Source organism: Schistocerca piceifrons, chromosome 2, assembly GCF_021461385.2.
Source record: "Schistocerca piceifrons isolate TAMUIC-IGC-003096 chromosome 2, iqSchPice1.1, whole genome shotgun sequence".
NCBI lineage: Eukaryota > Metazoa > Arthropoda > Insecta > Orthoptera > Acrididae > Schistocerca > Schistocerca piceifrons.
Genome location: NC_060139.1, coordinates 261,544,411 through 261,764,187, shown reverse-complemented (window position 1 = coordinate 261,764,187; position 219,777 = coordinate 261,544,411). Strand labels below are relative to the sequence as shown.

At 41.6% G+C, this 219,777-nt stretch overlaps 1 protein-coding gene and 1 non-coding gene across 2 annotated transcripts; one reads left to right on the top strand and one right to left on the bottom strand.

The window, feature by feature from the left end:
- The first annotated feature begins 9,391 nt into the window (after positions 1-9,391).
- Positions 9,392-216,050, top strand: LOC124775312 (sodium channel protein Nach-like). Its single transcript, XM_047250147.1, has 11 exons — positions 9,392-9,451; positions 22,603-22,735; positions 62,532-62,592; positions 63,803-64,047; positions 78,878-79,052; positions 120,269-120,414; positions 133,560-133,701; positions 143,479-143,755; positions 184,490-184,649; positions 206,784-206,890; positions 215,784-216,050. Exons 2-11 carry the CDS (start codon positions 22,617-22,619, stop codon positions 216,020-216,022), a joined length of 1,671 nt encoding a protein of 556 aa, XP_047106103.1. The 5' UTR covers positions 9,392-9,451; positions 22,603-22,616; the 3' UTR covers positions 216,023-216,050.
- Trnar-ucg lies at positions 106,598-106,670 on the bottom strand. Its single transcript has one exon. It is a non-coding gene; the product is annotated as a tRNA-Arg (tRNA).
- Positions 216,051-219,777: the final 3,727 nt, after the last annotated feature.

Here is a 219,777-nt window from a genome sequence, read left to right as displayed (position 1 = left end):
GAATATCGGAAATTGTCGATGCCTAAGTAATCCCTCATCTGTAAGTAATGTGGACAAACACGCCGCGCTGTCAGTGACAGGCGTGTTATGTTCGCCTGTGGGGTAGCGCATGGTTCAAATGGGTCTGAGCACTATGGGACTTAACTTCTGACGACATCAGTCCCCTAGAACTTAGAACTACTTAAACCTAACTAACCTAAGGACATCACACACATCCATGCCCGAGGCAGGATTCGAACCTGCGACCGTAGCGGTCGCGCGGTTCCAGACTGTAGCGCCTAGAACCGCAAGGCCACCCCGGCCGGCGGTAGCGCATGGCAACCGCGCTTGCTCGACACGTGCAACTGCCGGAAAGTGTTGTTGCATTGTGCAACCTTCGCTATTTTCCTTCCAGCGAAGGTACCTAACTTCTCTGAAATCATAGGTTTGTTTTCCGGCTTCAGCTTTTTCAGTTATTTCCTTTACATCTGCACATAACTTACCTCTCTGTTTTTTGGAAAATTCTGACTCTAAACTTAACTGATCTACTCTTAGACTCAGTTTGTGTATTTCTATACGTAGGTTTTTGCATACGTCTTGCATCTCGCTGACTGCGTTCGTCACATTTTTTACCGACGCATCCACGTGGAGTTACGTCTCCTGATTTGAGAAACGCTTCACTAAAGTTTTGCAACTCACCTGCAAACCTGTTTATTTATATCGCGGGACATGTCGGTAATTATTTCTTGTTTTAGTTGTTTACCGAGCTCTGTGAACTTACCGGATAATTCGTCAGATAATTCACAGTTTTGCTCACCTCACTGAACTGTTATTCATGAAATCGTTAAATGCCTGATTTTGCTGTGTAAACTGTTGTCCTCCATTTTCCTGAAATTCTTATTGAGTTGTGTCAAATTGTGGGCGTCACTAGTATTTACATTGCTTTCTTGAACTGTTTCCCGCTCTGGCGCTCACGATGTAGTGAGCAAATAGCCAGAGGAAGTTTCGCTGTTGCGCGCTTCAGTTTCACTATTTGGAAAAATGTTTCCAGGTGAGAACTGAGAAATTGGCTCATCGACTGTCATAAAAGTGAGGTCATGATTAGTTATGTCACCACTGCCATAATTTTTGTAATAATGGGACGCAAGCCTGATTGCTTTGGTAACCATCGGCCAGTTCACGAGTTGGCGAGTTACGTTCAACTGTTGCCAAGCGCGGATTTCCGCCATCTTGGCATATTGTATTTTGTAATGAATTTGCAACAATAGCCATTTCCAGAGACAGATGTGGAAACTGACCACAATCTATTGATTATGAACAGTAGATTAAAACTGAAGAAATCGCAAAAAGGTGGGAATTTAAGGAGATGGGACCTGGATAAACTGAAAGAACCAAGGTTGTACAGAGTTTCAGGGAAAGCGTAAGGGAACAATGACAGGAATGGAAGAAAGAAATACAGAAGAAGAAGAATGGGTAGCTTTTAGGAATGAAGTAGTGAAGGCAGCAGACGATCAAGTAGGTAAAAAGACGAGGGCTAGTAGAAATCCTTGGGTAACAGAAGAGATACTGAATTTAATTGATGAAAGGAGAAAATTTAAAAATTCAGTAAGTGAAGCAGGCAAAAAGGAATACAAACGGCTCAAAAATGAGATCGACAGGAAGTGCAAAATGGCTAAGCAGGGATGGCTAGAGGACAAATGTAAGGATGTAGAGGTTTATCTCACTAGGGGTAAGATAGATACTGCCTACAGGAAAATTAAAGAGACCTTTGGAGAAAAGAGAACCACTTGCATGAATATCAAGAGCTCAGATGGAAACCCAGTTCTAAGCGAAGAAGGGAAAGCAGAAAGGTGGAAGGAGTATATAGAGGGTCTATATAGGGTCGATGTTCTTGAGGACAATATTACGGAAATGGAAGAGGAGGTAGATGAAGATGAAATGGGAGATATGATACAGCGTGAAGAGTTTGACAGAGCACTGAAAGACCTAAGTCGAAACAAGGCCCCGGGAGTAGACAACATTCCATTAGAACTACTGACAGCCTTGGGAGAGCCAGGCCTAACAAAACTCTACCATCTGGTGAGCAAGATGTATGAGACAGGCGAAATACCCTCAGACTTCAAGAAGAATATAGTAATTCCAATACCAAAGAAAGCAGGAGTTGACAGATGTGAAAATTACCGAACTATCAGTTTAATAAGTCACAGCTGCAAAATACTAACGCGAATTCTTTACAGACGAATGGAAAAACCGGTAAAAGCCGACCTCGGGGAAGATCAGTTTGGATTTCGTAGACATGTTGGACCACTTGAGGCAATACTGACCCTACGACTTATCTTAGAAAATAGGTTAAGGAAAGGCCGACCTACGTTTCTGGCATTTGTAGACTTAGAGAAAGCTTTTGACAATGTTGACTGGAATACTCTCTTTAAAATTCTGAAGGTGGCATGGGTAAAATACAGGGAGCGAAGGGGCTATTTACAATTTGTACAGAAACCAGATGGCAGTTATAAGAGTCGGGGGACATGAAAGCGAAGCAGTGGTTGGGAAGGGAGTGAGACAGGGTTGTAGCCTCTCCCCGATGCTATTCAATCTGTATAGTGAGCAAGCAGTAAAGGAAACAAAAGAAAAATTCGGAGTAGGTATTAAAGTCCATGGAGAGGAAATAAAAACGTTGAGGTTTGCCGATGACATTGTAATTCTGTCAGAGACAGCAAAGGAATTGGAAGTGCAGTTGAACGGAATGGACAGTGTCTTGAAAGGGGGGGTATAAGATGAACATCAACAAAAGCAAAACGAGGATAATGGAATGTAGTCGAATTAAATCGGGTGATGCTGAGGGAATTAGATTAAGAAATGAGACACTTAAAGTAGTAAAGGAGTTTTGCTATTTGGGAAGCAAAATAACTGATGATGGTCGAAGTAGAGAGGATATAAAATGTAGACTGGCAATGGCAAGTAAAGCGTTTCTGAAGAAGAGAAATTTGTTAACCTCGAGTATTGATCTAAGTGTCAGGAAGTCGTTTCTGAAAATATTTGTATGGAGTGTAGCCATGTATGGAAGTGAAACATGGACGATAAATAGTTTGGACAAGAAGAGAAATATGGTGCTACAGAAGAATGCTGACGATTAGATGGGTAGATCACGTGACTAATGAGGAGGTATTGAATAGGATTGGGGAGAAGAGAAGTTTGTGGCACAACTTGAATAGAGGAAGGGATCGGTTGGTAGGACATGTTCTGAGGCATCAAGGGATCACCAGTTTGGTACTGGAGGGCAGCGTGGAGGGTAAAAATCGTAGAGGGAGACCAAGAGATGAATAGACTAAGCAGATTCAGAAGGAGGTAGGCTGCAGTAGGTACTGGGAGATGAAGAAGCTTGCACAGGATAGAGTAGCATGGAGAGCTGCATGAAACCAGTCTCAGGACTGAAGACAACAGCAACAAAAACAGCAATTTCCTTTGACTCCATTGTGAACAATGCTTAACAAAATTATAAAGGAAAAAAATTTCAAAATCGTAATTTTGTTTGTATCGGTATCTTTCAACTAAAGCAGATTTATATGCGTTTTCATCAATCAACCTAAATATTCACTGATGCTGTTCTACTGATAAAGTCTTACAGAATTTGCAAGAATTATTTTGCACCTTAAGGGGATACGGAATCACCTATCCCCGCAATGTTAATATATGCCTACTATAGGGAACATTTTCTCACAAACTACTGAAGACAGAGAGGTAAAAATTTTACTGTATGTGCATTCATATGTTACAACAATACTGAAACAACAGTTTATTGTCAAAGTATTTTCTTACAGAGATATTGTACATTTATTTTTAAGTAAATTTTTTCCATCGCTTTTTACTAGACTATCACCCCTAAGTCTTTTGTAAATCAAGTAATTAAAAAATCGTTGTTTCAGTATGTAATAGGGACCTATGTCACTACGTCATAAAAATTTCAGACTTCTAGGTTGACCAGTACCTGAGATAATGTTCCTAGATGAAGTAAAAAGTAAACTTACGGGAAACGGAGAAAGAAGATTAAAACATTCCTGATCCGTAGCTAATACCCCCTTCACAGTCTTCATAATCATCTTCAAGTCTTCTTTTGGCACCCCTCTGCACCTGTCTTGCTTTTTTCACTAATGTCTTGATTATATTATCAGCATGCCTTAGTCTGTGCTGATCTAAAAAGAACATAGCACGTACCGTACGGGAACCAACACACATACCCAACTTTTGAAGGACCTGGCATTTAGTTATATTTCCAAGATTGAAGGTTGCCACAGCATCATACACACCAAAATGTAGTGTATTAATTCCGACAAACACTGTTTTTGGGAGACGATGCCATATCACACTATTCAAGCACTCGTTGGGGTTCTGCGTTTTTCCGTGAAGACATTTCATCAGAAGACTTCTGTCAGCCAGATCTCTGAAAATGGGCTTTATTTCTGCCATGATGGCTGATGGTAGACTGTGGTGGTGAATGTATTTCTCTCCTGTTGTTAGTCCCCTATTGTATTTACACCAGCTGTTTTCACCTTTGGGGCACAAACCATGTTGTGGATGCTCATCCGTGGATGCGGTGTGGAAATATAAAGCCCATATAGCTCTCCTCATTTCTTCAAGATTGCCTGTATTTTGCCTGATTGCAAGGCCATAGCAGTTCTGAATGTGGTCTATTATGGAATCAGTCAATCTTCCTCTGCCATCCAAGGTTTTCCCATCATCTAGTTTTTTCCCTTTCATAACTGATTTTAACCTTCTCAGCCTGGCACCCATTCTCTTCTGCACATGTCCTATACATTCAAGTTTGCTTATATTTACACTGTTCCCATATGGTTTGCTTTCCAAAACTTCTTTGAATGCTTTAGAGTCACCATCTCCCAGATATTTGACATAGCGAACATTATACCACTGTGAAGAGCGATGAAAAATTTTCTTCACCCCAGCAACCTCCATGCCACCACTACTACCATAATAATTAGCAATACAGTCATCACTGTGTTCATTTTTCAGCCTGCCTGTGCACCTACAGTATTTAGACATTATTGCAACATCAATAACCTTGTCAGTATCAACACTAGTTGCTGTTACAACACCATTGTTGGAGGTGTGGCCCCTTTTCTGCCACGTGCCATCAAACGCCACTGTGAGGTCACGACTGCCGTCATTTTCTTCCACTGCTTCTTCCACAGCAACCTGCATTGACTTCTGTGCTACATCTTCAACTGCAGATCCTAGTACATAATTGTAAGCTTCAAACTTTGAAGGTGCACTTGGAAGATTTAGAACACCACATAGCATATCACCAGCTGCTTTGCCCTTACCAATTGCTCGCAATCCATAAACTAACCTAATATTTACACTATAAAGTTCAGTTTTCTTGTATCCATTATTTACAGTTACTGAAACCGAACTTGGAAACTTACAGCTGTATTTACAAACACTGCATATTAAATTAAACTGGGCAGCCAGGCCAACATGGGATTCTACTTTCAGAGAAACGTTTCCATGACATTTTTTGCAGCACAAACTGTTTTCAAGAGCTTCACACAATATATTCGTATCAATGAGTTCAAAAACTTCATTCCCTCTATCAAGTAAATTATATTTCTCTTCCAAATCTCTTAGTTTTTTATGAGAAGCACTGTTTTCATTTGGTGTAAGTTCGTTCGGCAAATCAGTAATAAGTGGATTCACATTTTCCAACAGTGATGATGATGAACTGCTTTGCTTTGCTAGTGAATCATTATTTCTTTTCTTTTGCCAGTTCACACGCTTTTTAAATACTTTTGCTTTAGCTCTAGGCATTTTCACTGCGAAAAATGAAGCACTAAATACGAAATAACTCAACAACAACTACTTTCTTATATCACACTGTTTACAAAACAGTCCCGCCACAAAGTCAAAGAGTAACTTGAGGAAACCAGAGAGAAACATTTTCGGGCAACTAGTGTATAAATAGTCGCTGGAAACCGGGATATTTGAATTCATGTCACTTTAAAGGTACTGCCAAAAAGTTCATGGTCAGCCACGAGAGACGTGTATAACTAAAGCGCAATACCCGATCTCACAAATATATAAAAATAAAATAGTTATAATTGTAGTAGAGCTATGTATGATACGTCATTTTAAAGAGGAAACATGGCAGAATATAATACGCCAATAAAAAAAAATTCGATTTTTTAACCCAAAATCCGATTCCGTATCCCCTTAATGGTGTCTTTATATAGATTTTTGTCTTTTATAGAGAAATGCACTTTCCGTAAAGGATATTAATTGGAAGGCAAAGAGATTATTTACTGCGAGAGAGACGGCGCAAAGCGCGGCCATGCAAGCATGCAGCGTAGCAGCTTCCTACCTTTACCGCTGAAATCAGCATTCCCGGCGTGTCTCTTTTGTAGGCAGTATTTAATTTTTACTTTGTTCCTTCAAGTTGTTAGTATTTCTAATTTTACGGACATGTAAAAAATGCAACAAAGGCCTCATTAGTTTCTTGTAACGATAAAAATGGATCATTTATCTCAAAAAATTTTTATCTCGACAATTGAAAGGTCTGTTCGTATCCCATTCGGCGCCGTCCTTTGAACGGTCGCCATTCAATAGTGTCGGGGGGACTAGAAATGTGATATATATATATATATATATATATATATATATATATATATATATATATATATATATATATAATAAATACTGGAAATTTAATCAATATACAAAAATGAGTTTTCTTCCTACGTGTCAAATATGTGCATATTTATTTTTAAAGAAAAAACGTTTCCTTGTATGATGTGATGCTAGCCATAAGCTAAATAGATAAATATGTTTAGATAGCTGTATAATTTGAATGTGTAGACGTTTAGTACTAAATATAATGAACAAAAGAAAATAATAAAGGAAAATATAATTTATATCTGCTTAGAGGAATACTTTTACACAGAATATCAAGTGGCATATTTCAGTAGGATAATGCCGGATCTCACACTGCAGTTCGCACCACAAACACCTTGAGGAATGTACTGGTCCTATTTTGATCCGCCCAGTCACCTGATTCATTTACCGCAGCACGTCGGGTATGCGATGGGAAGATCAGTCTCGATCCAGCAATCTTCATGAACTGACAGCACGAGTTTCAGGCATGGCAAGAAATTCTTCAGAATGACCTGTGGAGGGTTGTTTGCTTCCATGTCATGACGAATGCAAGTATGTCGTCTTGCCAGTAGAGATCACACCGATGCTGATGACGGAAATAAGTTCCGAATGGAATGAAAATACACTCCTGGAAATTGAAATAAGAACACCGTGAATTCATTGTCCCAGGAAGGGGACACTTTATTGACACATTCCTGGGGTCAGATACATCACATGATCACACTGACAGAACCACAGGCACATAGACACAGGCAACAGAGCATGCACAATGTCGGCACTAGTACAGTGTATATCCACCTTTCGCAGCAATGCAGGCTGCTATTCTCCCATAGAGACGATCGTAGAGATGCTGGATGTAGTCCTGTGGAACGGCTTGCCATGCCATTTCCACCTGGCGCCTCAGTTGGACCAGCGTTCGTGCTGGACGTGCAGACCGCGTGAGACGACGCTTCATCCAGTCCAAAACATGCTCAATGGGGGACAGATCCGGAGATCTTGCTGGCCAGGGTAGTTGACTTACACCTTCTAGAGCACGTTGGGTGGCACGGGATACATGCGGACGTGCATTGTCCTGTTGGAACAGCAAGTTCCCTTGCCGGTCTAGGAATGGTAGAACGATGGGTTCGATGACGGTTTGGATGTACCGTGCATTATTCAGTGTCCCCTCGACGATCACCAGTGGTGTACGGCCAGTGTAGGAGATCGCTCCCCACACCATGACGCCGGGTGTTGGCCCTGTGTGCCTCGGTCGTATGCAGTCCTGATTGTGGCGCTCACCTGCACGGCGCCAAACACGCATACGACCATCATTGCCACCAAGGCAGAAGCGACTCTCATCGCTGAAGACGACACGTCTCCATTCGTCCCTCCATTCACGCTTGTCGCGACACCACTGGAGGCGGGCTGCACGATGTTGGGGCGTGAGCGGAAGACGGCCTAACGGTGTGCGGGACCGTAGCCCAGCTTCATGGAGACGGTTGCGAATGGTCCTCGCCGATACCCCAGGAACAACAGTGTCCCTAATTTGCTGGGAAGTGGCGGTGCGGTCCCCTACGGCACTGCGTAGGATCCTACGGTCTTGGCGTGCATCCGTGCGTCGCTGCGGTCCGGTCCCAGGTCGACGGGCGCGTGCACCTTCCGCCGACCACTGGCGACAACATCGATGTACTGTGGAGACCTCACGCCCCACGTGTTGAGCAATTCGGCGGTACGTCCACCCGGCCTCCCGCATGCCCACTATACGCCCTCGCTCAAAGTCCGTCAACTGCACATACGGTTCACGTCCACGCTGTCGCGGCATGCTACCAGTGTCAAAGACTGCGATGGAGCTCCGTATGCCACGGCAAACTGGCTGACACTGACGGCGGCGGTGCACAAATGCTGCGCAGCTAGCGCCATTCGACGGCCAACACCGCGGTTCCTGGTGTGTCCGCTGTGCCGTGCGTGTGATCATTGCTTGTACAGCCCTCTCGCAGTGTCCGGAGCAAGTATGGTGGGTCTGACACACCGGTGTCAATGTGTTCTTTTTTCCATTTCCAGGAGTGTAGTATGTTTTAATACTCGTTACGTGATGAACATCTCCACGAAGGTTGATAAATAGCGGACTGCTGTCTCATGGTAGCTGACACTTTGCATTTCCGTCGTACTATTTTGAAACGTGTTTCTGGCGTCTGTTTGAATTACCTCGCCGACACATTACCGCTCTAGGCCTGTGACAGAAATATTCTGATGTAGCGTCATTACACTGTCGTAATGTCATTTCTACAGCACATTCGGTAAAATATAGCAAGGGCCACCCGTGCATGTGTACCAGGATGCACTGAACTACATCTCTACGGTATGCGTTGGTATTTGGACTAGAGTTTGTTTAATATCTCGGCTTCAGAACTATGATGCATGCTGATAACCATGTCGTGACGGTAAAGAGCACTTCACCTACTTCAGCAGGCGGTTATATCAGACCCGAAACGGTGTCTATATTGCTGAATAAAACATTTGCAGATTATAATGATCAGAGCACTGTTTCCTCCAGCATATAATATGCCGCCATGTACTGAAACTGTGTACCATAAAAAAACATGTATCCCTAAATATCCGTATATAGCAATTTTTCACAGCTTTTATCTGTCAATGATTTCAGATCTACCGCGATGAAAGGCAATGACAGGAGACAGTTGAAGACATGGAGATGAAATGGCCATTCCTACACGGCCTACGCCACGACGACGACGAGCGCTTCGTAGACAGAGCGCGTCTAGGATTCGGGCTTTGGTGGTACGGCTGCAGCGGAACCTTCGGCGTCATTTCTACGGTAACTACCAGCAGACATTGTGACGTTTGGTGGTGGACAATTTAGGACATAATGATTTCGAATTTTGTAAGGAACACTTGTACACAAACGCGATATTAGTAAAAAGCATCCTGGCACTGGCTGTGAATAGTGTAATACCACAGCTGCACACTTGGTTGCAAGTGCAGTTGCAAATAAAACACTGCGTGAGGCCATAACGAGCTGTTGCCGTCGCAGTTATAGTCACTGAATCCATCCCAAGCACCCCTATATTTTCCTTTTTGGTCAGAAACTGAATACCACACATAGAAATCAGAAATATTAAACTCTGTACTTAAAAATGTATTCTCGCCTAAGGATACTAAAATCCGAATGTTTGTACCTACACAGATACACTGCTTAGGCAAAACAGTTGCCACTTGCTTAATAGTGTGTTCGACCAACGTCGGGCCACAGATTTTTTTTTCTTTTTTCACGAGTCATCTTCTGACTGGTTTGACACGGCCCGCTACGAATTTCTGTCCTATGCCAACCTTCTCATCTCAGAGTAGCCCTTTGCAACCTCCGTCGTCAATTATCTGCTAGATGTATTCCAGTCTCCGTCTTCTTCTACATTTTGGCCCTCTGCAGCTTCCTCTAGTACATGGAAGTTAGTCCCTGGTGTCATAAGGTGTCCTACCATTCTGTCCCTTCTTGTCAGTGTTTTCCATATATTCGTTTCCTCGCCGATTCTGCGTAGAACCTCATTCCTCAGCTTATCAGTCCACTAAATTTTCAGAATTCACCTGTTGGACCACATCTCAAATGCTTCTATTCTCTTCTGTTCCGGTTTTCCTGCAATACATGTCTCACTGCCATACAATGCTGTGCTCCAAACGAACATTCTCAGGAATTTCTTCCTTAAATTAAGGCCTTTGCTTGATACTAGTAGACTTCTCTTGCCCAGGAATGGCCTTTCTTCCAGTGCTATTCTGCGTTTCATGTCCTCCTTGCTCCGTCCGTCATGGGTTGTATTGCTGCCTAGGTAGCGGAATCCCTTATCTTCATGTTAAAAAAAATGGTTCAAATGGCTCTGAGCACTATGGGACTTAACATCTGAGGTCATCAGTCCCATAGAACTACTTAAACCTAACTAACCTAAGGACGTCACACACATCCATGCGCGAGGCAGGATTCGAACCTGCGACCGTAGCGTTCACGCGGTTCCAAACTGAAGCCTAGAACCGCACGGCCACTCCGGCCGGCTTATGATTTTAAAACTTTATCTCCTTTCTCATTTCTGCAACTTTAATTACTGTCGGCATTCTTCGAATTACTCTCAACTCATATTCTGTACACATTATTCATTCCATTCAGCCGGCCACGGTGGCCGAACTCTTCTAGGCGCTTCAGTCTGGAACAGCTCTGCTGCTACGGTCGCAAGTTCGAATCCTGCCTCGGGCATGGATGTGTGTATGTGTCCTTAGGTTAGTTAGGTTTAAGTAGTTCTATGTCTAGGGGACTAATGACCTCGGATGTTAAGTCCCATAGTGCTCAGAGCCATTTGAACCATTCCATTCAACAGCTGCTTTAATTCTTCCTGTCTTTTCACTGTGAATAGCAATGTCGTCGGCGAATCTTAACATTAGTATCCTTTGACCTTGAAGTTTATTTTCCACTCTTGAACCTGGCTGATTGCAGTGAACTAATATAAGGAGTAACCGGTCCCGAGTACAGACTGCTTGCCAATTACGCACGATTTGTTGACCGCTACGTGCAGAATAGATAAACATGTAATAACTAGGCAGTGAAGAAATAACAAATAAGCTAATGCAAACAACTACTTCGAGACAATAGATGACGATTGGTAGGCGACAATGAGCAGTCTAGTACTCGGGGCCGATTTTTCCTGCGCCACCCTGTACCACTGAAATATTATTTCAGAAGTTAGCATATTCTCTTTACAAAATGTGACACGAGACACTCGATTATGGAGCGCGGGCTTCATTCGGTTGTAAGTCGGTCTGCCTTCCATAACAGTGAACATGCTCTTTTACCTTGGATCAAAAAAAGACTGAAAATGGCCACTCGTGTGTGCCGTGACGACTTCCTTTGCATGTGTAATAACAATAAAATCTTGCCTTTTTACAAGTATTTCTTCTGCTATTTATCGAAATATTGAAGGAAGCTGATATGCCGTTTTATTACCTGAAAAAATGAATGTACGGTATTACAAACCACGAAATTTTTATGTAATTTACATAATTATAGAATACATTTTAATTACCGGCCGTGGACGCTGAACAGAATACGAAAAGAAGCAGAAGTTCAGAGTCAAAAAAAGGTTTGAAACTGATCTAGAATGTGCGTGATCCAACGTAAAAGGGCATGTTCATCGTTACGGAAGGCAGACCGACTTACATCCGAATGAAGCCCGCGCTCCCTAATCGAGTGTCTGGTGGCACATTTTGTAAAGAGAATATGATAACTTCTGCAGTATATTCCAGTGGTACAGGGTGGCGCACGAAAAGTCGGCCCCGAGTACTAGACTGCTCATTGTCGCCCACCAATCATCGTCTATTGTTTCGAAGTTGTTGTTCGCATTAGCTTTTTTGTTATTTCTTCACTGTCTAATTATTACATGTTTATCTATTCTGTTCGTAGCGGTCAGCAAATCGTGCGTAACTGGCGAGCAGTCTGTACTCGGGGCCGGTTTTTCGTGCGCTACCTTATATTATTTCACTGCGATCAGCCACATAACGCTATAGTTGGCTGAACGAGAGGTTTTGCAGAATCACGAAAATTACAAGTGTGTGAGAATTGTTATGAATAAGAACTCTGTACTGCAGGTGGGAGGCAAGTGCCCCTTCTTGGCGCCTTTCATCTTCATTCACTTATGCTACTAATTTTTCATAAGAACCATATAACAAAAACACAAATGAACGGTGAACGAGTAAAAATGAACGGTTTCCAAAAAAGTGGGATTACCAGTGAACTAGTTCCCAAAGATGAACGAGTTTGCCCATCTCTAGGCGTTCTTACGTAAACAGACTGAGGAAGCTAAAGAAAAATATAAAGAAATCTGAAACGAAACCAACAAAATAGTAAGACACGCACACAGACCCTCATGGGATACATGTATAAGCAGAATATAACATGGCATACACGGTACACAGGAAGTAGCACATAAACTGATCAGGCAGCTAAAAAGAACAGACAAGAATACTGCAAATATAAATATCATTCCTTCACAAGACTGGATAAACCACTGCATGAAATTCTGGTAGAAGCCTGATTCAGAAGTTCCTACGGAAGAGAAAGCAGAGGAAGAGACAGCTCTAATAGATGTGACAGAATTAAAACAGGCGTCAAGTAACCAATAAACATAAAAGCACCTGGATTAGATGGATTAACTCAGAGCTGATAATTTACAGTGGAACGTTTCTAGAATTCAGAATGCTCCTTCTACACCGAAACGCCAAAGAAAATGGTAGACCTGCCTAATATCGTGTGGGGCCCCGACGAGCACACAGAACTGCCGCAACACGACGTTGCATGGACTCGACCAATGTCTGAAGTAGTGCTGGAGAGAACTGACACCATGAATCCTGCAGGACTATCCATAAATCCTAAGAGTACGATGGGGTGGAGATCTCTTCTGAACATCACGTTGCAAGGCATCCCAGTTATACTTATAATGTTCATGTTGGGGGAGTTTGGTGGCCAGCGGAAGTGTTGAAACTCGCAAGAGTGTTCCTGGAGCCACTCAATAGCAATTCCGGACTTGTGGGGTGTCGCATTGTCCTGCTGATTGCCCAAGTCCGTCGAAATTCACAATGGACATGAATGGATGCAGGTAATCAGACAGGATGCTTACGAGCGTCTCACCTATCAGGGTCATATCTAGCCGTATCAGGGGTCCCACATCACTCCAATTGCACACGCCCCACACCATTACAGAGCCGCGACTAGCTTGGACAGTCCCATGCTGATACGCAGGGTCCATGGATTGGTTGTCTCCATACCTGTACACGTCTATCCCCTCGATACAATTTGAAACGAGACTAGTCCGACCAGGCAACATGTTTCCAGTCATCAGCAGTCCAGTGTTGGAAGGGAAGGGCTGCACTTCTGTCACGTTAAACGATTCTCCTCAGTCGTCGTGGTCCCGTTCTTTCAGGATCTTTTTCCGGGCCCAGCGATGTCGGAGATTTGATATTTAACCGATTCCTGATATTCACGGTACACTCGTGAAATGGTCGTACGGCCGGCCTTTGTGGCCGAGCGGTTCTAGGCGCTTCAGTCTGGAACCGCGCGACCGCTACGGTCGCAGGTTCGAATCCTGCCTCGGGCATGGATGGGTGTGATGTCCTTAGGTTAGTTAGGTTTAAGTAGCTCTAAGTTCTAGGAAACTGATGACCTCAGATGTTAAGTCCCATAGTGCTCAGAGCCATTTGAACCTTTTGAAATGGGCGTACGGGAAAATCCCCACTTCATCGCTACCTCGGAGATGCTGTGCCCCATCGCTCGTGAGCGAACTATAACACCACGTTCAAACTCACTTGAATCTTGATAACCTGCCATTGTAGCAGCAGTAACTGATCTAACAATTGCGCCAGACACTTGTTGTCATACACTGCTGGCCACCGTAAATGCAACACCAAGAAAGACAAGAGGTAGCACAACAAAATTTATTTTGTAGATAACATGTTGACCAAGTATCAAATGATTACGTTTACAGACGTCTGTGACATGTGGTTCCTGCCAGAATCAGTAGCCAGAGTAGCCGCCATTGTTGGAGATCACCGCTGCCACACGTCTCGGCATTGAGTCAAAGAGACGTTGGATGTGTTCCTGGGGTACAGCAGCCCAAGCAGCTTCCACACGTTGCCAAAGATCATCTGGTGTGGCAGCTGGGGATGTAATCTGGGTCACTCGTTGAGCAACCATGGACCACATGTTTTCTATCGGCGAAAGATCCGGAGAGCGAGCCGGCCAGGGAAGCACTTCAATCTGGTTATTGACGAAGAACCTTTGGACAATGCGTGCCACGTGTGGTCGCGCATTATCCTGTTGAAATATGGCTGTGGCCCAGCCCTGAAGGTAAGGAAGGACAACTGGCTCCAGCACCTCGGATATGTAGCGCCGGCTATTTAAAGTACCGGCGATGTGTACTAGAAGCGTGCAAGAGTAATATGCAATACCGCCCCATACCATAATACCCGGTGCAAGACCAGTGTGGCGGTGCATAATGCAGATGTCCAGCATCCTCTCTCCACGGTGTCTCCACACTCGAATCCGACCATCGTGGTGCTGCAGACAGAAGCGTGCCTCGTCAGTAAAGACAACGTCATTCCATTCTGCCGTCCACATCCGTCTGTCATCACACCATTGGCGACGGAGACGTCTGTGGTTCTGCGTCAATGGTAGACGAAGCAATGGACGTCTTGCGGACAGACCACTCTGCTGTCAACGGCGTCGAATGGTACGCGCAGACACTGGATGATGCTTTACAGACGCAATGTGCTGTGCTATGGTTCGGGATGTCACTGAGCGATCCGTCACTGCCATGCGCACAATTTGCGTATCAGCACTTGCAGTGGTGCACCGAGGTGAATGCGATCGACCACGTCGGTCCATCGTACCCTCCTGCATCCAACGGTCACATATCCGATTTACAGTTGTTTGGTTTCGTCCAACACGACTAGCGATTTCTCTGTATGATAATCCACAATCTCGGTAAGCCACTATCCTTCCTCTGTCGAACTCGGATACTTGATCAAACGATGTTCGCTGTTGTCTACGAGGCATAATTGATCGTCTTGTGAAACAACCACAAGGTAAACACACGTGCCGAACGTACACTCGTCGAAATCGCCAAGCCTTAAATGGCGCTATGAGGTGGCGCCACAGGCGCGCGTGATGTGCGTCTGCGCTGAAATTCTTATCAGTTGCATATCTCATCGCTGCAAACCCATGGTGTAAATTTCACTTGATTCGGATGCTTCCTTCAGGGTGTTGCATTTACGGTGGCCAGCAGTGTATATAGGCGTTGCCGACCGCAGCATATCTGTATATCTGAATACGCATGCCTATACCAGTTTCTTTTCGCTTCAATGTATAAGGAATACACACTGCGCAGTGGGTATCTCATATTGCAGTCAATTATCATGTGTCCGTCTAGTGATTTAATTTGCAGCTTTGTAATCGTATTAGCATGTGGTGGTTGTGGATACAACAGATTCCGTCTCATCCCTTAGCCAGAATACTAAAAATGGAGCTCGGACTCAGCCCAGCTACTCGGTTTTCGTCATTGCTATTTGTTTAAATACTAGTTTCTGACACACGGCATGGATTACAGTCATCCTCATGCACTGTCATCAACTATTCACCGCACATTTTTTTCATACCTTTAATTTTTTTGTAGTTGTCTGAATTACTTTTTATGCTATACATAATTTCGATGTGACTCTGTAAAGGACAGCTCGCACCCAATAGGCTTTCATCTGAATTAGATGATTCTTGAAGTAAGTTAAGCCCCACGTGGTTTTTGTGTACGCTTAAACCTTTTCATGTGTGATAGTTTGTGGGATCCTTCCTGGTCAAGCCGGCTTAGCATTCGCGCTCACACCATCGCGACTTTCTCTTTGCGTCGTGTTGCTTTGTTGCTTGAAGATATGGGTTAATTAAAAAAATATATTACTGTAATTTTCACACTGTAAGACTATAGACTTTATATGGAATGTAAGACCATGGTAATTGTAAATTTATGGTCACTTGGTATTCTGTATAGCTGTATCAGACATTTTTTGTAAAAATCCAACTCCACCTTTATTTTTGGTGCACCCCTATCCATTGCTTGGAAGCACGCCATGTGGACATTTAGCGTATACTACTTACGCACCCCAACGGCGCGCCGCGGCGAGATAGGAAACTTTGTAGCGGATTTGCCGCCTTTATGTTAACACTCCGTCTGCGTGGCAAACTTGTTAGAGTCATGTCCGATGCCGATTGTGCAAGGGACGGTACGAGGTTGTTATCAGCTGTGTACATTTTATGAAGATATGTGTATGTGTGGAGTGCCTTTTGTGCTTTGACTTCATGTAATGTAGCATGGCACTTTTGTAACAAGGCCTATAAGGTACGTAAAATTTTGTATTTCATTAATTTTACTTCCCTCCCCCCCCCCCCCCCCCCTCTTCATTATCTTCGTGTTCGCCCCTTAGATTAGACGATTGCAGCATAAGACTGTTGAAACCAGTCATCTTGAAACAATAAAAGTTTCTTTGCTGCGATCGCGGCGTACAAAGCCTGTACTTTATTTCCAACCACACCGTTCTCCAAAGTTTCGACCGCTGTTGCAAATAGTCTCTCTGATGACTGCTGAATGAGAAAAAGTTAATTTCTTATATGCCAGTGAAAGAAACTGTTTTCGTTATCTGATAGGATGAGGAGAAGGGGTTTAGATATCCTTTATCTGTGTTAGCTTCATTTCTTGCCATTGGTGGAAAAAAACAGCCTGTATTGGCGCTCATCGTCCATGCCTGACCATCTAGATCTACATGTACATGGATACTCTCAAAAGTACACTTGAGTGCCTGGGCGAGGATTCATCGACCGGCCTTCACAATAATTCTCTATTATTCCAATGTCAAACAGCGAGCGGAAAAAACAAACACCTTTATCTTTCAGTGCGGACTCTGATTTATCTTATTTTGTTATGATGATCGTTTCTCCCTATGTAGGCCGGCGCCAACAAAATATTTTCACATTCAAAGGAGAAAGTTGGTGGTTGAAATTTCGTGAGAAGCTCCCACAGCAACGAGAAACGACTTTGTTTTAATAATGTCCATCCCGAATCCTGTATCATTTCAGTGACGCCCTATTTCCCGATAATACAAAACGTGCTGCTCTTCTTTGACCTTTCTCGATGTCCTCCGTTAATCGTACTCAGTAAGGATCCCACAACGCACAGCAGTACTTCGAAAGATGACGGACAAGCGTAATGTAGACAGTCTCTTTAGTAGATATGTTACATCTTCTAAGTGTTCTGCCAATAAAACATAGTCTTTGGTTCGCCTTATCCTCAACATTTTGTATGTGTTCTTTGCAGTTTAAGTTATCCGTGATTGTAATTCCTAGGTATTTAGTTGCATTTACGGCCTTTAGATTTGACTGATTTATCATGCAACCGAAGTTTAACGGATTCCTTTTAGCACTCATGGAGATGACTTCATACTTTTCATTATTTAGGGTCAATTTCACATTTTCACACCATACAGATATCGTATCTAAATCTTTTTGCAGTTTGTATTGATTTACTCATGACTTTACTAGATGATAAACATCAGCATCATCTGCAAACTCTCGCTTCCCACGCCCGGGTTCCCGGGCTCGATTCCCGGCGGGGTCAGGGATTTTCTCTGCCTCGTGATGGCTGGGTGTTGTGTGATGTCCTTAGGTTAGTTAGGTTTAAGTAGTTCTAAGTTCTAGGGGACTGATGACCATAGATGTTAAGTCCCATAGTGCTCAGAGCCATTTGAACCATTTGAGCCATCTGCAAACAACCAAAGACGGCTGCTCATATTGTCTCCTAAATCGTTTATGAAGATAAGGCCGGTTTTACACTATCAAATGTCTTTGTCCAATATCTTTGTCAAATATCTTTGTCAAAGAAATTTGAGTGTGTAATAGGAAACTTTCTCAAATGTCGTCAAATATTTGATCAAATCTAGGGCATCGCTGTAGATTTGATCAAAGAAGTCGCTTGTCTTCTGTTCACTGCAATGTGACATGTTACCACGTGGAGCGCTAGCATCGCTGCAGCGTTCTGTCATCTGTAGTGTTTTATAAACATTGCCGGTAAATACAATTTGTGTGTACTGACATCTATAAAATTAATAAAGATTGTGAAGCTGATGAGGCGCTTTACAACGTGAGGCACTCTAAATACAAAAATAGATTGAGAAGATTGGAGACCTAATCTAAACTAACCTAATCCTCTCCCGTAGCAAGTGTTACAGTGGGCCTGTCTTCTGCAGATATAGCAGTTCTTAGGTGAGTATTGTGCTTTGTGATATGAGGATACACTTCACTGAGCACATACAGAAATGTATGCTCATCCATTCTTAAGTAATTGATGTACTACTTGACGTCCTCCACTATAAGCTCACGTAACAAGTTTTGTTGAATGCTTTTATCGTGTTGTCGTAAAACCCACGGCTTCACCCAGGTACGTTTCCTTTTTTCCCCCCGCTTCTCTTCCGCATGTGCACACAGTACAATTGTGGTACATGCAACTGCTGTTGACAACAAGTTGTTGTTAGCCATCTTGAACTTTGCCGAAAAGTATGATGACAGTGCAATACTCCTTTTTACCGCCACGTCAAAGATCTTTGTCAAATATATTTGACGAATATTTGATCACATCTTTGATCAAATCTTTGACAAAGAAATTTGATAGTGTAATACCGGCCTTAGGAACAACTGAGAGCCTCTAACAGAGCCTTGGAGAACGTCAGAAATCACTTCTGTTTTGCTCGAAGGTTCTCCGTCAATTACTACGAACTGTGACCTCTCTGACAGGAAATCACGAATCCAGTCGCATAACTGAGACTATTATTCCATAAGCGCGCAATTTCGCTACAAGCCGTTTGTGTGGTACGGTGTCAATAGGCTTCTGGAAATCTAGAAATACGGAATCAGTTTTAAATCCCTTGTCAATAGCACTCAACAGTTCGTGTGAGTAAAGAGTTAATTGTGATGTTTCTTAAATCCGTGTTGACTGTGTGTCAATAGACCGTTCTCTTCGATAATTACAAAAACAGCTTTTTCCACAAATGTATAAGAACTTAAAGCCCGTATTACACCATGTGCCTAAACCGTACACCTATGCACCAACGCCCTGAACGTGCATACCTGTAACTACAGACTGGTTCACTTCCGACCTATGACACCATCTACGTGGGATATACCTAGCGCGTATGCGCAGCAGCAGACTACGCGCGAAAAGAAAGTACAGGGCTATTACAAATGATTGAAGCGATTTCATAAATTCACTGTAGCTCCATTCATTGACATATGGTCACTACACACTACAGATACGTAGAAAAACTCATAAAGTTTTGTTCGGCTGAAACCGCACTTCAGGTTTCTGCCGCCAGAGCGCTCGAGAGCGCAGTGAGACAAAATGGTGACAGGAGCCGAGAAAGCGTATGTCATGCTTGAAATGCACTCACATCAGTCAGTCATAACAGTGCAACGACACCTCAGGACGAAGTTCAACAAAGATCCACCAACTGCTAACTCCATTCGGCGATGGTATGCGCAGTTTAAAGCTTCTGGATGCCTCTGTAAGGGGAAATCAGCGGGTCGACCTGCAGTGAACGAAGAAACGGTTGAACGCGTGCGGGCAAGTTTCACGCGTAGCCCGCGGGAGTCGACGAATAAAGCAAGCAGGGAGCTAAACGTACCACAGCCGACGGTTTGGAAAATCTTACGGAAAAGGCTAAAGCAGAAGCCTTACCGTTTACAATTGCTACAAGCCCTGACACCCGAAGACAAAGTCAAACGCTTTGAATTTTCGGCGCGGTTGCAACAGTTCATGGAAGAGGATGCGTTCAGTGCGAAACTTGTTTTCAGTGATGAAGCAACATTTTTTCTTAATGGTGAAGTGAACAGACACAATGTGCGAATCTGGGCGGTAGAGAATCCTCACGCATTCGTGCAGCAAATTCGCAATTCACCAAAAGTTAACGTGTTTTGTGCAATCTCACGGTTTAAAGTTTACGGCCCCTTTTTCTTCTGCGAAAAAAACGTTACAGGACACGTGTATCTGGACATGCTGGAAAACTGGCTCATGCCACAACTGAAGACCGACAGCGCCGACTTCATCTTTCAACAGGATGGTGCTCCACCGCACTTCCATCATGATGTTCGGCATTTCTTAAACAGGAGATTGGAAAACCGATGGATCGGTCGTGGTGGAGATCATGATCAGCAATTCATGTCATGGCCTCCACGCCCTCCCGACTTAACCCCATGCGATTTCTTTCTGTGGGGTTATGTGAAAGATTCAGTGTTTAAACCTCCTCTACCATGAAACGTGCCAGAACTGCGAGCTCGCATCAACAATGCTTTCGAACTCATTGATGAGGACATGCTGCGCCGAGTGTGGGAGGAACTTGATTATCGGCTTGATGTCTGCCGAATCACTAAAGGGGCACATATCGAACATTTGTGAATGCCTAAAAAACTTTTTGAGTTTTTGTATGTGTGTGCAAAGCATTGTGAAAATATCTCAAATAATAAAATTATTGTAGAGCTGTGAAATCGCTTCAATCATTTGTAATAACCCTGTAGATGTCTTATGTCCTGATGCGTTGTAAAGTCGTTCGTTCTACCGCGCGCAACTCAAGGGCGACTGTATGATGTACAGAAGCGTCATACGTTCAAATTATTTGTGAACTCAAGGTTCCTATTTATAAAGAAATTGTTTTCTGCCATAATGTATTAAGTAATAGTTTTTCTCTAATGTAGGTTAGTACTGTTCTGAATTACAGACGCGACAGTTTTATATTACGACACTTGATTACACTGGTATATGTATATCGAAATTTACATTTATACAGCATATTGCACATGGAGGATCCACTTGTTTTTAGAGCTATTACCCTAGCAGTGACAGTAAATCTTCGGATTAGGGCAGAACGGCGACGAAAACGAAAAGTCAAACGATGTTGGGTTCGGCGCTGGCTGACAAGAAGGGTGGAAGGTAGGGAAATATATTCATTGTTAATGAAAGAACTGAGGCCTAAAGATCCACAAGAATTTCGGAGCTTCGTTAGGATGGACATTGCCTGTTTCGAGAAGCTGCTGTCTATGATAGAAGATGGAAACAGAGTGTGACACAGTCTTGAGGGAGGCTATCACACCTTCTAGAGAGTAAGAATTATATGGTTATGTTTTGTGATCATACCAGCCTATATCACTAATAAAATACCGGTGAATGCCCTGTTATGTTGCTGGCTGGTTGTAACATTACGTTTCCTGGCGAATGGGGAATCTTTTAAAAGTCTGGCTTTTAGCCACAGAATAGCACAGCTCACCATCTCAAAAGTTGTTGTGGATGTATGGACTGCAATTTGCAACACATTAAATGACCAATACTTAGGTGACCTTGTGTTATTTTTCCAAGTTTGGACTATACTCAGAATTTTGCAGTCCTCATCTGTCGCACTGGGGCAAACTGCAAGGACTTTCTCCCTTTCACTGCCAATTTCTCTTTTCTGGCGTGTTGAAATCAAGCAAGAGGTGCAGTTAAATCAAATCTGAACTTTCGTAAACTAAGGCATTACGATACAAATCGAAAATCACCGTATAGCGTTATATGCATATTCCTCAGAAAGAAACGATTTCCGACTACCTTATTATGATACAGTGGGTCATACATACACCCTTCCTCGCTGTATGCCTGATTTCAGACGCTTAATTCAACTCTGCTCCATTTCATTTCTAGAGTACAAAGCTATCAATAGAAAAAATCCTTTCAGAAACAGCTAGTATATAAGAGTCTACTGCAAAAAAAAGTTTCTTTTCTGCATTGTGGAACCTATTTACTCAAAAAAAATAAAGATCCCCAACGCGAAAAATTCCCAACACGAACGTCTGAAATTAGCCACTAGACGCCTAACAATAACCAAACAACAAGCAGAAAGCACCGTGGTACACCCTTTTGCGCATGCGCGAATTATCGCTACCTACTGCGCATGCACATATTGACGGCAGTTTAGAAGTGCTCTCTATTCCTGCGTGCAGATAATGTGTCTGCTAATTTTCGTAGTTTCACCCGTTCTACCGCTAGATGGGTGTCGCGATAGACCAGTACCGTTCGCGGCGGATCGTCGTGTAATACCGGCTTAAGTCTTTTATCATTCTCCAGTCAGCACACCCGGGGAAGTCCATTTGCAACAGTGGCCGAAACGTTGGAGAACTTTTACACCATGACAATGCGGTCACGTAACCGTTTGCAAAAGCCTACGCTTGCAAAATACGGTGATCTTTGTTGATGGCTCAGACTGCAGCGACTGGACACTCAGAGCTCCCTCACTGGCTCTGCCCGCCCATCCCCTCGCACCGCGACTGCGCCGGGCGCTCGCTGTGCTAACTGAAGGCCGTGTCGTGTTTGTTTCCAGGGTGGGCAGCGGCGATGGAGTCGGGTGGCAAGTTCCGCTCTGCGCTGCGGCTGATGTACCTCGAGTTCGCCGCCAACACGGGTATCCACGGTCTAAAGTACATCACCGAGGACGGCCGGCGGCCTTTCGAGAGGTAAAAGCGGCGCCTCCGCACTCTTACAGACGATAGTCGTACGCACAAGCCGAGGCAAACATAAATATAAAATCACACTTCACTGCCTACACTGTTTATTTATTGAAAATGGGACACATGTCAGAGACAGCAAAGGACTTGGAAGAACAGTTGAACGGAATGGACTGTGTCTTGAAAGAAGGGTATAAGATGAACATCAACAAAAGCAAAACGACGATAATGGAATGTAGTCGAATTAAATGCCGGGGCGGGGGGGTTAGATTAGGAAATGAGACACTTAAATTAGTAGATGAGTTCTGCTATTTGGAAAACCAAAATAACTGAGGATGGTCGAAACAGAGATGATATGATGCGATGCCAAGGAAAGCGTTTCTGAAGAACAGAAATTTGTTAACAATGAGTATAGATTTGACTGTCAGGACGTCCTTCCTGAAAGTATTTGTATGGAGTGTAGCCATATATGGATGTGAACATGGACGATAAACAGTTTAGACAAGATGGGAACAGAAGCTTTGAAATGTGGTGCTACAGAAGAATGCTGAAGGTTAGATAGGTAGATCACATAACTAATGTGGAGGTACTGAACAGAATTGGGGAGAAAACGAATTTATGGTACAACTTGACCATAAGAAGGGATCGGTTGGTAGGACCCACTCGGAGGAATCAAGGGAACGCCAATTTAGTGCTGGAAGGAAACAGGGAAGGTAAAAATCGTAGAGGGAGACCAAGAGATGAATACAGTAAGCAGATTCAGACGGATGTAGGTTGTAGTAGTTACTCGGAGATGAAGAGGCTTGCATAGGGTAGAGCAGCATGGAGAGCTCCTTCAAACCAGCCTTTCGACTAAAGATCACAATAACAACAACAGGGCGCATGTGGCATAATACAGTGCTCACGAGGAGAACACGGCAAGTCCAATGACCCAATTACCCAGAAATTTCGCTCAGTGGAGAAAGTTAAAATAAACGAAAAGTGTCATGGGTGATAGTAGATACTTGACCGTTTCTGACAAAACGACCGTCAAATTTTCTACGCAATTTATATGTCTTTTAGCGGTCGATACACTCAACCCTAGTGGTGGCGTATTAGCTAGCGTTGCAGATTCTCAGTTTTTCTTCCTGTCTTCGAAACCCGATTCTAGTATATAGTTTATTTTAGTATTCTTTAATTTATCTACTCATGTCCGTAGAAGAATGCAACACGAATATTTATCATCAAGTTAGGGGATAAAAGAGCGTTATCTAGAACTTAGAACTACTTAAACCTAACTAACCTAAGGATTCGAACCTGCGACCGTAGCGGTCGCGCGGTTCCAGATTAAAGCGCCGAGAACCACTCGGCCACTCCGGCTGGCCAAGAGCGATATATGAATTGTAAAATTACAATTGGGTTTCGCAATAAGTGTCATACATCTGTTATATCATACATGTGTCTATTGTCTTTTCAGGAGCTACAATCTTTTTAAATTCTCATATTCTTGAATTTTATTTTTACATCAGTCGTTGAGTCATATATTCTTGTTTTTATTCTTCAGAAAGATTTTTGTGGGTTTCCTTGGATTATAACGATCATAGAAACATTCGAAACACAGATATTCGGAATATCACGAATATTACTCGGAGGTAGGTTCGCCACAGCGACATTCTCACTCGGGAAAGAAACGTCATTAACGTTGCTGAAGATTTCACCCGTGGCTAAGAATTTCGCGGCAGACCAGACACAGCCGATCACTTTCCGGAAACCTGGCGCTTGTGACTGATTGCGAATCAAGATTCACTGCAGGAATTTCACCGAAAATAATTTCAAATAATTTTTTCATTCATTTATTTTTTTTAAATTCATCAACCAGGAATACTATTAGTATACACGAATAAGGACAAAGTAATTTCAGTATACATTGGAAAACATTCCTGTAGTAATCTTCCACGGACGTGGATAGATAATGAAGAACAAAAATAAAAGTAAATTAGGGTTTCGAACACGGGGCTCAAAAGTGTAAAGCACCAACACTAGCTTCTGTGCCACCGCTTCCGTTGAACCATTTACTCTCTCAAAGACGTACAAAGTAGCTCGAAAACTTTGACTGTCGTTTTATCAGAAACGGTCGACTATCTACGGATAAGCCAAGACACTTGTTGGCTTGTGCTATTCCAAGCTTTCCCGGCGGATATGCTTTAAGCTGTCTTCACGGGTTTGTCGCCGGATGACGTGCAAATTCGACAATATTTTCTCGGAGCAACTGGCCGACACCTTCAGATGGTTGAACCTTGCTGGTGGCTAGGTACGACTGACGGTATCCGCACGTCGACACCCTGTGTACAGAACACGCGCGTGAAGAATGCGCAGGCGCATGCTCAGTGATTTGCAGATATATTGCGCCATACTAAAACGCCTTCAGCTGAAAGTCGCAGAGCGGCCCTCCTGCGCGTACGTTTACAAACAGTGCGGCCAGACGTCACTCACTAAAAACTATTCTAGACCAATGTTATGGCGGGTCTGTTATCGAAAAAAATCTTAATTTTTCTCGTCGTGATTTAATAGCAGCCAATGCAGGGTTCCAGGTGTGCTCAGTTGAAATCCCGCGTCCCTGTTGATGAGATTATCAGCTATGCGCATATGTATTGCTTCCTTAATGACGCAGTCCCAGAAAGATGTTGCCGGGCATAAAACTTCTGTCTTTTCATAAATCATGCGATGTCTTGTATTCAGACAGTGTTCTGCAATTTCTGACTTCTCCGATTGGCGTAGGCGTGTATGTCGCTGATGTTCATCGCAGCATTCTCGTACGGTGCGACATGACTGGCCGCCCCACATTGACAAGGAGTCTTGTACACACCAGGTTTCCTCAGGCCAAGATCATCCTTAACCGAATCCTACAGGTTCCTCAGTTCTGCAGATGGCCGGAAAACACAACGTCATATCTTCCGAGTACTCTTCCGATTCTTGTCGACGTGGTACCAAAATACGGCTAAAAGGCCAAAGTGGTGGATGTCTTTGTTTCTTCATTCTGCCCCGTAGATTTAACTCGCTTGGGCCTGAATGCATTACGTATCTGTCTCTCAGAATAACCGTTTTGTCGGAAAACTGTCTTCAAATGTTGTATTTCACTCGACTGGCTTTCAGGATCAGATAACACACGCGCTCGATGAACTAACGTAGGTAATGCACTACCGCATTGTGCAGGATGATGGCAGCTTGTGGCCTGCAAATATACACTCCTGGAAATTGAAATAAGAACACCGTGAATTCATTCTCCCAGGAAGGGGAAACTTTATTGACTCATTCCTGGGGTCAGATACATCACATGATCACACTGACAGAACCACAGGCACATAGAGACAGGCAACAGAGCATACACAATGTCGGCACTAGTACAGTGTATATCCACCTTTCGCAGCAATGCAGGCTGCTATTCTCCCATGGAGACGATCGTAGAGATGCTGGATGTAGTCCTGTGGAACGGCTTGCCATGCCATTTCCACCTGGCGCCTCAGTTGGACCAGCGTTCGTGCTGGACGTGCAGACCGCGTGAGACGACGCTTCATCCAGTCCCAAACATACTTAATGGGGGACAGATCTACATCTACGTCCATCTACGTCCATACTCCGCAAGCCACCTGACGGTGTGTGGCGGAGGGTACCTTCAGTACCTCTATCGGTTCTCCCTTCTATTCCAGTCTCGTATTGTTCGTGGAAAGAAGGACTGTCGGTATGCCTCTGTGTGGGCTCTAATCTCTCTGGTTTTATCCTCATGGTCTCTTCGCGAGATATACGTAGGAGGGAGCAATATACTGCTTGACTCTTCGGTGAAGGTATGTTCTCAAAACTTCAATAAAAGCCCGTACCGAGCTACTGAGCGTCTCTCCTGCAGAGTCTTCCACTGGAGTTTATCTATCATCTCCGTAACGCTTTCGCGATTACTAAATGATCCTGTAACGAAGCGCGCTGCTCTCCGTTGGATCTTCTCTATCTCTTCTATCAACCCTATCCGGAGATCTTGCTGGCCAGGGTAGTTGACTTACACCTTCTAGAGCACGTTGGGTGGCATGGGATACATGCGGACGTGCATTGTCCTGTTGGAACAGCAAGTTCCCTTTCCGGTCTAGGAATGGTAGAACGATGGGTTCGATGACGGTTTGGATGTACCGTGCACTATTCAGTGTCCCCTCGACGATCACCAGTGGTGTACGGCCAGTGTAGGAGATCGCTCCCCACACCATGATGCCGGGTGTTGGCCCTGTGTGCCTCGGTCGTATGCAGTCCTGATTGTGGCGCTCACCTGCACGGCGCCAAACACGCATACGACCATCATTGGCACCAAGGCAGAAGCGACTCTCATCGCTGAAGACGACACGTCTCCATTCGTCCCTCCATTCACGCCTGTCGCGACACCACTGGAGGCGGGCTGCACGATGTTGGGGCGTGAGCGGAAGACGGCCTAACGGTGTGCGGGACCGTAGCCCAGCTTCATGGAGACGGTTGCGAATGGTCCTCGCCGATACCCCAGGAGCAACAGTGTCCCTAATTTGCTGGGAAGTGGCGGTGCGGTCCCCTACGGCACTGCGTAGGATCCTACGGTCTTGGCGTGCATCCGTGCGTCGCTGCGGTCCGGTCCCAGGTCGACGGGCACGTGCACCTTCCGCCGACCACTGGCGACAACATCGATGTACTGTGTCGAGCAATTCGGCGGTACGTCCACCCGGCCTCCCGCATGCCCACTATACGCCCTCGCTCAAAGTCCGTCAACTGCACATACGGTTCACGTCCACGCTGTCGCGGCATGCTACCAGTGTTAAAGACTGCGATGGAGCTCCGTATGCCACGGCAAACTGGCTGACACTGATGGCAGCGGTGCACAAATGCTGCGCAGCTAGCGCCATTCGACGGCCAACACCGCGGTTCCTGGTGTGTCCGCTGTGCCGTGCGTGTGATCATTGCTTGTACAGCCCTCTCGCAGTGTCCGAAGCAAGTATGGTGGGTCTGACACACCGGTGTCAATGTGTTCTTTTTTCCATTTCCAGGAGTGTAGATCTGTATGCATTGGCTTGCTGTAGACGCTGTGTCCCGAGGTTCCATCTGCTTTCCTTCGTACCAAAACATCAACAAAAGGTAAGGTACCAACTTTTTCTACTTTCATTGTGAAGTTTATATTCGGCTGGGGCGAATTTAAATGCTGAATAAATGTAGATAGAGTGTCAAATCGATGTGGTCTCAGCCGGCTGGGGTGGAAGAGCGGTTCTAGGCGCTACAGTCTGGAACCGCGCGACCGCTACGGTCGCAGGTTCGAATCCTGCCTCGGGCATGGATGTATGTGATGTCCTTAGGTTAGTTAGGTTTAAGTAGTTCTAAGTTCTAGGGGACTGATGACCTCAGAAGTTAAGTCCCATAGTGCTCAGAGCCATGTGGTCTCACCACAAATGTATCATCCACACACCATAGAAAACAAGAAGGTTAGAGAGTGGCTGAATGTAGTGCTTTTTCTTCAAAGTGCTCCATAAAATAACTGGCTACCACGGAAGACAGATGGCTTCCCATAGCGACACCGTCCACTTGTTCAAAATATTGGTCATGAAATAAGAAGTATGTTAAAGTAAGTACGTGTTTAAACAATGCCACTCTGCCCTTCACAAACTTGTTGCTAATGAGCTCTAAATAGTCCTGCAAGAGCACCTTTGTAAATAACATAAAAACTTAGTAAGAGATCCGGCGATTGCAATCTAAGGCGACCTATGAAATCTTCAGAGTTTCGAATGTGATGGTCGTACATACCTACGAGACGTTCCAATAGTGATGTCAGATACTTGGCAACAAAGTAAGTAGGTGCTCCTATGTTACTTACAATGGGACGGAGAGATACCCCATTCTAATGGATCTTGGGTAGGCCAAAGAGCCTATGAGGAACTGCAGCCTGTTGACGCAAACCCTTGGTGACTTGCGCTGGAATCGAGCTTTTCCTGATGACTTCTAAAGTCTTTCTCGGATCCTACCCGTCGAACCACTTTTTAATTTACGGTAGGCAGGATCGGCGACCAGTTTGTATATCTTGCTATTATATTCTGTGCGTGAGAGGAGCACAGTAGCATTTCCTCTGTCAGTAGGTAAGATGACGATGTCTTTGTCTCCTCTCAATTCTCGTAGAGCATTTCTTTCAGGTGAGGTGATGTTAAACTTGGACTTCTTAGATGATGCGGCATGTGTCACTCCTAATCTCTTCGGCAGCATCCTTGGGAAGTTTCGAAACAGGCTGTTCTATTCCACTAATCACATCTCGGATGAGAATGGTCTCCGATGTAGGTGCCAAATTCAGGCCCTTCTCTAGCACCGAAACTGCAGCGTCGGCCAAAGTCTTCTCCTTGAGATGAAATACAGCACGTCTTCTTGGCATGTCTTCTTGTGCTCGGGCTTCAAGTCGATCGTATTTTGTCATTCGACGAACCTTAGCTTGACGTTCAGTCCAACCAGCCAGTGCCCTAGTGGCGCTGTCTACCCAGTTCTTGGATATCAGTGAAAGGCTCGATGAAATTTTCAGATGGAGTGATAGTAATTGTCTGGACACCAAGCACAATTCCTGACACGTATAGTGCACCCTTTCTCTCACAAGTGCCACACTCGCCCGTTGTTTAATTCTAATGGCAGCCGCAGAGTTTATACAATCTTTAAATTTAGCAGATGTGTTGGGTTATTTTCAGTTTTCTTCCATCGATCGAAGTTTTTGATAAAATCTCGTCAGTGCAATTTTCCACTCTCTTCGTAGCTCCTTAATGTAGTCCAAACTCGTGCCTGTCGTTTTGAAAGGGGGAAATACTCAGGCTGAGATAAATTTAGTGAATAAAGTGGATGATGCAAGGTTGACATCTGCTTTCCAACGAGGAACTGGCGAATCACTGCATCCGAAAGTCTACATTCTCAAAAATTTTAGAGAAGTATACAATACAAGCAGCGTCTTAACCAACTAACTAAAAATAATATTTTTCTCAAAGTCATAGTGGCGATTGCCGAAGACTTCTCGATATTGAGAAGGCTATTTACATACACAGCGATAATGCACTTAATTCTTTAGGCAATAAATTGTCGGCTACTGCCATTTTGGGTGATCTGCCAATGGCCTTTTAAGTAGATTAGTACATTACCGGTGAATTCCGATTGTTTAAAGAATCGAACACCCATGTATAAAACAGCTTCAAACTTCTGATTACTGTACAAGTCAGTTAATGTATTAAATGTTTGACTTTAAGCATGTAACCGAGAAAAAATTTAGGAAAGGTTTCAAAGAACGCTTAACGTCTGTCAGAAGTAATTAAGTGCTACCGTTATGAAACATTGGGTCATTTGCACTCCACTTTAAGCAGAGCTAGTTTTTCACGCATCTCAGTGTTTATTACGTCATATCTCTGAACTATGTGTCGTACAGTGATACAATTGTGCAATTACTTTAACTGGAAAGTGTGTTGCGAATGGAGTTAGTAGGAAAGAAGATGTAAATTAAAATGTCATGTGCCCTGATGTTGAAGTTTACTGTATGCCATTTTAAGCAAAAGCTATTTAACGCGAATCTAAATATTTATGACGTTGTATCTCCTCAACCACTCGTCGCACAATGATATAATTTTGCAATGACATTCCGTGTTACCTACATCTACATCATTACTCCGCAAGCCACCTGATGGTATGTGGTGGATGGTAGCTCTGGTACCACTAACTGATCCCCCCCTTCCGTGCTCCATTCGCGAATGGTGCTTGGGAGGAATGGTTGTCGGTAGGACTTTGTATTGGCTCTAATTTCTCGAATTTTCTTGTCTTGGTCATTTCGTCAGTATAGGTAGGAAGAAGTAATGTGCTGCCGAATCGTCCCGGAAAGTGCTCTCTCGAAATTTCATTAGCAAGCTTCTCAGTCATGCACAACGACTCTCTCGTCTGCCACTGGGGTTTATTGATATCATTTGAGTGTTACACACCTTTAATACAACAAATGTAAGAAATGACATATTGCTGTCTCGATAGTAACAACGGTTTTGAAATGGGACTGACTATAAACCGCGGTTACTATGGCCCAATTTTTGCCTTTGTTTTTTATACGTGGTAAAAAGAAAAACAGATTAGTGGCAGAGAGAGAATTTCACATATGTTTTCCTAGTATTGTCAAAGACTTGTGCCATCAGGTTGAAAACTATGAAACAAAATGCATCACATCTTCAACTTTTATAGTCCTGTCTTCCTCAGTTGCGTGTAATATTACGGTATATTAATAATTTTTACTTATGGACCGTCTGACAGCAACTGAATAAAACACAATTTTAGTGCCATACGCGTTTCGCCTTTATTTTCTGCAAGGCATCATTAGTGGCCTGGAATATGTACATATGTTAGCTATTTCATTTACATTTTTGTCATTGTGCCTATAGGTTATAAACAGTTCTGGTGGTTGGTATTTCCTATTAAGTAGTAATGTTTTGAACTGTACTTACAGGTTGCGTGGACAATTTCCTACATATTACGCTCCTGTTGCATTTTTGGTGTTGTTCTTCTTCTTATGAACGCCAATTTGCGGTTTTTTCCCCATTCCACAACACTATGCACTGAACGCTTGTTTTAAGGCAATGTTTTGGTTTCTGTTGCCGACTGTCAAATGTTTTTGCCAAAGATTGAATGTTATTGCCAAACTAATGAGTGTAACTATTGAAGCATCTGTGGTCTGTTCGTGTATGCATTTGTGTGTGCGTTTGTGTATATATGTATGTGTGTGTGTGTGTGTGTGTGTGTGTGTGTGTGTGTGTGTCTCCAGATGATATGGGGAAGAGCTTTCTTTTTTTTATTATTTTTTGTTTTATGTTATCATTTCCTTTACTAAGTGTAGTATGGAGCCTGTGCTGATGTGTGTTTGTTCATTTATCACATGTTTGTTTTCTGCTATGGCTTTCTGGATGTGGAAGTTTTCTTGCATTTGTATAAGATGTTTCTCATGGTTGCTTATCCTCATTATTTTCATTTCTTGTTCCATGGTTGTAGGATGATGGTTGTAGTGTTTTAAATGCTCTGCAAATGTGGAATGGTTTGTTTCATACTTCCAACATCTGATATGTTCTTTGTATCTTGTTTGAAAATTCCTGCATGTCATGCCTATGTATACTGCATCACAACTTTGACATTCAAGTTTATATATTCCTGATTGTTGGAATTTGTCTCTCTTGGTAGCTGGCTGGCTTAGGTGTGATTGAAGGATTTGCCCAGGCTTATATGCTATTTTGAAGCCCTGTCTCTTTAGGATGTTTGCAACTCTGTGTGTTAGTTTATGTGTGTAGGTCATGGTGTTATAAAGGCACATTTGCATGCCGTGCGTGAGTTTCCTCGGAAACGCGAAATCTTAATTAAATAATTAATCTGTGAGAAATAAATAAAGCCTATGGCACAGAACTGCAGCGCTGTGTCGCTGATAAAACAAAAGCACAATTACGTTGCTCGTATGTTTGATTAAGAAAAGGGGAGAGGTCTTGGATAAGTGGTGCGGGAAGCACGTATATTTCATTGACTGGCACACCGCCATATTTAATGTTATATAAGATCACTGCGAGTTGCAATCTTACTAGGCACTCGAATCTGTAAAGAATTTATATTTATGAAAGTAAGTAGAATTATTTAACTGTAGGCTTATTCGTTGAATATATCTGATTTAACTAACTGTGTAAACTTTTTATGTTTAGTAGACAGTCACCTCTGTACGACGTATTGACATGGCTGGCAAATTATTCTAATATTGAGATTTAGATTTGAGTCCGCACCTACCGCAGCAGTCTTTGGAAACGATGTAAATACGAAGTCCGATTATTTGAGTCTTATTTCACGGTCAACTACGAATAACATTACATTTACGAAAAAGCCATTGTCAAGCGTCTGATACCGAATAATTAAACGTCACGTAAATATTAATTACAACCAATCACTATCATACAATAATACATAATTAATATTTTATTTTATTTTATTTTATTTATTTTATATTGGCGACTGCGTGTCGGACTTGTTATTTTGTCATTTGTTACATTGTTCTCTTTGTTTCATGTGAAAAATCAACTTTCTGACCTGGACGTGAATGTATGAGAAATAACAAAGATCTGAAGATATTTTCCAATTCTAAAATTTTGCGGGAAGACGCAATGAAGCTTCCAGCAAAATAAGGTAAGACGCAGCATCTTTGCATTGGCAGGCTTGACCAGACGCATAATTCAGTGTATTAGCTCTTCAGTAGATTCTGTAGTATTTCTTTCGCGCAGTTTTCAGTGATAAATTTCATTCTCAGTACTTTTCCTTAAACAATAACGTATGCAACAATACCAATACACGAGTGTACAATATGGCCGACTTCTGTACGATATCATGTAACATGGCCAGCAGCCATTACCAATAATCCCATATTCAGTTTACATTTTTAAATTAACAAACAGCCATTGTTGCTACGAGCGATTCATGCTCAACTGCATTTTATTTTAAAACCAGTGTCAAACATTAATTTCTTGAAATATATATCACGTGTGGCATGGTCATAACTAGAAAACAATACGCAAAGATGGAACAGCAAAGACATACTATTCAGACGCAATCCGACTCGGACGAGAGACAAGTGTTAGAAAATGACTTTACGACAGCAACCGGTAGTGACGATTCATCAAATGTTGACGCAAGTGTTAACGGAAGTTTTGACAATAGGCCGTCCACCACAAAAATTTCAAAGTATCAGTCAGAGCCCATGTTAATACATGACGTCACGTCTAATGACGCGGCGGGGGCAGAGACCTTGCAAACAGTAAACATTGCCAACATGTTACAAATGCTAATGAAGCAAAACGCCGAAAACATGGCAACCTTACAGATGCAAAATGAACAGTTAAAGACACAAAATGACGGAATCAAATCTGATCTCATAGCACTCAAGACAGCTAATGACACTTTATGTAAGCGTGTGGAACTTATAGACGCCACACTGACCAAACAGATGACTGAACTCAGTACGAAATTTTCCAAGCTTAATACGAGACAAGAAAAGACTACAAATGACGTAGCACTTTTACAGACACAATTATCTTACAATCTGATGCCACAGCTCATTTTCAAAATATTAATAAAGAATTTCATGATTGGGTAGAGAACAAAGACAAACATTTTGATAGATGCATACGTGAAAATTTACCAACAATTGTGCACGACTCCGTAGCGGAATACATCACTAATTACAAACAGCTGATTAGTGACGCAGTACAATCCGTCACTGCACCCATGAGACAATTCACCGATCAACCACAGTCTGAATGTAACGAAAATATCAGTCAAAATGTACAGTTCAGAAATCAATATACATACGAGTGTGACGCACACATACCGCACACAACATACAAACAAGAACAAAACACACCACGACAACAACACATACCACAACGTGCAAACACAAACACAAGCTATTATCATGGTAAACTACAGCAACATTATCGTAATTACTCGCCAGCTGAGCATTGCAGTAATTACAGTGGTACAAATCCATATCATAATGCAAAGGAAGAAGAAAGCTTAATGAAACACAGGCAATTTCAGATTTTTATCCCAGAAAAACGAACCATTCATCCGGTGATTTTTCTCAAATCTTTTAGTAACGCATTTCCACGCACTTGGAGTGACCGGAAAAAGATTTCATATATTGTCGGTTACATCCAAGGCGATGCAGCTGTCTGGGCATACAGTCAAGCTGACGTATGTACCACGTACAGTGAGTTTGAGCGTGCTTTTCTGAACAAATTCTGGTCGCAATCCGCCCAGGAGCGACTCAGAAGACAAATTTTAGAACCTGAAACTTTTAACAGTAAAAATGGTAACTTACGCAGATATTTTGAAAAATACTTGAACATGGGACATTTTTTAGACGAACCAGTCGCAACGCGTGATATACTCCGAGCGTTGAAGGCCAAATTGCCTTTCAACATTAAGGAAAAACTTCTACATATCCCGGATGACGATTCAGATTATTTTTTAACAGCTTTAGATTCGGTTGACATGTTACTTGAAGATCAGCGCTTCGCGCGGCAAAACAGCAGCCACAATGTTTACACTAGTGGTATGCAAAACATGCAGGCTTGCCAACACAATTCTGGCGCGCCCACAGTTGGATACGCGGTACAACAAAAACAGCAAACTCACATGCCGTCTCAGTACGGAAATCAAAATCAACACGCGTATTCCAATACAAACAATAGTTACAACAGTAATAACATTTCATGCGGCAATCCATACAAAAGGCACCGCGGTAATAACTACAACGGTAACAACGGATACAAATGTAACAACAAAAACACAAACAGAAATAGAAATAATAATAACTACGAGCCAAGACAGCATCAAGGCTGGACTCGTAGCGATCAATACTTTCATTCAAATACTGCTTTACCACAGCAGCCACCAGGACAAAATTGGAGCATACCTTACGACCGACAGGTAAGTTATAATGCGCAACAGCAACAACAACCGCAAAAGTTTGGAGATCATAATAGGCAATATCCGAATGTGAATATAATAGAAATGACACCTGATGCACAACCCCAATCTGTGTCAGTACCTAGTACAAATGATAATCCAACAAACTAGAAACAGTCACTACTTTGCCCCAGGTCGTGGCTGAAGAATTCTTGGGGGGCGACTTCAATGTTAATCAGTTATTTGACACCACAATTGAACAACAAAATATTGATGTGCCTAATAATTCTAAACAAAAGCTACCTGTTTTATTTATAAGATACAACCACAATGACAATATATCAGATGAACTTTTGCAAGACAGTACATAATGTCGTTTAAACACAAATGAAATTGTTTTAGCATCTACTACTGGTGTAGTAGGTGGGATTCCAACTACTATTATCCTAGATACAGGTGCAGCTGTGAGCGTTTTGTCTTTTAATTTTTATAAAAAGATGTGTGAATTGGAACCTGTGCCTGAGTTTCCTGCCCAAAACTGTAAAATAACTACTGCACTAGGTAATAAGTCATGTAGGGTTACGAAGCAAGTTTTTGTAAACGTTAAAATAGGTAATGGAACCGTACAATGGCCATTCCTGGTTGTACAAAACCTTGTGACTAATTGCATATTAGGAATAGATATTATGAGCGAGAAGGACTGCATTATAGACTTCTCCAAAGGTAAATGTATTTTAAATGATAAAGGCAGTGTAATTATTATTGATTTGGACAGGAGAACTCTAAAGCATGACAAACACTGTACAGGGTACAAGGTTCAGTTAGTACTTGACAAAGACATTCAAGACATGCAAACACACTCATCTGACACAGAGCTAATGGACTTGAAAACATTGCTTGATCATAAGATAAGTGAAGCTACAGCTCTCAGTGTACATGAACGTATAAAACTACAGGAAGTGTTATCCAAATATTTACAAGTTTTTACCAAACGATTAGGTGTTATCAACACGTATGTGTACAAGATTGAAGTTAAGCCTCACAAGATCTTCTACCATAAGACATATAACGTACCGTTATCTCAACGACCTGCTGTGTGGCAAGAACTAAAACAAATTACAACATAGATTATAAGTAGTATAGAAATTTTCATTTCAGCGGTTCCAGAGTCGCAGTTGAAGACAGAAGAACTTATCTTTCAACGCCGCGGCTCCACCGAGAAGACTGAATATTAAAGTAAAATTTATGATTACGTAGCAGTGAATGATATATACACTCCTGGAAATGGAAAAAAGAACACATTGACACCGGTATGTCAGACCCACCATACTTGCTCTGGACACTGCAAGAGGGCTGTACAAGCAATGATCACACGCACGGCACAGCGGACACACCAGGAACCGCGGTGTTGGCCGTCAAATGGCGCTAGCTGCGCAGCATTTGTGCACCGCCGCCTTCAGTGTCAGCCAGTTTGCCGTGGCATACGGAGCTCCATCGCAGTCTTTAACACTGGTAGCATGCCGCGACAGCGTGGACGTGAACCGTATGTGCAGTTGACGGACTTTGAGCGAGGGCATATAGTGGGCATGCGGGAGGCCGGGTGGACGTACCGCCGAATTGCTCAACACGTGGGGCGTGAGGTCTCCACAGTACATCGATGTTGTCGCCAGTGGTCGGCGGAAGGTGCACGTGCCCGTCGACCTGGGACCGGACCGCAGCAACGCACGGATGCACGCCAAGACCGTAGGATCCTACGCAGTGCCGTAGGGTACCGCACCACCACTTCCCAGAAAATTAGGGACACTGTTGCTCCTGGGGTATCGGCGAGGACCATTCGCAACCGTCTCCATGAAGCTGGGCTATGGTCCCGCACACCGTTAGGCCATCTTCCGCTCACGCCCCAACATCGTGCAGCCCGCCTCCAGTGGTGTCGCGACAGGCGTGAATGGAGGGACGAATGGAGACGTGTCGTCTTCAGCGATGAGAGTCGCTTTTGCCTTGGTGCCAATGATGGTCGTATGCGTGTTTGGCGCCGTGCAGGTGAGCGCCACAATCAGCACTGCATACGACCGAGGCACACAGGGCCAACACCCGGCATCATGGTGTGGGGAGCGATCTCCTACACTGGCCGTACACCACTGGTGATCGTCGAGGGGACACTGAATAGTGCACGGTACATCCAAACCGTCATCGAACCCATCGTTCTACCATTCCTAGACCGGCAAGGGAACTTGCTGTTCCAACAGGACAATGCACGTCCGCATGTATCCCGTGGCACCCAACGTGCTCTAGAAGGTGTAAGTCAACTACCCTGGCCAGCAAGATCTCCGGATCTGTCCCCCATTGAGCATGTTTGGGACTGGATGAAGCGTCGTCTCACGCGGTCTGCACGTCCAGCACGAATGCTGGTCCAACTGAGGCGCCAGGTGGAAATGGCATGGCAAGCCGTTCCACAGGACTACATCCAGCATCTCTACGATCGTCTCCATGGGAGAATAGCAGCCTGCATTGCTGCGAAAGGTGGATATACACTGTACTGGTGCCGACATTGTGCATGCTCTGTTGCCTGTGTCCATGTGCCTGTGGTTCTGTCAGTGTGATCATGTGATGTATCTGGCCCCAGGAATGTGTCAATAAAGTTTCCCCTTCCTGGGACAATGAATTCACGGTGTTCTTATTTCAATTTCCAGGAGTGTAAATTTTTCACGGAACATTTGTGACTGTAGGTACCACTGACCTGGTATGACACCTGATGAACTGACAGACGTCATCTGTGAAGCGATCTTTTACTTTGAGAAATAGATTAGACGCACATCTCTCAACACGAAAAGCATCTATCAGTAGTCAAGGCCACACAGACACTCTACACACACGCACAAAACGCGAGGAATCGAACATTTTCTCTCTCTTACTATTTTGAATATTTATTGAGTAGCGAAAACGCCTGGTCTTGCCTACTGATGTAATGAATGTTGTGTCTAACCTATCTTAATTTCAGATGACATCACAAAAAACATCTATAATATCCCAGCAAAACCGCTAAAGAGGATGTAAATATCTGCAATTCATGTAATCAAATGTGACACAATGTAATAACCTATAGCTATGTAATGATGATGTAAACATGTTTATGTGCAACTGTATTATGTTTATGCTAAGAAAATATGTGACGTGTGTATGTATTATTACTTATGTTTTTTTTAAACGGATGTATAATGTAACTGTTACTGTGTGAAAATTTGAACGATAACGAGTGCCAAAATGTGAAAAACTTTAAAAAAAAAAATGTGTAGTGAACCACTGTTCACGGACATTAACGTACATTACTAAGTCTGCAACTACGCAGAAACCTATGTGAAAGAAACTGTTAATGACATTCATGATGCATCGTACCTTTGTAAACGCGATGTAAACGCGAAGAACGATTTCTTCGATGAGTAACTACGAACATTTAGGTGAGCTATATTTATATATATAAAAAAAAAAAAAAACTGAATATGTGAAGTGCATAATTCGTGCATCGTCTAGTGACATTACTACAGTACCCAACTTCAAGATGTTAACTGGATTAAATGGACACAAAGTGCCTGTCCAGAAAACAACACGACGGGTGGAAGAATTCTGGTTGGAACTTCAGGGAATGAAATGTTCTCGAAATGTCACGGACACTCTTACCTGGACTGTCCAAGGATCGACGCCAGCTATGTGCCGTCCGAGGTTCTGCAACCAAGCTTCCACGGAATATCGAAAACGAACTGCATATGGACTAATTACTCGACGGGTCACGTCTGATCTGTAATAAACAATGCTTTTTGTCACAACGAACTGCATCATAACGACTATAATGGAAATAGGAAATGGACATGCTTATGTATCAATCACGTTGTTATACAGCGATGTTACTGTGATCAAAAAACTTTACCACGACGACACTAACCTGTGAAACAGTACTGTGCAGTAGATGAATATAAACTGTAATAACGACACGATGTGTATAGGTCAACGCACCTGAAACAACAGAACATTTTTCGTTGAAGCATTTCATTGCAATGCTATGTAACTAAGAACATTCAACAATCTAAAGTTGTATTGTATTATAACAAATATTGTGATTTTAAAACTAAGTTACCTGTCATAGAATGTAGTCTTCATATGTAATCTTGGTGGAATATTTTCTTTGTGCAACGACTAAGAAATGCGCGCGCACACGAACAATATGAACTGCAATACTGTGCCGCGTGATCTAAATTTACGAAATAACGGCAGTGCCGTAGTTACACAAACGCTTCTGCGCATGCGCGCACTCTGTTTTGCCAACATAAGAACTTTTTCGGCGCACGCGCGTCATTCAAATTTTGTATATAATATACAGTATAATGTAAGTCATGTAAATAGTTGTAGATAACTTAGATTTTCTTGTGCCTTTAGGTGAATTGCTCGCCTGCAGGTGTGTCCTTTCGCCTCGCAATTCAGGGGGCAATATAAAGGCACATTTGCATGCCGTGCGTGAGTTTCCTCGGAAACGCGAAATCTTAATTAAATAATTAATCTGTGAGAAATAAATAAAGCCTATGGCACAGAACTGCAGCGCTGTGTCGCTGATAAAACAAAAGCACAATTACGTTGCTCGTATGTTTGATTAAGAAAAGGGGAGAGGTCTTGGATAAGTGGTGCGGGAAGCACGTATATTTCATTGACTGGCACACCGCCATATTTAATGTTATATAAGATCACTGCGAGTTGCAATCTTACTAAGCACTCGAATCTGTAAAGAATTTATATTTATGAAAGTAAGTAGAATTATTTAACTGTAGGCTTATTCGTTGAATATATCTGATTTAACTAACTGTGTAAACTTTTTATGTTTAGTAGACAGTCACCTCTGTACGACGTATTGACATGGCTGGCAAATTATTCTAATATTGAGATTTAGATTTGAGTCCGCACCTACCGCAGCAGTCTTTGGAAACGATGTAAATACGAAGTCCGATTATTTGAGTCTTATTTCACGGTCAACTACGAATAACATTACATTTACGAAAAAGCCATTGTCAAGCGTCTGATACCGAATAATTAAACGTCACGTAAATATTAATTACAACCAATCACTATCATACAATAATACATAATTAATATTTTATTTTATTTTATTTTATTTATTTTATAGTGTACCATCTGGTTCTTTTCTGTGTGGTGTTGTCATTGTGTGTGTTTGTTGAGTATGTTTGTAAGTTTTCAGCTTGTGAGTTCTTTTGTATTGTGGAACTGTTGTGTTTGTTTTTTATTTGTGCTTTTATTTTTTGATTGAGCTTGTGTACCACATGTGTGTCATACCCGTTGTTCCTAGCTATTTGTATGATTGTACTCATTTCTTGTTCATAGTTTCTCTTGCTGAGTGGGATTCTGTTTAATCTATGTAACATGTGTCTTAGTGCTGCAAGTTTCTGGCTGTGGGGGTGGTTGGATGTGGAATGTATTATTGTGTCTGTGGCTGTTGGTTTTCTAAAGATGTTAAATGTATGTTTACCATTTTCTTTTTTAATTGTAATGTCAAGAAAATTTATTTGATTTTCTTTTTCTTTTTCAAGTGTGAATTTTATGTTCTGATGAGCTTTGTTTATTTCTGAATGGAGTTCATCTATTTTTTCACTTGGCTCATCTACCAGACAAATAATGTCATCCACGTATCTGTACCAATATATGATTTTGAAACTTTCATTTGTGGTTATCTTATCAAATATCTGATTTTCTAGGTGACTGATGAAAATGTTTGCTAGTGTTCCTGATATTGGGGATCCCATGGGCAGTCCATCAGTTTGTAGATAATATTCTTTCTCAAACTGAAAGTGGTTTTGTTCAGTTGTCAGTCCGAGCATTTCTGTTATTTCTTTTATTGCATCTGTGGTGAGGTTGCTGTGTGATGAGAGATTTTGTTCTATGATTTCTATTGTTTCTGTGATAGGGATGGAGGTATACATATTTTCTATATTGAATGAAATCAGTGATGCTGTGTGTGGTACCTGTATGTTCTGTATGTTTTCTATTAGGTTTCCTGTGTTTATCACTGTTCTGTTGTTTTCTACTTTATAGTGTTTTGTAACTAACTTTTGGAGGTGTTTGGCTATGTGGTATGTTGGGGCTTTCTTGAAGTTGATAACAGCTCTCATTGGCATTCCGTCTTTATGTACTTTTGGTTGACTGCGGAGTGGCGGTGCTTGTGGGTTTTTCTGTGTTAAGTAGTATTTCTGTTTGTCTGTGAGTGTGTGTTCAATGTTTTTCAGTGTTCGTTTCACATTTGCCTGGAATCGTGTAGTTGGATCTGACTTCAGTTTTTGTGTGGCGTTGGTGTTTATGTATTCCTTGGTTTTTGTGATGTATTGCTCTTTATCCATGAGTACTGTTACATTTCCCTTGTCTGCTCTTGTTATTAATACGTTATTGTCTGTTAACTTTTGTTTTAACCTTTTCATAGTAGCTGCTTCTGTTTGGTTGTTCTTATGTGTCTGCTGTGTTTGTTTTATTATGCCTTTTATTTCTTCTTTTACTAATTCTCTTGTCAGTCCTATGTTTATTTCACAATTGTTTTGTTGTTCTTCACGTGTAAGGATGTGTTCGGTTTCTACTATGAGATTTTCTATGTATTAATTGTTCACTTTGCTATTGGTGCAGTGTCTCAAACCTTTTTCCAAGAGCATTTTTTCATTTTCGTGTAGTTCTGTCTCTGTTAGGTTAACTAACCGTGGATAGAATGTGTGTTGGTGTTCATGTGGTTTCACATTTAAAATGTAAATGTGTTTTTGCGTCTTTTTTACTGTTAGTTTCATTATCTTCTGTTTGTTTGGTTTGTAAATGTTTCATTGCTGTGTATGTGTTGTGTTCAGTTTTTTCCACTAGTGCCATGAAAACTGCGGCGTTTCCTACGTTTTTTACCAATTCTAGATGAGTCTCATAGAGCATCATGTTTAGGTGCTGTTTTTTCGAATAGAGCATCTTAATTTCATGTAGTAACCAATATCGTTCTGCAAATGATTTCGACTTTTGTGCCACTGTAGAACTGTTTTTAACCTTTACATTAATGTAACTTGGAATTAAATCCTTCTTTTTGCATGTTCAATAGTTACACTCATAAGTTTGGCAATAACATTCGATCTTTGGCAAAAACATTTGACAGTCGGCAACAGAAACCAAAATATTGCTTTAAAACAAGCGTTCAGTGCATAGTGTTGTGGAATGGGAAAAAAAACCGCAAATTGGCGTCCATAAGAAGAAGAACAACACCAAAAATGCAACAGGAGCGTAATATGTAGGAAATTGTCCACGCAACCTGTCAGTACAGTTCAAAACATTACTACTTAATAGGAAATACCAACCTCCAGAACTGTTTATAACCTATAGGCACAATGACAAAAATGTAAATAAAATAGCTAACATATGTACATATTCCAGGCCACTGATGATGCCTTGCAGAAAATAAAGGCGAAACGCGTATGGCACTCAAATTGTGTTTTATTCAGTTGCTGTCAGACGGTCCATAAGTAAAAATTATTAATATACCGTAAAAATGCATCACATCTGTTGCTGAGACACCACAAAAAGCGTGGATCACTGTTACCCGCACTTGGGGCAAGTTTCATCCACGCAGTCATTTGTTCGTGAAAAGGGGTATTAAAATATTGGGACAAAGTAAACACGATGAATATCTCTAGAGTAGTCATGAACTCATACTGGAGTACGATGAAAAATAAAACACTAAATTTTGAAGGTAAGAAGAGGAAAACAGTGTACAATGTTTCAACAATCGTCTAATTGATTTTGAAGTTACATTTTACACTTTGATAATTATGTACAAAGAAGCATACATCTTACGTTACGGATGCTGTACACTGTGGATATTACCATTATTACACAAGTAACTGAAGCTCTGTTACTTGAAAATAGCCACGTTTTGTTGGTCATGGTGGACAGATAATTCTTATCAGATCTTCCCAAGGGTAAAATACTATCTCTTTTTGTTCTGCATATTTATAGTAGGATGTTATCTTACCCGTACAGTTCACCTTAACAACCTCATCACTCACCACAGTCGCATTTGCGGGATATTTACCTTTGTCGTAAAAAACTGTATCATATTGCCCAACTGCTAATTTCTCGTTCAACATTTTGTGTTGCTGGCTACCATTTTCAACTTCAGAGGAGGTTTTCAGAATCACATTTACATCAACATGTTGCTGTCGTCTTCAGTCCTGAGACTGGTTTGATGCAGCTCTCCATGCTACTCTATCCTGTGCAAGCTTCTTCATCTCCCAGTACTTACTGCAACCTACATCCTTCTGAATCTGCTTAGTGTATTCATCTCTTGGTCTCCCTCTACGACTTTTACCCTCCACGCTGCCCTCCAATGCTAAATTGGTGATCCCTTGATGCCTCAGAACATGTCCTACCAATCGGTCCCTTCTTCTTGTCAAGTTCTGCCACAAACTCCTCTTCTCCCCAATTTTGTTCAATACCTCCTCATTAGTTATGTGATCTACCCATCTAATCTTCAGGATTCTTCTGTAGCACCACATTTCAAAAGCGTCTATTCTCTTCTTGTCCAAACTATTTATCGTCCATGTTTCACTTTCATACATGGCTACACTCCATACAAATTCTTTCAGAAACGACTTCCTGACATTTCAATCTGTACTCGATGTTAACAAATTTTTCTTCTTCAGAAACGCTTTACTTGCCATTGCCAGTCTACATTTTGTATCCTCTCTACTTCGACCATCATCAGTTATTTTGCTCCCCAAATAGCAAAACTCCTTTACTACTTTAAGTGTCTCATTTCCTAATCTAATTCCCTCAGCATCACCCGACTACATTCCATTATCCTTGTTTTGCTTTTGTTGATGTTCATCTTATACCCTCCTTTCAAGACACTGTCCATTCCGTTCAACTGCTCTTCCAAGTCCTTTGCTGCCTCTGACAGAATTATAATGTCATCGGCGAACCTCAAAGTTTTTATTTCTTCTCCATGGATTTTAATACCTACTCCGAATTTTTCTTTTGTTTCCTTTACTGCTTGCTCAATATACAGATTGAATAACATCGGGGAGAGGCTACAACCCTGTCTCACTCCCTTCCCAACTGCTGCTTCCCCTTCATGCCCCTCGACTCTTATAACTGCCATCTGGTTTCGGTACAAATAGGAAATAGCCTTTCGCTCCCTGTATTTTACCCCTGCCATCTATATAATTTGAAAGAGAGTATTCCAGTCAACATTGTCCAAAGCTTTCTCTAAGTCTACGAATGCTACAAACGTAGGTTTGCCTTTCCTTAATCTATTTTCTAAGATAAGTGGTAGGGTCAGTATTGCCTCACGTGTTCCAACATTTCTACGGAATCCAAACTGATCTTCCCCGAGGTCGGCTTCTACCAGTTTTTCCATTCGTCTGTAAAGAATTCGCATTAGTATTTTGCAGCTGTGACTTATTAAACTGATAGTTCGGTAATTTTCACATCTGTCAACACCTGCTTTCTTTGGGATTGGAATTATTATATTCTTCTTGAAGTCTGAGGGTATTTCACCTGTCTCATACATCTTGCTCACCAGATGGTAGAGTTTTGTCAGGAATGGCTCTCCCAAGGCCGTCAGTAGTTCTAATGGAATGTTGTCTACTCCTGGGGCCTTGTTTCGCCTCAGGTCTTTCAGTGCTCTGTCAAACTCTTCACGCAGTATCGTATCTCCCATTTCATCTTCATCTACATCCTCTTCCATTTCCATAATATTGTCCTCAAGTACACCGCCCTTGTATAAACCCTCTATATACTCCTTCCACCTTTCTGCTTTCCCTTCTTTGCTTAGAACTGGGTTGCCATCTGAGCTCTTGATATTCATACAAGTGGTTCACTTTTCTCGAAAGGTCTCTTTAATTTTCCTGTAGGCAGTATCTATCTTACCGCTCGTGAGATAAGCCTCTACATCCTTACATTTGTCTTCTATCCATCCCTGCTTAGCCATTTTGCACTTCCTGTCGATCTCATTTTTGAGACGTTTGTATTCCTTTTTAGCTGCTTCATTGACTGCATTTTTATATTTCCTTCATTTATCAATTAAATTCAATATTTCTTTTGTTACCCAAGGATATCCATTAGCCCTTGTCGTTTTACCTACTTGATCCTCTACTGCCTTCACTACTTCGTCCCTCAGAGCTACCCATTCTTCTTCTACTGTATTTCTTTCCCCCACTCCTGTCAATTGTTCCCTTATGCTCTCCCTGAAGCTCTGTACAACCTCTGGTTTAGTCAGTTTACCCAGGTCCCATCTCCTTAAATTCCCACCTTTTTGCAGTTTCTTCAGTTTTAATCTACAGTTCATAACCAATAGATTGTGGTCAGAGTCCACATCTGTCCCTGGAAATGTCTTGCAATGTAAAACCTGGTTCCTAAATCTCTGTCTTACCATTATATAATCTATCTGAAACCTTCTAGTATCTCCAGGATTCTTCCATGTATGCAACCTTCTTTCATGATTCTTGAACCAAGTGCTAGCTATGATTAAGTTATGCCCTGTGCAAAGTTGTACCAGACGGTTTCCTCTTTCGTTTCTCTCCCCCAATCCATATTCACCTACTATGTTTCCTTCTCTCCCTTTTCCTACTATCGAGTTCCAGTCACCCATGACTATTAAATTTTCGTCTCCCTTCACTACCTGAATAATTTCTTTTATCTCATCATACATTTCATCAATTTCTTCATCATCTGCAGAGCCAGTTGGCATATAGACTTGAACTACCATAGTAGGCATGGACTTCGTGTCTATCTTAGCCTCAATAATGCGTTCACTACAAAAGTCTTGTTCCTCCTGCCACCGAACTTCACTAATTCCCACTATATCTAACTTTAACCTATCCATTTCCCTTTTTAAATTTTCTAAGCTACCTGCCCAATTAAGGGATCTGACATTCCACACTCTGATCCGTAGAACGCCAGTTTTCTTTCTCCCGATAACGACGTCCTTTTGAGTCGTCCCCGCTCGGAGATCCGAATGGGGGACTATTTTACCTCCGGAATATTTTACCCAAGAGGACGCCATCATCATTTAACCATACAGTAAAGCTGCATGCCCTCGGGAAAAATTACGGCTGTAGTTTCCCCCTTGCTTTCAGCCATTCGCAGTACCAGTACAGCAAGGACGTTTTGGTTAGTGTTACAAGGCCAGATCAGTCAATCATCCAGACTGTTGCCCCTGCAACTAGTGAAAAGGCTGCTGCCCCTCTTCAGGAATCACACGTTTGTCTGGCCTCTCAACAGATACCCCTCCGTTGTGGTTGCACCTACGGTACGGCCATCTGTATCGCTGAGGCACGCAAGCCTCCCCACCAACGTCAAGGTCCATGGTTAATGGGGGTAGGACATCTACACAGATACTCCGCAAGTCACCGCACGGTGCCCTGGCAGAGAGTACGTTGTGCCACCACTAGTCGTTTCGTTTTCCTGCAGCACTCGCAAATAGAGCGAGGGAAAAACGACCGCCAGTATGCCTCCGTACAGGCCCTAATTTCTCGTCTCTTATCTTCCCTGTGCGTAATGTACGTCGGTGGCAATAGGATCGTTGCGCAGTCAGCTTCAAATGTCGGTTCTCTAAACTTTCTCAATAGTGCTTTTATTTTATTTTATTTACGCGTCAAGTTCCGTAGGACGAAATTGAGGAGCAAATCTCCAAGGTCATGGAACGTGTCAGCACATGAATCACAACAAAGAAGTAATAACAGAAAAAATAAATGTTTATGAAGCCGAAACAGTCAGTCCATAAGTTTAAGTAAACGCAATCAACAATACAACAAGAAACAGCTTAATTTTTCAAGGAGCTCCTCGACACAATAGAAGGAGTGACCCATGAGGAAACTCTTCAGTTTGTATTTGAAAGCGCTTGGATTACTACTAAGTTTTTTTAATTCGAGTGGTAGCTTATTAAAAATGGATGCAGCAGTATACTACACACCTTTCTGCACAAGAGTTACGGAAGTCCGTCCAAATGCAAATTTAATTTCTGCCGAGTATTAACTGAGTGAAAGCTGCTTATTCTAGAGAATAAGCTAATATTGTTAACAGGAAATGACAGTAAGGAATATATATATTGAGAGGCCAGTGTCAAAATACCCAGACTCGTGAACCGGAGTCGACAAGAGGTTCATAGACTTACACTACTTATTGCCCGAACCACCCGTTTCTGAGCCAAAAATATCCTTTTAGAATGGGAAGAGTTACCCCAAAATATAATACCATACCACATAAGCGAATGAAAATAAGCAAAGTAGGCCAATTTTCGTGTCAAACGATCACTCGCTCCAGATACTGTTCGAATAGTAAAAATGGCAGCACTATGTCTTTCAACAAGAACCTGAACGTGGGCTTTCCACAACAGATCTACCTGAACACCTAGAAATTTGAACTCTTCAGTTTTACTAATCATATTCCCATTCTGTGAAATTAAAACGTCGGGTTTTGTTCAATTGTGTGTTACAAACTGTAAAAACTGAGTCTTACTTTGTTTTAGCGTTAGTTTGTTTTCTACAAGCCATGAACTTAGGTCATGAACTGCACTATTTGAAACCGAGCCAATGTTGAGCACAGCATCCTTTACTACCAAGCTAGTGTCATCAGCAAACAGAAATATTTTAGAGTTACCCATAATACAAGAGGGCATATCATTTATACACTCCTGGAAATTGAAATAAGAACACCGTGAATTCATTGTCCCAGGAAGGGGAAACTTTATTGACACATTCCTGGGGTCAGATACATCACATGATCACACTGACAGAACCACAGGCACATAGACACAGGCAACAGAGCATGCACAATGTCGGCACTAGTACAGTGTATATCCACCTTTCGCAGCAATGCAGGCTGCTATTCTCCCATGGAGACGATCATAAAGATGCTGGATGTAGTCCTGTGGAACGGCTTGCCATGCCATTTCCACCTGGCGCCTCAGTTGGACCAGCGTTCGTGCTGGACGTGCAGACCGCGTGAGACGACGCTTCATCCAGTCCCAAACATGCTCAATGGGGGACAGATCCGGAGATCTTGCTGGCCAGGGTAGTTGACTTACACCTTCTAGAGCACGTTGGGTGGCACGGGATACATGCGGACGTGCATTGTCCTGTTGGAACAGCAAGTTCCCTTGCCGGTCTAGGAATGGTAGAACGATGGGTTCGATGACGGTTTGGATGTACCGTGCACTATTCAGTGTCCCCTCGACAATCACCAGTGGTGTACGGCCAGTGTAGGAGATCGCTCCCCACACCATGATGCCGGGTGTTGGCCCTGTGTGCCTCGGTCGTATGCAGTCCTGATTGTGGCGCTCACCTGCACGGCGCCAAACACGCATACGACCATCATTGGCACCAAGGCAGAAGCGACTCTCATCGCTGAAGACGACACGTCTCCATTCGTCCCTCCATTCACGCCTGTCGCGACACCACTGGAGGCGGGCTGCACGATGTTGGGGCGTGAGCGGAAGACGGCCTAACGGTGTGCGGGACCGTAGCCCAGCTTCATGGAGACGGTTGCGAATGGTCCTCGCCGATACCCCAGGAGCAACAGTGTCCCTAATTTGCTGGGAAGTGGCGGTGCGGTCCCCTACGGCACTGCGTAGGATCCTACGGTCTTGGCGTGCATCCGTGCGTCGCTGCGGTCCGGTCCCAGGTCGACGGGCACGTGCACCTTCCGATGACCACTGGCGACAACATCGATGTACTGTGGAGACCTCACGCCCCACGTGTTGAGCAATTCGGTGGTACGTCCACCCGGCCTCCCGCATGCCCACTATACGCCCTCGCTCAAAGTCCGTCAACTGCACATACGGTTCACGTCCACGCTGTCGCGGCATGCTACCAGTGTTAAAGACTGCGATGGAGCTCCGTATGCCACGGCAAACTGGCTGACACTGATGGCGGCGGTGCACAAATGCTGCGCATCTAGCGCCATTCGACGGCCAACACCGCGGTTCCTGGTGTGTCCGCTGTGCCGTGCGTTTGATCATTGCTTGTACAGCCCTCTCGCAGTGTCCGGAGCAAGTATGGTGGGTCTGACACACCGGTGTCAATGTGTTCTTTTTTCCATTTCCAGGAGTGTATAAGTAAGGAACAGGAGTGGCCCCAACACTGATCCCTGGGGCACCCCCCACTTGACAGTACCCCACTTAGACCCTACATCACGGCAATTCTCAACATTGTCAATAATGTCCTTTTGCTGTCTGTTGATAGAGTAAGAGGTGAACCAATTGTGAGATACTCCAAATATTCTGTAATGGTCCAACTTCTGGAGCAATATTTTGTGATCAACACAATCAAATGCCTTAGTTAAAATCAAAAAATATGCGTAGCGTTCGAAACCTTTTGTTTAACCCATCCTGTATCTCCCAGAGAAAAGAGAATATAGCATTTTCAGTTGTTAAACAACTTCTAAAGCCGAATGTACATTCGATAGCAAATCGTATGATATAAAATGATCAATTATCCTTAAATACACAGCCTTTTCAATAACTTTAGCAAACACTGATGGCATAGAAAGAGGTCTAAAATAATCAACATTATCCCATTCTCCCTTTTTATAAAGCAGCTTTACTACTAAGTACTTTAATCGCTCAGGAAACTGACCATTCTTAAAGGAAAAATTACAAATATGGCTAATACAGGGCTAACATGTGCAGCACAGTACTTTAACATTCTGCTAGGCACTCCACCATAACCATGAGAGTCCGTAGTCTTCAGTGATTTGATTACTGACTCCATCTCCCTCTTGTCTGTATCACAGAGGAGTATTCCAGACATCAGTTTCGGAAAGGCATTTGCCAGGAAAGTTGTATGATTCCCTGAAATTAAATTTTATTTAATTCACCAGCAATGCTCAGAAAATGCTTGTTAAATACTGTACATGTATCTGATTTATCAGTAACAGAAATATTTTTACTGCAAACTGACTTTATATTGTCGACCCTGGGCTGCTGACCAGACAGTTCCTTCACAACTGACCATATGGTTTTAATTTTATCCTGTGAATTAGCTATTCTATTTGCATACCACGTACTCTTTGCCTTCCTAATAACATTTTAAGCACCTTACAGTGCTGTTTGTAATGGGCTACAGTAGCTTGATTGTGACTAATTCTAACATGGTGATATAATTCTCACTTTCTTCTACATGATATCCTTATCCCACTAGTCAGCCACCCGGGCTGCCTATTACTGTTAGTACCACGTTTAGAACGTTCTGATGGAAAGCAACTCTCAAAGAGCATGAGAAATGTGTTAAGGAAAGCATTATATTTATCAAACTTCCTGGCAGATTAAAACTGTGTGCTGGACCGAGACTCGAACTCGGTACCTTTGCCTTTCGCGGGCAAGTGCTCTGCCATCTGAGCTACCCAAGCACGACTCACGCCCCGTCTTCACTACTTTACTTCTGCCAGTACCTCGTCTCCTACCTTCCAAACTTTACAGAAGCTCTCCTATGAACCTCTCACTCTGCCATTATATTTATCATCTATGTGGTCTAGGGGTAGCATCTTTGATTCATAATCAAAAACGTATTCGGTCCCGCCACTGCCTAAATTTTGATGAATAATCAGCATTGGCGGCCGAAGACTTCCGGCATAAGAAGTCAGCCTCATTCTGCCAACGGCCTTGTCAAAAAGGGCGGAGGTTCAGGGCACTCTCTCGTCCTAGGGGTGGGAAATTGCCCCTAAAGGCGGAAGAATCAGCAATGATCAACGCCATGAGGATTCAGAAGGCAATGGAAACCACTGCATTAAAGACACGTAACGTGTATCCACAGGACATGTGGCCTGTAATTGAAGAAGTGTCATGATGATCTCTCCATTGGCAAAAGATTCCGGAATAGTCCCCCATTCGGATCTCCGGGAGGGGACTGCCAAGAGGGAGGTTACCATGAGAAAAAGATTGAATAATCAACGAAAGGATAACGTTCTACGAGTCGGGGCGTGGAATGTCAGAAGCTTGAACGTGGTAGGCAAACTAGAAAATCTGAAAAGGGAAATGCAAAGGCTCAATCTAGATATAGTAGGGGCCAGTGAAGTGAAGTGGAAGGAAGACAAGGATTTCTGGTCAGATGAGTATCGGGTAATATCAACAGCAGCAGAAAATGGTGTAACAGGTGTAGGATTCGTTATGAATAGCAAGGTAGGGCAGAGGGTGTGTTACTGTGAACAGTTCAGTGACCGGGTTGTTCTAATCAGAATCGACAGCAGACCAACACCGACAACGATAGTTCAGGTATACATGCCGACGTCGCAAGCTGAAGATGAACAGATAGAGAAAGTGTATGAGGATATTGAAAGGGTAATGCAGTATGTAAAGGGGGACGAAAATCTAATAATCATGGGCGACTGGAATGCAGTTGTAGGGGAAGGAGTACAAGAAAAGGTTACAGGAGAATATGGGCTTGGGGCAAGGAATGAAAGAGGAGAAAGGCTAATTGAGTTCTGTAACAAGTTTCAGCTAGTAATAGCGAATACCCTGTTCGAGAATCACAAGAGGAGGAGGTATACTTGGAAAAGGCCGGGAGATACGGGAAGATTTCAATTAGATTACATCATGGTCATACAGAGATTCCGAAATCAGATACTGGATTGTAAGGCGTACCCAGGAGCAGATATAGACTCAGATCACAGTATAGTAGTGATGAAGAGTAGGCTGAAGTTCAAGACATTAGTCAGGAAGAATCAATACGCAAAGAAGTGGGATACGGAAGTACTAAGGAATGACGAGATACGTTTGAAATTCTCTAACGTTATAGATACAGCAATAAGGAATAGCGCAGTAGGCAGTACAGTTGAAGAGGAATGGACATCTCTAAAAAGGGCCATCACAGAAGTTGGGAAGGAAAACATAGGTACAAAGAAGGTAGCTGCGAAGAAACCATGGGTAACAGAAGAAATACTTCAGTTGATTGATGAAAGGAGGAAGTACAAACATGTTCCGGGAAAATCAGGAATACAGAAATACAGGTCGCTGAGGAATGAAATAAATAGGAAGTGCAGGGAAGCTAAGACGAAATGTCTGCAGGAAAAATGTGAAGACATCGAAAAAGATATGATTGTCGGAAGGACAAACTCAGCACACAGGAAAGTCAAAACAACCTTTGGTGCCATTAAAAGCAACGGTGGTAACATTAAGAGTGCAACGGGAATTCCACTGTTAAATGCAGAGGAGAGAGCAGATAGGTGGAAAGAATACATTGAAAGCCTCTATGAGGATGAATATTTGTCTGATGTGATAGAAGAAGAAACAGGAGTCGATTTAGAAGAGGTAGGGGATCCAGTATTAGAATCGGAATTTAAAAGAGCTTTGGAGGACTTACGGTCAAATAAGGCAGAAGGGATGGATAACATTCCATCGGAATTTCTAAAATCATTGGGGGAAGTGGCAACAAAACGACTATTCACGTTGGTGTGTAGAATATATGAGTCTGGCGACATACCATCTGACTTTCGGAAAAGCATCATCCACACAATTCCGAAGACGGCAAGAGCTGACAAGTGCGAGAATTATCGAACAATCAGCTTAACAGCTCATGCATCGAAGCTGCTTACAAGAATAATATACAGAAGAATGGAAAAGAAAATTGAGAATGCGCTAGGTGACGATCAGTTTGGCTTTAGGAAAAGTAAAGGGACGAGAGAGGCAATTCTGATGTTACGGCTAATAATGGAAGCAAGGCTAAAGAAAAATCAAGACACTTTCATAGGATTTGTCGACCTGGAAAAAGCGTTCGACAATATAAAATGGTGCAAGCTGTTCGAGATTCTGAAAAAAGTAGGGGTAAGCTATAGAGAGAGACGGGTCATACACAATATGTACAACAACCAAGAGGGAATAATAAGAGTGGACGATCAAGAACGAAGTGCTCGTATTAAGAAGGGTGTAAGACAAGGGTGTAGCCTTTCGCCCCTACTCTTCAATCTGTACATCGAAGAAGCAATGATGGAAATAAAAGAAAGGTTCAGGAGTGGAATTAAAATACAAGGTGAAAGGATATCTATTATACGATACGCTGATGACATTGCTACCCTGAGTGAAAGTGAAGAAGAATTAAATGATCTGCTGAACGGAATGAACAGTCTAATGAGTACACAATATGGTTTAAGAATAAATCGGAGAAAGACGAAGGTAATGAGAAGTACTAGAAATGAGAACAGCGAAAAACTTAACATCAGGATTGATGGTCACGAAGTCAATGAAGTTAAGGAATTCTGCTACCTAGGCAGTAAAATAACCAATGACGGACGGAGCAAGGAGGACATCAAAAGCAGACTCGCTATGGCAAAAAAGGCATTTCTGGCCAAGAGAAGTCTACTAATATCAAATACCGTCCTTAATTTGAGGAAGAAATTTCTGAGGATGTACGTCTGGAGTACAGCATTGTATGGTAGTGAAACATGGACTGTGGGAAAACCGGGCCGGCCGAAGTGGCCGTGCGGTTAAAGGCGCTGCAGTCTGAAACCGCAAGACCGGTACGGTCGCAGGTTCGAATCCTGCCTCGGGCATGGATGTTTGTGATGTCCTTAGGTTAGTTAGGTTTAACTAGTTCTAAGTTCTAGGGGACTAATGACCTCAGCAGTTGAGTCCCATCGTGCTCAGAGCCATTTGAACCATTTGAAAACCGGAACAGAAGAGAATCGAAGCATTTGAGATGTGGTGCTATAGACGAATGTTGAAAATTAGGTGGACTGATAAGGTAAGGAATGAGGAGGTTCTACGCAGAATCGGAGAGGAAAGGAATATGTGGAAAACACTGATAAGGAGAAGGGACAGGATGATAGGACATCTGCTAAGGCATGAGGGAATGACTTCTATGGTACTAGAGGTAGCTGTAGAGGGCAAAAACTGTAGAGGAAGACAGAGATTGGAATACGTCAAGCAAATAATTGAGGACGTAGGTTGCAAGTGCTACTCTGAGATGAAGAGGTTAGCACAGGAAAGGAATTCGTGGCGGGCCGCATCAAACCAGTCAGTAGACAGAAGACCAAAAAAAAAAAATGTTATCGGCACTATAAACATCCAGCTACTCTTGTTCCATGACAAGGTTTAAAAAACTCTTCTATCGCTGTTGGATTAGCTTCCCTACATAGTTTGTAATTCAATGTGACATTTGTTTGAGTACTGAAGCCTTTAGTGTTAAAATTTGTGCATCATAGTTTACTAACAGAATGCCCATCTAGTAATGAAGAATGAATAAAAATATTGTCTGTGGCTGTGCTATTGTTCTCTTGCACCCTAGTTGGAAAAAACACTATCTGAATCAGATCATTTGAATTTATGAGATCTACCAACATCCTTTTCCTTGCACAGTCATATACAAAATTCATATTGAAGTCACCATATATAACTAATTTCTGGTACTTCCTAGAAAGTAAATCAAGAACCCTCTCTAGCTTGAGCAGAAATGCTCTGAAGTCAGAGTTAGAGGAGCTATAAACAACAACAATTGTAAGTTTTGTTTCACTAAATTCAACTGCCCCTGCGCAACATTCAAATATATGTTCAGTGCAGTGCCGTGATAGGTCTATGGATTCATATGGAATACTGTTTTTTTACATACATAGCCACTCCCCCTCTCCGCAAGCAACTTCTTGATAAACAGCCAGCTAATCTGTATCCTGGTAAAGGAAGCCTCTGAATTGTCAAATTAGTTAAGTGGTGCTCCGATATACCAATAATTTCAGAGTCAACATCTATAAGCAGTTCACTAACTTTATCTCTAATACCTCTTATATTTTGACGAAATATGGTAATTCCTTCTCTACTTGGAAACATTACATCCTCTGAAGGTGAGCCCTTATTTAGAGGGACTTACTTTAAGCAGGTATACCTAACAGCTGACTTCAATCTAAAAAAGGTGCAGCTCTAACACCAACTACTACAGGAATCTTTCCATGAGTAATCCCACCACCACCCACTACACTGTCACCTATAAGTTTTGCCAGCTTCCCCTTCCCATCCCTATAGAGGTGCAGTCCGCGCCTAGTGAAACCTGACCTACTGATAGATCCAACTGGCAACACTGAGATGTGACCTATGCCCTCTGCCATCAGCGTCCTTCCAAGCCCCATGTTATCGGGTCTAACAGTCGCATTAAGATGAGGCCGATCATGACGCTGAAACAGTTGCATGAAATGCACATTAGTTCAAATGGCTCTGAGAACTATGCGACTCAACTTCTGAGGTCATCAGTCGCCTAGAACTTGGAACTAATTAAACCTAACTAACCTAAGGACGTCACACACATCCATGCCCGAGGCAGGATTCGAACCTGCGACCGTAGCGGCCGCTCGGCTCCAGACTGTAGCGCCCAGAACCGCACGGCCACTCCGGCCGGCAAATGCACATTAGTGCCATCAGTTTCAGTAGCTATCCAGCCCCATGTTATCAGGTCTAACAGTCGCATTAAGATGAGGCCGATCATGATGCTGAAACAGTTGCACGAAATGCACATTAGTGCCATCAATTTGAGTAGCTATCTTTATCATGTCACCACCTACATCATATTCCCCGTCCCTATCAAGACTGTCCCCTGCTCCACCCACTATCACTACCTGATCTTCCTTCGTAAAATTCTTACATAACTCCCCCATGCTGTCAGTCACCTGAGGCAACCCTGCACTAGGCTTCACAATTCTGGTGACCTGGTACTCACTCCCCAACACTTTCTGCAACTGCTGGCCCACACCTCTACTGTGCCAGTTACCTAGCAGCAGAACCTTCTTCTTTCTGTTAGGCTTTGCAACTGACCTAGTCCTCCTAACTGCTGAGCACTGCTGCATGTTCCCTACATCTACTGCTACACAAGACTCCTCTCCACTCAACTCTGACAGTTGGTCAAATCTATTGCATATTTGCAAAGTATAACTGAATACCTCCTCTTCCTAGCTGCCTTCTTGCCAACTGCCAGTTCCCATTCCTCACCACCCTTCGCCCTCCTCAACCTATGTAGTTCCCCACTTGTGCATTGCAACTGCAACTGAAGGGCACAGATCTTATGCTCCTGCTCATCTATCAACTTACTTCTACTACATATTCCGCATTTCTTCGAAATGAATGTCTTCTTCCGTCCAGGGATATCCACTTCAGTTCCCGAAGCATATCTGTAACACTTACATCCTTTTCGAAACTACCGGTAACAAATCTAGTATCTCGCCTATGAAATGCTTCGACATCTTTTTTCCATCCGACCTGGTGCGGATCCCACATACTCGGACAGGACTCACGAATGGGTCGCACTATCGTCCTATTTGCGGTCTCCTTTACAGATAAACCACACTGTCCTATAATTCTTTCAATAAACCGTAGTCGACCCTTCACCTTTCCTACCATGGTTCTCACTTGATAGTTTCATGTCATATCGCTTCTCAACGTTATGCCCAGATTTTTAAACAACGTGACTGTGTCAAGCAGGACATTAGTAATGGTGTATCCGAACTTTACGGATTTGTTTTTCCCGCTCATCCGAATTAACTTACATTTTTCTATATTTCAAACCAGCTACCATTCATCACATCGACCGAAATTTTGTCTAGGTCATCTTGTATCTTCGACACTTCCCTGTACATCACAGCATCATCAGCGAACAACCGCAGATTGCTGGCCACCCTGTCCGCCAGATAATTTGTGTGTATAGAAAATAGCAACGGTCCAATCATACTTCCGTGGATACCTCAGATGTTACCCCGCCTCCGATGAACACTCGCCGTCGAGGAGAAGTTGTTGTTGTTGTTGTTGTTGTGTGAGTCTTCAATCCAAAGACTGGTTTGATGCAGCTCTCCATGCTACTTTATCCTGTGCAAGCCTCTTCACCTCTGACTAACTACTGCAACCTACATCTCTCTGAATCTGCTTACTGTATTCATTCCTTGTTCTCCCTCATTTTTTTTACTCATTATTAAACCTATTCCTGCTTTTCTGTATTTATAACCCTGTATTCACCTGACCAGAAGTAGTGTTCCTCCTGCCACCAAACTTCACTAATGCCCAGTATATCTAACTTTAACCTACCCATTTCCCTTTTTAAATTTTCTAACCTGCGTGCCCGATTAAGGGATCTGACATTCCACGCTCCAATATCTGAACGACGGTTTTGTTTCTCCTGATGACGACGTCCTCCAGAGTAGTCACCCCCCGAGATCCGAATGGCGGACTATTTCACCTCCGGAATATTTTACGCAAGAGGATGCCATCATCATATAACCACACAGTAGAGCTGCAGGCCCTCACGAAAAATTACTGCTGTAGTTTCCCCTTGCTTTCAGCTGTTCCCAGTACCAGCACAGCAAGGCCGTTTTGGTTGATGTTACAAGCCCAGAATAGTCATTCAGCCTGTTGCCCCCTACAACTTATGAAAAGGCTGCTGCCTCTCTTCAGAAACGACGCGTTTGTCTGCCCTTTTAACAGATACCCCTCATTTGTGGTTGCACCTACTGTACGGCTATCTATATTCTCCGAGGCACGCAAGCCTCCCCACCAACGGCGGCAAGGTCCATAAGGCGGCGGAGGGGGGGGGGGGGAGGGGGGACAACAACAACAACATACTGTGTTCTATTACTTAAGAAGTCTTCGAGCCTGTCATGTCACATATCTGGGAGCCTATTCCGTGTGCTACCTTCGTTAACAGTCTGCAGTGGGGTACTGTGTCGAATGCTTTTCGGATTTTCGGAAATCTAGAATTATGGAGTCTGCCTGTTGCCCTTCATCCACAGTTCGCAGTATATCCTGTGAGAAAAGAGCAAGCTGCTTTCTAAAGCCGTGCTGATTCGTGGACATGAACTTTTCGGTGTCTAGGAAATTTCTTATGTTTGAACTCAAAATACACTCTAGAATTTTGCAGCAAACTGATGTTAGGGATATTGGTCTGTAATTTTTCGGGGCTGTTCTTTTACCCTTCTTATATATAGGAGTCTCCTACAGTTTTTTTCAGTCGCTTGGCACTTTGCTCTGATGGAGATAAATTCGCGATAAATATAAACTAAGTAAGGGGCCAATGACGTAGAGTTCTCTTTGTTAAACCGAATTTGGACTTCATTCGCATCTGGCGGCTTATTTATTTTCAACTCATTCATTTGTTTTCCACGACAGGGATGTTTATTATTATCTCATTCATAAGGGACCCTGTGCGATGGTCAAACGACGGTACATTTCTACAATTTTACAGGGTGAACGATTTCATAAACGTGGAATTTAAAACTTTTCTCCTTCCTTTTGCTATCTTCTACTACCAAACTAGACGAATCAACTGCTGATTGGATGGAAGCCTTAGACCCGCTTAGCGGGTTTACATAGGACCAGAATGTTTTTGGGTTTTCCACCAGATCCTTAGTCAAGCTGTTGTATGCTTCGCACATAGATCTTTTCACAGACGCACGAATGCCTACTAATCTTTGCCTGTCGCCATTTGCGTGTCCTCTTTTGAACCGAGAGTACAACAGCATTTTCCGAATTTCGTTATTAAGTCATGGTGCGTCTTTTCCGTTATTAATCCACTTACTAGGCGCATGTCTGTCCAGAGCACGATTTTCCATCATTCTGGAGCTACATGGCCGCAGTTTATTGTCTAACTGAGACGCTAACAACTGCTTATTTACTCTTTCTAGCAGGAAAACTCTCCTAGCGCTCTTGACTGATTTATTAGCTTTCGTAATCATAGTTGCTATGATATCATGATGACTAATCCCCGTCTAGTTTGGCCTGTTTGTAGCTACAAGGTCCAAGATATTTCCACTGCCTGCGGGCTGCAGAACTAGCTGCTCAAGACAGTTTACGGGAAAGTGTTCAAAAGTACTTCACAAGACTGTTTGTCTTTACCTCCTGCAGTGAATCCATACACGACCCAGTCTATACTTGGTAGGTTAAAATCACCACCAACTAGTATCGGATGATCTGGGTATTTATGCTCAACTGACCCTAGACTTTCTCCGAATGACTCTAGAACTTTCATAGCGGAGTCGGGTTGTCGATAGAAACATCCAACAATTAACTTGGTTTCACCTAGACCTGTTATGCGCGACCAGATAATTTCACCATTACACTCAATTTCAGTCTCAATAGGGGCAATATTTTTGTCAACTGTAATGAACACCCTCTCCTACGGCGTCTAATCTGTCTTTCAGATAACCATTCCAAGACGCACTAAATATCTCAGAGCTTTTCACTTCGGGTTTTAGCCCGCTCTCAGTCCCAAGAATAATTTGAGGGCCGGCCACTGTGGCCGAGCCGTTCTAGGTGCTTCAGTCCGGAACCGCGCTGCTGCTATAGTCTCAGATTCGATTCCTGCCTCGGGCATGGATGTGTGTGATGTCCTTAGGTTAGTTAGGTTTAAGTAGTTCTAAGTCTAGGGGACTGATGGCCTCAGATGTTAAGTCCCATAGTGCTTAGAGCCATTTCAACCATTTGAATAATTTGAGATTGAGAACTTTCCTGGAGGATGGTAAATTTGGAAATTTTGCCACGAACATTTCGACAATTTACTGATAAAATTTTTACAGTTGAACTTTCTTTACTCTGTTTTCTCTACATGCGTATCGACTGGCGAGAGTCTAGTACCACTTTTTCCTCATTTTGGGTTACTCTGGCCCCAGCTTAAGTAACTCTACATTTTGCAAAAATGTGCACCATTTTACAGAAGTGTTAATATATTATCTAGATTTAATTTCGCACAAACGACAGTTTCTCATCTTATTACCTAATCTGTCAGAAAGCAGAACGACATTCACTTTTTTTTAGCACGTGAGGTCTCCAGAAAAAGTTATTGGGACGTGACAGCTGTTAAAACATTTACGTTCAAAATCGAGTGCTGGCAGCACAGCATTACTCTGTGGAACTCATGTCCTTCGAGATTGATCTTTGCACATTGTGAACGCATACTGTTTTGTTTACTTCACACCAATGACATAACTTTTTCCGACCAATGGGCCAATTTACCCGCGAAGGACAAAAGTAACCTCAGCTTTTTGAAACATAAAAAATTCAATACATCGAAAATTATGTTATTTTACCTCCAATATATTGTCAGTTTCGACGTCAGTCAGATGATTTATTGTAACATGAAATACATGCAGTTGCGAATGTGGACAACCATCGGCTGTATAATGGATTAATGACAATGAATATTTGTGCCGAACCGGGACTCGAACCCAGATTTCCCGCCTATAGCGAGCGGTCGCGTTACTATTAGGCTTTCCGAGCATGACTCACGACCTGACCCAAGTTTCTATATGTCGTCATTCATGTGTCCACAACCTGTTATGTACATCTATTATGCAATTTTCCGTACAGGGGACATTTACGTGAAAGTCGCTTGCCCGAAGTCTCCGGATAAATACGATATTGCAGTGCCTGTATATTCCGAATTACGATGCGAAGTTGCTTCAGACATGCATGCATGCCCGAAGGAACTTTGTATCTGATTGCTTGGAATAGAAAACTGTATTGATGACAGTGTTGTACAGTGTGACTACGGCTGGTGGGTTGGAAACGGGGCTGTCTTCAAAGTTATGGTAGGTATTGGAGTCATGACCCTGCGCTAGATTATATTTTCTGTAGAGAGTTGTTTTGATGCCTTGTGCTGAAACTTGTGTGTTTAATCTGATTTTTGGTGTTGTGTCTAGGTTCTGAGTTGGGAATAATGATTGAGACTGTTCTGCTGGTATGTTGGAGGACAAAGAGGCTATGAAGCATTAAAAGATTAGAGTACTGGAAACGAAGAGCACATCTTCAGTAACAGAGGCAAAGCTACGTAGGGGATCATGGACTGGTTTAAGATTGAGTTTTTCAGAATAATATCAAGGTATGCAGCAAAGAGGTAACAGTTGGTTGTTGCGAAGGTGAGGATAATGTGGTGAGGGATTTGTAACAGTGACATGATGGAATACTTTACAATGTTTTGTTGAGTTTGTAGGGCGTGTGGTTCTGTGATTTGTAGATGTCAGTCGCCAGTTCAAGAGGTTTTTATGCTTGTATGAGGTTCTGGATGTATCACTGTGAGAATGTACCACTTTCTGCTGTTGAGGAAGAGTTGGCACAGTTGATGGGACTCTTTTAAAACGAGCAGATCATGTGAGAATGTGTGTGCTGGTGAAAGTAATTAAGCAAGTAGGGGCATGGGTAGATATGGCTTGAGATAAGATCTTTTGAAGAAAGTGTTCAGAGAGAGCATGTCTTCTGAGTTTTCTTGGATAATTGGATGGCTTTTAACTTATATGTGGGTTGAGTCCCATCAGGCAACCCCGTTGGTTTTGTACGGATGTATGGTGTGAGTGTCATATGGAGGATTTGAGGGGCTGGACTGAGGACATTTATAGTCATGTTAAGTGAAGTAAGTATAATATCGAGGGTGAAATTGCTTTGAGGATGGGCTTGTCGAAATAGGGGAATGTGTTACCTTGCAGAGTGTTAGAAAACCGACGTTACCATTCTAGTTCGGCATGGGGCAGGCTTTGGATAATAAGGTCGGCAGTAACATAGGTGGAGAAGGTCTGGTCAATGCGGTTGATAAAGTCATAGTGTATAAAGTGAGTGGGACCGATAATTACAATGGTGGCATAATTCATTGTTAAGTTCCTTGGGTAAGAATTGTGTACTCCACAAGATAATTAAATGGAAGGGGTGCGTTGTTGATGTGCTGGATGGGAATAATAAGTTCATGTTAAGTGGGTGTTGGCTTTGCTTTACATTTTTGAGAATATGTTGGGGGAGAATGGTTACAAGTGTTGCAGGTGAGTGGGGATCGTAGACTAGGGCACTGTTTTGAGGAAGATTTTCCACCAACAGAGTTAGAAATTTATGAAGCCATCAAAACACACGAAAACAATAAAGGAAGTGATAAAGACTCCATTACACCAGAATTACTGAAATTGTTAGGACCAAAGATCATAAGTGACCTACACTTACTTTTTGAGAACATTTGGAAAGCATAAAAGATTCCAGAAGAGTAGAAAATAACGTCATTCCACCAACTACATAAAAAGGGAGACAAACAAAATGTCACCACACATAGTTGGCGGTTGGGACAGGCCGGCAGCCTTTCTGAACTTTTGGGTGAGCTGTTGAGTATACTTAAAGCGTTTCTGATGTCTGTGGGCCTGTAGTTGCAATCTGGATAGCTATACTCGAAGCCCTGGTGGTGATTTAAAGTTCTTTTATTTAATGGTCTCTTGTGAGGTGAATTCCGTAAAATATGGATGATGGAGGTGAGACCATAATCATTGTGGATATGGAGGACTTTACATATTTGAATATTGATATGGGTATTTAATTCTCGTTTGACTGAATCTGCCATGGTTTCAGTGTCTACGGCCTGGACGAGAGCAGTAACAATAGGTTGGCAGTGAGCAGTGGAGGGGATTGGGTTGTGTTGGCTGGTGAGTATTGAAAAGGGTGAGGGAGGCGGAAGCAAGGATTCCAAATTGGATGACTGAAATTTTTTGCATGAGAATTGTTTGGAAAATAGTTCATAAATTTTATTAGATAGACTTTCTTAGGAATAAACCATGAGATGTTAAGGTTGGGTACTGTAGTCCCACATTAGCTACGGGTCCCCATAAAACAGACTGGATAAGTCAGCTTAGAGGTCAGTGGAAGGCAAGTGTGTACCAGTTCCAATAGGATGAAGTCTGATAAAACGCCGGCCGGTGTGGCCATGCGGTTCTAGGCGCTACAATCTGGAACCGCGCGACCGCTAAGGTCCCAGGTTCGAATCCTGCCTCAGGCATGGATGTGTGTGATGTCCTTAGGTTAGTTAGGTTTAAGTAGTTCTAAGTTCTAGGGGACTGATGACCTTAGCAGTTAAGTCCCATAGTGCTCAGAGCCATTTGAACCATTTTCTGATAAAACACTGTAGTGTTCAAACCAACTTTAAGATTGAGGACAGCTTTATTACTTTTTAAGAATTTTTTGTTTTGTTTGAGAGGCAAGTAGCGAAAGTTCAAAGAACTTGGCGTACATGCAGTATAAAAGAACAGGTTGTTGGATGGTGATTTTGTGAAGTGATGCCTTTCAAGATACCATCTCAACCTATCCGTCCACATTTCAAGGACCTCTTTGCTGCAAGGTGTTGTGAACTGTAGCTTTGATCCTGGACTTGATGAATGCCAGAATCGCTTCTTAGTGAGACACTCAAACAGTCATGTGTACACCAGAGCTGACGCTAACAACTACCCATCCATCCCAACAGAACTCTACTGTTTATTCCAGGATGGACATTTTTATGATCTTCCTGAGAACTCCAACATGGAATCATGCTGAATTATTTTTTTTTATTACATTCAGGGTGATACGAACCACAGCTTTGCTGCTGGTCATGATGGGTGTTGAAGTGACGTCCACGTCTGGTAACACTATTCAGAAACCAGGCACCAACCCTTATTTTGACCCAAAGTTATTCTTCGCTAAAGAATGCTTTGAGATATGTCTCTGCAGCTGGCCCTGAGGAGCACTGCATTTGTGGGTGACAGCTATGGTAGTACTTCCTGAAGACGTCCAGCATCCTCCTGTATCTGGGGCTCCGACTGTGTGTCTCCGCACAAAGCAGTAGAATAGCGTGGCTGCGCTGTTGGCAGTTCCTGGAGTCCCTAGACGAGAGTGCTGGTGTGCGCAGGGTGCTGTGGGCGGTGGTGGTGCTGCTGGGCGTGATCGGCGCGGCGTTCATGGCCAACAACTTCTGGCAGCGCTTCTCTGAGAGCCCGACGCGCGCCATCGTCGAGACCAACCACTACCCATCCTACCGCATACCCTTCCCGGCCATCACACTCTGCAACGCCAACGTCTTCTTCCGGTCGCGCGCGCAACAGCTCGTACAGTACCTGTGAGTAATACACTAGCCCACTGCCAGCTAGCAATCTTCATTGCAAGAAAAAAAATATCTACGGATACATAAAACCTCTAATTTCGCCTTACACTGATCAGTTTGTAGTCATATACTGTCTGTGATCTTAACGGTTAGATTTCAACTTTACATTGACTGATTAGGATCACATAACAACTTCAGTTCCTCTATATTGCTTGTTTTGTAGTTTGTTTCCAGTACTCAGTCTTATCCTTCTACTCCACTGCTGAATTTCTAAGCAAAATCAACTGATCTGAATATGTTGCTAATAGTATCAAATAATCTTGTAATCTGTGTCCTGTTTAAATTCACTTCAGTAGTGCAATCATTGTAAATATGTGTTGTAAAATGATTTTTCTATTTTTTGATGCACGGTGACATATAGCGTTTTAAAAATTGTAGCATGCTCCTCAGTGTACTGAACATTTACATGTTTCATGTACTTATTACCATTTACGTGAAAATAAACTTACGATATCTTTCACTTATTCAACGTCCTTGAGGACAGTTCCTCTTGTGATCCTTGGAAGGAGTGTTAACATATTTGTTTCTCTTTGTAAATATTTGTTGTGTATTGTTGTTTTCCTGACATGTTCTACGTCCTGGAGGATCTCTTCACTATAAATCTATTGGACAAAAAATACACCTACTCTATTTATTCCGCGTTTATTTCACTTGACAATATTAGGGCCTTAATCGAAGCAGACATCATGAGTAAGATAACATTACAATGTACATACACACATAAAAAAAGAAGTTTTGCATCATCCCGGTTCCCACAACTCCTGAAGATAGACGTTGGCTGTGGGTATTGTATCACAGACACAGTCCCTTTGGCTGTCCAGATATGTCACTAAACCCGCCCGGAGATGTTAACAACCATGCATGAGCAGCGCCTATTAGACGGATGCGGTCAGACAGCCGATTAGTTCCAGTCATTCCATCAGGAAGGATGTACACGGCTCGTGTTGTTTGTAGTTCAACCGTGCCTAGACGGTCAATACCGAGGTACGATCGCGCCCGCATTATTACTTTGTGCCAGGAAGGGCTCTCAACAAAGTGTCCAAGCGTCTGGGAGTGAACCAAAGCGATGTTGTTCGGACATGGAGGAGACACAGAGAAACAGGAACTGTGTCGCATATGCCTTTAACCAGACAACCGTCGGAGACGTGTTTGGAGGCAACCCGGTCAGGCTGAACGCTTTAGACACACTGTCCAGCGAGTGCAGCAAGGTGGAGGGTCCCTGCTGTTTTGGGGTGGCATTATGTGGGGCCGATGTACGCCGCATATTCGCGAGGCGTTCGTCTTCATGGACGACAATTTGCGACCCCATCGTGCACATCTTATGAATTACTTCCTTGAGGTTAACGACATCGCTCGACTAGAGTGGCCAGCATGTTCTCCAGGTATGAACCCTATCAAACATGTCTGGGATGGATTAGAAAGGGCTGTTTATGGGCGACGTGACCCACGAACCACTCTGAGGGATCTACGCCGAATCGCCGTTGAGGCGTGGGACAATCTGGACCGGCAGTGCCTTGATGAACTTGTGGATAGTATGCCACGACGAATAGAGGCATGCATCAATGCAATAGGACGTGCTACTGGGTATTAGAGGTACCAGTGTGTACAGCAGCCTGGACCACCACCTCTGAAGGTCTCGCTGTATGGTTACACAACATGCAATGTGTGATTTCCACGAGCAATAAAAAGGGCGAAAATGATGTTTATGTTGATCTCTATTCCAATTTTCTGTACTGGTTCCGGAGCTCTTGGAACCGAGGTGATGCAAAACTTTTTTTGATGTGTGTAATACATGAGCAGTACGTAAGTATGTAAGTAATAATAGTAATAATAATAATAATAATAATAATAATTTAGAAAATGCAGATGTTAAAAAAGAACATTTGGAGCAATTCAGACAACAAATGAAAAACATAATGAACTATCCAAAACCAAAAGAACCTTCGAAAAGTCTCAGCTTACAGAAACATATGAAAATTTCAGCAAAAGTAATACAACAAGTTTGTACGAAACTTTTAAACACATACACTCCTGGAAATTGAAATAAGAACACCGTGAATTCATTGTCCCAGGAAGGGGAAACTTTATTGACACATTCCTGGGGTCAGATACATCACATGATCACACTGACAGAACCACAGGCACATAGACACAGGCAACAGAGCATGCACAATGTCGGCACTAGTACAGTGTATATCCACCTTTCGCAGCAATGCAGGCTGCTATTCTCCCATGGAGACGATCGTAGAGATGCTGGATGTAGTCCTGTGGAACGGCTTGCCATGCCATTTCCACCTGGCGCCTCAGTTGGACCAGCGTTCGTGCTGGACGTGCAGACCGCGTGAGACGACGCTTCATCCAGTCCCAAACATGCTCAATGGGGGACAGATCCGGAGATCTTGCTGGCCAGGGTAGTTGACTTACACCTTCTAGAGCACGTTGGGTGGCACGGGATACATGCGGACGTGCATTGTCCTGTTGGAACAGCAAGTTCCCTTGCCGGTCTAGGAATGGTAGAACGATGGCTTCGATCACCAGTGGTGTACGGCCAGTGTAGGAGATCGCTCCCCACACCATGATGCCGGGTGTTGGCCCTGTGTGCCTCGGTCGTATGCAGTCCTGATTGTGGCGCTCACCTGCACGGCGCCAAACACGCATACGACCATCATTGGCACCAAGGCAGAAGCGACTCTCATCGCTGAAGACGACACGTCTCCATTCGTCCCTCCATTCACGCCTGTCGCGACACCACTGGAGGCGGGCTGCACGATGTTGGGGCGTGAGCGGAAGACGGCCTAACGGTGTGCGGGACCGTAGCCCAGCTTCATGGAGACGGTTGCGAATGGTCCTCGCCGATACCCCAGGAGCAACAGTGTCCCTAATTTGCTGGGAAGTGGCGGTGCGGTCCCCTACGGCACTGCGTAGGATCCTACGGTCTTGGCGTGCATCCGTGCGTCGCTGCGGTCCGGTCCCAGGTCGACGGGCACGTGCACCTTCCGCCGACCACTGGCGACAACATCTATGTACTGTGGAGACCTCACGCCCCACGTGTTGAGCAATTCGGCGGTACGTCCACCCGGCCTCCCGCATGCCCACTATACGCCCTCGCTCAAAGTCCGTCAGCTGCACATACGGTTCACGTCCACGCTGTCGCGGCATGCTACCAGTGTTAAAGACTGCGATGGAGCTCCGTATGCCACGGCAAACTGGCTGACACTGACGGCGGCGGTGCACAAATGCTGCGCAGCTAGCGCCATTCGACGGCCAACACCGCGGTTCCTGGTGTGTCCGCTGTGCCGTGCGTGTGATCATTGCTTGTACAGCCCTCTCGCAGTGTCCGGAGCAAGTATGGTGGGTCTGACACACCGGTGTCAATGTGTTCTTTTTTCCATTTCCAGGAGTGTATTTAAATGGCACTTGCTTCATAACAGTGCTAGTGTTTGCTGCAAACAGAGCTCATCCTGCCCCGTGATTCAAAAAAGTGGCAGACTGTTGACATAAAGCGAGAACAATAATTGAATCCCGGGGGACTACCACTGTAATTTCACGCATGCATATGATGTGTGGTGTCCCTCTAATGCGTGTAAATGTCCAGCTGAAAGTGTTAGTCCCTAGTCGACAACAGTTGCTGAGCTGATCGTTGGGGACAGCTCCATAATAATGTATTGTGGAAATGGCATGTCGCCCGTTGGGTTGCCATTAGGCGAGTTTTGGAGATGGTGATACTTTCCCAGAAACTGATGCGAATTAAACACTTATAGAGACAGAAGAATGTTGAGTACCATAAGGGTCATTCAAATGAAACCCGGTCACTAGTGTAAATTAACGGTAACGATTTTATTAACTCAAAAATGTATCTATACACAGTACAAATACCGGAAAATAGTCGCCACATCTGCTACTGGCACATTTATCCCATTGCGACACTAGCTGGTCGATATCATCCTTGAAGAAGCTAGTAGGCTGCTGTCAGATCCAGACCTGGACCCAGTCACACACCTCGTCGTCCGTTGCGAATCAACGTCCGCGAATAGCTTCTTTTAGAGGTCCAAACACATGAAAGTCACACGGTGAGAGGTCGGGACTGTATGGTGGATGTTCCAGTGCTCCTAAACTGCTGAAGTGTCGTCTTCACCGCATTGGACGTGTCTGAGCGGGCATTATCATGCAGGACGATAACGCTATTGGACAACATGCCTTGGCATTTCGACTTCATGGCTTGCCTAAGGTTCTGTAAAGTGGCTTGATAACGCTGGGCACTGATGGTGGTTCCCCGTTCCAGGAAATCGACAAGCAGTGGGCCCTTGTGGTCAAAAAAGGAGAACATCATGACCTTACCAAAACTGATTTCTTTGGAGGTGGTGAAGTCGCATGTTTCCACTGCTTGCTTTGACGGTTGCTTTCCGGATCAAAATGGTGACACCATGTTTCGTCACCTGTGACAATACTCGACAGAAAGCCGTATTCCTCCTCGTGATAACGTTGCAGACGACTCAAAGACAGCGCCATTCGAGTATTGCGCTGTTCGGCAATCAGTTGGTGGGGAAACCAATGCGCACAGATTTTACGAATGTTCAAGTGTTGATACATTATGTTGTGGGCGGTATATGGGTTGCTCAGAGAGGTAATGAAGAGGTACTGAGTCGAGTTGGGGAGAAAAGAAATTCGTGTAAATAACCTTGCTCGTCATGAGCTCCACTGCTGATTTTTGTTGAGTTAAATAAGAAACCATTACAAGTATGTTAAAAAAATGCTAGCGTTGGTAGTTTAAGAAATATACGACGCAACTTGAGTGCAAGAAGTGATTGGATGACAGAACACACGCTGAGACACCAAGGGATCGCCAGTTTAATAATGAGGGGACGAGAGAGGTGTAACAGTCGTAGAGCAACAACAAGGCTTTGTTACAGTGAGCAGGTTGAAATGGATGTAAGTTGCAGAAGTTATGCAGAGATAAGAAGGTTTGCACTGGACGGACTAGCTTTGAGGGCTGCAGCAAGTCAGAGTTCGTACTGAAGTCCATAACAACAACAACAACATAAGGGTGTCTAAAAATTTGGAGAGCCATTCTTCTTGTCTGCTGCTTTTGCTGAGTAACTCACTCTATAGGAGGTGCTTGCTTTGGTTTGCAGAAGAGACTTTGAGTCATCTGGGCCAAGGCCCGCCACCCCTCGACGCGTGCTGTACATAAAGGTGTTCCAGCAGCAGCTGCCGCAAACCGGACCAGTTCAGACTCGTCCGGATCCGCGACAGACGCCCTACAGCTCGATAGCGTTAAATTATGCACAGCCGCCGTCGCCACGCTAATGAATATTTTATGGACCTTGCCAGTAATCACCGCCGTCAACTGATGCCAAAGGCTGCTCAGCTGATCCAACACTCAAAGTGGCAATTTTCCTTTTCTCAGTATTTTGTGCATTCATTTTCGGTTGGCCACAGCACATCAATAACAATTTGGCGCAGCAAATCCGGGCGAACTGGGATCATAAAGCGATCTTCTTTTAGTATTCTTTTACTGATATTTCTGTGTACGTCGCCACTGAAGACTAACTGGATACGAACGCAAGCCACTATCCTAGTCATGTCGTTGCTGATCAGCGGTCTGCTCATTATAATCACATCCTAGGTAAATGGGAAGAAAGGAAGGTTAAGGTTTAATGGCCCGTCGTCGACTAGCCTATTAGAGATGTCGATAGGACGGACTCGGAAGGAAATCAGCCATGCCCTTTCAAAGAAACCATCCCGGCTTCCACCTCATGTTAAGAACAGACACCGAAAGTTCGGTCTCCACAGTAATGAGAGTGGCTGTATACAGGGTGTTTCAGAAGTGATGGTCAAAATTCAGGGATATGACAGGATCGATCATTCGAAACAAAAAAGTGACGTTAACATGGGCTCTAAAACGCATACCTTAAGAGCTACGACGAATTCTTGATCTTCGACACTGTGAAACAAACCTCTTCTGCTGCAGACTGTTTGCTTCCCATATTTTGGGGAGTTGTAGTGTGGACAAAACAAGAAAAAACGTCCAGCAAAGATGTGTTCTAAAATGCGTACCTTATAAATTATGAGCACTTGTTCGTAGCGAAGATGCACAAGTGCTCATAGCTCTTATGGTATGCACTTTAGATCACATGTTTACTGAAAAATTTTTTCATGTTTTAATCCATACTACCATTTCCAAAAATATGGAAAGTAGAGAGCTTGCAGTAGAAGATATTTGTTTCACACTATGGAAGATCAAAAAATCCTCATAGCTCTTAAGGTATACGTTTTAGAGCCCTTGTTTAGTTGACCTTTGTTTGTTTCGAATAATTGTTCCTGTCATATCTCTGAGTAGTGCCCATTACTTCTGAAATATCCTGTATAAATGATTTACGTTTTAATACGACAGGTGATTCTAAAATATTTGTTTGCTGTTAGCACTACTTTGGTAGTGAAAGAAGTCGTGTGCAACGTAGCAATGTATCAACTACTGCAGTACAAGATATAAGCTCATGGCTTGTACGAGGGTTGCCCAGCAAGTAATGCATCGCATTCTTTTTCTTCAACAAGTCTTTATTGAACATGATGAGAATTACACATACGAGAGAACGGTGTTTTATCTACACACCCTATTTTTCTACGTAATCTCTGTCCCGTTTTATGGCCTTCCTCCAGCGCGAGACAAGGGCATTTATGCCCTGTCGGTACCACTCTTTATCCTGGTGGCGGAGCCAGTGCTTCACTTTGTGAATCACCTCCTCATCGTCTTATCTTCCACGAATGGCCTCCTTTAATGGTCCAAACAAGTGGAAGTCCGTGAGGGCTAGGTCAGGGCTGTAGGGTGGATGGGGTAACACTATCCAACCCTGTTTTGCGATGTGTTCAGCAGTCCTCAGCCGTGTGTGGGGCCGAGCGTTATCGTGTTGCAGCAAAACATCTCCTGGGTTGCTGTGGCGCCGGAAGCGCCTCTTGAGTTTTGTTAATGTGTTGACACATGCTTCTGAATTAATGGCACCGCCTCTTGGCATGATATGAGTGAGAATCACACTTTCACAGTCCCAGGACACGGTCAGCATGGTCTTACCGGCGGAAGCAGTTGTTTTGAAATTTTTCTTCTGTGGGGAGTGGGAATGACGCCATACCATCTATTGTCGTTTTGTTTCGGGCTCAAAATGGTGAACCCAGATTTCATCATCTGTCATAAACCGGAACTAGGCGGCCTCCCCCCTCGGCTTCAAAAACAAACCAAGACAAATATTTTCTCTGTGCGATTAGTGATCCACCGTAAACACTGCGGGACCCATCTTGCACACACCTTTGAATATCCAAGAGTGCGGATAATTGCATCCTTTCCTGGTTGACAGAAGCAGCGCCAACTGCCGAGTCGTAATGCGTCTGTCCTCGCGAATGACATCAGCTCGTTGCAACATATCAGGTGTGACAGCCGTGGATGGTCTCTCCGACCGCTGCAAATCGTGGAGCTCCACCGAACCGTCTTCTGATGACCTCACATCCGTGCCCAGCAACTAATTGTACTTCTGTCCACAGCAGATACTCCATAGAATTTCCACAAACAGTTGTGAATATTCTCCAGATGTTTGACACAGTCATAACCGGTTTCGGCTATACAATGACCATCTTGAGATTCTAAAGGCGGCATACACTGAACACAGGTTCATGCATTGTCAACGCATGAACCTGTGTTCAGTGTCTGCCGCCTTTAGAATCTGAAAATGTTCATTGTATGGCCGAAACCGATTATCACTGTGTCATAAACATGAGATTGCGTCTTAAATAAACAAAAAAAAATTTACAAAAGAATCAATCGCGCACTCCATATACAAAATGTCGTTTTTTCTTAAATATTCTCCAGAGTTTCTTTCTCTGCAGTGAGAAATTAAGTACGGCATGTGGCCACAAATATGAACAGGGAAGAATGTGATGTAGCTGTAAAAGATCTCGGACTATCAGACCTTCTCTGTCAAATAACAACATTAAAATCAGGCATTGAATCATTCCCTACACTACAAGCCTACAAACGACATCTATCAGAAATTAAAATAAAATATTTTTCAAAAGAACTAGAAAAACAATGCTAGGATTAAGTGTATAAGGAAACCAATGTGAATATGAAATTCTCTGAATTTTCCACATTGTTTAAATTGGACTTTGAAACGGCATTTCCAAAAGTGTGCATGTCTATATCAACATCTCACAAAAACAGATGGATAACATTCGGTATTAAGAAGTCCTCCCAAACACTTAAACATCTCAATTCCATGAAAAAGATTCGCAATGATGCAGAATTCTTAAATTCTATCACAGATACAAAAAGACCTATAGGAAGGTGCTGATTGCTGCAAAAAAATCATTTAATGACAAAATAATATATAATGAAGAGAATAAAAGCAAAATAATCTGGGATGTTATAAAAAAGGAAACGGGGAGAGGCAAACAATCACAGAATAACATACTGCTAAGGGAGGGGGGGGGGTAAGGTAATACATGATCCACAACACTTAGCAAACTATGTAAACGAACATTTTTCAGGTATTTCAGAGAATTTACAGCAAAAATTCCGCAAAACAAATATAACACCTGTAAATAATGCTGTACTAAATACAATGATGTTACTTCCAACCACAGAGAACGAAGTCAATAAAACTGTTCAAAAACTAAAATGTAAAAAGTCAGTAGGCTTAACAAGTATAATAAATGAATCCTTCACATCAGGGACATTTCCAGAGCAGTTAAAACAGGCGAGAGTTGTACCCTTTCTTAAGAAAGGTAATGCAGAAGACATAGAAAATCACCAGACCATTTCCCTGCTGTCAGCATTCTCAAAAATAATAGAAGCAATTATGAGAGACAGATTAATGAATTACCTGAATAAATACAATCTTTTAAGCGAATCACAGTTTGGTTTCCGAAGTGGCAAAAATACAGAGTCAGCCATAGTAGATATCACAAAAGTTGTACTTTTTGATGCTCTTGATAAAGATGAATGTGTCACTGGCATATTTCTGGATTTTTCTAAGGTGCTTGATACAGTCGACCACAAGATTCTATCAAATAAATTAGAAGCATTAGGAATAAGAGGGGTAGCTAATGACTGGTTTCAATCATACCTAGCAGATAGGGTACCAAGAGTAGAGATAACACTTATTTCAAATAGATCTAATCATTTAGTAAAACACTTATCAGAACGAGAATACATTAATATAGGGGTTCCACAAGGTAGCATATTGGGACCAGTACTATTCCTGATATACATCAACGACTTTCTCTCTAGTGTTACTCATGGTGAAAAATTCTCTTCACTGATCACAGCAATGATGTAGTCACTGAAAAACATGAGCACTACTTGCCGAGAGAGCAAATGAAACCCTCAAAGAAGTTTATGATTGGTCAATAAGCAATAAGGTGAAATCGAACATAAAGAAAACTAATGCCATGAATTTCAGTTTGAAGAGGAAAAATTACAATGTTAAATTAAATGTAGATGGCACCTATATAGACTGCGTAACAAATGCAAAATTTCTAGGAATTAATATTGATTCCCAGTTGAAGTGGTGTGAACACCCAAAGGACTTTCAAACAGAATGTTATCAGTATCTTACGCCCTTAGAATACCATCATCAGTGTGTAAGATGCAGTGTCTTTTAGTTATATATTATTCATATGTACACTCAATTCTTAGCTATGGCATTCTTTTTTAGGGAACAAACTCACAAAATATGAACACAATTTTCAACCTGTTGAAAAGAGCCATAAGAATAATAACCAAAAATACTAGTCGAGCTCATTGTAAAGATCTGTCCAAAACACTGGGGATTTTAACTGTTCCATGTGAATACGTTTACCAGTCAGTTGTACACAACAAAAATAACATTGATAATTACTGCACAAACAGCTCTGTCCATGACCATGCAACAAGAGATAGACTCAACTTACATTTACCAAGAAAAAATAAACATAAAACGCAAAACAGCATTTTCTACCAAGGAATAAAACTGTACAATAAATTACCAAAAGAGATTAAAGAAATTGCAAAAATACACTTATTTAAAAAGGCAGCTAAAAAGTACCTGTTATGCAATATATTTTACACATTGAAGGATTACTTAGATAAAACAGAGTAGGGGTTTGATAAAAAAATAATGTTGTACAAATAAATAATAGTAATAATGATCATAAAATATCCAACATTCCTCATAACACCTTCACTTTATTTTTTTCCCCTTTCTAGAAATATTTACCCCCAAGCTAAGCATAGCAAAATACTAACACCTCTTCCTCTTTCTGAGCTGGACATCTCACTCATTATGGAGGGATGCTGACTCAGTTTTCCAGGGTAGCAAATGGGAAACTGTGGTACAAAAAACGACCCAGAGATCACCAGTGTGTGTGTGTGTGTGTGTGTGTGTGTGTGTGTAGTGAGTGAAGTGGTAAATCTAATGATTATGTCTAACTAGAAGTCTCTAAATATATGTGTATACGAATCAGCTTATTTTTAATTGGTCTAAACTTGTAAATACTTTGACATGTCCTATATCCTTGTTAAAAGAGATCTACGGATGAATAAAGCTGCTGCTGCTGCTGCTGCTGCTGCTACTACTACTACTACTACTACTACTACTACTACACGTTGCTTGTAACGAGAAAAAATGCGGTGCATTACTTTCAGGGCAACCCTCGTCGGAAAGAAATTGATGCTAAATCACAATAACACACGGTTTTTGCAGTTTCTGTCACGCAATTCAGCTAAAAGTGACATTCTGATTACACAGAGTCGACATACGATTAATGAATCTGAACATTTTAACTTTCTAGGTGTAAACTGTCATGGAAAACCCATGTTGAGTGTCTTGTTCCAAAACTGAATGGTGCTGTATTCACCATTAGAACATTACCTGCTACGAAAATTTGTTTACTTTACTTACTTCCATTCGCTCATGAGATACAGCATTGTATTCTGGAGCAACTCTTCCGGTTCGCAAAGGGTATTTTTGGCTCTGAAACGAGCAGTTCGTGCAGTATGTGGTGTAAGTTCGCGAACTCCTTGTCGACCCCTTTCCAGGCTATGGGAACTCTGACACTGGCCTTTCAATACTTATTTTCTTTAATGTCGTTTGTTGTTGACAATATGAGCTTACTCCCAATAATCAACAGCTATCACTGAGTTAATACTAGGCAGGAATGCAGTTTGCATTTGCGTCACACCTCTCTTGTGCAGTAAGGTGTGCGTCCATGTTAAACACGCTACGGAATTATTATTTTAAAAAAGATAGTTTTCTCTATTTTAAGTGGCACCCTTTAGTAGTAACTGGAAAATAAATTTTGATAAGAGGAAATTAACTGGAGTGCCGTTCATTAAAAGAAGCAGCTAAGTAATAAAATGACAAGTTTAAATTATCACGCGGCACAGATAAATTTACCACTAAGAGAGAGAAAATTAATAATTCCAGATTTTTTCTGACCTGCTTTGATACCGTGGAGTGAACTGACCGCGCACATCTTTTGTTGGCCGTATGCCGATCATTAATATTACGCGTTATGCACAGAAGTGCTGCCTGGAAACTGCGTTACAGATCGGCTTAAAAGATCTCAGGGACACACGAGTGGCTGCTACAAGTTCGAACATCAGTGATGTTCGGCAGCGGCCAGAAAACGGTATGTTCTCCTAGCTGAAACATAAAACGGTTGGCAGGCAAGGTTAATGTAGTTGAAATGAAACATTGGTAAACAATAACAATTATTCATATATTGACGATATTTTTACATAGGTAAGTACTTTACACACCTTGAAAATATCTTTCAAGTACAACTGCCTTTTACAAAATTATTCGAGGGAGCGATTATTAAGAGAGAGAGAGTGATCGACAAGAGCGGAGACATCAGTAGAGAGCGAGCCTCGGGAGGGAGGGAGAGAGAGAGAGAGAGAGAGAGAGAGAGAGAGAGAGACAGAGAGAGAGAGAGAGAGAGCCAGACGCCGCTCGTGTTTCTACAGGGCGTTTGGGGAGGAAAGGTCAATATTTTACACAGTGATGGTATAAGTAATTTTGAACAAAAAATGTTATGTTAACATAGGTCCGCAAATGCTTCGTTAGGGAGGTATGGGTATTGAAAGGAACTGTAATTCTGCAAAACTGATGTGCATAACGTGAACGTATAAGCAATACAACTGGACTGTAACGTGATTTTCTTGAAAACAATGTTACAGAGAAGCACAGTTACGTTACACATTTTTACCTAATGTTTATTTGCTTCGCATTTAGTACATAATGAATTGCAGAATGCATGTTACACATATTCAGTTGAAAAAGATGTATCTCGTCTTTTACAAATGGCCTTAACACTTATCGTACAGATGTTTTACAGTTCACAGAACGGGTTCGAATGTCCCACCATGAACGTCAATGCACTTTTGCGCTCTAGCGATAACGTGTTGTGTTGCTTGTTCAGTTGCCTGTGGTTGGTTCCTAATCAATTCAGCAGCGTCCATGCTGCGACGAAGCAGTCCACTCGTGTAATTTACCTTCATTTTGTGCACCTCTGATTTCATCCAACCCCATAAACAGAAATTTAAAGGTGTAAGGTCACGTGATCTTGGAGCCAGCTAATAGCACCGCCACGGCCAATCCAGCGATTAGCGTAGGTGCGGTTGAGATGGCCCCTCACACGTAAGGTAACATGTGGAGGGGCACCGTCCTGTAGAGAGTACATTCCAGTTCGCTTGGCTAAAGGAACGTCTTCCAATAGTTCCACAAATAAATTTTCTAAAAAATTCAGGTTCCTGTTCCCGTTAATCGCTGATTGATAATAAATGGACCTATCAGAAGGTTACTGATCATGCCGTACCAAACATTTATGGCAAAACGAACTTGGAAATTACTATCTACTGAAGCGTGTGTGTTTTCCCGTGACCATCGATGATTATTGTGTGTTATTTATTCCATGTCGTGAAAACTGGGCTTCGTCAGTGCATAGTATGTATGGAAACAAACGACTGTTCTCAATTACCCAGTGACAGAATTGAAGTCGTTGGGCATTGTCGCCAACGTGGAGATTTTGGACACGCTGTATTTGAAATGGATATAGGTTTTCCGCACGTAATGTCTCCCATACACGTGTCTGTGGGACATTCATACTCAGGGACATTCTTCGTATGCTCATACTGGGACTTCGCTCAACACTTGCGATAATTTCTTCCTGTTCTTGCAAAATTTGTTGACGTGCACGCTCGGACGAAAAATATCTACTTGGAAAAGAGCTTGTTGCACGCAAAGTGATAAACACTGTGGTAAACTCCCTGAGATCCGGTAATCGTCGAGTCGGAAAGCGCCTGTGGTATTCTTCTCTTGCAGCGGTAGCACTACCGCCGTAGAAGCCATAAACATACACCATATCTGCGTATTCCTCATTAGTGCCGGCCGGTGTGTCCGTACGGTTCTAGGCGCTTCAGTCTGGAACCGCGTGACCGCTACGGTCGCAGGTTCGAATCCTGCCTCGGGCATGGATGTGTGTGATGTCCTTAGGTTAGTTAGGTTTAAGTAGTTCTAAGTTCTAGGGGACTGATGATAACAGATGTTAAGTCCCATAGTGCTCAGAGCCATTTGAACCTCATTAGACGTGTGGCATGTTACCAGCGCTTGTATGAACACAGTTAACACCGTACATTACACAACTAACCCATCCGTCGCCGGTACACTGCAGAATACGGCTTACACGGCACAACTACGCAAACAACGGGTGATTGTAGTACGTACGCCACATGACCATAATACATCCTAGGTTGGATAGTGTAAACATGGCAGGTACCCGTGCATTGTTTGCAAGAAAATCACGTTACGGTCCAGTTGTATTGCATATATGTTCATGTTGTGCACATCAGTTTTGCAGAATTAAAGTTCCTTTCAGTGCCCGTACCCCCCTAAAGAAAGCATTTGCGGACCTATGTTCTTATAACATTTTTTTTCAGAATTACTTGTACTATCACTGTTTAAAATATTGACATTCCTCCCCAAACACCCTGTATACATGCAGACAACGGGAGGCAACTTGACTGTCATTTTTCCTCAGTAACTTCCCGCTCTGAAAGCCTCTTGCGTGGAAAAATGTTCGAGAGACTTCGCCGCACACCTCTCTGGCGAGGGTGATCGCATAAAATTTGATTGTTGACGCCGCTTGCGCTGCGTCTGCTGCATTATTTGCCAATTCAAAAATACAGTTGGTCTCTTTCGCTAATTTTAACAACTGTGTACTCTCTCACGTTTAAGAATTAATTACAATTTTAAACCATAAGCCAATTAAAGTCGATACACAGAATTAATACAGAAATACAGCGTTTCTTACGTAGGTTTACGCAAAGTATTTTAGTTTTCGGGCTTAAATTTATTTACACATAAAAAGAAACATTTCACTACAACAAGAATTTAATCTTAGCAGTAATCCTCACACATTCAAGTCCAAACTGAGGAATTTCTTCATGGATCATGCCTTCTATTCTGTCAGGGAAATACTGAAAAAAAAGTAATTGCTTTGCAATGTTGTTGACTATGGTAATACACACTCGGAGCTTGTCGTCTACATACAATCTATATTGTATTTTATCTACGTTAATTGCACTTGCTTACTCATTCCTTAGCCGTAGAATTAGGGGTGTAGGATATAATTTAAAAAAAAGTTATAAGCTGTAACAATATCCACAAAACTCTGACTGAGTAGCTGGTACCGGTTGCTCCATATTGTAATTAGGTTGGCGGTGCAGTGTCCTGCATACATCTGTGACCTTTGGCAGGTCCAGGGAGAGCAATATGACGGAGGCGGAGGTGTGGCAGGGCCTGGAGAGGCTGCGGCAGCTGGTGGCGCCCCGGCCAGAGGGCGAGCCGGATGCGGATCAGCGCAGGCTGGCGGCAGAGATGCAGGGGCTGCTCGACTCCAGGGGAATCACCGTCGAGGCCGCCATCAGACAGGTCAGGCAGCTGCCCCATCCTGGGCTCAACACAGCGGGTCTTGCACTGTGGGGCACGATGTCACCACACTGTAGAGTCTTGTGGCAGAGTTTCTCTCACTCACCAAGTATTACAAGCCTTAAATAATAAGATATCGCTAATTGCTATGTTTCTTGCTTTTTGCCAAGCCGTTCCATTGCATAGCTCAGGCATGGGCAACATCCGGTGACCTGTGGGCCTGATTCACATACTTACTTAAGCTCGCAGGGTAGCTTGTCATGTGATGCAACAGCAGCGCTCCTAGCGCATAAAGTCAAAACTATTATGTAACATTAAGGGGGGACGTACATGAAAATGACCAAATTTGTGAAAAAAATTTTATTGGCTCTTCATTTACTACATGGTATTGAAATTTCAATTACCAAATATTACGTTCCAATTCCGCTTCTAAGGGGGAAAAAAATAATAATTTGTAATAGCTTGCACAGGGCGACGCCCCCCCATCTTGGTCTTCATCCTCTCGTATATCTATTTATACTGCGTTTTTTTCCAGTTTTGTGCAGTCACAATGCAGGGAACGTTTGTGTACTACATCAAGAAGGCTGTGGAATAATATCTCTGCCGCTGGTTTTATATTCTTTGATTTATAGCGTTTGTTTACGAGTGTTTGTTTGGAATACATTTTTACGAAAGTTGTAAGTAGACTTGTTATTATATTTTGCAGCATGCCGCGTTCTAGTAAGGTGTTTAAAAAGGTTAGAAAGTGTCAAGCTTCTCGATGTAGTAAAGACAACTTGAAAACCAGCCCCATAATAACAAATGGAAACGATACTTCAACCAAGAAAGCGAGTGCTTCGAGAAGGAAAATTGACAGCTGTCAATCACTTGATGATTGTGGCTCAGACACTCAAGCTACTAGTGGTTTTAGGCTTATTGATTTGAAAATACTATCTGATATTATATCATCTGCTTGTGTATGTGCTGACTGTGGTGCAAAAAGTTTGAGATTATATGACGAAGAAAACAGAATTGGAATAGTGTGTATGTTGCATCTTACTTGTGAAAGCTGTCATTCAGACACTGCTTTTAGAACTTCGGCATCAAGTAACCGGATATATGAAGCAAATATGCGTTTAATATATGGCATGAGATGTTTGGGCATAGGCAGGGAAGGTACCAGACTGTTTTGTGGGATCATGAACATGCCACAACCAAGTGCTAGGTACACCACTGGAAATAAAACACTGCTAAGTGCTCTTCAAGAGGAAGTGGAAGAAAACTTGAAGTCCTCTGCAAAGGAAGCTGTGAAGATGAATAGTGAACTAAAGACAGAAGCAGATAACACGCCAGACACCGATTTGTGTGTGTCATGTGATGGAACGTGGATGAAGCGTGGACATACATCACTGTATGGAGTATCATCTGTCATTAGTGTTGATACTGGAAAAATTCTTGACGTTCAGGTAATGAGCAAATATTGCTATAGCTGTGTACTCGGAAAGAGAGCTGGTGAAGTGGAAGAAAATAAGTGGCAGGTTGAACACAAGAAAGTGTGCTGTAGAAATTATTCTGGTTCTAGTGGTGGAATGGAACCTGCAGCTATGAAACTTATGTTCCATCGAAGTGTGGAAAAGTACGGTGTTAGATACACAAAATACCTTGGTGATGGTGACTCCAGCTCCTTCAAAACTGTTTTGGAAAGTGAACCTTATGGTCCCCATTGTGCTATAGAAAAGTTGGAATGTGTTGGACATGTGCAAAAACGAATGGGAGGCAGACTTTTAAAATTGAAACGTGAATTGAAGGGCAGGAAACTTGAGGATGGAAAACTTTTAGGTGGTCCCAACAGACTCACAGACAAAGAAATTCATTCTTTACAAGTGTACTATGGCAAGGCAATAAGGGACAACAGTGGAAATTTGAATAACATCCAGAAGGCTGTGTGGTCTATTTATTTTCATAAACTATCCACAGATGACAAACCTGTACATAATTTGTGTGACATATCGTGGTGCAAATTCAAGCAGGCTGAGCGTGATGGCATGAACTATTCACACAAGCACAGTTTACCTGTGGCTGTTTTAAGTGCTATAAAACCAACATTTAGGTGTTTAGCAGAGCCAGACCTCCTACGAAAGTGTGTGCATGGAAAGACACAAAACCCTAATGAAAGTTACAACTCACTGATTTGGAAACGTTGCCCAAAAACAACATTTGTTTCAACAATTATTGTTGAAATTGCTGCATATGATGCTTGTTTAGTTTTTAACAATGGTAATCTTGGAAGAATAAAAACTCTACAGAGGCTAGGATTTCATCCAGGAGCTTTCACCTATTCAATATTGAAGGACATCGATGACAAAAGAGTTGCTGCGGCTGATATTACAGCCAATAAAATTGAACAGCAGGTTAACCAAAGAAGACAAGCAAAGAAGAGACTGCTTGCAGATGAAGAGGAGTATGCATATGGCTTGCACTAGTTCACACAGAGACGGTAAGACCTAATACAAACACTATCAAATCATTGATTCAGTTTTCCCGTAACTTACATTTTTATAACTTTATGTACCTTTTTCTCAAAAACCACAAAAGGTAGAGAAGTGAAATTTGGTATATGACTAGTCAGTACTATAGTGAAAAATTCTGTGGAAGGAATTTTCATTTAATAAAATAGTAAGGTATTTATGGTAGAAAATATTCCTTAAATTTGATATATTATTTTTCAGGGAAATTGGGAGACCCGTAAAAACTGAACAAAAGAAGATATAAAAATTCTGCTCCACAGAGTTTTGTAATTATTTGGTATGAAAGTGTGTACAAAAATTCATTAACATTGCTCTCACAGTTTTCTCAAAAAAGGAACATTTGTAATTACATTGTTGAAAAAAAATTAATTGTTAATAATTAAAGATGTAAAAGGTCAATAAAAATGAAAATTTAGGTTCATATGCGCATAACATTTCTTAATAACTGTACCAAATTTGGATTGATTATCTTAAAAAATTAGAGTTTTATAAAATACTTTTAAAATTACTGCAGTTTCGTGTACGTCCCCCCTTAATGTACAAGGTGTCCCAGAAATGTTCTGACAAACTTCGAGGGGTTCTAGAGGGTGCTTTGAGGATCGAATCGAGGACAGGAACCCATCTCCAGAAACGTCATTCAACACTGCTTCACAGTGTCGAAATTATAGGCTCCGGCGCCTTCAGCAGTGAATGTGACTTTGTACACTGATGGACGAAACGTCTCACAATGTTATTCATTATTTTGTGAACGCGACTAATTGTTACTGTCGCCACTGCAGAAGATGGAGCAAGCTGTTGTGTAGAAAGGCCTTGTGTCCTGGGAATGTGATGCTTTGTTTCCTCAGTGGATGACGGTTTCATACATGGGATTCCTCTGCAGTTTGTTTTTCTCCTGGAACCCTCTAAAATTTCAAATGTTTCTCGGTAAACGCAACAAAAATAAACTGCAGATGGAACCCCATATCCGAAACCGTCATCCACCGATGCAAGAGACCATCGCTTTCAAAGGAGACAAGGCCTGTCTACCCAGCAGCTGTCTACATCTTCTCCACTGGTGATCGTGGCAATCAGTTGCGGTCACTGAATAACAAACAACACAGAGGCATTCCGCATTTGGTCCATCAGCATACGAAGTCACGTTTGCTGCCGAAGGGGGTGGCCTAATGGCAGACAAAATGGCTCTAAGCACTATGGGACTTAACATCTGGGGTCATCAGACTTAGAGCTACTTAAACCTAACTAACCTAAGGACTTCACACACATCCAAGCCCAAGGCAGGATTCGAACCTGCGACCGTAGCAGCAGTGCGGTTCTGGGCTGAAGCGCCTAGAACCTAATGGCAGACACCGGCGTCTATAACTCGGACGTTCTGTAGCGTCATTGGATGACGTTTCTGTCTGTTTGCTTATCTGAGTATTAATGTGTTTGCGTACAATGCAGTGTGCCCGAGTTCGACTCCCGGCTGAGTTCGAGATTTCCTCTGCTCGTGGACTGGTGTTCTGTTATCATCATCATCATCGTATCATCACTGGCACGCAAGTCGCCTAATGTAACGCCACCTGAAATAAGAGTTGCACTCGGCGTCCGAACTTCCTCGGATGGGGCCTCCGGGCCAACAGCGCCACACGATCATTTCATTTCATTTTTTCTGGATACAGGCTCTTATCCTCTATTTTTTTCTCAAGACACACTCTACGACTTCTCGAAGTTTGTGGCAACATCTCTGGGACACCATTTATTCAGGGTAACGCACTGATATAAATGGCACCTCTTTCCCGCACGTCACGCCAACAAATTATGCTCTGAAACTCGCGTTTTTGAGAGTACTTTCATGTTCACCATATCTTCAGGTGTTTACACTTCTTTATGTGTCGTGAACATTATTTCTTTACCTACAACATTTTACAATACCCGTCTTGAAGATTTTCCTTGCAAAATTCTGCAATGCCGTTAGTAAAGAAACAGTGTTCACGACACGTAAATAAACATAAACATCTGAAGATGGTGGTATTTTGAAACGTCATCAGGGAAAAATAAACGTATGTAACTACAAGTGACTGCAGTTAATTCACTACAAATTATTTTCAGTTTCAACAGTTTCAGTTTCTAATACATCAACAAGAATTATTTACTAACTTAATATAAGGAAGAGTAGAAAAAAAATACGGCAATGAGACAGGTAGTATGTCTGCAAGGAAACAGCAGTAACTTCGCGATTTTTGGCCACAAGCAGGTCACTGGAGTTTTTGAAGCTTACTGTGTTAATAACCACGAACATTATTAGCAAGCATGTTTTAAATATTTGTGCAAAAATACATTTTGACACCTGATTGCATCGGTATGGATAGTTTCTGTAACACTAAATACATTAAGCCATCATTTCTTTGTAAATTTTAGAAAGTGTAAAAGCCTAACTCACCCGAACTTAACATGTATCGACTGTGTCATACAGAAACCAAACCGAATTGCGAATTTCCGAAAATGTGTCCCAGACATAGTATAATGTGAGCGCCCTAATATATCTTCCGTGCACCAAATTGAAACGAATTGCCGGCCACAACAGGCGAACAAACTACCAGCTCCCGATCCATGCCATAGATCAGGTTACTCTCTTAGAAAAATTTACTGTAACTTTTAACATTCATAGCTTTACACACAACATGTTTCAACCATGCTTAACAAAACGTTTTGCTGAATAATTCAAATAATGTAGGTAAGAGAGTAAGTTATAACGACTGTGGAGAAATCACAAAGTGATTCCCACAAGGTTCAATTTTTGGTCCACTCCTTTACTTTACATACGTGAATGACCTCACAAAAAATCCCATTAGAGCGAAAGTACCAGAAGAGATTTTTAATGGTTTTTCAATGATTATTTATTCATGTAGTTTACACCCTCATTGGAGCACTAAAATCAAATATCATACTACAGCATCTACGATGGATAAGTTTAGATTTTTGCAATCAACAGTTTCTTCCTTTCACAAAACCTCTTCATTTGGAGTGATGTGGCAGCTTGTTCTTCTGCAGATACAATATACTTCTTCCATTGTGATGTTTTGAATGTCAGTTGTATGTACTTGTTCTTCAGAAGCAGCTTCTCTCATCTATGTTCAACTTGATGTCTGGTAATGTTCAGTTCATTCAGATCCACTTGTTCTTTTTTAAACTAGATATTTTTTGCCCTACTTTTCCAAAAGTAGTCAAAAAGCTGTTCGGGAGCCTAGTATTCAGTGAGTAAGGAATGTGGGCAAAAAATGTAACTCGTCTTTTTTGCATCCTATCAACAATAGCTTTACTTTCTTGGTAAAACACCGAATTGGGTAAGAGTCTCCACTGACCATTAACTCGATGTTTTTTTATTGATAATCGTTAGGAGTATTGTGCTGCTAACTTTCTGCAATTTGTCAGCTGTTGCTTGAGTGTTTAGTTTAAATAGTGTTTCAGTTGCTTATCTTACCTTCAGTTTAACGACAGAGGAATAATGCCGAAGTTTAGCATTTATTTAAAGAGACCATTTTTTGTAAGTTGACCACGTAGTTCTCTGTGCTTGTTGTAGTTTTAATGTTCTACTATCTCTTGATGCTCTTTCATCCCAAGTTATAAAATCATGAAGAAATTTAAACTTTTGTACCACCTTAATTTTTTGAGCAATACCTATTATGATACGGGATGTGTCATCAGGTATGCGTTATTTCCGTCTTCTCAAAAGAAATTTGCAATCTAATCTTTGCCATTCACCGTTCTACTTCTTCTGTCTGAAATCTTGCTCCATCGATACTGTTTGCTAACAATACCAAATCATCTGAAAATGCAAGACAGTTAAGTAGAATCGTTCTCACAGTCATAGCAGATGGTGGACATATCTTGTTCCATTCGCAAATGATTTTCTCCCGCACGTAGTTAACGCTAATGGAGACAATCCATCACCTAGTTGAAGTCCAGTTCCAATCTCAAAAGGTCAGAGAATTCCTTTTCTGAACCTTGGTTTAGATTTCGTATTTTGAATGATGACTGTAGTGAGGTTGATTAGTTTCTGATGTAAAACAAATTCTGTAAGGATAGACAGAGATTCACGACACATACTAGCACAGACATTCTTAAAATCAACGAAGGTAATCCCTAGCTCCTGACCCTTTGGTATGTCTTTATCCATTTAAGACTAATAATTTGATCTCTTGTAATGTAGCAGATTACACAGGCCAACGATGGAAAAACTTTTTTGCGGAAAATACCTTATTCTTATGTTTTTTTTAACGTGGGAAATCCAAATATGATACTTAACAAAAATATCACCCACCTTTTCTTCACATTTTACAGTTAAATTTATTAAATTAAGCGATTTTTAAAGAATTTAACAGCTTTTATATAGTTAAAATAATTTAAAAATGAGGTGTAATGAATGTAGAAGACGTTGGTATCACTGCTGAAAAACATTTGCTGGCAAAAAAAGGTCGATTCTATTTTTGTGTTAACAGATGGTGTTTCGTTCACTGTCAGCCTAACCTCACTTTCCTGTTTCCTGTACATGTGCTCAGTACAATGTCTAATCGTTGTTGTAAGAACTCTGCTGACAATTTTTGTTATATTTGTGGTGAATTTGTGATTAAAAAACACCGAAGAAACGTTACAGACTTTTTGAAAAAGGTTTATCTATCATACTTTGGATCCAAACGTGATGGTCAAGATAAAACTTCGGCGCTGCATAAGGTATGTTATGTGTGTGTTGATCTGAGAAAATGGCCCAAAAAGGAGAAAAAAGCCTTTACATTTGCTGTTCCTATGATGTGGAGGGAGCCAAGAAATCATTCCGATGATTGCTACTTTTGCAGTGTTAATATTACTGGTCCTAATTCGAAAAAACAAGAAGGTAATAAGCTACCCTAACCTTCCGTCTGCCATCCGACCAGTAGGGCATGGTGTAGATGTGCCAGTTCGTGAATCACCAGATGATTTAAATTGTATTCCAGCAGAAGTATTTTCTGATGTACAATCTGATTTACATGAACCAGATGGTGATGAATTCCATTGCAATACATAAAGTCTAGAGCCCAAATTGTTTACTAAGACCGAGCTTCGATTTGGTTAGGGATCTGGGCTTAACGAAAGAAAAAGCTGAATTGCTTGGCTCTAGATTGAAAGAAAAGAACTTATTGGCAGTTGTAACCAGCATATACGCGTACAGAGAGAGAGAGCAGCAATTTTCCAAGTTTTTTCAACAAGAAGGTGATTTAGTTTACTGCTTAGACATTCCCAGTCTGATGAATGGGTTTGGTATTGAATACAAAAGGAACATTGGAGGCTGTTTATTGATTCAACCAAAACTAGTTTAAAGGCTGTTTTGTAACACAATGGTGACATGTATGCATATATACCTGTTGTACATTCTGTACATATGAAATAACGCTATGAAAGCCTAGAAATAGTGCTAAATAAAATAGACTATTTTGCTCATGGTTCGATGATATATGGCGATCTAAAAGTAAGATTCATGTTCCTTGTTCAGCCAGGTAGCTTTACCAGATTTCCATGTTTCTTGTGTGAATGGGACAGTAGGGCTAGGGATCAACACTGGTGCAGAAAGAACTAGCCTGTGAGGGAGTCTTTAAAACCTGATGAGAAGAACATTCTACGCAAAAACCTTGTAGATACAAAAAAAAGGAACTCCTATCACCAATACATATAAATTTAGGCCTAATGAAACAGTTTGTAAAGGCTTTGTCTAAAGATGGACCATGTTTTAAGTATCTCTGCCAAACGTTTCCACACCTTTCAGAAGCTAAACTAAAAGAAGGCGTCTTTGTCGGACTTGACATTAGGAAATTGATGTTTGATGTTAACTTTGAATCCACAATGACCTTAAATGAGAAAGAATCATGGGTATTATTCAAGAAAGTCGTTATAAAGTTCTTAGGACATAAAAAAGACCAGGAATATGTTTCTATTAGAGCTACAATGTTAAGTAAGTTTAAAACTTTAGGATGTTTAATGAGGAAAATTCACTTTTTACACAGGCACCTTGATTACTTCCCAGACAATATGGGAGATGTTAGTAAGGAGCAAGAAGAGCAAATGATGCAAAAAGGGGAAAAGAAGTCCGAGTCCGAGAATGTTTCTGTGAACATTTCAACGGACAAGGACCCTTTCAGAGCAGCATAGATTCGTAAACCACAGCAACAAGTAGTTGAAAATTAAACAAATGAACCGCATTATTTATCGTGTATATGCTGTTTTCTAAGTAGTGTATTTCTCTACTGTAACTGCTGTTGCAATTGAACTACAACAATTACGCTGACTGAAAGTTTACATGATCTTATGTCTGTTACGATGGGGTGGGTTGGTCTCTCACTATCCTTTAAACAATCAGTACGCCTAACTGGATAGGTTTCAGGTTGTCTCTCCCTTAACTCTGCTATGGGAGATACTGATTTAGCCGACAAAATCAGCGTGGACGAAAATTCGACTAAATACCTACCACGCAAAGGCCACGTGACTCCAGTCCCTAGGCAGTAGCTGATAGTTAAACTATCGACCGTTCGGGATTGTTGCATGACTCGTTTGAAAAAAATGTCTAAAATTTCAAGTTGGTTTATCGTTTCTAAAACACGGAAAATGGCTATCGAGTCCGTATTTAATATTCCGACATCAATTATGCAACGTTAGTGACTGTCTCTGTTACAAGTTCACACCCGAAAGCAGCCAGAAGGTATTTAGTGCGAGCTGATATTTTTAATGTCCTAAACAGTCACTGACCCACGACTGCTAGTGAGTTGACACATTCAGTCGTTCTGTAGACCTCTTGTGAAGAAGTGCTCGCCATACTGTCTCGTAATCTGCACGAAACACGTCACGCAGATTTTATATACGACATGAAATGTTCACACGCGAAAATTTTCTAAAATAAACCACTCACAAAGCTCAAACTTGCACGAAATATTCAGTACTATAGTCGCTTTTCGTCAACGACGCGAGAACCGATCAAACTTGCGAATTTATTAATTTTGGAACAAATTTGATCAGCGCAGTTTAACATAGGCATTTACCAGAAGACGGCCCCAGAGCTACTCTCTCGACTCATAGCTGAGGCTCAAAGCTGGAAAATGCTGAATTCCTATTGGCTTGTATGTTAAGCAGTCAATCAGATCATCTCGCGTACTTCTTTACTCGCGGTATTTCTAGTATCAGCCAATCAGATTACCACAAGTACTTAAGACTAGAAATCTCGGTATTCCAGGAGAAACTAAATAAAATTTGGTGAAAACAAAATATGATTCCTTTCCACAAAATAAATTACTGATCAACTCACTCGGACATACATCACAAATTCCCCCATTGCACAACAACCTTCTCATGCATACATTTACGTAGTTTTAATAAAATATCACAGTCTCCTTTTACATATGTCCTCCATTCGCTCACTTTCTATCTCTCCAAAAGACTCACACATCCAAAACACGTTGAAATAACAATTTTCCAAAGTACTATTAATTACGTTAGAAATCTATGTAATGAAACTAAAGAAAATTCCAGAAAATTATATTACACAAACATATCCTCTTCGTTATAGTTTCAGTTGATACTATACATCTACATCTACATGGATACTCTGCAAATCACATTTAGGTGCCTGGCAGAGGGTTCATCGAACCACCTTCACAATTCTCTATTATTACAATCTCGTACAGCGCGCGGGAAGAATTAACATCTATATCTTTCCGTACGAGCTCTGATTTCCCTTGTTTTATCTTTGTGATCGTACCTCCCTATGTAAGTCTGTGTCAACAAAACATCTTCGCATTCGGAGGAGAAAGTTGGTGATTGGAATTTCGTGAGAAGATTCCGTCGCAACGAAAAACGCCTTTCTTTTAATGATGTCCATCCCAAATCCTGCATCATTTCTGTGATACTCTCTCCCACATTTCGCGATAATTCAAAACGTGCTACCTTTCTTTGAACTTTTTCGATGTACTCAGGCAGTCCTATCTGGTAAGGGTCCCACACCGTGCAACAGTATTCCAAAAGGGTACGGACAAGTGTAGTGTAGGCAGTCTCCTTAGTAGGTCTGTTACATTTTCTAAGTGTCCTGCCAATGAAACGCAGTCTTTGGTTAGCCTTCCCCAGAACATTTTCTGTGTGTTCCTTACAATTTAAATTGTTCGTAATTGTAATACCTAGGTATTTAGTTGAATTTACGGCTTTTAGAATAGACTGATTTATCGTGTAACCGAAGTTTAACGCATCCACTCATGTGGATGACCTCACACTTTTCGTTATTTAGTGTTAACTGCCACTTTTCGCACCATTCCGATATTTCTTCTAAATCGTTTTGCAGTTTGTTTTGATCTTCTGATGACTTTATTAGTCGATAAACGACAGCGTCATCTGCTAACAACCGGAGACGGCTGCTCAGATTGTCTCCCAAATCGTTTATATAGATAAAGAACAGCAAAGGGCCTGTAACACTACCTTGGGGAACGCCAGAAATCACTTCTATTTTACTCGATGACTTTCCGCCAATTACAACGAACTGTGACCTCTATGACAGGAAATCACAGACCCAGTCACATAACTGAGACGATATTCCATAAGCACGCAATTTCACTATGAGCCGCTTGTGTGGTACAGTGTGAAAAGCCTTCCGAAAATCCAGAAATACCGAATCGATCTGAAATCCCTTGCCAATAGCACTCAGCACTTCATGTGAATAAAGAGCTACTTGTGTTTCACAAGAACGATGTTTTCTAAACCCATGTTGACTGTGTGTCAACTTCGAGGCCATTCATTACGTTCGAACACAATATATGTTCTAAAATCCTTCTGCATATCGACGTTAACGATGTGGCCTGTAATTTAGTGGAATACTCCTACTACCTTTCTTGAATATTGGTGTGGCCTGTGCAACTTTCCAGTCTTTAGGTACGGATCTTTCGTCGAGCGAACGGTTGTATATGATTCTTAAGTATGGAGCTCCGACGATATTTACTTCTACGTTACTCATGTTGGCAGTTGCAGTTATAGATGCATACATTAGAGTCCCTAACTCAGATTCACAATAACAGCACGGTTGTTGTGTTTTAGTAAAAATTCATATCTGCGAAAGCATTGAAGTTATGATTTGAAATTTTAACAATATGGTTGTATTATCCAGAGAGTTTCATATACTAAGAGTGAAAAAGATAGATTAATATTTAATAGTACAGTCGAAACCCGATTAACTGTCATCTTCGTGACGGTTGAGCGAATAGACGGATAACAGAAACACTGTATTCCCCCAAAACATAACCTCAATCAATTATTTTATGTATAGATACATATCACTCTCACTGTAATATAATAATATTTCGGAGGGAAAACAAATTAACCACGATTGTAATAACAAATAAAACTATTTATTACATGATAAAAACATCCGTACAGTAGCTACAAAAGTTGCAAAATACGTAATGTACAGTACTGTACTGTACTATAAACTTACAGGTGAAATAGTTTATCTAGCTAGGAAATAGTCAGACAATTTCTTCTGCCTTTTTGATGTTCGAGCTTTCACCGCGGCAATATTTCGTATTTTTCGGAGCAGTAGTGCCTGCGTTGCTTTAGCCTCTTCTTGACTTTCAAACCATTCTATACACTTGGACAGCTTTGTTTCGGCCTCTGAATGGCTAATAGTTTGTTTTTCTTCATGGTTTGAACACTCGTCTTCATCAGCCCCTTCTTCTTCTTCTTCTTCTTCTTCTTTGGTGGCACTTACGCTGGCAACAACTTCATCACTCAAAATTTGAAAACCCCCGTCCACTTTGTCACACTCTAACCACTCTGATACTTCTTCTGACGTCAAATTTGTGCTGATTTGTAAATTATTGCACAAATTGACCATCTCGTCAACTGTCACACACTCAGGTTCCTCGGATTCTTCACCTCCAGGTTGAGGCCAAAGTTTATTCCAGCCGTTCTTGAGATTTGAAACTGACAAATCACTCCATGCGCTGGCAACATTGAAAATGGCATCTTTAATACTGTAAGACTTCCAAAACTGTTTTACAGATGTTGATTCATCAGATGAGAGCAAACTTTCGATAAATATTTTTCTATAACGACGTTTCATGTTTCCGATGATTCCCTGATCGATGGGCTGTATAAGTGAAGTTGTGTTTGCCGTAAGGAAGAGACATGTTATGTTGCCGTCATCAATTTTCATTTCACAAGTAGGGTGCATTGGGGCATTGACTAATAGCAATATCGCTTTCTGTGGCAACTTTTTTCAGCTAAATGTGCTCTAACTTGAGGTACAAATTGTTTGTGAAACCAGTCAGAAACAATTGATTGATCCATCCAAGCACTCTTCTGGGCGTAGTATTGTGCAGGGAGAGCATTCAAATTCAAATTCTTGAATGACGATGTTTTCTTGATTTCCCAGTCACAAGTAGGGGTAGCCTATGATTGATGAAGTCCTAAAACAACACGTTTACGTTTTTCAGACATTTTATCAAGTCACTGTATCACACACACCTGCACTAAATACGGTAGTGTAAAATATTAGTCAATAAAGCTTATTCAAGTGGAAAACACGTAACACGGCACAGCCCGCTAGATACACTGCGACAATTAATCTTCTCGCCACAACTGGAAACCGATCCAGTGGTGATTGTTGATTTACAAGTGAGACAAAGACAAGAAAAGGGGGAGATGTGTTAGCACGTCAACTGAAGGTCATATTTTATGTACCATTCTACGGCGGGCGGGTACATTCACTTCCCACTAGAATAGAGTAAATAAACAAAGTAAACGCGTCACTGCACCTTAGAGCATTCTGTTATTACAGTATTATTATGCTGTTCAGCAGTGACGGTTAACAGAAACTGACGGTTTAAAGAGTGACGGTTAATCGAGTTTTTACTGTACTTCTTCAGATTGTATGTGTGACGTGCTGCACGCAGCGTTAAGCAACTACACGGCTTGCTCGGCCCAGTAGCCGGCTCAACGGCAAGCTACGCTTTCAATGCAAGACGACAACTCGGAATAATCTCCTACGTTACAGAGTGACTCAATAACAGTGGCGGTATCTACTTACACTGGTTACTGACAAACAGCCAAATTGCGGCGTTGCAGCTATTATTAAAAAGCTGTAATATTCTTCCATCACTACGTAATGGATAAGGCTTTCTTTTCCTTTTGGATAGTTGGTATAATCTGAATACTCATCTTGATTAACAATTATTTTACTGCAGGTTCTTCTACCCCAGGCCGAAGAAAACAGTGAGTTTTACGTAGTGCGAATTCTTGAAAATCGTAAGTCTCGTTTTAGTTGGAAAACAAAGTCATGTCGTAATTAATTAAAATCGGCGTATTTCAAAAATGGTTCAAATGGCTCTGAGCACTATGAGACTTAAAATCTGAGGTCATCAGTCCCCTAGACTTAGAACTACTTAAACCTAACTAACCTAAAGACATCACACACATTCATGCCCGTAGCAACCGCGCGGTTCGGACTGAAGCGCCTAGAACCGCACGGCCACAGCGGCCGGCTCGGCGTATTTCAGTGCCAAACGTAACATTATCTTCGAGTATTACTTATAATATTTCTTGACTGAATTTCAGTGCACTTAAATTCCTCCGTTGGTTTACAGTGAGGTCACAAAAGACATGGGATGCCTCCTAATATCGTTTTCGGACCTCCTTATGACCGGCGCAGAGCAGCAACTCGACGTGGCATGGACTCAACAAGTAGTTGGAAGTCCCCTGCAGAAATTTTGAGCCATACTGCTTCTATAGCTGTCCATAATTATGAAAGAGTTACCGGTGTAGAATTTTTGTACACGAACTGGTCTCTCGATTACGTCCCGTAAATGTTCGATGGGATTCATGTCAGGCCAAATCATTCGCTCGAATTGTCCAGAATGTTCTTCAAACCAATTGCGAATAAGTATGTCCCAGTGAGATGGTGCATTCACGTCCAGTGTAAATACAGCCCACGCCATTATGGAACCACCACCAGCTTCCACAGTACCGTGTTGACAATTTTGTCCATTGCTTCATACATCTGCGCCACGCTCGAACCCTCCCATCAGCTGTTATCGACTGAAATCGGGACTCATCTGACCAGTCACGGTTTTCCAGTCGTCTAGGGTCCACTGATATGGTCAGAAGCCACGAGAGGCGCTGCATGCGACGCGGTGGTGTTAGCAAATGCAGGCGCGTCGCACGTCTGCTGCCTTACCCACAACGCCAGATTTCGTTCGTCGTTCACCGGACATCGACTTCTGCCGTTATTTCGCCCAGTGTTCCTTCTCTGTCAGCAGTGACAACTCAGCACAAACCCCGCTGCTCTCGGTCGTTAAGCCGGGAGCGGTGGCCGACCTGTTCCAGGCGCTACAGTCCGGAACCGCGCAACTGCTACGGTTGCAGGTTCGACTCCTGCCTCGGGCATGGTTGTGTGTGATGTCCTTAGGTTAGTTATGTTTAAGTAGTTCTAAGTTCTAGGGAACTGATGACCTCATATGTTAAGTCCCATAGAGCTCAAAGCCGTTTGAACCATTTTTCGGTTGTTAAGTGAAGACCATCGAGCACTGTTGTCTGCAGTGAGGTGTAATGCCTGAAATCTGGTATTCTCGGCACAGTGTTGACAAGTGTGAATTTCGGAATATTGAATTCTCAAATGATTTCTAAAATGATATGTGACATGCGTCTAGCTCCAACTACTCTTCCGCATTCAAGGTCTGTTAATTCCTGTCGTGTGGCTATAAGCAAGTCGTAAACCTTTTCACATGAATCATCCAAGTACAAATGCCAAGTCCACCACTGCACTGCCCTTTTATACCTTGTGTATGTGATATTACCGCCATGTGTAATGTGCATATCGCTACCACATGACTTTTGTCGCATCACGGTATACATCAAAGATAAATTGGATACCGAAAATACAACTACTCAAAGATATGGGTTGTTGCTTGACATTGTCAAATCGGAAGACAAGCGATCTGTTGTGTTGAAATGTGTGGATAAAAATCCTAGGCCAAGACCGCTAAAACTCTTATTGTTTGCTAGTTTCAGCTCATTGACGATCCACCTTCAGATTAATAAAAATTACTTAATGTCGTGCGTATCAGCCACCGAGCATTGCACATCGTCGTAATCTGTTGAACTATATCGCTCTTGTCACGTACACAATAAGGTACGTTCTCATGGTTACAAAATGTACAACATTAGCAATATACTGTATATCTTTAGTGCAGCCGTAATACAGCTACTTCCTTGTTCCTGAGCTGGCCGTTGTGGCCGAGTGGTTCTAGGCACTTCAGTCTGGAACCGCGCGACCGCTACGGTCGCAGGTTCGAATTCTGCCTCGGGTATGGATGTGTGTGATGTCCTTAGGTTAGTTAGGTTTAAGTAGTTCTAAGGGACTGATGACCTCAGGTTCCATAGTGCTCATAGCCATTTGAACCATTTGAACCTTCTTCCTGTAGCGTGGTACGTCATGTTTACTTCGACACATGGACTATATGATAGCTACCACTGTCAGTCACCTTGCATTTAAACACAAGTGTGGCGATTTGAGCACTGGTTAACGTTGTACGTTATTTAACCATGACGGCCAACTTTTTAGTGTGTACATGACAACAAGAACGATACAGCTCAACAGATTATGACCATGTGTAATATCTGGTGGCTCATACTCACAGAACTCAGTAATTTTTATTGATTTGAAAATGGGTCTGGAACCGCGCGACCGCTACGGTCGCAGGTTCGAATCCTGCCTCGGGCATGGGTGTGTGTGATGTCCTTAGGCTAGTTAGGTTTAAGTAGTTCTAAGTTCTAGGGGACTGATGACCTCGGATGTTAAGTCCCATAGTGCTCAGAGTCATTTGAATCGTTTTTTGAAAATGGATCGTCAATGAGCTGAAACTAGTAAACAATAAAGGAGTTTTTGCGATATTGACCTAGGATTTTTATCCACACGTTTTCTCCAAGATATATGTTCACTAATTTCATCACTGATACCGATATAATGCCTATTCGCTTTAAAAATGGTTGAGTACATCAAACGAAATGAGTTTCTGAAAACATTGATGGCAGCAACCAAGAAAGACTTATGCGCTAGGAGGGTAAGATCAAACAGTGAACTGGGAACTCTCAGCCCCTACCGAACAGTACTTTTCGAGTGACTTCCATTGTTGTATTATTACCACCAAGCAACTGCTTTCTAACAGTGCTTTAACATTCTCCCGCACCCCTCTCCCCCACTGACTGGCCGCGTGAATTAGTACTCCCATTCCACGGCGGTGGACGCTCTGCGCATCAAATTATTCGCTTCATGTCTCCATTTGTGGTGAGAAACAAAACGCACAGGGCATAGGACTTTCAGGTGTGTACACAGAGCCCATCTACGTTGTCGTCAATGAATAGAAGTACGAAGTAATTTGTAGGGTTATCTATAGTAAGTTATCTTATTTGTAGTAAGTTATCTTGTTGCCGCTCATGCTCACATAGCGATTGCTTATCGATGCTGTACTTCTGTTGTACGTGTGTTCAAAGTGACCGACAAACGGCTGAGGCTGCACGGCGAAAAAACTCCGAGTATATAGCCTAACTGTTGATTATCCATGTTGAAGTATGCTTATCCATGTTTACATATCTTGTTGACAAAATGCTGAAGAACGTTGGAAACATATTATTGCTAGCCATAAGCTGGTGTTTTACATGAACAGAACGGTGCATTTGAGTACAGATGTATCGTTGTACCAACATTGGTAATAATAAATTATAAGGAAATGCTCATCTAATGATTGAAATTTTACGTCACTTTTTATGTCATAAATTTTAAGTCTTTGTCTCGCCTGTTTTTCAGATTATGAGTCCCTAAGAGCTGATGATTTTCTGCTAATTGGAACTGACAACTCTAACTAGGACCTCTAATGTTGTCAGTATATATAAAATATTTACAAGGTGCGCTCAGCAGTAATGTCCGACGATGCTTTCGCCTGCTGGGATGTATTATCCGCCAGATGGCTGTGAAAAAATGAAGATTGACTAGGACAGTATTTCAACTCGGTGTAATGAATGACACTCACCTTAAAAAAAATGTCAATAAGACTAAGCTAACGTCCATAAAAAACAAAAAACACACTGCAGTGTTAAATTGCTAGATTAGTGCGTAACTTGTGGAACGTAGCACATCCTATAATTTCCAGACGTGTCATTATGAAGCTATGTAAAACGGATAAGGAATGGAATACAAACCTGTTTGGTGTTGTGTGTATCCATCCTAATTCCCATGCGGATCGAGTCGGGAGATTGCAACAATATCTTTGGGCGATGTGACTGTGGAGGGGGCAGCAGTTGGTATACAAACAACGGAGCAGCAAGTGAAAGTTTCCGAGGACGCTTGTGACAGTGAGTGAGTGTGATTTGTGTTCCGCCTTTGTGCTTATTTGTGAACAGTGGAGCAAGACGAACCCATTAACAATGAACTTGAATTAAAATTGTAAACTGTCGACCTCTGTTATTTGTGTGAGTGTCTCTCCCAACAACTACGTGTTACTGACTATGCGATGGGAGACAGCAAGTACCAGCTTGTCTTTAGTTTTTCGGCGACGTGACGCAAAAACCTACAGGTATATGCTTTCAGCGCGAATTTAACAGTTTATGGTGTTACAAGCTTTACCTGCAAAGTAGAGCAAAAATACATGTCAGCAATGATGGCGAAATTTACGCCTTTGAATAAATCGCCATCGAAGAAACCCATAGTCGCATAACGTCCGCTTGCAACTTGTTTTGAGAAAGTGAAGAGCATCTCTTAAAGATACCGCATACAAAGTGCAAGGGCGACGTATCTTAGAGTAGAAATCCAGTAATTGGGCCCTTGCCAAGTATGTCTGCCAGCAGACGAAGTAATCCAGAGGTGCTAACTAGGTGGTGCAGCCCATGTGAAAACTTAACAGGGATGGTCAGGGAACTTAAATCTGAATTATTAGAAGAACGATGGCGTCGATTCCTCAATCCTGTGCGTAAACAGAGTAGCAGTACACGACGTTCGGCTGCCTCTGATATAGAGGAATGTTCAATAAGAGCTTTGATCACTGACATAGGAAACACGTGTCAAACGCCGTAAGCAGTATGGTGACTATAACGAGATATACTGGCTAGTTTTTCAAACGGGCTGAGGTACAGGTCAGTCTGAGAACACAACCAAACTTTTTTTACTATCACATTCGCTAGCTTCGCCAACTCAGAACCAAACTGCTACCTTCCAACCAAACCTATACCTCGGCTAAGCTGTAGATCAATGAATTACCACAAGCAGTTTTATTTTACTTATGTGCCTTCAAATTCGTTGGCTTTCCCAACTAACAACAAAACTGTGAATATATGCACCGCAAATTGTCAACAAGTGTTTAAACTAACACATTCCTTCTGTCAAGTAGATATTGACATCCGCTAAACTAACACTAAGCTTCTGAAGGTAACAAATTAATTTGTCGAAACTGGTAAAGCATAATAACATTAATTAGCAACTGATGACTGAAATTTAACCTGATAAAAAGGACAAGGTGCGTCCGAATAAAACCAATTTAGCATGTTGGCTTCTTTCACTTTATGCTCGTTCTTGTATAGGCAGCTGGGAGAGTAGGAGGACTGTTCACACGACGGAGTGTAGTTAAAATGAAACTTCGCAATAATCTGAGTTCTGAAAAGCTGAATGCTATTCTTGAAGTACGAGCAGGGCTTCGACACAACAGTAGGATTACATGCTTCCACCTTTAATTGTTAACAAAACTGCAACAATAGCCGTATGTAGGACAGTCCACGTCACTACAATGCACAGATGATTTAATTGAAATAATACTAAATGTAAGTTTCATGAACTCAAATTAAACTTCAAATTAGCATGTGTAGTGATGCATGTCATCTGTTATGCTACTAAAAATCCAGATCCATTGTTTCCATGTTACCAGGTATATTTAATTCAAAAAGTTTTACATTCGCAGTTAACTGTATTACTGTGCTGTCCTGCAGATTTCAGATAAGAACTTAAATATAAATTCATGCTACTCTGTTACACAGTATAATTATTGCAAAAATGAAACTGCATAATAATACACCTTGTTGTATTTCAACTTTTTTGTGGCTTTTTTATGAACACTTTTAGCTTATTTCATTCTGTATCGACAACACTAATTTCTTAGGATCTAGCTTGATAAGTTGAAATAGAGCCAAAACATGGGTAAGCTAATCAAAACGCCCAGTTCAGTTTGTTATGCCCTTTAATGCATCTCTCTTTGTGTTGACCTGAAGCCTTGACTTATTCTGCATTTTGTCTATCCTTGTATACCATGGATTTATCTCCTGTGACAGTGTGGTTAAAACAAAAGAGTTTGTCCGGCAACAAGAATATTGTGTGAATAGGGAACCGTACATCTTGCAGAAGCCCTTCTGAACATCTTGAAATTCTTATACTCACGTTCCAATACATTTACTTCTTACTGTTTTTTTCTCACAATAAAAGTCATTTTCAAACTAGACAATGACTTACACAGTGACAGTAGAAGTAAAATGAAATCATCAATCCAAAGATTGTTTTGAACACCACATTGCTTTACTAGACGTGGTTCTGTTTCTTTTTCTAACATACGTGAACTTTTATTTAGATATTTAGCAGTTACTTTGGTACACAACTGTGTTCTGTGATATACCAAAAAAAAAAAAAAAAAAAAAAAGAACACGTTAATCGTTTTGTGCTGTCCGATACAGATCTTTCGTTATTTAAGTCTTTTGTTTGACGAGTGTCCTTTGCTTCCCTCCCCCCCCCCCCCCCCCTAGGTTCAGTGTGCTAAACATTCTTGTAGATTTCATGACCTTAATCGAAATTTGTTGTGACAAAAACATTCTTATGGGGTTAATGGTTCGGATGATAGTGTGTTGGTCACCCATAAATGGCGATAGCTGACGCGATAATGAAGCGTATTTGGAAAGGCAAAGGGTACATTGTATGGTATTTTATTACTTTGGGTATTATGATGCGACAGGAGAGCAAAACTTTTCAGTTGTACAGCATATGGTGGCACCTGATTGAAAAGCTAGTATTATTGCTATTTACCTATTTATACATTTCATTTAGAAAAATAAGGGACGTTACATTTAGAAATTCAGAGAGAAGCCAAAAGAAAAAAAAGATTCAAACCATTACAACGAAATTAAGTTTAGGAATGGTGTGCGCTTGCACAAGAGACACGGGGGAAGAGACAGAGAGAGAGAGAAACGCGCGAGCACATTCTTCAAACTAGCAGCGCTCTTACCAAAACTTACTCTGTTAAATTTAGATAGCGTAAGCGTTAATGGCATTAAGCGGTATAATGATGTTTGTTATTAATACAGTACACAGTTCAAATTTCAGCGATGCATTTGTCTTTTGTTAATGCGTACCTTGACTAGTTCCACACCCCTGAAAGTTCTCCTTGTCAAGAGATCTACGAAAGACGATGAATGAGTCAGTTAATATATGAAGATAAATGTACGCATGAAGGAAGGAAAGAAAGAAAGGGTTCTTTTTATTTCGTTGAATGGTCTTTATTTATTGTGATGTTTCTGCACAGGTGAATTTGAGCATCAAATAGTGCGAAAGAGATTAGAAATATTCATGAAAGCAGTAGTTCCCAACTTTTACATGATTTCGTTCTTCTGCCATTGTAATACACCCATAAATAAACGAAAAAAATATTTCGACCGTGACAGGACTCGAACCTGCAATCTTCGGATCCGAAGTCCGACGCCTTATCCATTTTTTTTTTTTTTATTCACTAGAAACAGTAACAAAAATGGCTACAATGAAATGACATAAATAAGGTGACAGATAATTGCAGTCATGAATTACAGATTCAAAAAATGAGCCTTTAGTAGTAGCACAATTTAGCACCTTCAGTGTCACCTTCAACTGGTGGCAGTTCAGCACGCACATTTTCTTCTTCTGCAGCCGGTTCCTCATCATCATTTCCCAGGCCCAAATTAATCATTCAGTAAATCCTTGATATGTGTTTTTTCCAGGGTAAATTACATGGACAGAAGAGAAGTCCCGAACAGCGACATCGCAAAATATTTCACTGCCTTGTTATTTTTGTCAGTTCCAGCCTTCTAAACGCATCTATAGGGAGTTCATGATCTTCCTTTATATCAGACACCAGATGTTTCTCGCCGTATTCTTGTATCTGCTGTACTGCTGATTTATTTTTCATGTGTGACTTGCAGGTGAGGTTAGGGTCGGGAACGTGACCCAATCCATTCCCTCTCTACTAGGAATCCAGTTCCTAACCTATGCCCATTCGGTTGAAGACAATTCGGAGCATGTTACCATATTTCTTATTGTGATTCTGATATTTGAGTATTTTCTCGAATTCATTTTCCATATACATCTTGTATTCAATATGTTCATCGCTCCCAATATTATTAAAAACATAACTTGTATATTTGCCCATTAACCAAATCACAGCGTTATTTTTTGCCTGAGGGTAGTAACTTTCCTCTGGTCTGAAGAAAATGTTAGTCGGTACATTGTTTGCTGAAGTTCTTGTTATTTGAGCAATTTTCTCCCTGGTCCACCTCCAGTTGATAATCCGATCTCCACAAGTGTAACGATGAGGCACACTATCAACGAGGTTGCATTTGCTGCAGAGGGTTGTGTCACTTAAACCGACGGCAAAGAGGCGCTCATTAGTGCTGATGATGTTGTTGACTTCCTTGTACCACGCTGTTCTCACGTCAGACGAAAGAACATCACTACTGATGTTTTTCCAGACCACATTCCTTGCTATTCCAGCATATTTGGTTTCTATGTTATTTTTCCTTTCATGTTTCCGCCTTTCAGCTAAAATCGCCTTTGCTGTAACGTTTTTGGAGTTTAAAATCTTTTTGCTGAGATAACTTAGTTCAAGATAATACTCCCTAATGTGTTTCAGCTTAAAACTTATTTTTTGTATATTTATCGGCGGCTCCACACTTTCTGGCCTGACAATATCGTATAGTTTTGCTGTAATGCACCCTGGATCATTACACATTATGCTCCATGTTCGTTTGACATACAATGCCATCGCTTTAGACTTGATGTCGGTTAGACCCATTCCTCCATTGCTTGGATCCAAAACTGCTGTCTTTACCGGCACTCGAAACAATTCCCCTTTCCACAAGAACTTTGCCACCATTGATGGAATGGGGAGAACCTGTGCTATGTAGTAGGCCTTGGATAAAATATACGTGTTGACAAACAGTATTCTCTGGAACTGGTCTATGCTACGTTGACAGTTTTCAATCAAAGCTCCCTTGATTTTTCTTGCCACCTCCCGCCAATTTATTGCTATCATTTTTATAAGGGACGTTGTCAATGCCATTCCAAGAGCTTTGTGTTCATTAACATGGTTCGCCCACTCAATGCGTAAGTTAGCAAGCCGCTTTATATTTAGAAATTTACTTTTATTTTCATTTACCCTCGCACCTGATGCGGAACAATATTTTGCAAGTATCATCTCTAGTTGTGTCACATCTGTTTGGTCTCTGATGATTACGCCTACATCGTCCGCGTAAGCACCTACCACGGTCTTTGTTCCTTGAATGGTAATGCCTGTCAGCCTGTGCTGTAGCTGTCTCAAGAAAGGTTCCAGCGATATAACGAACAGGAGCATGGATAAGGGGCTTCCTTGGGTAACACCCCTTTTTATTTCAATTTTTTTTGTCAGTTGACAGTTAACGGAGATTTGTGCAGTAACACCCATTGCCATGTTCTTGATGATGTCGATGGTTTTTGGCAGGAAGTCCATTCGGCGCATTATCTCTATCAGGTATTTGTGATTAATTTGATCAAATGCCTTATGGAAGTCTATGAAAAGCAGTCCACATTTTATGTTACTTGCCTGCGCTAGCGCAATGACATCGCGATACAAAGCCGCAGTTTGTAAAATCGTTCTTCTAAAAGCACAAGTCTGCTGTTGGCCTATGATGTCAGCAGTGCATGGTGTAAAGCGCTTGTTAATTACTCGAGCTATAATTTTATAATCTGAATTTAAAAGCGAAATCGGCCGTAGGTTGTTTATTTTTTTGCAGCCTCTGTTCTTCGGGATCAACACGATTTTGCATTGTTTGAACTCTGCAGGCACTGGCTTTCCTTGTAAGACTTCATTGACAATTTCGGTGAACTTTTCTCCTATTAGTGTCCATAATCGTTTATAGAATTCAATGGGCAGTCCGTCAGGTCCTGGAGATTTTTTAGCAGGGGAGCTGCACACGATTTCTAATACATCTTCCTTGGTGATGTCGGAAGAAATGTTCTCATCACCATCTCGCGATATTCGTGGAAGATATGTCCCAAAGAGGTCATCGTATTCTTCTTCGTTTGTTTCCCCTGACGCATACATACGTTCATAGTACGCTGAGATCTCTTTAATTATTTCCTTCTGGGTGGTGATTATGGTACCATCATCTATTTGAAGTTCATCCATGAAACTTCTTCTTCTATTTTTGGCGTGTCTGACAAGGTGGTACAATGCAGCAGTCTCATCTTCAGTGACTGACTTTGCTTTGGATTTTATTTTAAGTCCCTCCAGTTCCTTACGTTTCAGACTTATTAACTTTGCTTTTATTTTCTTGATGTCTTTTAATCTTGTAGGAATTGCATCTGTCTGATCGTAGAGGTCCCTGAGCACGCTGTAGTAGAATTCTACAGTCTGTTTCCTTTCTCTGGCCATATCTATACTAAAAGATATTAAAACTTTCCTTAGCTTCGGTTTCGCTCGTTGGGTCCACCATTCTATCACACTTGGAAAGTTGTTCAGTGAACGGAGACACATTTCCCAAGCTCTGGTTAGGGCATCTTCTAAGTCTTCTTCTGATAATAACGATATATTTAGATTCCACTGGCTTCTTACTCTTCGGGTAGGTTGTGGTGTTAAATTTACGCAGGTCAGCAACGCACTGTGATCGGAAAAACTAACGGGAACAGTTTCTGTTTTCAGTACTTTATCTGCTAAATTTTCCAATACGTAAATTCTGTCAATTCTACTACAGGAATTTGCAACAATATGAGTGAAGTTCACCATTGTTGGGTATTTTATTTCCCACGCATCTTTTAATTTTAAATCAACAACAAGACGTCTCAAGTCAGGTGAGTAATTGAAGTTGGGGGTTTGATCCTTTCGACTCAATACACAATTAAAATCTCCCCCTATTATAAGTTGGAGGGGGTTTTTCCTCAGTAAATAAATTACGCTTTCATTAAAGAATGTGGCTCTTGCAGCTCTATTACTGCTGCCAGAAGGAGCATATAAATTGACTATAGTAACTCCTGCTACATTTATTCCAATACCTCGCCCCGATTCTAATTTATCAACGTCATGCCTTCTCTAACTAAAATGGCCGTGCCAACATTCGTTTCAGTGGAAATATTGTAAAAATCAACGTAATTGGAAAAATTTAATTGTGGGAATACCACTTCCTGTAGGAGAGCAATATCCGTCGCTGACTCATACAGAAACTGTTTCAGAGCAGCTATTTTAACATCCGACTGTATTCTATTAATGTTTAACGTGGTAATCGTATATGACTGTAACATAGGGGGGTGACCTTTTTCCCGCTAGTCTATCATTTCATGCCACTCCATGCCGGATACTTCCTGAGAATCTGACTGGAGACCACCGCCACGGTTTGCATTAGAACCTTTCTTTTTACTTTTCTTGCGGTTTGCATTGACACTAGCCTTCACCGAATGTCTGCTCCGCCCACCCCCTGAACAGTTTTCCACCGAGACCGTAGTCGGTGGATCTGAGTGGCAGTCGTGTGCCACCATCTCGTCTGCCAAAGGCGGCGCAGAAGCAGTTTGCAAACACTCTTCCAATGCCCCATCACTTCTATGAACACTTTCGTTTACTGTTTGTGTGTTATTGTTGTAAAACTCCACTTCTTCGTCTTGGGATTTGGACTGTGACGTCGCCTGTTGTTGACAATCACTCGCTACCTCGTCATGTTTGCTTTCAGTTGCATCTGCGAGTGAATCTGTCTGCATTGATTGACGTACGGGTACTGCAGCGCGGGGTTGTGGTGTCACTAAGAGCAGCGCATTGCCATCTACTGGCGCGTCCAGCGCTACAGAATGGGACTCTGATGTCACTTCGACCTGTTCAGGTGATGGTAGCATATTCGATCTGTCTACTGATGTACTTGACTCAGAGTTCGAATCTATGCTGACAATATTGTCTGAAACAGTTTCCAGTACTGTTTTCTGAATGTCACCTACAGCTTTCAGCGATAGGTTGATATCTTCTTCATCTGTGCTACTGCCGTCACAAGTTCGACGTCTTTTGTTAGTGGCTATACTACTTTTTCCAGCCGGATTGTCTACAGTGTCTTTCCTGAGTAAAGGTGGAAATGCTTCAAGAGTATTTTGTGGCCTGTCGTCTACATTCCCCGAAATGCTGGAAACTTCACCACCCGTCATCTGATTTTCAGTCACAAGATCAGCCAGTGTTAACCTTTTACGCTGTTGTAAATTATTCTGCAATACAAACACCTTTTTTGGACAGTTCTGCCGGAGATGCCCACTTTCATTACATATATGACAAGTCAAAGTCTGTCCATTGTATATAACGTGCGCTTTGTAGCCACAAACCAAAATATGAGATGGAATGTTTTGTTTGACATGCATATCGACAGAACGAACGCCACTAAAGCATTGCAATCTATGCTGGCTTGACCATCGTTCATTACAAATTTGTCTGACGTCACCGTATTTAGATAATGCGTCTTTTAAGTAGCAGTTTTCTACCTCAGGAGGCAAATTAAATACTCTGACTTGTTTATAATCAACATCAGCATTTGAAATAGTAACTGTACTCACCGAATTATCGCGATGGCGGAATTCAGCTTTTCCTTCAAATTTCTGCAAAATCCGTTCCAACACCAACGGGGAAAGCAGCTTCACAAAAAAGCAGTATTGCTCCAAGTCATAATAAGCAGTGTGCGTCTGATCCGAAGTAATGCCAATAACGTCAACGATCCAGTCATGAATTTCTAGTGAACTTGGCTGAACATTACGGGTTGCTTTGTCAAATCCAAATCTTAGGGTAAGCTTTCTGGGAAACATTGTTGCCATGTCAGCAGTTAACAGTTCGCGAATACAAGGAAACTAAAATGCTGCATCACCACAATCACAATTTTACACAACACTGTTACGCAGAGTCATGAAATCCAAACAGAAGCGCCACAGCGCGTCCGCTCAGGACGGCCGGAAAAGCCGATATTCTGGTTCCAGATAAACGAAACTTCTGTGTAATTGCTTGTCAGAAGGCTATGAACGATAATGGACACCGCTCAAAGTACAACTGTCTGTAATACAACTATATTTTTAAATTATTTCACAATGCGAACCAAACTGCGATCTCTGTTTACGTTGCTAAGCATTAAGTTTAGGAATGGTGTGCGCTTGCACAAGAGACACGGGGGAAGAGAGAGAGAGAGAGAGAGAGAAACGCGCGAGCACATTCTTCAAACTAGCAGCGCTCTTACCAAAACTTACTCTGTTAAATTTAGATAGCGTAAGCGTTAATGGCATTAAGCGGTATAATGATGTTTGTTATTAATACAGTACACAGTTCAAATTTCAGCGATGCATTTGTCTTTTGTTAATGCGTACCTTGACTAGTTCCACACCCCTGAAAGTTCTCCTTGTTAAGAGATCTACGAAAGACGATGAATGAGTCAGTTAATATATGAAGATAAATGTACGCATGAAGGAAGGAAAGAAAGAAAGGGTTCTTTTTATTTCGTTGAATGGTCTTTATTTATTGTGATGTTTCTGCACAGGTGAATTTGAGCATCAAATAGTGCGTAAGAGATTAGAAATATTCATGAAAGCAGTAGTTCCCAACTTTTACATGATTTCGTTCTTCTGCCATTGTAATACACCCATAAATAAACGATAGAAATATTCATGAAAGCAGTAGTTCCCAACTTTTACATGATTTCGTTCTTCTGCCATTGTAATACACCCATAAATAAACGAAAAAAATATTTCGACCGTGACAGGACTCGAACCTGCAATCTTCGGATCCGAAGTCCGACGCCTTATCCATTAGGCCACACGGTCGGACGAAGGTAGGATGCCCCAGTACAGGATTTGTTACAGAAAATACTCAAGCTTTAATTCTGTTTTTAAAGTTATAAAGATGAAACGTCTGAGCCGAAGCACAGTCGCATCAAAACTCTTTTCCAACACGTCATGCGATATTCACACTGTTATGAGTAACAGGGTGTTTCAAGAGATTAAATTAGCTAATTTATCGAGTTTCAAAGTCAGACTGCTTATTTAACTGATTACTGCGTTTTCAACTTGAGGAATTCAGGAAGCAACCCATATAAAATTTTAAGGCAGCCTGGCGACTGTCTAAAATTTCACTTTAATTTTAGAAAGTCATCTTACATAAACTGTGTACAAAACGTTTACAGTAATAAGATAAATTGAACTGCAGCTCGCGGTAACGTACTTACAGTAGGCTATCCATAGTGTCTTTCGACTGTATTTAAAAATTAGTTGTTTGATGTCTTCAGAATTTATTTTTGTGTCCAATTATATGTGAAAATAGCTAAGTGACTTATTAGATAAAGATCTGTATTGTACGAAGTAAATTCATTTTTTGCTCTCAGATTGTAAACAAATGTTGATTTCCTGTCAGATAGTACTGATGGAAGGCATCCAGATTGTTGATGTGCAGTATTTGATTAGTATTTGCCACAGCATAATTCCCTTCGAAGACTGAAGGACGAAGTTTCTGTGATGTTCAGAGGTTTGTTTAATCTGGGGAGAGTGTCACAGTGATACTGAAGGAACTGAACGAAAGATAGACAAACTATCCCGAGAAATGCTATTAACAAAGTTTCACGAACCGGCTTTAAATGATCGCTCTAGGAATATCCTACTATTCTCTACGTATCACTTACATAGGGATCGTGATGATGAGATTAGAATAATTACTGCACGCACACGGGCATTCAATCTATCTTTCTTCACGCGCTCCATACTTGAATGGAACGGGAAGAAACCATAATAATTGGTACAATTCGACATACCCTCTGCCATGCACTTCACGGTGGTTTGCTGAGTATAGACGTAGATGTATCTGTAAAACCCCTGCAGGCCGCAGGATAAAACTGGTATTCAATTACTTATCTCAGAACGATTGTCAAATGTTAACAATAAAATAACCTGACCACTTAGGTACAGACTGTAACAATAGCAATAAGAATAAAACATTAAAATGATGGAACGTAATGCAATAATAATAATAATAATCATAATCTATTTGACAGACGCATCATGTAGACTGGTACAAGACACTTAAATAAGAACCACACAGCTCAATGAACTAAAACAAAATGAGAAACAAATGAACAATTTTATTTGTTTGTAAATAAAAAATACCTTCTCTTGCTGCACTGTATTTTATTCTCCCAAACGTGTTTGCATTTTTTCTCTTTAAAGCATCATAAGTGGGATCTATAATGATACAGTTACGCTACACTTTTGTTTTGATATGTATTATTCATAGATTATAAAAGTTTATTCCCCAGTCTCTTGTTGCCTATGACAGCTTCTGGTAACAGGTGAGGCTGAAGTGTAAAAGATATGAGAAAGGTGTATGTAATAACAATAAAAACAAGAAAACACATCATTGATGCACAACAGGTCAGGAAACGTAATTACAGCACAAACGCAACCACTACTGTCGAAAAATTCTCAAAATTAATAACTCTCTAAGCAAATTCTTCCTATTAATTTTAAGGTGATATGGTGTCAAACAATAAAAACGAATAAATGCAAGCCTACCTGCTCCAGTCCACTTTCACAATTAATGTAATTTCATGTGAGCAATCACTATAAAACATAAAATACAAAAGCTACCGTATTTTATGCGCAAAATAAGAAAATGTCCATGCAAGTTGTATAATATTTCTACTGTAATAAATCCAGGCCCACAGAAATAACACATAGGTGTTGAAACATGTTTGGGTAAATAGACAAAAGAAGAACATTGTGTTTTGCAAAAGGCAGAGTTTAAAATCCAGAATACGCTCTTGTCACAACACGTTGTAGAATACAGAGATTACTTCGGGTGCAAGGAATACCGTCACTGGAGTCATGAAGTTTGGGAAACGATCACCTGTAATGATGGGTAGCCAGTGGAAGACTACAAGCTCCTCGAAAACCACGCAGAGCAATGCATTCCGCTTGCACCAAGGAAACGGCTCATAAAAGTGATGGAAGTATTTCCGTGTGGGGCAGTTTCACATGGAATGAAACGGCGCCCTGAAGGCGTTACCCATACTGTTGCAGCAGAAATCGCATTGTGACCACTGCCCAGGCATCCCTACCGTGTTTCTGCCACGGCAGCTACGCCTTGCACTTAGCATGTCAGCGTACAGACAGGAACTAAATCTTTATAAAACGATTTTAATGAAATGATTCAGTAAAATTTTTTTCTTTCACATGTTACAGCCTCACATCGCTAAATGGAAATCAACTAGCAATCTTTTCATTGTTAGTGACAGTTACTATTACGTTTCGGATTTAACTAACCCATCTGTCAACTATTGCATTGAAAAATGTCGTTCTTGGCTACAGTACATCTGATGCACTGTAGGTTATATTTTGCTGCATGAGAAATGTAGCTATCACATCTAAGTTACTTTAAAAGTTGAAAACAGAGATACACTTTCCAATGGAGACAAGAAATATTTTAAAGACTTTCTCACACTGATAGGATTTCATTGCTGGCGAAATTTACTGCGATGGCATTCCACCGAGGTTTCATCAGCGATATTTGGTGCGGCAGCACCACAGCTCAGAGACTTGTGAACATGGTGAAATATCCTCTGCAGTCATTGTCCACGAGACCACACAATTCTGTTACACTGGTCAACAATATTTTGTCACAGAGCATACGAATATTTTCTTTAGTACAGTTGTTGAGCCGGTATTCAAACATGAACTAAGTTTCTACATATTCACCCAGTTTTCTTTCGACCTATTACCTCATGTCTATAGAACTCCTTGGAAACACTTCACTTTTGTTATAATAATGACAATTTAATGGCCGGCCGGAGTGGCCGTGCGGTTCTAGGCGCTACAGTCTGGAACCGCGAGACCGCTACGGACGCAGGTTCGAATCCTGTCTCGGACATGGATGTGTGTGATGTCCTTAGGTCAGTTAGGTTTAAGTAATTCTAAGTTCTTGGGGACTGATGACCTCAGAAGTTGAGTCCCATAGTGCTCAGAGCCATTTGAACCATTTTTGCCAATTTAATGATTCTACATGTGTAACTGTTGAAAAACATACGTCTTGTTTACAAGAAATTCTCATACATGACTCTTAATTCAGTAACCCATCACCTGAAATTGACGGAGGTTTAGCAACATTCCTGATTAGTTGGGTCAAATGCTTTGTATCCCTGTAAAAAGTAGAACTTCTTTTTAAATTCAGTGCAGAGTTGGCTCCTAGAATAAACCTCAGTCCTCTTGTAAAGAAGTGATACAAACTTCAATCTGGATATAAGGTTGGTGACCAGGACAAGAAACAGTCTCCACATTTACACGCTATGTGGTGTCGTCAGTCATACGACCACACTGACGCCTGAGAGATCGATCCGCCGGATGCGATTCTCTCGGTAAACGGAACAGAAGAACGGCTGTGCTAGCCAAAGAGTACACAGCCAGTCGCAGTACTTATGCTCGCCGCGAGGCGCCGCTAGGCCACTTCATGTGCAGCAGGAGAGTAGTGCGGTTGTGCCAGTCTACAGTTCGTAGCCGCGCTCAGTGGTCAGCCAGCGACGACGTTAGTCAGTCATCGTCTGCAGCTCATTCATTGCTGCCATCAAGTCTTTGTAGCTCCGTTCCAAGTTAGTCTTCAAATTCACCGGATTCGACGTTCAAGGTTACGAGAGATTAATTCGTCACTGCAAGATTTGTGACTTGTGAATTATGTCATTCTAGAGACGCTTAGTTTAGTCGCGTCTTCTGTAATTGTCAACCAACTGATCATGGACTAGAGCAAAGTTAAGTAATAAATACTTCCTTATTTTGTTCCCCTGCTAATTAATTGTGTTTTCCTGTTGTAGCTACCAAGCAATCCTGGCATAGTAGAACCCAAGTTTCCACTTCCTTGGCTACCTCATTTGCCACCTCATGTTGATGGACTCGATTATGGTGGAAGATCGAGAGCCATCATGCTGTTTCACATGTATTATACTGCTGAGAGGTAGGTAAAAAGAATTATACCGGCCGTTCTTTTTGCTATTACCTTGATTTGCAGAAAATCACCAGATGGCCCTACAGGTTGTCATTTTCGCTTCACAAAAACAGTTGGAATCGCCTCAAAACAAACTAGATCTTGGTCTCTGTACCAACGTATCATTTGCCATGACGCCTGTTTGTCACTGTGAACAAATATCGGCACACGTGATTCCTTAGAAGTTGTGACGAGTACATGCAATACAGAAGGATTTCTACATGCTAATGCAACATTTCATAACCCACGCTCTCCACAGAAGTAGAAAAAAAATCACAGTTGTACTGAAACGTGGCCTAACAGGATTGAATTACTGCTTATACTGAAGAATTAATATTATTAACTGTAATAGTAAATGAAGAACAGATAATGGATCAACTCATTTATGTGGGGGACGTTTCGGCATCGAAAAAAAAAAAAAAAAAAAAAAACATGTGAGTAATTTGAAAGGCTCGCAATCAACGTTGAGGACTTTTTTATGACGTAAATTTATAAAGATACCAATACTCAGAAAGTATGGTCATGCAACACGTTAATCTAGATGAGAAATGGCATTGTATTTAGGTCGGAATGACCTGTGACTACTTGAATTGAAAATATCATTAAACGCATTGTAACTTTAATATAAAGTATCATAAAATGCGAGAATCTCACTGCGTTATGTCACTTTAAATTTCTATTCCATCACGTAGTCGAAAGCTGGATTGATCATTTGCAAATAACATCAATAAAAGGAAACACAGTTCTACATGTTCATATCTTCCAATGTCTTTTTTTTTCCCTTTCATGATATGTCCCTAAACGTAAAGCGCTAATACTTGAAATTTGCAGAGATGAACTAAATAAAGTAAGAGTGTAAGTGATATGCTGTAAATTACTGTCACAGACAAAAATTCGAAGTTTTATCATATTTATTCAATCCAAAATAGGTTTCACATGAAGTCATCTGTAGCCAATGACTTTGTGAACACCTCAGGTAAATGCAAGAACACGTGATCTCGTATTGAAACTGATCATAATCAAATTACTAATCAATGTTCACCATTATGTGCGAGGTGACAGAAAAGATGTGAAACTGACAACACTACGAGCAATCTGGCAACACTGTCTTGTTCTGCTTATGTAGATCGATGCTTTCGTCCCTTCCAGTTGCTCAGCCCGAGTTTCAGTTCATACTGCCATCACGTGATTTTTTAGGGCGCCATCAGTGATGTTGTGTTTTTGTTGCGTATTATGTAAATGGAACATCGGAATTTAGAGCAACGTTATGCGGTTAAGTTTCGTGTTAAACTTGGGGAATCCGCAAGTGTGACCTTTGAAAAGTTGAAACAGGCCTATGAGGAACATTCCTTATCAAGAGCACAATTTTGTCGCTGCCACAAATCATTTTTGGAAGGTCGAGAATACATTGAAGATGAACCTCGCTCAGGGAGACCTATAACTTCAAAAACCAACGAAAATGTTGAACGTGTGCGTGCTCTTATGAGATCAGACAGACGTTTAACAAATAGGATGATTGGTGACCTGTTAAACTTAAACACTTTCATTGTACATCAAATTTTGACTGAAGATCTGCAAAAGCGAAAGGCTTGTGCTAAAATGATGCCGCAAAACCTCGCATCTGAGCAGAAGGACAGTCGAAGAAATGTGCACATCTACCTTCTTGAGAGGATTGCCAGTGACAACTAATGGATCAATCGTGTGATCACAAATGATGAACCCTGGATTTTCGAGTACTGTCCTGAGACTAAGTGGCAAAGTGAAGAGTGGCACACTAATACGCCTCCTCGACCAATTAGGTTCGAATGAGCAAATCAAAGATCAAAATAATGCTGATTTGCTTTTTTGACAGTAGGGGTATCGTTGATAAAGAATTTGTTCCTCCAGGAAAAACTGTCAGCAAAGTGTTTTACAGAGATATCCTCGAAAGGCTCAGGAAAAGGGTGAATGGAGTGAGACCAGACGCTGCAATGAAGTGGATGCTGCAGCATGACAACTCCCCATGCCACATGGCTACTTCCGTCAAATGGCTCTGAGCACTATGGGACTTAACTTCTAAGGTCATCAGTCCCCTAGAACTTAGAACTACTTAAACCTATGACATCACGCACATCCATGCCCGACGCAGGATTCGAACCTGCGACCGTAGCGGTCGCGCGGTTCCAGACTGTAGCGCCTAGAACCACTCTGCCACTCTGGCCGGCGGCTACTTCCATCACGGAATTTTTTGCCTCAAAAAGCATTGCTGTGGCACATAGCCCCCCCTATTCACTTGATCTGAGTCCTTACGACTTCTTTCTTTTCCCGAAATTGAAAAAAAGTCTTAAAAGGACGTAGTTTTGGGACTGTGGAGAAAATTGAAAAGAATGTGACCGATATGTTAAAGACCCTAACAGCTGATGCCTTTCACTGGTGCTACCAAGTCTGGGATCAATGACACCGCAGGTGTACAGCTACTGAAGGGAACTACTCTGAAGGGGACAATATTGTTGTTTGAAAACGAACAAAAACTTTGGCAGAGAAAAACACAGTCTCATTACTTTTCTCGCACACCTCATGTAAGTTCAACGCAGTTCTTCAATTAGAACGTCACATACTAGAAACTAGCGACCCTATCGCTGCTCATACTACCATAGAGCAGTCAGTGACCATGTCCCAAGTCAACCTCAACTGCTGTGTTATCTTGCCCTGTCATAGCTATGTGAAGTGTTCCCCCATCACTTCACTTGGTAATAGATCCATTTCACTACATACATAATGATTCAGTAAAAGTAATCTAGAAGCATCGTAATAGCATGCTGAATGTGCACTAATGTGCTGATCAAAATGGTATCTCGACTAAAAATTAAAATCCTTAATTATAAATATACGAAATTGCGACAGACTGTCGTATGACATTAAAAGGGCGTAATAAGAATATAAAGAACACGAGTAACACATTAATATGAACTGTTTTTGTCTGATTATTTCACTGACGCAGACATTTTTAAGCACTGTGCACCATTTTTGAATTATAGTGAGTCTTCAAACAAAATTCTGCAAAGGTACGGAATGCACTTAAGCCACTGAAAAATAAAACATGAATATTTCAATACCTTATCCTACAAGTATCCTCGTTAAGTGTACACCATGGTTTTGATTGTTCCTATGATAATTTTTAAATTGTATGCCAAACTGTTTATAATAAGTGTAACTTCACTTCTGGAGACTGTGTGAGAATGTGCGTAGTGGATGTGGTAAGGTCAAATGAAAGCACTTGTCAACAGCTTCTACTTGAGTCCTCATATGTTGTTTTAGAATTATTGCATACTTTGTCCTTAATTCATAAAAAATTACTATTCAGTGAACTTTGTATTATAAGAATCGTCTTTAAATCAGTTTGAAAACGGTTTACCTGCATTCTGAATATGACGATTCCTTCTCGCAAAGGCATGGCTATACAGCTGCAGTCTCCATTAGTAGCTGGTTTGCTCTGTGACTTCCACCTGTCTACGCTTAAGCTACCACATTCGATGTGCAGGTCTGTCAAATCATGCTCATGGGGCCAGATACTCCACTTTGACGCAGTCCCAGAACATCTTCCCCACTCTCTGCAACTGGGATGTATTGACATGTAATGTCAGCATTTCAGTGGAAAATTTGGAAATTTGTGGTAAGGTCTTATGGGACCAAACTGCTGAGGTAATCGGTTCCTGAGCTTACACACTACTTAAACTAACTTACGCTAAGGACGACACACACACCCATCCCCGAGGGAGGACTCGAACCTTCGACGGGGGGAGCCGCGAGGAGCGTAACAAAAAGCCCTAGACCGCGCGGCCGCATTTCAGTGGACCACGCCACCGTATCCTAAATTTGTATCAGAATTATTTGAGGAACCCAGTCGTGACAGTGCTTGTCTAGCCTCCCCAGTCACCTAACATCAACATTTTGGGTGCCATAAACTGAGACGTGTGCAAGAGCTGGAAATAGCTCCTACCTATCTCCATGTGTTGTGTGCTGCAGTTGCATAGTTATGGATCAGGATGGTTTACGAATACTTCCAGTAATTTGTGACATCTTTGTCACAATATGTCACCTTCCTGGTAAGGACAAAACGAAGCGCTACATGCTACTAGGCTATATTGCGTCACAGCTCGAAGCTGACGGGCAGAATCTAAGGCTCAGCTGGACCGGTTATCTCTAATTCAAATTTTTGCATCTCCTGCTTCGAACAATCATTGAGTAGAGTGAAAGAAAGTAAGTTCAGTGCATCCCCTAGGGCTCTCACACTATACCATCAAAAGTCTGCCCAAGTCACCTGTTGGTGAAGGAACAAACACATCTAAAACAATACCCAGCAGACCTCATGTACTGATCGACGTGGACAGTCGAGCGTTGCGGAAGGTGGTTGTAAAACATCGTGTGAAATCAGAGGAAGGAATCGCTCGTGAGTTCCGAAGAAGAAAGAAGGGAAGATTAGGGTTTAATGCCCTGTCGACATTGAAGTCATTAGAAATGAAGCACAAGCCCGGAATGATTCAAAGATGGGGAAGGAAATCGGCCGTACTCTTTCAAAGGAACCATCCGAACATTTGCCTGGAGCCATTTACAGAAACCACGAAAACCTAAATCTGGATTTGAACTGTCTGTCGCGTCCCAAACGTGAATATTGTCGGGTATTGAGCGACAGGGGCTCGCTTGGAGTGCACTAGCCAGCTAGCCTACGTGAGAGTGAGTCTTGGCCTAGCTGTTCCTCCTTACAAAACGGGACGAGGTAGCTTGCAATGATCTTCACAAGAAGTGCCTTACAATCCTTAGTTTATTTCCTGAAACGACTCCTCTTCTGCTACTACACTCGTGCTCATAGATTAAGGACAATTGCAGAATGTGGTGCCATACAATGTGTCACTACGCAAAACTGGCGCTAATAGCATAGGCACATAGGAAACACACACGACACAGGTCTGTAAGTCCACGGTATTGGTGATAAGTTGATAAAACCGTCCAGAAACACATGTGCTACAAAACGCTACTGTTTCCTGCACATACACCCCGACATCAATATGGGATATGATCACCATGCACACGTACACAGGCCGCACAATGGGTTGGCATACTCTCGATCAGCTGGTCGAGCCGCTGTTAGGGTATAGCCTCCCATTCTTGCACCAGTGCCTGTCAGAGCTCTTGAAGTGTCCTAGGGGTTTGAAGACGTGCAGCGATATGTCGGCCGAGAGCATCCCAGACGTGCTCGAGGGGGTTTAGGTCTGGAGAATAGGCAGGCCACTCCATTTGCATGATATCTTCTGTTTCAAGGTACTCCTCCACGATGGCATCTCGGTGGGGCCATGCGTTATCATCCATCAGGAGGAAGGTGGGACCCGCTGCACCCCTGAAAAGGTGGACATACTGGTGCAAAATGACGTCCCGATACACCTGACCCGTATCCTCTGTCAAAGACATGCAGGGGTGTGCCTGCACCAATCATAATCCCACCCCACACAATCAAGCCACGACCCCCATACAGGTCCCTTTCAAGGACATTAAGGGGTTGGCATCTGGTTCCTGGTTCATGCCAGATGAAAATCCGACGAGAATCACTGTTCAGACTATACCTGGACTCGTCCGTGAACATAACCTGGGACCACTGTTCCAATTACCATGTACTGTTTTCTTGACACCAGGCCTTATGGGCTCTCCTGTGACCAGGGGTCAGTGGAATGCACCTTGTAAGTCTCCGGGCGAATAAACCATGTCTGTTCAGTCTTCTGTAGACTGTGTGTCTGGAGACAACTGTTCCAGTGGCTGTGGTAAGGTCCCGAGCAAGGCTATCTGCAGTACTCCGTGACTGTCTGTGTGCACTGATGGTGAGATATCGGTCTTCTTGTGGTGTTGTACACTGTGGACATCCCGTACTGTAGCGCCTGGACTCGTTTCCTGTCTGCTGGAATCGTTGCCATAATCTAGAGATCACACTTTGTGGCACATGGAGGGCTCATGCTACGACCTGCTGTGTTTGACCAGCCTCCAATTCGTCCTAGTAATCTACCCCTCATAACGCCATCAATATGTGTTCTTTGAGCCATTTTCAACACACAGCCACCATTAGCACGTCTGGAAACGTCTGCACACTCACTCACTGCACCGTACCCTGACATGCACCAACACACCTTTGCGTATGTGGACTGCTTCCAGTGCCACCGTGCGATGACTGCAGGTCAGATGCACCACATGGTCATGCCCCGAGGTGATTTAAACCCGCAAACCTCCCACCATAGCATTGTTTCACCATGTATCAGCATTATCCATAATTTAGGAGTATGAGTGTTGTACTGATTGGGCTTAGTAACCACAAAGAGACCAAGTCTTTACACAGAGACAGAGATTTGATTTCACCGTTCCATCTATATTGAATGTGTCTGTTCACTGGTCCTGTGCCCATTCTACGACAGAGTTCCTGACTCTCGGACACTCTGAATATTTCTCTACTGCGCTCAGCCTCTCCTACTCTCTTGAGGAGCACCAAGCTTCCTAGTTTTCTTTGACGTTTCCCCTTCATCCTCATCTGTCTCTGACATGTGATGCTGAAGGGATGTTGCCTCCTCATTGGCTCTAATTCGCGCTGGGCCTTAGTGACTACATTCGCTGGGTAGAGAGATCTGACCATATATTGCGCTTCTAGACTGTCGTTGGCTTCATATGACGTATAGATTCCCTTTCCAAAACACCTATCTCTGTCCTCTCCACCCCTGTACTTGCTGTTACTTTGGAAAACTTTCCGCTCCTTATTTTGATCTAGATGTGTACTGAGTATACTTGACAAGGATACGATGTAATGCTGCTGTGTTCACATCCCATCCAGTGGTCGCCGCCATCCTGGAGCCAGCTGTGCATTCGCCATCAAGTAAGGCCTGAAACCCTTCCAATTCCTGCTACTGCTCTGAATCTGACTCAGTTTTTTCTTTACAAGAGCAGACGCTTTTTTCTCTGCGGATACAATATGTCATCCTCCCGAATAGGAGTCAGTTTGCTAACCACTGCGTCGCCTCACTCAGGGTGAGATCCAAAGAGCTACGAGCAGTTCAGAATGTGGTACAGTGGTCGAGTAGCTCCTCAAAAGCAACATATTTCTGTAGTCATGGGCGCCACCAGCATTAATTACTGGGGAAGGGGGGGGGGACGAATCAGTAGAGTATAGATAACATGGGGGTCAAAATGAGATATGTTATTGAAAAATATTGAAAACATTAGGACCTAAAACCACTTTTTGGAGCATTCTGTATGCCTCAGACCATATATGTCAATGACTTTTAAAAGTCCTAAATTCTGCCAATTTGTGCCTGGATTACAACCTATTTTGCAATTATCAAGTACAAAAAAGGTTTTATAATTTTAAATTTAGGACAGTATGTGTATGATTATTATGTATTGTGTCCTAGACAATCGTGCAAATTATTTCCGGTTGAATTGTTTTTCTCACTAAATAAAAGCTTCTTTCATGTAAGATTTTGGTTCTGTTGGCTGAGTGAAGTAATGTCAGACGAAGTCCTCTACAATTTGAAATACTGTACTGAAAATAATCCGCCAGAAAATACAAAGTAGTTCTTTGTTTAAATTAGAGACCTATGCTTGAAAAAGTGGAGAACACAGGAAACCTATTACTTTGCAAGAATACCCTCCAAAAATTCACAGTGCATAGTTTTCTTTTACTGAGAAACGTGGGCAAAGCCGCAATGTGTAAATTGCTAGTTTATTATAAATCTTTTTTAGGGAAGAATCAAGTAAAAATAATGTGTAAAATTTAATGGACATATGCTAGAGGTGCATTTAGATCAGTTTAAAAAACGCTTGAGGAGTTCCTATAAACTAGGTGTTGTACTACGTTGTAGTCGTACAATTAAGTAAACTGGAATACATTTTGTAATAAATATTTACTTACCATAATTCCTTTGGCTTTTAAAAAACGAGAGTATTGATGAGTCGTCTACAATTCTCCTTATAGCATTCTCTCTTGACATATACACTGACTGTTCATTATTACTATACTAAAAGTAAACTAAACTCCTTCTGAACAGGACTTGGAAGGCCCAATGGTACCGAATGACTGCCTAGTCATCCTCAGGATGCGGATGTGGAAGGGCGTGTGGTCAGCACACTACTCTCCTGCCCGTTGTCAGCTTTCATTACTGGAGCTGCTACTTCTCAATCAAATAGGTCCTCACTTGGCCTCATAAGTGCTGACTGCATCCTGATTTCCAACAGCGCTCAGCTGACCTGGATGGTCACCCATCCAAGTGTTAGCTAAGCCCGACAACATTTAACTTCATTGATCTGACGGGAACCGGCGTTACCCCTGCAGCAAGGCAGGACGTAAGTGACTGTCACATGGCGTTCGATTGTTAGCTATCTACCTGCTGGTACCCTTCGTACAAACTTATAGAGTCCTCATCCACCTCACTCCTTCACCACTTGCAGTCATACCAACACAATTCATAAAAACTTGGCATATTGTCTTTTTAGACAATAATATAAATGGATTTGATTTACTGGCACGTTATGAATCCTCCAGACCGTTAATTCTTACTGTACAAGAGCTTTTAGTGTGTGTTATTAGTTAAGCTTTGATATATTCGTTCAGTGGTGTCTTTTTTGCCAAATAAGACTAAAAAATTGAAATTTCTTTTCAAATAATATTGGTGGAGCATGCCCTCCCCTCCCCCCACCCCTCCGGCGGTGACGCCCATGTCTGTAATTAGTGCTAAGCGACATCACTGGACACCGGAAGACTGGAAAAGAGTGATTTGGGGTGATGAATTACACTGTACACATTGGAGATCCGATGGAAAGGTTTAGTTTTGGCGAATTCCTGGAGAACATAACCCGCCATCACCTACAGTATCAACTGTGGAATACAGAGCAGGTTGTGTTATGGTATGGGGATGTTTCGTGGTTAATGTGTGGTCCACTTACTTTGCTCAAGAAAACACTAAATGTGGATGCATTTTGCAGTGCCATGTACTGCGTGCAGTAGAGGAACAGTCTGGTGAAGATGATTATTCATATCAGCATGACAAGGCAGCCTGTCATAAAAACAGAATCTGTGAGGCAACTGTTTGTGGGCAATGACATTCATGAAATGGAGTGGTCTCCCCAGAGCCCCAACCTGTACCGAACGGAATATTTTTGGAATGAGAGAATCATCTTCCCTCCAGAACCCAGTGCTCAACACCATTGCCTTCTCTGGTTTCAGCTGTTGATGAAGAATAGGCTGCCATTGCCCCACAGACATTCAGAAACCTCACTGGAAGTGTCCCCAGCAGAGTTCAAGCCATCTTAAAGGCGAAGGTGGACCCACCCTATATTAATATCCACTGATAGCTGTCCAGATACTCTTGATCAGATAGTGTATGGGTGTGTGCAGATGAGCCAGCCGTGCGACCAGCTGCTGGAGGGTTGCAAGTGGAAGGGTGAGGAGACTTCTTGCCACAAGCTCTTCACTTCGCGACTCTCCTACCTCGGCTTCTGCTGCTCCTTCGGCTACCGTGGAGATGTCCGCGTCACCGACAGGTAGGCATTATAACTTACTGCCTGCCGCCTCCAGCACCTATCCTACTGTTCCTGACACACTCTCCCCAAACTGATGTTCTGGCACAGGCTAACATATTGACCTGGAATTAGGATCGGACTTGTATACTTGAAATATTGTAGTCAACACTTAAAATTGCAGCTCACGTCATTTTGTTTTCTTGGGGTATTAATTCTGAATTGATTGAACACCTATATTACCTGCATAGTCGGACATTCCAGACCAATTTTTTCAGTGGTATATACCGCCGCAAGGGAAGCCAGCGTAATCAGTCTACGGCTTAAGACCATTCCTAATGCAGAACTGATTTTGTGGACAGTCTGAAACGATTATTATTTTATGCTGCTTTTCCTGTTGGGAATCGTGCAATGTTACACAGTGAGGTCTTAAAAGGTTATACACTGCCTGCTGAAAAGGTGAAGCACCTGGGAGACGTGGCTGATGTCACTGTAACTTCATACTTGTACACACCAATGGCAGGTATGTAAATGATTGGAGTTACAATTCTCTGTGGCAGAAAGAGCGGCCTCCAGAGAGCAGTAGTGTTGCTTGTGTTTATTGTTGTTTCCAGGCCTATTAGAGTACATCAGCGTGAGGAACAGAGATGCTGTGTACTCATATGAAACAGCGTAATTAGCATCTGTCAGAGTTGAAATGGAGCCTCAGTATGGGCCTCAATTTGGCCGTCTGATTGGGTCATTCAGTATGCAGATTTGTGGATGTGACAGTGGCCCAATTTCAGACTACGTGGAGTGTGAGGGTAGGCGAGTATGCTGATGACCAGGAGACTGTTCCCATTGTTCCAATGTTTTTGAGAGGCTAAGCAGTGTTACTCCTGTTGACACGGAGTGGGAAGCCATTGGGTACAACTTCAGATCATGGCTGGTAGTGATTGCGGAAACCGTGACAGCACAATAATATGTCACAAACATATTGCTTCCTCAGCTCTTACCTCTGGTGCCACAGTACCGTAGTGCAATTTGCAACAGTAGAGTGACCGTCCACACATGGCACATGGCTCTATGAACTGTCAGTGTGATGCTGAGGTACTATTGTGGCCAGCAGGATCCCCAAATCTGTCTTTGGTAGAAGATTTGTGGGACTGGCTCGAATGTCAGTCCTGTTCGTGTGCCATTATCAAGGATACCGAGGGCCAGTTGCAACAGTTGTGGGCCAGCTGTACTCAGGAGAGGTACAATGGCCTTATGACACCATCCTTAACCGAATAAGTGCATGCGTCCTGGCCAGAGGAGGATCAGCATGATACTCATTGTTTCTAAATTTTGCTCGATTTTGTAATCATCTAAACATCATCAAATACCTTCTCAGTCTGTAAACTTTCATTTTATTTCCTCCTCCCCTTCCTGGCGCTTCCCTTTTTTGTCAGGCAGTGTGTAAAAGAAGTGATGAGAGCCAGCGTAAGCAATGCACCTGGCTCAGATTCGATGCTTAGGCAAACATGTTTACATGGACAGACTTAAACGTTTATGATTTTATTACTGTGGCAAAACGACTACCAGTCCAGTCGGGAATGATGTGATATTACGTGGTGAGATGTTAAAAGTTACTATTCATGATTATGTATGTAAATCAGTGGAAAATCAAAATGTCTACAGGCATGATGTACAAAACTCCATATTTCCTTAGACACAAAAGGAGCATTAACTCGAAGTGCTGTACTGTGTACAAAGTAAGAAACATACATTAAGCTCGAAAATACTCTATTCTAAATCGTGAAAGAGTGCCTTATTGAAATTTCCTGGGAGATTAAAATGGAGTGCTGCTCTGGGACTCAGTATTGCTTTCTGCAGGCAATACTCTTACCAAGTGAGCTATTCGAGCACGACTTAACGGCGTGATCTTGTAGCTTAACTGCTGAAAGTACCTTCTCCCACTTTCCAAAAGTCTCAGAGTAAAGCAGAGCTTCTGTCCAGTTGGCAAGAAGGAGAGAGACACGTGGAAGTGAGGTTGTGAGGATGGGCCGAACAGCTCAGTTGCTAAGATCGTTGCCCAAGGAAGGCAAGATGCTGGGTTTCAGTCCCAGAACACCACTCAGTTCCGTCAGGAACTTTCCAAGAAATGTACACTCGACTCCAGAGTGGAACATCCTTTTAATGTCATTCACCATAATCGATGTTTTTGAAAAGCCAGCGACTGTACCAGTCATGATTTCAGTAATAAAGCACTGAACCAGTTACTTCTGTTACGCATAGCACGACATGTATTGAGAATTTATTCTCACTTTCAAGTGTAAATAATTGCATTGGTATTTTTTGTGATGTTTGGATGTGAGTTCCGCTTCTCTCACCTCCAGTCGTCTTTTCTTGGGTTTTCTGCAATTGAAAAATCGGAAAATATAAAGTTTGTGATCGTTATTTGCTAATGATAGAAAATAGCACTTTTTTCTGTCTGTTTACATGTAATGTGCCCCCTTAAATGTGAAAAAAATCCACATATACGCGAAACATCACTCAAACTGTTTCTTTATTGGTAGATCAAAATGTGGTACAAAGATATTGCAACAGTATGTCTTCTCAAAGAGTTTGGTGCAGTAAGAGATGTCCCATTTCTTGTGGATTACATTATCACTTCCAGTTAGCCCTTACAACTTCTGCGCTAACACAACTGGCTATTTAAATTTATGCTTCATATTCTATTTTATACGATTTTGTTTGTAAATATTGAGTGCACTGTATTAAGGAATCAAAATATGCATAGATTTGCTATAGTATTATATACAGGGCAAACATTTGTAGTAACTAATCTATTTGTATATAGTTTGTCATTGAGGATTTTTTTTTTCTTATTGCTGTCTGTGGTATACAAAAGTTTAATCTCCTCTGCTAGGTCTGTTGTATGAGACTCTTTACCTTAGAAGCTAGCATAAGGAAAGGCAAACCTACCTTTATAGCATCTGTAGACTCAGAGAAAGCTTTTGACAATGTTGAATGGAATACTCTCTTTCAAATTCTAAAGGAGGCAGATGTAAAATACAGGGAGCGAAAGGCAATTTACAATTTGTACAGAGAGCAGCTGGTACATCCCTGACAAGGTGAGACAGGTGGCTGTACCCCATATTCCAGGTCTGTATGTCATTGTCTTTGAACAAGATAGCCCAAGATCGGATGTTGCCCGTGCTGTCCTAATCTACCTCAATACAGAGCATATGCGACTATTGGGCTGGCCACTACATTCACCCACTGAGAACACTCGGTCATGGGTTGCCAAGTGAGAGGTATGCCACCACTTGCCAAACACTGTGACAGATGTGTTGAAGTACAGAGTTGAAGCATAATGAAATGACACACCTGTAATTGTCATTCAAGGTCAGTTCGACTTCCGGCCCATCCAGGTCACCGCCATTGTTGCTAGCGGAGGGCACCCTGTATAATGATAAGTCAGCTGCAAATGTAATTATGTATTGTTCCCACTACAGTTTAAACACGTAAGTAAAACCCCGTTATTTGCTCTGATTGATATCTTAATTTTTCGACCAACAGTGTGGCAATTGTATATATACTCTGTGTGATAGTAAATGTGCTAAGGACCGGATCTAGCATGCCACCAGTTCTATCTTGCTGTCTGAAACCAAATTAACATTTCCTAAGACTTCAAATTGTTTTACCTCTACAAGGTGTCACTCAAGAGCCTCTCCTGAACCTTCGTCGTTGTACTGACGTAGTACCTACAGAGTCCACGTCTGTAAGCTGACTGGTCACGGGCTCCGAGTGCCGTGGAGAGGATTCAAGTTCAATTTCCGGCACTGCCACGATATTTACCTTGCCGAGAGTACTGAAAGTGGACCTGATAAGTCTCGTGACGCCAATTTAGGAACTATTTCAGTGAGAAGTAGCGGCTACAGCGTCTGAGAGGCTGTCAACAACCAGGAGAGCGGCGTGCTGACAATACACCCCCTGTACTGCTTCTGGATGACTATATAGCACCGGATGACACGGTAGTTAGTCAGCATTAAATGGTCCATCAGTCTGTCTTCGGCAGGTGAGCGGCGAGGACGTCTTGTTTGTGTTCCATCTGCAGAGTCGCGAGCATGTGTAGTTGGTTTACTTCGTCGTTACAACTAGTACTCGAGTCCATTGACATTGAGTTGCTATGGCTGATTCTTAGAGAAAAACCATCAAGCTCAGCTTCCAACTCGACTATAATCGAAAGCTTTATCAACATCAGCTTACACAGATCCCGTTAGGTGAATCGACGCAACCCCCTACCATTACAGCCGTTCCGCTCAGTTACACAGGGCTGACATGGTCGATCATCATGGCAGACAGCGGACCACTTGGAAGACAGGGAACATCAGACTGCACAACCCTAGCAAACTTAGGATTGACCAAACCATGACAGAGTCGTCGCAGATTAAGGGAGGTCGCCCATCTATTTCGGAGGGAGATACAGATGAGAGAATGGAATTCGACAAAGGGTTGTACTGACCTTTGCTTTTCTCCCTAAAGATGGTGCCGTGAAGGAAACATACATCATTCAGACATGGAGACCCATCTTGGCAAACAGAGGGCGCTGAGGAAACATAAAAAGCTATGCTGTACACGCTCTGATGAGTGCTGAGTGCCTCCAGCTGACAGCCGGACGGCCAACAACACGGGAAACATGAACGACACAGGCTCTTACGCACCTGTTGCCTTTCCTGACTTGGACACGGCTCTTTCTGGTCCCTCAGGCGAACATATCTTGGGTACAGCACCCATCACCGTTACACAGCAGGAAGCGACTGAGGTTGTCACCTTGGGCAGATGACACTGAGGAACACTCTGTATCTGACATGGTATGTGAGAGGGGGGGGGGGGTGTCTTGTCATAGCTCAGCCCCTCCTGAGGAGCAGCAGACGACAGTTTGGACGTAGCCTGTACGTGACAGGCAACAACATTTATGGCGACACTGACGGCGGTCCTCATTGCGGCAGATGATCTACAGGCCTATCGCTTAGTGACCATCAATGTTAAAACCATTAAGACATGTACGAAATTGTCGCTACTCCAAGTCATACCAGGGATCGACACTGTCTTTCTCTAAAGGGTCTACGTTGACTATTTCTGTTGTATGTATGGCTATACTGCTCATATGTCCTCTCATGCCTCGCCAACGAACAGCAGTGTTGCAGTTCCCCTCAGGGAGGGCCTCAAGGCAGACGAAGTGAGATGTCTCCCTGAAGCTACAGGAATGGCCGTAATGGTGCTAGGCGTCCAGTTTATGAATGTGTACGCTCCTTCCAGAACAAAACATCTCTAATGACCACTCCTCTTAGCAGAAGGAGTAGCATTGCTCTCTCAGGTAGGCACGACTGCTTGGTGCTAGGGAGCGATTTCAGTAGCGTCCAGGCGCCCACGTGTCACCTGCCACGCCATCATCTTGCCCCAAACTTGGGGCACTCAACCGCGACTTCAAGCTGATAGATATATTGGAAAATATCCATGGAAATTGGCTGGAATTCACTCATTTTACAGGTCTCTCGTCTAGCCACATTGATAGGCAACAGTGAGCGACGCAGAGGTGTAGCCTGTGCCTTTTCAGATAACGAGTCATATACACTCCTGGAAATGGAAAAAAGAACACATTGACACCGGTGTGTCAGACCCACCATACTTGCTCCGGACACTGCGAGAGGGCTGTACAAGCAATGATCACACGAACGGCACAGCGGACACACCAGGAACCGCGGTGTTGGCCGTCGAATGGCGCTAGCTGCGCAGCATTTGTGCACCGCCGCCGTCAGTGTCAGCCAGTTTGCCGTGGCATACGGAGCTCCATCGCAGTCTTTAACACTGGTAGCATGCCGCGACAGCGTGGACGTGAACCGTATGTGCAGTTGACGGACTTTGAGCGAGGGCGTATAGTGGGCATGCGGGAGGCCGGGTGGACGTACCGCCGAATTGCTCAACACGTGGGGCGTGAGGTCTCCACAGTACATCGATGTTGTCGCCAGTGGTCGGCGGAAGGTGCACGTGCCCGTCGACCTGGGACCGGACCGCAGCGACGCACGGATGCACGCCAAGACCGTAGGATCCTACGCAGTGCCGTAGGGGACCGCACCGCCACTTCCCAGCAAATTAGGGACACTGTTGCTCCTGGGGTATCGGCGAGGACCATTCGCAACCGTCTCCATGAAGCTGGGCTACGGTCCCGCACACCGTTAGGCCGTCTTCCGCTCACGCCCCAACATCGTGCAGCCCGCCTCCAGTGGTGTCGCGACAGGCGTGAATGGAGGGACGAATGGAGACGTGTCGTCTTCAGCGATGAGAGTCGCTTCTGCCTTGGTGCCAATGATGGTCGTATGCGTGTTTGGCGCCGTGCAGGTGAGCGCCACAATCAGGACTGCATACGACCGAGGCACACAGGGCCAACACCCGGCATCATGGTGTGGGGAGCGATCTCCTACACTGGCCGTACACCACTGGTGATCGACGAGGGGACACTGAATAGTGCACGGCACATCCAAACCGTCATCGAACCCATCGTTCTACCATTCCTAGACAGGCAAGGGAACTTGCTGTTCCAACAGGACAATGCACGTCCGCATGTATCCCGTGCCACCCAACGTGCTCTAGAAGGTGTAAGTCAACTACCCTGGCCAGCAAGATCTCCGGATCTGTCCCCCATTGAGCATGTTTGGGACTGGATGAAGCGTCGTCTCACGCGGTCTGCACGTCCAGCACGAACGCTGGTCCAACTGAGGCGCCAGGTGGAAATGGCATGGCAAGCCGTTCCACAGGACTACATCCTGCATCTCTACGATCGTCTCCATGGGAGAATAGCAGCCTGCATTGCTGCGAAAGGTGGATATACACTGTACTAGTGCCGACATTGTGCATCCTCTGTTGCCTGTGTCTATGTGCCTGTGGTTCTGTCAGTGTAATCATGTGATGTATCTGACCCCAGGAATGTGTCAATAAAGTTTCCCCTTCCTGGGACAATGAATTCACGGTGTTCTTATTTCAATTTCCAGGAGTGTACATGTGCTGTTACCCTTAGTCGCCAACTGTTGTGGCGCAACCTCCATTCCTGGAAGCTCATCTCACTTCTATGATCACTTTGCTTTCCAGATTGTCAGCATTCCATCGAGGACGCATGGAGTACGTGCGTCCGCCACCTCCCAACACATCCAACGTTGATCAGTTGGTGGTGAAATTGCAATAAGCTGGCCCTACAAGGAACCTTGATTACGACTTGCGACTGCGAGACTGCGGCTTGGAGGCGACACAACCTAGATTTTTGTTTCACCATCCTTAGTGAATGTGCCCCTCTGCCACCAACACTGGAATGACGGATGGCAGTCCACTGTATGAAAGCATAAATCTTAGCTCATACCTAACGTCACCTAGAAGCGACGATCGTCCGAGCGCGAACACACGATACAGTAGCAAAAGAATGACCCATCAAGTACCACGTCATTCGAGAATGTAAACAACGACGACAGGCACTAATACAGGTCATCACTATTACAGACAGTCGCCACCTCACCACGCAGCCTGGTACTGGTGCAGCCTTCTTCAGCTGTTACGCTAAACTCTGTTTGACTCAATATGATGTTGACAGGTGTTAAACAAATGGTTCAAATGGCTCTGAGCACTATGGGACTTAGCATCTGAGGTCATCAGTCCCCTAGAACTTAAAAGCTAACTAACCTAAGGACACCACACACGTCCATGCCCGAGGCTGGATTCGATCCTGCGACCGTAGCAGTCGCGCGGTTCCGGACTGAAGCGCCTAGAACCGTTCGGCCACTTCGGCCTGCCTGTTGACAGGTGTCTCACAACTAGTTAACGGTACTATTCCGTAGGATTTTCAACTGAGTTGTTGGACAAATTACAGACGGAGAAGTTATCGACACCATAGATATAGGAGTGTCAAACAATTGTCCTGGCCGCGACAGACTCCCCGTGGAGTTTTATAGATCGTTTTAGTATTTACTGGCTTCCAAGTTGACAGATATCTGTTAGCTTATGTCCCCCACGGTGCTGCGTCCCACAACTTTCGTCGAAGAAATGATTATACCAGTCCACAAAACGACAGGTGGCGCTCGAGTACGTGATTACCACTTACTGAGATACCTCAAGTGTGACATGAAGATATTCGTCAGATCGATAGTGACCCATATATGGCCGGCCCTGCCACACATCATCTCACCAGATCAGGCTTCCCTAAAAGGCATCAATAACACAGTACAGCACTGTGTCGATGCTGTGGCATAATAGCTCTAGCGAGGGCACACTGCATCCCAGGAGTACTGGCGTCACTAGATTTTAGCCAGGCTTTTGATTGGGTGGATCATCTGTAACACATACAATACCCACAACAATTCATAGACATCATGATGCACCTCCTCCAGTGGGCGATCTCCTAGTTACTCGTCCGTGGACATCATGCAGGCCATCCCGATTTCCAAATCGTTGAGTCAGGGCTGCCCCTGTCGACCTAACTCAATGCCCTGGCACTGGAAATGGAACTGATCCTCTCTGGCCTCCATCAGTGCCTCACTGGGCTAACGTTATGTGGCATCACATTTTGCTGTATAGCATATGCAGACGATTTGGTGCTCATGCTCCGCAATGGTAATGATGTAACCATCACACTAGAATGGATTGCCACATATGGTATAGCTTCTGGCATCTATCTCAATGTCACCAAACTGGTCAGCCCAGAAAGGTTGACCCCAGCGTGTGTAGACCGCCTATAACTTAGTGGTACTATCAGATGCATCTATCTCAATGTCACCAAATTGGTCACCTCAGAAGGGTTGACCCCAGCGTGTGTAGATCCCCTATAACTTAGTGGTACTATCAGATGCCTTGGAGTAGAATTTCACGATGACATACGATGCACTGCAGCCCTTTACTACCGCTACTTGTTACAACGAATTTGGGTCAGGATCGCCAACCTTCATCTATGAATGCTCAACATTCTTCGAAGGATGCACTTTGTCAACATTTTTGTAACATCACACATTCCATGCATAGTGCATGTACTTCCATTACCATTACTGATGGTTTGGAATATATTAGCGGCATTTGGAGCCTACCGGCATGCTCTTCTAAATCAGTTATAAATTGCTGACACGTCCCTCAGATAAAGAAGGGTTTTGGCCTAGTCCAAATCCACACAAAACAGTGGCCTTTTAATCAGCTCCCACATCAAGCTGTGGCGCCACCACCCAGAAAATTTCACAGGTTTGCTGCTGGAGTCCCTGGTTCCACCCTCCCTTATGTCCCTACTGATGTTGAAAGATATTTCCTTGCACTTTTGCTATTTTGGGTCACTTTCTCCTTGAACACAGTTATGTCCACATCACATGACCAGAAACAAAACAAGCGACGGCGCAGGAACTGTATAGAGTTCTACAACGAAGGTGTCCAAATGTCGTGGAGGCAAGGAACTCTCATGTTAGCTGAACGGTGGTATGATGGGCGGTAAATGCAGTTACACTGGATACAAATATCCAATCAACATATTACATCACAATTAACAGTAAACAGGTCACATGATGGCGCCTCCACAGGTGAAATATGGTGGACTCGTCTCTATGTGTGAATTGTGGAGTAACGGACATGGACAAGCATTATATCTGCTATAGTGCAGCAGAAGACATGTGGCACTTGGTGCGACAAATTTTGGTTTATCTTCTACGAATGACCTCAGAACATATCACACCACAACTTCTATTTCTTCCAGATGAAATGTATTTCCTGTGGGTCCAAGAGCACATGGAGAAATACTCATTTCACAATGGACCTAAAGATGTATAGGACTTTTAGGACTACCTACCAGAACATCATTGTAGAATTATATGGAACCCAAAGTACAGGCAATATTTTTATGATTACTTAGGAAGCTCCCTATGTGACCTTCCATACAGCTGGATCATCAACAGATAGGAGACGATACCATTGACTGAGCTGGCAAGAACACAATTGGCTCTCGGTGGAATAACCTACGACTTTTACGAAGACATACCTGGATAATCAAGCGCAATTAGAGCAGCGGCTCATGCTTCTGCATCATGCTACGTAGTACATTTACGTTTCCCCGTATATTAAGTCGGTGTAGCATAGTCCTGGGTTTCTTTTATTTACTCAGTGCACAATGTGGTGCTAGTAGCATGTATTTTAGTTGGGGTAAAAAAAAAAATAAAAAGAGCCCCACTATTGATTTCCCCTCACCATTCCTAATCCCTTCGCAGCAAGGGGGACAGCCTGACCAGGTCTCGGTTTATGACTCCTGCTGACTCGACCTCTTCCCCTCGTGCCGCCTACTTTAAACATAAAAAAAAGGTTTGTCAGGGACAGTGTGTGCAGCTCATTGGAAAAAGTATCCAGAGACCTAGTATATAGACTTCTATAAAAAAAGACAATGGCCTTAATATACACTACTGGCCATTAAAATTGCTACACCACGAAGATGACGTGCTACAGACGCGAAATTTAACCGACGGGAAGAAGATACTGTGATATGCAAATGATTAGCTTTTCAGAGCGTCCACGCAAGGTTGGCTCCGGTGGCGACACCTACAACGCGCTGACATGAGGAAAGTTTCCAACCGATTTCTTGTACACAAACAGCAGTTGACCGGCGTTGCCTGGTGAAACGTTGTTGTGATGCCTCGTGTAAGGAGGAGAAATGCGTACCATCACGTTTCCGACTTTGATAAATGTCGGATTGCAGCCTATCGCGATTGCGGTTTATCTTATCTCGACATTGCTGCTCACGTTGGTCGAGATCCAATGACTGTTAGCAGAATATTGCGTTACGGAGATGCTGAACAAGCTCCAGTGGCGGACACTTCAAGAAAGGCGTTACGCAATACGGAGAGGTTTATTATCGAAATTACGAGAGAGCACATTCCGGGAAGAGATGGGCAACATATTACTACCGCCCACATATATCTCGCGTAATGATCACAACGAAAAGATCCGAGAAATTAGAGCAAATACGGAGACTTACAAGCAGTCGTTCTTCCCACGCACAATTCGTGAATGGAACAGGGAAGGGGGGATCAGATAGTGGTACAATAAGTACCCTCCGCCACACACCGTAAGGTGGCTCGCGGAGTATAGATGTAGATGTAGAATATGGAATCGGTGGGTTCAGGGGGGTAATACGGAACGCCGTGCTGGATCCCAACGGCCTAGCAATCGAGATGACAGGCATCTTATCCCTATGGCTGTAACGGTTCGTGCAGCCACGTCTCGATCCCTGAGTCAACAGATGGGGACGTTTGCAAGACAACAACCATCTGCACGAACAGTTCGACGACGTTTGCAGCAGCATGGACTATCAGCTCGGAGACCATGACTGTGGCTGCCCTTGACGCTGCATCACAGACAGGAGTGCCTGCGTGGTGTACTCAACGACGAACCTGGGTGCGCGAATGGCAAAAGGTCATTTTTTCGGATGAATCCAGGTTCTGTTTACAGCATCATGATGGTCGCATCCGTGTTTGGCGACATCGCGGTGAACGCACATTGGAAGCGTGTATTCGTCATCGCCATACTGGCGTATCACCCGGCGTGGTGGTATTGGGTGCCATTGGTTACACGTCTCGGTCACCTCTTGTTCGCATTGACGGCACTCTGAACAGTGGACGTTACATTTCAGATGTGTTACGATCTGTTGCTTACCCTTCATTCGATCCCTGTGAAACCCTACATTTCAGCAGGATAGTGGACGACCGCATGTTGCAGGTCCTGTACGGGCCTTTCTGGATACAGAAAATGTTCGACTGCTACCCTGTCCAGCACATTCTCCAGATCTCTCACCAATTGAAAACGTCTGGTCAGTGGTGGCCGAGCAACTGGCTCGTCACAATACACCAGTCACTACTCTTCAAGAACTGTGGTATCGTGTTGAAGCTGCGTGGTCAGCTGTATCTGTACACGCCATCCAAGCTCTGTTTGACTCAATGCCCAGTCGTATCAAGGCCGTTATTACGACCAGAGGTGGTTGTTCTGGGTACTGATTTCTCAGGATGTATGCACCCAAATTGCGTGAAAGTGGAATCACATGTCAGTTCTAGTATAATCTATTTGTACAATGAATACCCGTTTATCATCTGCATTTCTTCTTGGTGTAGCAATGTTAATGGCCAGTAGTGTATTTTGTGTGAAGCTCACCTAAAAACCTCACTTTAACGTATTTTATGAGGAATCCACCGAAAATGACTGGTATTTCTTCATGTGCAATTGGGGTGTCGGTCCACCTCCAATTCATAAAAATGGAATCATCATTTAGGTTCCACGCCCAGAGCTATATCTTCTATCCAAAATAAATTTTCACTCTGCAGCAGAGTGGGCACTGATTTGAAACTTGCTGCTAGATTCAAGCTGTGTGCCAGACCAGCATTCGAACATAGCCCATCCTCACTGCTTTATTTCCACCAGTACCTCACTTGAACCTTCCAAACTTCATTGAAACTCTCCTGGATACCTTATGAGACTTGCGCTACTGGAACATAGGGTAATGCGCAGATATGGCTTATCCACAGCCTGGGTGAAGTTTGGAATGGAGGAGAAGAGGTACTGCTGTAAAAAAAGTTATGAGGAGGGTCAGTCGATACAGCACTTGCTCATGAAAGGCAAAGGATCCGAGTTCGATCCCCAGTCTGCCACACCGTTAAAATCTGCCAGTAACTTTCAGATCAGAGCACACTTCATTGGAGGGTAATATTTCTTCCTGGAATCAATTCTCCAATGGCTAAATCATTTCTCTGCAACATCCTTTCTTCCATGAGAGCTAGTCCCTCAAGGTATGCATGTGGACTTGTGTGAAGCTGGAATGTGGGAGTTGTACTGGTGGAAATAAAGTGGTGAGGGTGGTTCGTGAGTTATGCTTGGGTAGCTCTGTCAGTTTCGCACTTGTGCACGAAGGGCAAAGGTCCCATGTTCAAGTCTCTGTCCAGCAAACAGTTTTGATCTGCCAGGAAGTTTTATTTCTTGTGGCAATCATCCAAACACTAGTCATCCAAAGCCATGTCAATGTCTCATGGTCACTAAAGAGTAAATTAATTTGAAAGCAGTTTTGAAGCTGAGACCTGAGTAGTGGAGCTGTGGCAGATACTGAACGTAGAAGGTGGCAGTGAGCCACAGTGATGCGTGTTCTGTTGCAGATCTGGAAAGGCTCAGGTGGTTCGCTCCAAACAGTACCTGCACTACACACGCTACTACAGCCACCGCATGGGCCTCACTGCGCTGCTCAACCCACAGCTACACGACTACTGGGTCAACTCACTCTTCTCCAGTGGCGTCAGGGTGCGTACTACTCCACTTTTCAGCCTCATAATAGGATCACCTACGTCCATCTCAGCATAACTTTGGTTGTATATGTAGGAGTGGGGTTTCTAGAAAGGGTCAGCAGCGTTTCAATCACAATAAAAAGGCAAGGGCTTAGCCGGGCCAATAGCACTAGGCTGGAAGTGTCTTACACAATGCTACTTTAGACATGATTGCTGCTGTCTCAGCAGCAGCTGACTGTCACGGTTGTACAACACTGCTGCCTGAGGTTGTAGTGCCTGGGGCATTTGAGTCAGGGAGGCACAGGTAATACTGAACCCCAGACCACAGTGCACAACCAGCAGCCGATTAACCAATAACAGCTTCCCAGCAGATTCTGAATGGATAGATTGGCTCTGAGCACTATGGGACTTAACTTCTAAAGTCATCAGTCCCCTAGAACTTAGAATTACCTAAACCTAACTAACCTAAGGACATCACACTCATCCATGCCCGAGGCAGGATTCGAACCTGCGACCGTAGCGGTCGCGCGGTTCCAGACTGTAGCACCTAGAACCGCTCGGCCACCCCGGCTGGCTAATGGATAGATTATCCAGCCGCATGGGGCTGAACAGCTCAGTCCCAATCAATGCCAAATGCATCACATGACAGCTGTCTGAGTACAGTGACCATGTGGCTCAGTTGAATGGTGTGTGCCAAATGGTGGAAGGTTACAGAGTCAGACAACTCTACACCTAATGCTGACTAATCATATGTAAATAATGCCTTGGTGAGAGAGTGTTCTGCTGTCAGCTATAATATCAGCTAGTGGTGGTTGGCATAACGCTGAATTATCGCCTTGTGTGATGGCTTGCTATAAGACCATTGCAATATTGGTAGCGATCAGTGCACCAGTACTGTAATCGGCTGTGAGGATACTACAGCAGTAGGTGTGAGAAGTGTGTGTGACTGGTGTGTCACACTGCAACATTTCCGCTGGTACCTCAGTCCAGTTGACTTACTGCGTAAGTGTGAGCAGTTGCAGAATGCAGCGGTTGGCAACAGTTTTACATGTTCGAAATTTCGTACTGAATGTTGGAAACCGATCCATTACTGATTTTCACTTTCTCCACTGTCGCCTCAATGGTGTTAAGTCTGTCTCCACGCATGAGGACTGATTCACAGTTAGATGGTTTGCCACTACATTTTCTTGTCATCCACACTTGTTTATATCTGCACCAGCTAACCACTGTGTTATATGATAGTGCATATTGCCGTACACTTCTACTAACTCAGCATCGATTGTTGTTGCATTATCCACGTCGAGTGCAGAAAACGAATTGCCACATGAAACTCCTTTTATCAAAACGGTGCACCGAGCAGGATGGCACAGTGGTTAGCACACTGGAGTTGTATTCGGGAGGATGACGGTTCAAACCTGCATCTAGCCATCCTGATTTAGGTTTTCCATGATTTCCCTAAATTGCTTAAGGAAAATGCCGGGATGGTTCCTTCGAAAGGGCACGCCCACTTTCCTTCTCCATCGTTCCCCAATCCGATAAGTTTTCGTCATGATAATTAACACTTTATGACTGCACCTTGTACATCACAACAATACATCATAGTAGTAGACAACAGTTGCTTTAGATTGTTTGAGGAAGAAAGGCAAATACAGTTTAAGACAAAAAAAGACGAATCTCGACGGACTTATGTACAGTGGTCACAAACTGATATTCATACAAGTGTCGACTGAAAATACAAAACTGAAAACTTTGGCAGCTGATGGATGAATGTGTGACTCTGCAGCGCAATTTCACCACACAGGTGGCAGGTATAGTAAACAGGGTACATGTTGCGAAGTTTCGCTACACAGGTGGCAGGGATATTAAACAGGGGACATGTCGATACCAGAGCACAAAGACTGACTATTTCATTTTGTGCACTCAGCTGGACGTTATGTCTTACAGACAGGAGCGTGAACAGTATACACAGATGTCAGCATTTGAGAGAGGACGTTAGTTGGGCTCAAAGAAGCCGGTTGGAGAAATCGGCGAAACGCTCGACATTTGAGTAGGGGGATGCCACCATTTGACGATGTTGGCAGGAATGGGTGTACCATGACCGAACACAGTGTCAAGAAGGAAGTGGTCGATCTAGAGAAGTGACAGAATTTGAGGACCAAGGTACTCAAAGCCCTGGATTCGTTATTACCACCGATGTGATGTGCAGTGGGTGCTTCAGTGAGATCAAGTGAGATCAAGGCGCCACTTGCGCTGACTACCAACCTCTGTACACCAAAGAGCCCGTTTGCAGTGATGTTCAGCACATTCAGTCTCGAATCTCATTGACGGGAGTAGAATTGTCTTCAGTGCTGAATCACGCTTCAAATTGAGCTCACATGTCTGGAGACAGCCTAGACAGCAGTGGGATACCTACACAGCCCCACAACCAGGTGTGATGGTGTGGGTGCCATTTCATCGCAGGACTCCGTTGGTTGTCATCTGATGTACCCTTACAGCACAACAGTACGTCGACAATATTCTATGCCCCATTTTGTTGCCCTTCATGGCAAACCATCGTTATAGTTCAGCACGATTATGCTCCGCCCCCCCCCCCCCCCCAATAGACGGTGGCAGTTTCTATCGCTTATATAGGTGCTTGCCAAGCCCTGCCTTGACCAGCAAGGTTGCCAGATCTCCCCCAGCTGAGAACGTTTGGAACATTATGGGCAGGGCTGTAAAACCAGCTTGGGACTTTGACAATCCAATACGCCAGTTGGGCAGAATTTGGAACGATATGCATCAGGAGGACTTCCAACGACTCTATCAATCAACGTCCCATTTCGATACAAACACATCAGAAAAAAGTTTCGCATCACCTTGATTCTGAGAGTTCCGGAACCAGTGTGGATATTGGAATAGAGATCAAAATAAACATCATTTCCGCCCTTTCTATTGCTCATGAAAACCACACATTGCATGTTGTTCCATCATACAGTGAGACCTTCAGAGGTGGTGATCCAGATTGCTGTACAGACCAGTACCTCTAATACTTAGTAGCATGTCCTCTTGCATTGATGCATGCCTGTATTCGCCATGGCACACTATCCACAAGTTCATCAAGGCACTGTTGGTCTAGATTGTCCCACTCAATGGCGACTCGGCATAGATCCCTCAGAGTGGTTGGTGGGCCACGTCGTCCATAAACAGCTCTTTTCAATTTCTCCCAGACATGTTCGATAGCTTTCATGTCTGGAGAATATGCAGGCCATTAGTCGAGCGATGTCGTTATCCTAAAGGAAGTCATTCACAAGATGTGGACGATGGGGGTGCGAATTGTCTTCCATGAAATCGAATGCCTCGCTAATATGCTGCCAATATGATTCAGCTATCAGTCGGAGGAAGGTATTCACGTATTGTACAGCCGTTATGGCGCCTTCCAAGACCACCAGCGGCGTACGTCGGCCCCACATAATGCCACCCCAAAACAACAGGGAACCTCCACCTTGCTGTGCTCGCTGGACTGTGTGTCTAAGGCGTTCAGCATGACCGGATTGCCTTCCAACACGTCTCCTACGATTGTCTGGTTGAAGGCATATGCGACACTCATCGGTGAAGAGAACGTGATGCCAATTCTAAGCGGACCATTCGGCATGCTGCTGGGGTCATCTGTACCGCGCTGCATGGTGTCTTGGTTGCAAAGATGGACCTCGCCATGGATGTCAGGAGTGAAGTTGTGCATCATGCAGCCTATTGCGCACATTTTGAGTCGCAACACGACGTCCTATGGCTGCACGAAAAGCGTTATTCAACATGGTGGCGTTGCTGTCAGGGTTCCTCCGAGCTGTAATCCATAGGCAGCGGTCATCCACTGCAGTAGTAGCCCATGGGCGGCCTGAGCGAGGTAAGTCATCGACAGTTCCTGTCTCTCTGTATCTCCTCCATGCTTTGATTCACTCTGAGGGGCCTGGACACTTCCCTTGTTGAGAGGCCTTCCTGGCACAAAGTAAAATTGGGGACGTGATCGAACCGCGGTATTGACCGTCTAGGCATAGTTAACTACAGACTACAAGAGCCGTGTAACTCCTTTCTGGTGGAATCATTGGAATTGGCCAGTTGTCAGACCCACTCCGTCTATTAGGCGCTGCTCATGCATGGTTGTTTAAATCTTTGGCCGGGTTTAGTGACATCTCTGAACAGTCAAAGGAACTGTGTCTGTAATACAATATTCACAGTCAACGTCTATCTTCAGGAGTTCTGGGAACCGGGGTGATGCAAAAATTTTTTTTTTATGTGTGTACAGTATATACACTCAGCGTGTTCGGTCAGAGGGTTAGCTGCCCTCTGTAATAAGAAGAAGTGACTGCATCAACAATGAACTTCAACGAGTGTCATGGGACGTCCGCCCCGAACAAATGTAACGAACAATAACGAACAAAATGAGATAAAAAAGTGATCAACGTGATTGACTGTCTTGTCCGGATCCAGGATCGATTCCCGGTACTGCCAGGATTTTTCCTTCGTGGGTGGTCTGGAACGGGGCCACACACGATCGTGATTCAAGAAAAACATACAAAACTGAAGCTGAAACGCATCCACACTCAGCACTACCGTACAAAAATTTGCGACTGCACAAATTATTTCACACACTCTAGCGTTTTTGGTCCTCATTGACTGGCCTTGTTACGCTATCGACTTAGTCCACCTTTTACATATTGTAAGACTGACATTTGTGTAAATTTTACCTAACAATTTACTGAATTTTAACGTAATGCAATAAACAATTACTTCATTGTATTCGTCAGGCCTTCTGACCAGGAAACTAAAGTACTTATAAGGGTTAAGTCCGGATCGAATTGCCAAAGTAATTAGCTTTATCTTAACGTTTACCAAAGTCTCTTTTCTTTCATTAACCTCAGAGGCACGTTTAAACTAATAATGTCAACGAGATAACTAGGGACGTAATAGTCCAGTCAGTAGAGAACAAGAAAGGTCGAATATCGGGAATAGTTTGTATACTCGGAATTTTTTTTACAGTGGTAAGGAGGAGTGTCACGAAGAACATGCTATAAATCTTACGTTAAATTTCCTACAAAAAGGTTTTCTTCATTTTTGTCTGTAGAACTAATAGTTTGCGCGTGGCGAACGAGAGCATATGAAAATATTGCATGTTGTTGATATAGAATTACGGGGCACGGGTAGGGGCAGCTGAATCACGCTATATATGAACAAGACACTGATATTTATATGTTTGTAGTGATTTTCGTCTTTGTGCGCTTTTAACCCTTTTGTTCCCATGCCAACCCGGTTCAATCAATACGTTATAAACAGGATTTGCTTGCAAACACAACCGCCAATCTGTGAGGGTCCCTGAATGCTGTTTTGATCGTCTGAATGATACTCAGAATTGACCATCGGCATGGCTGGAAACTGTAGAAATATGCATTTGATCCGCATGACGTAATTCTGACGTGGAGCATATCTCCGTAGAACGCGCCATGCAGCTGCCTTCTTATATACAGACTATCGTAAGAATAGACAGTATTTAACGCAACTGTTGAAACAACACTCTTATTGACTCATCCCTATTCTGCTCGCCATTAAAATTGCAACGTCAATAAATAAAACACATATGGTTACATCTCGGTGATTACACCACTCTTACTAGAATCTAATCATGACAGTCACTGTGCTAGTAAGTAGACTAACTGAAGACTCTCCAGAACTGTCCACGATAGCCCGCCTTCCACTGACGTGGCTTCTTTTATTATGGTGGCTTATGACGTAATCTCTACTGCGGCAAACATGCCCTACGTCAGAATTGCGTCATGTGAACGAAATGCATTCTTCTGCAAGTTTCAGTAACGCCGAAGGCTAGTTTTCGGTACATTCAGTGACTCAAAACAGCATTCAGGGACCCTCACAGATTGGCGGTTGTGTTTGCACGCGAATCCTGTTTATAATGTATTGATTGAACCGGGTTGGCATGGGGATACAAGGGTTAAAAACGCACAAAGACTAATATCGCTACAAACATATCAAAATCAATCAAATCGCTAGCTTCAGCTAGCAAGTGTGCAAATGAACGAATTAACAGGTTATTGCAGTACGACAAATAATTCGACAAGTCAGTCGTTTATTACTGAAAGCGTAATGGGTACAGAATCACACAGAAGTTGCAATAGAGGGAGTCATTTATTTTCACCTGTCTCGTAGACCTTTTTTTTCTTTCTCTTGTTGCCATGTTAAAATTAGCTTCTTTTCCCAAAACATAGGTGTTGGGAGCAGTTTCACTTCACTAACATGCTAATGGAGTTGTAGTTGCGACAGAATCCATGAACAGTCTACTATTAATCACACAGTTGACGAGTCGTAAGCAAATACTTTTTGAGAAGCTCATTCTCGGTATAAAAATAAAAGTGTGATTCCTTCATTTATGTTGTTACAAACAGATACTAATTCTCATTTCACCAGCTATCGATGGCCCATCGAAGAATTACTGTACATATTTCACTGAAAAAAATCTGTAGTCACTCTTTATCGTATATTACACACACGAACAGCTTGTGCTTGCTATAGAAACAAAAGTGTGATTCCTTCAATTATATTGTTACAAATACATACTAATTCCCATTTTACCAGCTATCGATGGCCCTTCAAAAATTCATATTATTTTATTGAAAAAATCCTTAGTCACTCATATATCGGAGTAGATAAAGTCAGCCATGCGGCAATATGCTCTCCGCTTTGCAGTCATTCACTTGCCAAAAATTCGCTTCCGTATTTAACCGTTTATGAGACATGGGGAATGATACGAACATTTCACTTCCACCCTATCGTTTGCGCACACGATCGGAAGCGGGCCCGCTACATACAATCCATTTGCTCCACCAGTGGTGATATACATAGATCTCGTCTCAAGTTTAAAGAGTAACATACTAAAAATATAGAAACATCGCAGTAACTATGACCGTTAGCGAAATGATAGGCAGTTCATCATGATGAATGATTTCTTTAAAATCATTTGAGAAACTCTGCAGTGCACTCGGTGTGCAAGCCTCCATTCCCACTGTGTATCCAGGGAAGGCAGAGGATGTTACGTTCGTAATGGATGGGACACACAGCACAGCAGGCGACGCTGCACCTTTGGAACAGAGGCGGTGAACTCGCCCATCGCTGAGAATAAGAATGCCTTTCAGCACACAGACCAAGTAATTTTGCGCAAGCTCTAAATGGCAACCCTGGGGTGAGTGTTACATCGGGCCACTGTTTCTGTCACTGACTCGCTAGATGAATATGTGTATTGAAAAAACTTACCCGACTGCAGCCTGGTGACACCCTCGACAACCTTCAATATTTCGGCAGATTATATTCAAGGCACATATGCAGTGAGAGAGGGCTCAGCAAGAAAATTAAAATCTCACTGTGTGGGGCATATGCTGAAAGGCAAAATGCACACATACACACACACACACACACACACACACACACACACACACACACACACACAAGCGCGCGTCCTGCAAACACTAATGCGAACACACAACCAAAGAAACGCCACCACACAACCAAAGATGACCATTTTAGCGATTGTGAATATTAATCGCCAAAGGGTGAGGTAGCAGTAACCCATCCCTCTGTTTGATTGGGGAGAGAACAGGATTCCAAGAAGATTTAAAACAAACTTCCATCTCTGTTTGTAACATCACCTGATAATTTAATCTTAACTGCTTCCTTCATAACATTATCCCAATAGAAGTTCATACCAAAATCTCCATATTGTTATACACCACAGGATAACTAGTGCTAAGGAAACGTTCTGGAATAGCAGACTTACTCGGCTGTTTTAAGCATGTGTGACACTTATGTTCAATACACTGGTCTTCAATGGACCTAATGGTCTGACCAACGTGTGACATGCCACAACTGCAAAAGATATGGTCGATACCCACCTTAAGCAACCGAGATCGTCCTTACAGGTCCTAAAAGGGCCTAAGCTAAGACGGTGGTCGAGACACAATTTGCACATCATATTTTCACACAGTTCGGCCAACCCTGTTTGAAATTCTCCATGAGGCAAAAAGACCATACACTTTCGTTTCACCTCTGTATTATTATCACCACTCACCCGATGCACGGTTGGTCAACATTGCAATGCACAGCAAATGTGTCTTTCACTATAACCATACTGATAAAAGGTGACTTCAAGGTGGGCTAACTCAGCTGGCAAACTTTCAGGGCCTGAGATGACGTGGTCTTATGAAACAAGGAACGAGAACCCCTTCACACAGAGCACAATGGTGAAAACCATCAGAGTGAGGATATAAATCATTATGAGTTGGCTTCCTATAAATGGCTTGTCTCGATGTACCATCAGCCTTCCATTTGGCCAACACATCAAGGAAGGGAAGGCAGCCACCTTTTTCCACCTCCACCGTGCATTGAATATTCGGTTGGATTGAATTCAGATATTCTAAACATCCATTTAAATTCTCACTTCCATGAAGACAGACAATAAAAACATTGTCTTCACATCTGTAAAAGCATGCAGATTTGAAAGCCACCAAGGGGACATTACTCAAAATCATCCATAAACAGATTGGCAGTAAAAAGTGACAGGGGCTCCCCATCGCAACTTCACCTATTTCTTCCTGGAACTGATTACTGAATAAAAAGTAAGTGAAACTCAAAACATCTCGAAAAAGTTGTGTCAAATTTATATATTCAGAAAACTATTGTTTTCGTGTCTTAACGCATGGTTATGATTGAGGTGATGTGAGATGCAATGCGACATGTTGCAATTGAGGTCACGCACAGGACGATTACCTCTGTGACACTCGTATTCTCCCATGAGTGATACAACAAACAACAGGACACAGCAGGTGTGGCACATCGCTTTCTGCCTCGTCACAAACAACTTCCAAGTATGCCATACATCTAGTTAACAGCATTAAAAAGAATTTCGAAATGTTAGCTGCATTTGGCATACAGCATAGTATCACCTACAATGCACCAAACATAAATTGACCAGCGACTACATTTTTTGCTGCAAAGCTTTTAAAACTGTTTGCTATGTATTACTTAATTACAAAGTATCACAATAACTGTGGGCAACAGCGAAAGGATTATCAAGCTGTGGCAGCAGACTATTAGATCAAAAAAATCATTTTTTATGCCAAACAGTTTCCTCAAAATTGAATGGAAAAGATTGCATAGCAGAGAACACGTGCAACTGCCAAAACAGTGGTCTTTAATTTCTTACACGGACAGTAAAAGTTTTACTGAGTAAGCAACTACAGAGATGGATGTGACATTGCTTCAACTAAATAAAGCAGTCCTTTTGAGGCACATCGGGATGACTAAATTTCCTGCCCCATGTATAGTGTGATGCAGCTGTATGGAGCAAGCTGCACTTTGTATTGCGCTGAGCAGTATGGCAGGTAATTCTATCAGTTCTGTATGGCTGTCTTCCCAGCACGGGCTAAATAAGTTCCTTCGAGTAAGGTTCTACTTGCTGTACCAATGTGGGTTACTTATGCATTGTATCGCAAGTCATATAACATGTGGTATGACATATTGTATTTCCTCAGTGACAATCGCAACTTAATGTAACACTTGTTGTGTTAGATGTATACCAACACTAATGAACAACTACATTGGTTAAGTACCATGGCTATACCTAAAGTAGTTTGTAACACTAAATGTTCAAGTCCTTCACTGTGGTCAGACACAGCACACTGCCCCTTGCCACTGTACGCAGCACCAGCAAGCCCACCTTGTTTATGTGCAGCGAGCGCTGCTGATGTGGTCTGTCCAGATGCTGGTGCATGGGCCGGATGACTTCCCTGAGGAGTCACTGCTGGAGAAGGTGCTGCCCCCGGGCCACGAGCTGCTGCTGCGGCTGTCGGCCACGTTGTCATATTGCACGCGCGCCGTGCAGTCGGTGGCGCCGCAGGTGCGCGGCTGCGTCTTCCCCGAGGAGCGCCACCTGCAGCTCTTCTCCAGCTACAGTGCTGCCAACTGCCTGGCCCAGTGCCGCGCCGATGCCATCGTACGCCTCTGCCACTGCATGCCCTTCTACTACAGCAGTGCTGGTCAGTATGTCCACATCCTCTGTCTGGGAGACTGAGGATGAACCGACGAAAAATTAACGTTCCTAAACCACTGAGTGTACAGAACTGGGTATTACATAGCCGGAAAGAGCAAATCAAAATATTACACTGGTTGGTAGAAGTGATATAATGCATGTGTTAAGAGTAGCGAGGACTGTACAAGGATAAGTCATTAAATGACAAGATTTTCATACATATACTGCTGAGCCTAAATATTACGACCTCTGTATCTACACTCCGCAAGCTGCCTTGCAATAAGCGGCGGAGGGTACTTTGTGTACCACCATCACTTTACCCTTTGCATGTACCAGAATCAAATACACTTATGCTCTAAAATTAAGGATAATTGCAGAATGTGGTGCGACCCAATGTGCCACTACACAAAATTGGCGCTAACAGCATAGGCACATAGGGAACACTCATGACATAGATCTGTAGTCCATGGTATTGGTGGTAAGTTGAGAAAACTGTCCCGAAATACATGTACTACAAAACGCTGCTGTTTCCTGTGCATGTGGGATATGATCACCATGCACACATACACAGGCCGCACAATGGGTTGGCACACTCTGGATCAGGTGGTCGAGCAGCTGCTGGTGTATATCCTCCCATTTTTGCACCAGTGCCTGTCGGAGCTCCTGAAGTGTCCTAGGGGTTTGAAGACGTGCAGCGATACATTGACCGGGAGCATCCCAGACGTGCTCGATGGGGTTTAGGTATGGAGAACAGGCGGGCCACTCCATTCGCCAGATATCTTCTGTTTCAAGGTATTCCTCCACGATGGCAGCTTGGTGGGGGCATGCGTTATCATCCATCAGGAGGAAGGTGGGACCCACTGCACCCCTGAAAAAGGAGGACATACTGGTGCGAAGTGATGTCCCGATACACCTGACCTGTTACAGGTCCTCTGTCAAAGACAAGCAGGGTTGTACGTGCACCAATCATAATCCCACCCCACACCGTCAAACCATGACCTCGATACAGGTCCCTTTCAATGACATTAAGGAGTTGATATCTGGTTCCTGATTCACGCCAGATGAAAACCTGGCGAGAATCACTGTTCAAATTCTACCTGGACTCGTCCGTGAACATAACCTAGGACCACTGTTCCACTAACCATGTACTGTGTTCTTGACACCAGGTTTAACGGGCTCTCCTGTGACCAGGGGTCAGTGGAATGCACCTTGTAAGTCTCCGGGCGACTATACCATGTCTGTTCAGTCGTCTGTAGACTGTGTGTCTGGAGATAACTGTTCCAGTGGCTGTGGTAAGGTCCCGAGCAAGGCTACCTCCAGTACTCTGTGGCCGTCTGCAGGCACTGATAGTGAGATATCGGTCTTCTTGTGGTGTTGTACACTGTGAACGTCCTGTAATGTAGCGCCTGGACATGTTTCCTGCCTGCTGGAATCGTCGCCATAATCTTGAGATCACACTTTGTTGCACATGGAGGGCTCGTGCTATGACCTGCTACGTTTGACCAGCCTCTAGTTGCCCTAGTAATCTACCCCTCATAACGTCATCAATATGTGTTCTTTGAGCCATTTTCAACACACAGTCACCATTAGCACGTCTGAAAACGTCTTCACACTTCCTCGCTGCACCGTACTCTGACATACACCAACGCACCTCTGCATATGTGGACTGCTGCCAGCGCCACCGTGCAATGACTGCAGGTCAGATGCACTGCATGGTCATACACCGAGGTGATTTAAATCCGCAATCCGCCCACCAGAGCGTTGTTTCTCCATGTATCAGCATTATCCTTAATTTATGAGCATGAGTGTAGATTGCGGGCAGATTGATTATTGGTAAGCCATCGTGTGAGGTCAGATCTATCTAGTTTCATCTTCATGGTCTTTTCACAAGATATACATAGGAGAAAACAATACATTAATCGATTCTTCTAGGAAAGTACGCTCTTGGAAGTTTAACAATAGACTGCACGTTGGTGCAGAACACCTCTGTTGCAGCTTCTACCACTGGAGTTGGCCGAGCTTCTCCATGACACCTCCGCACTTACTAAATGGACCTGTAACAAAACATGCTCCTGTTCTTTCGATCTTCTCATTGTCCTCTTTCAGTCGAAACTGGTTCGAATCCCAGAATGACAAGGAAGATCATTGGTCATACGAGTGTTCATAAACTACTTCCTTTGTTGACAGACCACACTTCCTGAGGATTCTTGCAATTAATGGCATTTGCCTTACCCATGATTAATTTTATGTGCTCATTCCACATCATAGCGCTTTGTATGCATACTTATAGATATAAGGAAGTAACTGCTGCCAGTAATCATAAAATAATGGTGCTTTCTGACTATCCATGCGCAATACATTACGTTTTTTATGTTTAGGGTAAGTCTCAACTATCTGTACCAAAGTGTACAAGTGTTACTGCACTTCGCTACAAATTTCTCCAGTCTAGTCAAACAGTTGGTCTGAAATTTCATAACTCATACATCGTTCAGTAGGTGGCAGTAGAGGTACAAAATACAGTATGTGTTCAAAAGAATCCGGATACCCCCAAAAACATAGATTTTCATATTAGGTGCATTGTGCTGCCACCTACTGCCAGGTACTCCACATCAGCGACCTCAGTAGTCATTATACATCGTTAGAGAGCAGGATGGGGCGTTCTGCGGAATCCACGGACTTCGGAAGTGATAAGGTGATTGTGTGTCACTTTTGTCATATGTCTGTACGCGAGATTTCCACACTCCTAAACCTCCCTAGGTCCACTGTTTCCGATGTGATAATTAAGTGGAAACGTGATGGGACACGTACAGCACAAAAGTGTACAGGCCAACCTCATCTGTTGAATGACAGAGATCGCTGACAGTTGAAGAGGGTCGTAATGTGTGACAGGCATACATCTATCCATACTATAACACAGGAATTCCAAACTGCATCAGGATCCACTGCAAGTTCTATGGCAGTTAGGCGGGAGGTGAGAAAACATGGATTTCATGGTCGAGTGGCTGCTCACAAGCCACACATCACGTCGGTAAATGCTAAATGACACCTCGCTTGGTGGAAGGAGCGTAAACATTAGACGATTGAACTGTGGAAAAACGTTGTGTGGAGTGACGAATCACGGTACACGATGTGGCGACCCGATGGCAGGGTGTGGGTAAGGCGAATGCGCAGTGAACGTCGTCTTCCAGCGTTGTAGACCCAACAGTAAAATTCGGAGGCGGTGGTGTTATGGTGTGGTCGTGTTTTTCATGGAGGGGGCTTACACCCCTCGTTGTTTTACGTGGCACGATCACAGCACAGGCCTACATTGATGTTTTAAGCGCCTTCTTGCTTCCCACTGGTGAAGAGCAATTCGGGGATGGCGATTGCATCTTTCAACACGATCGAGCATCTGTTCATAATGCACGGCCTGTGGCGGAGTGGTTAGACGACAATAACATCTCTGTTATGGACTGTCCCGCACAGAGTCCTGACCTGAATCGTACAGAATCCTTTGGGATGTTTTGGAACGCCGACTTTGTACCAGGCCTGACCGACCGACATCGATACCTCTCCTCAGTGCAGTACTCCGTGAAGAATGGACTGTCATCCCCCAAGAAACCTTCGAGAAACCTGATTGAACGTATACCTGCGGGAGTGGAAGATGTCATCAAGGCTAAGGGTGGGACAACACCATATTGATTTCCAGCATCACTGAACGAGGGTGCCACGAACTTGTAAATCATTTTCAGCCAGTTGAACGGATGTTTTTGATCACATAGTATATTTCCCGACACACCTTGCATTGTTGCTAAATTTCCTGCCCAATCTCCCACCCCTCCTAACCCCAAGATATAGATGTGGCAATGTCGCACTGACATCATGGCAGGAAATTTAAATTTTTGGCAGGAAACAGATCATTGGGCTACCTCCAGTAGCCTAAGTCCCCCCACCTATGACGTCACGTTACTTCAGAGACATAGAGCTACTGTGGTGCTCATAACTCTTATTTTCACTGATGGAGTCACAGGCATTAAGACACCTATTTTTTATTTTCCTCACTTTTCGAAGCATAGTTCTACAGCAGTAAACCCACTGTTATCTAGGCACAGATGGGAAAATCTGAACAATTACATATCTAAAAGTTCATGACATATTTCGAAACCCCACAACAGATCGCAAAAAAGGAAAGACACAAGAGATCGAATGTCTAAAAGATTCTCTCAGAATGTATTGTACAGATGAGAAAAATGGCTGGAATTTTTGGTGAATTTCCAGTGTCCTGCAAATGCTAGTCTGGAGATACTCTAAGGCTCCAGTGATGAGTGGGGGATGGCATCCAACCTGTCTGAACCAGAGGAGGCTGGTCTGTCTGAATGATCGAACAGAACTTTCTGTAGATGTCCTGTTCTGCCCACATCAGTAGGGGGACAACCTATGTGTGGCCCCACTGACATCATCCAATATAGCGGCCGTGACGTCACCTGATCACGCGAGTACGTGACGTCAACTGATGACGCAATTGTCGTCCAAGATGGCTGCTGTGACGTCAACTATTGACGTGAGTACCGTTATCCAAGTTGGCCGCTTTTGGCGAGAATTTCGAATTTTGGAGGGAAGATAGGTCAATTGGGCTACCTCTACCAACCTAGGAAAATGGCGGGAAAAAAAGGCGCTTGGGCTACCTCCACTAACCTACATCACCCGACGGCCACCTTTTCCTAGGAACTGGTCTGTGCTGGACATAAGTCTTTATTTTCAGTCTTCATTCTTTTTGGTGGGAAATACGTTCAACTGACTAGAGGCTGGTGTTGGACAGAGAGGAGTTAAAAAAAGTATATTACCTGCAAGCATATAGCATCTTTCTCTCTTTGACGTCAGAATTCACTACACATGCCTACTAAAAATCAGCCTACAGCCCAGCTAACCGAAGCCAATACACACTGTCACAGCTGATGGAGAAAAATGCATCACACTTATAATTACACTTCGAAATTGTCCCGAAAAAAAAAAAACCAGCACTCGCATTGAATGGGTCATAATGCATCACATGCACTAGGGAAAATCGCCGTCCTAAAAGACTGCAGCAGAACATGTGTTCTCCTCCATGTACGATCACAAACTACCAAAAATCAACCTATGGGGTGGAGCAACTCAGTCGACAGCATCGCAGACCATGCCAGCCGCCACACGCATAGATACGATCATGCTTCGGCAACACAAAAGCAGGTACAGTTAACTAGGAGATAAAAGGGCAGCATTCCCCAAATGCGTCTTGGTCGTCTAAAGTATAGTGGCGCAGCCATCCCTAATGGCTACGAGGCGCTGCTGTCATAGACTATACAGGTCCCCAATGCCTCTCGTTCTGCAGTGGAAAACACTTTTGTTTAATGTCCTGCAGGACGCTCTGGCAGGGACTGGCTGAAGGCCACAGTATCGTAGAGAACTCACCTGCCATTCTGCAAGGGATTATTTAACATCAACTCGACTCATATAGTAAAGCAACTATTAAAAAAACATTCGCAACCATAACAAAGGTCCTCTTTCCACGTAAATAGACAAAGTCCAGTTTCATTTAGTTTTATGAGCAAAATTGGTATAGTTTTTTACATTCGATTGAGGAGACATTTACGTGGAAACTCGAAAAAGAAAACAGAGGAAACCAATATCTCCACTCACGAATACCGACATCAATGATGTAGCAGATTCAAAATCAGCTCTATAATTTACAAAGTCAAATAAGGTGTTTGTCAATGTAGAGAACCAGCAAACATGTCTTGCACCTGCTAGATGCACACACCACAATCGATCTTCTATCAACTAAATAAAGATGTGAAATGCGAAGAAGCAGTCAGTGGAACAATTTACATGGGAGGGAATAATGGCCCAGCACAAACACACATCCATATTGAATCATCTCAAATTTCCACTTGATCACGAAAGCTGTCCAACACATACTAAGTATTAGTTCGCTATTCGGCCATCTAGAGGACTACACGGTTAAGTCAACTACATTCCTGCATTGCAATAGCCCTCTCCATTTGGACGACCCCTACCATTAGCGAGAAATGTGAATCATTCCCGTCACAGGCCATGCATAGACAGAATCATCCTACAAAATCGAACACACATATGTTTGATGGCTATACTTACAATTAAATGTTACGATTGCAGTTTCAGTTGAATGACATTTGAGAATGAGAGTAGTATCGGAAATGCACCCTGATGATGGCTCTGGAAATAGAAATATCTGTAGCATTCTTATGACTTGACATACTCTATCCTTTGCTATCACAGTATTCCACGTCAAATCCATACCTTCCTTACTCCTGGACATAGTCATCTCATTTGCACATGTTGGAACACAAACACATACTTTATAAACCTGATGCTCATGGTGAAGCTACCACACATCCCCAACTACTAAGTACCATACGACGTCAGTAACTGATTGCTGACAATACGAAATAATACTGACTTAAAATAAAACATTGGTGAGCATGTTTCATAAGTTTTTCTTGGGAGTGGTACCACTGCGTCTTAGAAAGAGAGGTGTAATCGTCTTACAAACTGTCATATGTTAAAATACACAACCACATTACCATCACAAGTGGTCTTGGTTCTACAGGTGCATACAAGTATCCATGTTAAAAGCTATAGTGGCTTTATAAATCAAGGTATGAGATTACCTCTGAAATAGGTAGCTTTTTGTCCAGACAAATACCGTGACCCTGAATATAGACGGTGATTGCTGAAGTATACAGTATCAGAACAACTGTGTGGTTACACGTAGCCTACAGTGCAACCACATAATAAAATTACCCAATTTAGAAAGTGGTTCGGCTAAGGAATGTGGTATGAAACCAGTACTTGCAACTCCCTCCCGCCGCCACTGCTATATATTTCTCCAGTATTTGTAGCACATTCTGTCTCGATGCCATGTCAGAGGTTTGGTGATATATCAACTGGGCTACAGGCAATGTTTGATTGAGAAGGATCACAAACAGTAGATTGTGTGCTGATTGAGGTCGTAAGAAATGTACACTAGCTTTTCAGATCTCTAGTGCTATGCTCTGCTCTAGAAATGCTGTCTGGTTCAAAAATGGTTCAAATCGCTCTGAGCACTATGTGACAACTTCTGAGGTCATCAGTGCCCTAGAAATTAGAACTACTTAAACCTAACAAACCTAAGGACATCACGCACATCCATGCCTGAGGCAGGATTCGAACATGCGACCGTAGCAGTCGCACAGCTCCAGACTGTAGCACCTAGAACCGCTCGGCCACCCCGGCCGGCTAAATGCTGTCTGGGATTTGGAATCAAGTCTCCCCATTCAAGCACACACCTGCATTGGATCCTATAGAGAAGTCCTTTACTGATTACAACCATTAGTGTATCATATTTCTGGCACCCTCATATCTCGAAACGAGTCACCTTTCTCAAACCTATCTGCTACAGCAACATTCCAACCTTGTTTTAGGTAGTCCCTATGCATCTTGCAACTGCTGACATTTCTGCAGCTTTACACATGTGATCATTCCAATTTAAGTCAAAACTGATTAGGAGTCAGAGGAAACTATAACTACAACCTTCTGCAACCTATGTAGAACCAGGCTAAGCTGAATTATTGCAATAGTTAATAATGGAGAATACTTTTTCATTTCATTTTATTTATTGCTCCATTTGATTCATTATATACTTAAACAGTACATTGAATATAGGACAAGTCAAAATTGCGACTGGAGCAGAAACACACACACACACACACACACACACACACACACACACACACACACACACAGAGAGAGAGAGAGAGAGAGAGAGAGAGAGAGAGAGAGCGCATGACAAAATTAATTACAGATAACAATCATAAGTTACATGTGAGAAATATAGCAATTTGAATTTAACCATTATTACATAATCATTGTTTACAAGGCTATTTTTTGTAATTTAAAAATTCTTTTACGGAGTAAAACCATTTTTCCACTAGAAATGACTTAAGATTATGTTTAAAAAAAATTTATGTTGCTGCGATTTTAAATCACTGGGTAGGCTGTTATATAGCTGAACTGTTACCTGTGATACACTTTTTTGATACAGTGCTGTTCTACACTGTGACATGTAGAAATTATTAGTGTTTCTTGTGCTGTGACTGTGTATATGCTTATTTTGTTGAAAATGCCCAGTTTGGTTTAAAAGATACTCATTTGCGAACAGGATACACTCTTATATGTAAAGGCTCAGTAGGCTCATTATTTTCATCTGGATGAAATGTCGTCTACATGTTTCCAGTTTTCTTAGGTTGCAGATAGCCCTGATTGCTCTTTTCTGCATCCTAAAGATCTTTATGCTGGTGGCTGAATTTCCGAAGAAGCCCATATCGAAGTAGTGCATGGAAGTATGCATAATACGCCTGAATAACTGTTGACTTACTTGCACTTTTATTTAACACACGTGGAGCATAACAAGCTTTTGAAAGTTTTTTCTCAAGCTCTTTTATATGACGGTCCCATTTTAAATTATCTTGTACCCATAGGCCTAGAACCTTAGTGTCAGTAACAGAGTTCAGTAACGTATTTTCAAGGTATGGTACTGTAACAAAGTTTTGGACATGTGGAGAAGAGTGGAAATTCATAAAGACAGTTTTTTTCTTTATTTATTATTATTTTATTTTTTTGAAACCAGCTAGTAATTTGGGACATTACAGTATCTATTGCTACTTCCAATGAGATTTTGTCAGCAGCTCTTAGAAATATGCTGGTGTCATCAGCAAATAAGATTAGTTTTCCCAATTTAATAAAGTCATTTATATCATCATCTATATAAAGGAGGAACAGTAGAGGTCCTAGGACAGAACCTTGTGGCACTCCGTACTTTATTGTTGATTTACTGGAGACGTGTTGTTGTGATAATATTTCCTTGTACTGAAATGTCATCATGCCTTAAAACCACCACTTGCTGCCTGTTTTCTAGGTAAGATCTTATCCACTGATTTGGGATTCCTCGGACACCTTTTTGATCTAATTTGTGAACGAGGAAGTCATGATCAATTATGTCGAAAGCTTTTGAAAGGTCCAAAAAGATACCAGTAGCATCTTTTCTGTCATCCAGTGCTTTAAGCGCAGCTTCTATGTACTCATACATTACTGTTGTTGTAGACTTTGATTTACTGAATCCATGTTGATTTGCTGAGAGTAACGAATTTTTTTATAATATTTTGGACAAAACACTGAGTTGGGATACTGGATGATTATTATTTACATTTTCAGAGTCCCCTCTTTTGAACAGTGGAGTTACTTTAGCTGTTTTTAGGCTATTGGGAAAGATTCCAGTTGTTGAGGAGTTGTTTAATATATATATTAGAGGTTTTAATACATTATCAGATGACTTTTTAAAGACATAGTCTGACACACCATCCAGTCCACATGAATATTTGTTTTTGAGTGACATTATTTGTTTCACCTCTGTTTCTGTGACTGTTTGAAGGAACATAGACTTAACACTAGCATTTAAATAATTTGGTAGGCATGTAGGTCCATCGTCATACTGATTTTCAATTAACTACTTTGCTATATTAGTAAAGTACTTGTTAAACTTTTCAGCTACCTCTTTTGGATCTGAGTGTCTGTTATTTTCAATTTGAAGAGAGATATTTTGTGAAGTTGACTGTTCTGTACCAGTTTCTGCTCTAATAACCTTCCATACAGCTTTCATTTTATTGTTTTCATTTGAGATGTACTCATCATTTTTTCGTTTTTTGGCTTCTTTTATTACCTTGCTGAATATTTGGTTGTATTTTTTCACATAATTTCTGAATTCTGGAGTAGTATTTCTGTGCTTAGTAAGACAATGAAGAATTTTTTTCTTTCTACTGGAAGTTATAATGCCTTTCATTACCCAACATTTACTTTTTACTATCTTAATCCTCCTTTTTTTCATTGGAAATGCTATATGAAATTAGTGAAGGTATACATTGTAGAAACTGTCGAACATGCTATTTACTTCAGTTTTACTAAAGACATCGCCCCAAGTTTCCCTTGACAGCATAAAATGAAACACTCTAATGCTGTCATCACTGAAGTCTGTTTGTTCAACTATTTTAGCTTTTGGTCCACACTTAGTGTCTGATTTCAGTTCAATAGACAGGAGCTAAGCTTCATGGTCACTGTAACCCATATTTATAACATTAGTGCTCTAATTTAGGTCACATAGTCTTATAAAACTTGGTCAACTGCGGTTTTACTTTCGGCAGTTATTCTAGTTGGGGGATTGACTGTGTGTTTAAAACCAAAACTATTGACTATATTTAACATTTCATTTCTATGATTTGAATCTTGTAAAAAATCTACATTTACATCTCCACAAATAACCACTTTCTTTCTCTCACACTTTATAAAATTTAGCAGCCTTCTTACAAGGAAACAGATAAATGCATAGCAGCAGCGTTTGACATGTGAAATTACACGTCATGCTACCACTAACTCTGTAAATAGGTCAACTATCAAGCAAATGTATACATGGGGCTTGCAGTGCCTCAGAAACACCTATCGCTAATTTATAATCATCTTAGTTATGAAACTGAAGTCCCGATTTTATACCCAAGATGCAACAAGGGAATGGAGTACATCATATAAATCATCGTTCGTTTAGAGGAATGTGTCAAAACAGGATGGTTAATTTTCATGACACGAGATGGAAGCCCTCTGATGACCAAGAGGCCACACACAGAACATATGGTTGTATACAAGTCGAATGCAGGTTATGTCACACAACTGATACATCCTGACAGAACATTGAAAAAAAAAGGTCAAATGACCTGAAGCAACATCTCCCTCTCTCTTTCTAGAATGCATCATCAGTCTACTATTAAATCATACTTTGTTACAACCCTATCTCAACTGATCATTCCATCCACTCTCTGTCATCCTTTAATGCAGATGCAAGCACGTTTAGAGGCAGATGATTCCAGGAAAGCATCAAACACAGCAGTCACCTCATGTGTATCACTATTACCTCGATAGATATACAGCAGAATGCTGCCTCAACGAAAAAAATTACTGTTTCCCTGGTTCCCGATGCTTCCATTTCAACATTTTCTCACTTTCCTCTTGCTGTCGCATACTCGTTCCCGAGTACAAGAATTCTGCACCAACCAGAAGACCCTCAAGTACATCCTCAATTTCCCCACATTTCGGTACATTTTCCCTCAATTTATAAATATTTGCCGTCATTTTTCATAACTTTGTCGATTTTATGTCACTTGTACCCATGCGATCATGACATCATGTCTCATTCCCTGTTCTAAAATCGCTTGTAAATGTAGTACACCTGCCAACACCTAGTGTAAAAGCACTATTTTTCTACCATCTTGTATCTGCCATTTTGTATAAATCTGGCAACAATGCAACGTGGCATGGTGGCAGCTTTGTCCTACTACTCACTGCATTTCCAGGTGTGTTCCTGTCCTGGTCAGTAACATCTTGTCTAATGCCACAGTCCCAAATGATGTTATCTGGATTGCCAATTGCTCCTCATTCACAGATGTTGTGGTGCACTGTCATATTGGTAAGTAGCTAGGATACAGACCATGTCCAAACAGGTAGGGTATAGCTCCTTTGGTCAGAAGGAATTATGTCGTTCTTTCTTTTATGTCAGGAGGGAACTGGGAGGTTCTTCTACCTGTTTCTGCCCTGTCCCAGATTTATTGCCATTCCCTATCAATGTATGCCTTTATTTCCTTTTTCTATATGGCTATTTTGCCCAGTATCCCCTTTGCGCTATCATATTCACACTTTTTGAGCCAATATTGTGCGCCTCTCTTTCTTGCGGCTAGGTCCAGAGGTAGAAAGGCTAATGTTACCAGCAACACCTCAATCGGTGTTGCTCTACATGTGCGTGTCAGGCACAAGAGTACACTTCTCTGTGCTTGCTGTAGAGCCTATGCTTTCCTTACCTTCCTGACTCTGTGAGCCCAAACACTCAACCCATAACCCACAGCAGTGAGTAAGAGTGCATTGTGGTATGTTCTTACTTCACTTAGTGACAGATACAGACTCCTTTGGCCTATTGTTGCTATTTTATTCAGGATTTTAATGCCTCCCTGGCAGACTATTTCTATGTGTGTATGAAAGTTTTGCTTTAGGTCAGTGTTAATTCCAAGGTACAAAGGGTGTTCAAAAAGTTTTGCACAGTCGTCTATTTTTTTTATTTTTTGCAGGAGGAGAGCGAAATTTGCCGTGAACATACTTGGAACATTTAGCTATAAGTTGGTACATAAAACTATTTTCTTTTATTTACGGGTGAGCCATAATGGACCGTGAAGTAATGTCAGGTTGCGAAAATGGTTCGTGATGGAGTTCCTAGACTGGCGATGACTGCCACATCGATCCACAGGGAGTTGCTCTCGTTTTATGGGAAGGACACAGTAGATCGCAGCAGTATCCCGCGGTTGTTCCAAAGGTTTAAAGAAGGTGATTTCTCTCTACTGGACAATCCACGATGCGGTAGACCATTGACAGCAGTAAGTGATGTGAATAGGGAGACCATTGATCAAATTGTGGTGTCACCGCCAGACACCACACTTGCTAGGTGGTAGCTTAAATCGGCCGCGGTCCATTTAGTACATGTCGGACCCGCGTGTTGCCACTGTGTGATCGCAGACCGAGCGCCACCACAAGGCAGGTCTCGAGATACGGACGAGCACTCGCCCCAGTTGTACGGACGACATTGCTAGCGACTATACGGACGAAGCCTTTGCTCTCATTTGCCGAGAGACAGTTAGAATAGCCTTCAGCTGAGTCAATGGCTACGACCTAGCAAGGCGCCATTAGCCTTACATAGTTTGATAGTTATCGTATGAAATGTCTCATCAAGAACGTTGTAAACCAACAAAGAATAAAAGTTAAGTATTCGAGGAGCTGCATACTTTTCTTATTAGAATTCACTACTTATCCTGTTCCAGAATTCACGCCCGTCTGCGTTAGATAGCGTGCATTTCGGCCTCCTCTATCTACAAGGTGTTGGCACATTTGCCAACACATCACAAATCATCCAAAAGATTTTTCTGTACCCTAGTGACTGTAGCAGTGATACCACACTACCCTATGACAAATGAGTCACTTCAGCAAGCTGCCATGTCATCACACATCTGTTATTTTGGATGATTTGATCAATGGTCTCCTTATTCATATCACTCACTGCCGTTGATGGTCTGCCGCATTGTAGATTGTCCAGTAGAGAGAATTCACCTTCTTTAAACCTCTGCAGCCACCGCTGGATACTGCTATGATCCACTGTGTGCTCCCTAGAAACAGGGAGCAACTTCCTGTGAATCGATGTGGCAGAGTCATCGCCAGTCTTGAAGAGGAACTCCATCACTGACCGTTGTCGCAACCTGACATCTACTTCACGGTCCATTATGGCTCACCTGTGAATAAAAGAAAATACTTTTATATACCAACTTATATGTTCACATGAAATTTTATTCTCCTCATGCAAAAAAAAAATAAAAAATAAAAATAAAAAAATAAAATAAAAATAAAAATAAAATAAAATTTAGAGATGACTGTGCAAAACTTTTTTGAATGCTTTTTGTACCTATATATTTCTTTTCACAGGTTGATCATTTATTCTGATTGTGGGTTTCTTGTTCTTGGTAATGTTACTTTCAATAACATATAAACTGTTTTGTGCACTGCTATCATTAGTTTGCTTTCTGTGCACCAGTTGCTTTGTCTTTCGTGAACTACCCTACTGTTTTCTTCTAATTTAGCCCTCATGTTAGCAGATACTGTGTAGGCAATGCACCATCTAGTGTTCGTTATACTCTGAAGCTGGTTCAGTTCTGGTTCTATGCCCAGAACTCTGGACCACAAACAGAGCCCTCTGGGCAGTCCTTGGTGATGACTTCCACAATTTCCTTTCCAGTACATTCTAATTGCACCTGCTTGTCTGTGCAATAATTTCGTAGACTGTTATAGTGATACCTGGGATAGTCCATGTGTTTCAGTATTTTGAACAGGGCAGGTCACCACAAATTATCGAATACCCCTGCTGTATCAATCATTATGCCTATAACATACTTGTCGACTAACGTGTTCACAGTATTCATTACATGATTTATAGCATCCTCAGTGGATTTCCCTTTCCTGAAACCATACTGCAGTGCGCACGTGCCTACTACGTGTTAGTGGTCCTTTAGGCAGCAGCACAGAACCTGTATTTTGGCTAAAGCATTTATCTAACAAATCGGCCTGTAAGATTTCGGTGTACCACGAATAGTATCCCATAAGCTCTCTTTTACTGTTCAGTACAGGGCAGCTTGATATGTCATGGTTCTGACATTCCAACTGGTTTGAAAACAACGCCATTTGACAGTAAAGGCACCTGACGTTTCATTTTGTTGATTACCGCTAAGAAATTGATACTATACAGTTGAAAATTTTTATTTTTATTCCATTCACGCACAACACAAACACAGTCAGTTCATCATTGCAGCTCTCACTTACCAACCTCATTACAAGCTACATGACAAACATGGCTTTACACAACATAATATACATTTCTTTTACATAATTATTTTTCATCGTGGTACATTTCATAACAATAATGGTATTACTATCGTACTCAATAATATTTTGCGTTATTGAATTCTAGTATCAAATGTTGTTTCATTTGTTCTCTAATCTTAAAACTTTTTGTTTTCACAAATCGATATTAAGATTGATAAAATGCAAATGTATGAATTCCTTTCAGTTAACAAAACTTCGTATTAGACTTTGTATTGTTATTAATGGGCATCAAAACTCTATCACAAGTATTCAGTAATTTGTCATGGTACTAAATTTGTAAATAATCTGGTTCTTTTACAAAGAAGCTATAATGTATACAAAATTTGCCAATTATATGCTACATAAATAATGAAGTACCTGTAGTGGTTAATAAAAAAGAAACAGAGAAGAGAAGAAAAGAAAAGGTTGAAAATGTGGGAAGAAATGGTGAATAAAAAGTGGGTTTTAAAATCGTTAATGACCGTGAAAAAGGGAAAGAATGAAATGCAAATTGGACTTCGTATTACAGAAAAACGGATAGAAAACAAAAGGAGTTACAATTTTTTGTACCTTCATTTTCTTATTTTCTCTTCCGTCAAGCGCTCATACAGCTGCGACAGTATAATTTATATCTGAGGGAACAAGTGTAGCGTGGGGAAATTCAAAGTCCCGCTACATACCTCATACTTGCATACAGATTTTTCTGTCATTACTACCTTTTGTATTTACAGACAGCAAATTCAAGATAAGTGAAAACCTCTTATAAGCCTCCAAAAATGTTAACTATCTACTCAAAGTCATATGCAAATGCCATATCATTTGATTGTGTCTGAGACAATTACATTTCGAGGGACTGCTTTCTGTTAAGCACAGTTCTTTTATACACGTGTGTTTACTCAAATATGTTTCACCACGGTTTTAGCATCCTCATTGGGTGTTCATTTATTTTCTCTTCATATGGCATTTGGTTTTTCAATGACATTGTAACCTGTTGTGACCGTGACCGGAACAGTTGCGGGGTGGGCGAGAAAGTGTGGCGGGACCAAACGGACAGCGGCCTGTGCACAAACAAACGAACGGAAAGGATGGACACGAAACAAATACGAACGATGGAGAAAGACCTTACGACGACAACACGCAAGCCGCAACGGAGTGACAGAGACAACCAAATGAATCCAAGACGTCCACAATTAACGAGATAAAGTACGATAAACATGCCATCTTGTCGAGGCGATGTTTTGAGACTTACGCAATGATTAGACTCGCTGGCAGAGCAAGAGGCTGGCTCTCAAATACTCTATCAGGGGCGCCGCTATTGGCTGCTGCAACCACGTGGCGCCCTCACACTACATGCGGGCCAGTACATGCGCACCACCACAGCTTATGGCGCAATGATGCAGAGACCTCTAGGGGTCTTCGATGTCCATGACGTCTGGCAGGGATTCAAATTCCGCGGCGCACGGTACCAGAAATGATTGCCTACCTATTTCCGCCACAGACCTGTAATTAATGAAGCATATCATTATTATTGTAGTGGGCCTGCTCTGAGCCTTGAGCAATAAATGTGTCTTATTACATCATTATTTTTATCTTGGCAGTAACATACACTGAAACAGTCTAGAAATTGTGTTGGAAGTTGGCATATGAATAACAGTGGAATACTGTGAACAAGTGCAAGGAAAATACCTTCAGTGTAATCTTCTTGATACTGTAGTTTTTTACACACATCCCAGTATTCTTGCTCTTTATAACATCTATAATGAAAGAAATCAGCCTGGATGGACTGTAGGCTGGCCGGGGTGGCCGAGCGGTTCTAGGCACTACAGTCTGGAACCGTGTGACCGCTACAGTCACAGGTTCGAATCCTGCCTCAGGCATGGATGTGTGTGATGTCCTTAGGTTAGTTAGGTTTAAGTAGTTCTAAGTTCTATGGGCTGATGGCCTTAGAAGTTAAGTCCCATAGTGCTCAGAGCCATTTGAACCATTTTTGATGGACTGTAGCACAGTCTTCATTTGAACTATTATCTTCAGTTCAGGCTCATATGCAAAAATCTTTAGTTGATTACACACAGAGATACATTTGGAAATTGGGAATACCAGAATGAAAGCACTTTGTTATTCACTTGTTCTATAAATTTTCTACCTTATCTTGTTTCATGGACTGTAGTATGAAATGGTGTTACTAGTCAAATAACACTCCATTCCTAGTTACAGAGCACTTTCAACAGCTATCCACAGACATACAACAAATGCCAGTGTAGTACTGTAACTGGAATAACAGCAACTGTTTCCAGAGACCATCTATCAATTGATATGTCCATTTATGTTTTCTGTCCTCCTTTTTTGTAGTAAAAGGGTAAGAAAAATTCTCTTGGCTGGTGTCACACAGACAGTAGTAGTACTGTAATTTATTGTGGACTGCAGTCAGAGTAAGAAAAAGAAAGGCAGTTTGTAAGAACAGCTTCTCTCTCCTGTTGTATTCTGTAACACTCTGCAAGTCCTTGAACGTTCTGCTTCATGTTTGATGTGTGAAACTTTCTTCACTATAAATGAAGAGGCAGGTAACTAACATTTTTCATGAAACTTCCCGACACATTAAAACTGTGTGCCAGACCGAGACTCGAACTCATGCCCTTCGCCTTTCACGGGCAAGTCTATCATCAGAGCACTTTCCCATGAAAGGCAAAGGTCCTGAGTTCAAGTCTGGCTCCAGCACACAGTTTTTAATTCGCCAGGGAGTTTCAGTGCACACTTTGCTGCAGAGTGAAAATTTCATTCTGAAAACATCCCCCAGGATCTGGCTGTCATGTCTCCACAATATCCTTTCTTCCAGGAATGCTGGTCTTGCAAGGTTTTTAGAAGAACTTCTCTGACGCTTGGAAGGTAGGAAGTGAGATACTGGAAGAAGTAAATCTGTGAGGTCAGGTCGTAAGTTGTGCTTGGGTAGCTCAGTCAGTAGAGCACTTGCCCGCAAAAGGCAAAGGTCCAGAGTTCATCTCAATCCAGCACAGTGTTTTAATCTGCCAGAAAGAATCTGACTGCAGAGCGAAAATTTCATTCTGAATGCATTTTTTATTTTATCTGTTTAATCTTTGATGATTCCATAATTTAAAAGTAAAACATGGAGAGTTTGAAAAGAAACATTATAAACCAGAGGACAAGAAATCTGTTTCAGGAAGCAAAGTTTCATTATGGAAACCAGAACAGACTAATTTCTTCTAGCCCGAAAGTAAATTCTGTTTGTAACACAGACCACGAGGAAGATCGGCCATACATACTAAAGGAACCCTGTCCTGTGGTAAGTCAGTATATAAATACATTTCTTGTCATACTTATTTGGCTGCTATCATACATGACAGAATTTAAAAAAATACTCTGCCATGTACGATAATCACACAGCCTATACAAAAGAAGGTTCTGCTGCTAGGTAGTTTGCATGGTAGAGGTGTGGGTGAGCAGTTACAGGAAGTGCTTAGGGAGTGAGTACCAGGTCACCAGCATTGTGAAGCCTAGTGCAGGGTTGGCTCAGATGACTGACAGGATAGGGGAGTTACGTAGGAATTTTATGGAGGAGGATCAGGTAGTTACAGTGGGTGGGGCAGGGAACAGTCTCGATATGGAAGGGGAATATGATGTAGGTGGTGATCTGGTAAAGATAGCTGCTCAAACTGGTGGCACTAATGTGCATTTCGTGCAACTGTTTCAACGTCATGCTCGTCCTCATCTTCATGCGGCTGTTAGGTGCTGTTAGGTGCTGGAGAGTGCACAGATGGCAGAGGGCATGGGTCACATGTCAGTGGTGCCAGTTGGGTCTATCAGTAGATTGGGTTTCACTAGGCATCGCCTGCACCTCTATAGGGATAGGAAGGGGAAGCTGGCAAAACTTATAGGTGACAGTGTAGTGGGTGGTGGTGGGATTACTCATGGAAAGATTCCTGTAGTTGTTGGTGTTAGAGCTGCACCTTTTTTAGATTGAAGTCAGCTGTTAGGTATACCTGCTTAAAGGAGGTCCCTCTAACTAAGGGCTCACCTTCAGAGGATGTCATGTTTCCAAGTAGAGAAGGAATTAGCATATTTCATCAAAATATAAGAGGTATTAGAGATAAAGTTAGTGAACTGCTTATAGATGTTGACTCTGAAATTATTAAATAATTTGACAATTCAGAGGCTTCCTTTACCAGGATACAGATTAGCTGGCTGTTTTTCAAGGAGTACCTTGTGGGGCAGTGGATTGGCTATGTAAGTAAAAAACAGTATTCCATTTGAGTCCATTGACATATCACACCACTGCACTGAACCGATATTTGAATGTTGTGCAGGAGAAGTTGAATTTAGTGAAACTAAACTTCTAATTGTTGTTGTTTATAGGTCCCCTAACTCTGACTTCAGAGCATTTCTGCTCAAGCTAGAGGGGATTTTTGAATCACTTTATAGGAAGTACCAGAAATTAGTTATTTGTGGTGACTTCAGTATAAATTTTGTATATGATGGTGCAAGAAAAAGGATGCTGGTAGATCTCCTAAATTCATACGATCTGATGCCGATAGTGGTTTTTCCGACTAGGGTGCAGGGGAACAGTAGCACAGCCACAGACAATATTTTTATTCATTCTTCATTACTAGATGGGCATTCTGTTTCAGACAAAGATGCACAAAATTTAACACTAAAAGGCTTTTGTACTCAAACAAATGTCACATATAATTACAAACTATGTAGGAAAGTTAATCCAGTAGCAATAGAGAGTTTTTTGAACCTCGTCAAGGAACAAGAGTGGCAGGATGTTTATAGTGCCAATAACATAGATGATAAATATAATACTTTCCTTAACAAGTTTCTCATACTCTTTGAGAGTTGCTTTCCATTAGAACATTCTAAACAGAGTACTAGCAGTAAAAGGCAGCCCAGGTGGCTGACTAGTGCAACAAGGATACATTTAGAACAAAGCAGGAATTATATCAAAATGTTAGAAGTAGTTACAATCAAGCTACAGTAGCCCATTACAAACAGTACTGTAAGGTACTTAAAAATTTTGTTAGGGAGACAAAGAGAATGTGGTATGAAAATAGAATAGCTAATTCACAGGATAAAATTGAAACCATATGGTCAGCTGTGTATGAAGTGTCTGGTCAGCAGCGCAAGGTCGACAACATAAAGTCAGTTTGTAGTAAAAATATATCTTTTGTTGATAAATCAGATATATGTGTAGTATTTAACAATCATTTTCTGAGCATTGCTGGTGAATTAAATAAAAATTTAGTTTCTACAGGGAATCATACAACCCTCTTGGCAAATGCCTTTCTGATAGTGATGTCTGAAATACTCTTCTGTAATACAGACAAGGGGGAGATTAAGTCAATAATTAAATCACTGAAGACTAAGGACTCTCGTGGATATGATGGAGTGCGTAGCAGAATATTAAATTATTGTGCTGCACATGTTAGCTCTGTATTTAGCCATATTTGTAATTTTTCCTTTAGAAATGTACAGTTTCTTGAACGATTAAAGTACTCAATAGTAAAGGCGCTGTATAAAAAGGGAGAAAGGGATAATGTAGACAATTTTATACCTATTTTTATGACATCAGTGTTCGCTAAAGTTATTGGTTGGTTGGTTGGTTTAAAAGTGGGGGGAGGGGGGGGGGGGGGAAACTGCTAGGTCATTGATCCTGTGAGGTGCTGGATGGGTTAAACAAAAGGTTTAGAACGCTAGGCATTTCTTTTTTATTTATTTATTTTTTTTATTTTTTATTTTTTTTTATTTTTTTTTTTAACTAAGGTGTTTGATTGTGTTGAGCACAAAATATTGCTCCAGAAGCTGTACCATTATGGAATACGGGGAGTAATCCACAGCTGGTTCACCTCTTACTTTAGCAACAGACAGCAGAAGTCATTATTCACAGTTTTGAGAATGGCTGGGAGGTGGGGCCTGAGTGGGATATGGTCAAGTGGTCCATGCCCCAGGGATCTGTGTTGGGGCCACTCCTGTTCCTTATTTATATAAGTGATATGCCCTCTAGTATTATGGGTAACTCTAAAATATTTCTATTTTCTGATGACACTAGCTTGGTAGTAAAGGATGTTGTGTGTAACATTGGCTTGGTTTCAAATAGTGCAGTTCATGATGTAAGTAAACTAACGCTAAATCACAACAAGATTCAGTTTTTATAGTTTGTAACACACCATTCAACAAAACCTCATGTTTTAATTTCACAGAATGGATAAATGATTAGTGGAACTGAACAGTTCAAATTTCTAGGTGTTCAGATAGATAGTAAACTGTCGTGGAAAGCCCACATTCAGGATCTTGTTCAAAGACTTAATACTGCCATTTTTACTATTCGAGCGATATCTGAAGTGAGTGATTGTTCGGGCAATAAGTGGCGTAAGTTCACGAACCTCTTGTCGACCCCTGTTCACGTGTCTGGGTAGTCACTGGCCTTTCCTTTCTGTCATTTCTTGTTAACAGTATTAGCTTATTCCCAAGAACTCAGTTAATACTCGGCAGAAATCAAACCTGCATTTGGATCGGACTTCCTTAACTCTTGTGCAGAAAGGTGTGCAGTATACTGCTGAATCCATTTTCAATAAGCTACCACTCAAATTAGCAGTAATCCACCCACTGTCAAATCAAAACTGAAGAGTTTCCTCATGGGTCACTCCTTCTGTTCCGTCAAGGCGTTCCTTGAAAAATTAAGCTGATTCTTGTTGTATTGTTGATTGTGTTTACTTAAACTTGTGGCTTGACTTTTGTCGGGTTCATAAACATTTTATTTTTATCTGTTATTTTAGATTGTAATTTCATGTACTGACGCTTTCCATGACTTTGGAGATTTGCTCCTCAATTTAGTCCTACAGAACTTGACATGTAAATAAAATAAAATTCGCTCTATACTATGACATTTAGTACTTTAAGCACCCTGCTTTACTTATCAAAGTTCTTAACACAAAATGTTGTTTATATCATTGTGCTTGAAGGACTCTCAAGAGACAGAGCCATAGGGGGTAAGAGAAAGGCTTAGATGATTATATCCAGCCTAGCTATGAGTTCGAGTATGATGAAATTTTTTAAGAAAACTTAAGGTACAACTGCTCCAGAAGACTCCCTGAAGCTCTTATCCAAGTGTCTTTAGTTTCTGAAATGGAACCAGCTTCAGGGTCGAGTGAATCCGTTACCCTTTCAGATACAACATCAGAGTTGGGTGAAAATGTTGTGATCCAAGATTGTGAGCCGAATAAAAGCTTCAGAAGTGACAATGAGGAGCAAACCATTTGTATAAGCGACTCATTTACAGAATTAGATCCGAGAAAATTGGTATTTCCAGTAACAGATTTGCATCATCATGATTTAATTCAAAATGGTCTCCAACAAAACCTAGTGAAACCTGATGAAAGCTACCCCAAAGATGCAAATAAAAGACATTTTACTAAATTTTTTTTACTAGAAAATTGAGTAACGGCGATAAGCAACATTGCAGATGGGTAGCTTACTACGAGAAAGTTTATTGATTTCCATGTCGAATTTTTTCACATTTACAGGCACATATGGTAAGAGAAGGATGCTTTGACTGGAAAGATCTGAGTAGGAAATTGCAAAGGCATTAACAAAGTCAAGGACGTATGGAGTGCATGATTCCTGTAAAGGAATCAAATATGGAAAACCAATGGATAAGGAAAACGAGAGGCTGATTGGGAATCGCAAAAGTATTGGTATAACTTGCTTGAAAGATTGATCGATATTGTAAAATACTTAGCTTCACACAATGTTGTGTTTAGAGGGCATCGAGATTCCCTTAACCTGAATGATAGCAGAAACAGTGGAAATATTATAGACCTATTTAAATGGTTATCCAAATATGATCTAACACTAAAAGGGTACTTGCAACGTATTAACGAAAAGCAACTTCGTCAGCATTGAGACACGACATACAAAATGAATTAATTATATTAATGTCTAAATCTGTTATCAATGAAATTATAAACAGAGTCAAATAAGCAAAATATTATACCTTCATGCTCGATTGTACCAGGGATTCGAGCTGTGTGGAACAAATGTCAATAACATTTTGTAATTCCTCAGCTGCAGAGATAGATGAACATTTCGTTGGGTTTATTGCCATTGCAGAAACAACAGAAAAGTCTTTAACAAACGCCATTTTAAAGGAACTAGAAAATAATGGCCTAGACATTCAAAACTGTATAGGACAGGGATATGATATCAGCGCCAATATGGTTGACATTAAAAAAGGTGCTTTGTCAACCAAGTTTATGTGCTTTTTTCAAAATCAACCAAGTGTTGGGATCTTACTAAATTGAAATTGACGTTGAAACCTCTGAAACTTCCTGGCAGATTAGAACTGTGTGCTGGACCGAGACTCGGACTCGGGACCTTTGTCTTTTGGGGGCAAGTGCTCTACCACCTGAGCTACCCAAGCACGGCTCACGCCCCATCCTCACAGCTGTACTTGCACTAGTACCTCATCTCCTACTTTCCAAACTTCACACAAGCTCTCCTGTGAATCTTGCAGAACTAGCAGTCCCAGAAGAAAGGATATTGTGAAGACATGGCTTAGCCACAGCCTGGGGGATGTTTCCAGAATGAGATTTTCACTCTGCAGCAGAGCGTGCACTGATACTAAACTTCCTGGCAGATTAAAACTGTGTGCCAGACCGTGACTCGAACTCGGGACCTTTGCCTTTTGTGAGCAAGTGCTCTCCCATCTGAGCTACCCAAGCACGACTCACGCCCCGTCCTCACAGCTTTACTTCTGCCAGTACCTCATGTCCTACTCTCCAAACTTCACAGAAGCTCTCCTTCACAGGACGAAACATAGAGCCTTACAAACTTTACTAGCATAGTGTATAATATTGTACATATATGTAAAGATAAAATTCATCATAAGAAAAACAATTTAATAATATTACTGTCTCCAGTATCAACTAGTACTGGTAAAATGAAGTGTTAGGAAATTATGTAATTACATATACCATATTTCTAAAATTGATGTGTCTCCCATACAGCATGATCGGATGATCTGTAAATGTGTGTTGTGAGACGAATAAAATACAAATACACATATACAAAAAGGAGGAACTCCAACTTTTAAAATCCAGCCTACAGGACTCAATCAAAGACCCTTCATTTATTTAGTACATGTTAGAAAATAATTTGGGAGAAGTACATCCAAATCTTGACATAATAACCAGAATAATGCTCACAGTTACGGTCAGTACAGCTTCTGCGGAGAGAAGTTTCTCAAAGTTAAAATTGATTAAGACATTCATAAGAAGCATGATCTGCCAAGAAAGACTATCTGCATTGTCAGTACTATCAACTGAACTGGAAATAACGGCTGGTATTAACTACAATGTAATCTTAAAAAAAATTCAGTGAAGCCAAAAGGCGGAAGTTTCATTTATTTTAATATGTGTTTGTTTAATGTAATTTTTGTCACTGCAATAATTCCTGTGTTTGTGTGTAATTATCATTAGTGTAAAATTCAATTCATGTAATGTAACATTTTCTTTCTGACAGGAAAGTGAAAGGTGCTTCGCAAAGCTGATTCGTTGCCGACATTCAGTGTTCACTTAGTGCCACCACAGAGGAAGATTTCCCCCTCTGTTCTGAGTTGCATTTTAACTTTGCAACAATTTTTGTAGTAGATAACTGAACAAATTTTCATTTATTTCAGGTGACCACAGGGAGTGTAATTTACGTGACATCCCCTGTCTAAACAAGTATTATTGTGAGTACATATTTATTATTTAGAATGTGACTTTCTTGCAAGTTGAACTAGTTTTAAGATCCCAGTTTTCTGAGTGAATGAGATCTACAGCTACATGTACATCTACGTCTATACTCTGCACACCAGTGTGAAGCGCGAACACAGGGTATCTATAGATGTACCTTATATTAGTGTTTCTTCCCATTCCATTTGCATGTGGAGTATGGAAGAATGAGGCTTAAACACCACTGTGTGCAGTGCTACTAGTCTGACCTTGTCTTTGTGATCCCTAAAAACTAATATATACCTAGATTGCTCATTAAATACTGGTTCTTGAAACTTTGAAATTTAGTTGGCATCTACTGTCAAGTGATAGCCACTTCAATATTTTTTAGCATCTCTCTTATGTCAGACAAACCTGTGACCATTTGTGCTGCCCATGAGCGCCCTTTACTTTCTCGAGCGTTTTTACCCAGCAGATAAAGTAGCCCAGACTATTCAGGATGCCCTCCTCCAACTACAGCGACTGGGGAAGGAGGTGTCTCTTTGCTGGGTACCAGGGCATATGGGAATTCTGGGGAATGAAAGGGCTGATTGAGCAGCCAAGGAGGCGTGTTATGACTGTCAGGTCTTTCAGTGTGCAATCCCCCTGCATGCCCTGTGTCGCTGGGAACATGATTGGCTGGAAGTGACCGACAACAAGCTCCGTGTCGCCAAGACCACAACTCAGCTGTGGCATACTTCCTTCCAGCCACATCGACTGGACAAGGTCCTCCTTTCTCGTCTTCACATTGGCCACAGCCCTATGACACATGGATTTTTACTCCACTGAGAGGACCCTCTGATGTGTGGTGCTTGTGGCGTGCAGATCACTGTGCACCAAATTTTAGTGAACTGCATTTTATTTGCTGACCAGTGGACTGCAGCGGATTTGCCGGCCGATCTGCAGTCTATTTTATGCAATGATCAAACGAATGTGGTTCATGTTTTAAAGTTTTGTATATTGCCCCACGTTTTTAACAAGATTTTGGGGAGATGTTTTCAATGTGTCAACAGGGTGGCTAGCTCACCCAAGTTTTTTGTAAGTGGTCATCCAGTCACGTTTCCTCGTGCTGTTCTTTTAGCTCTTCTGTGTTTTGTTTTTCCTCTGTTTTAATTTCTTGATTAACTACCTTGCCTCCTCATTGGTTTTAGTGCATGTGGGAGTGCCTGTGCAATAGAGTAATTGTACGGTCATTTCGTGTGCGTGTGTGTATGGCAGTTTTTGTTCTTATCCACATTCGTTTATTTTAATCATTGTTAGGGCATTGATAACCATGCCATTGGGTGCCCATAAGATCCCCAAACCACACACTTTATCTCTGTTCAGTAGCAACTATAAGTCTTATTTGGTATGGATCCCACATACTTGAATAGAATAGAATATTTGTTCACCTGTGAACATGTTTACATGTAATTGGTGTCGTCATATGCTTTATAGTTACAGCATTACAGTTATTTTACAATTATCCTTGCCTAATCATGTTGCAAGGAGGCTTTTACATAAGTAAATACTTCAGAAAAGTACATTATAACACAAACTGATCATTTTTTGCAAACCAAATACAGTATGCCACAATGAATCAGCATATCATGTTGCTCTCTTTGTATCTAAATAATCTATACACAATTATAATAATCATAAATTTTATCTCTATATTGCCATATACAATATGGCACAGTGTATCAACATACCACACTGGTAGCTTCACAAAATATTACAATTTATAATTTAGTATAGTCTCATCTCAAAACTCCAAATCATCTGTTACACATTCTTCTAATTCTTTCACTGTATAGAAGGCTTTGCTTTTTACCGACTTTGTTATTACACTTTTGAATTTATTCAGGGGTGCTGAATGGGCATTTTTAGATAGTTTGTTAAAATATGTGACACCAAGATATTTATGGCTATTGTGGATCTTTGCTAGTATGGCATGGGGCTTGTCAATTGCATGTCTCTGTAGAGCATTATGATGGTGTATTAACACCCTAAGGTCAAAATTATCCAGGTTTTTGTCATGTATACTAGGCAACTATAGATATATAAACTAGATACTGTCATAATATTCATTTCATTCAAGTAGTGTCTACATTATTCTCATGGTGTAAGTCCTGCAATGCATCTGATGACCTTTAAAGACAGTCTTAGATCCAGGTGAGTTTTCCCATAGCAAAATTCCATATGTCAGAAGGGGATTGAAGAAAGCAAAGTGTGCATAGAGCAGCAGAGTTTCACTTACACGGCCTCGCAACATATACAGCAGATAAATTGCACATGCGAGTCTGGAGCATAACTTATCTGTATGTGTATCCCTGATCAAACTTTGACCAATATGGAATCCAAGAAGTTTCACTGATTTATTTTCCTTCTGGGGGGCATTTAGATTAAATACAATGTTCTCTGTTTTGCTATTGTTTATGTGTAGTGTATTAGCCTGAAACCAGGAGGTACACACATCTACTGCTATTGCTACATTCAGCTGTAATTCATCCATGTTAATATTCTGTGCTTATTAATGTGGTGTCACCTGCATATAGCACAGTTTCACAGGGCATTACGGATGGCAGATCATATATGTATGTATATATAATGAACAGAACGGGCCCAAGAATGGAGCCCTGCGGCACTCTTTTTTTAACAGGTAAAAGATCTGATTTTTTATTATTCACACACACTAACTGATTTCTACTACTTAGGTATGACTGCAGTAAGAGGAGGGCCTTCTCCCTAATTCCATAGTACTGTAGCTTTCTTAGTAGGATAACGTGGGACACTGTATCAAAAGCTTTCTTTAAGTCCAGTAGTGTTGCACAACTTACTGACTTATTTTCAAAACAGTCATATACTTTTGTTATAATCCTGTCAACTGCTATCACAACATTCTAGAATGGGTGGTACAAGTGTTTTGTAAGCAGCTTCTGTGTAAACTAACTATATTTTCCTAGTGGTTTGCTAATGAACCAAAGTCTGCCACCTACTTTACCTATGACTATGTGATCATTTTATTTAATACTCTTACAAATTGTTTCGTCCACTCCACCCTGATAACTCCCCATGATCTAGTGTCATTACTGCACCACAGAAGGTAATAGATTAGAGCATAAGTCTGTAGTGTTTTTGTTTTGCATGTTGTTATTATGGTTGATGTGGATTTATTTATTGATTGTCATTTTTCATTTAAAGCTCATTGTTGCTGTTTTTGTTTATATAGGACCATTTTGAAATTTGGGAATAGTGAGTGGAGCTGTGGACACTATAAAATGGAATGTCAAGTGGAGAAGTTGGAACATTTCTGACATATTCTTCTCTTTGAGTTAAATAGATGGGCAACAGCAGCAGAAGCAGCCAGGAACATTTGCACCATTTATTGGGTTAATGCCATTGGACAGAGCATGACAAAAAATGGTTTTCTCATTTTAAGGATGACTGTTTTAACATTAGTGACTCTCCACGTTCAGGAAGACCTTTGGGTTTTGATAAAGATTATTTAAACACATTAATCCACATGATCCATGTTAGTGTACTTGAAATCTGGCAAATATGATGAATTGTGTTCATTCCACCATCATACGACATTTGTATGCAGTGGGGAAGGTTGAAAAATTGGGTGTATGGGTACCACATCCTCTAAGCTAAAATCACAAAAATCAGAAGGTGACCATTAATGCACCAATGCTTGCTCATCATCAGTTGGCTCATGAACAACACCATCCACTGCTACCCTGTATCATTACTGGTGATGAAAAATGGAGTCCTTATGCTAACGTTAGGAAAAGAAAGAAATGGCTGAGTACCGACGAAGTAGCAACTCTCCGTACAAAGATGTGAATGCATCCACAAAAGATAATGTTATGCATCTAGTGGAACAGAAATCGTGTGGTGTATTATGAATCACTTCCCTCAGCTGTAACCATCACCACTGACATTTATTGTGAACAAATGAAATTTCTTGCAGAAGGAATCCAAGAAAAACTGTGAAGAAGACTGCTTGAAGTGATGCTACTCCACAATAACACCAGCTGCATTCTGCTAGAGTGACAAAAAAAAAACACTATACAGGACTTGAGTTTGGAAGTCATTCCACACCCACCTTATTCACCTGATCTTGCACCCTCAGCTGTTCACCTTTTTCACTGTTGATTGAACAGCCTTCAAGGAACTTCCTTTCCGAATGAAAATGTGCTCCAAACACGGCTCAGTGAGTTCTTTGCCTCGGAACCATGTTATTTCTGCAATAGCAGAATCAAAAATTTACCTGAGCATTGACAGACTGTTGTAAATGGTGAAGGAGAATATATTATTGATGACTAAAGTCTTAGTTATGTGTATCTGTTGTGTTTATAAAACATATGGAAAACCATTATGAACTTATGCAGCAACCCAGTACAATCTGTTTCATCGAAACCATCCTCCATAATATCCATCCTTTAAAGAGACCCTTTATCAAGTCCCAAAGACCGATCCTTCCCTATTTCACATACTCTCCCAACCAATAGCCTTGTCTGATCTCACCCCAAACTTATCATGTGCAGCTTATCTAATCCAACTGGAACAAATCTCCATGACAAACATAAGCCTGTCCTACAACTTTACCCTAACCCTCAGATTAAAATCTTACATTTTCTATTCTCTAATTTCTTTGTTAGGTTCCCATCCACATCTTAATTTCCCTCCCTTTTGCTTCCACCCCAAGAAACTGACTACCTCAAACATCCAAACAGCATTCTTCTGTTGGTATAAAAATGTAAATTTCAAATGGCATTGTTGCTGAGATATCCCATGAGGAGGGACCAGCTACCTGTTGAAAAATGTATTCTTGCTCCACTCACATTGACCCAATGCTCCAATCTATTATCTTTTGTGATGCAGTAATGACACTAGGTCATGGGGAGTTTCAGGGTGGAGTGGACAAAACAATTTGTGACAGTATGAAATCGAATGATCACATAGTCATAGGTAAAGCAGGTGGCAGACTTTGGTTCATTGGCAGACTACTAGAAAGAATAGTGGATATGTGAGAGGTGTGTCATACGTTTATTTGTAGAGAATAGGTCGGTGTAATGGATGCATATATAGTGCAGTGTCAAGGTTATGTTGTATGACAATGTTAAGATAAGGGAGACCTTGAAACCAGGTGCCAGCATGTAGCCTACTTCTCTTGAATAGCACCACAGGGTCTGATGGGCTTAATGTCCCCATCGACAGACAGATCGCCATCAAACAGTGTCATGTGCCCTAACTTCATGAGATATTGCAACAAGGTTTAGAATTTAATCCAGGACATTGGTGCAAAGATTGGTGATCAGGAATTTTATGCCACAATGTCTCTTCTTCTTGCCCGCTAAATATCGGCAGTGAAAATTTCACCCAGAATCACGATTCAAACTGGCTTAGCACCAACTCATGCGCCACCACACAGGCATGCACTAATGACCTATTCAGGTGGGTAGCTGCTCTGCATAAGCAACAACATCATCACCAACCAACTTGTCATCAATGCCACAATGGTGACCTATAAAACAGTCATTACCACATTTAAATCATCTTTCGTAGTTAGAGCCGCACCACAGAGTTGAGCAGATGCACCAGTAGTAGCAATTTCCATTTTGTTTATATACCTGGACCACATTTATGTGCAGGTTGTCTAGGCTACCACAGAAATTTTATAAAAAGTGCCTTTCTATTAATAGAGGAAGCAGTCTAAATTTAGGCTACCATTTACTTTTTAAGAAAAAGTCACATTTTCTTTAAAATATATTAAAGAATATTGCAGTAAGCAATACTTTGAAGTGTCCAGCTTTAAACTATTATGGTAAAATTTAAGATACTTTCACTATTCTATTCATATTTTGGACTTAATAAAGGCAGCAAAGAAGGCATTACATACCACAGTCATCACCAGAGATGTGCACAGCATGTTAGATGCCCGAGACACTCATAGCATCGGGGCCAGACAGGCAGACCATGATTCAGTCTAGTAGAGTCCATTGCATGTATTACTATCAATAACAAAGTTCTGCTTATTAGATTTTGACCATGTGTTCATCTGGACTTTCTTGTTCTCGTATTAGGCTTATACTCAGTGTTGTGTTCACTGTTGCAAAATAATGTAAATGGATAACCTAGAAGTACTTTTCAATAAAACACTTCTTTGAAGCACCACTATTATATTTTTGACACACTTGATAAAACACATCTTGGTTGCTCACACTTTTCGTTCATCTATAATACTTTTTTCAAACATTTGAGATAGATGCAATGGAGACAACTTACAGCCTTTCCTCGCCACATCTGTCCAACATAAAACTCAAAACAGACTTCCTTATGGCTCCACTGCCACATTGTTGTTGTTGTTGTTGTTGTTGTGGTCTTCAGTCTGAGTGCCCCCTTCATCACCCAGCATCACCTCAGACTGGTACAACTATACCATATCCGTTGTCATAGCTTTGATTACCTATCATCATGCCCTTACATGAGGGACATCCTACCCAAGATCCTTCCCATCCCTCCTAAAGTGGTGTCCTGCTGCCCGCCCAACCTCCATAACATCTTAGTATATCCCTATGCCGTTCCCAATCCCTGTGGAAGAACCAAGTGCAGAACCTTCCCAGTCTACCCATCAGTACTTCCTATTCCAGTCTTGTCACAAGCATATCCTGCTCCATCAGAGGTCAGGCCACCTGTGAAAGCAGCCATGTCATATACCAGCCTTACTGCAATCATTGCACGGCTCAACCAGATGTCCACCAGGATAAACAGCCACCAACAATCTGTGCCCAAGAGCAAAGTAGACCACCCTGTGACAGAATGCAACTGAACATAGTATCTTTGATTTCAATGCCTGCTTTACTACCCGAGGCATCTCAAACATCATTAATCTCTTGGTCTCCCTCTATAATTTTTAACCCCAATACTTCCCTCCAGCGCTAAGTTAGTGATCCATTGATGTCTCAGAATGTGTCCCATCAAACAATCCCTCCCTCTAGTCAGGCTGTGCCACAAATTTCTTTCTCCTTAGTTCTATTTAGTAACTCCTCATTAGTTATGTGATCTACCCATCTAATCTTCAACATCCTTCTGTAGCAACACATTTCAAAAGCTTCTATTCTCTTTTTGTCTAAACTGTTTACCATCCATATTTCACTTCCATGCATGGCTACAGCCCATAAAAATACTTCAAGAAAAGACTTCCTAGCACTTGAAACTATATTTGATTCTGACAAAATTCTCTTCTTCAGAAATTCTTGTCTCACCATTGCTGGACTGCATTTTATATCCTCTCTTCTTCAGCCATCATCAGTTATTTTGCTGCCCTAACAGCAAAACTCATCTGGTGCTTTAAGTGTATTGTTTCCTAATACAATTCCCTGAATGTATCCTGATTTAGTGCCTTGTTTTGTGTTTGTAGATATTTGTTTTATATCCTGGTTTCAAGAGACTGTCTATTCCATTCAACTACTCTTCCAAGTGCTTTGCTGTCTCTGACAGAATTACAATGTCAGCAGCAAACCTCAGAGTTCTTATTTCTGCTCACTGAACTTTAATTCCTACTTGAAATTTTTCTTTGGCTTCCCTTACTGCTTGCTCAATGTATATACTGAATAACATCAGGGGTAGTCTACAAGACTGTCTCACACTCTTCTTGACCACTGCTTCCCTTTCATGACCCATGACTATTACAACTGCCGTCTGGTTTCTTTACAAGTAAAAATAAATAAATCGCCAGGTCCTGATGGGATTGCAATTTGGTTTTACAGAGAGTACTCTACTGCATTGGCTCCTTACTTAGCTTGCATTTATCGTGAATCTCTTGCCCAATGTAAAGTCCCGAGCGAGCGGAAAAAAGCACAGGTGACGCCCGTATATAAGAAGGGTAGGAGGACGGATCCTCAAAATTACAGACCAATATCCTTAACATCGGTTTGTTGCAGGATTCTCGAACATATTCTCAGTTCGAATATAATGAATTTCATTGAGACAGAGAAGTTGCTGTCCATGCATCAGCACGGCTTTAGAAAGCATCGCTCCTGCGAAATGCAACTCGCCCTTTTTTCACATGATATCTTGTGAACAATGGATGAAGGGTATCAGACGGGTGCCATATTCCTTGACTTCCGGAAAGCGTTTGACTCAGTGCCCCACTGCAGACTCCTAACTAAGGTACAAGCATATGGGATTGGTTCCCAAGTATGTGAGTGGCTCGAAGACTTCTTAAGTAATAGAACCCAGTATGTTGTCCCCAATGGTGAGTGTTCATTGGAGGTGGGGTATCATCTGCAGTGCCCCAGGGAAGTGTGGTAGTTCCACTGTTGTTTTCTATCTACATAAATGATCTTTTGGATAGGGTGGATAGCAATGTGCAGCTGTTTGCTGATGATGCTGTGGTGCATGGGAAGGTGTCATCGTTGAGTGACTGTAGGAGGATACAAGATGACTTGGACAGGATTTGTGATTGGTGTAAAGAATGGCAGCGACCTCTAAATATAGATAAATGTAAATTAATGCAGATGAATAGGAAAAAGAATCCTTTAATGTTTTAATACTCCATTAGTAGTGTAGTGCTTGACACAGACACGTCAGTTAAATATTTGGGTGTAACATTGTAGAGTGATATGAAGTAGGACAAGCATGTAATGGCAATTGTGGGGAAGGCGGATAGTCGTCTTTGGTTCATTGGTAGAATTTTGGGAAGATGTGGTTCATCTGTAAAGGAGACCACTTATAAAACACTAATACCACCTATCTTGAGTACTGCTCGAGCGTTTGGGATCCCTATCAGGTCGGATTGAGGGAGGACATACAAGCAATTCAGAGGTGGGCTGCTAGATTTGTTACTGGTAGGTTTGATCATCACGTGAGTATTACAAAATGCTTCAGGAACGTGGGTGGGAGTCTCTAGAGGAAAGGAGGCATTCTTTTCATGAATCGCAACTGAGGAAATTTAGAGAACCAGCATTTGAGGCTGACAGCAGTACAATTTTACTGCTGCCAACTTACATTTCGCGGAAAGACCACAAAGATAAGATAAGAGAGATTAGGGCTCATACAGAGGCATATAAGCAGTCATTTTTCCCTCGTTCTGTTTGGGAGTGGAACAGGGAGAGAAGGTGCTAGTTGTGGTAAGAGGTACCCTCCGCCCTCTCCGTATTGTGGATTGTGGAGTATGTATGTAGATGTAGAAGTTGTAAATAGCCTTTTGCACCTTGTATTTTACACTTGCTACTTTCAGAATTTCAAAGAGAGTGTTCCAGTTAACATTGTCAAAAGTGTTCTCCAAGTCTACAAATATTATAAACATAGGGTTGCCTTCCCTTAATCTATCTTGTTACCGGTAGGTAAGTTGTAGGATAAGTATTACCTTGTGGTCCTACATTTCTCCAGAATACATGCTGTTCTTCTTCGACACCAGCTTCTACCAGTTTTTGAATTCTTCTGTAAGGAATTCGTGTTGGTATTTTGCGACCATGACTTATTAAACTGATAGTTCAATAATTTTCACATCTGTCAACACCTGCTTTCTTTGGGAGTGGAATTATTATATTCTTCTTGAAGTCTGAGGGTATTTTGCCTGTCTCAGACATCTTGCTCACCAGATGGTAGAGTTTTGTCAGGACTGGCTCTCCCAAGTTCTAATGGAATGTTGTCTGCTCCTGGGGCCTTGTTTCGACTTAAATCTTTCAGTGCTCTGTCAAATTCTTCACGCAGTATCATATCCCCCATTTCATCTTCTTCTACATGTGCTTCCATTTCCATAATATTGTTCTCAAGTACATTGCCCTTGTATAGATCCTCTATGTACTCCTTCCACCTTTCAGCTTTCCCTTCTTTGCTTAGGGCTGGATTTCCATCTGAGCTCTTGATATTCATATAGCAGGTTCTCTTTCCTCCAAAGGCCTCTTTAATTTTCCTGTAGGAGGCAATATCTATCTTTCTTCTAGTGAAATATGCTTCTACATCTTTTCATTTGTCATCTAGCCATTCATGCTTAGCCATTTTGGAAATTCTGCCCATTTCATTTTTTAGGCTTTTGTATTCACTTTTGCCTGCTTTATTTGCTGCATTTTTATGTTCTCTTCTTTCATCAGTTAAATTCTGCATCTCCTGTGTTATATTTGTGAGGGTCAAGTGAAGGTCATGTCTCCATCCTCATCACATCTCCATCCCAGAACCACCTCTGCTCCCTCCACAACATACTGCTACTGTGTGGAATACCTGCTACATACATCACATCTCTGAAGATGAATCCCTTGCTCTCCAGCACCGGAAAGAGCATTCCAGACACCACCTCCGTAAGTTATCCTCCCTGCTGACATCCTACTGTTGCCTCGGGGCACCACTATCCAATGCCTATCCTACCAGTGTTCAGTATATGTTTCCAGGATAAGCCACATACTACACTTGAGTGATGTCACATAACATGATTGTTTGAGTGCAGTAACCTAACACTGAAGTGACAAAAGTTTACTTCTGGCAAGTAAATCATTAACACAATCACTAATTACAACTACCCTTTCAAGCAGATACTTATATCAGAATGAAAACACTCTGCACAGTGAGCATATTTGGAAATAACACAGTTCAGAGTCTGATCTTATTGTCACAGCAAGCACTATTGAAGATTAAAACAGCACATGAAACCAGTTATGAGTTCACAGTCAATCACTGAAAAACAATCCTTGTATAAGCTCTGAAGAATTAGAATTTAGATGAAACTTGGCACATTACATGAGTTGTAATTTGTGCTAATTCAGCAGCAGCACTTTTTAGACAGAGGTCTCGCCTGTTTCACAACCTGCCACAGATCAACTAAAATGGCCAGAAGCTTTTCTCATGTAAGATAAAATAATTAAGGCTACTTTCAGCTATTGTTGTCTGCTGTTTTCTTACAAATTACAAATTAAGATTTATTGACAATATAATGTAAGTGGATAGATAAAAAATCTACTCGCCCTGCGGCAGCAGGGGAACATGCACACAAAAGGATTTAACTTGTACAAACTCTTGGAACCAGTGGCTCCTTCTTCTGGCAGAAGAGTTGAAGGGGAAGGGAAGAGGGGTGAAGGAAAAGAACTGGAGAGGTTTAGGGAAAGGGGTACAGTCACCCAGAACCCCGGGTCAGGGGAGACTTACTGGAGGGGGTGAGAAGGAAAGACGGATTGTTGGGGACTGCCCAGGATGAGTCTTGAAAGCCTGAGAGCTTAAAGGTGAAAGACAGGGTAGTATATAAGACAGAGATTACTACTAAAACATCGTGCACGAGTTAGTAAGAATGAAAAGCCAAGTGCATGCTTCTGACAAGAGGAATAGTAAGGGAAACTTCTTCTAAATGCGGAATTTTAGGTAAAACAATAATTGCTATTAAATTCTGCTGTCTTATATACTAAAATATGGTATTCTATTTCAGTAACAATGTTTTAACTGTAAATGTTAATTATTCTCAAACTAAACTAGTGCAGAAGTTGCTAACATATTTCCAGCATTAGCTTTATAAATGTCAGAATAATTTATCTGTATTTTTCCTCTATTCTATCAAAAAGTTAGTAACCAGGTATAAGTTTACATGTGAACAATGATAATGAAGTTTTACATTATTAGTATCTTGCAATTAGCACAGTTTTTACGTGAACTTATTACACAATGGCTTCTAATTAACTAAATGAGTGTACTTGATAATAAAGTCAAGTTGGCTAAGTCCTGAGTAAATATTCAAGTTTTCTGGTACTGTGCACTTTGTCATGTGTTTAATAATCTCGAAGATATTTTTTAAAAAATAAAAATTAAAAATTTTGTTGTGAAGAAAATGTAAAATGGGTTAGGAATCCACCTTCATTTTTACACCCTGTTATACTGGCATAGTCTGCTGCCTTTGCTGCACAGCCACCCCTGCCACCCCCGCTGCCCACACAGTTCTCAGCCAGGCTGTGGGTTGGCCAGCCTCAGGTTCACGGTTCCAGATCTGTCAGTACGGTGGTCTGCTGTTTAATGCTCCCTCCACCTACCTCCCCCCCACCACCCCCCTCCCCCACCCCCACCACCACCACCACCACCAGCACTTGCATAAAACTTGGACAATTATGGCCTTATATGTCAATTTTTGGGGCAAGGAATTTCATATCCCCACAAACGGCCAGTATCAACAGCACTCGAGGTACTCCAGATCAGAATCAACAATCGCCACCAGGGGCATGTGTGGCATGTCATGCGGGCTGAGCCACTCACAGTAATGGGGGTAGGCTGTCAGATGTGATGCAGCCTAGTACAGACTGTTGTATGACCTGCTATTAATCATGCCATTCTGCATATTGGATTTCAACCTTGCATAGTATTTGAACTTTCTTGTTGTCATATCCAGCTTCCATTCAATGTTCTGCTCTTGACAAACCAGGCTCTGTTCATGGATTAGGCATTCATGTTAGGAGCAGACAAGAAACTTAGTATTAGACTTTTTTATTGTTTATAAATTTAGTGTGCTATTATTAGGAAGTTGTTTTATGTTCAAGGTGAAGATTTAACAAAATTGTGGTGTGTCTACTTTACCTAAATCAAATGATTTAGATTAAGTACATTATGACACTAATAAAACAGAATTGACAAAGAGTGTATGTCTAAACACACACACACACACACACACACACACACACACACACACACACACACACACACACACACACACACACACACACACACACACACACACACGCGCGCGCGCGCACGCAGAGGGAGGGAGAAAGAGAGAGAGAGAGGATCTTAAATCCCTAGGACCACAGTATACTGATTTAACTATGTCCCGGTCAATGCACAGCCATATACATGTGAGCCTAGAAATAGACAAATGTGGACTGTTGTAGGTCCCAAAATTTCCCCTTTGGTGGTTGCAAATAACATTGTAAACCCATCAAGAAGACATACAGAAATCTTTGCCACTGTTAGTTGTTTCATGTAATGTGAAAGTAACGAGTATTATCTACTGACAGTCCCAGAAAATATCCTGATAGTCCCAGAAAACTAGCGCCACAAATTTTTGAAGTTATGCATTTTTTTTTAATCTGTTAAATACTCTGTCCAATGAACGGGGTGGCACACAGTACGCAAATTCCATCCCTTGCAATGTAAATGTTGCTGAGTGTGTTGACATCTCATTCACAATTACTGCAGTTCACAAACCTAGCAGCTAGTCTCTCTTCTCTGCAGCCAATAGAGGATGAAAAATTGGAAGACATCAATGAGAAATTTAATTTTGTCCTAAAAATATTCTTACAACATTGTCAAATCAGTTTTCCCTTACAGTGGGCCAGGCACATTTTCAGGGGAAGACAAGAAAGTGGGTGGCTAACATCTGGGACCAAAATATCTTTTGCTAGGGAGGGAAGGCATTGTTTACTGCAAAGGAGTAGCAAAAACTTCAGCGTGTCGACAGGAAGGCAAAAATCACATGCTATGTACAAAAAATTCAAAATTCCAAGAACAAGAGATGGACTGTTTGGGGCATTATTAGGCACAAAATGAATAAACACAGGAAGACAAATGATACTGAACTCTCTGTTGGCAGTTGCTGGAAGACAGATGATACAGAATTAAAAGCACTGGCTACTGAATTCGATGACTTCTTCATAACAGTAGCTGATAACAAGGGGACAAAAAATTGTCCATCAAAAGAAGATATAATGAACTTACTTAAACAGTTAATGCTTACTTCACTGCCACACATCAGTTTTGACAACTGATCTGTTAGAGATCTCACAAAAATCACAACGTCTTTAAAAAGTAGTAACTCTTCTATGGCATGTCAGCTAGGGTACTAAAATCTTGTGGTGACTTGGTAGTGCCACCCTTGAGTCACCTTTGTAATTATTCAGTGAGTCAAGGAATATTTCCTAAAAGGTGAAATGTGCAGTAATAACACCAATATATGAAAGTGGAGATAAGAAAGTGACTCCTAATTATAGACACATCTCTCTCCTTGCTGTATTCTCAAAATGTTTGAGTCAGTTACTTACAACAGAGTACCAAATTATCTTTCTGTGTACAACATTTTAACTTCAGTTCAGTCTGGCTTCCATAAAATTTTGTCCACTGAGAATGCAGTATATGATCTCACAAACTCAATTCTAGTAGAACTAAACAATAAAAATTACCCTGTTAGCCTTGTCTGTAGTTTTGCCATGACCTTTGATTGTGTAGACCTAAAACTTGTGCAATTAAAGTTAAATAGCATGGTATTAAAGGCCTTCCCATTACATGTATGTAGATTTATCTTAACAACAAGAAACAGAGGGTCACATTAGCAAATAATACAACAGGAGTAAGACTGGATTCAGAGTGAGAGAAACATTAAATATGGTGTACCACAAGGTTTTGGTTCTTGACCCACACCTGTTGTTGGTCAACATAAATGATTTACTGAGGACTTTTGAGGATTCTTCAAAAACTGTAATGGTTGCTAATGACACAGGTATATTGATAAAAGGACCAAACATTGCCCACACTAGATGCATCCAAGAGAATAATGGGGCAGACTTACAGCTTATTTGCAACAAACACCTTAACCACTAATCTTTCAAAAACTCATATTAAACAAAATTGACTTACAGGTACCATAAGTAGAGATCAGTGGGTATACAATGCATGAGGCTCCGTGTATGAAGTACCTGGGTACCATACAGATACACTATGTGATCAGAAGAATCTGGACACCCCCAAAAACATGTTTTTCGTATTAGGTGCATTGTGCTGCCGCCTACTGCCAGGTACTCCATAACAGTGACCTCAGTAGTCATTAGACATCGTGAGAGAGGAGAATGGGGCACTCCATGGATCTCACAGACTTCAAATGTGGTCAGGTGATTGGGTGTCACTTGTGTCATACGTCTGTGTGTGAGATTTCTACATGCCTAAACATCCATAGGTCCACTTTTCCTTATGTAATAGTGAAGGGATACATACAGCACAAAAGCGTACAGGCCAACCTCAGCTGTTGACTGACAGAGACAGCCGACAGTTGAAGAGGGTCATAATGTGTAATAAGCAGACATCTATCCAGACTATCACACAGGAATTCCAAACTGCATCAGGATCCACTGCAAGTACTGTGGCAGTTAGGTGGGAGGTGAGAAAACTTGGATTTCATGGTCAAGCGGCTACTCATAAGCCACACATCATGCCGGTAAATGCCAAATGACACATCACTTGGTGTAAGGAGCATAAACATTGGATGATTGAACAGTGGAAAAACGTTGTGTGGAGTGACAAATCACGGTACACAATGTGGCGATCCGATGGCAGGGTGTGGGTATGGCAAATGCCAGGTGAACGTCATCTGTCAGCGAGTGTGGTGCCAACAGTAAAATTCGGAGGCAGTGGTGTTATGGTGCGTTTTTCATGGAGAGGGCTTGCATCCTATGTTGTTTTGCATGGCACTATCACAGCACAGGCCTACATTGATGTTTTAAGCACCTTCTTGATTCAGGGATGGTGACTGCATCTTTCAACATGATCGATGTGGCAGAGTGGATACATGACAATAACATCCCTGTAATGGACTGGCCTGCAGAGAGTCCTGACCTAAACCCTGTTGCACACCTTTGGGATGTTTTGGAATGCCAACTTCGTACCAGGCCTCACCGATCAACATCAATACCTCTCCTCAGTGCAGCACTCCATGAAGAATGGGTTGCCATTTGCCAAGAAACCTTCCAGCACCTGACTGTATGCCTGTGAGAGTGGAAGCTGTCACCAAGGCTAATGGTGGGCCAACACCATATTGAATTACAGCATTACCAATGGAGGGCACCACGAACTTCTAAGTCATTTTCAGCCAGTTGTCCAGATACTTTTGATCACATAGTGTAGTAAACTGGGTGGGTGACAGCATGTGGGCAAATTAACTGAAAAGCTCAGCACTGAGTGCTTTGCACTCAGAAATATCCCTCTCTCTGCTTACCCATGAACAACATTGCTAATGTACTTTTGCACACTTTCACTCAGTGCTCTCTTATGGCATAATGTTCTGGGTACTGAGACTAAGATGAAAAAAAATATATTTATCCACAGAAGGGTACAATAACAATATTGAGTAAATTTGATGCAGGTAACTAGTAATGGTCTGTGTTAAGTTAAAATGATGTACCATAATTATCAGTTGAGTAGATTAGCACTAGTGGTAATTTATTGTTAGTACACATTACAGAAGTAGCCTGATGTGGTGCCTCCTGCTGGTTAGTGTACACCTTGACTCATTCCACATTGCTGAAGGCTCTCCTTCATTATGGGACTGATAGAACTTGATGTGTCAGTGAAATGAATGAATGGATGAATGAATGGGCACACATGACATCAGCAGAACTGTGACAGCTTCCTTTCCCAAGTGAATGCATCATTTATGACTTTCACTTACAAACCACTAATCACCTCTCAGGTGTGCAGTATATCATAACACTTTTGCATTCCAGATATGCTGCGAACTCGCCGTCACCTGGATGAGAGTCCATCGAAGCAAATGAATGCCTCGATTGCATGTCACTGCCCCTCATTGTGCAATGTTGTAGAGTATGATGTACAGTACTCGAGTGGTGACTTTGAAGCCAGTCAGTTCATGCCTGATGAGTTCTTGTAAGTATGTGTAAGCTCTAACTTGCATATTGCTAATGTAAAAATGGAAGTTCACAACAGAAATTAAGTGCATATTTTCAAATAATTCATAGAGAATCCAGTGCTGAGTGATAAGCGTATTTCTCCAGTCACTCACCACCTCCCATAGCCCCACCATCCAACCACAGAGTAGCATTCCCCTCAGGACTCAATACCACCCAGGATGGGAGCAACTGAATCTCATTCTCTGCCAGGGTTCCAACTACCTCTCCTCATGCTCTGAAATGAGGAAAGTCCTACCCACTATCCTTCCCATTCCTCCCACTGTGGTATACCACAACCCAACAAACCTAGACAATATCCTTGTCTATCCTGACACAACCCCTGCTCCCAAGCCCTTGCCTCATTGCTCATATCCCTGTAATAGCCTAGATAACATAGATGCAAGACCTGTCCCGTACATCTTCCCACCACCAGCTACTCCATTCTGGTCACAAGAATCACCTATCCCATCAAAGGCAGGGCTGCCTGTGAAACGAGTCATGTGATCTACAACCTAAGCTGTGTCCATTGTACTGCATTCTGTGTGGCCATGACAACCAACTAGCTGTCTGCTTGCACAAATGGCTACCAACAGACTGTGATGAGGAAACAGCTGCATCACCCACTTGCTGAGCATGCTGCCCAACACATGTTAATGACTGCTTCACAGCCTGTGCCATCTGGGTCATTCCTACCAACTGCAGTTTTTCTGAACTGTGCAGTTGAGAATTCTCCCTGCAATATATCCTACGTTCTCATAACACCCCCTGGCCTCAACCTTCATTAGTCATTGTCCTTCCCTGTTCCCACTCCACTTTACTGTCCATCACCCCTACCTTACTATCCCTCCCCGTCTCCATCCCATCTCCTCCTTATCCCCGGCAGCTAGATTGCCTCTCCCATGATGTGCAGCTGCTCATAATATTGCTTCGGTAGCAAGAGACACTGGTAGTGTGTGTGTAAGTTGTGTTTGCGAGAATGTGTGTGTGTGTATGTTGTCTAATTTGGACGTAGGCCTTTTGGCTGAATGCTTGTTTCTTAACACTCTTTTTCCTGCACTGTATCTGTGACTCAACATGATGAGTAGCAATCTATCCTTTTCATAATATTAACGTATGATCTATAATGACAAAAATGTAAGAAGGTAGTATGGATGGCAACATCACTATTGGGTTATAAAAAATTTTTAAGTTATAATACAGCCCAGTATATTGACTCTTCTGCATTTACTATATTTGTATCACATTTAACTTCAGGTTTTCTAGACAGTCAGTGTATTTTACACAGAAATATAGTACTAAAATTGTGTTACAAGAGACATGCTGAACCTTCCTCCTTTTTCTTATTTTTAACAAGCTGCTTCCTTTAACATCTCTAACAGTGTTGGAAATAGTACTGTGGAGCATATTTTGTAGTGATATGCATGATAAGTTCACACAGCTTTAAACAAAATTTGCAACACACACACACACACACACACACACACACACACACACACACACTCGAAGTTGAGCATATTTACATATCTGTAAGAACTACAACCAGGTCCCTGGACTGAAGTGGGTCAAATTTGACAATCAACTCCTTGCCATGAGAGGACCAACATATAGCAGTTTATAGCACTCCAACTCTAATATTTGCAGAGATACAGACATGTGTGTGGTTTCAAGCCCCTGTCGCATAAGCTACCCTTCACAACAGTTTTGTTGTGTTGTAATAGTATTGATCTGCCTTATCAACCTACTTTGCAGAGCAGCCTACATGTCAAGGGCAAGTAATGGTTTTTCAGCCCCCAACGTCTAGGCTGCCCACCACAACAGGCTATAGTGTTTGAGTAGTTTCGGCTTTATTGATCTGTTTTTTGGGGTCTATATGTGTGGATGAGCATGGCTGGGGGGAAGGTTGAGATTGATACAGAAGAGGATGGACAGAGAGAACGGGCGGGAGGGGATAGATAGGGCTCTAATGGAGCAAGAGAGGATGCACAGAGAAGGGAACAGGATGAAATGGACAGAGAGAGGAGAAGGAGGAGATAGAGAAAAAGGGGGAGAAGGATATGAACAAGATGGAAGGGTGGAGCAGGAGATGAACAGATAGAGAGGGGGGGGGGATAAATGGATGGGTAAAGTAGGGAAGAAAAGACAAACAGAAAGATGGGGAAGAGGATATGGACAGAGGGAGGGGGAGTGAGGTAGTTGGAGAGAGGGGGTAGAGGAAATGTACAAAGGGAGGGAGAGAAGAAGCTGAAGAGACAGTGACAGTGGGGAAGAGGAGATGGACAGTAGGGGTGGGAGAATAATGTGGACAGAGGGAAGAGGGAAGGGACAGAAGTGGTGGACACAGAGAGGTGGCAGGAAGAGATGCATGCAATATATGTCGAATGCATATGTTAGCGAAGACACAAGAGAAAATCTAGTTTGTATATAAATTAAATACAGATTCAGAAACTTAAGAAATATGTTTTAAGTGATAAAAAGACTGTTTTTACACAGATAAGTACTAATAACCAGCATCAGTAATACACAATATAAAATGGAAAAGCATTTTTGGAGTAAATTAGTACTAATACACAGCAGCAGACACACTGTTCTCCACTCAGATTACATATTCTATTTTCCTGTTATCTTAGCTGAGCTACCCAAGCGCAACTCACGACCTGCCCTCACAGCTTTACTTCTGCCACTATCTCGTCTCCTACCTTCCAAACTTTACAGAAGCTCTCCTGCGAACCTTGCAGAACTAGCACTCCCGAAAGAAAGGATATTGCGGAGACATGGCTTAGCCACAGCCTGGGGGATGTTTCCAGAATGAGATTTTCTCTCTGTGGTGGAGTGTGCGCTGATATGAAACTTCCTGGCAGATTAAAACTGTGTGCCAGACCGAGACTCGAACTCGTGACCTTCACCTTTCACAGGCAAGTGCTCTACCAACTGAGCTACCCAAGCATGACTCACGACCTGTCCTCACAGCTTTACTTCTGCCAATATCTCGTCTCCTACCTTCCAAACTTTACAGAAGCTCTCCTGCGAACCTTGCAGAACTAGCACTCCTGAAAGAAAGGATATTGCGGAGACATGGCTTAGCCACAGCCTGGGGGATGTTTTCAGAATGAGATTTTCACTCTGCAGCGGAGTGTGCGCTGTGAGGACGGGTCGTGAGTCGTGCTTGGGTAGCTCAGTTCATAGAGCACTTGCCCACGAAAGGCGAAGGTCCCGAGTTCGAGTCTCGGTCCGGTACACAGTTTTAATCTGCCAGGGAGTTTCATATCAGCGCACACTCCTCTGTAGAGTGGAAATATCATTCTGGAAACATCCCCCAGGTTGCGGCTAAGCGATGTTCTGCAATATCCTTTCTTTCAGAAGTGCTAGTTCTGCAAGGTTCACAGGAGAGCTTCTGTAAAGTTTGGAAGGTAGGAGACGGGATACTGGCAGAAGTAAAGCTGTGAGGACAGGGCATGAGTCATGCTGGGGTAGCTCAGTTGATAGAGCACTTGCCCGCGAAAGGCAAATGTCCCAAGTTCAGGTCTCGGTCTGGCACACAGTTTTAATCTGCCAGGAAGTTTCATATCAGCGCACACTCCTCTGTAGAGTGGAAATATCATTCTGGAAACATCCCCCAGGTTGCGGCTAAGCCATGTTCTGCAATATCCTTTCTTTCAGAAGTGCTAGTTCTGCAAGGTTCACAGGAGAGCTTCTGTAAAGTTTGGAAGGTAGGAGACGAGATACTGGCAGAAGTAAAGCTGTGAGGATGGGGCGCGAGTCATGCTTGGGTAGCTCAGTTGGTAGAGCACTTGCCCATGAAAGGCAAAGGTCCCGAGTTCGAGTCTCAGTCCAACACACAGTTTTAATATGCCAGGAAGTTTCATATCAGTGCACACTCTGCTGCAGAGTGAAAATCTCATTCTGGATCTTAGCATTTGCTTGAATTTCTTTTCTAGCCACCTCAGAATGGTGCTTTCCATAAATGAACGAAAAGAAAATCACAAACATTTTCACAAGGTAACCAAAGCTTATACTGAGTAGTTGCTCACTTTGATGAATGCATTTTATGGTTTTATTATGAATGTTTAACATCTAGTTTCTGTATTCTTTTTAATACTGTATGGAAACAATGAACCTAAATAAGCTTTTAATTGATTTTTTAATAGTATTTTCCTCTCTAATATATGTTTTTGTGCTGCTTGGAAGTTTTTTTGTGAGAAAAGTGACCAGCATTTATCAGAATATTGCCAGTTAGATGACAGGTGTGCATACATCAAGTCATGGTGCATTGTTTTGTATCTGAACCTGTATCTCCAGTCTTAAGAGTGATGCCATTCGATTACTGACAACAATTTGCTTAAAAATCTTAGAACATATTCTGAACTTGAACATCAGGATAGACTTCCTCCTTGCCAGTCAGCATGGGTTCTGAAAATATACAAGGTGTACAACTTTGCTTCCGCCATTTTTTCCCCAATATTTGAGGCTTTAATGAAACAAATTGATTACACATGTATCATTCAAAGTATTTTCCATCACTGGCCACTACTTTCTCCCATCTTTCAGGCAATGTACGAATCCTGCGTCAAAAAAATTGTTCATCTTTTGAAGCGATCCACGAATCAGTCCAATTTGTGATTTCTTCATGAGATCAGAAGTGTTGGTTACCCAGGCGTTGCACCATTGATCTAAACAGGTGATATTCATAGGGAACAATGACTGGAGAATGCAGCAGGTGGGGTAGGACTTCCTATTTTAACATTTCCAAGTATGTTTTGACCTCTTTTGCAACATGTGGTCGAGCGTTCTCATGCTGCCTCTCGCTGTATTGCGGCCATTTGTCTTTTAATTCTCTGCTCAAACATATTAATTGCATTCGATAACGAGCACCTGAGATTGTTTCTCTTGGTTTTAACACCTCATTCCATTAGAGCTACTGACAGCCTTGGGAGAGCCAGTCCTGACAAAACTCTACCATATGGTATGTATGAGCCAGGGGAAATACCCTCAGACTTCAAGAAGAATATAATAATTCCAATCCCAAAGAAAGCAGGTGTTGACAGATGCGAAAATTACCGAACTATCAGTTTAATAAGTCACGGCTGCAAAATGCTAACGTGAATTCTTTACAGACGAATGGAAAAACTAGTAGAAACCGACCTCGGGGCAGATCAGTTTGGATTCCGTAGAAATATTGGAACACGTGAGGCAATACTGACCCTACAACTTATCTTAGAAACTAGATTAAGGAAAGGCAAACCTACATTTCTAGCATTTGTAGACTTAGAGAAAGCTTTTGACAATGTTGACTGGAATACTCTCTTTCAAATTTTGAAGGTGGCAGGGGTAAAATACAGGGAGCAAAAGGCTATTTACAATTTGTACAGAAACCAGATGGCAGTTATAAGAGTCGAGGGACACGAAAGGGAAGCAGTGGTTGGGAAGGGAGTGAGACAGGGTTGTAGCCTCTCCCCGATGTTATTCAATCTGTATATTGAGCAAGCAGTGAAGGAAACAAAAGAAAAATTTGGAGTAGGTATTAAAATCCATGGAGAAGAAATAAAAACTTTGAGATTCGCCGATGACATTGTAATTCTGTCAGAGACAGCAAAGGACTTGGAAGAGCTGTTGAACGGATTGGACAGTGTCTTGAAAGGAGGATATAAGATGAACATCAACAAAAGCAAAACGAGGATAATGGAATGTAGTCAAATTAAATCAGGTGATGCCGAGGGAATTAGATTAGGAAATGAGACACTTAAAGTAGTAAATGAGTTTTGCTATTTGGGGAGCAAAATAACTGATGATGGTCAAAGTAGAGAGGATATAAAATGTAGACTGGCAATGGCAAGGAAAGCGTTTCTGAAGAACAGAAATTTGTTAACATCGAGTATTGATTTAAATGTCAGGAAGTTGTTTCTGAACGTATTTGTATGGTGTGTTGCCATGTATGGAAGGAAAACATGAACGATAAATAGTTTGGACAAGAAGAGAACAGAAGCTTTTGAAATGTAGTGCTAAAGAAGAATGCTGAAGATTAGACGGGTAGATCACATAACTAATGAGGAGGTATTGAACAGAAATGGGGAGAAGAGGAGTTTGTGGCACAACTTGACTAGAAGAAGGGATCGGTTGGTAGGACATGTTCTGAGGCATCAAGGGATCACCAATTTAGTACTGGAGGGCAGCGTGGTGGGTAAAAATCATAGAGGGAGACCAAGAGATGAATAAACTAGGCAGATTCAGAAGGATGTAGGCTGCAGTAGGTACTGGGAGATGAGGAAACTTGCACAGGATAGAGTAGCATGGAGAGCTGCATCAAATCAGTCTCAGGACTGAAGAGCACAACAACGACAACCATATGTATTTGAGAGTATTCAATGAGACTCAGCCGCTGTTTTCTTCATATTGAAACAAAACAGTAACACCTCCCGCAAATGACGAGAATTAGGCTCGGTAACTGACATTTTCAATCAAGAACAACTTTATGATGCAGACACAAATCGAGTAATGTTTGAATGAGGTTATATTGACCGAGGTCCAAGCTAACTGCCTGACGTCTGCGATCTGCCTCTTTCGACCACTACTTACCGTTGTCGCCACCTATCGGCAAACTGCAGGTGCAAAGTTGTACACCTTGTAGATCATGTGAAACCCAACTCACACTTTTCGCACATGATGTGCTGAAAGCTTTGGATCAAGGCAGTCAGATAGATGCATATATTTCTTGATTTCTGAAAAGTGTTTGACTCAATACCACACCTATGCTTATTGTCAAAAGTCGATCATGTTGCACATCAGGTGAAATTCGTGACAGAACCGGGGACTTTTTGATAGGGAGGATGCAGCACGTTATTTTGGATGGAGAGTCATTGTCAGATGTAGAAGGAACTTTGGGTGTGCTCCAGGGAAGTATGTTGGGACCCTTGCTGTTCTATTGTATATCAATGACCTTTCAGACAATATTAATAGTAACCTCAGGCTTTTTTTTGCAGATAATGCAGTTATCTATAATGAAGTACTGTCTGAAAAAAGTTGCATAAGTATTCAGTCAGATCGTGATAAGATTTTAAAATGGTGCAAAGATTGGCATATTGCTTTAAATATTCAAAAATGTAAAATTGTGCCCTTCACATAGTGAAAAAATATGGAATTCTATGACTATAATATCACTGAGTCACTGTTGGAAATGGCTAACTCATACAAATAGCAGGGTGTAATACTCTGTAGGCATATAAAATGGAATGCTCACATAGACTCAGTCGTAAGTAAATCAGGTGGTAGACTTTGGTTTATTGGTAGAACATAGGGGAAGGGCAATCAGTTTACAAAGGAGACTGGTTGACAAATCAGTCATGCGACTGGTTCTAAAATATTGCTCAAGTGTGTGGGGCCCATAACAAATAGGACTACTAGAGGATATTAAATGCATACACAGGTCAGCACAAATGGTCAGAGGTTTATTTGATCCATTGGAGAATGCCACAGAGATACTGAAGAAACTGAACTGGCAGCTCCTCAAGATAGACACAAACTATCACCAGAAAGTCTACTAACAAAGTTTCAAAAACCAGCTTTAAATGGTGACTCTAGGAAGATACTACAACCCCCTACCTATTGCTCACATAGGGGTCATGAGGATAAGATTAGGGTAAATACAGCACCCACAAAGGAATTCATCAATCATTCTTCCCATGCTCCATATGTGAATGGAATGGGAAGAAACCCTAATAACTGATACAATGGAACATACCCTCTGCTTCACTTATGATGGTGGTTTGCAGAGCATAGATGTAAATGTAGATGTAGGGTTTAACTGTTTCAACTGAATTTATGTTATTTTTCAGCTTTTACAAATTGTTGTTACTAATGCATATGTTTGCAAAAGTTATGTTTCAAGAAATTCTCTCTTCCAGCTCTTCTCTTATGAGAAGAGAGATTGTTATGAGAAATGTGTCATCTGCATATGTGCATAAAATGTCACTAATTGCTGAAGGCATGATGTGATTCTTCAGGCTTTCCCAGTGGCTCTTAGATTTGCCATGGAATCACGTTTTGTGTATTCCACAATATTTCCTCAAATCATCTGTATGAGATCGTCAAGCGTTGGCTGCTGGTTACCACTGGTAAGTGTCCACTGCCAGTGTCCACAGTGTGGTGGTCTTCTTATTGAGTCCTCATATATAAAAAAAATGCATGTGTGTGACCAAGTTTCTCCCGGAGAGGCCATCTTTCAGAACAGCCTCTTTGTCAGAAAACTGTCTTAAGGGTTTGAAGCTCAGCTATCAGGATTGGACATGAAGCATGCTCTGTAAATCAGAGCATGCAGTATGCAGTCATTGTGCAGAGTAGTGATAACGTCTAGTCTCTCCTTCGTAGAACACATTTGGTGTCCGATACTGTGTTCTTACTTGGATATTTCAGTGCTTTGTCAGTTTCTTCTCACAGTATCGTATCTCTCATATCTTCATACACTTCCTCTTCCCTTTCCATAATACTGTCTTCCAAGTTAATTTTTTTGTGTAATCCCTCTACACATATTCTTTCCAACTTTCAGTCTATTCTTATTTCCTTAGTATTGACTTGCTATTTTAACTCTTGATATTAATATGTCTACTCTACTCCTTTTCTTCCCAAAAGTTTTTTTATTTTCCTGTAGAGAACCTCTATCTTTCCTACAGTCATGCAAGCTTTTACAGCTCTGCATTTCTGTTGTACCCATTCTTGGTTTGCCATTTCACACTTTCTGTAAATCTATATTACATAAATATTCAAACAACTATTTCACTGCATGTGGTCAATGGCAAATAAAGAATCTGAAAATGATCTGAATCCAGGTTGGATTATCGACAATGTAAGAAAAAGAAAGACTACTGCTTAATGTAAAGATGACATGTCAAGTTGCAGACAGACACAGCTAAAACACACTTACACATCAGATTTTGGCCACAGCTGTCATCACAGAAAGAAACACACACACATTTATTCACACCTCACTCACACATGACTGCCATCTCCAGCAGCTTGGACCAGTCCATTTATATTTTAATAAAATCTTACGACAGCCATAGCCACACTTAGTTATTAATTAAATTAAAACTGAGATCTTGATGGAAAATTGTAATCAAAAAGTGCAAAAAAAGATCATGGACACTTATTCAGACTTAGTCTTCAGTTGACTTCTGACTTCTGTATTCTGTACAGAGAGATCAAAAAACCAATTTTGTCAATGCCACTCATAAATGCACAGTAATTCTTTATGATGACTGGTCTTGTGACCTCCAGATGTTGCATCTGTGCTGCACTCAACCTCTTTACTTTATCAATAATGTCTGCACCCTTGTATGAGGAAATGAGACTGAGAGCACTATTATTGAGCCAGTGAATGACGGATATCTTCTTCTGTGGTCACACAAACATTGACAGATCCTCTACCTTCCTTCTTCAGCTCTGACTCAGATTTCAGTGGGTATTTTTGTAACCGGCTAGCTCTGATGGTCCCAATGAAAATGGTCTTCTTTGTCAACAATTCATGCACCAGTGACACAGATGTAAAATAATTATCAAAATATAGTTTGCACCCACAGCCTTGTGGAATGTGTTCACTCAGTCACATCACAATGGAACCACCAATGCCCAGGTGCTAGTGCTCATATCAATTTCCCATACTTGCGCCTTGATATATTTCAAAATCATACAATTCCGGGAACTCCACAATGAACAAAATTTTTTAGCCCAACAGAGTTTGGTTTACCACGAACAAATTGCTTCATTCCAGTCCTTCCTTTGAAAGGGATCATTTGCTGGTCAATACTTTGCATTTCTTCTTGTTTCAGACTGAGACAAGTTTTCGTGGTTCTATTTATCAGTGGTCTCACCTTGTGTATCCGAACTGTATCTCTAGTCTCAAGAGTGATGGCATTTGATTGTTGACAACAATTTGTTGTAAAATCTTAGAACATATTCTGATCTCAAACATCAGGAATTACTTCCTCCTTGCCAACCAGCACGGATTCCGAAAACATAGGTAATGTGAAATCCAACTCACACTTTTCTCACATGACATGCTCAAAGTTTTGGATCAAGACAGTTTGTCTTCCAGAGAGCCACCTTCCGTGTTGTCGACGAAATGAAAATGATTCCTGAGTCTGAATATTCTATTTACAGAAAATGTGTCTGCAATCAAAAGTATTCTTGTGTGAGGCTCCCAATACATACACGATCTGGGAAATCCTAATGTACACATCAAAATATGTACTCGAGTCAGTTTTCGTATTTCAGAGCTGGTATATCTCACTGGTACTCTATTTTTCTGCAATGAATACAAATTTATTTGTTCCAAAAGCAATTCCAGAAAAGCATTGGTGAAGTATTCTGAAAAATATTCAGCAGGACTTCTTACTTCTTCATTGGGCCACTGAAAGTAGTGACAAGGTATGTGAAAGGCATTTTTTTCCATTTGAAGTTACCTTGCAGCTGTTTATTTTCTACTTGTGGAACTTCTTTTTCAGGTTCTAGAGTATCTCTTTAATGTTGTAAGCTCCGGTACACCCATTGTGCTTCTTCTTTTCTTGTATCTCCAATAGTTTCAGGTCCAGAATCTTCACTATCTGAGAACTCTGAAAGCTCACTGTCATTGAGCGCTAGTAGAATCTGCTCAATTTGTAGTGTAACAATGCATATGACTCAATGATTTTTGTTTGAAATATGACCATGTGCAGACTTCGTCACCTACGTTGTTTACAAAACACTTCAAAAAAATTATTTAAGTTCTTTTAAAGTGTGATGTGTTCTATATTAACACTGTTACCAATCTCTATTAAAGGCACTCTGCTATGTCCTCATGAGCATTATAGCTCCGGACACCTATGGTCCCTAAAACCATTAACCATCCCCTTTGGTTCCTACTATCCGAGTAAATACAAAATTCCTTCTGACCTAATAACAAAATTTCTTCCATATAAACCCTTTTTAGTTATCTTTCCTTTCTTGAAATACCGGTAGATTATTGTTGAGCCCTTGTGTAAACTTTTTGTCATTTCCTTAAAATAATATGTCCCTATCACAAAAAAAGTTGCATGAATAAACCATGAACACTCAGTCATATGTAACATAAACTAAATATTAACTTCTTTAGGAATGAAGGGTTTAATTTGATCAACACTATAAAAACCTTTAATTACACCTGACGAAGGTTCCATAACAAGTAACGCTTTGGGATGTACAACCTTATGGACAACATATGGACCTTCAAAGGTAAAGAAAAATATCCTACATTCCTTATTAATTTTCGAACTTTTAGGATGAGATCGTACTAATAAAAGGTCTCCTACTTAAAATGGGGGTTCTATAACCTGTTCATTATAACTTTTAAGTCTCCGTTCAGCTTTCTTACCAATCAGTTCATGAATTTTGTCACTTGAAATGCATTGTTGGGTCTCATTTACTGGTGACCAAGGTAAAGCAGCTAGTAAAGGCTCTCCTATAATTTGTTTGCCTAAAATTTCTATAGGTGATAACCCTGTCGTTAGATGAGGCAATTCGTTTAATATTTTTTCGAATTCAGGCATTAGTTTGGCCCACCGAGTATGTCTAGATGCACAATATGTTTTACATGACTGTCCTAATTCTTTCATGACTCTTTCTACTAAATTACTTTGAGGGTGGTATTTTGAGATTAAGATGTGCCTTATTCCGTATTGTTTTATCATATCTTGAAACTTTTGACTAATAAAAGCACTACCGTTGTCAGATGTAAGTGGTTTGGGAATGCCCCAGTTAACAAAATAATTTCAAGTGAGACAGCGTATAACGCTTGCTGTATTCTCTCATTTCAAAGCATATAGTTTCACTTGTTTGGACCAACATTCCATTATAACAAACACATAACTGAATCCTCCTGAACTACGAGGCAGAGGACCAAAAAACTCCAGTGATAGTAGATCCCATAGACCTCAAGGAATCACCGCATATAATTTATAATGCTTAGATTTTTTACTAACTTTAACTTTTTGGCAGATTTCACAAGTTCTAATAATGCTTTTTACAATATGGGACATATTTTTGAAATAATAATACTTCATCAGATGTTTGACACATTTATGAATACCAAAATGCCCGTAACCTTCATGGATATAAGTAACTAATTCGTAAACGACAGTTTTCGGAATGCAAATTTTCCACCTCTGATGTTCCCTCTGTGCTTTCCAATACAACAACTCATTGACATATAACCACACACCTCTAGTGTTCACTGTTTCTTCCCCATTACTAAGGTTTTGTACAACATCCCTATACTGATTGTCATTTCTTTGATTGCATTTAATAGCAGTTATTAACCGTTTAACCTTATGTTCGTTATCCTGATTTAAAAGGAAATAAACATGGTAATTTGTTCCTGGTTCTTCTGCAATGTTAATATTCTCCATTCCTACTGGAAGTCTCGACAAAGCATCCAAAACTACATTTTGAGTTCCTTTATATACCTAATTTCGTACTGAAATTCCTGCAAGCATAATACCCAACGTGAAGTAACCGGCAATTGTTTAAAAAAGGTTAAAGCCTGATGATCAGTATATACAATTGTTTTTCTTCTAATTAATAATCCTCCAAATGTTTGAAAATCCCATACCACTGCGAAAGCTTCCTTCTCGGTTACAAAATAATTTCTTTCATGTTTATTTAAAATTCTACTAGCGAATCCAATAGGTTGATATAATCCCTTTTCATTAGTCAAATCACCTTGGAATATTACGCAAGACACACCATAATCAGAGGTGTCCGTACACATACAAAAGTCCTGATTGAAATCTGGGTGGTATAACATTTTAGCTTCTATTAAGGCCCCTTTTATCTCATTAAAGACTTTCTCTTCCTCTTTTCCCCCAGAGCCATACCGATTTCTCTTTTAATAAATCGAGTAATTTAGGATTCACAATATCCTGCCCTGGAAGAAATCTTCTCAGAAATCCTACCATTCCTAAGAATGATTTCAGTTGTTTCCAATTTCTAGGACTTGGACATCGAGCAATAGCTTCAATATGTGCTGGGTCTGTCCTAATACCTTTACTGTCCACTATATGCCCTAAAAATCTCACTTCTTCTTTTCCAAAGTAAGATTTAGATAATTTTAAAGTAATTCCTCTATCAATTAAACAGTTAAACAATTCCCATAATATAGTTACGTGTTCTTTCCACATTTTAGTGGCTACCAAAATATCACCTACATGTAAGATAATCCTGTGTAATAATTGCTGACCCAAAGCAGAATCTAATGCCCTAATGAAAGTTGACACTGATATATTAAGTCCAAAAGGTAAAACTTGGAACTGATATGATCTGCCTTCAAAAAGAAAATCTGTATATTGCCGAAAATCTGGGTGTAATATGACTTGATGGTAACCAGTAGTTAAATCCATTGTACTCATGTAGCAGGAACCAGCAATTTTAAGAACTATCTCCTCCATAGAAATAGATCTGTCTCTTTCCATCTTTATAATTTTGTTTAATTGACAAGCATCCAGAACCTGTCGTACCCCACCAGCAGCTTTCTTAACTACCCACAAAGGACTGTTAAAAGCACTGTATAATCATTCGATAATATTCTGTTCTAGCATCTTATTTACTTCCCTGCTAGCTGGTTCTTTGAATTGTAATGGAATAGGATAAGGTTTCTTAAAGAATGGTTTTTGATCCTTAATTTTAAGTTCTTCCTTGTTCATCTGAGAAGACGGCTCTAAATTCTAACGATAAAGATTCTAGCTCTTCTTTTTCTTGTTCGGATAGACAATTCATAGAATAACATTTTTCTTTCACTTCGGTTTCGATACTATTACTAGCCTCACATTGGTACACCTCATATTCAAGATCACTAGAATCTACTAATAGGTTTATGGGCCGTGTGTACTTAACTTGTAAAGATTCGTAATGATTTTCGGGTATTTGGTTATTAGAAAACACCACTTTAAAAGTATATGCTTCCTTATGAATGGTTAAGGAAGAGTCTTTAAAATCTAATATAGCTTTATACTTACACAACCAGTCTATACCTAAGATTATAGCCACGTTTAAGTTGGCTACAACAAGTGAAAAGTGAGAAAATGATTGTTTAGAAATTTCAAAAGTTAAATAAACTTCTTCACTAACATTTTGACTTCCTTTACCAGTAACTCCTATAATTGTCACACCAGTTACAGGTAAGGTTGGAAAATTCCAGTATCTCCTTTTAACTTGAAATAATTCTTTAGACAAAATACTTACTTTGCTACCCGAATCGATTATAATATTTACTTCAGTATCTTTAATATAACCTTTAATAATGGGTTTATAAGTTATATTCTCTCTAGAATGAGATTTTCACTCTGCAGCGGAGTGTGAGCTGATATGAAACTTCCTGGCAGATTAAAACTGTGTGCCGGACCGAGACTTGAACTTGGGACCTTTGCCTTTCGCGGGCATGTGTCCTACCAACTGAGCTACCCCAGCACGACTCACGCCCTGTCCTCACAGCTTTACTTCTGCCAGTATCTTTTCTCCTACCTTCCAAATTTTACAGAAGCTCTCCTGCGAACCATGCAGAACTAGCACTCCTGAAAGAAAGGATATTGGGGGATACTGGCAGAAGTAAAGCTGTGAGGAAGGGGTGTGAGTCATGCTGGGGTAGCTCAGTTGGTAGAGCACTTGCCCGCGAAAGGCAAAGGTCCCGAGTTCAAGTTTCGGTCCGGCACACAGTTTTAATCTGCCAGAAAGTTTCATAACAGCGCACACTCCGCTGCAGAGTGAAAATCTCATTCTGGAAACATCCCCCAGGCTGTGGCTAAGCCATGTCTCCACAATATCCTTTCTTTTGGGAGTGCTAGTTCTGCATGGTTCGCAGGAGAGCTTCTGTAAAGTAAATCTCATTGCCAATCACCCTCCTTTTGGCAGCTTAATCAAAAATTGCAAGTGGGTCTTGTATAATTTTGACTAACGGTTCCCTGTAGTTGACCCGTACTAAAGGATTTTACTAGTTTTCCGAACTTTCTATGATAACATCACCTACAACTTAACCCACATTAATTACTTGAGAGTGATTTGTCTCATTATCATTATTATGTAATTTCTGCATTTTAGAGTTATTACCCCGATTTTGTTTTCTCTCTTGATCTTTAGATTGACATTTTATATAACAAAACCAGCTATGATTGTTGTTGTTAAAATTTCGTGGTTCTGAATTATTATTGTTTCGAGAATTTTCTTTTCTACTAAATCTAAATTTCTCGTCTTCCCGTTCTCTACTATGTACAGGGCTATTACAAATGATTGAAGCGATTTCATAAATTCACTGTAGCTCCATTCATTGACATATGGTCATGACACACTACAGATACGTAGAAAAACTCATAAAGTTTGTTCGGCTGAAGCTGCACTTCAGGTTTCTGCCGCCAGAGCGCTCGAGAGCGCAGTGAGACAAAATGGCAACAGGAGCCGAGAAAGCGTATGTCGTGCTCGAAATGCACTCACATCAGTCAGTCATAACAGTGCAATGACACTTTAGGACGAAGTTCAACAAAGATCCACCAACTGCTAACTCCATTCGGCGATGGTATGCGCAGTTTAAAGCTTCTGGATGCCTCTGTAAGGGAAATCAACGGGTTGGCCTGCAGTGAGCGAAGAAACGGTTGAACGCGTGCGGGCAAGTTTCACGCGTAGCCCGCGGAAGTCAACGAATAAAGCAAGCAGGGAGCTAAACGTACCACAGGAGGGTGCTCCACCGCACTTCCATCATGATGTTCTTAAACAGAAGATTGGAAAACCGATGGATTGGTCGTGGTGGAGATCATGATCAGCAATTCATGTCATGGCCTCCACGCTCTCCCGACTTAACCCCATACAATTTCTTTCTGTGGGGTTATGTGAAAGATTCAGTGTTTAAACCTCCTCTACCAAGAAACGTACCAGAACTGCGAGCTCGCATCAACGATGCTTTCGAACTCATTGATGAGGACATGCTGCGCCGAGTGTGGGAGGAACTTGATTATCGGCTGCCTAAAAAAACTTTTTGAGTTTTTGTATGTGTGTGCAAAGCATTGTGAAAATATCTCAAATAATAAAGTAATTGTAGAGCTGTGAAAGCGCTTCAATCATTTGTGATAACCCTGTATATCTCACTGTACTAAATATTCCAGTAATTCACAAGGTTGTGACCATTCCCTTTCTATCATTTTTTTCCTTCACATAATATGGTAATCTATTAATTAAGACTCGTATTAGATGAGTTTCAATAATTGGTTCTGCAATTAATTTAGCACGGTTTAAATGCCATTCGAAATATTTTCTATAACCTTCCCACCGTTTATAATAAGGAGGAGGGTCTAACAACTCTAAAGTTAAGTGTTTTTGTTTTCCTCTTGACCAATAATTTTGTTTAAACTGCTTAACAAAGTCCTCAGAGTCCTTAAATTCAGTCCTATGCAGTACCACCCATTCTGTGGCTTCTGCTTCTAAATGCCCTATTACAAATTGAACCCGTTTTTCATTACGCCATTTGGGAGATAATGAAGTTTCAAAAGCCTTTATGAATATTATAGGGTGAAGTTCACCTCCTGGTTTGAATACAGGAAATCAACTTGCTACATTTGAATTTGTCGTTATATCATCCCAACATTCTGTGAGAGACATGGCCGGATTTTGTTTAGATTGCAGAGATGGAGTTGTGTCGAATTTGCTTGTGGTGGTTTCTTTATTTGCATTGTTGTCTTCCATGCTATCAAACATGATGCGACTGTTGTCTCTGATTGCGTTATTAGTTCTACTACTTGAAATGTTTTCATTATTATCTAATTCTGATAGCCATTTAGTAATTTCCTGTATTCGAATCTCTGTGCTGGATACACAGTTTGCTAACATTGATTCTTCAGTTTGTTCACTATGTGAACGCTCTGTACTTTCATCAACATCATTATCTTTGGGAGTATCGATATTACTGCATATTTCAGTAATTAAAGATTTTATATTTTCGATTTCAGTATGGTCCTTTTCTACTCATTGAGCCAATGTCTCCAATTCTACATTAGCTATTGAAGAAATCTCTACAGTTTTGGTAGAGACTTCTTTAATAGATTCTAATAATTCTCTACGAACAGTTTCTGTTTGCATAGTAAAATCATCTCGTAACTTAACATTATTTTTCTCTATTTCATTTACAACTAAGACATTGACATTATCTAGTCTCTTGGTTAAGTCGGTAATATTGTTTCGCTTGTGAGCTTTTTCCTCACGTGATTCCTGCATACGCTCTTCTAACCTTTTACAATTATCAGCAATCTTATTACTAAGTCCTATTAATTTTTCCTGCATCTCAATTTTAGAAGCTTCTATTTTACCACTTAATTCTCGATTGGTTTCATTAAGATGTTCCTGTAACCTGTCTGTAGATTTTGTTAGTTCCTCTTTAAGTTCCCTTTTAAGTTCCTCTTTTAGTCTAACTATAGACTCAACATTAGACTGTTTCAATCTGGTTTCCATCTTAGCCATAGACCTAAAAAAGGATCTCATGCTCCTATCAGACACAGATTGCTCTTCATCCGACATTTCACTTCCCGACATTTTTGAAAAATGCTAACTAATTACACACGCAGACTTGTAATCACCAATCTTATTAAAAGCACACTTCCCTAAGTGCAACACACCACTTCCTACTTAAAAAACACTGACCGGGCACTAATATTGCAGTTTGTAACTCTCAGTGATCAGAGCGCTGTTGTGAGCTGCAGAAGTAACAGCCGTCGATGCAACCACTGAGATGCTGCGACCCCGCTTCCGCAACCGGCGGGATGCTGAGTCGAACACCGGAGACGTCACTGGCTGCAACCACGCCCGGCTGCACCGTAGACAGGCGAAGCCCTCAGCAACACCGTTAATACCAGATGGAGCCCCCCAGCCAATGTACTAGGCCTGTTAGTTTAGGGAGAAAAAGGTTGTCGGGGTTTGCAGTGTTCAGCTGCTGCCCAACAGGTGCGCCTTCTCGTGGAATAACTGCATGACCATACTGCTTGGCTGTGCTCCGTCAGATGCCCACACCCGCGAAGTCGCTCCTGGCTGGTGAAGGCTCCACAAAGACCCGCGTTGTCTTTTTTCGTACTAGTGTGCCTTTATTTGCACACAAGTCCTGTTTATGAGGTTGCCACGGTGTAGTGTAAAGACACGTATGACTCAATGATTTTTGTTTGAAATATGGCCATGTGCAGACTTCGTCACCTACATCGTTTACAAAACACTTCAAAGAAATTATTTAAATTCTTTTAAAGTTCTCTATAAAAGATTCTTGTACGAAACTGTAATTAAAACATCTTCAGTTGAGTCGTTTGTGCAAAATTACGTCACTCAGTCCAACTACTTTGCGCAAACTTTTTAAATTTAGATGTCGTTTGTTTCTTCTTGGAAATTATATTCTTGCAAGTTATCGTATTTTTCCCATATTAAAATCAGACTGTAAACCCTTTAAGATTCAAAAATCGAAATCAAACTCTTCTGAAAATTAATACCTTGGAAAAATTCAGTAATAATTCTTCCTCAATATAACTCTTCATAACTAATTCTTGAACACGTATTTAAGCTTTAGAGCATACACTGTTTTATTGTCTTCGTATATGCTACATACAGATGTGAACATCAGACTCAACAAAACAGAACTGAACAAAATACAACATGAACTAAACATTCTGTGACCCCATTACAATGGAAATTACAAATTTTTATTTATTTGATGTTGGAGGTTCGACGTAACAACCCGGTCACAGGATCCTCTGCTGCTCTTTGGCCGTTGACCTGCGACATCTAGTAGCCAGCAATTTTCTTTCTTGTTCCGGCAGTGAAGATGCTGTTTCCGCGAGTTGCGCTGCTCTCTCCAAACATGAAACATACATAACAAAAATACAAAACTTTAAATATTTCACAAACATAACAAAATATTATAAATGCATAAACAAAACACTAAATTAAACTTATATTTACCTGCAAACTGAGCTGATCCTTGTGGATGGGTGACGCTTTAATTTCGCGACCCATTACAAATTTCCTTCTCGGAAAGTTCTGCCATATCAGAATCTGAAAAATTAAGTTATTTACTGAAATGAGCTATGTGATGTATGAAAATAATTGGAATATCCATTAAATGTATTAATAACGGTTAGCTTTCAAAATTATTTCAAATGAATATCAAAAATATTACCTACAAAAATGAGAATGTCCATACAACATGAACGCATGTCGTCACAATGGTGTCAAATGACAACAACCAGTTTTGAAAAAATGTAGCTAACAGTACAACAAAAAAACAATCACTAAAGTAAAACACAGACATAATAACCTTGTAACACCTTTGTCTTCTATAAATCTTCGACAGGCTCAAAACGGAAAGGAAAAAATGTGAAGCACGTTCCACATACTACAGCACACGTAACATAGCATCACAAACATTCAACTGTTGACTTCCCTATTCAAAGGAGATGAAAGCGCTCCATGTGGCACATGCCTGTACTAGGTTGTTGTCATCTGCCACCAGCGTGATGAAATGCAGACATTCTGTGTTTCCACTCTGCATTTGGTGAAACATGATGGTGTCAATTGACAACATGATAAACAAATGGTTAAACTGTAATTACAGCAGTGAATTTTAAAAAATAGAAATCATGCAAACATGCAATAACTCCATTAACATAATCAGATGTATTTTGTAAGAAAACAGTGTTATAGGCATCATAAGGTGAATAAACATTTTTAAAGTTTATTTCCTGTGTTATCACTTTGAGGAGTATTCATCAGCAGCATTTTTGCTGATTATTTTTATTAATAACTGACAGGAATTTCCTAAGATTTCTGAGATCAGAAATGTGTATTTTTGAGTCTTGCTCCTTCTTTCACCCACATTCATGACCAAAGGCCATCAATAACTGTTTAATACAGAATTGAGGGAGTTTACAATATGATAAGTATTAGAATATAATAAGTATTCAGTAATGTGAGCTACAGTATGATACAATAACATAATGTAAACCTTGTTCCTCTTAGTCAAAAATATAACTTTGAAACATCAATTAAAGTCACTTCCTAAATGACTGTCCATATTGCAACTTTGAAAATATCAAATGAAATGCCAGAATCTTATTGTATCACTGACGTGGAACTGCCATCAGTTGAAGGTCCATCCTGAGTCAGTAACCATTGTGTTCTGCCTCAGACAATGGCTTATGACCCCTGTTTATAACATTTTAGCCAACTGTGTTGACAGACAAATCACTTTTCCTAGTTTATACAATTTTGGTATTTTTGGAATTAATTTGTTGGCTGTGAATTCCTAGACATCAGCTGTATTAGGTACGAATCTAGTACCCAGTAGTGACATATGAAAATTTGTGCCAGACTGGGCTGGGTTTCCTGCTTGCTGCAAGTGTAGGCCTTAACCAATTGCACTATTCATGTAAAACACTCCCCAGACTGACCCCAACTTCCATATGTCACACTGTCTACATCCTTATATCAAGTCCACTAAATTCTTCACCTAATACTCAAAATATTAATTAGATTCCCACAACAGGTCCCTTCTGGCACAAATTTTCATACATCACTATTATGTAGTAGATCTACATAGGTAATAGATCTATATCTAATACAGCTGATGTAAAGAAATTCACAGTCAGCAAATTAATTTTGAAAATATTTCATACAGTTGTAGATCATCAACAGTGCCTGTTCTTACAGACATGCATGAACTTTGGTGTTGTTATGCTACACACTGGTTCCCCCCTTGCCAACCATCTAGTAACAATGCTGGAAATAATTTTGTGATTATGTTGCCTCCTGCAAAAATTATATTTCTGGATGAACTACTTATGCTTCTCCCACTCTTCAGGGGTTGAGGCAAGTCCAATCATCTCTTGGTAAAGGATGTGTGCTCCCAAAAACTGTGTCTTACTTTTGGTTTTTCCAGCAATTTTTCTGGACCAAAACTCGAGAATCCTCCAAATATTTCGCTCTGGCTCCAACATGGGTGATGCATTTTCACCAGATGTTCAGCAGCCCCTCCAGGATAAGGGTCAGACACAGTGATCAAACTCTCCATGAATTCTGTTGCACTAACTCAATTAAAATTCAAATACCTGTTGAGCCAAATTTTATATTAAGATGTAGTTTGCAATAATTAATTGTAAAATAAAAAGAGCACCTTTTTAGAAGATGTTCCACTGTAAATTCCTCCTCTACTCTGCTTATTTGATTATGTAATGTTAGTGTTGGTAAGTGAGTGTGATCAGTGAGGTAGCAGATCACAGGCACTTATCAAGTGCAGCACTGCAATCAATATGAAAGGAGATCACAACTGAAGTGAAGGTCAGTGTGGCCATGTGGGATGGGTGACATTCACTGCATTCTCATTATCTGCCAAGAATGAGGTGAAGATCCAACAGGAGAGTCTTGGCAAATCACAATCCTATTTGCTGATGCCCCACAAAAAGACAGCAAGGTGAAGCAGTCAGTAATATGTTAATAACTAAGAAAAAAGATGAGCCCTCTGACAAGCTGCATCCAAGATCAAAATGGGAATGGATCAAATGGAAAGTACTGAATCAGTTTTGTCATAATGTGACACACTCTTGAGACCAGTTCTCCAAGTAGGCTCTCTACCATGACACAATATGTACTGTGCCTTATGTAATGAATTACAAGAACTGTCCATCATTTTGTAGCAAGGATGATTAATTTTTTTCAAGAAACGTATGCAGTCAATATATACAAATTATATCCACAATTTCTGTAAATGTCATTACACTTGATCAACAGTTATAGTATTTAGTTGCAGTTTTGTTTGTTCATTATCAATATATTTTATGCTTCTAATTACTGTAATTATTTTCTACAGTTACAATGATATCTCTGATATAAGAAATATAGAAACCATATTTTCAATGAATGTATCTGTCAGCCCAGATGGTAATAGACAAACGTATTTTGCCATAAGTAGTATTATTATTTATATCTGTCTTCTACTTCAAATAAAGTATAACAGTTCTGATTTTTATGTTTAAAGCACTTATGAAGTCATTAGCATTTTAATGTTTTGTAAAATGTGTAAATAAAGTTTCTTTGTGTTTTGCAGTTCTGGCAAAAATGTTACGGGAAGGATATTGTTCCACTTTTACTTTGGCAGTCATGTGTCAACTCGAACCAGACGAGACATCATAAGTTCCTGGAATGATTTGCTTTGTAAGTTCCTCAGTATTAAATATTACATGTATGTTTCTTTCCTGCATATTTGACATACACTGATGAGCAAAACATTATGATCTTCTGCTTAATAACTTGTTTGTCTGATTTTGGAACAAAATACATCACTAATTCTGCATATCAGAGATCTGACAGTTTGAATATCAGGGATCTGACAGTTTATTGGTAGGTTTGTGGAGGCATGTGGCACTAGATGTCTATGCACAAGTCATGTAATTCATGTAAATAATCAGCCACAGATACACATACGCGGTGATGACACATGGCAGTGGCCCAGATGGGTTCCAAAGCTTTTATATCAGGCAAGTTTGGTCACTGAGACATCAGTGTTAGTTCACTGTAATGTTCCTCAATCCAGGGTTCTGACTCCAAGACATGGACAATTACTGCTGAAAGATGACATCGCTATCATAGAAGACATGAAGCATGAAGGGATGCAGATGGTTCACAGCTGTCAGTATGTCTTCTGTCATTACCATGGATCCCATGCAAGTGCAGGAGAACGTCTCCCAAAGCATAATACTGCTCACACCAGCATGCATCCATGGTGCACTGCATGTTTCAAGCTGTTGTTCACCTCATTTGTGGAGATGACCATTGACCTAGTGTAGCAAAAATGTGATTCACTTGCAATTGTCACTTGGAATTATTTTCTGAGGCTAGCAACTGAGATATAGTAAATATTTATTCACCATGTGCTGTGTAGAGTGGGTAATTAGAATTATGCACTCTCAAACCTTTTGAATCAAACTGAAACAGGTGACTTTGGGCCCACAACCAACTATATTGAGATAGGGAACCAGTGGTCAGAAATGCTTCTTTATTGTGTTGTGGACATACACAGCTTACACAGCATAACAACAATGTAGCTCAAAGTGGTGACCACCAGTCTCAGTGGATGTATTACAATGGTGCATGCAGTTCGGGCACATTCTCGCAAAGTTTTGGGGTGTCTGTTGTACACTGGAACAGGCAATGGCTGATAAACAGTGTACTCCTCTGACCAGAAAACAGACATTCTGCACACAACTTAGCTCATAGCACATACATCATGTGATGATCACATGCACCGTACCAGTGCATTAACCTGTGCTGCATGCACATCACTATCCCTGGTATCAATTGTCCATTGCTTCAGAGAGCTTGTGATGTGTCCATGACAAAGTGTTTACTGTGTGCAGCCCATGACACATAGTCAAAGGTGGAATATTACCCATCATGAGAATTGGCAGAGATGCAGCTAATGTACAGCGCTGCAGGATGTAATCCCCCATAAATCAACACAAAAGTACAGAGCACGCTTTCCCAACAGCTGTCATCCTAACTGGAAGAAGTTTATCTCTGGGGATACCCAACTTACAAGAGACAGGGTTGTTCACACCACAGAGAACCAGCCAAGGTTCCTGTCTGAACACCAGACTTTGAGGAGATTGTGTTGGATCATGTGGCTGACCACCCAGAAATAAGCACCCATCAACTTTCCCATGAATCATACACTTCAGAGGATACAGTGTGGAGATTACTGGTGGCACAGGTATTGCACCCCTGTCATAAATAATGTGTGCAAACAGTGGAACAAATGGGATTAGAGCCCCATGTTCACTTCCATCAATGGTTTAACTGCCAAAGTGCTGTAGTGCTGAACTTTGTACAGTTTGTATTGTTCATGGATAAGGCTTCATTCACCCATGATGGTATTTCCAACTGCCACGGCAGCCTTTTATGGAGTCAGGACAAGCCCTACCCCACCCACATCAGCAGCCACCAGCAACAGTTTTCTGTCGACATGTGGGTGAACATTGTCCAAGATCACCTAACAGGACATTATTTGCTGCCTCCCGATTTGACTGGTCCATGTTACCTGGTGTTCCTGCAATATGTGCTGTCACAGTTCTTGGAGACTCCTTGTTGTTCATGAAAGGATGTGGTTTCAACATGACAGTGCACCTGCCCACTTCAGTCTTAATGTCTGCAAGCACCTGAACAACTCATACCATCATCGGTGGATTGGAAGTGGAGGTGCCTATCCCATGGCCAGTGCAATCACTGGATCTCATGCCTTTGGACTTTTTCCTTTGGGTTACATCAAGATGTTGGTGTATGAAACACCTGCAGAAAGGATGAAGACTTATTTGCTAGGATCCAAGTTGCCTGTCTCCTGGTGCAACAGACACCAGGCATCTTCAAGGGAATCTGGCAGAACTTCATGCACTATTGCCATGCATGCATTGAGACTGATGATCATCTATGTGCACAATCACTATAAACTTTGTTGTGTTATGCGGATTACACTGTACGTCTCCATAACACAATAAACATGAATTTCTGACAACTGGTTCCCTGTCTCAGTATAATTGGTTGTGGACCCACAATCATATGTTCCATTTGACCCAAAAGGTTTGAGATACTTGTATATGAGCCCCTTAGAACACAAGTGGTGTATCTCACATCATTCTTATTTTGAGATATTTAATAGTTTACTAGGACTGTCATACAAAACTAACAATATTTTATATTACTTTTTTATCATATATGTTATCAGAGTAGGTTTTCCTAATTCAGGTTAACAATTTCAATAAATTTTATACAGTTATAGACCTGATAAAAGGGCCTAAATGAAGAAATTTTTGAATGCTTGGACTTTTTTTTAACAACAGGGTTTTGATGGAACACAAAATTTTAGCCACAGAAAATTAATTATCAGCCATTATGGCTGAAATGTTTGTGAACAATGTAGAGAAAAAACATTTATAGCTCTTTTCCAGAAATTAAAGAGATGATTTATGTCAGACAGTATGTTGATGACTTCATTTTGTTGTTTAAAGGGAAGAAAATTAATGGATATAACAGAACTATTAAATGAGCAGCATCTGAAAACACCATTCATATTAGAAATTAAAAAGAATGAGACAATTAACTTTTTAGATTTGACTGTAAAAAAGAGAGAGGAAGGCATGCTTTCAGAATCGTCAGAACAGATACTTGCTCAGGTAGTATTAAAGGAGAGATCACATGCCACTCAACCCATCATAGGGAGCATTTTTACGCAGTACGCAACAGAGACTTCAGACTGCCACTCACAAAAGATGAATTACAAAGATAATTACTTGTTAAAGAAGTAGCAATAGCATTTGGATGTAGGACACAAGTTGCATAGCTGTGACAGATCAAAATGAAGGGCAAATGGCGCACACTTTAAGTTATAAATCCATCATGTCAAAAAAGAATTTATACAATAATTCTGTGGTGTACAATATTAAACGTGCAAAATGTGATAAATATTATATAGGCCAGACTGGATGAAACTTTGAGATCCAGTACAAGGAACATTGTAAGCACAGCAATCAGACAGCACTCACAGTGGAGTGCATGTGAAAATAGCAAACATTTAATTTAACAATGTAGGAAATGATAGATTGCTACTTACCATAAGGAAGACACATTAAACTGCAGACAGGCACATGAATTTAACATAATAGGTGAGCAACTGTAGATAACACATAGAACTCCAAAAAGTTTTTATCTGAATGTGCTAGAAGAGCTGGAGATTTACACCCACCACTTAAAAACCCCAGAAAAACTGCTGAATGAACAAAGTGGTTTTGCACATAGGAATTATTATGAACTTTGTAAAGACATGTTTTAACCTTACTAGATTTGAGACAAGACATTACAAAACCTTAGCAGCAGCAGCGTGCAACACTCTGACAGTGGCAAATTTGACACGACGAAGGGAACTTAAATGTGCTGTTGCTTTCAGCCTGGTGCTTACACAGCTCCTTCTGCAGAGTGGTGCACATAAAACGGGCCCCTGCACTGAAAGGAATATGGATGAATAAAATCAACGTACATCATCGCTTTCTTGCATTTTTATTGTACAATTTCATTATTAACTATGTAATTAACAGTTTAAGTAACAGATTTACTTTTATTAGTTTAATGAGCATATTTTAGAAAGGAATTGAAAGTCTGTGTTCAAAATGTTCTCCGCCAACATCCAAGCAAAGTTGTGCACGTCGAAGCATGTTAAGGAAAACACTTTTCAGTACTCTTTGAGGAATGTTCAAAATTTCTTCACATATGTCATTTTTTAATGTGTCAAGTGTTCTGGGATTGTGGTGGTAGACTCTAGCCTTTAGAAATCCCCAGAGGTAAAAGTCACATGTTGACAATTTGGGAGAGCGGGGTGGCCACAAGCCCTTACTATTGGTCCTCTCTTCTGTAAAATCAGTATGTATATGAGCTAAGGACAAATCTGATGTATGAGAAGCTGCCCAATCTTGCTGGAAATATGCACAACATTTTTCATTTGGAGTTAACAGAATTGAAAATTCATTGTAGAGTTGCAAGGAAACATGTGTGTTGACAGTTTTGTTGAAGAACAATGGCCCAATAATTCCGTTACCAGATTAAGCACACCATACACCAGTTTTTAAATTGTGTAACAGCTTTTGCAGTACGCCGTGGGGATTCTCTGCAGCCCAGTGTCTCGTGTTATGTGAATTAATGTAACCTGATAGATCAAAACCAAGCTTCATCTGTCAGAAAAAAGAGGAATGCATCAAGATGCCTCCAGTGACATTTTCCCACAACCAATTACAGTAATGTGTATGCTTGCCCTTGTCTGCTTCTTTTATTTGCTGAGCAACACTCATACGGTAAGGTTTCATTTTTAAGCCATGAAGGATGCGTTGACTTGACCTGCGAGATATTCCACATTGCTGCGATAATCGTCATGTTGACTTGTAGGAACTTCTTTCAATGTGTGCCATCACATTTGCCACAACTTCAGGTGTACGTACAGTTGGTGCCTTATTTCTCATTGAATTAACAACACTGCCTGTCGAACGCCACTTTCTCACTAGGTTCTGAATCGTTGATTTTGCAGGAATATTACTTTCAGGAAACTTTTCATGAAAAGTGTCACGAACAACTTTAATGGTTTCAGACTGCACATATTCTTCAACAATGAACACATGTTCTTCAATGGAGTAAGGCATGACAATGAAGTACATGGTTTATAACGACTACTTTCTGTATGAATTACTCACATGCCACTGCTGTTGGAAAGTGGCAAAGAAACTGTCAAGTTAGTAATGCTACTCACGCATGTTCACATTCCAGTTCAGGCTGTTTTTATGTGCGCCACTCTGTACAATTATCCAATAGCAAGAAAAGAACACACATTTTTTTAAAGTTTTTAAAAGTTATTTAGATTTTCCCTATAGCAAAAATATGTTTGTAGAGCAAGGAAGTCCTTATCAACATCTTGTGTATAATGCCGTGGAATGTTTCATGTATTAATTATTTTTAATCCACTTAGAGCAGTGGGAGATCCCTATAGGAGGGCGCACGAAAGATATCTTGAGCTACCTTTACTTTTACCGTAATAAAAAATAATCAATATTTTTAATGAGAAATAACTGTGAATTACTATTATTAATACTTCTCAATCAACTGACCACTCTCACTCTTGACTAATCTTCACACTTGCACTTGCTACAACTAGGACTTTTTAGTTATTCATTCTTCAGTCTTAATATTTCTGCTTCTGAATGTAAACTAGCTTCCTATTCGGCAAATAATCCGTATTTATAACAAGATGTATTGAAGGTTCTCTGTACAAGAAAACAGTAGAATATTCATGACTTTTCTTGAACAAATGCCAGACAGAATAACGTATCGAGATCACTAGAATGGCCGCAACTTTTCTCGTAGGTACGTGTTAGCTACCTATGTGCCAGGCAGAAACATATAAAATATGATGATGCGGGTTGTGTGCTACATAGAAAGGTACAACTACTCGGTAATTCGATTCAGTCAAGTCGACTGACGAAAGAAACAAATGAATGGCATGCGGGCTGACTCGCAGCGGCGGCATGGGTGGCAATGTGAGCGGTCCCGCAAGGGGCTGGCGCACGCCGTACACATCCCCCATATGTATCCATAAGTCTTTAAAGCTACAGGCATTATGTATCAACCAGGTTCTTTTAAAAATTTTAATATATTTTTTTTTAAATTTTAATATGTTACCAAAGCTAAGAAATCCTTATCAGTGTTCTGTGTAAATGCTTAGGAATGATTTTATATATCAGTTACACTACTTTGCAAAACGTAAGGACAAGATTGATAAAGTAACATAACATGTTAGCAACTCAGTGGAAATGGAACAAAGTGTGGGAGCATGTTACTGGTGGGCTTCCACTCTTGCACAGAAAGCTGGACATAACATAGCATGAGGTCAGCTTGACTGTAGTGCCAAATGGAGCTGGCTGCACAGCAAGAGGCTGTTGAAGGAGCAGGAAATGATAGTGTGTGCCAATCAGTGACCAACTATGGTGCACTGTGTTAGTGTTCTTCATTACAACAGGGCCTGGAGAAACATTTGGATGACTTCAGACATTGAAGAATCATCAGGAAACTGGAAGAAGGGTGGAGTGTAACCAGTATAGCTCAGGTGTTTGGTGTTGCCCACAGCATTCTTCCAAAGGCACGGGCAGCATTTTCAACAACAGGCACTGCTACCTGTTGGAGAGTAAGGGTCAACAAATGTCAATTAAAGCAGCAGATGATTGCTACATTGTGCAACAGGGAAGAAGGGAGCCCTCTCAAACAGTGGGTGCAATTGCAACCACATTTAACAGAAATATAAAACATGCAATCTCACTGTCAACAGTGACATGGCCACTGCATGGGGGTGGCCTCTGTACTTGATGATCAGTACATTGTGTTCCATTGACTCTTGCACATTGGTGGCACTATTTGCAATGATACTGAGAGCATAGGGACAGGACCATCGAGGAGAGGGTTACATGTTCTTTTTGGTTTACAGCAGATTCAGTTTGAGTAGTGATTCTGGACTTTCCTCATATGGCAACAGTTGGGAACATGTAATGCACCCAGAAACATTTTTGAACATGATCAGTTTGGTAGTTCAGATCTTATGGTATGGGGAGACATAATGTAGCATGTGTGTACTGACCTCAAGTCTTTGAAAACATGGTGCACTCACCAATCAGTGATATTGTGACACGGTACTCACTCGCTGTGCATGTCTTTTCAGGGGAGCATTTGGCCCTAACTTCAGTTTTATGGATGACAATGTGCAATCATGTTGAACAACACATGTGGAGGAGCTCTTGGAACGAGGGGGTATTCAGCAAGTAGACTTGCCTGTCAGTTCACTCAACTTAAATCCCATTGAGTATGCATGAGATGCACTGGGGAGCCAGTGACCATCCAGCAGTTGTCATCTGCACTGGTTGAGGAATGTAATGCCCTACCACAAGAACTTCATACCAACATTGTGGCCAGCATGGGAGCATGTTTCAGAGCATGCATTGCCATCCTTGGTGGTCACACACCCTACTGAGAACCACATCCCTCCTTTTGTAATGTCCAGGGGACTGTCGTGGATCAGGGTGACCTCAGTATAAATTACTATCTTCGAATAAAAGTGTTATTTGTGTTTGTCTCATTGTGCATTTCTTTCAGTTACCTTAAGTACTATCCTGTAGCAGTTCTTTTTGTATAATGTCCAAGTTTCATCAAGCCATGTTATTTGACAGTGACACATCGTATGAAAGTTACTTTTCTCCTTAAGTCTTGCACACCAGTGTATTTTAGTATTAAATCCATTAGTATGGATAGAGAGCACTCTTTAATGATACAGACATTTGCACCTGTAGTGCAAGTGTTCATTTGGGTATGATATAATGGGAGGTATGACATGGTATGGAACAATAATATGCTTAATTTCATGAGTATATACACAGTAAACAGTACACATCTGTTCTGCTTGGAAGCTAAGAAAGCATCAAAGTCTGTGGTCAGGTCACAGATATTCCACTTATCTTGTGTCAGCAATGTGTATCAGAGTTGATGTTACCACAGAGCTCCCTCCCATCCCCAGCTTCACCCCCCCCCCTCCCCAAACCCCATAGTGCATAGTGTGGAGCACCGAAGAGAATGTGAGAGTGATATTGCAGCAATGGGTGCTGATGAGAACAGCTGGTTGTGCCGTGGCTGGCAGCTTTGCAAGACATGACTAGGCTATTTCTCAAGGTTGCAGTGGGCATGATATGAGCACTGAACCAGTGGAAAGTGTCTGGTGTGTACATACAGGATGTTGACAGTACAACCAAAGAGGTGGAGATGCAGTATCGGTGGCAGGGATGTTGGCATATGGAGGCCATGCAGGCCAGAGAGATTTTGATCTGATCAAAGTGACAGCATATGTTGAGGGATCAGTGCAGTTGACATGAGCCAGCAATTTATCTTCCAGAGTGAACGTCAATGGATGTGACAAGCATAGGGGCCATCTGTATTGGAGTGGAGGTAGTGGGTAGGCAGGAACACAAGGTATCAATCTGTTTCAAATTGTAATCAAAGTCAATGTAGACAGAGGTGCAATCATACAGCCTGGAATTGTGGTGTTGATCTCCTGTTGGGAAGAGTTGCCAAAGTTGTCAGTGACAGCTGGAGGCAAATTGTGTGGTCGAATATATTCGGAAAGATGTCATGTTGTGTTTAGTTCCTCCAATGTGTCTGGAATGTGTTTTCACTCACACAGTTTACCACTTGGCCACCAAGCCCAACCTATATGATAAAAACAGAATGAAAAGTGTATGTATGATATTAGAGGAAAGCTGTTACTTTGAGAAAAGCTGTTTATATTAAGTAGCCTCAGTTTATTTCCTCATGCTAGGTTAATGAATGCATGATGACATTGCTGAAGGGAGGGAAAGAGAGATTCATATTTTCACAGACATAGAGGCAGTTGAATTTCTGGTATGTGACAATATAATAGATACATCTGCACAAAACTGAAATAATTAATAACTATGATATGAACTGCATGGATTTTTTTCAGCCTCGCTTGGAGGAATCTTCAGCTTGTTTCTGGGGTGCAGCTTCATGACAGTCATTGAGCTACTGTATTTCTTCACACTGAGGCTGTTTCTACACATGAGGAGTTTCAATACTGTCGCTCCAAGACCCAGGAAGAAAATGAGAGTGGTGAATCTCAGCTCAAAGACAGGCCAGCAAGATGTCTTCACCCTACCAGTCCCACTGGACAATGACAACATTGTGAAACATCGTTTCTTCTGACTGGAAACTCATCACCCATTTGTTCTTGTGTAACATCTGTGGTGACTAAGAGAGAGAGAGAGAGAGAGAGAGAGAGAGAGAGAGAGAGAGGGGGGGGGGGGGGGTAGTGTATACTGTGATTTTTACTTCAGTACTGATTGTGATAATTTTTGTACCTGCATCTGTGATACAAAAATATACAGAAGAAATAAAAAGCTGATTAATGCATATGATGTGTACATAACACATAAGCTTGTCTCAGTCAAATAGAAACAGATACAGAATGTTAAAAATAAATGGTACTGAAAAAGTCTTGTGTTAAAAAACTGTGCCATCAAGAACAGAGTTCATAGCTGATTCACTCACATGTAGTGTCACAGAGATATCATAGTACAATAAATTATTCAGAGATTAGACAAGCAGTACAATAGAAGAGAGAAATACCTCTGTATTACAGTAACAAATAAGTTTTATTAATGATAAACTAATAACATTATCAATACAAAAAATGAGTTGTACATTATGTATGCTTAAATGCTTATAAATAAATATTTTAACCAGGAGTATAGTTGCTACTTTGATTGAAGTTGGCACACTTTCAGTGACAGCATTCAACAGCAGTCTAGCCACTGCTGTGTACTTCACATTTGTTGTGTGTTCCAGAATTTCTCCTGGAGTATACCTCGGGTACCTTTCTTTGCACATAGTAGTTTTACATGAATATCACAGCAGACATTATGTAAATAATGTGTCATCACTTTCAAACGATGAAAACTCCAAAATGGAATTTACTAATATTATGAAAGGAAAGTTGCCACTCACCATATAGTGGAGATGCTGAGTTGCAGATAGGTTCAACAAAAAGACTGTCACAAATAAAGCTTTTGGCCAGTAAGGCCTTTGTCAGAAATAGACGACAGACACACACACACACACTCACGCAAATGTAACTCATACACATGACTGCCGTCCCGGGCAACTGAAACCACACTGTGAGCAGCATCACCTATGCATGATGAGAGTGGGAGTAAGGAGGATGAAGGAGTGGAGAGGGGGAGGGATAGTAGGGTAGGGGTGGCAGGCAGTGAAGTGTTGCAGATCAGATGGAGGGCAGGAGAGAGGTGGGAAGGAGGGGGGGGGGGGGGGGGCAGCGGAAAAGGAGAGAAGTAAAAAGACTGGGTGTGATGGTGGAATGAGGGCTGTGTAGTGCTGGAATGCGAACAGGGAAGGTGCTGGATGGGTGAGGACAGAGACTATAGAAGGTTGAGGCCAGGTGGGTTATGGGAACATAGGATGTATTGCAGGGAAAGTTCCCACCTGTGCAATTCGGAAAAGCTGATGTTGGTGGGAAAGATCCATATGGCTCAGGCTGTAAAGCAGCCATTGAAATGAAGGATGTCATGTTTGGAAGCATGCACAGCAACAGGGCAGTCCACTTGTTTCTTGGTCACAGTTTGTCGGTGGCCATTCATGAGGACAGGCAGCTGGTTGGTTGTCATGCCCACATAGAATGCAGCACAGTGGTTGCAGCTTAGCTTGTAGATCACATGACTAGTTTCACAGCTAGCCCTGCCTTTGATGGGACAGTTGTTGTTTGTGACGGAGTGGAGTAGGTGGTGGTGGGAGGATGTATGGGACACGTCTTGCATCTAGGTCTATTACAAGGGTATGAGCCATGAGGTAAGGGGTTGGGAGCAGGGGTTGTGTAGGATGGACAAGTATATTGAGTAAGTTCATTGGAATACTACTGTGGGAGGGGTAAGAAGGATAGTGGGCAGGACATTTCTCATTTCAGTGCATGATGAGAGGTAGTCAAAATCCTGGCAGAGAATGTGATTCAGATGCTCCATTCCTGGATGGTGCTGAGTTACGAGGGGAATGCTCCTCTGTAGCCAGGTGGTGGGACTTTGGGAGGTGGTGGGAGACTGGAAAAATAAGGCATGGGAGATTTGTTTTTTTACAAGGTTGGGAAGATAATTACAGTCCTTGTCGTGTGGTTTCGGTTGCCTGAGACTGCAGTCATGTGTGAGAGTTGCATTTGCATGTGTGTGTGTGTGTGTGTGTGTGTGTGTGTGTGTGTGTGATCTATTTCTGATGAAACCCTACTGGCCAAAAGCTTTATTTGTGACAGTCTTTTTGTTGTGCCCATCTGCGACTCAGCATCTCTGCTATATGGTGAGTGGCAATTTTCCTTTCCATAATATTGTGTCATCACTTTCTTTTATCTCAGCTCCTCCTTCATGACTCCTAATTTGTTAAGAAAATCAAATGATGGAAAATCCAGGATGGAGTAATGACAATATTATGAAAGGAATAGATAGATTACTACTCATCATATAGTGGAGATGTTGAGTCATAGACAGGCACAGTGTTTTTGTTGTGCCTGTCTGCAACTCAACATTTCCACTAGATGGTGAGTAGCAATCAGTCCTTTTGATAATATTGTCTAATTTCTTAAGATTTATCTTTCCTTCTTCCTGGAACAAAAGCTCCTTATTGAACAGTGTTTGTGATCTTCTGTAATTTAAGTACAGGTTGGAATTCATGAAATAATGTAATTTATGCACCAACTAATTCAACAACTTATTTCTTCATACATCACAGTAAGCTGATACTGAAAAAAGTGTGCAGACAGAAAACATCTTTGTTTAGAAATAGGTCATTATTTTGTTGCTACTCGTTTGATGACTCCAAGTGATTGTAACAGCCTTTCGATGTAAACTGATCGTTTTAAGACACAACAGAAATATGACAGAATGTCAGCACAAAATATGTATAACGATATAGGAGACTATCTCTTGAAGTCATCAATCCTCTCATGGTTGATGGGACACATATATCCCAGTAGAGTAACATGCAGGTTTGAGAGTTGGAATATCTTTGCCTTGTACTGTCTAGTCCTACTATCCAGTGAGATCTTTGAGAAAAATAGTACAGGCCTTGGGCAGGATATATAGAAGGCTGTGAGCAATCTAGTGGGGTGGCAAGTCTTTATAACTGGCAGAGCACAACTGTTTCACGAAAATGATTTGAAATCACCATGTTCACCATTCCAAGAATGTCTGAAGTGAGTAACTGTGTTTCCTATACACTATACACTATAGATATTGCTTTGTAACATTACTCTACTCCTTAGTAATTCAGCTGATTTGTACATCATTTGTAGTTAGTGTGATGTATATGCCCCAGCAAACAGAATGTAGAAAACACTGGTATGTGATATGTCAAAGCCATCTTGAAATTTTATGTCTAAGATCTGCAAGCAATATTTCATAGTTTTTATTATCATGAGACTAAATGTGGTATGGTACTGTGATCACAAATATTTGTTATATTCAATGATCAGTTTCAATCATGATTATCATCATTAGATTGATATGTCTCCTTGAAATTAATAAAAGAGTCAATAACAAAATCCATTGCAGTTCTAAAAATTATTTATTTCTGTAAAGGAAAGTGCTGCTTGGTTTCAGGACATATACCCCATCTTCAGATGCATATTAAAATGTGAGTCCACAAAGGATAGATAACTAAGGTTAAAATAAGTGTAAATACTGCATCCCTGGTACATAGCATGCAAAAGAATATCTTCTTCAATCCTATGTCTGTCAGAAAGCCTCTTACAGAGGAGGATAATGGTCCAGCCTTAGGATCATGCCACATATGGATCTGCAAGAAGATAGGTAGGAGGTATTTCGAACATAGTGTTGCATACACACACGTCAAACCAGCACAAAGCAAAACTCAAGAGTTGATTTCCAACTTTGGGTTGTTCT

What these genes read in the sequence shown, in the direction of transcription:
- LOC124775312 (XM_047250147.1), top strand. Translation starts at nt 22,617, where the DNA reads ATGGAGTCGGGTGGCAAGTTCCGCTCTGCGCTGCGGCTGATGTACCTC. An exon ending in TGAGCAGTGGAGGGGATTGG is followed by an intron (nt 62,593 to 63,802) that starts GTTGTGTTGGCT and finishes CGCTGTTGGCAG; the next exon opens with TTCCTGGAGTCCCTAGACGA. An exon ending in TTCCTGGAATGATTTGCTTT is followed by an intron (nt 206,891 to 215,783) that starts GTAAGTTCCTCA and finishes GATTTTTTTCAG; the next exon opens with CCTCGCTTGGAGGAATCTTC.